General features: G+C 40.4%; 3 protein-coding genes and 1 long non-coding RNA gene across 11 annotated transcripts; 2 read left to right on the top strand and 2 right to left on the bottom strand.

Moving 5' to 3' along the window:
- The first annotated feature begins 79,296 nt into the window (after positions 1 to 79,296).
- Positions 79,297 to 234,289, top strand: GRIN3A (glutamate ionotropic receptor NMDA type subunit 3A). Of its 4 annotated transcripts, none has more exons than XM_047700176.1 (10): positions 79,297 to 80,589; positions 124,871 to 125,475; positions 141,727 to 142,774; positions 183,757 to 183,902; positions 187,781 to 187,896; positions 196,470 to 196,621; positions 224,453 to 224,617; positions 225,760 to 225,836; positions 230,252 to 230,580; positions 232,480 to 234,289. In XM_047700176.1, the coding sequence occupies exons 1-10, from the start codon at positions 79,891 to 79,893 to the stop codon at positions 232,548 to 232,550; spliced, it is 3,408 nt and encodes a 1,135-aa protein (XP_047556132.1). In that variant the 5' UTR covers positions 79,297 to 79,890; the 3' UTR covers positions 232,551 to 234,289. The 4 variants fall into 4 exon arrangements, with proteins under 4 accessions (XP_047556132.1, XP_047556130.1, XP_047556133.1 ...); XM_047700174.1 differs by having other exon boundaries at positions 224,453 to 224,692; XM_047700177.1 differs by having other exon boundaries at positions 230,252 to 234,289.
- PPP3R2 (protein phosphatase 3 regulatory subunit B, beta) lies at positions 210,885 to 211,831 on the top strand. The gene has a single exon (XM_047700178.1). The coding sequence runs from the start codon at positions 210,984 to 210,986 to the stop codon at positions 211,494 to 211,496; it is 513 nt and encodes a 170-aa protein (XP_047556134.1). The 5' UTR covers positions 210,885 to 210,983; the 3' UTR covers positions 211,497 to 211,831.
- A 131-nt stretch (positions 234,290 to 234,420) lies between the features above and the next one.
- Positions 234,421 to 239,334, bottom strand: LOC125083502 (uncharacterized). 2 transcript variants are annotated; one of them, XR_007122289.1, is made up of 3 exons: positions 238,539 to 239,334; positions 235,349 to 235,420; positions 234,421 to 235,247 (listed from the first exon to the last, which is right to left on the bottom strand). It is a non-coding gene; the product is annotated as an uncharacterized LOC125083502 (long non-coding RNA). The 2 variants fall into 2 exon arrangements; XR_007122290.1 differs by having other exon boundaries at positions 234,421 to 235,244.
- Positions 239,335 to 240,591: 1,257 nt separating this feature from the next.
- Positions 240,592 to 266,929, bottom strand: RNF20 (ring finger protein 20). Of its 4 annotated transcripts, none has more exons than XM_047700495.1 (20): positions 266,740 to 266,929; positions 265,482 to 265,640; positions 260,322 to 260,489; positions 260,058 to 260,205; positions 259,722 to 259,904; positions 255,513 to 255,631; positions 253,657 to 253,803; positions 253,405 to 253,482; positions 253,090 to 253,209; positions 251,544 to 251,723; positions 250,642 to 250,777; positions 249,965 to 250,086; positions 249,475 to 249,845; positions 248,166 to 248,283; positions 247,416 to 247,565; positions 244,414 to 244,626; positions 243,240 to 243,365; positions 242,941 to 243,081; positions 241,962 to 242,063; positions 240,592 to 241,707 (listed from the first exon to the last, which is right to left on the bottom strand). In XM_047700495.1, exons 2-20 carry the CDS (start codon positions 265,608 to 265,610, stop codon positions 241,531 to 241,533), a joined length of 2,928 nt encoding a protein of 975 aa, XP_047556451.1. In that variant the 5' UTR covers positions 265,611 to 265,640; positions 266,740 to 266,929; the 3' UTR covers positions 240,592 to 241,530. The 4 variants fall into 4 exon arrangements, with proteins under 4 accessions (XP_047556451.1, XP_047556449.1, XP_047556452.1 ...); XM_047700493.1 differs by having other exon boundaries at positions 265,482 to 265,636; positions 266,735 to 266,928; XM_047700496.1 differs by having other exon boundaries at positions 265,482 to 265,636; positions 266,788 to 266,924.
- Positions 266,930 to 288,358: the final 21,429 nt, after the last annotated feature.

Raw genomic sequence — 288,358 nt, 5'->3', positions numbered from 1 at the left:
CACAAAAATTGATTATAGAGACAATCACTAAGCAAACTTTTAATAAATTCCAAAATTTAGGAGAAATACAGGCAACATTCTCTGATCATAACAAAACCAAGAACAAAAATTCCTCCAACTGGGGTGTTACACTAGTGTTTCTCATCCATATTTCTAGTATCTCTACTTTTGTCATTCCAGAACACAGTAGGATTGTGTTCCCCTACACCCCTGAATTTAGATATGGTGATGTGACTTGAATTAGCCAATAAAATGTGAGCAGGCATTTTTAAGGTGCTGTTCTCTATTCCTCTCCAACCTATGCTACAGTGACTGGCAACATTTCAGATGGTTCTGGGTAAGCATTGACTGAGCACAGTCTTCATTTGACCCTAATGAACATGAAGTTAGTGTTAACCTATGCTATATTGACTGATACAAACACTTGACTAAAAAAATCCTAATTAAAATTATACAACATCTATAAAAAAGATAATAAAAACATTATATCAAAGCCTATAAAAATGTACTTTTTAAAAGCTATGATTTAAGTAAACATTAAAATATATAAGAAAGGCCTTTCTTCTAGAACACTGACATTAATATGACCCACTTTTAAAACTTGCAGTCTCTCTTCCTCCCTCTTCCAAAATTCACAATTCCAGGAAAAGAAACCCAATTGGCCCAGCTTGAGTGAGTTATATAACAAAAAGTGGGGATTCAACAGCACAGCCATGGCCTTTTAGGCTTTTGATGCCCTCCTTTGTGTTTTGAGGCTATTTCCAGATGGGAAAAATTATTTTATTACATTTCACTGCTTGGCCACCTGCTGCTTACAATGACTCAACTCTGTTGACTGTTCCTGATCTTAGCGGAAAAGCTTTCAGTTTTTCTCCATTGAGAATGATATTTGCAGTGGGTTTTTCATAGATGGCTTTAATAATATTGAGGTATGTGCCCTCTATCCCTACACTTTGAAGAGTTTTGATCAGGAAGGGATGCTGTACTTTGTCAAATGCTTTTTCCACATCTATGGAGAGTATCATATGGTTCTTGTTCTTTCTTTTATTAATGTGTTGTTTCACATTATTGATTTGCGGATGTTGAACCATCCTTGCAGCCCTGGAATAAATCCCACTTGGTCGTGGTGAATAATCCTTTTAATGTACTGTTGAATCCTATCGGCTAGTATTTTAGTGAGAATTTTTGCATCTGTGTTCATCAAGGATATTGGTCTGTAGTTCTCTTTTTTGATGGGATCCTTGTCTGGTTTGGAGATCAAGGTGATGCTGGCCTCATAAAATGAGTTTAGAAGTTTTCCTTCCATTTCTATTTTTTGGAACAGTTTCAGGAGAATAGGAATTAGTTCTTCTTTAAATGTTTGGTAGAATTCCCCTGGGAAGCCGTCTGGCCCTGGGCTTTGGTTTGTTTGCAGATTTTTGATGACTGTTTCAATCTCCTTACTGGTTATGGGTCTGTTCAGGCTTTCTATTTCTTCCTGGTTCAGTTGTGGTAGTTTATATGTCTCTAGGAATGCATCCATTTCTTCCAGATTGTCAATTTTGTTGGCGTAGAGTTGCTCATAGTATGTTCTTATAATTGTCTGTATTTCTTTGGTGTTCGTTGTGATCTCTCCTCTTTCATTCATGATTTTATTGATTTGGGTCCTTTCTCTTTTCTTTTTGATAAGTCTGGCCAGGGGTTTATCAATCTTATTAATTCTTTCAAAGAACCAGCTCCTAGTTTCCTTGATTTGTTCTATTGTTTTTTTGGTTTCTATCTCATTGATTTCTGCTCTGATCTTTATGATTTCTCTTCTCCTGCTGGGTTTAGGGTTTCTTTCTTGTTCTTTCTCCAGCTCCTTTAGATGTAGGGTTAGGTTGTGTACCTGAGGCCTTTCTTGTTTCTTGAGAAAGGCTTGTACCGCTATATATTTTCCTCTCAGGACTGCCTTTACTGTGTCCCACAGATTTTGAACCATTGTGTTTTCATTATCATTTGTTTCCATAAATTTTTTCAATTCTTCTTTAATTTCCTGGTTGACCCATTCATTCTTTAGAAGGATGCTGTTTAGTCTCCATGTATTTGGGTTCTTTCCAAATTTCCTCTTGTGATTGAGTTCTAGCTTCAGAGCACTGTGGTCTGAAAATATGTAGGGAATGATCCCAATCTTTTGATACCAGTTGAGACCTGATTTAGTACCCAGGATGTGATCTATTCTGGAGAATGTTCCATGTGCACTAGAGAAGAATGTGTATTCTGTTGCTTTGGGATGAAATGTTCTGAAAATATGTGTGATGTCCATCTGGTCCAGTGTGTCATTTAAGGCCTTTATTTCCTTGTTGATCTTTTGCTTGGATGATCTGTCCATTTCAGTGAGGGGAGTATTAAAGTCCCCTACTATTATTGTATTATTGTTGATGTGTTTCTTTTATTTTGTTATTAATTGGTTTATATAGTTGGCTGCTCCCACGTTAGGGGCATAGATATTTAAAATTGTTAGATCTTCTTGTTGGACAGATCCTTTGAGTATGATATAGTGTCCTTCCTCATCTCTTATTATAGTCTTTGGCTTAAAATCTAATTGATCTGATATAAGGATTGCCACTCCTGCTTTCTTCTGTTGTCCATTAGCATGGTAACTTCTTTTCCACTCCCTCACTTTAAATCTGGAGGTGTCTTCGGGTTTAAAATGAGTTTCTTGTAGGCAACATATAGATGGGTTTTGTTTTTTTATCCATTCTGATACCCTGTGTCTTTTGATTGGGGCATTTAGCCCATTAACATTCAGGGTAACTATTGAGAGATATGAATTTAGTGCCATTGTATTGCCTGTAAGGTGACTATTACTGTATATTGTCTCTGTTCCTTTCTGATCTACTACTTTTAGGGTCTCTCTTTGCTTAGAGGACCCTTTCAATATTTCCTGTAGAGCTGGTTTGGTGTTTGCAAATTCTTTCAGTTTTTGTTTGTCCTGGAAGCTTTTAATCTCTCCTTCTATTTTCAATGATAGCCTAGCTGGATATTGTGTTCTTGGCTGCATGTTTTTCTCGTTTAGTGCTCTGAATATATCATGCCAGCTCTTTCTGGCCTGCCAGGTGTCTGTGGATAAGTCTGCTGCCAATCTAATATTTTTACCACTGTATGTTACAGACTTTTTTCCCAGGCTGCTTTCAGGATTTTCTCTTTGTCACTAAGACTTGTAAATTTTACTATTAGGTGACGGGGTGTGGACCTATTCTTATTGATTTTGAGGGGGGTTCTCTGAACTCCTGGATTTTGATGCTTGTTCCCTTTGCCATATTGGGGAAATTCTCTCCAATAATTCTCTCCAATATACCTTCTGCTCCCCTCTCTCTTTCTTCTTCTTCTGGAATCCCAATTATTCTAATGTTGTTTCGTCTTATGGTGTCACTTATCTCTCGAATTCTCCCCTCGTGGTCCAGTAGCTGTTTGTCCCTCTTTTGCTCAGCTTCTTTATTCTCTGTCATTTGGTCTTCTATATCGCTAATTCTTTCTTCTGCCTCATTTATCCTAGCAGTGAGAGCCTCCATTTTTGCTTGCACCTCATTAATAGCTTTTTTTATTTCAACTTGGTTAGATTTTAGTTCTTTTATTTCTCCAGAAAGGGCTTTTATATCTCCTGAGAGGGTTTCTGTAATATCTTCCATGCCTTTTTTGATCCCGGCTAGAACCTTGAGAATCGTCATTCTGAACTCTAGATCTGACATATTACCAATGTCTGTATTGATTAGGTCCCTAGCCTTTGGTACTGCCTCTTGTTCTTTTTTTTGTGGTGAATTTTTCTGCCTTGTCATTTTGTCCAGATGAGAGTATATGGAGGAGCAAGTAAAATACTAAAAGGGTGGCAACAACCCCAGGAAAATATGCTTTAGCCAAATCAGAAGAGATCCCAAATCGTGAGGGGGGAGAAAAGGGATAAAAAGAGGTTCAAAAAGAAAAGAAAAAAAAATGAAACAATTAAAAGAAGAAAACCAATAAAGAAAAAATATAAAAATATATATGTATTAGATAAACTAGTTAAAAAAAGTTAAAAAAGAAAAGGGTAAAAGTTAAAAAAAATTTAGCAGAAGAAGAGAAAAAAAATTGAAAAAGAAAAAAAAATTAAATTAACTGCAAGGCTAAAGAATCATGGGGAGAAAGCCATGAGTTCCATGCTTTGCTTTCTCCTCCTCTGGAATTCCGCTGCTCTCCTTGGTATTGAAACTGCACTCCTTGGTAGGTGAACTTGGTCCTGGCTGGGTTTCTTGTTGATCTTCTGGGGGCGGGGCCTGTTGTAGTGATTCTCAAGTGTCTTTGCCCCAGGCGGAGTTGCACCACCCTTACCAGGGGCCGGGCTGAGTAATCCGCTTGTGTTCGCTTTCTGGAGCTTTTGTTCCCTGAGCTCTTTCCGTAGAGTTCCGGAGGGCAGGAATGAAGATGGCCGCCTCCCAGTCTCCGGCCCAGAGGAGCTGAGAGCCTGGGGCCCCACTCCTCAGTGCTCCCTCAGAGAACAGCGCCCAATTACTCCCGTCACCCTGGCCTCCGGCCGTGCTCCGAGCTGACTGAGCCTGCGACCGGTTCAAGGTAACCCCGAGCTTAGAGCTCACGCCTCAGCTCTGTTTCTGTAGCCGGCTTCCCCGTTCTAATACCTGTAAGCTCTGCGACACTCAGACACCCCTGATCCTTATGTGACCCTGCGGGACCTGATGCCATGCTGACCCCGTGTGGGCTTCACCCCGGTTAAGCCTCTAGAGCGATGTCCCTTAGCAGAACAGGCTTTTAAAAGTCCTTATTTTGTGCTCCATTGCTCCGCCGCTTGCCGGGAGCCGGCCCCTCCCCCCACGGTCTATCTTCCCGTCGCTTTGGATTCATTTCTCCGCCAGTCCTACCTTTCAGAAAGTGGTTGATTTTCTGTTTCTAAAATTGCTGTTCTTCTTCTCTTCGATCTCCCGTTGGATTTATAGGTGTTTACAATCTTTAGATAAGCTTTCTAGCTGATCTCCCGCTACCTGGAGTAGTCTCAGCCTGCTACTTCTCCGCCATCTTGACTCCTCCTCCAGAAGAAGGATGTTTAACCAACTGAGCCAGCCAGGTGCCCCAGATCCTGGACTTTGTAAAAAATGACACCAAGATACGGTTTCTAGTTGGAAGATTACTACATGATGTTCTACTGTCTCTGACTGAGGAAGTACTTGGCATTAGTGATACATGTCCAGTGCACAGGACTATCACTTGAAAAAGAAAGTTAATAATATACATTGAAAACTATGTTTTCTATCAGAATTGTCATGAATTCTGAACTAAGAATCTAGAAATGTATAAAGTTTTATAATGATGCTGATGTGTTGTATATATACCATACAAAGAGAAATAATGTTTATGGAGAAAAATATGAGGAGAAGTGACATATATTTCTTTGAATTAATCAGTTGAGGCATTTTGGTCCAACTTCTTTTGGCATGGTTGTTTGTATGTCCTATCTTTTAGAGCCACCACAAATGTCTGGTGCAGGTTTCCTTGTCCACTCCATCCAAACAGAGGATTTTCATCCAACTTGACTCTTGCCTTTGACAGGACAAAAGCCAATTTAATTGAGTAAGACCCACTCTCTAAGCAGCTTCCAGAAGCAGAATTATGTACTCCATGAGGAGTCATGGACATCACTAAAGCCTCTTCAATGGCAAGAGCAAGGGAGAAAAAGAACATCCAGATGGCTATGCTGGAAGTCTTTTCTCTCTTCTGGATCTATCCAGGGATGGATTCTGGTCAGCTGAATGCTACTGGACTCCTTTCAAGGCATTAAATGTAATTAGCTGTTAATTGTTATCGTTAAAGGACTCTGCTGAGTGGCTATCAGGGCACCATCTGGACAGCTCATCACATTCACTGGGGAAACCCTGAAATCTCCATCCAAAAATGTGTGTGTCACTTGAAGACATTTACAATACCTGTCAAAAACCTTTGTACCCAGTGGGAAACTTGTTCACAGATGGTTGATATTAAAGACAGAAATGCTCTTTTGTGGGTCAAAATTTCACTTTATTTGCTCTTTAAAGCAGTCAGTTTTGAGTGAGGATAAAGAGTAATATGTTTTCCTACATCTTTAACAATGCCACCTATATCATCTGGGCATTTGGTTGCAAACAACAGAAAATGACACAGTCTAAAGTACAAAGAGAATTTATTGGAATGATATTGGAAGACTGGAGGACCAGGCTTATAAATTTGACAGGGACCAAGTGAGTTTTGGAGAGCTATGCAGAAGGTAACCAGGGAAGGTCACACAACTCCAATAGCCATTGAATTGTGTCATCACTTGCTCAAGATTTGGAGTCTTACAAGATAACACCTGTTGGCCAAGCCCATGTCTGATTTTACTGGGATAAAGAGAGAAAGGGGACATATCTCCTTCACTTCATACAGTAGAAGTGGTAGCTACTGCCTTCAAGTAAACGGTCTCTTTTGCATACAAGAATATAACTAGGAAGCATGCCTGGAAGCCAAACATCTCTCACATGGCAAATGTTTACGTTACTTTAACCACAAATCAAATGTGGCATATATGACACCTGGAAAAAAACTTTCTTCCAGTTATATTTGGAAAATCATTCCTGACCCAATCATTAACCAAATCTAAATGCACATGTTATTAAGAAGGTATTATGGGGGGTGGGGGTGCCTGGGTGGCTCAGTTGGTTAAGTGTTGCCTTTGGCTCAGGTCATGATCCCAGAGTCCTGGGATCAAGACCCATACTGGACTCCCTACCTAGTATGCTCCCTGCTTCTCCCTCTGCCTCTGCTCCCCCTTCTTTTGCTTTCTCTCTGTGTCAAGTAAAAAAGAATAAAATCTTAAAGGGAAAAAAAGGAGATATTAGAGGGAAATCCTGGCAATTGTGGAGGAGTCAGTTCACTCCTTCCCTTTGAGATCAATATCATAAATCATCATCAATGTCATCAATATTAATATCATTCTGTTCTCCAGGATTAGCAACTGTAGACATCTCAGTAGACATTTTCATGATACATAATGTTATTTTTAAAGTTTCATTAATTTTTTTTTCACTTATTCAGTCCATATGCATCTGTTAAATTTTTTATGTGTCCCGGTGTATGGTGATGGTGGATGGACACGAAACAGTATTTAGTACTGTCTCTACCTCATCTAATTGGGAAAACAACATATATTTACCCCAAACAACTAGTGAATAATATAATATAAATTATATACTTTGATTAAGTCAATTAAAATTCTGAATATCCCAATGCTTTCTTAATATTCAGTTCCCAACATGTCTTTCTGGACTTGGAAAACAGATATGGCAGAAAAGCTAATTTTATTTTCTACCTCCCATCTGCTACAATAATATGCCAAAATGGTACCAATTTGCTCCTTTTACCCAGATATTTAGGAACATCCCATCTAGTTCTAGCAACTGACCTGCTCCTCCCTTTCCATCCAGTTCACTCCAGCTCATCCTTCAAGAGTCACTTCTGATGCACCTCCCACTGGAAGAATTTCCTGATATACACATGGATTAAGTATCTTTAATCTGTGTCCAGGATACTTTTCATACCCTAATCCCCCAGAAAATTCATCCCCAATCCTTTTCCCCTACTTCACTTCACCCACCTCTCAAAAAGAAGGAAGAATACCAATGAGGGTAAAGGACAAAATGGAATTCTCAGGGACATACATGTAAACCAGAATACCATGGGATGACATTTACCATTGGGGGTGGGGGTTGTGGATGACAGGATAATAAAGAGAATTTGAGGAGAGAAAATGCTGGCCCTTGGAAATTTGGCAGGGCCCAGAAATTCTAAACAAGTTAAATAATGACCTCTTTGCAGAATCCAACGTGTCTCTCTTCTTTAGCATGCTTAGCTGATTGTCAGCTGCCCTGTGGCAAGACCTGTGTCTCAGTGTCATCATTGCATCTCTGGGTGGAATAGATCGGAGAGGTGCGGGCTGTGCGCTTCTGTGGTGAAATCAAAGTGGCACTGGGGCTACTGGAAACTTCCTACAAAGTAGATGTATCAGTCGCAGTCACACTTATCAGTGATTTAATATAAAGAATTAATAGTGAGGTATTACAGAAATGGTAAATGCAAGAAGCAGCTACTGGCCTAGGGAACTAAGAACTTAGAAGCTTAGAAGGAAGGTCCTAAAGAACTGGGCATTCACCTCTAAAGGGGGCACTGCTAGCTGGCACTGGTACCTCAGGGTTCACAAGAAGATCCCTTGCAGAGCTGGGACCCAGACTTATGGGGAGGGACACAGCTGGTGAGTGTTAGTAATCTGGAAAGATTCAGTGAGGCTGGTCTAAGAAATATAAAAAAGGAAATGAAACCTGGAAGCCACCTGCTACTACTAGAACCAATGGCTGTGTTTAAATGAAGCACCACTGGGGTACCTGGGTGGCTCAGTCGGTTAAGCATCTGCCTTTGGCTCAGGTCATGATCCCAGGGTCCTGGGACAAAGCCCTGCATCAGGCTCCTTGCTCAGCGGGGATCCTGCTTCTCTATCTGCCCCTCCCCACTCTGATGTGCCCTCTCTCTCTCTCAAACAAATAAAATCTTTAAAAAAAAAAAAAAGAAGAAGCACCATTGCTAGCGTGGCCCTGATGAGATTAGGAGACCAAAAAGGAGCAGTCTCCTCTTCCATTCTCAGGCTTCCCATTCCTCTCTAGTTCCCTATCTTAATAGTGTCTACCAGGAGCCAGCTGGCAGAAGGGAACTGTGTAGCTTGCCCGATCCCAACCGCCAAAGCTGGGAGTTAAGCACTTCATAGTCAGTAGGGAAGGCCAGTGGGCAGGGAAGGAATATCTATAGTTAAAGTTAGGTGTCAATTCTTCTCCTTTGTAAATTTCAGACTCTCTCGAGTTTACATTTTCAACACTTCTGAAGCCATCCTAGACACGACCATAAACCTCACAATTGTACTTTTCATCAGACCTCGGACATGAACCACCTCATCCATCCATTAGAGAATGGCCTCTAAGTTGCCTCTAAATTGCCAACTTGTCCATTCTTTAAGTTATGTTGCTGATTTTTTTTGAAGTAACTAATTTCTTGCTGCTTCTTTCATCACTGTAATTACTGATCCAATTAGAAACACTTCTTAAAAATGCAAATTCCCCAGGATCAAGGAATTCTTGATCTTGTCTGCAAAGGTAGGGACCCATTCTACTCTGAAAACTTCTGACCTTTAGATAAAGAATTACAACACTGTAGAGGGAGTAATGAATCTGATCCATGGCAGTCACGAGCTGTCATCACATTTTGTTTTCATCACATTTATCAACTTCTGTTCTTAAAAAAAAAAAAAATGTAATCTCTGCTTGCCCTTCTCTAAGCATGATTAACCAATACAGACAAAAATGAAAGGTAAATTCTCCAGGAGCCTCATAAGACTATACTCCAGCTGAGCACAGTTTTATCAGTGAAATAAAGATAAATGGTTTTTTTCATACCTAAGCACAACATTGACTTAAAATCAACACTGCATAACTCTTTTAAAACTCTCCTGACAGTTCTACCCTGTAGCTTGGCCTTAAGCCTGTCTTGTCTTTATGGGCTATCAGATTTGTTCAGGAATCTCCAGCAAGCAAGAGCCCTCAGTACCTGCAGCTTAGTGATCCACGATGGAGGAAACATTCTTTCCTGGCTTTGAATGTACTAAGCAATTTCTCCCCCTCTGATTTTACAGCTGGTGTCCAGTTGGTCAGGGAAGCATATCTGCAATGAAAGGAAAATAGCCCTTGGGAAGTAACACGCACTGCTTAGAGTAAAACAACCAACAAAGGAGAGGTCCTATGTAGTTTATTCTTTCTCAATTTTTGGAAAATGTCTTTCACACATCCCTCAAAAATTAGGCAATATTAAATCATTTTTCAATATTAACTTTTACAATGACAGCCTTAGCCCTGTGTCAGAAACAGTAACCCTGAGTCTTAAAATTCAAAGATTTTTTTTTTTGCAATCTAGTAGGAATACATATTTTTTTTTTCATTCAGCATTTTAATTTAACCATGGAGAGGGGAGGGCCTATACCCCTTTCCCCTGAATTTGTGTGCACTCTGTGATTGCTTTAATGGACTCAAAATACTGCAGGACATAGGAAATGGACAGATAGTCTTCCTCACTTTCTGTCTTCTGGAACACTCCCTCTTTTTTAAAAATACATAGCAATGTGTAAGTTTAAAGTGTACAACATGCTGATTTGATACATTTCTATATTGCAATATGATTACCACCAAAGTATTAGCTACCATCTCCATCACATCACATACATATCATTTCTTATTTGTGGTAAGAACATTTAACTGTCAGCAGGCGTCCACTGTACAGGGTTCTGTCACCTCGTAGAAGATAGCATCCTTAAGACATTTTGAGGTTTTTAGTCGAACAGACTAGTAACCCCCTTTATTTTTGCCCCCTCACACCCGCACACACATATTTCCTGCTGTATACTCTGAAAGAGGGAAACGTTGACATACAAGAGTACATGATAAAGTAGAAAATTCCAAGTTCCACGTCCTATGATTTACCCTGACACGAGCAGCGTCTCAGGAAGGAGAAGTAGTAAGCATTGCCTCTGATTTCCCTCCCATCTTCCTTTTGCTTCTCCTTCAGCCATAATGTCTTCCTCACTCATTCCCACCTCATCTCTGTATTAGACCTCAACAAATCCAGAATAAAGACTCTGGCCACAGAGAGAAAGAATAGAGCAGGAAAAGGAGTGTCAAACCCCCAGAAATAATCCTTCATCAGCTGCAAAGCTTTGGTTTTTTGTTTGTTTGTTTGTTTTGCAGTGGCAGGGGTGGGTGAGGGGGTGTTGTTTGTGTTCATAGCTCCTGGAGCATTTATTCAGCTGCTGCACTGAAAACCACCTATTAAAAGTGCAATCCTGGGGTGCCTGGATGGCTCGGTCGTTGAGTGTCTGACTCTTGATTTCAGCTCAGGTCATGATCTCACGGTTGTGAGTTTGAACCCCATGTGGGCTCTGCGCTGGACTGGGCATGGAGTCTGTTTAAGATTCTTTCTTCCCTCTTCCTCTGCCCCTCCCCTCCCACTCACATTCTCTCTTCCCCTCACTCTTTTAAAAAAAAAAAAATTACAACCCTACTGATACATTCCACGTTCATCTCCTGATTTTTCTCCATAGAACTTATTGCCAGATGCTATACCACATATTTACTTATGAGTCTTGCTTGTTTTTGTCTCCCCAGTAGAATGTAAGTTCCAAGAAAGCAGGAATATTTGTCTGTTTTATACACTGATATAGCTCTATCCCTTAGGATAGAGCCAGGTGTGTGTAAGATTCCCAATGAATATTTGTTATATTATCACTGTTAAATGAACTTGTATAGGTAACCCTTAGAACATATCATTGTTGATATTAGAAAAACGTGCTCCAAAATCCAAAGCGCCTACTTTTGAATATTAACCTTTAAAGCAGTCTACTCAGAAATAGAGGGTTCCATTTTTTTATTTATCTTTGCAGCATCTAATTTTTTTAAAAAACTCAGCAGTGTAAAAATATTCCATAAATTAGTGTTAAATAATATAAAATGCATAATTTTCTTCTTGGATTTTTCTCAAACTTGACTTTGGTCAAACCAAACTATAGATAACTTGCTAAGGAAGAAAATTTTATGTCTTGCTAATGAAAATTTTCTATACTTAAATGTGTTCATTTCAGTGAACACAATCTGGTGACCTTCTTCCATATCTGGTTTTTAGCACTGGGCTTTTCTCTACTGTTTCCTTTTTTAAATAATTACTTATAAGTGTTAAGAACTTCTAAGCCATTTGTACAATTAATAGATGATCACAATAAATATTTATCACTTTAAACGAAAAAAAAACCACATTGACATAATAACTTGAATGCTTGGGTAACTGCTAGAAATAACTAAAATTAAAATAACTAAAATCTTTGTCTTGTCACTCTTCTGTGTCTTCATCTCCAGTAAACCATAGTTTAAGGATTTTTTAACTCATATGTGTATATTACTTCACAGTTTGCAAAACTCTTTCATGGACATGGTCTTACTCAATTCCCACAGTAACAATGAATTATTTTTATCAGTTAGCCACTGCTGTATAACAAACCATCACAAAACCTCAGTGGCATAAATCTCTTATCTTTGCTCATGAGTTGGCGGCATTGGCTGCACCCTTCATCTGAGTTCAGAGGGGGCTCATTCATGCATCTGCGATTAGTTGCACAGCACCTTGATGGCTTTGACAACCTTACCTGGGTTCTGTCACATGCCCTGGGCCTTAGCTGGTCAAAGTGGGCTGTCTTGACTGCTTCACATTCCTCACCCCCTAGTTTGGGCATGTTCTCATGACAAAAGGTAGAGGAGCAAGAGAAAAAGCCAAGCCTCAAATTGCATTATTGGCCAAAACAAGTCTCATGCTTGACTCCAGAGTTATAATCGGAGGGAAAAAAATATATTGCTACAGGAATGCCAGTAATTAAGTTCATGAATGAGATCAACCTATAGCAAGGACTATTATTTTCATTATTTTATATATAAGGAAATAAGACTTGAGGAGGTTAGATAATTGCGCAAGGGAAATCAGCCATGTGAATGAGTCAGAAGCTCAGATCCTCTGACTCCAAATGTGTTTTTTCCTCTCATGTGTCTGACCTATTCATTTATACTTAGAGAAGCTGAAACCCTACCCACCCACACCCGCCCACATTCTGGAAAGATAGAACCATTTCAAATTACTCTGATACTTCAGGTATTCCAAAAACAACAGTTAGAATGTCAGTAAGATTATTTACCCTTTTGTTTAGTGGATAATGCAAATCCTATTAGTTCGCACTAATCTCTATTGTTTTTAATTATCAAATTATTATTGAACCTTTGATGTGCATTGTTTGTCCTTCCAGCTAAATTTCCACCTTCTCCTAGACAGACTCCACGTTCTATATGTTGTATGTCTTTGTATTTCTCCTAGTACCTGACATAGGGCTGATGCAGATAGTAGCTGTACCATGGGATTGATAAAGTTAAAATAACACGAGGTCATCTTCTATTGAGTTTTCTGTTGAAGAAATTAAGATTAAAAGGAGAAATCAAAATTGATCTGGGATTAAGTGAACAGCAAGAGATGATTTCCAACTGTACTTCCCTAAGAAAAGAAAAAAGGAATATATTTTTTATTTTCAAACCCTTCATTCCAGCTAATATATATGAATATTTTCCTTATATTTATTTGCTCCACCTCTCACAGTTGGAAATCAGCTAAGGTGAACTGCCAAGGGCTAATTGGTGAACTAATTCTTTTATTCAGTGTAATAGCCATCACAAATGTTGGGTTCAATGAGGTAATCACTTTTCCATTACAAAAATTGAATCCAGATTTTTGTTACTACACTCAGAGATAACTGGGTTAATGTCATTCTCTATCCTCTATAGCTTTTTAATTCAATAATTTTATCAGACTTGGAAAGGGTAGCTGTTATATATATATATATATATATAATTTTTGTGTATGGTTAAGTCAGTTTTCCCCCTTTCCCATGTCTGAGTCACCCTCTGGAAATGGAAGAAAGGAACAAAAAAGTAATATAATAATTTTCTGTGAAAACTCTGAACATGCCATTCTCTTTTAGCAGTGTTTGAGTTTTAGAAGAAAGCACAGATGATGCATGTTGTTTAGTTCCCATTGACAAGACTCTCTATAGAGAAAGGTAATGGAAAAACTCGGTGCTAAAATATATGGCATCGATTTCCACATTTCAGTAAAAACTGAAATTCTTTCTTTAATGTTGAGTTTTAGATCTTCGGTTGGGAGCAACTCAAAGCCACGTCAAAGTATATTGGCACCTCAGAATCCTTGAAAAGGGGAACTTATCTTCCTCATAAATAAACCTCTCAAAAGGATCCAGTTCATAGTCAAGGCTAGTTTCACTATTAAAGCAACAATTAAGTGGCTATAAACGTGAAGAATGCTTCACATCACCTATAAATAGATCTATACTTTTTGAAGCACATTGAAGTTATGCCTGAGGATAATACTATTTCCTTCTGACTTAGAATGACATCGGCTGAATTGTTACAGATATGAAAACATTGATTGATAGTGATGGGCAAACCAAACTGCTATACAAAATTTGAGATAAGGGTGGATTCAATGGTAGATTATTTTTCAACAATAGGACCACATAGACACTGGAATTTTGAGTTCAGAGTTAGACTCAATCAATGTCAGTTTCTGAGAATAAAAAACATAACCCTTATGATGGTTGATTTTATGTGTCAACTTGACTGGGCTGAGAGATGCCCAGATAGCTGATAAAACATTGTTCCTGGATATGTCTCTGAGGGTATTTCTGGAAAGATTAGCATTTGAATCAGTAGACCCAGTAAGTAGATCTGCCCTCACCATTGTTGGCAGGCATCATCCAGTCTGCTGAGGAAAGAGATAAAACAAAAAGGTAGAGGAAAGGTGAATTCTTTCTTGAACTGGGATATCCAACTTCTCTTGCTCTTGGACATCAGAGCTCCTGGTTCTTGGCCTTTGGTTGCCAGGATTGAATTATACCACTGGCTTCCCTAGTTCTCCGGCACGCAGATGGCCAATCATGGGACCTCCCGGCTTCCTCTAATTGTGACTTTATTTTTAAAAAATGGCAATCATTATCTAACAGTATTTGAAGTATAAAACGTCCTTTTTAATTAGTAATTAATTGGTAATTGGTAATGTGAACAATTACCACAATAAATCTCCTCTTTAATCTTTATATGTATCCTATTGGTTCTGTTTCTCTGGAGAACCCTGATTAAGACAGCACTAAGTAGAATCTTTTCCTATGTGCAGATTGACAATAAACAACTCATCCCTCTCTTCAAAAACAGCATTCACATAAAATGCATCATCAGGAGTGGCTTCACTGTGGAATAACACGGGCAACAGCATGGTCCCAAAATGTTTTCTTTCCAAGACTCTTTATAAGTTGTAATAACAACAATAATTTGTGTATGTAAAGATCAGACAAGGCCCAAAGGAAATAAGATTTCCTATAATAAATGTTTAATGTATAATAAGTATCTTTTTAAGGGACAGCAGTTCATAATCACCAGATATATTTCATGGTAATAATGATGAGGCTGAAGAAGATGCTAAAAAATTAGGGGATAATGCTTACAATCAGCATGATTACAACAGTTAATAAGCTATTTTAAGACTGATGTTCGAAGAAATAGGTGCTGCATCCCTATATAGCACCAACAAGCCTTGGGAAAGTCATGTAAACTCTCTTTATGGTTTTCTCTCCAACACAGTGGGAGACTGGATTATATGATCCCTTCTGCCATTGAGACTCATTGAACTTTCTCTCTCTGGATTTTGGGAACCCATACAGTTAACCTCATTATTATCTTTTCTAATTTTCATTGTGCTTTAATTTATTCTCTATGATAATTTTCAAAACTTATTTGATACCAGGGAATAGTACCTCTTACTTGATTCACAATGATGATGTGGTTGTCAAGTCTCTAGCATTTATTTTAATTTCTTGGAAGAAAGCAATAGAAAAAGGACATTTTATACTTCAGATACTGTTATATAAGGATTGTCATTTTTTATAAAGTCACAATTCTTATAAAGAAAAAGGGGAACCTTATTAATATGAATTAATAATTCATATTAAAATATCCTTCAAAAGATATTTTATTGCTTAGGATTATGTAACAAAAGTTGTACTTTCATAAATTGTTATTGAGTGATATAGATTAGTACAAGCCTAGTAGAATGAACTTTGATAGTCTGATCAAGAGGGAGGAGAATGTTCAGTATTTTATTTCAATGTTGGCTGTAGAATTCAAGTAGCTCAGTCCCAAGAAAAAAGCAACTTAGAGCTCAACTCTATATCATTATATCATATTTTTAAAATGCATTCAGGAGATAGAAAATGGGATCAAGAAGGAAATCACAAAATCAGCACTTAGGCTTGTGGATCTTAAAAGATGTTTCCCAGAATTTCAGATCCAGAAGTTTGGGTTGTTTCAACTGTATTATTCAAAATGAAAGTCACTATTCCTGAAGTCAATTTCCAGAAGTAGGAAGAAAAGGAAGAGGCAAGAATAAATCAGTACATGGAAAACCATATCTATTACTGCCTAAGTCTAATGAAGTAAGATACCAATTTATCAACAGTAAAACTCATTTGATTGCGTCAAAAAAAATAATGGCTTCTATCCTTACATTTTTGTTCTCATCATCATTGTTTTTGTTGATGTCCAGGGGAGAGTTTGAAAAAAAAATAAATCATTGCATCTGGTGGCAGGAAGGCAATGTGCTGTGAGTTGCCCAATGCTTGGAAATAAGATATCAGGTGTCTGCGCATCTAGTCCACCAGGTGCTATCTCTGAATGAAGGACTAAGCCTATAGGTACTTTTTAAGATTTCAAAAATTTATATCTTCTTCACATGTGTTACTTTTTTATTTTCTCTTTTTCTGTACAATCACCAGCTAAGGCATTAAAATCAGCCATGTCTAGTTGCCATCTGGGTGTGCAACAGGAAATTCAGTTGAGTGGAGAGGATTACTGGGAAGGCGAGGGAGACCATTCCACTTCACAGCCATATCCTGGGGGAGCACATGCCCAAGATAAACCAGCTGATGATAAACCAATTGCAAAGAAAAAAAGGAGATACTGTCCAAATCTGAAAAGTGGGATTTAGCTGGAGAAAAGTTGGGAAAGGGGATGTACAAGGGAGTCCGGGCAGCCTAGAAATGACCATAGCAATTACAGATACTGATTTGAGATGAGTCCAGAAAATCAGTTTGCGAGAAAAGTGAAGTAGTTGTTTTTCTGCCAAGGTTTATGACTCTATTATTTTCATGCATCTATATTAAAATCCTTACATTGCCATGTTCCCTCCAGGGATTTCCCCCATTGTTTCACACCGTTAGCACACACTGCCGAAAGCTGACTCTCAAATGAAATTTGAGAATTTTCATCTCAAATGGAAATGTTCACAGTTTGAATTTGCAAAGAGTGATACTAATTCCCTCTAAAACACCAACGACCTATAGAGGTGAGAAGCTTCATATTTTTTAAATTTCTGGAATCTATACAGCAAATATGGCACATGTACATACATATGCATATATACATGTTTACATGTTTACACCATATGCATATGTATACAGATGCATATATATATATAAAATATACAGACATACATCCTAGGAAATGTTAAGGAACTGACAGAATCAAGAAGTTTGTTGTATTTTCCTAGGACATTTATCCTATTTCTTTGTAGGATTAGATCTAAAGAACTCCATTTTATAGGGAAGTGCAAGCTAGGAAGAAATAATGCAGAAGCTTCATTTCAATTGGTTTTCAGGGGAAAACAATTAATTTAATCATGACTGAAACACAGAACCAGCCACAAATATTGGAAAAGCAATATTGTCTAGGAATACTATTGCACTGAAATCAGGCATTGCTGACTGTTGGGGTCCATGATCAAAGGAACAAGACTGATATAAAGCGAAAATCAAACAAAGCTTTATTTCACGCCAAGCATCAAAAATCAAACTGACCGGTCAGGGCTGTCTCTTACGAAAAGACAACGATGATGATTCCGACAAGGTCACTCCCAAGAAGGCCGCTCCGGAGGAGGCTGCTCCGCAGATGAGGCTGCTCCCCGGTTGGAGCCGCTCCCAAGAAGAGGTCAATCTCAAGAAGGCCAATGCTGGTGAGGTCACTCCCCAGACAGGGCCGCTCTCAAGAAGAGGCGATGACGACAGCGACGATGACAGGGAGGACAACACCGATGACACAGATTCTGCTCCCCATGACGCCACTCTGACAAGGCTGCTCTGGCGAGGCTGCTCCCCAGACAAGGCTGCTCTGGCAAGGCTGCTCTAGAGGAAGCCTGTTCCCTGACAATGCTGCTTTCGCAGGGCCGCTCACTGAGGAGGCCTCTTCCCAGGCAAAGCCGCTTCCCAGAATGACACAGCTCCGGCGAGGCAGCGGCTCAGGGTTCCCGGCGAGGTTGCTGCCGTCTAGGCCATTCCCCGCAGCACCGCTGCCGAGGGTTGCAGTGTGTGGGTGGGGCTGCTGGCGTCAGGGCCACTGGCGTCTCGGGGCCGCAGGCATCTCGGGGCCGCAGGCATCGGGGCGCTGGTGGCACGGGACCGCTGGCATCTGGACCGCTGGCAGCTCAGGGCTGCAGGACCGCTGGCGGCTCGGGACCGCTGGTGTCGGGACCGCTGGTGGCTCAGGGCTGCTGGCAGCCGAACTGCTGGCGTCTGGACCGCCGGCAGCTCAGGACCGCAGGCGTTGGGACGGCTGGTGGCTTGGGGCCGCTGGTGGCTGGGGACCGCTGGCATCGGGACCACTGGTGGCTCGGGGCCACAGGACTGCTGGCGTTGGGACTGCTGGCGGCTCAGGGCCGCCGGCGGCGCTTATAGCTCTTACAAGAGCTGTTACAGCTCTTCTTCTGCTCCCGCCAACTCTTCTGCTTCTTCTTCCTTCTTCTTCTTCTGACAGCTCTCCTTCTCTTCTCACCAGCCTTGCAGACCAACCTTTATGGGGGTGGTTGAGCCCCGCCCCTACACAGGCGGCCAATTGAATCCCAATTCACCCCAGTGGATATATGCACGCCCCACCGATTGGACGTCTCCACCGGGCCTGCCCCGCCCCTACATCCAGGGTCCACAAGCCAGTTCCTCTGGGAGGCCCTTACACTGACTTCGTGTGATCATAGTTTCTTGGATGTAGTTGATAAGCATACTCCAAGGTGAGAGAGAGAGGAAATCACAGTTATGAAAATAGAGCTTAAATAGAGCTTGAAATGTTATAAGATGGTATTCCCTGAGTAAGTCCTCCTAGTCTGATTCACTTAGGAATGGGAACCACTAGATTAATATAACATAAACTAGAAAACCAGCACTAATCTAATCTACTTGTGACATTAAAAACCCACTTCCTGGGGTACCTAGGTGGCTCAGTTGGTTAAGCATCTGAATCTTGATTTCCATTCAGGTCACGATCTCAGGGTCATGAGATCAAGCCCTGCATCAGACTCTGTGCTCAGTCAGCAGAGTCTGTTTGAGATTCTCCTCTTCTCCCTCTCCCTCTCCCCCTGTTCTCACTCTCACTCTCAAATAAATAAATAAATAAAAATCTTTAAAAATCCACTTCCCTTCTTTTTTCTTTTTTTTTAAATTGGCACCTTGGAAGTATTTCTTGCTACTAGACAAATAACTTAGTGATAAGCACCAAAAAAGTTTAAATTCTTGAGAACATCCAGTTTCCCTTAATTATATCATTTTTCAATATTCTTGTTAAATGTCATTAGTTCTTTAACGGTTGTGTAATTTGTGCCCTTCATAAATGCACTCAGCTGCGGGGTGGGATGACGAAAGAATCCAGCCCTGGATCTCTTTAAGTCACATGCCCTGGGGAGGGGCTGCCTCTGCCAGGAAGGAGAGAGGACCTTTTCCTAATTCACCTCTACTGGCATCCTTGAGCTAACATCAGGTCTGCTCTAGCTTCCTACAGTGATAATTGAAACTTCCATTCTCTGTCTTCTCTTCTCTTTTCTCTGTTCACTTTCAAAATCCTCTTCTTAGGGAGCCAGGGTGGCTCAGTTAATTAAGTATCTGAATTCGGCTCAAGTCATGATCCCAGGATTCTGGGATCAAGCCCCACATCAGGCTCCCTGCTCAGTAGGGACCCTGCTTCTCCCTCTCCCTCTGCCATTCCCCCTGCTTGTGTTCTCTCTCTTTCTCTCTGCATCAAATAAATAAAATCTTAAAAAAAAAATCCTCTTTTCTAAGGCAAACTCTTTCAGTTGTCACCTAATTCTCTTCACCTCTGGTGACCCATTTTCTCAAGGTCTGACTTTACCCAGAAGTTTCTTATTTTGGTGTTGACCATGATCACAATCTATTTAACCTCATGATTTTTGTTCCTGCTTCTGCAACAATGCAGCTTATCAGCCATAGCTCTTGAAGCAACAGGGCACAGTGCTGCAGGCAATGAAGGCTAATGCATACAGCAGGCAGAAGATTTCTTTCTCAGGGCAGGAATCTGAACCAGGGAGATCAGGCAGGGGTAACTCCAGTTCCCACACTGATGGACATGCCCAGAAGTGCCACACTTCCTTCATGGGCATCAGCAGCCCTGGGAGCACACACCCACCAAGGACTTCCAGAAATTGTTATAAGGAAACTTAAAGTCAGAATGGAAAACTCACACAGTGATGTGCAAGTCAACCTAAAACTATAGATACAACCACATTTCAGAATCTAGTTTGGTATAGAGAACATAATTTGTTTTTGTAGCAAGTTTATGTAAAGTATATAGTGGACTATCTCATAAGATTAAGTTAAAAACATTTACTTAGGGGCGCCTGGGTGGCTCAGTGGGTTAATAAGCCTCTGCCTTCGGCTCAGGTCATGATCTCAGGGTCCTGGGATCGAGTCCCCCATCGGGCTCTCTGCTTGGCAGGGAGCCTGCTTTCTCCTCTCTCTCTCTCTGTCTGCCTCTCTGCCTACTTGTGATCTCTCTCTGTCAAATAAATAAATAAAATATTTTTTAAAAAACCATTTACTTAGGCAATAATTGTACGGTTGTGACCTGTGTTGAAGTAAGCCTGTACAAATATATCTAGTGTTAGAGTATGGAACATCAAAGTTTAAAAAATATAATATGGAGGACCGCCTGAGTGGCCCAGTTGGTTAAACATCTGCCTTCAGCTCAGGTTATCATCCCAGGGTCCTGGGATCAAGCCCCAAATCAGGGTCCCTCCTCAGTGGGGAGTCTACTTCTCCCTATCCCTCTGTTGCCACCTCCCCATTTATGCTTGCTCTCTCTTTCTGTCAAACAAATAAAATCTTTAAAATATATATACATACATATATATGTGTGTGTATATATATAATGTGTACTTATATATATATAAAAATATGGAATATAGAAAGTAGACATGATAGCCTACAGAAATAAAGGAACTAGTTATAAAACACAGTGATTGCTTATTCAGGTTTGGAGATTTTAGGCCAGTAGATTCAATAGGTATCCATCCTTTAAGGGGTAAAACTATCTTTATAGTGTTAATTTAGTCTCTCCTTAATTTAGGAGAGGCACTCCCTAAAATTAAACAAATCTATTTTCATCAAATGAGACTTCTGATTAAATGTTGTCCTTTATCTATTGCCTACAGGGGGAAAAAATGCTGATCTGCTAACAAGAGTAATTCAATCCTAGCTACAGTTATATTTTTCATTACAAGTGAGTAAATTGATATTCTGGTTTATACATCTCTCTCTGTCTTTATTGAAATGAAGCAATTTCCTAGGGTCTAATTGTCTCGGAGTTATTATAAGATCAAATTTCTGGCCTTGCGAAGCTGAAGACTCGACCCTGGAAAGTGATAAGTCAACCACTGGGCCATATCTCTAATTGGCTCTCCTAAGCTTTAGTAGCCACAATCCCCAGTGGACATCACAACATCATGAACCTAGGAAATCAACACACCTTGCTTTCTGAATTTATATGAATTTCATTTATTTGCTTTCTTAATACTTTCATTTAGTATATTTACTGAGAGATGTTCACCACATTAGCAGTTAAGGGACATATGTAGTTTATACATAGTGAATAATTTAAATTTAATAACTTAATTTAAGAGTCATTTTTAACACATGCATAATTTAAGTTAAATTCCAGTATTTCTAAGGCTGAGGGTGATATTTAATAACATAAAATTGGAAGGAATATGAAGCCAGTATCTTTTGCATCCGATGCAAACCATTTTCCAGTTCTCAACCTAGAGGCCATTGTCATTTGATCAAAAGCTAGCACAGCCCATGTGGTCCTGTTAAACCACAAGAGAAGAGACAGAAACTATTTTGGGCCAAAGGTAGCTTCAGCCAGAATGTTTCAAAGCTTATATCACAGGAAAATTAAACTCCTAACTTTCTAATTAAAAGAGCTAAGGGGTTAAATAAAGAATTGATGAAAACTGCACTTAAAATTTTATAGTTGAGAAATTACACTAAAGACTGGGAATTCTCTGCAATTTGTACAGTATTAAAGATCTAATATTCCTCCCCATTCCTGTGCCACAAATAAATGCCTATTGTAATACTGTGATTTTTAATGGAAATATATATTTGGTCTTCATCCATGTCTCTAGCACAAAACTCCAAAACTGTTGGAATTTCCCAAGTGATTAGAGTGATAAAGATGTCTTTTGTTGTATTACTGAAGTGACTTTTGGAAAGCACCTAGGCTGGAGGCGAGCTGCCAAGGGACCCATCCAGGTGGATCAGTCATTAATGGCCAGTGATCAATCATGCCTATCTAAGACACCTCCATAAATACCCAAAAGAACTGAGTTCAGAGAGCTTCTGGGTTGGTGAAAACATGAAGATTTGGAGAGAATGGTGCTCTTCGAGAGCTGCACATATTTTCCCCATACCTTGCCCTACATGTGTAATCTCTTCCATCTGGGTGTTCCTGAGTGATAGTTTTGTAATAAACTGGTGATCCAGTAAGTCAAATGTTTCTCTGAGTTCTGTGAGCCTCTCTATTAAATGAATCAAACCCATGGAAAGGGTCATGGGAACCTTTGATTTATAGCCAGTGGGTCAGACATACAGTGTCTGTGTAACAATCTAGGCTTGCAGCTGGTATCTGAAGTGAATGTGGGAGGAGGGGAGTCTTGTGGGACTGAACCCTTAACCTGTGGGGTCTGATGCTATCTCTAGGTAGGTAATGTCGCAATTGAGCTACATATTCTGTGGTCTGTACCTAGGTTCATTTGGATCCATTGACCTATCTGATTATCCTCAGGCCAATACCATACTTTTTATATCATTATAGCTTTGAACGTCACTTAAAGAATTTCTCTGCAACTATTCTTATCGTAAGAAGTCTTCAGCCATCACTTGACTTGAATTCTGGTCCAATGCTTATTGAGAATATCTTTTTTTTTTTTTCAATTCCCACATAGATAGGTTTGAGTTTGCATGGGGGGTATATTAACAGACTAATTTTACATTTTAGCCCATTTTGATCAAAGAATATGACCTTTCATTTCCTGGTTTGGAGAATTAACTGATGCTTTTATAGCCTAATTTAAGGAAAGGTTTGCACATGTTCTATGGAATTTTAAAAAGAAAATATACTCTCTGTGGTACACAAAGTTTGCTAGTTGTCTATTAAATGAGAAATGCTTTTCTTTAATAATTTTCAAATAACTAGTTTGTTTGAGTTATTCCATTTTCTTCAACAAATAATTATTTGAATTCTGCAGGGGCACTGGGTAAAAAGTGAGCAGAAAGCTACATGGTTCATATCTTCAAATATGAAAGTTGGATATGTTGATGTTTATGTGAATGATTTACATATTCCAATTTGAACTTTGTTTCCGCTCCTCTCTGCTCATTGACTCTCATCGCTGTTAACTCTTTTTCTTCACATCTGCCTTCACATAGAGTGTCTCAGTTTTATCCACCCATGACTGATATGATTTCTTCATATTGTTCATCTTGCTTGTTTTGGCCAATAATCCATTTTAGTTTGTTTTGTTTTTAAGTAATGCATGAGTTTTAAATACTATATAAAAAAATTCCTTATTTCCTCAATCTCTATTTTTATCTAAACATATTTACCATTTATGACTTCCTTTTTCTCTTGACCATATATTCTTGCATCAAACTGGAAACATCAATCATCTGTATCCCACAGTGCAAATTTTCAGAAGTAAACCTTTTGTCTGAGTTTTCAGGATGTTGTTCCCTTTGTTTTTATTCTGCTTTATTCATTCATAGATTCATATTTTTCTCTTTAGTCATCTTTACACAAGATAAGGTTGAATTTAATTCTTACCATTAGAGAAAGTTTGCATTTTGCCTTCGGGTTTGATGATCTTATTATTTACTGACAGTTGAGTTCTAGTCTCAAAATCTACAGCTAGAAAACAGACAAGCAATTTTCAACCTAATTTCCTAGAAAATATGTACTTCTAATCAGGTTATCTGATTTTTTTTTTTTTTTGCTTTTGTGGTATAAGAGTTCTTGGTGTATTTGGATATTAACTTCTTATCAGATATATAATATGTAAATATTTTCTCCCATTCTGTAGGTTGCTTTTTCACTCTGTTGATGTGTCCTCTGATGCATAAAAGTTTTTAAGTTTGATGTAGTCTCATTTGTCTACTTTTGCTTTTTGCTACCAGTGGTGACATTTTTTTTTTGGTGACATTTTTAATAGTATCCCCAGACACTTAGTCAACAACAAACCTTATAATTTTCAAATGGCCAGAGCTTAATTTGTTTGTTTATGAAGTATGTTATTAGAGATACAAATCCTAGAGGGTCATTGTGAAGGGTTGCTATCTAAGCATTCTGTATGAAGTCTCCAAATTTTCCCAATTCACAACATCCTTCGTGTCTTGTGAAAAAAATGTCACCCCTTGAGTCTAAAGAAACACCAAACATTTCTGTTTATTAAGTAGTTTGGTACTAATAGGCCCTAGAGCAAGTCTCCCAGGAAGATATCATCTCATATACTATAGCAATCACAGGAGGGACATCCCATAACATTTGTCCTATTCTATCAGTTAGAAGCAAGTCACAGATCTCACCCACACTCAAGGGGAATGGATCCCACAAGCATATGAACACCAAAATTTGGAGGTCATGGAGGCTACTTAAAGTCTGTCCACCACAATAGTTAATCAGAAAATAAGTATATGTTTAATCAGTATTAATATTTGATATTCAGAGATATAAGTGTGCTAAAAAAACTTGAAGAAAATTTAATTATCCAAATCATGTCTACTATCTTAATGAGAATTAGTTGTTATTGCATTTATTTAAATATCAATTTTGACAAAAACATAACAGCACCTCACAAGCAATTTCAGAAGATTGGAAGTATTTTTAGTAATAATTTGGTCCTACATCAACACTCAGCAGTGAGAAACGTGACTATCTTCATGGAAGCATCATTTTTTAGTTATTTAATGACATGTCATTAGTATATTACCTGTTGGAAGGTGTTAAGGTGTAAATGGGCAAATCATACCAAATAAGGAATGATCTGATACAGACTGAAAAGCTTTATGAAAGGGTACTGTGGTATGGTTTCTGAAAGTTCCCTTATTTATTTATTCAGCAAATATTTCTTGTTCATTTACCATATGCCCTATACTGTGTTAGTTATTAAAGACACAAAGAAAATAGGTGAGTAGTTACAATAGATTGGTCTTTGTGTTAGTTCCTAAATATTTCCCTAAATATTTCTGACTTCCTGAAGGTCCAGATTTCTTATGAATTACATTTTTATTAATGGTTTGGCAAGATCTTCATTATTCTCTAATCAGCCACATTTATTTTCTTTCCTTTTCATATTGATGAGCAATGGGCTCATTACTGCATTTGTTTTAGAGTCATTAATTTTACACTCTTCATTTCTTGGAATAATAGAATAGAATGACAGAAAGGAACTTCGAATGTCATTTTTTTGTAAAAATCCATCTGATCCTGGACTCCTGTGTACAACAGTATGTCCAGTTCATTTTTTTTTTTTTTAGATTTTATCTATTTATTTGTCAGAGAGAGAGAGATCACAAGTAGGCTGAGAGGCAGGCAGAGGCAGAGGGAGAAGCAGGTTCCCTGCCGAGCAAGGAGCCTGATGCGGGACTCGATCCCAGGACACTGGGATCATGACCTGAGCCGAAGGCAGCCACTCAACCAACTGCGCCACCCAGGCGTCCCTGTCCAGTTCATTTCAAATACATTCTGTGATGGGCAACTGCCTCCCTCCAGAGGCAACCTATTCAGTGTATGTCCAGCCAATGTTTATTAAACTACTGCCCATCAGTTGGGTATTATTGGAGGTGCTGGTTACACAATGTGGGAGTCAAACACTCATGGCCCTCACCCCTCAGGTGAAGACAGACAATAAGCAAGAGAGGAATTAATGAATGCATACTGATAAGTAATAATGGGTTCAACAGGGAGGGAGCACGATGCTCTGATAGAGAATAGCAGAGGATAGTCAGAGAGGGACTTTCTTGGAAATAAAAGTTAAGTCAAGGTTTTAGGGATGATGAAAATGCAGCTGTGTTGGTAGTGAGGTGGCCCGAAACATCTGGGGTATGCTTAAGGAACTGAAACAGAACCAGTGTGGCTCTGGCACACAAGGAGGAAGAGTAGCATGCAAGAAGGCTAAAAAAGAAAGTTCTCATTTTAAATGGAAATCAGTCTCCCTTTCATTCCTACTCATTAGTCCCAGTTTTTCTCCCTCTGGGCCATTCAGAACAGATGGACCTGATCTGCCTCTAAGAGCATTTACTTGAAGCATCTCTCTCGGACATCCATGGCTTCCCTTCGCTCAGCGGAGCCTCTCCATCCCTTCACTCCTTCCTAGTACTGACGGGCCTCACTTCCAGAGAGAGTCTGGTCTGAGTTTCAAAGGATGTTCTTAGCAGTAAAAACACAATTATTACAAATTACCTTTTGGCCAAGAAGGAAATACCTCACTATTGCCACTCAAAAAAGTGTTGAGTCTTTTCACATATCCTCTTTAGACCTGGGAATTTGCCAACTCTCTCCCTACTAAATCTCCCCTAGTTGTTCTAACTTCTGCAAAGAGCACCACCTTAACCCTGGCATCCTAAACTCTCCTGATTTTGTGCTCTCTCACACCCTTCTAAGCACCACGTTAAATCACCTCTGGTCTGTGACTCTCTGCTGCCCTCTTTTGGCTGTAATCAGGGTGAGCTGATGACAAGCCGTCTGTTGCCACATCTCCCTGTACACTGAAGTCAGAAAAGCTCCATCCTAAAACAGAGCACCTCCCCTGAATTAAGTACATACCATTTCCTCAGACAGAAGGTACAAAACCCCCAGGATATACCATCCCTACCCATACATTGTATCTGTGTATGTAGGTAAATATTTCACTCACCCAGCTAAGTTTCTGGAAATACAGTAGATCAGAAAATTCTTGCCCTTTAAAGAGTATAGCCTAATGGGGGATCTAGCTATATAAAATGGCAATACTGTACTTTAGCTAGCACTACGATCAGGAAATTATATAATGTATAGGAGCATTTAAAAGAAGGAATATAGGGGCACCTGGGTGGTTCAGTGGGTTAAGCCTCTGCCTTCGGCTGGGGTCATGATCTCAGAGTCCTGGGATCGAGCCCCACATCGGGCTCTCTGCTTTGCAGGGAGCCTATCCCCCCCCCCCCCCAGCCCTGCCTACCTCTCTGCCTAGTTGTGATCTCTCTGTGTCAAATAAATAAATAAAATATTTTTTAAAAATAAAAGGAGGAATATAACCAAGACTTGGGGACTAAAGAGGCTTCAGGTCTCAAATTGTGATCTGAAAATGGGAGTAAAAACTGTTTCATATAGAACAAAGTTCAGCACAGAGAGCCCAATATGCTTGGCCACTCTGCAGAAAATTGGGTCACTCACATAACACGTGTCATCAATTCAGACCTTAGGTCACTTATTCTACTTCAAGATCTATTCATCCATCAAAAACTGAGGCCATCTTTCGGCCAAAGATGACTTCTAAGAAACCTAACAGTTAAGCCCACCCACCTCAAATCTCTGCTGTCTTTCTGAGCACCCAAGGAAAACCTTCTTACTTGCTATCTTTAACCATATCATCAGCCCATAATACTCTGTGCTGCTTTCCCCTAACACAGCCGCCATTGCCCCTCTCTGTCCCAAACTTTTCCACTGTGCCCTCTAGAATCCTCAGTTGAGTTATAAAATCCCTCTATATCCGCAGGCTTTTCACCGTTTCCTTCATCCCTCTCATGCCATAAGTTAAACTTGTTTCAGCCATTTCAGGCTGCTTGAGTACTACAGACTGGATGTCTTGTAAACAACAGAAATCTATTTCTCACCGTTTTGGAGGCTAAATCCAAGATCGAAGGGTTCGCGGTTCTTGGGTAAGGACCTGCTTCCTGATTCATAGACAGTGTCTTGCTGTGTGTTAGCAGAAGTAAGGGAGCCCTCTGGTGTGTCCTTTATACTGGTCCTGATTGCACTCACAGAGGCTGGAGCCTCAATCACAACCCCAAGGCCCCACCTCCTAACACAGCCACACTAGGGATTAGGTTTCAGCATTTAAATTCCAGGGAAAACACAAACATTCCATCTGTAGCACTCCTCTCAAAACCTTGTTTTTGCTGCAACCTTCTCAAAGGAAGGTTTCTCATTCTCTCCCATCCCAAATTCTGTTCTTATCACTGTGAAAGATGTGACATCCTGTTACCTAGTCACATTCTCACCTCCTAGTCACCATCTGTCACATCATCTACTGTCACCTGATCATTAAAGACCTAAGCAGTAACTGTCTTCATCCTCTGCTCTTGCCCTGGGGAGCTTCAGGATCCTCACAGATGATGGAAGCTACCATGGGTTCCTCACTTGAATGTGGATTTCCTCTTCCTCTCTGGCATCTCCATCTTGGTGTCATTTACAGGATCTTATTCTCTGAATATCCCTGTATTCATAAGCCACAGCATCCTCTCTCTTTTCTCCTCATTCCACAGCTTCTCCCTGGTAATTCTTATTTACAATCACAGTGCTAATTTACACCTACGTGCTAATAAATGCCAGATCTTTGCCTCCATTCTAGCACCTCTCTTGAGCCTCAGTTCAACAGGTAATGTTTGCGGTGGCCCACAGGCAGCAAAACTCAATCTGTCCACAGATGAATTCATCCTCTCTTTTCCAAACGAGGTGCTTGTCCTCAGAGTGACACATAAGTAGGTAAGCCAGAAATATGGGTTTCCTCTCTTTTTGTTCCCTCTCCAGTTCCTCTGCCCACCCCACCTCAAGGCCATTTCAGTACTTCCTTTCCATTGCCATTTGTCTAGTTCCAGGTCACCATCGTCACTCAAGTACATTGTCCTGGACTCATCCTGCCATCCTGCCAGTCCTCTCTTCATACTGCATCCGTAGTGATTCTCCACATGTGCCAATCTGATACCATTCTCCTGATTTAAACATAAATAAAACACTTCAATGGAACCCTTCTGCCCTCAGGATGAAGTTCAGACTTCCCAATGTAGACTAACCTTCCCTTCTGATCTGGCCCCTTGTCACCATGCCAGCCTGTCTTTCATTCCTTTAGTACTGTGCACCCCCAGGTGCCCCAACTACGCTGAACCACCGAACATAAAAAGCTTCTCAGAACAGTGACAACTCTACTTGCATCTAAGACTAGAAGACTTCCTTATTAATTGTCTGAGGGTGGAGGACAGAGGTTCTAATGAAACCCATCACCATGAACCCCCAGATTTGTGAGTAAAGATAGCTAGTTACACAAAGATTTAGTTTCTACAGAGAATTCTGCTAAGTCCTGAGGGGGCCACTAGAAAAAGATGGTGGGGGGAATACCATTAACAAGAAAATTTTAGCTCCACCGGGCTCCTTAAATTATGACAACACTTACGCATGATTGGCCCAGAATTTAGGCTGCAGTGAACCATCTCTAATGACTCAATTCCAAGGCTAATAGAGCCAAGCAACTCCTTGAAGAGCCTCTATGTCCCCTCATTTTTAAATCTCTAGACGCTGGCACATAATCAATGCCTCACTGTATGCTGGAAATCCCTTGCAGGGACTGTAGCCATGTTACCTCGATTCTCCGGGATGATTATCATCTCAAATATTCTTCTCTGTAAACCATGGAAATGTTACATAAATTACAGTTTTTGTGAAAATAATCGTGGAGAAGATCAAATTGGTAGACACTGCAATAAAATGATACATGTTTAAAGACAAAGAATGGAAATCAGAAGCCAAGGAAGTATTGTGATACATCATGAAAATAACGCAGGCTAATCCATGTCACAAATGTCTAGGTTTATAATGCTAAGTGTGCATACAAATAGATCAGGTAAGAATAAACCACGTTAAGGCAACATTCTGCAAGGATGTCGCTCTCCTGGTTGGCTCAATCTGAGTATCAGAATTGAAATGGAGATCAAGAGGACTTGCCACCTTCTTGTTTTCTTTCTTTCCTTTCAGTAAATCTTGGGACTTCATGAATTATTTGAGAAAGCAGAAAAATCTGAGTCAATTATATGAAAATGATATACATTTAACATGGATGTAAATCCATTATAGCAACTTACAACCACGCTGACCACTGTTTTGATAGACTCTCACAGTCTCATTTATTTACTTACTTAATACTGAGCACCCCCTATGTGTCAGATACTGTTCTAGGCACTTTGGATATAAATAAAACAAACAGAGGTCCCTGCTTTTAAGAAATTTATATTCTAGCCATAGAGAGACAGTATCAATAAATGTGTAAATTAGTATGTTAAGAGATGATAAATTCTATGGAGAAAAAGGTGTAGGGCAAAGGGATTGGGAGTGCCAGTGAAGGCCGTTAGGTGGCATCTGTAATAGGAGCAGGGTGATCAGGGAGGGCTCTATTTGGAAGTAAGAGCAACCACTCGAAAAGGGTGAAAGAGAGAACATGTTTTCAGGCAGACGGGTTAGCAGGACTGAATGTCCTATGATGGGAGGACTTTTCAGTGTGATTTCATATTATATCTTGATTATTTCCTTAATCTGCCCCCTTCATTAGACTATAATCTGCAAAAGGGCAAAGACGATATCAATTTTGTTCCATTTCTCTCCAGCATGATGTCTAGGGTTGGCACAGAGTAGGTGCTCAAAAAATACTTGGTGAATGATTAAATAAATGAAGGTTAACTTGTACATTTTACCTAATGAACTAGAAAAACTCTTAAACTGCTGTGACTAAGACAACATTGTCTATTCTAGCTTACTCTGGATTTTGCTCCTTCATTCACTTTTGGCTGATTCTGGCCTTACCCCATTACTGACCCAACTGAATCTGGAATGGGATGATTGTTTCCTTGCATCAGATACCCATTGTTAATTGCAGAAAATCTTCAGCCTCATTCTCTATCTGCTAACTTTAAGTATGAGAATTCTCATAAACCTCCCTATACCTTCTAATAAATGTCTGCAACCAATTACTTTTCTCCACAGGAATTATTTCTGCTTTCTCTTGCATAGCTGAATAGGTCCTTTTCTCTTTATTCTCTGGCTAGCTGCCTATGTTCTGCAGAATCAGTATTCTGCTCTACTGTGTGATGGGCAGGGGGTTATCCCACTTCTTTTTGGCAGGAAGAAGATCTTCAAATTTGGCTCTGAACTGAAAATGGGTAATACATTAAGAGATAAGGTCACAACTATTCTTCCTGTGTAACTTGCTATTAAACAATTTTTTGCATGAATTAACTCAGGAATCTTGCTGTTTAACTATTTGGGGCTCAACACCATAAAATATATAAAGATAGAATAAACTGGTTGAGCTCCACACACACATATGAAAACCTGCACAACTGTGGTTGAGAGAAAAACAAAATGACATTCCTGTAGTTCAAATTTGCATGAAGTAGGTTTGAAAATATTTCATTATTTTACTGTTCAAATAAACACAAAGAAAATCAAACAGAACACACAAGGAAGTATCCATCAACAGATAAAAGGATGAAGAAATTATGCATTATATTATATATAGAATTATATATATAGAATATTCTATATAAAATTATAATATATATAATATAATATTATATATTCTAATATAATATATTAGAATATTATTCAGGCTTCTAAAAAAGAAAGGAGATCCTGCCATTTACAGCAACATGGATGAACATGAAGGATATTGTGCTAAATGAAATAAACCAGACACAAAAAGAAAATAATGGAATGATCTCACGTACGTGAAATCTAAAAGAAATGAAATATATAAAAGCAGAGAATTGAATGGTGGTAACCAGAGGTGGGGAGGTGGGAGAAATAAGGACATGCTGTTTAAAGGGTACAGAGTTGCAGTTATATAGGAAGAATACAATCTGGTGTAACCTAGAGATTTAATGTACCTCATATTGACTATGGTTAATAATGTTACATTGAATACTGGAAATTTGCTAAGAGAGTAGATTCCAGATGCTCTCAGCACCAAGAAAAGAAAAAAAAAGGTACCTATGTGAGAAGATACATTAATAGGCTTGACTGTAGTAATCATTTCAATATGTTTATATCTATCAAATCATCATGTTGTACACATCAAGTGTATATAATTTTTATTAATGAAATTAAATACATAAGAGGAATCTTTTAGTACAATATATAGAAAGGAATACTTTTCCTAAATGAACCATTTACTCATAACATTTGGTGTTGTAATGGAAATAAAGTTTATAAAACACCTATGTTCTATGATTGAATAATATAATACATGTAAAATGTACCTGTTCATAATAGACACATAATGAATATAAGATATTTTTTGTAATATCTTACATTTTTCAACATGAGTTCACCTTTATGCTTCATTCATCCATGGGCTAAAATACAGAATAATCTGGAAATAAACTTTATAGTAGAAGAATCTGATCCCACTTAACAAATTTAATCTAAGAAATACCAGTGAGCCCTTACCTGTGTAATCTATAGAGATCCAACAATGGTGCCAAATAGAGTTTGTATCAAAGGAGGAGATAATTCTATATTGTAATATTAACATTTATCAGGTTAGCATATTGATTAAGAATATACTTTCTAGGGGCAGCCTTCCTGAGTTGAATCTATTCTGCTGCTTATAAGCCATGTGTCCATGAGCAAGTTATCTCTTCTTAAACCTGTAGCTTTTTTCATCAATAAAACGAGGCTAAATTCCACATGAAATCATATGGTATTTGCCTTTCTTTGACCAAGTTGTTTCACCTAGCACAATACCCTCTAGGTTCATCCATGTCGTCTCAAATGGCAAGATCTCATTTTTTTATGGTTGATTAATATTCCACTGTGTATATATACCACATCTTCTTTATCTGTTCATCTATCAGAGGACACTTGGATTGCTAGGGAATATAGTCAATAAGATTATAATAATGTTTGGTGACAGATGACAACCACGCTTACCATGATGAGTACTGTGTAATGTATAGAATTATTGAATCAATTATTGTACACTGGAAGCTAGTATAACACTGTATATTAATTATACTTCAGTTTAAAAAATTAGGCCAGAAATGTAACCTACCTGTGATGGTTAATGTTATGTGTCAACTTGGCTAGGTTGTGGTATCCAGTAGTTTGTTCATTTACCAGTTGAGATATTGCTGTGAAATATTTTTAAGAAATGATTAACATTTAAGCTTTGAGTCAAGCACATTACCCTTCATAAAGTAGGTGGACCCCATCCAATCAGTTGAAAGCCTTAAAAGAAAAGACAGATCCCCCAAGATGTAAGAAATTCAGCCTCCTGACTACCTTCACTCTCAAGACCACAGCACTATTTTTTCCCTGGGTCTTCAGCTTGCCAGCCTGCCAGCAAATTTTGGAATTGGAGCCCTCACAATCTTGTCAGCCAATTCATAAGTACGAATCTCTCTTAAGGTGATGACAGATAGATAGATAGATAGATAGATGATAGATAGGTAGATTTCACATCCTACTGGTACTATTTCTCTGGAGAACCCTAATACACTACCTTCCCTTATAGTAGTATTGTAAAAATCTTTCTCTAAAATTTACTTTGACTTGACATTAATATAGTCACTTCAGTTTCCTTGTGATTATTGTTAGTGTGTTTCTTATTTTCCATCCTCTTACTTTTAATCCATTTGTACATTTAATGTAGGTAACATATAGTTGAGTTTTGCTTTTTTTCCTGACAATTTCTGCCTCTAACTAGAGTGTTTAAAATATTCCTTGTTTAGCTCCATACCTACATTGATATTATTTTGCTTCTACCTAAAAAAAAAAGGCTTCCTTTCATAGTAGTGAAAGGATATTATTTGGCTCTGAAAAGACAATATTCTTTTTTATTTATGAAAGAGATTTATACTGGGTATAGAATTCTAGGTTGACAGGGTTGTCTTTTTTTTTTTTTTTAAGATGCTACTCCACTGTCTTCTCATTTGTATTACTTTAATGTGAAATCTCCCAAAATCCTTATCTGTGTTCCTCAATACATAATGTATCTTGTTCTCTGGCAGCTCCTAAGATTTTTCTCTGTCACTGGTTTTGAGAAATTTATTTATGATGTGTTTTGGCATAATTCATATTTCTTATGCTTGGAGTTCATTGAGCTTCTTGCATCTGTGGTATCATCCAATTGGAAATTCTTCACCTTTTTTTTTTTTTTTCCAAATATTTTTCTGCCTCTCCCGTTTTAGGAACTCTAATTGTACACATCATAGGTCACTCAAAGTAATCACACAGCTCACTAATGCACTCGTAGTTTATTATTATTATTATTTATTCCTTTTTCCCCCTCTGTGTTTAATTTTAGATGTTTTGTACTTCTATGTCTTGAAATTCACTAATCTTTTTATTTGCTGTGTCCAATCTGTCATTAACTCTATCCAGGATACTTTTCATCTCAGTCATTGTTAGTTTCCATCAATAGAAGTTCAATTTGGATCTTTAAAAATATATTTCATGTCTCTGCTTAACATATTCAATCTTTCCTTTAGTTTCTGAACATATAAAGTACAGTTACAATAACTGTGTTCATGTCAAGATCTGCTAATTCTAATACCTAGGTCAGTTCCTAGACAGTTTTAATACAGGGTTTTTTCTCCTTTTTATGAATTGTACTTTCTTGTTATGTGACTGATAATTTGTTATTGGATGCCAGACTTTGTGAATTTTATCTCATCTGGTGCTAGATTTCTTTTTTTTTTTAAGATTTTTATTTATTTATTTGAGAGAGAGAGAGAGAGAGCACACGCATGAGAAGGGGAGGATCAGAGGAAGAAGCAGACTCGCTGCTGAGGAAGGATCCTGATTCAGGACTCGATCCCAGTACTCTAGAATCATGACCTGAGTTGAAGGCAGTCACTTAACTGACTGAGCCACCCAGGCGCCCCCTAGATTTCTTTTTTTTTTCTTTTTTCTTTCTTTTTCTTTTACACACTTTTTTTCTTTTTTAATTTTTTATTTTTTATTAACATATAATGTACTATTAGCCCCAGGGGTACAGGTCTGTGAGTCACCAGGTTTACACACTTCACAGTACTCACCATAGCAGATCCTAAATTTCTTTTTTATGTCAATAAATACTCTTAAATTTTGTTCCAGAAATGCACAGTTTGGTCTTTTTGTGTCTTGCTTTTAACATTTGTTGGGGAGAACCAGAGCAGCATTTAGCCTCAAGTTAATGATTCCCCACTACTGGGGAAAGAACTTTCTGAATGCTCTTTCCAATGCTCATGAATTATGAGGTTTCCAGTCAGGCTAATGGGAACAAGCACTATTTCTGGCCCTGTGTGATAGCCAGCTACTATTCCCTCCAATCCATTCAGATTTTTCTTTCTCCTGTGCTCAGTGGTTTCTTCATATGCATATGTTAATTGTATAACTGCTAAATACCCAAGGGCTAATCTCTGCAGATCTCCAGAGTTCTCTGTGCCTTCCCCTCCTCTCTAATACTCTGTCCCATGAATTCCAGCTACCTTGATTTCTCCAGACTCTCAACTTTGTCTTCTGGACTCAAGAAGTTTCCTGGGGGTAGGGGCACCTGGGTGGTTCTGTTGCTTAAGCATCATCAGACTCGGTTTTGGCTCAGGTCATGATATCTTGGGTCATGAGATCAACCCCACATCAAGCCCTGCCTTGGGCTCTGCACTTAGCAGGTAGTCTGCTTGAGATTCTCTCCCTCTGCCCCTCCCCGCACTTGCACTTGCTGTCTCTCTCACTCTCAAATAAATAAATAAATAAATAAATCTTTAAAAAAAAAAAAAAAAGGTCTCCTGAGGTAGACCTAGATTTCCCCCTCCCTATATCATGACATGGAAATGTTCTCAAGTCAGTAAAGTAGAAAATTGTAGAGCTCACTTCAATTGTTTCCCATCTCTCAGAGATATCTCTCCTCCTTTGCTTCATGTACAATGTCATGAGACCTGTTTATTTGCTGTGGTATTTTTTAATTCTTTCAGACAGAAGGGTAAGTCATGTCCTTGTTAGTCCATATTAGCCAGAAGAAGTCTTGTGTTATGGGAAATTTAATAAGATAATGAAAGAAAAGTGCTTGGAAAGAATTCAATGAATGTTAGCTACTACTATTATTATTATTATTAGCATTAGAGTTTTCAGCCATTTAGATTTTTAGGCACTTTTAAGCAATTCTCATTGTATGAAGTAAGTTTTCATAAATATGAGGAAAGTGTAGAACAATGAAAATATTAACAGCAATAATAATTGAGCACTAAGTACTTTAAATTAATTGTCCATTTAATTTCAGTTCAACACTATAAAGTAAGGTAATATTATCAGCATTTTATAGATGAAGAATCTCAGGTCCAAAGAGGTTAAATAAATTGTTCAAGGTTAAATAGCTCCCAAGTGGTAAGTAGAGAACAGAGCCAAGATGTTCTAACCCCAGAGCCCAAACTCTTAACCATCATATGTCACTACCAGATCACTTCTAAGCAACTGTGAAAAAATTCTTGTTTCATAGACCCAAAGACTTTGCAAAAGAATTGATAAAACTATCTCTTAATGTTTTCTGTTAATATCAGAAAGTCATTTCCACAGATAGACAGTATCTTATAAAAGCATGGGTTCCAGTGTGACATACTTTAGCTTAAAGTCCTGCCACATGGGGCAAATAACAAATTTAATGGTGGTGTTTACTCTTCTCAGAGCAAAGCAGATTTTCTGATAAGAGGGTTAGCATATCAATGGATAACAGGAGCTCCAGCTTCAGTAGTGCAAAACATAAGGTAGTAAGAATGATTTAATGAAGCTGTCAGTTAACTGCAAAAGAACAAGATTAGGACAAAGGGGCAAAGGCCAGGTGTGCAATCATTGTGCCAGATAAGTTATCAGAGGTTTCTCCAGTTGATATGATAGTTATTATAAAATATTCTATTGTTTCCATAGATACATCATACAAAAAATTAAACTTAAGACATTCTATGAATTTATCTAAGTAAAGTTCAGACAGATTTTGTCACATGCAAATGTAAGATTTTTTAAGCCTGTGCTTAATCCTAAAATAATATCAATATTTAATAGTTATTGTAATACAGAAAATTTTAAAGAAAAAACGGTCACCGTAATTCTGTCCTGTCAACTTAAAAAAAAAAAAACAACTAATCCTTATATGTAGATAAAATATTCAAGCAATAAAGAAAAGTTTTTAAAAATTAAGCAGGGGCACCTGGGTGGCTCAGTCACATGAGCATCTGGCTCTGGATTTCAGCTCTGGTCATGATCTCAGGTCCTGGGATTGAGCCCCACACTGGGCTCCAAGTTTGGTGGGAGTCTGCTTGAAGATTCTCTCTCCTTCTGCCCCTCCCCCTGCTCCTACTTATACTCTCTCTCTTTAATTTTTTAAAAAATTAAGCATTTCTCCTCTGTTCTTCTCATCCTTTCACCCCTACCACTTTGGTTCTTCCCAAAGGTGATTATAATTAATTCTTGTGATGTTCACCTTCTGAAAAAAGAGAAAGATACACAGATACATAGAAATTTTCTTTTTAAAAACCTATTAAAATTACTCTCATTATTTTTAAGATATTTTGAAGAGATATACCACCACATAAACTCTAGTTGCTATCACTAATTGAATCTATTTCAATTATTTTTCATGGTATTATTTTCAAAATGGGCAGGCAGAATATATCAGCTCAGAATGTCTCAAACCAAAACAAACACCTGAGCTTACACTGAAAGTTAAACTGCTAGTAAACGTGAGAAAATTAAGCATGCCCAGGTGCAGCGGTAATCACTACAGCTGGACCAAGTGAAGGACGTACAGGGAAGTTCTATGGTAATTGAATGGATTATCCAGATCACTGAAAAGAAATTCTGCACCATCTTATCAGTTTTCTTTATTTTAGCTGATAAAACAATCTATGAAAACCCAGCATTTTTTATCTTTTCTCTTAATCTTTTTTAATCTACTTGCTTCTTTGTAGTTCCTGGCAAATTGTTCTCATGTAGGATTTTGGGGGGGATTTTTGTGACACTCTTTAGCTATCTTGCCTTTTGTTTTATGATACCCAATTAATAAACTCTAATCAGGGTGAGATATGATTATCTATTTGGGAGTCACTCTCTTTACACAGCTTCTTGACTTATTCTCAAGACTTTGATTAATTGGATCACTGATCTGAAACTTAGTCTCCCACCTGAATTAAATCTATCTTTTGCAAAAATTAAGAAAAAGTAGGACTTCAATTGGGCATGGATTCTGTTCTTAATTGCTGTGATTTCATACTTACTCTCACCTTTGAGAGCTAACAAGAAATTTTATGGAAATGAAAAATGGGGGGAAATTGAGTTCTTCCCACCCTTCCCCAGAAAAAAGTTATAAGACTGTGAATCTGGGGCACTTGGAACACTCAGTCAGCTGAGCTTGCAAATCTTGGTTTCATCTCGGAGTTGTGGGATCCAGCCCCTCATCAGGCTCCACACTCAGCAGAAAGTTTGCTGGAGATTCTCTACCTCTTCTCCCTCTGCCCCTCCTCCCCATTCACATGTTTTCTCTCTCTCTCTCCTCCTAAAATAAATAAGTCTTTAAAACAAACAAAAAAAAGAATATGGATCTAGAGGATTTCCACCAACTAAACTAAAAACGAAGTCAAAAAAGAGGCTCTGAAAAACTCAGTTCTGGTAATAATTTACATCTATAACTGATTAAAGGATCTAATTTTGAAATGTCTTTAATTCCCATATATATTTCCATTTTTCTCTGCATAGTATCTTGTAGTGATCAGCAGCACAACATCCAAACAATAAGTCCCCTTTAAACAGGTACCCAAATACCTGTTTAAAGGGGACTTAGGAATACAACTTAATAGGTAAAGAGTTTTCTAACTCAAGTTCTCTCACTTTGGTGTTTCCCTGTGTTCAAATTCTGACGCTGTATTTTAGCACTCATCTTCAGACAAGTTATTAAATTCCTCTAAGTCTCGGTTTTCTTGAGTGTAAAATAAAGTAGTAATTGTTAACCCCGCCAACTGTTGTAAAGACTAAATGAGGAAAATGCCCCCAGAACCATCAGTTCTTAGTAAAAATGACAGAGAAAGAAATCTAATGTGGTATTTTATGTCAACATGTGCCAGACATTTACACAACTTACTGCATGATGTCTAATTCTCACACATAGTAGCCATGATGTTTTATCTCAAAAATAAGGAAACAGAGGCTCAAATATTTCCTTTTATATAAGCCTTTTTAAATGTTTCTTTTTATTTGAGACCTTTTTCAAAATAAGACTCAAAATGAATAACCAACCCAAGCACCAACAGTTAGCAATTGGTATAGTTGAGATTCAAATCCAAGTCTTTTTAGCTTAAAAGATTTCCTTCCCATTATACCACAGCACCTTGCAAGCAGAGCAAACTAGTTGTGAGTACAGACATAGTTCTTACCAAGAGATGGTATTAATCTTCATAGGGTTACTTGTGAATGTTTTATTTATTTTCCTAAAAGATTTTACTTATTTATTTAAGAGACAGAGAGCACAAGCAGGGGGAGCAGCAGGCAGAGGGCAAGGGAGAAGCAGGCTCCCTGCTGAGTGAGAAGCCTGATGCGGGACTCAATCCCAGGACCCCAGGATCATGACCTGAGCCAAAAGCAGACACTTAACTGAGCCACCCAGGTACCCCATAAATGTTTTAAAACGATAAAATGTATTAAGGGTTTAAGCCAGTATTTGACACATATCTTCATCATTATCATGATGTCCCATTTTGATCCCTAAAGCCCTTGTGGAGTGTGGGATTCCGTCTTCTATCCACATATTAGTCAATCTCTGCTGCACTTTCTTTTTAACATATATCAGAGTTGATTACTTGATTCAGGGGTTAGATAACTAGACATTCTTGTTCTGTATAATACCAGACACATGTATAACACTATAAATAAGATGCACGATGTTAATTTTAATATTAATTTTTTCCCAAATACACACTTGGGGTACATACCCCAAGCTACCTTGTTATTTCAAATAAGTCAAGCCTAAAGGGATATCTTCAAGTCAAGGAGCCATATTTGTGTGTACAGATTAATGTAAAAATGTGAGAAAATACAGAGTCCATATTACTCATACTATTCAATATATCTGAATATTCAAAAATTTTTCCCATCTTTGTTGAGGTATAATTGACATATAACATTATATAAATTTGAAGCATACAATGTGATGATTTGATACACTTATATATTGCAAAATGATTACCACAATATGGTTAGTTAACATTTCTATCACTTCACATAATTGCCGTTTGTGTGTGTGTGTGTGATGTGCTGAGAACATTTAAGATCTACTCTGCGACTTTCAAGTATGTATTATAGTATTATTAACTATAGCAACCATGCTGTATATTAGATCCCCAGAAATTATTCATCTTATAACTAGAAGTTTGTACCCTTTGAACAACATCTCCACATTTCCCCCATCCACCAACCACTGGAAACCACTATTTTACTCTCTGTTTCTATGAGTTTGGCTTTTCTTAGATATCACATACAAGTGAAATCATATGGTCTTTGTATTTCTTTAACTTATTTCACTTAGCAAAATGCCCTCAAAGTCCATCCATGTTGTTGCAAATGGCAGGATTTTTTTTCTTTCTTGTGACAGAATAATATTCCATCATACATATACCACGTTTCCTTTATCCATTCATCCACTCGTGGATACGTAGGTTGTTTCCATGTCTTGGCTATTGTGAATGTGCTACAATGAGCATAAGAGTGCAGATATCTCTTCTAGATCTTGATTCATCTCCTTTGTATAATATAGCCAAAATGGAATTGCTGGATTATATGTAGATCTATTTTTTGTTTTTGAGGAACCTCCATACTGTTTTCCATGGTGGCCGCACCAATTTTCAATGTAACTGGATATATTCAGATATTTTATCTAAGGTATCATCTCTTCCACAAAGGAACTGGAAGGCAGCTCTGAGCATCTATCTGATTGTTCCTGGTTTTATTTGGTCTAGATCAGTGATTCTCAATTGGAGACAATTTTGCCCCCAGGGGAATTTACCAACGCTTGGAGAAATTTTTAGTTGTCGCAAATTGTTGGGCAGAAAAGTGCTCGTGGGTACCTAGTAGATAGAAGCCAGGGACGCTGCTAAACATCCTAACATGCACAGGGCAGCCCCCACGACAAAGAATTACGAGCCCAAAATGAATAGTTCTGAAATCAAAAAGGTCTTGCTTAGACCAGTGGTTCTCAACCCTAGATGCACATTAGAATTACCTAGAGAACTTTTTTTAAATGGCAATATTGCCTGGACCTCTCCCCAACCAAAACTTTGGACCTGAGTGGCCTGGGGTAGAAGTTGGCATATTGGGGGGTGTGTGTTTTTGTGTGTGTGTGTGTGTGTGTGTGTGTGTGTGTTTATTCATTTATTTATCAGTTCCACAGATGAAGTGCATGTTGCTGCACAATCAGAATTGTGAACCACTGGTCTGGGTGAAGCTAACGAGTTTACATAAAGAAATGGAAAAGAGGGGCCCCTGGGTGGCTCAGTCATTAAGCATCTGCCTTCAACTCAGGTGGTGATCCCAGGATCCTGGGATTGAGGCCCACATTGGGCTCCCTGCTCAGCGGGGAGTCTGCTTCACCCTCTCCCACTCCCCCTGCTTGTGTTCCCACTCTTGCTGTCTCTCTCTCTCTCTGTGTGTGTCAAATAAATAAATAAATAATCTAAAAAAAAAAAAGAAAGAAAGAAATGGAAAAGATAGTTACAGTGAGAGGAAATCCTTATTGGGACTTTTGCCAGAAGAATTCCTGTGCTCCCTCCTTCCTCTCCAGCTGTGCCAGGAGAGTCTTTTGCCAGAGAGCTCATTAGAATTCACTTTGTTATAGCATTTCCCCAAACAGTGTGTTTACTAATGGGAATAAATCTCATTTAAATTAAACTCAAAAAACTCAAAATATCCACCCCTCACAAGCTTTTACCTAAACTCCTTCCTATGAAAAGCCATATAGTTACTTTTTTCCTCTGTCCCCAAAATGCCTTTGTTTACCTCTCTTACCTTGCATCTGCAGTGTTACTCTCCTTCCCCCAAATTCATCCTGTTCTTGGCTCCTTCTTCATATGCTCTCTTTGGTCCACTGCTTAATTACTTCTAACTCATCCCAGAAACGAACCTCTTTCAGCCAGATTCTCTCACGTGATCCTAAGTCAAAGTGCAGGAAAATGTGGAGTCCTCAGGAAACATCAGTGGTTCAGAATCCCTCCTGGCTCTGTTCTCTGTGCCAGAAGTAGCTTATTAAATTACTGCTGTTATTGTTTAATGGGAAGTCAAAATAAGTGGGGGGAAAAAGAGGTTATTTAATTTCTCTAATTTAAGTTTCTCCATACAGATTAACTTAGAAAGCTCACTAGGCTGAGTGAAAGATTTAAAAATATAGTATGGAAAATGATTTTGGGCACATTTGCAACAGGGCTGATGATTGTGAATGTTGTACAATAAATGTACAGATCATTCCCTCCTCCAGATAACAGTTTTACCATCAGCTGCTGGAAGTCCAATTTCTGCCAAAGGAGCAAGGTTATTTTAAGTTATTTGACAAAATGGTTTTAACTCCCAGAAATAAAGCAAGTTGCTTTAATGCATATCAGCTGTAGGCTTTATTTCCTCCTCATGTAACATGCTTTTGCGGAGTTGGAAAACTCCTACAGACTATGGAAGTTGGACATTTTCTATTTTTAAAAAAATGACAAATGAAAATGGTGGAAGCAACATAGTTAGAGATTTCAGAACTCTGATGGCTGCCATATGGCAAAGGTAATCCTGTAACACAGACCAAGGAGATCAGAGCATTAAACATAATGTGATTTGTACCATGCAAGTATTTATCATCAGTGCCAAAGAGAATCTGAGGAGTGTTTGAACAAGAAATAACTTGGTGCAGCCATAAAAAAAAAAAAAAAAAAAAAAAAAAAAAGGATGCGATCTTGCTGTTTGCGACATGGGTGGACCTGGAGGGTATTATGTTTAGGGAAACAAGTCAGAGTAAGAAAGACAAATACTGTATGCTTTCACTCATATGTGGAATCAAAAGACAAAGCAAACAAAACCAAGAATAAACAAATAAACAAAAAAAAACAGAACAAGACCTAGAAATACAGAGAACTAATTGATGGTTGCCCAAGGGAATGGGAGGGGAAGATGGGCAAAATCGGTGAAGAGGACGGGGAGATACAGGCTTCCAGTTATGGACTGAATAAGTCCCAGGAATGTAAGGCACAGGATAGGGAATAGAGTCAATGATATTGTAATAGCATTGTACAGTGACAGATGGTAGTTACACTTAACCATGGCAGAGCATAGTGTAGAGAGAAGTTAAATCACTATGTTGTATACCCGAAACTAATGTAACATTGCATATCAACTATATTTAAATTAAAAATTATTAAAAAGGAAATAACTTGGAAAAAATAAACACCCGTGATCATGAATTACAAAGGAACTATTCCTTTCTTAGCCATTTTACCTTTTAACTCCCTGTATTGGGTAAACCTGTTACAGCTGAGGTTTATAATTTTTTTTTTTCATAAAAGACCAAATAGTAAATATCTTAGGCTTTTGGGGCCATACTGTGTCTGTCTCAACATCTCAGCTGTGCCCTTTAAGGCAGCTATAGACAACATATAAACATATAAACAAACATATAAACATATAAACAAATGGTGCACACTAATAAAACTTTGCTTATGGTTGCTGGAATTTGAATTTCATATAATTTGAATTTGAATTTCATATAATTTTCACTGTCACAAAATAATATTCTTCCTTATTTTTCAGCCTTCTAAAATATTAAAATTGTTCTTAGTTCATAGGCCATATGAAAGGGGCAGCCTCAATTTGGCCCACAGGCCCTAGCATGCAGGGCCTTACAGTATTAGTTATTTCTTTTCTTTTGTTGAAATTCAAGGAATTGAGAGGCCAAGAACATTGGAAGGATTTTTTATGTGGATATTGAAATCAGTAACAATTATGGGAATTGTCGGACTGAGTGACAGTGAACCAAGAGTTAAAATTTTCTAAAAAGGAAGGGTTGGGGCACCTGGGTGGCTCAGCGGGTTAAAGCCTCTGCCTTCAGCTCAGGTCATGATCCCAGGGTCCTGGGATCGAGCCCCGCATCAGCCTCTCTGCTCAGCAGGGAGCCTGCTTTCTCCTATCTCTCTGCCTGCTTCTCTGCCTACTTGTGATCTCTGTCTGTCAAATAAATAAATAAAATATTAAAAAAAAAAAAGGAAGGGTAATGCCCTAGAGGGGTTTAGATGACTGCCTCATAAAGATAGAGAGGGTGTTAGAGAGAGCTAGCAATATAGCTTCAAAGCCAGATTTAGTGAAGAAGCATGGAGAATGGTCTGGATGCACTGGTGAAGGCTGTCCTGTGCATTGTAAGACATTTGGAGCACTCTTGTCCTCTGTCACCTGGTTGCCAGTAGTGCCCCTGGCCCCAGTTATGACAATTGAAAATATCTCCAGACATTACCAAATTCCCCCTCAGAAGAATTGCCTCAATTGATAACCATTTCTCTACCGCAACACCTCACACCAAATTCTCCATTTTATTCCATCCCTCTCCTCCTGTTTTTTCACAGCTTTCTTATCTGGCATTCCATTCCACCACTCCACTAAATGTGCATTTATTAAGATCACTAATAACCTCTGCATTGCTAGTGTTCAATGTTTGGGCTCCCTATGTTCCTCCCAGCATTTGACAGAGCTGATCATTCCCTCTCCCCCTTGAAACACTTCATTTGGATAACAAGACCCTTCCCTCACCTGATTTTCACATTCTCTCACCACCTGCTCCTTCTTGCTTTCTTTCCAATCTCTGATAACAGTGAAGTGGCCCAAGATTCAGTTTTTGAGTCTCTTTTCTATCCTCACTTTTTCTATTGGAGCTCATCTAATCCTACAGATTTAAACACCGTGTATGTATTAATGACTCTTAGTCTCGTGTCTCCACTCCATCTTCATTGCACTGAGACTTACGTAGCCAGTTACCGTATGACATTTTTACTTCCATATTAAATTGACATCTGAAATTATATTTTTAAAAATGAATCATTCAATATTTCTCATTAACTTGTCCTGCCCGTGGCCTTTCTCATTTTGGTCGATGGCAACTCCTTTTCTCAGTGGCTGAGGTCAAAAATCTTAAGTAATCTTTACCCCTCTCTGTCTTTATCTCCAATGCCACCTCCGGTCCATCTAAATATCTTATTGTCTCTACCTTTAAAACATCCAGAATATAATCTTTTTCCATTCCCTTGGTCCTACTCAAATCCAAAATATCATCTTCTGGCACCTTAATTATTTTAGTGTAGTAGGAGGCAATGGTTTCCCAGCTAGTTCCCCCCACCTGCCCCCTACAGTCCATTCTGAATGCAGCAACCAGAGCAATCCTTTTAAAGTTTAAAGTTGGATCATGTCACTCCTTGGCTCAAAACCTTCCTATGGATTCCCATCTTCCTCAGAGTAAAAGTCAGATATATAACTATTACTATAGCCTACAGAGACCTAAATGATTTTGCTCCTTGTTATTTCTCATATTGGATTATATAGTAATCCCCCCAAATTCATTGTCTACCTGGAACCTCAGAATCTGAGGTTCCACATCTTATTTGGAAATAGTCTTTGCAGATATTAATTAGGACAGGGTCATACTGGATCGGGGGTGGGGGGCGGTGGCTAATCAGTGACTGATGTCTTCATAGGAAGAGAATCAGAGATAGAGACACACAAGGGCTGGGGTAGGGCCAGGAAGAGAGAAACACATGGGAGGCAGAGACTGGAGTGATGTATCTACAAACCAAGTAATGTCAAGAATTTCAGGCAACCGACAGAAGCTCCAGAATGAACCAACCTGCCAACCCCTATAATCCAGCCTTCTAGCCTCCAGCACCACAAGAGAATACATGTTTGTTGTTTAAAGCCAGTCTTCAAACAACTTTGTGATACTTTGTTATGGCAGCCTTAGGAAATTATACTTCTTTCACCTTCTTCTCATTCCCTTGCTCCATCTCCTCCAGCTACAACCTACTTGCTGCCCTCCTCAAAATTATCCAATGCCTTCCGCTCTTTCAGAATGAAGTTTAAAGTTCCTAACACAGCATATCGTCCTAATTACCCAGTATCTGCCTACCTCTCAAGCTTTATTTTTCCAACACTCTCACTATTTTTCAACTTTACAAAAATATCCGTTTCTTCATTAGCAAATGGCTGAATAAAAATAATGAAGAAGAAATGCTAAGCATTTCTGGAACATTAACCCACGTATGACAATTTTGTTTTAACAACAAGAACTATAATAAGGCAAGATGATGTCCCTATTCTCGCAGTGCTTATCAGATTCTCTTTATTGATATAATAAATAGTAAAATTAATACATTCAAAAAGGAATAAGATGAATCAGAAAACTGTTGTGGAGTAACTAGGTAGGAAAGGCAGTCAGAAAAAACCTGAGTACCAAGAAGAAAACCTTTGAAAATCTGGAGAGAACTTCCTAGGAAAGGGAACAAGGGTAAAAACTGAAGAGAAAAGAGGGTCATCAGGTTCAAGAAACAGAAAGAAGGTCACTGTGTTTGAAGAGCTACTGGCAGGGAAAGAGTGGACTGAGAGAAATAAGGGATTTAGCATTATGAAGGCAAAAGAGGGTACAGTAGGGGAGTGATATAACAGATTTTTATTTTAAAAGGAGCACTTTGGCTGCTGGGTAAAGAGTGGATTATAAAGAACAAAAGTAGGAGCAGAATTTGTAGGTTCCTGAGCACACCATGCTTGCCCACATTTCTTTATTTTACAACTTCAGCAAACTTTTGCTCATCCTTTAGATCTCAACCAAAATACTGGCACCTCTCTGAAGCCTCCTGTCATTTACTGAGGAAGATCTGAGTACTTTTTCCTCCAGAAATCCCATTGCATCTGAGGGAATCAGAGCACATTGTTAGAGTCCACAGTCCTTTGGAAGGATCAGAGAATAATGTATGTTTCTGGTGTCTGTGTTATTTTTCTTTATATGCTAGAGAAAATGTTGCTACTGTCATTCCATCTCAATTACTCCAGCTCCCCAAGTTGAAGGTGGATGAAAGAATCCGTTGCACTTTTAAGGAGGTCATAGTCATTTTTATATAAAGCCAACATTCTAGAGCATACCTTATCCTAAATTCAGTACATAAAGTTACATAAAGAAGAACTTTAAAATATCAAGTGCTAGAAGAGATGGCTAATATAATAAACATTTTTATGTTTGGTTTTTGTTTGTTGCTTCTAATGTTGATCTCAGCACTATGGAACAGACCCTACCCTGGACAGCTCCCAATAGTTTATTAAACCCTCCCCATGCTCCTGAGAGAGAAGTCTCCCTCCCCACTATAATCATAACCATGTGGATTTCTTTCAAGGACATCAGAATCTTGCATATTTATAAAGTTCATGCGGCTCAACTTTCAAATTCAGTCTTCATTCAGCAAGAAGTGAAGTACACATTTGATGGTTTCTTGAAGAAGAAATACATTTTTTTCCTATTTCCTAACGAGTTTTTGATTTTTCTCTTTTGTCCCCAGAATACTCCCCTGGGGGTTTTCTCATCCTCTAGCCATGGTCAAACCCTAATCCTTCTTACAGGCACCCACACCTAGATGCCAAACCCACAGATAAAAAGCAATTTCCTCCTGAAGTTTCCTGATGGGAATCGTGGTAGACTCTCAAGAACCCAAGTTAGGAAATATTATGGAAATTTAGAAGGAATTACACCCTTTCCCCCAAGCCTTCAGACTGTCTGAAAACAATTCAACACATGTTGAGTGCCTAAGTGCCCTTCTGCTAGCTAGTTTCAGTGAGGTTAAAGGGATGCTGCAACCTCTCCTGTAAAAACCAAGTGAAAAGCTGCCCTGAAACGCTACACGTCTAATTTAGAAAGGTGTTGCAGTGGAACCCAAGGTTCCTTAATTAACATAATGCTTCCCTTTCACGTTTTTTCCTAATGAATGGGCCCTCCATTGCCTCATTGTCCAATCAGTGCGACTTTGAATTGCCACAAATGAGAAGGCCTTTGCATGAACACAGTTGCCTACATGGAAAAAGCGGCACACTCACAAAGTTGTTCAGGGCCAGCTGTCAAATCAGAGATGAAAGGACTGATTTTTTTAGGAGTTCGCAGAACAGATGAGGAAAACACTTTTAAAGTGCTGTCAAGGTGCAGCTGTCCTTGAAGAAATGGCTTCCTGACAGCAGCTGGTACATTCCTTCCTGCCAATGTTTAATTTCTCTCAGAGAGGCAGGGCTTTAATTAGGTTCCTAGGGCAGCTAGCTCTGTATCTTTGACCTTATCAAGGATGCAGGATTTCAAAGCACAAGCTTAGATAGTTCTCCCTTCATTACTGATCAAAACTCTCCCCAGAAACACTCCTGGGCTCAGACTTCAGTTCCTCAAAAACCAAAGCTGCCTTTTCATGCTTCCTTCTAATGGGTAGTCTCATACTAGCATCCCTGTCATTGCCAGGTTCTTCAAGGGAGCAGGGAGTGTTCAGGAGACAGAAATTAGATGCAATTCGCATAAGAAAATGTTCATGTCTGGTGCTACTTACATGCTCCACCGTAAAGGCCTTCTAATATTGAAAGAGGTTTGCATCTGGTTTATTGACTTGATTTTCAAATGTATGACACTCTGAGTGAGAGAAAAAAATTCCTGTAATTGAATACTGGGACTTAGTTTCAACCTGGTTGAGAGTGAGTAATTCCTCTAAAAAGACAGATGTTGAATTTTAATAATAGAATTTTTTTGGCATGTAGAATTAAGCATAGAGCATCTGCTTTTACAATACCAACATCTGTTTCTTTGACATCCCTGCCTTTCCTTCTGCTAGATCCAACTGTGAATTTACTATAGAATCTGATATGGAAAACAGATGAAATTGCTCTTGACATGTTGAATTCTACAGGGCCAGCATATACCAGACTATCAGGATTAAACTCACATTCTAAAAGGAGAAAAACTTCTGAGTCACTCCTGCTCATGATACTCAGCTTTCCAGCTGAAATCAGGAAATGCAGAATTTTTCAAGGGAAGGGCGATATCAATTACAAATGACATTGCATTGTTTTATTGCAATAATTTTGAAAAATTATTTTAAAAGCAACCGTTGGGATGCCTGGGTGGCTTGGTCAGTTAAACGGCTACCTTCAGCTCAGCTCATGATCTCAGGGTCCTGAGATTAAGCCCTGCATGGGACTCTCTGTCCTGGAGGGAACCTGCTTCTCCTTTTCCTTTGCCTGCCGCTCCCCGGGCTTGTGCTCACCCTCTCTCTCTCTCTCAAATAAATAAATAAACTCTTATTAAAAAATAAATAAAAGGCAACTAAGTATGTCATTAATAGAATCATGTAGTAGATGTCAGTCACTGAGAAAATTCACCTAAGAAAAGTCATTTCCTTGATTACGAGCTTTAAAAAAAGGCATTCAGAAAGACTAAAATCACTAAAAATGCAATACAGTTTTACAGTAAGAAGAAAATTATCATTAGGTGACCATAATGATAATGGACTGTTCAACTCTCTACTCCTATATCACTTTAATTCCCATGTATTTATTTATTCATTCATCAGATATCATTACAGGTTAATTCTGTACCAGTGGGGTTAGGTGTTAAGGATATAGACCTTACTATGGCAAACATAGGCCCTGTCCTTGGGAAATGTATGGTCTAGTGGGAAAACATACATTTAACATATAAATATGCAAGTAAAGATTACAAATTTTGTTAAGGGCTCTGAGGTAAAACTATAAATTTTTCTGAGATAAACTAGATAAAGCATTCTGGAATTATTAGTAAGGGAAGGTATTCAGAGGAAGGGACATTTAACCCAGTACCTAAGGAATGAGTACACACTAATAATGAGGAGAAAGTGAGGTCTTGGGGTGCGGGGGGAGGGCAACACATGAGAAACTGAAAAAAGCCAATAAAGCTAGAAAGTACAATGACTAAGGGCAGAGGATGAAGTGAGACAGGAGAGATACAACTGGATCCATGTTGATCTCTGCAGCCATCTCAGTATTGCCTGAGGTTCCAAAGCCACTGTTGTTCTTGGCTTGGAAGAACAAGGAAGCCCCAGAACAGAGACTCACTGGTCCACTGACCAGTGGTTTGACCTCACAGCTGGCATGCCCATGGTCACAAGTTCAACCTTATATCCCAATTTGAGTAATGGATCACCTGTCATTTTTACTCCTTGGAGATTTACACTGAGGACTTCCACCAGTTTTCCCAGTTCTGCTGGGCCTGAGGTGAGGCTGGTGTTGGCAGTGACCCTATGCTGATCATTAAATCCCTGCACCATGGTTGAGGAGTCTTATACTACACTCGAGGGTTGCAAAAAAAAAAACCACATACACAACAATTCACCCAAGTGCCTGCAGGCAATAGGAGTGGATTTTAGAACCTGGACATCCAGGCTTCGGGAACAGTAGAAACTAGAGACTTGTGTTGGGTCCTTGGTAGCTCTAGGGACTTTATGCCTCTTCCCTCAAATGCTTTCCCATTTATATAACATAGCTACTCTCTCCCTGCCTGTGTCTCCTGGCTTCTCTACCAGCTTTGCCATCACCTTTGTGTCTATTACCCATGGCTCCTCCCTTGTAACTTTCATTCTACGTGATTCTGCTACGTTTTCTCAGTTTTCTCTAGAGATAGAATCTGATAGAGTCAATTTGTCTTATTGCATCAGCCCAGCTTATTTTTTTTTAAAGATTTTATTTATTTATTTGACAGAGAGAAATCACAAGTAGGCAGAGAGGCAGGCAGAGAGAGAGGAGGAAGCAGGCTCCCTGCTGAGCAGAAAGCCCGATGTGGGGCTCGAACCCAGGACCTGGGATCATGACCTGAGCCGAAGGCAGCGGCTTAACCCACTGAGCCACCCAGGCGCCCCAGCCCAGCTTATTGATTATTTGAACTTGGATCAGTATCATCCCTTAATCCCATCAGCTGTGTCCAGAGGACATAGAGCCAGATATTAAGAAACATTGCTGCCCTTCTTGCTTTCAAACTATACTACAGAGCCATGGTAATCAAAATAATATTGTGCCATCATGAAAGTAGACATATAGGCCAATGGAACAAAATCAGGATCCAGAAGTCAGCCTTCTCATGTACAATCAACTAATATTTAACAAGGAAGACAAGAATACTTAGTGGAAAAAGGATAGTTTCTTCAATAACTAACATTAGGGAAACTGGATAATCACATGCAGAATGAAATTGCACCTTTATTTTACTCCACTCCCCAAAATGAATTCAAAATGGAGTAAGAACTTAAACATAGGTCCTAAAACAAGAAAACTTCTAGAATACAAGAGAGGGAAAGATCCTTGGCCTTGGTCTTGGTAATGATTTTTAAAATATGACACCCAAAGCACCAGCAATAAATGCAAAAAAATAAATAAGTTAGACTGCATCAAATCAAGAAGCTTCTACACAGCACAGGAAAGAGTCAACAAAACGGAAAGGCAACCTACAGAATAGGAGAAAATATTTGCAAATCATGTATCACATAAGGAGTCAAAATTATCACCTCATACCTGTCAGAATAATCCTCATCAAAAATACAGGAGAAAACAAAAGTTGTCCAGGATGTGGAGAAAAAGGAACCCTTATGCTCTACTGGTGGGAATGTAAATTGGTATAATCACTAGGGAAAATAATATGGAGATTCCTCAAAAAATTAAAAATAGAGCTACCATATGACTCAGCTATCCCACTTTTCTGCATATATCCGAAGGAAATGAAATCAGGATCTCAAAAGAGATACCTGATCATCAAAGAGATGTTCCTTGAAGCATTATTCACAATAGCCGAGATAAAGAAATAACCTAGTGTCCATTTACAGCTGAATGGATGAAGAAAATGTGCGAGATATATGTATATATAAATTGGATATACATACATACATAGTAGAATATTATTCAGTCATGAGAAGGAAAAAAAGTCCTTCCATTTGGGACAACGTAGATAGACCTTGAGGGCATTATGCTAAGTGAAGTAAGTCGGACAGAGAAAAACAAATGCTGCACTACCTCACTTATATGTAGAATGTAAAAAAGCCAAACTCAGAAACAGAAATAGAATGGAAGTTACTAGAGGCTGGGGGAGAGGGGAGATGTTGGTCGAAAGGTATAAACTTACAGTTAAGGTGGCTAAGTTCTGCAAATATAATGTACTGCACTGTAACTACAGTTAACAATACTGCATTATATACTCAAAAGTACCTGAGAGAGTAGATCTTAAACTTTCTCACCACCAAAAAAAGAAATGGTAATTATGTGAAGTAAAAAAAGGTATTAACTTTTCCTACTGTGGTAATCATTTCACAATATATAAATCTATTAAATCAACACATTGTATGTCTTAGACTTACATAATGTTATATGTCAATTGTATCTAAATAAAGCTGGAAAAAAATAAATAAAATAAAAATGAAACAACATTGCTGCCAAAGTATTATCTATTTAGCCCAGATTGTATTCATAGCGTGGCTGCTCAGAAAAAACTGTATTATGGGGCGCCTGGGTGGCTCAGTGGGTTAAGCCGCTGCCTTCGGCTCAGGTCATGATCTCAGGGTCCTGGGATCGAGTCCCGCATCAGGCTCTCTGCTCAGCAAGAAGCCTGCTTCCCTCTCTCTCTCTGCCTGCCTCTCTGTCTACTTGTGATCTCTCTCTGTCAAATAAATAAATAAAATCTTTAAAAAAAAAAAAAAAAAAAAAAAGAAAAAACTGTATTAGTTGTTAAAACTTGTTTACCTCAATTTTCTCATTTACGAATGATGGCAATGCTACCTTTACCTCTTTCAAAAAGATATTATGATTATAATATGAGACGTGGGTTTTTAAATCACCTAAAAAAGTTAAAAGTCACAAGAACTGTGGTTCTGGTATTACTATACCTAAAATATTTTTATCATCATCAAATTAAAGATACAACAATAGAAGTCTACCCTATGGCTACCATACTGAAGGGAAAAGGATAATACCTATGATCTTCGACCATCATCTTTCAGCATCATTTCTCCTTCTTGTTCCTATACCATTTATTATATGTTTATATCTCTATTTTCTCCACTAGACCATTAACTCACCAAATATTTTCTGAGCCAGACACTATGCTAGGAATCTAATATGCAACACTGGGCAACATAGAGTGGTCTCTGAACCCAAGGGTTTTCTTGTCCAACCCAAAAGACAGACAACTAAAAATCTGTATCTACAAACAGTAATAAGCATACGATAGCTTTGTATGTCCAACTTAATATCCAGCATCTAAGTAAGTATTCACAAGGCCATGACCATGTGTAACTGCTACCATCATGCCTCCCAGTAGATAACGGGAGTGTTTGCTGAATGATGAGTGCACTGTAACAAGTTCAACCTTCTGGGACCCATCCAGGAAAAGGATATAGTCTAGTCTGAAACTTAGAGGAGGAATTCCCAGGAGGAGAGTCTTTCTTAGGTTAGAGAAGCCATTATCAAAAAGTCAGTTGCCGAAATATGTGTGAAAGTAAATAAGCACATGGTAAGCACTCAATAAATGTTAGCTGCTATTATTTTTTTTTTCATTTTTATTGTCTTTGGACTACAAATACACCACTATAATGAAGAATCAAGCCAAGCCTTTAGAGGCTTTTCATAATATATTTAAAAAGCTGCAACATAAACTATGTACATAGAGCAAATTATTTGACTCACATTATAATTGAATCCGGGTTAAAATTAGGTGTCTCCTAGTGGGGGCTTCAAAATCATTTTTATTTCCTTGATTCTCTTTGAAAATGATCCTGTAAACACGTGATAGAAACAATAGAACAAAGGGGGAATGATCAAACGAGGTACAGTTTGTGAGAACAATGGCTATTTGTTGTGTTTAAATTTCTAGGAACGTGATACACTCCATAACTGTGGCTTCACTCTCACTGCATTCCATTAAATGTGGGAGATTGTTGGTTGGTTATGCTGAGTGCTTCTTTTCATTATCCTTACAGCACAAATAATAAGTTGATTTTCAAACTACAAATGCTTTCTTTTTAATCAAGCTTTTGCCAGAGTGGAACTTAAGTTCAAGAGTTGTTATTACTTTAAAAATCTGTCTTAACAACACAAATCACTATGGTTTCTAAGCACTCTATTGCCTCCAAATCGTGTTAACATGTGCACCCAGAGACTTGGGTGTTGGGCCAAATCTTATAAATCTAAATGAGAAAGAAAACAAAGTTCAATGACTATAGATAGAAAAACAAGTACTGTGAATGCACTGGTTTTAAACACTTTGGGTTATTTTAAAGACCATACAGAATAAGGATGTGAAAATATTGTCTACCTACTTGTTCTCAACTTACTAATTCTGAAAAGTACAAAGAATATCTTTATTAGGCACCTGCGCTTATACCGATTTAAAGAAAAAAAATCTTTTACAACAAAAGGATCTTCACATTTGGGAAGATGTCCTATGAATAAACACTTCTGTTGAATTTATTTGGGAGCGTTTAAGGTAACAGTCCAGTCAATTAAAAAGTTTAGGGTCCATTACCCAAATTAATGGTAGAATATCTATTGTACTGTTTTTTCCAAAAATTCAAAACATACTACACTGTATTTCATAATTCCATATAATGTTTGACTAACACTGAGAATTTGATTGTTCTAAATCCTGGGATTGTAGGGTTCCTTATGGTATCATCCCCCTATCATTTAAGTCTACTTGCCTTGAAGGTAATGTACAAACACCAGGAAGCCTTTGACGTTAATCTGCCTTGATGATAGAATAGCCTTTTCTCAGCAGATAGAAAAGGATCAAAGAACAGCCCTCATCTGCAGTTCTCTTTTAAAAAGCAAATAAAACAGGGAGGGATAGCCTGAAAGACACAAATTCTCTATAAAAGGACATATTATACATTTATTTGATTTTTTAAATTTTACACACACAGAAAGCCATGAATGTTTTTGTGTTTATATGTATAAAAACTTCAAACAATAGTGTCACTACTTCCCAGATGCTTTCCCCAAGACAGCTGCTACTCTATTTGGTTTATGAGCATATGGCACACATGTTCATATAGAGATATGTAATTTTGTATTTCCTTTTTAGGTTAATCGGTGCCTTTATTTATTTTCCTGAAAGTTTCTTCTGGGGCGCCTGAGTAGCTCAGTAGATTGGGTGTCTGCCTTCAGCTCAGGTCATGATCTCAGGGTCATGGGATGGAGTCCTGTATCAGGCTCCCTGCTCAGCAGAGAGTGGACTTCTCCCTCTCCCTGTGCCCCACCCCTGCTTCTACACTCCCTCTCTCAAATAAATAAGTAGAATCTTCAAAAAAAGAAATAAAAGGTAAGTTTCTTTTTTGCCTAAAAATATATCCTGGAGTTTTTCAAATGTCAGTACATGTATATATAGCTACCTGATCCTTTAGAACTGCTACAGACTTGGTATTCTATGAATGTGAGCACCACAGTTTATTCAACTAATTACCAATTGATGGATTTTGTTCTTACAAATAATGCTGTGGTAAACATACTTCTACTTACTACATCCACATCTGAATACTTCCCTAAGATAGATACCTAAAAGTGGGATTGCTGCCTTGATGATTATATATATTTAAATACTTACGAGCTGCTGCCAAATTGGACCATCCAAAACGTTATACCAATTTAGACATCCAGCCGCAGAGCATAAATGGGACTTCCCAGTTCCCTACACTCTCGTGATTATTGAGATTAAAATTTGCCAATGTGTTAGGTGAAAATATCTTACTATTTTTTTTTGCATTTTCTTGATTATTAGTAAGGTTGAGTATCCTTACATATGTTTATGGGGCATTTGTATTTCTTCTTCTGAATTCTGTTATTATTTACTATACATCTGCTGTTAGGATTGCATTTTGCCTTGTAAGACAATTCAAAGAATTGGACTTTGAGGGGAAGGATGGTACTTCAATGGGAAAATGAGAAACACTATAGACAAACATATCCTCCATTGTTACTGAATATTGTAAACCACAACCATGGCTGAGTAGTAATTGAGTAGATTTAATGTACTACCATAAGATAATATGAATTCTAGGATTCGGAATGCTGTGTAAGTTTCACTTAATAGTATTTCAGAAAACTTTTGACAGTTTACTTAACTCCTCTGCTGCTTAGTCACCTCATCTGTAAAATGGAGATAATCTTACCTACCTGATAGAGTTGTTTTGAGAATTAAATGAGTTTGATGTATGTATGTATGTGTATATATAGATGTATATATATACACATCTATATATATATATATATATATATATATATATATATATACATATATATAAAGTGATTGGAATAGTGCCTGGCCTAGAATAATTGCTATACTAATATTAATTATTATTATAATTTCCAGTAGGAAGGTTGTGTAAATAACTCATTGTACCTCGATTTACATGTGTGGATGAATAGAATGTATGTGAAAAATGGTGATATAAAGAGCAATGCAAGAGTTACTTCAAATATATATATATATATCTATATATAGATATAAATTCTCCATATATATGTATAGTGTATATATATATATATAGTGATTATATATATATAGTGATATATATATAGTGATAATTTCTCATTATGTGAATGGGGAATGGTATGATGAACAATAATTGTGAAATCTCCCAAGAGAAGAACAAGTATCTGAGAAGCCTATCTGTTGTTGCCAACCAGTTGTTTTGGTTATATTTCTCTTCCTGGAGTGCAAGTAGGTGTGTGTGTGAGGGGCAGGAAAGCCAACTAGGGCAGGAAATCCTACCGGAAAACATTCAAAGCAGAGGGTACTAGTAAAACATCCAAGTCAAAATCTTTGAGGGCAACATGAATGTTAGGAGCTCCTCAGACACAATGTGAAGAGTGGGAGGGACTCAGCCCAGTCCCAGAAACAGGACAGAAGTTGAGTCAGAATGAGAACAGGCAGGAATCAAAGAACAGGAAGTGAGACAATTGCATCACTCTTGCTTGAACTGTATGACTCACTTTTATGAGTCACTGGGTGTTAGGCAGGCTTACACACAAAGGACAAAAAGATTCAATACTGAAATCAAATGGACAATTACCATGATCTAGATTGACTAGACTAAAACCACCATGATCTTCAGTGTGTGTATCGTTGCTTTGTGCCACGGACATGATATGCAGCAAGTACTCTGAATTCAGGGTTCTAAGGACTCTGAATATGACACTAAGGATCTGCTCATCACACTGCAGTCCAGGACTCAAAGACATGGATCAACTGTATATAGGTATCTAACCAATGCGCTTCCAACATTAACTCTACTCCCCGTTGATAAATTTGAACATTAAAATGGATTTTAAAGGTATAAAGAGGCTTCTGTACTAGCAAAACAAAAACAAACAAACAAACAAAAACGACATAAATGAGAGAACAAGAGATTATATTTGCTTTCCTAAACCCCAAAGTTAAAATCATGGTGAATTCTTCCTAAACTAAGACAACTGCAATGAAGACTTTACTTCCATGCCTTCTCTTAAAGATTTTAGTCTCTGCTTTGTATTTGCAGAAAGGTATCTTTCATTTTCTTTTTAAGATTCTGAATATTTAAGGTTAACATATCCTCTAATTATTTCTGGAGACTCATTCTGGTATTGGGACCATTCACCATTTGACATATTTGTATATTAGTGAAATCTTGCAGAGATTTTCAGTGAGGAATTTTAGTGATAGTATTAATTTTGAGTATCACATGTTCTATTATAAAATTATATGCACAGCATAAATTGCAACAGTGTCTTGCCCATATTTTGTTTGGGAGGGGAGGGTGAGGTGTGAGGGGGTAGTGGGAGGGGGAGCTTGAAGAGGGAAGCAGGTTGTGGAAAAGGCCCTGTACTTGTGGTCAAAATCCATGATTGAGATAAGTATCACCACTTACCAGCTAGACAAATCACTGAGCTTCCTTTCTTATATTTGTAAAATAAATAACTGTGGGGATTAAAAATCTAATATGTGTGAAATTTCTCCATAATAATAATAGCTGACACTTTGGAGTGCATACCATGTGCCAAGAACTCAGCTAAGTGCGTTATATGGATCATTTCATTAAATCCTCACAACAACCCTGTGAGTTAGGAATTAGTTGCATCATTTTACAGATGAACAGCTTGGAGAAGTCAAATAACTTGCCCAAAGCTACAGTGCTTGTAAGTGTAGTAAGTGGGGTTTCAAGATCAGCATTAACTCCAAAATTAAACTTAATCACTGTTTTATATACTACTTCCTTCCATCTTTTATTGGCTCCTAATACACATATCAGCACAAAGTAACTTTCAGCTGTTGTGCCAACTCTGACTCTCAAGAATTCTACGTTTGACAAGGATTTTTCTTACTAGACCACTATTGCTCAATAAACCATTGTGCTAAGTGTTTCATCTAAAAATTTCATTTCATTTAATCCTCATAATAATCCTATGTTGTAGAGTTATCCCATTTTACAGAGGAGGAAAAGTTAATCAAACTCCACAATATCACACAGCTAGGTATATGGGAACCATGATTTGAACCCAAATTCAGCTGGTTCCAGGGTCCACTTTCTTAAAGGCAATACTATATAGAGTCCCTTCTTATTCAGGGGTAAGTTCTAAAGTCAGTATATAAGGATAAGGCAAGAATCGCATTTAATCAAAGCAACCACTAAAAATCCCTTTAATCACAGATCGAGTACCATACATGGACATATTCTAGACCACAATGGGGACCCATTCATGCAACACCAGAAATTTTTCCTCCAGGATTAGAACAGATTGTTGTTCCTTCAACTGAGCACAGATGAAATAGGTACTGTTTAGAGGCCATGTTTTTGAAAAGCAAGTGTCTTTAACATAAGAATCATGCCCAGCTCAATAAAGTGTTCTTTTTATAAGAAGTAAATGGTGGGGGGAAGTAAATGGAAACTGAAGCCAACTGACTGAATAGCAAAGTAATATTTCCCATTTCGTGCTCTCTCTGGGGCATATAGCCACTGAATGAAAGGCTCACCTGTACTACTAACTTCTCACTTTTTTTTTTCCTTTTGAACACATGTAATGTGCTGCCACTACTGTGATGTAAGGCCACATCGAGGGTCAGGGGGAAATAGCTTCCTCACAAATGATTCATGTAGGTGATAAGAGTGGCAGTTTCTGCTTAAGTATTGGCTAAATCTGAAGCTCACTTTTCCTCTCATCTCCACATAGTTTATGCTTCTCTTTTGTAATATTTAACATGCTTTTCTTATTTGACCGCAAGTCCCCAAGGGCAGGAACGATGACTGTCCTCCTAACCACTTTATCCCAGAATGGGGATAGGTGGAATAATGGCCCAACTCAAAAAAATGTTGTTGGGTAATGAATGAAGAGACAAATAAATGAATGTGCTCTCTTTAAAATTAGAATCTTGCTGCAATGTCAGAAGAACCCATCTAACTAGAAAAAAAAAAAAAGGAGAACCCATATTATTTTATGGTGTTAACCTTCACTCAGTTTGACCCTCTCATGAAGAAGGCATGAAGAACACAATCTGTTAGATTTCTGGGACCTTAACCTATCAAATGTGCTGAGCACTTTATTACACGAAATGTTGAGTGAGGATAAGAGAATGGGCTCAGCAGTCCAATTGCCTGAGTTCATGGGCCCAGGCATTTACCTAACCTCTCCAAGCCTCAGTTTCTTCCTCTATAAAATGGGTAAGATTACAATTATAACTAACCTTTCTTAAGTATAAATTATAGGACTGGCACTATTCTAAATGCTTTATACAGTGAAGTTCATTTAACATTCCCAGACCCCCTGCAAGATGGCATCTATAAATTTAAGCATCTTATTCTGGTTTTGCAGCCAAGAAGCAGGAAGCCAAGCTGGCATTTTACTGGATCATTTCAACTCCAAAGGCTGTGTCTGAGGCCTGTGCTCTCACAGTGTGGCCACACTTAAGGTGGCCAGCCTCATAAAGCATTAGGCAAAGTGTCCAATACATAAAGAAGTCTCAATAAGTGTTAGGTCTGATCATTAATAATTAAAATAACAATATAATAATTGCATGCTCTGCATTCAAGAGGGCATGATAACCACAGGGAATGCTGTAGTCAGGCTGCCCTAATCCCCTGTCAAAACAAAGACTTCATTATCCCAGCTACCAGGAACATTGATGGTTGACAACTCATGACCAAGTCCCAAGTCTTTGGAAATGGCCCTCAGATAAAGGCATCTAGATTCACACCCTTTCGAGGCAGTTTTCTTCCAATATCTGGTTGATGAGACAAGGATGGGGGAGTGGGAGCAAAAGTCCTGTCCCCTTGCCTAAATTTGGAACAACCCTGAGAGACCAGCCCTCTCCAGAGGCTTCCTGTGCTGAGATTTCTACTCTAACTACATCACTTCCTCCCTCTGCACAATCTTGTTTCCCTCACCCTCTATGGTTCCCAAGCTCATTCTCCAATAAATTCTTGCATTCAAATCTTCATGTGAGAGTCTGTTTCCAGAAGAACTGGCCTAAGACAGTAAGAGAAGACTACACAGTGTCTCACAGCTTCCTAAAGAATCAGAATGCTCCATGAGGGCTTGGTTTCTCAAAGAGAATTGACTCCCAGATCTCTGACAGACCTGGGAGAGCAGTACTCTCCCATGATGCGCCCATTCTTTCTGGAATTCTCTTTCTTTCTTTCTTTGTTACATTCCTACCCAAATGCTTTTCCTGATACACACCCTTCTCTACCCACCTATTTCCATATTGAATTTGTCATCGACTTTTTCATTGACAAACTGATAATAAAGGTCTATAAAATTACTTAACAAGGTTGGAGTCAATTTATCAATTATAATAAAAACATTAAAAGTGTCAAAACTAGACTTTCCAAGGAAATATAAAATCGAATCCAATTTAAAATGTCTTGACATTCATTTCTTAATTTTGATGCCTAAATAGGAACACCATCCTCAAAATAATCTTGATTTGACTTAGGCACAAATATTAACTCTTACATTTATAGCTTAAAAACTCAGGTTATTAATACAGAGTTGGTGATAATCTTGCAACTTCCCTAAATTGTACTGTAAAACAGAGTCTCCATCTCAGATTACTCCTTGATAGAGCCCAAGTGAGCCTGCAAATTTATATTCTCTGTATTGGCTGGGTTGAGCTTTCCTGACCTGGGCCCAACAGTCTCCAACCTTGATAGATTATGCAAAGAGTTATGTATAGGTTCACAAAATTAACCAGAAAAAAAAATGTTCATGAATCTTCAATGCCTGAGCCTAATAACACAATGATTCACTCCTGATTCTTGCAAAAGAATTCTGTGGTTCACTTGCCATACTCCAGTAAGTGAGGGTGTTTCACGTAACAATTGGTCAAGTCTGACTGGAATATTAACCTTTGAGTGATCTTGGATTGACATTATTCTGAAAATAAAAAGCCTGTGAATTTTATTTATATCCAAACACTCGCTCATAAAACAATAAAGTAATTTTACACTAATTGGCTAACTGAACATGTGATACGCTGGAGTGATACTAACAAAGCAGAAACATAAGAGAAAGAGAAGAGCAAACACAAGCTGTCGTTCCAAGACTGCAATCCTCAGAGGAAATGCGGCAGGCATTTGCCCATGAAGAAATGCCCATGGTCTTCCATATGGGGGCATCCCTCGGCCTATTTTTGGTAGTGGTATAAATTCAAAATTGAGGGACGCAAGTAACAATTTGCAGAGGGTTTGTTATGGTTGAATGTGTGTGCACCAGTTCCCCCCAAATTCATATGTTAAAATCCTAACTCCCAAAGGTGATGGTATTAGGAGGAGGAAATTTTGGGAGGTGATTAGGTCAAGAGGGTAGAGCTCTCATGAATGGGATTGGTGTCCTTATAAACGAAACCCCATCGGGTTCCTTAGACTCTTCCACCATGTAAAGATACAAGGAAAAATCTGCCGCCCAGAAGAGGGCTCTCACCTAACCAGGAGGCACTCTGATGGCAAACTTCCAGCCTCCAGAACCATGAGAAATAAATTTCTGTTGTATACAAACCACCCAGTCTGTGGTGTTTGGTTCTAGCAGCCTATCGGACTAAGACAGTGTTCTCACATCTCAAGATGACTTCTCTAAGCATCCACAGAAGCTCTCCCCCACGGAAGGAGTACTTGAAGTTTACCCAAAATAAATAACTGAAGCTTTTTTCCCTTTCCTTGTCAGAGAAAGGAAGGGTCACAACCATCACACACTTGACTCAGCGTTTCTTAGAAGGAAGTGATTCCACAAAACAGTGCCTGTGAAGAGGCTCATTGAATCTGGAAAGCAGATGATCCAAAGTTCAGAATTCTACCTCAGCAACTTAGAGAAACCTCTTCTGTCAACACAGTCCAGCAGCCCCAGCTGTGATGACTGCCCATTCCTCCATAGAAGCAGCCATAACTGGTGGTTTTATTTTCACTGGCAGCTCCTTTTATGATTCAGATGTTCCCAGTTTCCTCAGTTAGTTTTTCCAGAGCTACTAAACCATCTTTCCATATTATGTCCAAATTGACAAGGTGTCAGGGAGGTGGGATGTAGTTAACTGACTGTTTTCTTTTCAGCTTTTATTATTTTACAGCTAAGGGTAAAGAGGCCCCTTGTTGGGGATTAACTATTTACCCAGTTTCTAAGTTTTTAAAATATACTACATTTTAAGCTCAAGCCCCAATTTGAATAATGATGAAATGAATTGCTTTAGCTTTTCTTTTTTCCAGATCCTAGAAAAGTTTACAAAGACACAGATTAGATGTTGTTTTTAAATAGCACATAACTCCCAGCATTCAGATGCAGAGAAGTAATTCAGAACAAGTGGCTTGAATGAACCTTAGGATATTTATGAATATATAAATTATAAGCAAAATAAGAGATCAAAATATGTTTTCTTTTAGTTAAAATTATTTGATGTGCTGCAATGTATATTATCATCATTGAGCATTCCTACCTTAGTTTAAATGAGTGTGTTTTTTAAAAATGCATGTTGGGCGCCTGGGTGGCTCAGTGGGTTAAGCCTCTGCCTTCGGCTCAGGTCATGATCTCAGGGTCCTGGGATCGAGGCCCGCATCGGGCTCTCTGCTCAGCGGGGAGCCTGCTTTCTCCTCTCTCTCTCTATGCCTGCCTCTCTGCATACTTGTGATCTCTCTCTCTGTTTCAAATAAATAAATAAAATCTTAAAAAAATAAATAAAAATGCATGTTAATCACAAGATTTTAACGTGGAAGAATTATACACTAAGCTTTAAAAAAATCTTCGGAAGCAAACCAAGAAACAACTCTTACCTGTAGAGAACAAACTGCTGCTTACCAGAGGGGAGGTGGGTGGAAGGTTGGGGGAAATAGGTAATGGGGATTAAGGAGTACATTTGTCGTGATGAGCACTGGGTGATGTATGAAATTGTTGAATTACTATATTGTACATCTGAAACTAATATATCAATGTATGTTAACTATGCTGGGCTTAAAATGAAAACTTACTAAAAATAAGCAAATAAAAATTAAAACACCAAAAAAAATCTTTAGAAAACATGATGTCAAGAAGAATGCAAAAACTGAGATGAAAGCTATTAAGTAGGTGACTGCTGAAGTCCTTTCATTTATAAGAGCCTGACATCTAGAAGTTCTTTCTTTGCAGTTGGGTTGAGTATTCCCCTTATCAAATTTAATAAATTTAGATAAATGCATTATGTGTCATTTGCACACTTCTCTCTTAATTCAAACAGAATACACAGAACATGGTGGGATTGATTGGATGGTTGGATTTTGATCTATTATTTCACACAAAGGATTTGAGACAACTGGCAAACCAAGAAATGCAATAGTGGGATATAAATGCATGTAAAACGCAAAATCAAAAAATTAAAATAAAAAAAGCAAAAACAAAGAAAATGTCATTATACTTCTTTTACCCGAATCTCCAAGTTGGTACTGAACTTTCTGGTAAAGACAGTGAAAGGGGTAATTAGGACCAATTATCTTTCTTATTTCTAGAAAGGAGGGAATCTGATGATTCTTAAAAGGAAACAAGATTTTTCTATAAATTATTTCTAAAAGAGTTGCTCACTGATAATTTTATGTAAACACAACTAAGATAGAAGAGAAAATCTTCAACTTTATTTCCAGCAAATGCTTTAGCAAATTTTGTTGTAACAAGTAAAATAAAAGACAAGTGCATAATGTGAAGTCTAATTTATTATGTGCAATGCTTCAATTAAAAGGAAATAACTAATGCAATCTAAATGTACAGGTTTAGTGGTGATTAAATCCAGTTGAGAGGGAGAATAAATCGATCTATGACTTCTGTTGCACTCTATTGAAATGTAAAAAGGCTTTCAAAGACTTTGGAGTTAAGTAATACAGTTTACCTATATACTGAAGCCCTGTACTTTTCATACTTGTGGTGGTGGTGGTGGTGGTGGTGGTTTTTTATGGTATATAGAGTTTGTGTTTAGTCAATGATAATAGCTAATATTGAGTACTCGTTATGTGCCATTGTGATAATTCAGGAATTCAGAAAGTTTACTCCATCAAAATCTGCGCCTTCTTTCCTACTCAGATGTCAGGTCTTAGACCTGATGACTGACCCATTCTTTCCACGCTATACACCACTTGGCTTAACTTTCTCTATATGAATTTTCCAAAACCACCGGTAACACTTCTCATCACATCCCAACAGTTATGTCACTTTAACACAAAGAAATACGTATTAGAACATTTCAACCTAAGATTTGTTCCCAGCTGTGGCTGAGTCTATTTGGCCATAATTGTAAACTCATATGTATATAAGGATTGGCATTTTAAAGAGATTGTCAACATCTGTAGGTCCTGCTCCCAGCAGCTTCTATCAGGTGCTTCTTTGTCTTGTCTGTTTATGGGTCAAGACTTTTGTTTCAATGTTTTCTATTTTTTTTCTCTATGAATCACTTTTATACTCTTTCAGACCAGAGGAAGAGGGTGGGAAGGAAGGCCAAAGCTGAAACCTCTAGTGGCCCCTACCATGCATACCCCCTATTCATGCATCAGTCCATACATGTGATACATCTATTCTTCTGATTGCTAAATAGCAAGTAAAATATGGTTAATACAGCTAGTACCTAATCTGCTGGAAGTAGGAAAGCCTGCCTCCTATTATGGCACATTTATTTGTTATCATGAGCAATTTGGGGGAGGTACCAAAGAGTTAAGTTCATATATATATATATATATATATATCTCATTGCAGGAAGGGTGGATCTCAATATCTTTTTGAACAATCGAACCTATTTTCCTTGGTTCAAAGGTTCACTTATTAAAACAAAGACATGAAAAAAATGCAAACAATGCATTTAAGACTATAAATGTCAATGCTATGTGGTGTGTGTGTGTGTGTGTGTGTGTGTGTGTGTGTCTGCATGTAGGACTGTTGTAAAATTATCAGCACTAAAGCTGTTTCTCTTAGCAGTATTTTCTTTTTTTTTTTTTTTAAGATTTTATTTATTTGACAGACAGAGATCACAAGTAGGCAGAGAGGCAGGCAGAGAGAGAGGAGGAAGCAGGCTCCCTGCTGAGCAGAGAGCCCGATGCGGGGCTCGATCCCAGGACCCTGGGATCATGACCTGAGCTGAAGGCAGAGGCTTAAACCCACTGAGCCACCCAGGCGCCCCATGAGCAGTATTTTCATAAGTTCAAGAGAATCTAGAAAATATCAATTCATCTGGCTGAAAGGACTTTAGAAAATATTAACTATTTCCTAAGCCTAAAAGACAACATGAGAAAAGATAACATGATGCTTCAAGCTCACTTCAAAGGAGTATCATTTGACTCAGATTTCTATAGATCACAGAAGTCTTTGTTCATGAAGTTCATGATGGAAGCTTTTAATGTTCATTTATTCAGGGCCTTGTCTTCTAAAATCCATGATATAAAGGAGCACCAAGTAGAATCCTACATATTTCCATTCATTAAGATATTCTAGAATGAAAATTGGCACCTGTATATGAAAAAAGCTCAGTGTTCCTAATTTTGTATTCCACAATTAGAATGAACACCATGGAGGTTAAGAGAAGGGGGAAGATTCAAAATTTGTAAAGATTTTCTACAAGAAAAGAAACCAACATCTGTACAATTATATGACCACTGAAGATATTTCACCTTAAAATAATGTCAAATCCTAAAGAAACAGAGAGTAGTCTGTCTAGTCAGTTTATTCTGTGTAGTGTCCGAACTTTAAGTACATGTTTACTGTAAGCATTTAAAATTTTCCATACTACTAACTAGATACTCTGCCAAGCTCCTTGCCTGTATTTTTTCATTTCATCATCACAAAAGCCCTATATGTGCTTTCCCCATTTTATAAATGAAGAAACCAGGATTTAGAATGGTCACAAAAGAGATAAATGAAGAGGCAGACTTCAGTCTGACTGATCAGGAACCTGCTATGTTGACAGTCCAAGCTGGCAGACAATCAGATGTTACTTTTCACTATTTTAAGACAGAGGATGCGGGGCGCCTGGGTGGCTCAGTGGGTTAAGCCGCTGCCTTCGGCTCAGGTCATGATCTCGGGGTCCTGGGATCGAGCCCCGCATCGGGCTCTCTGCTCAGCAGGGAGCCTGCTTCCCTCTCTCTCTCTCTCCCTCTGCCTGCCTCTCTGCCTGCTTGTGATCTCTCTCTGTCAAATAAATAAATAAAGTCTTTAAAAAAAAAAAAGAGGATGCACTGAAGGTAAAGAGATTTAGGAATTTGAATTTAGGACACCTTAGTTTGTTATGTGATCTTGGTCTGTCACTTAACCACTTAGGTCTCAATGTCCTCTTCTGTAAAAGGGACACAAAATGAAAAAATAGTTTGAAAGTTTTTGTATAAATCAATTGAAATAATGCATACTATTTTATCAGTAGTATGAAGTTTTGTTTAGATCTTATTATTATCATTAATTTCCTGAGGTTTGATCCCTCTCTTCTGATTATCTCTTCAAATCTACACTGGTATGGGACTCGGGCTCATTAGAATGCTCCAAGTAAAAGCTGGAAGTGTTTCTCTATAAATAAAATGTGTGAAATTCAGAGCATAGACACTGCAATGTTTTTTGGGTTTTGTTTTTCGGCTCCTCAGAAATGTACTTGCTTATTTCCTGGCTCCTAAATGTTTCAAATATGAAAGGTAACTGGGTAATTACTTGCTAAATGAGTTATAACTTTAATTTGCATATCACTTTTTTACATTGAAATGTGTAAAAGAGGTGCTGCTAATTTTTAAAAAGTGATAACCGTTATTTTCTACTAATATTTTTTTGATCATCTCCAATGTGTAAATGAAGAATTTATAGACAGAATTGAAATCAAATTGTATGTAGTCCATCCTTTTTTTTTCATATTTATAGGTAACTTACCAAATGCTGAAAGTTCCCTATTCATCATTTTTACTGACTGAATGAAATAATGTAGAATTAACATGCCATAAAAAACTTAATCATGGCCCTATTGTTTGTTAATTATTTTTGTTGTTTTGCAGATTTCCATAATGTTTCAGCTGTGCTGCAAAATACCTTTCTACCTCTACTTTCTGGTTTTTCTTCCTTTCTTCCTTTTGTTCTTTTTCTCTTCTTTGTTTTCCGGTATTAATTTCTATGAAGGAGATCATTTTATCAGAAAGGATGAACAATTGTGCACCCTTCCATAGATGTCAATAGCTTAGTTTTATAATCAGCATAGAAATATTCCTACTTTTTCAGAGCATCAACAATGTAAGTACTTTGATCTCGGTATTTTAATTTTCCTATGTAATTACATGTGGCTCTTTAATCTCACTTAAGTATATTAGGTAAAGAGTGAGTTTTCTCAGTGTTGATATGCAAGCTTCCAAGGAGCAGTCACTTAATAACAGCATCCCCCACTGCTTTTACACCTATGGACAAGAATTATATTTTGATATATTTTTCCTTCTTGATAATCAATTTCCTTAAATTGGCCAATTTAAGTTTTTCACCATCAGAAATGTATATTTGAAAGCTAAATTAAACTTTAGTTATGCAGAAGTGACCTTTTTTATAATCCAAGTTGCCATATAGTTGAAGACAATAAAATTTGGAAACCCCTATGGTTACTATGACAAATATATATATATATTTATATGTCTTTGTATATATGTCTTTGTATATATGTGTGTGTATATATGCACACACACATATACCCCTTATATTTAGATTTTATTTTATCCTATTAGCCCCACATTATGATTTCTGGTATATATTGTATTTTCTTTTATCTGTCATTCTTCTGTTGATTCCTTTATGTTTGGTATCCTTACAAAGAACCCAATTGCAATTCAGAAGTATCTTCCATTTCAAGCTTTATTCATCATATCTTCTTTTTTTTTTTCATCATATCTTCTTAATGCTTTGTTAGAATGACAAAATTCTCCAAAGCTAGTGAGATCTCAAAGCAGGGACCTTTTTATTTGTTTCTGCATTCTACACTAATATGTCCCTAACAGAGAGCCATAACATGTGATGTGTCAATAGTTACTAAATTATGAGTATTCCCAGCCTTTGTCTAACTCTGGCAACTAAGGAAGATTCTGCCTTGAGGCCCTCAGTCACCTGACAGCTGGATTGAGCCTAGTTCTTTTATTTTTTGTTTCTTGGGGTTTTTTTTCTTTTTAAAAAAAATTTATTTTTTTTTCAGTGTTCCAAAATTTATTGTTTATGCACCACTCCCAGTGCTCCATGCAATATGTGCCCTCCATAATACCCACCACTAGGCTCACCCTACCTCCCAACCCTCCTTCAAAACCTTCAGTTTGTATCTCAGAGTCTACAGTCTCTCATGGTTTATCTCCCACCCAATTTCCCCCAACTCATTTCTCCTCTCCATCTCCCAATGTCTTCCATGTTATTCCTTCTGCTCCACAAGTAAGTGAAACCATATGATAATTGACTCTCTCGGCTTGACTTATTTCACTCAGCATAATCTCTTCCAGTCCTGTCCATGTTGATACAAAAGTTGGATATTCATCCTTTCTGATGGAGGCATAATATTCCATTGTATATATGGACTATATCTTCTTTATCCACTCATCTGTTGAAGGGCATCTTAGTTCTTTTTCCACAGTTTGGTGACTGTGGCCCTTGCTGCTATGAACATTGGGGTAGAGATGGCCCTTCTTTTCACTACATCTGTATCTTTGGGGGAAATACCCAGTAGTGCATTTGCAGGGTCATAGGGGAGCTCTATTTTTAATTTCTTAAGGAATCTCCACACTGTTTTCCAAAGTGGCTGCACCACCTTGCATTCCCACCAACAGTGTAAGAGGGTTCCCCTTTCTCCACATCCTCTCCAACACTTGTTGTTTACTGTCTTGTTGATTTTGGCCATTCTAACTCAGGTAAGGTGGTATCTCAATGTGGTTTTGATTTGACTCTCCCGATAGCTGATGATGATGAACATTTTTTCATGCGTCTGCTAGCTATTTGTATGTCTTTGGATAAGTGTCTGTTCATGTTTTCTGCCCATTTTTTGACTTGATTATCTGTTTTGTGTGTGTAGAGTTTGAGGAGTTCTTTATAGATCTTGGATATCAGCCCTTCGTCTGTAGTGTCATTTGCGAATATCTTCTCCCATTGTGTGGGTTGCCTCTGTTTTGTTGACTGTTTCCTTGCTGTGCAGAAGCTTTTGATCATGATGAAGTCCCAAAAGTTCATTTTCACTTTTGTTTCCTTTGCCTTTGGAGACATGTCTTGAAAGAAGATGCTGTGGCTGATGTTGAAGAGGTTACTGCCTATATTCTCCTTTAGGATTTGATAGATTCCTGCCTCATGTTGAGGTCTTTTATCCATTTCAAGTTTATCTTTGTGTTTGGTGTAAGAGAATGGTCAAGTTTCATTCTTCTATACATAGCTGTCCAATTTTTCAAGCACCATTTCCTGAAGAGACTGTCTTTATTCCATTGGATATTTTTTCCAAATATCCTTTGGATATTTTTTTTTATCGAAGATTTATCGAAGATTATTTGACTATAGAGTTGAGGGTCCATATCTGGGCTCTCCACTCTGTTCCACTGCTCTATGTGTCTATTTTTGTGCCAGTACCATGCTGTCTTGGTGATCACAGCTTTGTAGTAAAGCTTGAAATCAGGCAACATGATGCCCCCAGTTTTGTTATGCAGAGCCAGGAAGAAAGCTAGAGGCTGAGAAAAGACTGAGAGAAAACAGGCTAATACTGAGGAAATCTTCAAACAAGGATAGGCTGGCAGATTTTAGGGACAATTTAGGATGAAAGAAATGTGAAAGCACTTTCAGTGAAGAAAAGAAATGAATGGGAAAGATGAAAATTTTAAAATATTACTATTTATGTAATAGTATCTATGTAGATCTCTTCATGCTATTTGAAAAATGCAAGTAAATTATTTGTTATTTTAAGATGACTTTGTGACAGGATGTGAGCATTTTAACCTTTATACCATTTATACTAGGCACTGTGTTAATACATGGAATGTTTTTTTCATAAGTACATGCTGAGTATATTCAATTTCATGATGGTTGAAGGTCTTCATTGTGTTGGGTCACGCAAAGAGTGTGAATCTTCACTATGCAAGGTCATAGAAGTAAATGTAAGTGCTTAGACTGAATGTAAAGTTTCCCCAGAATATACTATGGAGACATTTGAGGTTTTTTTCTTAACCCATAAATCTCTGCCTTATCTTTGGAATATTTCTCCTAAAAGTGAACAAGATACATCTAATTAAATTTTTCCCCACAGATTTCCCCACATGTGTCTCAATCACTTTGCTGCAAAATGGATACCAAGGAAACCTTAGCAACATGAAATACAAGATTTATTTGTCATTCACCAGAATACAGTTTACTGGGGCTCAGCTGATCAAAGCTGAGGTCAGTTGGACTCAGCTACCACCTGCAGTTGGGTCCAGGTCTGTTTTACAAACCTCTCATGGTCCTTGAACCAGCAGCCATTCAAAGAATGTTCTTCAGTGGGTGAAAGGTAGGAACTCAAGAAAAGAAGCTAGAAAGAAAGAAAGAGAGAGAGAGAAAACAAGCTCAACTGTGCAAGCACCTTGCAAGCCTTCATTTGCATCATGCCCACTGAAAATCCCATTGATCAAAGCAGTGATTTAGTCAAGCCCCAAGTCAAAGACTAGGTAAATACATGCTACCCTAGCATGAGATCATAGTACTACTACAGGAGAATGCAGAATTGAGACGGATTTAACTTATATATATTGCTAAATTATATTTTTATTATACATATATTACATTTTACATCATATCATATGTAAATACAAGGCTAACGCCTTTTCTGCTATACTCATACTCTAATTACCATAATTTTCTGATCTGATGAAAAATAGTCAAAGATTGCATTGGCTAGTTTCATTTCTTTAAGCCATGTCCCTTGACTAGGAAGACAAAGAAGACTCACTGGTATGAGCAGAATCAGAATGAAATAATGCCCGGGCAACCTGTAGACATTGTAGTCACTTGAAAACTGTGGATGCCGAAGCAAACAAACAATAGGGAATCTCCCCTAGCCATCCCACACATACACAGATGCCCTCACCACGAACTGTGGATCCTGCCAGGAAGAGGTCCCTGGCCACCCACTTCTGGAATGAAGATGATGTATTTTGGCACTGGGGAAGATACCAGTAAAAAAAAAAAAAAAAAAAAAATCCATAATAGCAAATTTAAATCTCATGATGGAGAGGCTGATAAACCAGGAAAATCACAGCTTGATTTAGAAAGCAGCAGGGAGCTAGTAGGGAGGCTTAAAGAGGAAGATTGAATAGCTAGTACAATGGAAAAGAAGATTGCTTTTGCTGAAGATCATTTCGAAACTCCACAGAAACATGACTGTGCCGCCAACCAGAGGAAGAACTTCAGGCAAGAGCCATACCAAGATGGGAGGAAACTCCATATCTCCCAGTTAAAAAATATGAATGAGGATTAAGACAGATATGGTCATTAGAAACAAATGGGCTGCAAGTGTTTTCATTATCAGAAAAGCTCAGCCCTTATCTTAAGGGCATCAAATGTCAGAACTAAACAGGGGTCTTTTTGCCTGAGCACATCAGAGAAGAAACACCAGCCTCCACCCCACCAGCTCCACAAGATGCAGTCATCATAGTAGATGTTGTCTCCCCATTTTGATGGCTATAGGAGAAATGGGGGTGTAGTTCTGTGCCTGCCTTAAGCTGTGGAACTGTGGGCTATCATTTATTGACTCTCTGCCTCAGGCATCAGCTATTCATTCATTACTGATTTAAAACTAGATAAATATATTAATATGCCTACTCTCTTTGACATGAGAGAGAATGAAAAAAATTCTGCAGGAAAGCATAAAGGTCTTCAAAGAGGTGTCATCCCGTTCTGGACTATAGTACTTATTGTTTTCAACCTGCCTCATCTTAATCATTAGACGAGCATTCTTGATGGATGAAATGTTTTCCCATGGAGCTCTTTGTAGAGTTCCATGTGATCACAAGCTAATCATTGCTGCTCTATCTCAGTCTTGCTCAGTTTACTCTCCGTAGCCTACCCTGCAGTGATAGCACTGTTGGAGGTAGGGGCCAACTGATATATTTTTTAAAAGAGTTATGTATTTACTTGAGAGAGGGAGAGAGGGAGAAGGCACATGTGTGCACGTGAGTGGGTGGGAGGGGCAGTAGAAGAGGGAAAGAATCCTCAAGTAGACTCCCGGTTGAGCACAGTGCCCCATACAAGGCTCGATCCCATGATCCTGAGATCATGACTTGAGTTGAAATCAAGAGACAGGTGCTTAACCCACTGAGCCACCCAGGCACCTCCAAATGATTTTTCTAACCCAGTGATGGCACACCAAAAGAAAAGGGACAGTGTATTTTTGAGGGGATTTCAAATTCTGGAAGAGGTATTTCTATTTTGGTAACAATTTCTAGATGACTAACCCTTATTTCAAAGAGAGGTGCAGTTCTCAGAAGGTTCAGCATAATCATGAGATTTTTTTTTTTCCCTGTCTGCATCAATGCTAGCACCTAGAAGTGGCATGGAGGAAAACTCTGCTCAGCAGAAGTTTACACATGAAAATATGACATATATATCCAAACCCATCTTTGAGTGATCTAGCTTATATCATCCAAACTCTTCAATCTTTTGATCAAGATAGAAGTCTTGGGGCACCTGGGTGGCTCAATCATTGAGCTTCTGCCTTGGTCTTGGGTCATGATCCCAGGGTTCTGGGATTGAGCCCCACATTGGGCTCCCTGCTTGGCAGGAAGCCTGCTACTTCCTCTCCCCTTCCCCTACCTATGTTCTCTCTCTCATTGTGTCTCTGTCAAATAAATAAAATCTTTTAAAAAATGTATTAAAATGTCTAGAGTTGGTATTTGCATACTCTGACAGTGGTAATCAAGTAACTTTATGTTCATCCCTGTACATTAGTGGTTCTAGTACCAGTCAGGCTTGACCATCATGTTTCCATTCAAACTCGGAAGTGGAAATGAAAAGAGTTTGGACTTTGGATTTAGAGGATCAAATCTGTTTTGCTTCCCCATTCTTAGCAAATGACTCAACCTCACCAAGCATGAATTTCATCATCTATAAAATAAGGATAATACAGTCTATCGAATCATAAAATTAAAAGATCATGCGTGTAAACTGTCCCATATGTAGAAGTCATTCAAGATAATAAGCTCTAGAATGATAAAATTTCATATTTCTTGTCTTCTAATGAAAAAAAAAATCCCTTCCTTAGAGCCTCCTTCTAAAGAAACAAAAATTGTTTTTCTTAAAAAAAAAAAATGCTTTTCCGGATGTGAGGCATGAGAACCATGAAGGCAAATAACCTTTGCAAAAGTTCCCAATTCTTTGGCTACAGCTCTAAAATTTGTGCTACAAACTGGGCACAAAAAAAAGTCCTTTAAAAATGTTGTGGTCTGTGATGGGCCAAGTTTTATTTCAAAACTCATTTGGATAAACGCTAAATTGGAATGATGATTACCAAAGGGTAAAAAAAGAGAGCAAGAGAGAGAGAGACTGAGGGAGACTGCCACATTGGCCTTTCCAAGTCCTATCTGAGTTTCCTGTAGTGTGTGGTTTAGGAGAAGAATTAGGAAATCCAAACACTCAGCCAATAATCCTGGTAGATGTTGAAAAGGCCACGCATTTGTCACAACTAATAACATACTCCCCTGACAATAACTAGACTGAGGACACCACAGTGTTCTTTCTCAGAGCTGAAAGGCAAACAAGTATTGGTAGTTCCTAATTTGTTGATAGGTAATAGTCCTGGCCTGAATTTGGTTTCCTGAGTGTAGGAGATCATATGGTACAAAGAAGGAAACATTTCCCTTTATATTTTCCAGTGTCACAGCAAAGACTGAGAATTATTTGAAATAGATAAGACATCTCATTTTTTGCTTCCCTTTCTTTGCACCATTTTCCTAGCTCCCAATGCTCCTTTTTTCTTATTCCAGTCCCTTGGGTTGCCTAAATTCCTTTGGTGAAATCCTACCTAGTCCTTTCTTATGTCCCTAAATCCCCTTGTAAGGTAAAATGAATGCCTTCCCCCTATCAAAAAGAAATTCCCAACAGGATATTAATTTTACAATAATCAGGATTAAATAATTTATCCGAATAATCCCATAATCACAAAAGTTACTTGTATTTTTTGAAGAGAATGACTAGTGACAAAATTAATACCTAATAAGTAGAATATCAGAACAGTGTTACAAGGTATCAAGTGAATATAGGCTTTTTTAAAATTGGGGGAACAAAAAAGGATAATTAGGCTTTAGATAGATTGGCCCTTAGGGTCTGCTCCTCAAAATTGACCTGATTTTTCTGTGATTCATTTCATCCTCAAATTCTGCTACCATCGCTTCTCTACCAACTCCACATATTTTTTAAAATGTTTATTATTTAAGTATAGTTGATATACAATGTTATATTAGCTTAAGGAGCACAACACGATGATTCCACAATTCTATATGTTACACAGTGTTCACCACAAGGGTAATTACAATCTGTCACCACACAATGTTATTATGGTATTATTGACTATATTCCCTATGCTGTACTTTTCATCTCTGTGACTTATTTATTTTGTAACTGGAAGTTTGTGCCTCTTCGTCCCCTTCACCTACTTCACTCATCGCCCCTCCAACCTCCTGCCTTGTGACAACCACCACTTTGTTCTCTATATTTATGATTCTGTTTCTGTTTTTTTTTTTGTTTGTTTGTTCCTTTGTTTTGTTTGCTTGTTTTTACCCAGGAGGATTCCCATAACAACAGGGTCTCTGGCAATAGAGACAAAAATTGATGTGGGAGAGGGTACAATTTGGGCTTACGGAATTATTAGGCAGAGGTGAGCAATTTTCATCTGAATATTGATAAAAACAGCAACAACAACCACCTCCATTGCTAATATCGCATAAAAGGCTGACCCGGAGATAGGAACATGGCATTTAATATTCTTGCCTATCTATACAAAGCTAAATATGGGTAGAACTTGAAATCCGTCAGGCAAAAAAGAAAGAAAAAAGGTAATTTCCCAAGCCTTTATAAATATGTGACTGAACCGAAAGGCCTACAGAAAGCCTCCCACTCCCATGGAACTTGAAAAGGGTTCACAGGAGTCCACACACTGCAGTGTAGACAACTGCCAAGAGCTGTCACCACAACCTCAGTACAAAGAAGGAATCTGTGCTTCAGGAGGTTAAATGTTGCACCCAGAGGGAAACGGTGCTGAAAATAGAATACAAGTTTCTGACTCCCACAGCATCCTTCGTGGCAGCCTTTCCTGGGCTACCTCCAGAATATTTCAGCTTTTAGTTTACCGGTTACTGGTACCAGAAAGCACAGATGTGCACAAAAGCACATTTTAAATTGTGAGCATTTGGATTTGTTTTTGTTTATTTGACTCTCCAACATGGGTTCTTAGATCAGTAGTTCTCATTTAGAATTTGGTAATAAAAAGAGCTTCATCTTCTCTGGGTGAGCCAATTTTGAGATTTGGTTGATTCTTGCTACCAAGAATGCGGCTGGGATGAACTTAGAATCTCGAATTCATGCTGCCACTCACTATGCAATGACTTTGTGCAAATAACTCAACTTTTCTCAAATATAAATATTATATATATATATATATATATATATATATATATATACATACATACAAATATAGTATCCTATCCTATAGAATGGGAATAATTAACACTAATCTGATAAAGTGGTTTTATGATTTGACAGTAATGTCCTCTCTTACATGGATTATTGCCAACAGCCTCATATCTGGTCTCCTGACTCCTACCCTTGCCTACCTTTCATCTATTATCAATAGAGCAGCTAGAGTAGTCTGTTAAAACATAAATCCCATCACTCTTCTGCTTAACACCTGCCCTCATACCTTCTCATTCCCTTCAGAGTAGAAGCCAAAATTCTTCATTGGCTTACATTATCTGTCATCTCCTCATTGCTTCTCTGGCTTGACCTGTCACTGCACTTACCCTAGAGCATTTTGCTCCAGCAACCCTCAACCCCTCACTATTTTATTTTAAGGTTCTTATTTATTTATTTGAGAGAGATTGAGAGCGAGAGAGATCACAGAGGGAGAGGGAGGGGGAGAAGCAGACTTGCCACTGAGCAGAGAGCCCAAGAAGAGTCTCAATCCCAGGACCCTGAGATTATGACCTGAGCAAAAGGCAGACACTTAACCTATTGAGCCACCCAGGTACCCTTGGACCCCTCACTATTCCTCAAATATGCCAGAAACACCCTGCCACAGGGCCTTTGCACTTGCTGTTTCCTCTACTTGGAAATTCTTGTCTTGAATGTTTATATAATTACCCCCTCACCTCTGTTTAACTCTTTATTGAAAAGTTTCTTCTCAGTTTACCCTGGCTCTGCTATCTAAAATTACAACCTACTCTCCTAATGCTTCCCCTTTGCTGATCTACTTTTCTTCTTAGCATCAACTAATATCTTCTACATTTACTTCTTTGTATGCTTTATTGTCTTTCTCTCCCACTGGAATATAAGCTCAACGTCAGCATTTTGTTCACTCATTAAATATGTGGTTTGTGGGGCAGGGGGGGATCTCTCAACTTCTCTGATCTGGAATTTATCTATCCCCAGGACAGTTCCACAGCAATGCCTGGCACAGAGTAGGAGCTTAATAAATGGTTGTTGAACTGATGACTGAATCTAAAAGAGCTCTCAACATTATGTCCATTGAAACATGGAAAAGGAGGAGAAGGAAGGGAAAAGAGAAAAGGAGATGAGAGAAAATGAGAGAAAAGAATCATGTCAGAGACACTCAGATGGCAGTGATATGGATAAACAGAACCTAGCAGCAAAAGAAAATGGAAAGGGAGACAGTATATCATCATCAAAAAGCCCAGGAAAGAAACAAAAGATGAAGTACAGGAAGGAAGGGCTATTAGTCACTGTGAACACTCAGTATTTGCAAGATTTAGCTATGGTTTTATCATGAGCTGGTGGAGCACAATCCTTAGAACCTTGGGAATCATCCCCTCCTGTGAACAGGCAGTTCAGCTGGTCCCTCAAGGTGGTCATGGACTTGAGAGGCCTAAAGAATGTAGGATCAAATTAACCCACAGACCCATCTATTCTTTGTCACCATCTATTTTATTGAGAACCTGATTTGAACATGTATGTAATGCCAAGTACTAAGATAACCACTCTAGGGCACGGTCATCGTCTGGAATGTCACACTCCTTAATGCACACACACACACACAGAAGCATATCTTCTTACTATACAATTAATAGATTCCCAGTTTTCCTGCAATGCAAGGACCACGAAATTCTATACTTTTCTTATTCAGTCCCCAATCAGTGGAATCCTCTGAAGCCTGCAAGAATTTCCAGCATCCATGCTTGGGGTGCTCTCTAGGGTCTCAGGAGGGACCCCTTCCCTTGCGGTTCATCCTTTATTATGATTTTCACTCCTTTTCTTTTCTGGCACCCCAGGTTTGCAGCAGCTATTCTGGTTGTCAGAAAAGTTTTGTTCTGAGATGCCTTTAAATGTCTGTTATGAGGAAAACAGCATTCACTTTGCAACCTTCTTGGGAATTTTATTTAGCGAGAGCTTCTTCATCCCAAAGATTAAAAGCATGATGGAAACTTTAGCTCATGAATCAAAACAGCTCTCCAGAGTTAAAAGCTAGCTGTATTTGCATAACAATTTAGCAGCTCCAAACAGCAGGGCAAGGTCAGGTGAAATAAATCGCCAAGGTCACGGTTCTCTTGAAGTGGTACTGAAATTCAGAACAGCAGGTCCCCAGTCTTGCTTACCCCAAGGATGTGTCTCTAATCTCCTTCTAAAGGATACCAAGGCATAAAATAAATCTATTGCACGCGTGGAAACCACAGGCCTGCCCTTAACCCTCTCTTTGGCTTCTAATTTCAGATTCAGGTCCTGGAGAAAGAGACCAAATCCTAAACCACTGACTTCACTGCATTACCATACAAATGAAAGAACTTACTAGAAATTGTGATCTGGGGGGCTCTCAGTCTAAACTAGAAACTGCTGTTGACCGTGCTTGAAACTCCAAAAGTATTTTGAAGCTCTTTAATTTCTTGGTCAAATAATTGCTTCAAATTCACTTATCTACTTCCGAGAACCTAAAAACATGAGGAATCCTTAAAAACCGCAAAGGCCCACGTGCCCGAGAGAAGGAAGCCGAGGAGATTAAATGTGTAAATGATTCTGGCTTTGGTGCCCTTAGCGAGAAAAACCTTTAAAGCGCCACATGGAAGAGAAGCTCGTTCCTCGTTGAAGTCCCAGCTTCTTAGAACCCAGGCCGACGAACAGCACTGGATTTCAGATTCCTCAGGTACATCCGCATTCGGAATTCTCTGCGGCTCAGAGTCCTCGCCCTCGCCTTCGCCCTCGCCTTCGCCCTCGCCCTCGCCCTCGCCCTCACCCTCGCGGGTCTCATGGAATTTCGCAAACCAAGCCCCGGCGCCTTTGGGGAGCAGACTTTCCAGGGGCGCGGGAAGCGCCACCCGGGAATCTCACCATCAGTGGGCGTTTAGCGCAGCCAAGCGACAGGCTGGCGCCAGGGCTCAGCAACAGGGAGGCGCCGGCTGAGGCGGGGAGAACTTTGCGCTCCGAGCAGAACCACCCTTTGCTGGCCAGTCGCGTCGCTCCTCCGAGGAAGCAGGCGGCGGCGGCGACTGGGCGGAAAGAGGAGCGAAGCAAGGAAAAGAGGAAGTAGCGAGACAGGAAGAAAGATGAAGCCAGTGCCGGGGGGGCCCGCCAGAGGGTGGCGGACGGTGGAGCAAGGAGGATTTGGCTTCTTTTTCGCCCTCCGGGCGTGAACGCTGCCTCCTGCGCGACCCCAAGGAAATAAGTGGGTCTCGCCTGGGCAGAAAAGGAAAAGAAAAGAATCCAAGTGGGCGCGTTGCCTCCTGGGTCGCGTTGACCCCCTAGGAACTCCGGCGGCTTTCCAGCCCAGCCGCGGGACCGGACGCAGTGCCCCAGCCGCCCTGCAGATGGGGAGAGCAGGGAACCCGCGCCCAAGCCTCGGGTGACCGCCGCCGGCCCGCCCGCCTGCACGGCTCCGCGCAGGGACCGGGCGGGCGGAGGATGCGAGGCGGAGGCACCCGGGTGCGCTAGGCTCCAACTTGGATGGCTCGGAGACCGCTTCGGCGCCTGGGAGCGCTCCGCAGCGTAGAGTGAGCTGCCGGCGGGACCTGGGGGCGGAGACCTTAGGTAGCGGCTGGAGGGGGGGCGAGCCGGGCGCAGGAGGGGGCGCGCTTTCTCCCTGCGGGTCTTAGTAATGAGGAGACTGAGTTTGTGGTGGCTGCTGAGCAGGGTCTGTCTGCTGCTGCCGCCGCCCTGCGCTCTGGTGCTGGCCGGGGTGCCCGGCTCCTCCTCGCACCCGCAGCCCTGCCAGATCCTCAAGCGCATAGGGCACGCGGTGAGGGTGGGCGCGGTGCACTTGCAGCCCTGGACCACGGCCCCCCGCGTCGCCAGCCGCGCTCCGGACGGCAGCCGGGCAGGAGCCCAGAGGCATGAGCCCGAGCCAGGGACTTGGCGACCCCCGGCGCCTTCGCCGGGCGCACGTTGGTTGGGGAGCGCCCTGCATGGCCGGGGCCCGCCGCGCGCCCGGAAGCCCGGGGAGGGCGCCGGAGCCGAGACCCTGTGGCCTCGGGACGCCCTTCTCTTCGCCGTGGACAACCTGAACCGCGTGGAAGGTCTGCTGCCCTACAATCTGTCTTTGGAAGTCGTGATGGCCATCGAGGCGGGCCTGGGCGATCTGCCGCTCCTGCCTTTCTCCTCCCCAAGCTCTCCGTGGAGCAGTGACCCTTTCTCCTTTCTGCAGAGCGTGTGCCACACCGTGGTGGTGCAAGGGGTGTCGGCGCTGCTCGCCTTCCCCCAGAGCCAGGGTGAGATGATGGAGCTCGACTTGGTCAGCTCCGTCCTGCACATTCCGGTGATCAGCATCGTGCGCCACGAGTTTCCGCGGGAGAGTCAGGTGAGAGGAGTGGGGCGCCGCTTGGGGGCCGGGACCTTTATGGAGGGGAGGAGGGGAGAAAGAGGAAGGCTGAGGTCTGGAGGGACTTGGGGCTTTACAACTTTGATTACTGTTTAAGGATCGGACCATGTCCATGGATGGTTGTTTGAAGAGCCTCAGTAAAAGTAAAATAAGACAGTGTAAGTGCGGACAGAAATAAGAGGTAGGGGTAGCAGATAGAAGAAAGGAATGGGGGGAAATAAGCGAAAAAAAAAAAAACAACTCATGTTTTGACGAGCTGGGGAAACCTAGTGGATGCTGGAGGGAAGTAGAAGTCAAAGTTCAGGAGCCTGGAGAGCAATTGATTTTCTAAAGATGAGCTCGGGGGATGGGGATGTGAGATTCCTGAAGATGCTAGAGTCTTTAACTCCCGAGAGGAAGTGAGCATGAGGCAGGAAGAGCTGCATCTGCTCTGACTTCTTTAGAAGGTGTGTCTGAGCCTTGGGCGGTGGTGTACGGAGGAAAAAAATCCCTCTGAATTCCTGTGAGCAAACAGGAAATCTGCAATAGTACGGAAGCCATAGGTAAAGAAGGGCGGTTAATTACCCTTGGGCATTGAAATGCAGTAGTATTAATATCTGGTAGCGAAAAAAATCGATGGGAGGACTCATTTGGGATTGTGTTTTTTTGGTCCCTACCTACTATCTGTGTGATGTGGGCTCAGAGACTGGCTGTATGCAGTAGCTTTGTTCAGCCCATTTCTGTCTCAATGATTTAGGACTAAAAACAGAAGAATCTAATGCTTTCGTTTATATAGGTTAAAAAATTGAATGTATTTTCAATAAAATAAGCTATTTGTGAACTTACTATATAATGTACGTATTTAAAGAGAGGGCGGGATCCTCTCAACAATGGGAGTTTAATGCATTTTGTGCATTATTTTTTTAATCAAAATATCAAGCTTCATTAAGCCTTGCACAAATATTTATGAAACAAATAGGTAATCTGTGTTGCCCCCATGGTAAAGATTGAGGAACTAAGGAAACTTTTGGTCAGTGTGCTAATAAAAGAGTCCAGACACTGGAGAATTTCTAACTCTACATATCATTTCGCTATCCCTTTAGCAGGAAAAAAATATTTTAATCTCTTTTCTTCCACTTTTGATATATATACAGAGATAAAAGCTAAAATGAGTGAGGCCAAATACAAGTGAAAAGTTTGGTAGAATCTATGCATAAAATATCGCAAGAGTACCAACGATTTCTTTTTCTAGAAAAATGAATCTTACTCTTTTAATCTTAGGAAGGCTGGGCACCCGCTACTTTCAGCAGTTGCCCAGAAGATTGCTATTTAATGCTGAACTATAGAGATTTGATCTGCAGAGTGCAGGCTAATTAACTTTTATCTAAAACATTTCCGTCACCTGAATCTGAATGACTGTAGGCAGCAGATGGGAAGGCAGGGAAAACACAGGTGCACAATGCTGCCAATGGCCAAAGTGTTATAAACATGAAATTGCATCCATAGGGTGCATCATTATTAGTATATATGCAGAATCAGATTGAACAAAATGCAAGAGTCAGCATCACGTGCTTCTCATCATTGCTTCTTTATTACCTAATACTTCATAAGTTGCCAATAGTGTTCTCAGTCTCCAGACTCCTTTCCATTTGTAGATTGTTTGGCAGGTCTTAAATAGCAAGAATTTCCCCAAAATTAGTGTTCCTTAGTTAGAAAGGAAATTGTGTTCCATGATGGATTTGTGCAGTATCCAGCACATTACAACTAGGGGACCAGAGAAACTGTGAAGCAGCGTCTAGAATCAGACAACTTCACAGCTTTACGACCACTGTGGGAACAGTCTTCTGGCGACAACCCTTACAAGTTGCCAATAAAATGAACACGCCGCCAAGCACATCTACTTCTGTACTTCAATTCACAAATGTATTTTAAATCACTGTTGTCACTGTTATTTTCATGACACACATCTTGAAAGGGAGAGATTATTATATTAACTCAGATCTTGTTTGCCCAACTGACATGGTCTCTCATTTATCTTTGTATTTTAAATTCCAACATATCTAACTTTTTACTTTTAGTATATCATTTACAAGTCATTCTATAAGGTTGTATATTAAGAATGTCCAACTCAATGTCAAGTCACCATAATATATAATTTTAGGATATGACCATAATCTGCTTTCAGCAAAAATAATAACTGATCTTTCCCTTGTGTCTGCTAAAAAGCAGACCTTTCTCCCATACCCTAATGTGATTAAAAAAAAAAAAAAACTTTCAAAATATAAAAGAATGTCAGAGTCATTTTATACATTAAATAAAAGTGGTTTAATTTAGCCACTGTTCTCATTGGATTCTACTGCCCAGTGACCCAATACATTGATTGGGTCAGTGCCTGAAACAAGGATTCTAGAGGAAAGTGGACTTGTCCACACAAAGAAGTGAAATAAAATTGTATCTCTTTTTCAGAGAAATCAAAATTGCTTGGGGCAGTAGCGACAACAGTGTTTTCTCTCACTTTCTTTTGGGCGATTGATTTCCTTCATATGAAACTTTTAATTAATAAATAGTGGTTTTGATAGTGTTTTGCCATAGCTCATGAATGGGAAGAGATACGACTGAAATGATCAACACCCTGAGGAAAGCATTATAGTTTTATTTCACTAAACTATTTATTGGAAACAAAGACATAAGACCATCAGTTTGTAAGATAATAAACTACCCACTTTCAGAAATCATATATAATAATTCAGAAATCATACATAATAAAAGTTCATACAACATTACCACATAGGATAGGATCAAAGCACCTTTCCATCTAAAAAATTCTGACTTGACTTTACACTCAAACCTCCACTTGAGGCTAACTCATTCTATTAAAATGATAATTTCTTACTTCTAAATTTTGTCCCCACGACCTTCAAGTAATGATGCTGCCTATGGATCCAGTTACATTTAAGTTATATTAAGTTCCTATAATTGTTCTTTCTCTTCCATCCCATACTACCTTCTCTTCTAGGGATTTTATATAGTTTCTCCAAAGTTAACTCCTTGAAATTTACCTGCTCAGTTAGTGACAGATACAGGTTTCTTTCTAAAATGTATATTTCAAGTTAATTCCATATTGGCGCCCTTAAGCAGAGTTAATGGAATAATATAATTAGCTTAGATCCAAACCCAGGTGATCAAAAACGGACTCAGGGCCCCTCCCTGGGTGGCACAGTTGGTTGAGCAGTGGACTCTTGATTCCGGCTCAGGTCTTCATCTCAGGGTCCTGAGGTTGAGTCACACTTGGGCTCCCCGCTCACCGGGGAGTCTGCTTCTCTACTTCTCCATCTCCCTCTACCCTTCCTGCTACTCAGGAATGGGCGCGCGCGCACGCACACACACACACACACACACACACACACTCCTCTCTTTTTTTCAAATAAATAAATATTTAAAAAAATAAAAAACAAAAAGTGTATTACATTTTTTTTTGTTTCGTTGGGTTTTTTATGTGTATTACTGTTTTTAACTTAAGTTGAACGTACCAACCACAGTTCGCCAAACTCATGAGCCGTATATGCTAATTAATATGTTTATTCCCATGGAAATACAGTGTTCTTAGATGGTCCCTTTTCTCTGACAACACAGTACTAAATACCCGAGCCTATTTATTAGTTTGGCTATTTATTAGCCCAGTGTCACTTCTGATACAGGGACCACAACAATAATACCACTAAGGCACAGGTTCCCCCCACTATCTGAAAGTAAGGCAGCCCTATAAAATCTTTCATAAGCCCAAGTGGCATAAAGTGAAGCGTATTCTCCGCTTTCCGAAAGTTTGTGTAATACCACCTCACGTTGAGGAAGACTTACATTAGCACCTGCTTTCCCTAATGGAAAAAGTTCAGAAGGGGATTTTCGCTTTTATGAAAGCAAAGTGGCATAATGTGGAGTTTCAGAAAGTGGGGAAAGCTGGTAGTGCAGCTTTAGTCAAGGTTTTGCCCGCAATCGTGGTCCCGGAAGTAGATGATTTCTCCTCCCCTGACGTAGCGTCAAAGGTCAATAGTAGCTTCTGGTAGCGTCAAAGGTCGGTAGTAGCTTCCCGCCGGATCAGAATGCTCTCGGCTTTCTCCTCACTTCATTTTATCACATAGGTATTTTCTTATCTTACATCATCACCAGAGGAAGGTGAGTGCAATACAATAAGATATTTTGGTAAACAGACCATATTCACATAATTTTTATTACAATAGATTGTTATAATTGTTTTATTTGGTTATTATTGTTAATCTCTTACTGTGCCTAATTTATAAATTAAACTTCATCGTGAGTATGTATGTATAGGAAAAACACAGTATTTATGGTATAGGTACTATTCATGATTTCAGGCATTCACTGTGGGTCTTGGAATGTGTCCCCCACGGATAAGGGGGGACTAATGTATATGTTAGGGGACAAGTAAAGGACATTTATTTTTAAAAGATCTACTCTCAACTATATTGGTTTTCCTTGACTTGCTCCGTGCAAAGCACTGCTTTCTGTCCTCTGGGGGAAATATATTCTTCTGTTAATTCATGATGAACGGCTGATAGTAGCACCTAATTGTTGCTGACTTGAAGATAAATGATTTCAAATTAAATGTCAAGTGATACAAAACTTTTCTTAGAAGTGATCTTTTACAGTCTCCTCTTGAGGTACAGAGATGGGATTAATTTGTAAGTTTTTATTTTTAATTTGGGGATGTTTTTTGTTTTTATAATACTTAAATTTTTTTCCCAGATGAATAGATCAGAAGAGGTTAGCAGATACATTGACTGGACAATTAATCTGTCTCACCCACTTTTCTTGTGCCTGCCACAGTGTAATCATAGAGAATATTTGGTCTTGACCTTCTTTTACTATTCCATCTTGGAGTTAATTTATGATCGAATCAACTGAACTAAGTATCTGCATCATCTGAAGACCAGTTTCATTGTTAATTCCTTAATACTTTATCTTTGGGTGTTGCAGAATCCACTATGGATTTTGTGCCGTTAGACTTTATTTCATGAATACCCTCAGTCAAATTCCAGTCACACTGGTTAAAAGGGCACAATATAATGGGAGGCACATTAAGTAACAGTCAAAAGGTTCTCAGCCTTCCTCTGCCTCTTACTGGCCATGTAATCTTGGGCAAGTGCCTCCATCTCTGAACATCTGTGCTTATCCGTCAAAAGAAGGTACTTACCAATCTGACAGAGTTGTTTTGTGAATCAGATGAAAAAACGAAGTACTTTGGGGAAATTTATAGTGTTAGCCAAACAACTGGTAGACAAGTGTTGGTCCGATAACAATCATCCAAGTCTTAATTTTTCACTAATTCTCATTAGTAGTTACCGATCAAATTGGGATGAGATTCACTGTGTATCATGTCTTCATCCTCCACCTTACCCTCCAATCCCTCATTTTCTTTCTCTTCAGGAAAAAAAAAAAAAAGTAGGTTTAACCCTCCATCAAAAAAAAGAAAAAAAAAAAAAGAACTAGACTTCTAAATATGTTGCACATTTGCCCCCAAATAAAAGACGTGCCATAGGTACTATTTCTATACTGAGGGCAAATTTCCACCTATGACACATCTAACAGTTTCTAGACCCTTAGGTATTGCCATCGAAGCCTCAGTAAGATGCCCAAGGTTTTTCAGAAATGTTGGTCTCTTACATTGGTTAGAAGTTTTTCCTGTAAGCAAACTTCACAATAATAGAGTGTTCATTGAGAGTATGGCCTCTCCATCTGGCTCTTCTGATATTATTTTCACGGAAGTTTTTCTTGATGAAAAAAGCAGGGTGTTGGTTCATCCTGGGCAGAAGCTCCTTCCCGGCTCTGCAGCAAGCCTGCTTCTCCCTCTTCCACTCCCCCTGCTTGTGTTCCCTCTCTTGCTTTCTCTCTCTCTCTCTCTCAAATAAGTAAATAATCTTTAGGGGCTGGGGGAAGCTCCTTATCTCATCTTGGACAGATAATAAGAGTTTGCAAACCAGCTACTCTGAGTACCATTGTCCTAGGCAACTCCAGGGGGCAGGGGGCTCTCATAGCAAGATATTGTTCATTTTGGTGATATCACTAAATGTAGAGATGAGACTCTCATTGTCTCTCGTCCTGCCAACTCTAGCTACTGCCACTCACATACACAGAAAAGTGGAGGAAGTGTACGACACCGGAAATGTGATGCTGAATCTATAAAACTAGGCAAGAAGGAAGAAAGAACGTCTCAGCATCTGCCACATTGCTTTTTGAGTGAATGCATGAATAACAAACTAATGGGAATCATTAAGCCATTCATTTGTCTTTCTCAGATCTTTTCTTTATGGGATAGTGGGAGAAGAGAGCAATGGGGAAAAGGTGAACTAAGAGTAAGCCAGGTGCCTGTCCCTGCTCTCACTTTCTCCCTTCCCTTAACCCAACCTAACACCTCAGCCAGATTTTCAGTTCTCCTTCTGAGTGTGTAAGATTCAGTCACTCTCGGGGGACACTGGGATCTCCTGCATTGAGGGAGCAGGCTGGTCATACAGACCTGGACTTGTATTGTGTCAGTTGGGGTAAATACTGACACTGAAAGGCTAGTATCTGCCTGGCCAGGGATGGTCTCCTGGTAGAGATGAGCCTTGAAGGATTCAAGTGGTAAAGAAACAGGATGACTTCTTTTTTTAGCCAGGCTGAATTATGCCCCCATTGTTTTTCATTTGAGTCACAGATTTAGGAAACAACTCAATCAAATATTTTTGTAGCATTTATGCTTTTCAGGTCTTCAAAAATGTGCTCACAGAATCCTTCTAGCAGTCTTGTGAGGTAGAAAACAATATATACAACATACAGAGTACATGAGGAGCTATGCATTCTAGGAAAATAGAAGTCACCAAGAAGAAAAACAGACTAATAGCTCCTTCTAAATTCAGTGTATTTGTTAGCCTACAATCCAAGAACAGACTGGGTCCATCACTGCTTTTGAATTAACTCAGAAAAGAGGATAAAAGAGAGACTCTACTTCAAGTTTGATTGTTAAAAGCATATTTCATGCTAAATAACCAGTAATGGGAATTGACTTAAATGAATCATGATATATCTTTACAGTGGAGTTCTGTATACCCATTCAAATGAAAATATGTTGACACAGAGATAGAAAAAAGATTTATATAATTTGTATAAAGTATGACCTTGATCCTGGAAACTATGAGTCCAGAATTTTATTTATAAAAATGGAAATAGAAGTCCATTTTTTCCCTATCCACACTTCTATTTATTTATTTTTTTCACATTTCTATATTTAAAAAAAAAAGTATGTATTGCCTATGTGATTAAAAATATTAAGATAAATGGGGCGCCTGGGTGGCTCAGATGGTTAAGCGTCTGTCTGCCTTTGGCCTGGGTCATGATCTCAGGGTCCTGGGGTCGAGCCCAGCACGGGCTCCCTGGTCAGCGGGAAGCCTGCTTCCCTCTCACTCTCTGCTTGCCTCTGCCTACTTGTGATCTCTCTCTCTCAAATAAATAAATATTTTTTAAAAATTTTTAAGAGAAAAAAGATAAGTCACCTTTACATTTCCTCACCAATGCTTTTGATACTTCAATATGAAAATATAAATTTTAGGAAAAAATAAATCGTAGAGTATGTTTAGATTTATCAGAGTCCTTTCACATCTGTTTTTCATTTTATCCTCACAATTTCTGAGGTGAGCAAGACAAGTAGTATTTACCTTTACTTTGCAAATGAGACAAGAGTAATATAAATGAAAGAAATACAAAGCTGGAATTAAGAGAAGAGGCTTTTGTGAAGCACAGACTTCTGTTTGACTCTTAGCTTTACAACTCTCTAGACCTCTTCCCTTGGGAAATATGTCTCAATTTCTTGATCCATAAAATATGACCATCTCCTAAAGTTGTGGTGAGGATGACACCATGTATGCAAAGTTCTAAGCACAACACCTAGAGCACTCTGTGTTCTTATTATGATAATGCTCATTCTTTTGATGTAAAGTGTTGACGTGGCAAGATTAATAAAAACTGAAATTATCAGAGTAAGAACTCACATATTCCGGGTTGCTCTCCAGAGTATTTCTATGTGCATTTTTTCTTAATTTTTTAAAAAGATTTATTTATTCCAGAGAGAGAGAAAGGAGGGTATGAGTGGGGGCAGGGCAGGGGTGGAGGGCAGAGGAAGAGGGAGAGAATCTCAAGCAGACTTCTGCTGAGCACGGAGCTGGCCCTGGGGCTCTATCTCACGACCCCTGAGATCATGATCTGAGTCAAAACCAAGAGTTCAAAGCTCAGCTGCCTGAGGCGCCAGGTGCCCCTCTATATGCATTTTCAAGATGCACAGTGTATTCAAGCTTAGGAGATCCAATTCCCTTGCCCCAACCCTTAGAAAAACAAAGAAAACTGCTGTTTTGAAACAGAGTTCCATTTTACTGAATTGCACCCTCAGCTTAGGTGTATGTAAACTCCATTAGCAAAAAAGTGAACTTTGAGATCTGGTTTCAACTAGTTGCTCCTTTGTATTGGTCGTGAATGATTGGCTCTTTGGATCAGAGGTAAAAAATAATGTTTTATTTCTATTCGTTGGTATGAGGAACTCCTTATTCTTGCTTTATCTACTACGCTAATTTCTCATAGGAGGCTCCCAGGAATTAAACTTAAGGAACAGTAGAACCATGAGCCAGGTGACATTTTAGACTTCTTGGGGGAAATGAGGTTGTTAGAGAGGGCAAACTAATTTGACATGGATTGAAGGTTCAGAAGTTTCTGTTGTTTCATACAGGCTTTATCTGTACTAATGTAACTGACTTGTGGCATATGTTAGCTCAAAAGTTTAGAGACAATGGCACTATTATATACTGAGGTTTACAGAAAATGGATACACATAAGGCAAACTGTGTTTTACTGAATGCTGACTATATCAAAACTGTTTGATGCATACAACTTTGAGGGACTTTTTACATGCCTGTTGCTATTCTGGTCATAAAAGTAATGCATATGTATGGACTACTCCCCATGGGTGTCCACAGATAACCTTGAGTAACATTTTGATATATTTTATTCTCTCAAGGTTAATGGTTAAAAATTTTTAGAAACCACAGGGTACAATTTAAGAAAGCCCTACTGTCAGTCCAGCTAGGTGTTGACATCAAAGGACAGCAGAGGAAAATCTTTTTTTTTTTTAATTTTCTGAAAACTCAGAGTTGGCAGGGCTTTTTGAAACTTGGGCACTCTGAGTTGATGGTATTTCTGTATTAAAAAGTGGTGTTTTCCTTTGTATTTCCAATCTAGCTTTATATTTTCAACATTCTGTCAATGGCTGAGTCTGTATAGTTCCAAACAATGGCTCGGTCTGGATCTTTCAGTACTGTTCCTAAGAATGGCTTGGAAATGGGTTGTCACTACTCTCTACTCAGCTAGGGGTGGTCATTAGCAGAACTTTTCGTGGCTGCAAAGCCTACATATAATCTATTGGTATTTTTTGTATTGAAAACCTCAACTCAAAGCCAAGTCAAACAAAAGTTGGGTTAATACTCTCCAGATTAAAAATAAAAAATGTTTTAAAAAAATAATCAAATTAAAAATTAAAATGAAAAAATGTTTTATTTCCATAAACAAAGTGAGATGCCCAGCATGTCTTCATCTAACAGAATCACAGTCTGGCAGATTGCAGAATTCTGTTTGTTCAGTCGCAGCCAGAGGTACTTAAACAGGGATTCCATTAAACAAAGAATTTGCTTCTGTATGTTGTGAATTTAATAGGTTCAGATAGAGATCTGTTCTTGTTTTGATGCTATATAAGGAATTAATTTGAGTCACCTCATACAGTGTTCCACACATAAGGAAATGCTTCAGTGTATACCTGAAAATGAATGATAAATCCGTGCCTGAGTTAATCCAGTAAATTTTCACCCAGTGGGAGGCACAGAGAGCCATCTAGTGGTCCCTAAAAGACCGCTTTAAGTTAAAGCATCCTAGAAATCCAGCCTGACAAAGCAGGAGGGTTCCAAACAGCTTTTAAACGTGTCCCATGTTTGACTATGGGAAATCTAGGTTAATCCATCACAGAACAGACCTTCCTCTGGCTCTAAGAAGACCCAGCAGACTCTGCTGTTTGGCCACCATATCTATAATTGCAGTTATAAACCTTAAAGATATCTGAAAATGTGTGTCTCAAAGGGAGGAGAGGCAAAAGTGAATGACTTTGACTAACTTCAGCAAGGCAGAGTGGCTAATTATTGTAATATTTACTATCACTTTGGTTTATAATGCAGCTTGAAAAGATGTAGCCATTTTATTGTGTTAAGCATATCCTTTTCTCCTTTATTTATAATTATTAGAAACGTATGTTCTTTGTGGATAATTCCAATAATTTAAAAAATGCCAAAGGATAAAATAAAAATCACCCATGAACCCAAAACCTGGAGATCTAGGCATATGTATATATTATAAAATTGGGAACCATGCTATTTTATGATTTTTAACTTTTATATTATAAACATCTTCCCATGTCGTTCATCTTTTTTCCATTATTTTAGTAGCTAGAAAATTTGCCTTTGAATAGATTATTTCATTTGTTTAACCCCTATTGCTTGAATCCAGGTATTTCGCACAGAAAAATCAGTAACACTTTAACCAAATGGACTTTACCAGACTCATCCTCCTTAACATTCCTTAGTTTTTGGTGCTGTGCAATATGCTCTGCTTGAGTTCTGGGACATCATCGTGGTTGTTTTGGGTTTGGAGGGATTTTTTTTTTTTCCAGCTCTTTCATTATCTTGTACTAATTGTGCTTCTTGTCTTTGACCCTTTGTGTAATAATCATAGAGCTGTGCTGTCCAATATGACAGCTGCCTGCCCTGTATGAATACTGGTTTTAATTAATATGATGTAGAATGTAGAAGTTAGTGTCTCAGGTGCTCGTGACTGCTCAGTGGCCATATGTGGGTAGTGGCTACTGTATTTGACAGCACGGACACACACCGTTTTCTATATTCATTGAAAGTTCTGTTGGACATTCTTTTGCTGTCAGAGGGCATGCAGTTGTAAGGAACAGAAACTCACTCCATGGAGCTCAAAGTGAGGGGTTTGTGCTGGAAACTACAGGAACCCGACCAGGAGCTGAGTTGCAGGAGGTACAGCTGGCCCGCGCTGCTGGAAAGTGCTGGGGTAGTTACTCCCTTCCCTTCCTCTGGGGCCCAAAAGCTCTTCTCTGGGCTCCTCTCTTCACAGTTGCTCCATCCTTCTCTCCCAATACCAGCTTCTCCAGCTGCTGTGCCATAACTTCTGCATGGATGGGGTTCTGATTTACTGTGACAGGTTGTAGCCTGAACCTGGTAGGACTTTCAGCTCTAATCATCTGTGTGTTTTATATCTCTTAACTCACATTCTGCAGTTATCTAATGGGCTCAGACTATATGGATTGCTTCCCCATCCTTCTCCTGTTCTACGCCCTCCCTTAGTCCAATCAGCAAAGGCCAGATTTCTGAGTTAAGTGTTCAATAGAAGCTTTAGAATATAGCAGTAAATAAAACAGCAAAACTCCTCCTCTCAAAGCATTTACATTCCAGTAGGGGAAATAGACAATAAGATATGCAAACCTAAATATAGTATTTTTAAGTAGAGGCAAGTGCAATGTAGAAAAATAAAGCAGGGTCAAGGATTAGAGTATGACTATGATTAGTCCCTAAGGCCTGTCTGAAGAGGTGACACCTGAGCAGAGAATGAAGAAGTGAATCATGCAGATTTCTAAGGGAAGAGCATTAGGAGCAGAGAGAACAAAAGTACAAAACCCCTGAGGTAGGAATGAGCATAGCAATAAATATTTACCGAATAAATGAATAAATAGACTATCCGAGGTACTAGCCATTATGACGTTTGTCAGTAGGCACATCTTGAAAGAAGGTACGAATAGTGAGACAATAACCAGATCTAGCATACTCTGACATAGGGCTATTTTCCAAGGTGTAGACTCCTGAATTTGTTCCTTGCTTATGGCAATATCAGGAATTTCTAACTGGAATTCCCTGTTATATCTCATTCTCACCTTAAATTCAAAATATGTAAAGATACCCTAAGGTGGCGTACCCTCTCACCGATAACAAGAATTCTTGTGCCATCTTGGACCTCTCTCTTTTCATCAGGTTCTGTTGGCTTCCTTAGTATACTTCCCCTGTCGTCTTCTTTCCTTCTTTTCACACAGCATTAGCTCCTTCCGCCAATACTCTTGAATAGCCTCTATAGCTCTCCTTTCTTTCCTGCAAACCATTCTGCACCCTGCTGCTAGATGAATCTTCTGAAAGCAAAGCAACTTTCATTCATTTATTCGTTCTTCATTTTTTATTCAACAAATACTTAGCAAGTATAACGCACTAAGCTTCATGCCACCTCCCTGCTCAAAAGCCATTTTACTGTGGCAGTATTACCATTTGATTTCCATGCCCAGTACTCCTGAGGGATGAAACATATGTTAAATAACAATGATTCACTACAGGAGTAGTTCCCAGAATTGGAGCAGGGTACACCATGCTTAAGAGAATTTATCAGATTCTCCAAGTTTTCTGATTATATTTCAAAAAAGCTTTCCATCCCCCACTCTCAAGATTGTGACATGCCTCTCCTAAAGCTAGAGAAACACAGGTTAATAATTAGCAGACTTACAGAAACTGGTTCTCACGACCTTTCACAAACATGTGCAAATAACTCTTTCCAATTCATGACATTCTTCTGAGATACAGGTGTCCAGAAAGCATAAGATCTCTAGGAATAGAAATGTGTGTGTGCGTGCATGTGTGTGTGTGTGTGTGTGTGATTTTAAAAAAAAATCAATAAATGTAAGTTATTATATTAAAAAGCATTTCTCTATTATATATCTATATAGAAAGACAGATATATACCCGAGTTCTCCTGATTTGCTGATGAATTAAGCTCCTATTCAAAATTGATTTTTCCATTGAAACAATATTCTCTGTGGCTGTTAAGACCGCAGGCCAGGCCACAAAATGCTGGTTAGCCCATGATGTGACAGAATTCTGGTATTAGTTCTGTAGACACTGAACACTATCTGTTACAGGCTCTTTCTGTTTCAGACCAAGGGGATATGGAGTAAGGAGGAAAACCAGAAGAAAACCTAGCTTTCGCTTATAATTCCAGAGTCATCTGTATAGTCTTGGAAAACCTCTCTGAGTCTCCGTTTTTTCTGTTACAAATTATAAATAGTTGCTCATTAAGCAGGTATTGGTGGAGGACTTACTGTGCTGTTTTAAAGAATCGATTTGGGTTCCAGGAAGATAATATCCATTAAAAATACTTTGTAAATTCATGTTTAAAAAACAAATGAGGGGTGCCTGGTGGCTCAGTAGGTTCAGCATCCTACTCTTGATTTCGGCTCAGGTCGTGATCTCAGGTTGGTGAGGTCAAGCCCTGCATCGGGCTCCCTGCTCAGTGGGAGTCTGCTTGAGATCCCCTCTCTCTAAAATAAATCTTTAAAAGGAAAGAAAAACAGATGAGAAGCATTTTTATTGATCCAGGTAAACACTTCTCGTTCCACTTTTGGAAATTCAGGACTTACCTTCCCCAGTACTGATTTGGCAGTGGGAATAGCCCACCCGTGTCCTGTCCTCCTGAACCAGAGTGGTCAGACTATAACTCTGAAATGGTCAGCAGCAGCTGGGAGGAGAGGAAAGGAGAACAGGGCAGTTTCACGTTTCTAGAAAAGAGCTTCTCCTGAATTCCCCTAGAGTCCAGTACTCCATCCTAGGCCTAAAGAGGAGAGGAAGGGACTTTGAAGAGCTGACAGGATAGGAAAGCTACAGCCAGGATACAGGTTAGAATGAGAGACACTTTTGGAAGCTCAGATTGCCCACTAATATCCATAGAAAACATGTTAGTTCAGAGTTAAGATTTTGTCTGTTTCTAAATAATATTTTGTAATGGACTAGGATCCTGGAAAATAATCAAATCTCATTCTCACCTTCATTCCAAGTCCACCTTTAATTAACACTAGCTGGGCAGCAGCCACTTAAAAATCTTTCAATTTCCATGTTTCAGAATTACTTCTGGGTTCACCACCACCACCCCCCACCCCAGACCAGGAGAACCCTGAGGATCCCCTTTGTGCAGAGCAACACAGGGAAAGATCAGGAATAAACCAACAGGTTTAACCTTGGCCACACCATCCATGCCTCCAGTACCTGACTGTCCTAGCCGACTTCCCTGTCTCTGTCCATGGCTCTTCCCTGCCAGTCTCCAAGCTGCTGTCAGAAAGAGAAGCTGTCACTGGCCGCCTCAGTCCCTCCCCTCCCCTAAAACGGCAGCAGCATCGTGCCTGGTTCATGACTGTGTGTACTGCCTTTGTAACTTTGGTGGTATCTTGGCATCACCTACTGCTACTGATTTTTAAAATTACTGTTTTACTTAAATAAATTCATTAAAAAAACACAAAAACCTTTTTATGGTGACATCAGTGAAGAACCAGTCCCCCTTGCCGCAAATAGAAAAAAGGTATGCCATAAAATAAGTACACCATGAAAACGAAATCATTCTAGCATGGTAGCTTTTCCTGAGCTCTTTGAAACGGGAACATTTCTAGGTGAGAGGGAAGTGTTAAAGGCATACTGACACCAAATGGAGGCTTTCTCCTAGATTTAGCAGAAGGATTAAACACTGATTGAAAAGGGATTAACTTTCTTACGGTGTGATTCAGTGTTATTTAATGCCAAGTCCCTGATCAACCTAAGATTCTCTCATGACCCACCTCCCCTCTGCCAGCTTCTAACCTGTAGGCTGAATTCTGAGCAGCCTGGTGCGGCAGTCAGGACTCTCCATTATCTGAGCTTTGCTTAACTCTTCTCATTTCTTCCTGATACTACCCCTCAGCCCTTGCACTCTGCTCAGCAATGCTGCAACGCACAGTGCTGTTCCAAGCCTTGGCACGGGCTATTCTCACTGCCTGGAATGCTCTTTCCCCTCATGTCTGCCTGAAACTCCTGTTTGGCCTTCAGACCTTTGCTCAGATATCACCTGTGCCCATTCTCTCTGCCACAGTCAACCACTTCCACTTCTTTGTGACCTTTCTACTTGTACATTCTTCTTTACTAGATCTATCGGACAGGAGTATTAATTATTTATTTACGTGTGTCTCTCTCTCCTCCACTAAATTAAACCCCAAGCTTCTAGCACGGTGCATGGCTCATGGTAGATGCTCAGTGACTCTTGTTTCAACTGAACAAATGGTCCATTTCCATCCCTTCCAGTGTAACAGAACTAAGCATAACGCCAGTGGAAAACCCACTGACTGCTCCGGTGGGGTCATATGAACCTGAGAAGGTGTACCACCTTATGTAAAAGGATCCTCATTCACTGTGGCGGATAGAGTTCACGACCACCCAGAATTTACTGTTACATAGAACAAAGCTGGTAGAGTCAGGCCTTGAGGAAATCGATTTTGCAAGAAGTAGAAAACCTGTTTCTACTACCCTCTTAAGATTTTTGTACATCCTTCATTGTCCACAAATCGGTTTTCAATTTCCTGGAGACCACAAGTGACAGAAAAGTGACATTGTTCTCAAATCTTTAAGCCACTGCTTTCCCGAATCTTAATCCCCCATTCAGCCAATTTTGCTATATTGTATAGCCAAAGATTCTCGACATGTAAAATTAAGGAAATTCAGAGTGGATAAAATTTAAAGTTACTGGAATAATCACCACTTAAGAAGAGAAAAAGCCTGGAATTGTATTTTATCCTGTCATCCCTTGTCAAACAAAATAATCAGAAAATCAGACAAGAGTTCAGATCCAGCCAAGACTAACTAGTTCTATTCCTGGCTCCTTTTCTTCCATTAAGTATAATTCCTTAGGCTTTCTGACCTCTGGAGCAGTGGCCATCTGTGTGTTAGTAATACACAGGTAACTATTCAAAATATGATTCCCAAACTTATCAAATCAGAACCCCTGAGATTGGAGCACAGAAATCTGTCTAAAAGCAAACAGCCTCACAGGTGATTGTGTCCAAAGATGATCCAGAATATCATATTTTGGGATCATATCCTAAGAGTCTCCCCTAATGTGATTTTCAAACTGTGACAAGGCACCTCCTGGGGAGAAAAAAAAAAAAAAGCCTAAGGTAATGTTTAAAGTGCAGATCCTCTCGAACACACTGAGTTCCACTAAATTATATGCTATAGCTCTTCATATATCTTTTTTTTTTTAAAAGAAACTCCCCCAGATGATTCATATATGCACAGTACAGTTTGAGATCAATGACCTGGGGCAGAGGTTTCAAGCTCAGATGCCTTCTAGGGGCCAGGAAGGTAATGGAAATGTGAAAAACGGTTCCAGATAATGCAGTAGGGAGTAGTAAAAACTGTAGACAACTGAAGAGTGCCTGACCTTTCTAAAGGAGGCAGCCAGCCACCACTCCGCTGCAACCAGCTGTCCACCCATGGGGGTGTTGCCAGATACTTTGAATTTTCAAAGGAAGCCAGGCTGGGGATTTTTTTTTTCTTTTAATGTAAACATTTCCTTAAATGTTGACAATGAACTCACTTGGGGGGGGGCTTTATTGAGGTGTAATTGACAAATGAGACTAAGGTATTGAAAGCATATAACATGATGATTTGATACACACACACACACAAACACACACACACACACATTGTGAAAGGATTCCTCCCATTGAATTAATTAAGTAACTCGCATTTTAAAATGCAATCTGCAGGCTCGTTAGGGCTGTAGGGTCACCAGTGTGACACGTCTGGACTGAGAAGTGTCAAGGCATTTGTCATAGACAAGTATTAACCAGAAATGCCTCAGTGACTGGCCAAGCAATCAAAGATGACCCAGGCTCTTTCCCGCTGCTCCTTAAAGCTACGGTACTTAGGGTGACGTAAGTACCGTAGCTTTAAGGAGCAGCGGGAAAGAGCTCAAGTAAGTATGTATTGTAAAGGACAGGTGGTCACCCTCATTTGAAAGAAAAGGAACAACAGGAAAAAAGGCACTAGAAGATAATGAGTGTAATCAATTCCAGGTGTGCTCATAACTGGACTCTAAGAAATGTTACTCATAGACTAGAGATAATGAGATAATGATAACTACTCGTGGTGTTGAAGTATTGATTAAGTATACTATATTACGTGGATTAGCAACATCATCTGACATACAGCAAGTACTCAATTAAAAAATATATATATATTCTGCTACTCTTATTCCCCCTTTCCTTGGGCCTTTCTTCCCTCACATTAAAATTCAACAGGAACTGAAGAAAAGTAAGCTCATGGCAAAAAGCTGATAAATGCCCTTGATATTCTTGTTTTTGTTTTCAGGAAAGCTGATAATACTTCTATAATGAGATCATTAGCAAGGTAGTGATGACAAAGTGATTTGAGTCCCTCATAAGAATGTCATTTCAGAATACAGAAATGTCCTTGAATCTCATCATTGGGTTTCCTTTCTCTACCATGAGTTCAGTGTTTCTAAATCCTGTGTAAAGGAAGTTGCTAACCAAATGTTTTGAAGAATTCTGGATAATTCTGGAAAAGCAGGCTGATAATACTTTGGTCTAGGAATGTTGTCCTCACTTTATAGCACTTTGTTATTCATTGACTTTAAAAAAAAAAACAATTTTTAAATACTTTTATGTAACAACAATCTAATGGTGATGTTAAAAAATGTATTTACAGTTTTAAAGACTAATAATTTCGGGGCACCTGGGTGGCTTAGTTGGTTAAGCATCTGATTCTTGATTTTGGCTCAGGTCATCATCTCAGGGTTGTGAGATGGAGTCCCACATGGGGCTCCGTGTTCATCGGGAGTCTGCTTCTCTCCCTCTCCTTCTGCCCCTCTGCTCCCTTTCTCTCTCGAATAAATAAATCTTTTTTTTTTTTTGTAAGACTAACAGTTATATCACCTTCACGTCTATTTCCTTCCAACTTTTATCTTCTTGTATACATTTTTGTCTGTGTGAGATCAGTGTTTTCTGTTTTACTTGCCATTACAATCCAAGGACCTATTAAAGTCCTTTGCACATTATAATCACTTAAATTCTTATTTAAGGAATGAATGAATGCACTTGTGAAATGACAAATGTATAGTCAGTTTTTTTTTTTAAAGATTTTATTTATTTATTTGACAGACAGATCACAAGCAGGCAGAGAGACAGGCAGAGAGAGAGGAAAGGAAGCAAGCGCCCCGCTGAGCAGAGAGCCTGATGCGGGGCTCGATCCCAGGATCCTGGGATCATGACCTGAGCCAAAGGCAGAGGCTTTAACCAACTGAGCCACCCAGGTGCCCCTGTATAGTCAGTTTTTGAATTCTGCTTTGCTCTCACTCGCATTAGGTCATCAATCTTACATCTGCACAAACCTCAAACAAATCATATCTCTCTGTCCTGTTGACTCTCTTCTAATTATAAAATCGGGAAATTTGAAAGCCTTGAAAAAACCCTTAATCCTTAATCCAGAAATACTCACTGTTAATTTACTGAGATATTTCTCCTAGTGTTTTTACATAAAATTTTTTCTTTAAATGTGGAGAGTTTCTATCAGTCTTTCTTTTTTTTAAAGGATTTTATGTATTTATTTGACAGAGTTCACAAGTAGGCAGAGAGGCAGGTAGAGAGAGAGGGGGAAGCAGGCTCCCCACTGAGCAGAGAGCCCGATGCGGGGCTCGATCCCAGGACCCTGAGATCATGACCTGAGCTGAAGGCAGAGGCTCAACCCACTGAGCCACCCAGGTGCTCCTCTATCGGACTTTCATTTAATGTGGCATTGCTAGTGTTTCCCCATGTCATGGGAAACCCATTGTCACTGTTATTTTATTAATTCTGTATTCTCCTAAGCTTTGGGATAAGCTTTTTACAATTTTTGTCATAACATTTTCCACAATAAAGATCTTTGTTCATACACTTTTTGTCTACCTTATAGATTATTTCCTTAGCATCAATTCCTGGAAGAAGAAAATAAATGCTGTTTAGTTGGGGCATATGAATGGCATATTTTCTATACTGTTGGGTATTTTACATGTCTTTGTCATTTTTCTTACAAATAAAAGATTAACAAGGCATAAAATTCCCAAATAAATTCACTTTGAGCATTTAATGTAGCAGAAATGAGAAATCCATGATATTTATAATTATCCTTTGGAAGGTTACTTTTTTCCTTTTCTTTACTCCTAAGCACTTGATAGTTTTTTTAATTAAAACACTGCCAGATATGTCTAAGTGCAATTCATCTCTATTGAGATTATGCCAAGGATGAGCTAAATCCATGAAATTGAAGTTTTTGTTACTTTGTTTGAAGAGAACATTTTTCTCAGAGATGTCTTCTATTAGTCCTTCTGGTCCTGTGGTTATGGTTCCTTTCTTAGATAAACCATAATTCTTAGGTTCATCCCCCATATTCAGGTGAGCAGAGAGTTTATATCCAAATGAGGGCAATTTTGAAAGTGAAAGGGGTTAATAATTACATAGGACAATAGGCATTAAACAGGAACTGTGTGAGCACAAACTGAGACACGTAACTTCCCTGCCATTCTTTTTCATTATTTACAGTTCTTGATCCTTTTGTTCTATATCCTGAAAGATTTTCTATATTGTGTCTTCCATGTCACTTATTCAGTCCTTTGCAATATCTATTATACCTTTTATGCTTCCAAAGCATATTTGAAATCTGTTACTGGCTTTTTCATTTCCAAGTTTCTTTCCATATAACACTGTTCTTTTTCATTCCATCCTCTTATTCATCTCAACATGTTCTCATGTGAAGTACTTATGTTTCATAAAAGTCATATTATCCTGCTATTGATTAAATATCAGGGGTTTGGTGGTTTTTGTTTTTCTGTTTTTTCTTTGGCTTCTAAAATAACTAATTTTCCTTTTCTTTGCCTGTTCTTCAGCATTGGCCTAGGGCCCATGTTGTTTTGTCCTTTTCTTGGGTGAGGGGAGTTCTTATTATGGAACAATAAGAAATCTATCTCTATCTTGTTTGCCAACAGACTAGCTGCTTAGATTGCTAATTGACTTATTTTGAATCCACTTATGTTCTGGCTAAATCTCCATCTAATAAAAACAGGTGGACACAAAGTTTCTGTGTCTGTCACCTAAGCCAGCTCCCAGTCTTCAGCAGCCATCAAGCCTGTGGTATGACTCTGCTGAACCAAGCTGAAATCTACTCTGTTGCTTTTTGATGATATGAACCAGTGGCTCTTAATCAATTCCTTGACCTAGGGAGCCTTTACAAAATTCACACTTAGGCTCTATCCTAGCTCTCCTGGCTCAAGGGGAATGTGGAAATGGGAATGTAAAAAAAAAAAAAAAAAAAAAAAAAAAAAAAAAAAAAAAAAAAATTCCCAGGTGTCTCAACCAACCCATTTGGTTGAGAATCACTTATCTGAACCAATAAAAAGAACACCACCATCATACCACTACCACACCACACAACATACATACATACACACACACACACACACACACACAAACACACACACATAGGCAGAGGAAGGAAATGATTGAATGTCATTCTGACTACCTCAAGAAGGAGGACCCATACGGGAGAGGAGCCATGGTGACTCTTTAATTGAACTAAGGGGGTAGAAGGAAAGATACTATTGTCAGTATAGGAATTAAGAGCTAGAGGACCCAGATTACCTGACTTGAATCCCACTCTACTACTTACATTAGCTAAATGCAACTCGGCAAATCACTTACCCTGTCTATGCTTTAGTTTCCTCATCTATGAGACAGGGATGATAGAATCTGTTCCACTGAATTTTTAAAAAGAATAAATGAAATAACCTATTGAAACTGTTAAGAAAGGCCTGATACACGGGCTCTCTGCTCAGCAGGGAGCCTGCTTCCCTCTCTCTCTCTGCCTGCCTCTCCGTCTACTTGTGATCTCTCTCTGTCAAATAAATAAATAAAATCTTAAAAAAAAAAAAAGAAAGGCCTGATACATATGAAATGTTCAAAAAATATTAGCTACTGCTATTTTCAGATACAATATTTTGTATTTTTTCTCGTTCTGCCAGTTTGCAGTTTGTGCAACATCCCTGATTGTTAATAGGACTTTTTAGAGTTGTAAGTTTATGTATTTTTATGTCTCATTTGATAGTTTAGTGGAAAGTTGAGGAATGCTGCATTAGATCAGTTTGTACATTTTATTGGAATTTTATGAGTAAGTTCTAGAATGGTTATCCATCACTGTGGGTTTAGCTTGAACAGAGATTCAGTCATTTCATTTCTGTCCATGCCTTCATGCCATTTCCCACTGGCTGCCTTGTCTACCTCATTTCTTCTTCCACCTGGTTCTCTGACTTTATAGCAGTAACCTGGTCTGAAACAGGACAAGCTAGTGACATTCAGGAAGAACGTCATTCTGTGTGGTTCAAAAGGACCCCGTGGATGCTGGTCACTTGGAGGGAAGTTTAGCTCAAAACCAAGATCTTTCAAAGCTGCCCAGGTGATTAAATAAACTGTCATAGATATTGAGTGTATCAGTGAAGGCTGCTGAGGACATAGAAACCACACCAATTATTTAAAGAATGACATCTTAAGATAATGGTACGAAGTTGTTAGGTAGCTGGAAGTGTAAGAAGAAAACTCCCTGGTATGAAGATAGCAAATCCTGGAAGCAGTTACTTTCCTGGAGCTGAGGACAAAAGGAAGAGGCTGCAAATAATGACATTTAGAAGCTTAGAGGAAGAGCTTGTGGAGCTGAAACTCAGGTATTTGAGGAAAGTAGTGCTGTTCAGCTGATGATGGTAGCTCTGAGTTCTGAGGAGGGATCCTGAGGGTCTCAGGTCCAGACTGTAAACTGGCTAGTTGGTGTTGATATCTCTGAAGTTGTAGGATAAAGTGGTTCTGCAAGTGTTAGAAAGGCTGCCTTAGATTTAATCTGCCCTGGGAAGGAACCGCTGAAGGGATGCAAACCCACTGCTGGGTGATGCTTATAGAAACTGGAAGCAGACATAAAACCCACCGGAAGCGAAGAGAAGACAAGAAGCAATTCCCTACTCTTCCTCCCACCTTGCAGCTTCCGTCTGGTTGCCTCTGTTGGCAGAGCCTACCAGGATCCTCCTGGCAAAGCAGAATGTGACGTGTACTATAGTACTAGCGCTTGCATCCCAAAGCACAGAGGGGAAGAGCCAAGAGGCAACAGCCATATCCACACAGTGAGTCACTCTAAGTATCAAAGAAATAGTAGTGTAGATTGCTAGCACTCATTGCACTATGACTGTGTGCTAGGCACAATGCATTTTCATATTTAATTCTTACTAAATCTTCTCAGGTTAATATTTTTTACTACATATTATTGGTGAAGAGATTAGGAGTTATTTGGTTAAGGTCACTTACTTAAGGACCTCACTTGCTCAAGGTCACTCAACTACAAAAAGAGGTAGTAGCTAGGAGTCACGTTCACTCTTTGTGGCTCCAAAGTGTCTATGTAGCTCTGCCTTCTATCGTGTCCAGCATTGATGCTATGATTTCTTCTAACTTGGAGATGTGTTTGTGAGTAATTAATGTCTGTTTGCTCACCATTGTTTGATTTTGTTTTATTCTCAATAAAATTATTATTTCACAACATTTAACTTATTATGTTAGGCATTTGTGCCTAACTGCTGAGAGCTGTGGAGACTGGGCAATTTTCCAGTTCATCTGAACTAAACAGATAGTTGAATCAGACAATACGAAGTTTAGGAAAATATATTAATGTGAATTATTTGCTTTGGCCATGTACTTTGTCTTTCAGATTATCTGGAATAACGCCTGGTTGCCAATTGACTTTATGCCTTGTAATGTCACTGTAATTGTTTGGCAAAATTCCTCCCTTGGATATCTCATTACCAGAGGTTGACTGTCCTAAGTAGCCTCTCCATTAGAAAAGCAACTTGGGTAAACTGATTATACATTTTTGCCATAAATAGAAATCTCTAGGTTATAATATGGGTCTGTGGAATAGAGTAGAAATTGGAAAGAATTACCCTATTCCAGATCTCTAAACTAGTAGAGATCTCTCTTTAGATAATAAATTGCTGCTCTTGAGAATAGACATAGGACATCCGTCACCTTCAAACATTAATATATCCACTAATGTCTGCAAAAGATTACTAATATTTGCACATACTTTGGCATTCTCCATGCAACAATAAGTGAATGTTTATCTTAATTGGTATTTCTGTTTGAGGCTCAGAGACATAAGAGAATTCTCTGACATAGAGAATTTCGTTGGAATGCAATACCACTATTATCTGTTACTCAAGATGTTTTGATAGTTGAGATTTAGATCCTTAACTGTGTTAGCTCCCTAGTTTCCACTCACCCACCCCTTCTTTGCCCAGGCTGCCAGTTATCATTTACCTATAAATACTTAACCAGTTTTGGGGCGCCTGGGTGGCTCAGTGGGTTAAAGCCTCTGCCTTCAGCTCAGGTCATGATCCCAGCGTCCTGGGATCGAGCCCCACATCAGGCTCTCTGCTCTGCAGGGAGCCTGCCTCCTCCTCTCTCTCTCTCTCTCTCTCTCTCTCTCTCTCTCTCTCTCTGCCTGCCTCTCTGCCTACTTGTGATCTCTGTCTGTCAAATAAATAAATAAAATCATCAAAAAAAAAAAAATACCCAGTTTTTAAAGACTGGGCTGATACTGCCAGTACTTCAGACCTCTTTATAGCTCTTCTTCTGGCCTCCCAAATACTGGGATTCACTCAGAATTTTCTAAAACAAAGGACTTCCATGAAAAAACGGTTCAGAAGAATAATAGAAAGATTGTATATAGAATAAGTTTAGGTTTGGGATATCCAAATAACACTTTCTGAAAGGCTCTTTCTTTATACCATCATACTGAGAGAGTATAGAAACACCATTTCTGTATTTTCTAACAGACTCTGTCATAACCAAAAGAGGAATAAGTCCAGTGTGAATTTAAGGTAGAGTGTCTCATTCCCTTTAGGTTTTGGGTACAGGGCATGGGCCTTTTTGGTATGTGTATAATAAAGCAATCACTCTCCTTTGATGAGGATCTTACAATTTACAAAGTAACTTCAGTTCACATAAGCTATGTACACATAACTCCCTCCAACAACTCTAGGAGGAAGGTGTTACTCCCCCAAATTCCAAACGAAGTTATAAAGAAACTGAGCCTCAGGTAGACTATTTTACCCAGCAAGTATTAAAATGAAATTTGCTGATTTTAAGTGCAGTGCTCTATCCTCTAAGTCACTGTGGATTCAGAGAGTCTGGTTTGGAAAGCTTTGTAGTGAATGTATGAGCTGGTATGGCACCAACTTCAAAACCCAAAGGTCCTGACTCCTCTCTTGAGACTTTAATCCCCAGGCTCTGCTGCCTCAACAAAAACAGGGGTATTCCACCAAAGATCTCACAAGCAGAAATCTTATGAAATCTATTTCAATAAATGATGTATTCTTCAAAACTGCCTTTAAATTACCCCTTTGGCATCTTAAAACATTATCATTCTGAAGATGCAGAGATGGATAAATAATCTTATTTTTTTCTGGAAAAGATTTGTTTGAATTTTCTGAGACCTATTTGACCTTGAGTACATATTAACATTTTTATCATTAGCTTCCCTTATTCATGTCCAACTTCTAGAAATTTTAAGCACCCCATCGTCTCAGGAAAAATCAGTTTCAAAACAGAAAAAAGTACTTAGAGAATGGAAATAAAGGTTATGGCTGGGAAAATCGGAACATGCAGTTAAAAGAGAAGGTCCATTGCCAAGGTCATTGGAGCATTTTGGAATTGCCTGTGTGTTATGGTCATTTTGAATCTTTTTCAAAGGTTTATGAAAACATTTACAACAGTTACAATTCTAATCCTGAGCTTTTGACTATTATGCGGGATTCATAAAATATGTCCTATGACATATTCATATGTTGGGGATTTACTGCAAAATTTTATGTGAAAGTCTGCAAAGTTACTTTGAGGACTTTTAATAAACATCTGGGAGACATTAGTGTAGACCTTATAATTTTCGAGCTGGATGCCCAGTCATCTGGTATAAAAATGTCAGGCTAGCCATAGAAATGCATAAGACAAATCATTATCCCATTATTTCTAAAGATTTATGCCTTAATCAGATGATAAATTTAATTCTTGATCTCTAAATCAAAATGACTTGTTCATTATTAATTATAATTATATAAATGGAACCCTATCATGGTAGGTATCATATAGGTAATTCCTAGGCCATGTTAATGTCCATGACCTTGAGCTCATTGTGGGTATAACCCACAGTACCTTGTCTCTTCTTTCATACAGGGCATTCTTTTCACACACCGTGGCTTAGCATTACTAGCACATAGTTCCCCAGTGTCAATGGAGCAAAATATGCTTTAATTGGTTCTATCTGTAAGGTCATCTCAAAAACCACATTGTCTTGTTGGAAAAGATATTTAGAAGACACATGATGCCAGTCTCCCCCACCCCTGGACAAACCCATTGCCCATAATAAGTAATGTTAAATCTCTGAAAATCATGAAATTAACTACTCAAGTCCTCAAATGTGGTTGCATTAGTCACTTTGTGATCTATTGAATACTCTTAGCACTTTACCAGTGACATGGCCTCAGGACCCTTTAGAATGTGAAATATTTTACCCTCCTCAGCTAACTCATTTTATACTCTTCATCCAAATGGTAGATTTGTTCTCATTCCCTTTTTATCTAAATCTCTTACATAATGAGTACCTCTAAGCACCACCCCCACTCCAACCTTAGCATTGATGAACTCCCTCTTTTCTTCACCTGATACTCAGCAAGATACAACAGGTTAACTTTAAGGGGAAAGTCTTGCCAAAGAACTATCAAAAGAGAAGTGAGCCGCTTCTGACTTCATGCTCCCTTCTACTGTCCTTCTGTGCAGAAACATTACATGTGAAGAATAGCAGAACATTACCCTGCCTGGAGGTACCTAGCTTTCCAAGAGGGGAGTAAAAGTTCACTGTCTACTAATCCCAAATCCTTAGGATAGATCATCTGCCAGAGTTAAGAATGAAAACAGTTGCACTGCTATTATCTTAAAACTGTAGGCATATTGTGCAGTGTTCATAATGTTTCTGTTAGTACCGGGAGCAATTGTAAAAATCTAAAACAAAAACGTGCTTACTTAAACTAGAGAGAAAAGTATATTAATAATGAGTCTATGCTTAAAATACTATAAGCCCCATCTATATCCCTATCTTATATGAGGAGCTACCAACCTGGAATATTTTATTTTATTTTTAAGATTTTATTTATATATTTGACAGAGATCACAAGTAGGCACAAAGGCAGGCAGAGAGAGAGAGAGAGAGAGAGAGGAGGAAGCAGGTTCCCTGCTGAGCAGAGAGCCTGATGCGGGGCTCGATCCCAGGACGCTGGGAACATGATCTGAGCCGAGGGCAGAGGCTTTAACCCACTGAGCCACCCAGGCGCCCCACCTGGAATATTTTAAAACACATATGAAGAAGGCATCACAAGGGCAACCAAAAGGGAGGCCTCCCTGCTGTGTCAAAGATATGCAGGATCAAACAATAAACTAGCCATAAAGAAGACCAGTCAAGTGGGTGTATATGGGATTTGCATTAAATGCTATTGTTTAACCTTATTAGACATAAATAATTATTGGTGATAATAAATTAAGCCAGCCAGTGTATCCCCAGTTCAGTTCATTAACTATTACCATAGATAGAGAAGTAGAGATTTCTGCTGATGTAGCTACAACCCTGGGCCTACTTATGGACTATTGTGCATGATGCTACACTCCGTAAGACAAAATATACTGTTGGGAAATTTTGCTCTGCACTTTTTTTTTTTTTTAAAGATTTTATTTATTTATTTGACAGAGAGAGATCACAAGTAGACAGAAAGGCAGGCAGAGAGAGAGAGAGAGGGAAGCAGGCTCCCTGCTGAGCAGAGAGCCCGATGCGGGACTCGATCCCAGGACCCCGAGATCATGACCTGAGCCGAAGGCAGCGGCTTAACCCACTGAGCCACCCAGGCACCCCTGCTCTGCACTTTTAACATACTGTTTCCACAGTTGACATTTCAACATCATGATTGTTTGCTCTCCTGGGAGATACTGGCATCTTTTGCAAATTTCAGTGGTTGTTGAATAATTGCTGTTGAGATGTTTCTTGCTTCTCATTGGCTGACTTAGTCTCACCACCTCATTACAAGTCTGTGATTTCTTTCCTGAAATCTGTAAGTTTCATCTGCAAGTGAACAACAAAAACAAAAACAAAAAAAGGCGATCAATCCTCTTGGACGTGAGAGACTATAAAATTTGGTCATTTGGCAACATATTCATTCTCGTTCTTTCTCTTGGTCTCCCTGTGTGCAGCGTTCTACATTTTTAGGTAAGTGCTGGGGTGAAGAATGAAATCTGTGTCCAAAGAACAAATTGACACTTCCTGGCCTATCTGGGAATGGAATGAGCTGTTGCTTAAAAAGAACCTATGATGACCTCCTCTGGCAGCACATTGAAGTGTTCTGCCACATGGACAGTGAGGAGTGTTTTCCTAATGACCTGCATTAAAAGGAGAGGCTCCATTTCCCTGAAATGGTTTACTATATAATGTGTCACAAATTAAATGCAATAATGTCAGTCCTTCCAGCTCCCTGATTGCATAATCTGATTATGTTGTTCTTAAATAATTCCTCTCCAAACTATAGCTTTATCTACAAGTGGCTAGAATGGGTCACGAAAGAACCACAGGTAATCTTGTTTACTTCTTAGGGTTATTACTGAAGGCATCACATTCATCCTGAATTCACATTCATCCTGAGACAGACCATGGCAACTCAGGGAGTTTTTACACGCATCTGACCCATTTTCATTTGTTCTGACTTTGCATTATGTTAATCAACTGTAGCGATTGATTATTTTGCAGGAAGTGGAAAGGTCAGAAGGATGAATTAACTACCAAATCATCAATGAGGACCCTCTGTATTTCTTTGAAAAGAAGGTTCTAGTAGTATTAGGTAGGGCAGAACTAAGTTGGGGGAAATGAAATAGAACTTAATTAAATTCTTCCCATCTGAATTTTAACACCTTTTCTGTAAGAAAATCTTGCCTGATTCTCCTTACTAGGTCTTTCTGGAATATACTCTCTATACCCTTTACTTTAGGTTCACAGAACTTATAATTACAAATTTACTTGGAATGAATCTCACCTCTCATTTTTCTTTTTTTTTCAACAAGTCTCACCAGGCAGTGAAATGTGGTATTTGAAAGGATGGCTTCTAGAGGCTCATTTTTAATTCCATCTTGGCTTCTTACTAGTTTTGTGACCTTAGTTTTATCCTCTGTAAAATGGGCACATTAGTAGTTCCTACATCATAGAATTGTTGTAATGAATTCATTGAATGAATTAATCATTGTAAAACACTTAGAACACTACCTGGCACACAGTGAACATTCATCCGATAAGTGTTACCTAGTATCATTCTTTATTTTATTAATGTTCTATTTTATTAATATCTGCCTCCCCCCTAAACTCTAAGCTATGTGAAGACAGAAGAAGACACGTCTGTTTTGTTCATTCCCATTACATTCCCAATATATGTTACAGTGCCTGGCATATACAGCAATTCAGCAAATGTTTTCTATATAAAATATATCTAAAATATATTGCCTAGAAACATGAGATACTCTGGAAGTGAATATGAAGTCAAATACCAAAGGATTAAATTTTGCCTCTCTAAGCATTATATTAATGTATTGAATGAATGAGCCCTATTCTATCAGAAAATACTGTATGAGAATATCTTAGGAAATATGATTTGATCCGCAGATATCCAATTTTGCAGTAAAGAGCCATGCCATGATGAATTTTTTCAAATACTCTCTATAGTGTATCATCTTTTTAGGACAAGAGCAAAGCAGCAAGCTGTTTGAATACAATGATGGTTATTTCTAATGCTCAGTAAATATAGTCACTTGGCATTAGTATGCTCCTTTTAAAGAAAGCCCTTTGCCTGTGTTTACACAAGAGAGAAAACTAGATATACAACCACAAAGGAGGTACATGTTAAGATAAAGAAATATGGAGAAATTTAGAGACCAAGATAGAAATCAAGACAGAGACAAGGATGAAGGTGGAAATGGAGGCAAAGAGAACACCAGATGGGCTTGGATGGAGACAGAGGTAGCCAAGAAAGACAAATTTCTATAGGTCAAGTGTCCCAAACTAATTCTATAGGGACAATTTCTGGGATATGTCATATCAGTCAAAAAAATGAGCTTTTGGAAGTTTTTAGAGGAAAGATAAGTTTTAATTTGTAATATAGAAGATCTCTTGAGTCAGTGTCAGTCAACCAACAGATGCCATTAAATAGTATTCTAGGCCTTGTGGATGTAGTGTCTGGGCCCTCCAAAAACTTTCAGCTTTACAGTGAGAGAGTGTTAAACAGACCCATCAACAAATAAGTAAGTTCATTTCCATTACTGACCAGTGCTCAAGAAGATGATGATGTATTCCATGAAGGTGATGGGTTTGATGGTGGGTGGTTCATCAGGGAGGATGCTAATTGTGAAATAGAAATTCCAGAAATAAACTGGGAAGAAATCAGAGAGGGAGACAAACCAGGAGACACTCTGGACTCTGGGGAAACAAACTGAGGGTCACAGAAGGGAGGGGGCTGAAGGGATGGGGTAACGGGGTGAAGGATATTAAGGAGGGCATGTGATGAGTGCTGGGTGTTACATGCGATTAATGAATCGTTGAACACTACATCAAAAACTAATGATGTACTATATGCTGGCTAACTGAACATAAAAAAAAAAGAAAGAAAAAGAAAAGGCCTGGAAATTTGAGCTGAGACCTGAATGTTGAGAAGGAATCAGCCATCTGGGGAACTGTTCTCATTTTGCATAAAAAAGCAGCAAGAATTGTGCTTGAATTCGGTTGTCCAAGATTCCTGCGCCCCCCCCCCTTCCTCCGGGGCCATGTATATCTGTGTCTCTGAATTCAAGTAAATAGTACCCTGATTACTTGCTTTTTTATGCTAAATGCTGAGATATTTTTCATTTGTGCATAGTAATGATAGGTGTGTTCTTTTTAAGTCTCAAAATCCTGATAAAACTTCTGTCATCTTCCTTTACCTGTCCTCTTCTTTCTCTTAACATAGTCTTCTTTATTTACTGTCCTTTCCATGTGCTTTGTTAGAATACCATTCTTGGTTGGTCACTGGGATTCCACAGTTATTTCTCTGGTGCTGTTATTGTACTTCGCTTGAAATAACAGATGAGCATCTGAACGGTTGTCTCAACATTGATACCTCCATATATTCAATTATGTTTTAAATGCATTGGTGTGGAACATTTAAACAAAGTTGACTATGAATAATTTATAAAGCACAATAAATATTTTCCCACAGCCGTCTTTAGCATAAAGGAAATGAATGACACTGAGTTTGCACATGTCATGATTCAGTTGTATTTCTAAACAGTGCCTCGGGCACGATGCAGTTGAGCAATTCTGTCAATCTTCTCAGCATTCAGGTGTCACTTTCTTGATTGACATCAGAGAATCTTTGTGTCAACTGGAAGAAAATTTTATGGGAAAGCAGATAATAATTACTCTTGCCTCTAGAGAGAAACCCTATTAGTAAATAGGAAGGTAAATGACTCATCAAAAATAGACCCACATCTCAGCTAAAGGTCAGACTTCTCTGTCTAAACTACACATCACCATTTGTTCACTCAAGCAGCAAATCTTCGCCGTGTGTCTCTTCTTTTCTGGGCACTGTTACTCGGGATTTTACTTTAAAACACAATATATCTGGCCCCCAGATGGTCCAGGGAAGGAGATGAGCGAAGGAGTAATGACTGTGCTATGTTATAAATGGTTGGGGGATCCTCAGAGTGTGGAAGGGCAGCAGATAAAAGGGAGGGAGTAATACAACTCAGGGGTGAGGCAAGTCAGCTGTGTGTAACTGGCGGGAAGCTGTCTGGAAGTCTGTGGGGCCAAAAGAGAGGTAAAGAATGTTCTAGGCAGAGAAAGTGACCTACCCATGCATGTGGAGGTGACACAGCCGGGGGACTAGCAGAAGTCCACGTTTGGGCAGACAGCTTCCAAGATGAAAGGAAACTGATATATTTAGGCAGTTGAATAAACAGGACAAGATGCCACTACTTCTGTGCTTTAGGGAGATAAGTGTGAGGGCTAGAGTACGTAGAGATGTCACGGGCTGCTCTGATGTCCTGTGTAATCTGGAAAGGCAGGCAAGAGGTAAAATAACAGGGTTCTCCAGGACACAGAAAGGGGAGAGAATCATCAACATTGTGAATTTAGCATTTCGAGTGCTGGTCTGTATTATAAAGACAGTTATCAATCCCCCCCCCCCTTTTTTTTTTCTGGAAATGATAAAGACCTCTCAAGGTCCCAGTTTTCTTTTTGGGTCTGTGCTCCATGACTGACTTAAAAAACATAGTGATGGTCTTTGGAGGTTCTTCCCATTTTAAAGCCTAAAAGCTTTTGGCAAGAGTTTCAAAGAAAATAATGCCAACAGAGGCTAAAAAAGTTAACAGAATGACTGTATAAGGACAGTTAATAGTTCCAGAAAGACATAATTCCAGGCCTTATACAGTAAATCAGATGGAAACCCAGAAAACTCATTGTATTTGGTTTGATTCTTTTTAGCACTAAATATATTAGTAATTAATTATTCTGTGCTCTCAGAATATGATGTAATTATATATGTTTGTCACAGTGGGGAAGAAAAATTACTGAATGCATGAATCAATGCACTCTTTCTACCTCTCCTATAAAGGACAATTATTTGTGGCTTAAGGAGTACAGAGAGATTAGAGTGTGCAAGTTTGGGCTGAGCCCAAATTTTTCCTTTAAAATTCAGGAGATAAAATTTAACACAAGCAGATACTAATAAATATTAAAATGCAGTCATATTCAATAAAGATCATTAGGAAGACAGACCACCTCAAAAAACAAAACAAACAAAAAAAAAACTAGGAACCTTCCTAACTTGAGTAATGCTTTTACATCGTTCTTACTCTTTAATTCATAGCCTTCCTTAAATGGTACAAGAGTTTGTGTTAGGTGAACGTGAAGGTGAACTTCCAAACCAAATGATAAAATCATAAGTACACTAATTGGCTTTTGGTAGATCATTTAAACTTAATCATTCTGCCCTATCTGATTATTACTGGGCTTGAATGGATACAGGCAATGATTTGACAAGCGAGTTCACAACAGGGCAGCTGCAATCCAAATCTTAAATTTGGTAACTAGCCAACTAGGTCTTTTTTCATTTCATATTCAGTGACGACACTCACACGGACCCTCCTGGAAAAACATAGACCTGTTCGTTCAGGATTCATTGTCCTAGACCTGAGGTCACCTCAACTGCTTAAAGAGCCTCTGAGTCTGATCACTAATTCATGAGAAAGAACTTCCTCTGTGACTAGAGACGTTAAGAACTAAATTCAACATTTCCAGTGCCTTCTTACTGTGAGCCAGGATTTGAAAGGTAAAAGAATTAATTATGCTAATGCCTAGTAATGCAAATGAAATAAAATGTCATTGCAGCAAAGCTTAATCATAATTAGTGGATCACAAGTTTTGAAATAAGGTGCTAAAATGGAAATTTACTGAGATACTGTTTAATGGCATACTAATACTCTTAATGGTGTTAAACTGGTCAATGTCAGGTAGCAAGCAATGAATGTGAGTCTATACAAATTTTTTAATTTCCAAATGAAATAAGAAGCTTTTATGCAATTAAACTGACTTTATAATTATGAACTTAATCTAGGGTGCTAAATCAGCATATATATATATATATATATATATATATATATATATATGCCATATTACATCACAATTAGCTGAACCATGGTTTAAATGTACAAAACCTGTACTTGTATCAGTAAAAAAAAAAAAAAAAAAATGGCTCAAGGAATTGAGAAAAAAGCTTATGTCAACTGTGGTGTCAGTCCTAGAGGGTATTTAAAAATAGAAATAATCAGCATTTAGCTGAGTTTTCATTCTCACTGTAATAAAGCAAATTAGCATGTGACATAAGCCATCTCTTAATAATAGTTTCAAGCCGCATTGACATAAAGTAATCAAATTTCCATAGGAAATTTAACTTGCATGCTAGACAGTTTAATTATCTGGTGCACATTTCAATAGTTCCCATTATAAGAAAATATGCCAGAGTTTGTCACCGAGAGTGTCTATAACAATAGTTTGAACACTTCGATAAATTTTAATTATCTTATAAATCATCTGCCTGCTGATACATACAAATGTGTATATTCATTCAAATATTACTTCATTTGACCAAGACCTGGGTGGTGAATTAGTAACTAAAATCACTCTTAAACTAAAAACTTTATTCCAGAAGTTCTTAAAATGTAACCGGTAATCTCGTCTTCTTGTAATATGAACATTAAAAAATGGGCATAGAATTTGACCATTAAATCTAGCTTTAATATCCTACTCCAAAATGCCTCCTTTACCTCTCTGTAGGTTATTGATCCTGCCATCCCTTCTGTCCAGAAAATAGATATGCAAATGGATTGTGTCATCTTTTTTTATAGTGTTCCACAGAGTGCTTCGTACAGCACCTTTACAGGCATAACATCACATGGTGTCCCATGCCCTGAAGTAGCTGGTGGGCTCTTGGTAATTTTTCTCTCGTCACAGTTGAAGAAATGGAAACCACAATCCCCACAGACCAGTCCTGATCTCAAAAGCAGTCCACAGCCTCCTCAGTACTGCTGAAGCTGATCCATTTTGCTTATAGGATGGTCTTGATGTTTGTTACTCTTATTTCAGACAAAATTGTGACATGAGAGTTAGGCTCTTTTTCGAGGTCAAAGTATCTTAAAGGGAGGGAAGGGATCCAAGAAGTTGGTGAAGGTAGGCACACTGACACAATGAGAAAGGATGGGGAAAGCCTGACACCATGGCAGGAAAGTGAGAAAATACGCTTTCTAAAGAGGCTCAAGAGTTCCAGCATCGCCAGAAGCTCGGCTCCCGGAGTTCAGTCAGCAGGGACACCTGCTGGCTCCATGGCCCAGCGGTCAGGTACAAAAAGACTACTGCAGACATCAAAATTCTGTGAGTCATCAGGGAAGAATCAACTGTGTCAGCCCAAGGAAGTGTACTGGTTTTATTCATAACACTAAGAATAATAATAATAATAATAATAATAATAATAATGATAACAAGGAGCCTGATATTTACCAAGTATTTACTACACATTAGGCAGGTGATACAGCCTCCCTAATCATCTTACTCTCCTTCCATCAAGCCTCCTCTTCCCTCCCATTCACCCATGGTCTCTTGACCTCCACCTGAAGACTTAGACTTGCACCAGTGTCCAGGGCTTGTCCAAAATGTAAGCAAGAACATTGTGATGATATTTGCCTCATAATCTAAAACTCAAAAAACCAAATCACCATTCCTTTTAGTCTGGCTTAAACTTTGGGTCCTGTTTCTTGTCGCTGGGCACCTGCTTTAGTTCTAAACTATCAGTTTGTGTCCTGGTGGTGATGATAGTACCGTATAGACTTTAAAATCCATGAAAGAAAAGACAGTATTGGTCCTACTACTGTAGTCTCAGTAATTAGCATCCAATGACGGGCATAAAATAGGTGCTCAAAATACGTATTCAACTCTTCATTAAATCAACCAAATGGACCACCAGTCTAGCCCTTATACTTAGATTCTCTTGGTGTAACATTCCTAATCTCGGCAACAGCAGAATTATTATAAACTACCACTTACTGTTTACCATTTGCTGATGCTTTATATATATTGTTATTTAATCCTTACACACATTTTTGCAAGGTAGGTATTTTCATGGCACAGAAAAGGAATATGAAGCTCCATGAGGCTAAATGATTTTCACAAAGTCTGTTACACACAACTGGTAAAAGAACTACAGTTCAAACAGAGATCTGAGATACTCCACGTAGAGCTACCATGTTCTCCTCTGGACTTTCCTGGGAATTGCCATGACTTTCTGAACCCCAGACTAAGTTTTGGACCTTCTTGCTTGCTGATAGTCTTTCCTGCTATCACATGCCTCCCTGTCCTTGGTTCACCCTTTCCTGTGTTGGAACATTTTGCCTGAGCTGACTGCTCTCCTAAGCACCACATAACTATGTGTCTTCAATAGTCATATCCTTGTGATCATGACAGTTTTAAGCGCCAGAGGTTGCAGCTGGGTGGGATATATCTAAGTATGAGTGGTATGGGAGAGCAGGGCTCAGAGAGTGAGTGGCAGCCAAAGGCTTTAAAGACTATAAAGGGTGAGGTGAGAGAAACAAATTATAGCCATCTAGAACAAGAGGCAGAAATGAGGTGGAACATGGATGAACATATTGGGGATCAGTAATTCAATGGAAATCTAATGAGAAAAATATGTGATCACAAGCAGAGTGTGGATTAACTTGAGTAATCACCACAAACTAGTTAACTTGCTTTGCTCCTGACTTCCCTTTTTGGAAATCAGCCTGGAATGAAGAAGGACTGAGTTGATTCAAAGGGTAGAGCATGCATGCTTCCAGTGTTCTCCTGCCTGAAGACACGCATTGCTCTAACCATGGCCTGGCATGTCATAGGCTCTCAACACGTTTTGTTGGATGAATAAATCAGCCAGTTGTTTTTGAAGACAACGTTATGCATGCCAACATTTCCTCCTAAAACCAGGTTGGTCTACCAGTGTCCTCTCTATTCCAGAAGGTGAATTCCAGTCTTCTCCATATCGCTGTAGTAAAATAGACTACACCCAGCCTGACTGGCAATATTATGCCAGCTGCACCGTGCATCTGTATTTCTGCCTTCCAAAGCGTTCATTGTGCTCTACTACTTGGTTATGTTTTGTTTTATATATCACTCAAAAATCTTGAGGGATATGCCCTAAGATCTTTGCTGACACCACCATACATTGTGGTGGAACGCCATTACAGATTAGAGTTTCAACCATGAAATTCAGTAAAATCTAAATGAAAAGTTTAAGTGCGCCTTTCCAAACTTTCTTCTTCTACCAAGTACAAAATGTATGTCATTCATTATACAACTGGCTTTCTTTGTTCAGTTGCTGTTAATGAAGAAATACAAGTCTTGTCATTTTACAAGAGTTGCTACAAATGGAAGGACGAGTGAGGAAAACTGCTTGGAAGCCAGGTGCCTGCTGGACAGCAGGCTCACTCCCTCCCCAGGGCCCAGGAACCAGCCACAGGGAGCACATCATGCTAACCCATGCCATGACACATTAAAAGTGACTGGATTTCATGAGCCTTTAGGATTACTTGCAAATAATCGGAACTACAAATATTAAGTCTGTAAAAGTCCCCACTCTACCTCACGTGTTCTTATCAAGTGAAAGGAATGGTTTAGAGTACTAGCCAAAAGCACAGGCTTTCAAGTCCTACAAAGCTGGATTTTTGGATCCAGGCTCTTATTTCTTAGTAGCCGTGCAACCTTGGAAAAACAATTTTTTTTTCAGTTTTTGTCATTTATTTAAAAATTTCATAAAAATTTAAAAAATTCAGTTTTTGTCATTTATTTAAAACTAATCATTGTTGTCGCCTCATGAGGCCAATGTGAGGATAAAATAAGACAATATGCATAAAGTACCAGGGCCATTGGTAGATATTAGCTCTTCATTTATATTATTATTCTTAGATTGCAATTTCTGGGCATGGACTCTGCCTTCTGTTTGCCTGAATCCCTAATGCAATGGTTAAAAAAAAAACAAAAACAAAACAGTTCATTTATTTAAAAGCCTGGGCTGTTAAAGGAATAAGCTTTAATTTTTAGGAAAAAAAAGCCTTCTGTGTAATATAGGTCAAATGAGGTGTGAGATAATGAGAAGCCACAAACCTGCAGCCTCCTTGGCTAAGGAGAAGTGATAGCAGGGGAGAGCACGAGTTCTGAGCCCCTCGAACACTTTCAGTAATCAGCAGACTCATGAAAGGGAAGGAATTTCATCTCTGTTAAAAGTAGTGGAAATATTATACTCATTTGAGCTTTCTGAGCTTTTGGCCTAGAAGGCAAAACTAAATGGTTTGCTTGCCCAGGAAAGAGCTGAGAGAATTTCATTTCTTTCTTCAGTCTCCAAGCAAACCTGGGTTCACTGCCTCCTTTCTTCTGTCAGGGAACGTCTCAAAGCATCTGGCAAGCTCTTGACTGCAGCCAGTCCTGTTTCTGAAACTTTTACTGATCCAGAAAATAGCTGAATCTGTGCTCTTGGGAAAAACAAAGATTGATGGGGGATTTCCAGCAGTTGGCGCCAAAAATTCCTTAATTGTGAAGTGACGCTAGAATCAGTACCAAAGAGAGAAGGGGTTTGGGTTTGTTTGTTTGTTTTTTTATCTTTTTGTGTATGGAGGTGGAGACAGTGGGAGACAGATATCTGCAGTGAACATAGTGTCTCCCAAATAAATAGCTTCCCCCAGCCTGAGACAGAGTTGCTGTTTTCCTGTTAGGGAGCTGGTATAATTGGTATTAGTAAAAGACACGTATTGCAGGGACTGTTGTGTGAAAATAAATAAAAAAAGAACAATAACAAAAAAAAAATACATTGCAGTCACCTTAAAAGCACTTTTTTTTAAAAGATTTTATTTATTTATTTGACAGAGATCACAAGTAGGCAGAGAGGCAGGCAGAGAGAGAGAGGAGGAAGCAGGCTCCCCGCTGAGCAGAGAGTCCGATGCGGGGCTCGGTCCCAGAACCCTGAGATCATGACCTGAACTGAAGGCAGAGGCTTTAACCCACTGAGCCACCCAGGGGCCCCAAAAGCACTTCTAACACAATGACTTAACTCTAAGCAAATTGTAAGAGCTGCCTAGCTTCCTAGGCCTTCCCTGTGCGCTGGGCACTTCCCAGGCATTATGATGTTCTCACGTTTAATTCTCACAATGAATCTGTAAGGAAGGAGGTAGCATTAGCCCCGTTTTAGAGATAAGGAATTTTTGACTCAGAGACACTAAGTGACTTGTAGAAGGTCACTCAGCTTGTAAATGATGGAGCCAGAATTTAAGAGATTACCAGGATTACTGTCCCTAGCCATTCTGCTTACTACCCCAGAAAATAAGAGACAAGCTCAGTTGACTGAAGAAGACTGTGGCCAAGCCAGCATGGAGTGTTTGGGACTTAAGGAAACATTTGCAGACACTACAGAAGTTGAGAGTGAAGCATCAGAGAATACAGAAGGTGGTGGTGGTTCCAACCATTACCTGGGACTAGAAATATAGTATCTAGTTGAAAGAGAATGGATGGTCAGAATGAGACCACAATATTCATTAAATGTGTATGTTTTTGTGAATGGTTACATACGTTTACCTATATGTAGTACTTAGTCGTTTTATATACATTTTCTATTTTTGCGAAAGTCCCAACTGCAAGTGCTTGTCTAGTACAAATATTTGCATCCACCTTCCATACTAATCATAAGTATTAAACTTTCCCTGGCACCCTCTTCCCCCTTTCCTACTCTTACCACACCCTGTTAGTTTCATTTACAGTAATTTTTATAATTTATAATTAGTGTTTCTTTGCATACCTGTGTATTGTCTAGCTCTCACTCCCCTTACAGGCAATGGGAAATTTCTACCAGAGGCATGGCTTACAGTAGAAGCCTAAAGTATTTTTCTTGATTGAATGAGTGCTCAGTTGAGGATTCTATTTCCTGACTGGTAAATTTCCTTCATAGTTGGTGAACATTAGCTCTTTGTCTGTCAAATTTGTTGCATGTATTCTCGTTTCTCATGTTCCCTTTGTTTTTTATTGTTGTTTATGATAGGTGTTTAATCTAGAAATAAGGTATATTGTAATATTCAGTTTAATGTATTTCTCTTCATCGTGATTTCTGAAACATTTGTACCTATTAGGTCTTTTTTTTTTTTTTAAGATTTTATTTATTTATTTGGCAGAGAGAGACACAGTGAGAGAGGGAACACAGGCTGGGGGAGTGGGAGAGGGAGAAGCAGGCTTCATGCTGAGCAGGGAGCCCAGTGCAGGCCAATCCCCAGGACCCTGGGATCATGACCTGAGCTGAAGGCAGATGCTTAACAACTGAGCCACCCAGGTGCCCCTTTATCAGGTCTATCTTTTAATGATTTGCTGTTATACTTTTAACTCTTAAATGATCTGGAATTAATTTTTAACATATGGTGGAATTGGGAATTTAAATGAAATTATTTTCACAAACGATTATTTTCTCAACCCCTAATTTCATGTGTATTTCTTCCATATTCCTTTATGATTTGCAACATATGATATATCAATATAGTCTATTAAATCAGTGTACTTCTTTACATACATTAACATATCTGTTCTATTCATTTACCTGTTAATCCTTTTGCTACTACTTCCTTGTTTTAATTATTGTTTTATAAAAATTGGGTTTTCTGATGTATTCTACTATCTCTTCAGACAAGGCCCCCCTATCATTTTTCCGTTTCCAAATTCTCTTACCATTCTTGCCTGACTTGATTTTCTGTGGAATTTTAATATTTTACTAGTTATCAATCCAGTGTGATCATAGCAGGTGAAGCAATCTTTCCTTGCACCACTGACTGATCCTCCGACACTGGCAACTTCATTGCCATCCTGGCAGCTCCTCTCTCCCTCCAGCTCTGCACTTGACTTGTTGAGATTCCATGCACGCATTTCAGCATGACCATTCTTGCCCTATACTTTTTGGAATTTTAGCCTCCGAACCAGTGTAGGAGCAGATTATGATGGGACTCAAACCTTACACATCAGTGGAGCAGAGCAGCATGTCGTCTTAGGTAGAAATAAAGATTAAGTTCAACATGTAGGAAAATTATTTGAAAGCCCCTTACATTATCTATTTAGTTTGGCATGTATGGTTTTTGTGTACAGAAAACTATGCAATAATACACATATATTATAATACATAATAATACATATAACATGTCATATATTACACTCATTTAGGGGAGACTTAATGGTATATTTTCTCTCTCCCTACATCCCTCTACTGAGTCTGTTTATTTTAATTTATGTAAATTGAATCCACTTATGAGGCAGTTTTACTCTGCATGGTTGAGAGATGTCTCCTGATTCTTAGGTTATTTCGTTATTGAATCTCTGATTTAGGCGGTAGCAAAATTTATTTATTATTTATTATTTATTTATTTATTTAATTTTTTTAAAGATTTTATTTATTTATTTGACAGAGATCACAGGTAGACAGAGAGGCGGGCGGGGGTGGGAAGCAGGCTCCCTGCTGAGCCGGGAGCTTGATGCAGGACCTGGAGATCATGACCTGAGCCAAAGGCATGACCTAAGCCAAACCCACTGAGCCACCCAAGCGACCCCAAAATTTATTTTTTTTAAATTATATCTCTCAGGCCATGGATTTGCTCTTTTGCAAACAGCAAACTGTATGTAAGACGTAGATTTTGATTCTCAGTTTGGTGTTATGAATCCTGTTCAAGTTTTGCCCCAGATTTGTATGGAATTTTTACTATTAGGCTTGAATTTCAGTGTTCCAAGTTTTCATATATTTGTGTATGTGTGTGCGTGTGTGTGTGCACATGTGCACACCTGTGCTTTTATTATTATATGGAGAGAAACTGGAATATGCTGCATCTGAGGCTACTAGATAAATACAATATCACTAGATGCTTCGAAACTATTATTTAATATTTGTTTGAAGAATGATGTTAAAGGATAAATCTGTTAAAGGATTAACTTCAACTGGAATTTCTTAATAAAATTGCTTATAGGGATGACTGTAATTATATGGATTAATAATTATCCCTGACAGGGGAGGGAAGGTTGTCCTTCATGTCACTCTAATGCCAAATGCAGTTGTTTCTGCCTGGTGCTAAATGATCAAAATAATTAGCTAATTTCACTTCCCTATTTAGCAAGAGGAGAATATTTTCATCCCTGCTTCCTTGCTCCTCACATACCAATTTATTCCGCCCCCTGAACAAGTTTATGGGTGACCCTTTCTTCTAACTAGAGGCAAAATATTGGGTCTTGAAGCTCTGTTGGAATTGTCCTTGTTAGTCTTTCAGTGCAGAGATTATGATCCCAGCTAGGACTTGAGGTAAGCAAAAGAAAACTGTGTTTGACAAATACCGTCTCTGATTAACTAAGAGCCATGTGAAAAGAGATGGCTGAGATATGGTCTTTAACCTAAGGAAACTTCCAGTCTAGCATGAAAGATAAACACTTAATCGAATAGCTACATTATGAAGAGTTCTGTATTAGAGGAATGACCAAAATGAGACCATGACACAGTCGTGAGATGATTAATTCTGCTTGGTCAGGAGTCAGAGGAACAATCAAATCAACAAAAACCCAGTTCACCATTACAGGAACTCAAGAGGGCAAAAATATTGTGAGAAAAAAAGATCAGCAGTTCTGTCAACTGTACTTCAATTTTTAAAAAAAAAATTTTAAAGGTTAACAGCAGCAGAAACTAACATGAGTTAGTTTCGGGAAATCTGCATGACGAGCTGAGTTTTGGAGGATAAATACAAGCATCCCAGAGATGTTGAGAGTGTAACATACCCCATTTGTGTAGGTATAAAAATGCTCACTCTGCTACAAGAAAAATAAATTGTCCACTATGACTCATCTTGGTGTATATATGTTTGAAGTTGGAGGTGAAGTTAAAGACTAGGAATGGCCTCCTAAGCCATACTAGTGATTCTGAAATTTGTTCTATGGGTGACTCAGAGGTTAGGGTGCAGAAGAATGGCATGCTCATATTTATGTTTTAGAAGGAAAGCTGGCAACAGAGTAGGAAGCTGAGGCCAAGAAGATAGTTGGGAATAATTTGTTCCTGCCAGCTAAATGTAGAGCTTGCCCTCCATTCCTTTTTGCTTCTGGAAGAGGGTTAAAGCAGAGGAGGAAATAGAAAGGAAGAAAAAGCTAAAAGAGGACAAGAACGTTCTGGAGGCATTTATATTGATCAGTTGTAAGAGTGAAGAAGGGAAGCTTCCATTCCTCTCACCTCAAGATCACTTGTATGGCATCTCGGGCCTAGAAACCAGGAACTGCCTACTAACACCTTTTTTTGCCTCTTACATCTGATCTTGTCATTAAATTTTAATTAAAAAAAAAACAAAAACAACTTTTCCTCATTTCATTCCTCATGACAAATGCTGACTTGCAGTTTAAACACAGCACCGAATCAAGATCCTTATTTTCCCTCTTCCTGTTGAATGCTGCCTGGAGATGATTCTCCAAAAGTTCTGCTTTTATCATTATAAACCCTGCTCAGAAGCTTAATTTGAAGGACAAAAGTTCTCAGGATAAATTTTAAAACTCCATCCTTCACAGGCGCCTGGTTGGCTCTGACGGTTAGGTTAAGTAACTGCCTTTGGCTGGGTTCATGATCTCAGAATCTTGGGATCCAGTCCCGCATTGGGCTCCCTGCTCATGGGGAGCCTGCTTCTCCCTCTCCCTGCTGCTCTCTCTCCCTGCTGGTGTGTGGGCTCTCTTTCTAATAAATTAATAAAATCTTTAAAAACAAAAACAAAAATGTCCAGCCTTCCTACCAGCATGATGGCTCTCATTTACTGTGGCCTTTTGCCATAGTCTTTCTCCCATAAATCCCTTCTGAATCTTCACTCCTTAATCTGCTCTTATTAAAATTCATTTGGTCCTTCGTAGAATTAAAAGTTCAGCTCAAATCCTATTTCTCGTTACACATTTTTAGGTGAGTAATGGGAGGCCACACTTACCTTATGTAAAGCACTTGAAACTTTATTTAGAAAGCCTTCTTCATTTCTCTACATATATTATTTGTCTGAATGGAAGTTCTCAAAAATATCTGATAGCCTAGTTTCCAGTGGGAACATGTTTCGTTCAATTCAGCCAGTATTTATTGTGCTCCTAATATGTGGAAGGTATCATGCTAAACATTCTCAGGATGCCAGTGTTAAGGGATAAGTAAGTCAAATGTCTGCTCTCAGAAAGAACAGCTAACAAATTTATTAATTGGAGAGTTGTTTCTACTTGACCTGCATGATTAATGATTTGTGACTTTTCAAATAAGAAATGATAATAAGAAAAAGTACTCTTCCTTCATTGATTTGGTGAATTCCATAAGTAGATGAAATTGTGATGGAAGTTCCATAAATGTGTTTAAATGGCACACATTTCACATTTCACAGCAAAAATCCCTTCTCAACAGACACAAATACAATCAAGCCTTCAGTACTGAACTATACACTTTATCCTACTGTATATATTGCTAATTAGAACATAGGTCTTCGGGACACCTGGGTGGCTCAGTGGGTTAAAGCCCCTGCCTTCGGCTCAGGTCATGATCCCAGGGTCCTGGGATCAAGCCCCACATCGGGCTCTCTGCTCAGCGGGGAGCCTGCTTCCTCCTCTCTCTCTGCCTGCCTCTCTGCCTACTTGTGATCTCTGTCAAATAAATAAATAAAATATTTTAAAAAAAGAAAAAAGAACATAGGTCTTCATCCATTCGGGCTGTTATAACAAAATATCACAGACTGGGTGGCTTATAAACAACAGAAATTGATTTCTCACAGTTGTAGAAGTTGGAAGTCAGAGATCAGGGTGCCAGTTTAATTGAGTAAGGGCTCCCTGCTGGGTCACAGCCTGCCAACTTCTCACTCAGTACTCACGCAATAGTAGGGGCTGGCTCTAGGGCATTGATCTCATTCATGAGGATTCTGCCCTCATGACTTGTCACTTCCCAAAGGCCTCACCTCCTTCTGCCATCATATTGAGCATTAGGATTTCAGCATGCATTTTGGGGAAACAGAAACATTCAGATAGTAGCGCCACGTATATTTAAAATGCCTTCCTCAGAGGCTAAAAGTTTAGGAAACTGATGTATCCATTTTCCACACCATCCTTATATAAGTGCCTGCGCTGTTTTAGACTTCTCTGCTATTCATTTTAAAGGAAAGCAAACATAATTTATTTTAATTATTTTACCTGAGAGGAGAATTTAACAAATGAGTTACTACCAGCCATAGTTAGAAATAGAATATATGAAGGGGACAAGCTATAAGGAGGTAGACAAGCCTGATAAAAATTTAAGACCAGCTGGGTCAGCCCTGACATTTACACCAAACCCATTTGCCCTCTGGTACTCTTAGTAAGGAAAATCAGTTGTAAGGATTCAGTAATCCCATTAGATAGGAAATACAGTTTTCCAGATGATGGGAATTTTATCCCAGAGGGATTTGAATATTTACAGGGAAAAATGAAGGATTAAGTAAGGCTCAGAAGAAAGCAGACATACCCTATGTTACCATCTTTGGCCAATGCTTTCTAATTCTTCTTTTTCATATCTTTAAATACAGAATCCCCTTCACCTACAACTGAGTTTAGAAAATTCATTAAGTTCTGATGCTGATGTCACTGTCTCAATCCTGACCATGAACAACTGGTACAATTTTAGCTTGTTGCTGTGCCAGGAAGACTGGAACATCACCGACTTCCTCCTCCTTACCCAGAAAAATTCCAAGTTTCACCTTGGGTCTATCATCAACATCACCACCAACCTCTCCTCCACCGACGACCTCTTAAGCTTCCTGCAGGTCCAGCTTGAGAGTATTAAGAACAGTACGCCCACCATGGTGATGTTTGGCTGTGACATGGAGAGTATCCGGCGGATTTTCGAAATTACCACCCAGTTTGGAGTAACCCCCACTGAGCTTCACTGGGTGCTGGGGGATTCCCAGAACGTCGAGGAACTGAGGACAGAAGGTTTGCCCCTCGGGCTCATTGCTCATGGAAAAACAACTCAGTCCATCTTCGAGTACTATGTACAGGATGCCATGGAACTGGTCGCAAGAGCTGTAGCCACGGCCACCATGATCCAGCCAGAACTCGCGCTTATCCCCAGCACCATGAACTGCATGGAGGTGGAAACCACAAATCTCACTTCAGGACAATATTTATCAAGGTAAGATGCAAGGCCTGTGTTATATCCCCACTCACACGGTTTTGACTCGAAGCAAAATTTCCCTCTCTCTCCCCTTTGCAGAAATCTTGACTTTGAGTAGCTTTCGGCTCTAATAATATTATAATATAGAGGCTTTTGGTTACATAAGCGAGTATTTCATGATCTGTCATCTGGAATTTGATCTACAGATTTGAAAGCGCATGGTGTGTCATAGGGAACACACAGTCCTGCTTTTAAACCCTGGCTTAGCCCCTTAGGAGCTATTTGTTCTTGGCAAGTTGTTCAAAAACTCTGACCCTCAGTTTTCTAATTAATAAGCTAGGATTACATTGAATAGCTTGATAGATGATAATTAAGATACCATGAAATTATATATGAAAAGTACCTAAGACCGTGCTCTGGCTTCATAGTAGATACACAACAAATGTTTCTCTCCCTGCCCACTCTTATATCAACGGACTTAGACAAATCTTTCAAAATCTATACAGAGAAAAAAATTAGTTGAGCAAGAAATGGATTTTTCTCTCTCCTCCTAGGCCATGATGCTTAAAGCATTATAAAGTCATAGTGGAAGACATACACCCTGGAGTTAGACTCTCTGAGCTTGAATTTTAGCTGTGCCATTTACTGCTTGTGTAACTTGGTCAAGTTACTTAACTTCTCTGAGCCTTATTTCCTGTGTCCTCTATCCATTTATGTAAAAAGGACATAACAAGGGGCGCCTGTGTGGCTCAGTGGGTGAAAGCCTCTGCTTTCAGCTCAGGTCATGATCCCAGAGTCCTGGGATCGAGCCCCGCATCGGGCTCTCTGCTCAGCGGGGAGCCTGCTTCCTCCTCTCTCTCTCTGCCTACTGTGATCTCTGTCTGTCAAATAAATAAATAAAATCTTTAAAAAAAAAAAAAAGGACATAACAATAGATCCTACTATTCACTGGTTCCTTGTAATAGATGGGTGATAGCTAGTTAGCTAGCTAGCTAGCTGGCTGGGTGGTAGATAGGTAATAGATAGCTAGCTGGACAGAATTGAGAGTTCCACAAGAGTTTTACTGCCAGAAACTTGGAGTTTTACATATATATATACATACATATATACATATCCATATATATATGTGTGTGTGTGTGTGTGTGTGTGTGTGTATAGGCATCTCTAATTACATACTTTTTTATTTAAGTACCTTTCTTCTCCAGTTTCTCAGTCTGGTTCAGAAGGTAGAATGAAAAAGCCCATTTAATTTAAAGAATAACCCATAATATGGAAATAGTTTTCATGATCCCTGGGAAAAGGAGACTGTTGTTAAAAGATATTCTATAGGAGCCTAGTTTTTTGGTTTTTTTTTTGTTTTTTTTGTTTTTTTTTTCATGAAACGGACCACCTGTGATCAGAGAGACCAGATAAATTTTTGCCCTTTTAGAGGTGAGGGCTTAGCTCCAGGCTGGTCCCATTTTTAAAGTTTATTTGCTTATTTTTAGTAATCTCTAGACCCAACTTGGGGCTCAGGCTCACAACCCTAGATCAAGAGTCTCATGCTCTTCTGAGCAGGCAGCCCTCTTGGAGCAAGAACATCTTACTGAGAAACAAAAAACAACTCAAGTGTCTTGCATTTTATTTTTTTTTATTTTTTTTTTTAAAGATTTTATTTATTTATTTGACAGAGAGAGATCACAAGCAGGCAGAGAGGCAGGCAGAGAGAGAGGAGGAAGCAGGCTCCCTGCTGAGCAGAGAGCCCGATGCGGGGCTCGATCCCAGGACCCTGAGATCATGACCTGAGCAGAAGGCAGCGGCTTAACCCACTGAGCCACCCAGGCGCCCCAAGTGTCTTGCATTTTAGAAAGACATGACTATATGATGAAATGTCAGGTGGTCATAATCATTTTATATTTAATCTGTTTATGTATATAAATTAATATGTATATAGATTGAGCACCTACTATGTGCAAGGTGACATGCTAAATGCCATATATTGGCAGAGTTTAATCACAGCCTATACACTCCCTAAAGAAAGTTGTTAATACAATAAAATAATTCAAAATCCACTTATCAGGAATCTACTGATAATAAAATTAGATATTCTCTCATCATCTGAACTTTCCATTTTCCCCATATTGTATTTGAATTTCCACAAGATTAAAGTCTTTGCCTATTTTATTTTATAGATGCTATCAAGATTTAATCTTCTATTTTTGAACTAGCACATAATTGAGGCTCAGGATTTTATCTGGAATAAGAAAATTCTCCTTCGTATCAAAAATATAAGCAAAACTCTTATGTGTAATTTTGAATAGTCATTATTTTGGAAGGACAATCATAAATAGCAAATAGGAAAAAGCCCTTATGAAAGCTACATTAAGTTATTTAGCATCTTTCTGCCTCATGTAAAATGGAAAGCACAAGAAAAATGGTTCTGTTTGGATCCTAAAAATGTTTAGTAACTACAGGGAGAAATATTTGTTGACTTGGGTTGTATATACCCTAGGGGTTCATTTTATTAAGATCAAACTGATCTTTCTGGCTCCTCAAGGTTTAATTTATATTAAAGCTATGTGCCTCCTTTCACAAGGATCCCATGGTACTTTGTACATGAAATTATATGGTGGTACTTAGCCCATTCCATCATCATTATTTGTCTATGTGTCTGACTTCTGAGCTAAAGTATAAATTTTATTAAGTAGAGACACTATTATTCAGCCCAGTTTAATGCCTAGCACATAGCAGCCACTTAATAGACATTTATTGAAATAGAAGGAAGGAAAGGAAATTTTATATTATATTTACATCTTATATTATCTGTGGCCATAGAAGAAAAATAGGTGGTTGGTAGGTTAGGTAAATGAAATCTTGTCTAAATTAAAAACATAGTCTTTTTTAACTTAGGTGCTTAGTGTCTTTCTTCTTTTCCTTTTTTTCTTTTTTTTAACGGAATATTAGGTTTGTGGATAACCTTTGCCCTTGAGGCTGTTTCCACATGTTCATCTCACAAAGTTTGAAAGTTTAAAAGAGCATAAGATTTGGAGCCCAGCAGCAATTCACTTTGTAAAAGGATCAGTGACAATGTGTTCATCTCCATGGATGTGTTTGAGAGTGAATTCCAAGAACTTCAGGAAACATGCCTAGGACTTCTTAGGCTCCCTGAGGAATATGGTCAAAGAGAAAGTTTCAAAGGGAAGTGGACTAAACCCTGGAAGGAGTCTTTATAATGAATAACTGAAAAGCTGCCTTAAGCCATAAAACATCTGTGGAATTAACATCAGTCTTATTTATTTTGTTGAATACAGTCTTTTAGGAAGTTCATTATTCTCAGTCCATAAGTCACATCTGCATACAGTAATTTTCTTAATTGTTCCTAAATTTTGTGAGGCTGACCCCACGCCTTCACTGCGTAATGAAAGACATGAGGATAATGAGCCATGAATAGCGGGTGTCAGTTATGCAAGCTTTCATTTCTCACACAGTCATTTTCAGTTTGGCCTGACAGAATTGTTAACATTTTAAAATGTTAATGAAATCACCAAAAACATGGATTTTTCAGCATAGGCTTTAGACTTAAAAAATGATTTCTCATGACAGACTACATAGATGTCATTAAAGGTATAAGGGATTTTATTCTTCCAGGGTCCCCACTTACCAGAGCTAATGTCTATCAAAAGTATATGTAGATAAAACCAGTTGGGAGCTAAGTTCATAGTGTGATCTTTAACAGTTCATTCGTAAGTTGTTTTATAAAATGTCAATTATTTGAAGTGATGATATCTGGTTTGTTATTCAGTAACATGAGTGTTTTTGTCCAGCCAATGGCTATTTGTTGGACTAGGGTGAGGTAGACAGAATAAAGACATGCATCCTACCATTTTCAACCTGACAGCCTATTTATTGCCTGAGGTTGAAAAGTAAGGAAATGATGATAAAACAAAAAATATGTGATTCTTAAATAGAGATATGTTCCTATAGACAGAGGAGGAAATAATTAACTGTTCTCAGAGACTGAGGAAGAAACACTGGAATTGAATCTTGCCAAACTGAGTCATTTTCTGGTTTGGAGCAAATCCAGAGTCATAGAAAATGGCAAAACCCTAAAGAGAAGTTTGGTATAGTTGGAGCATACATTGCATGTGAAGAGGATTTGACATGATTCTGGAAAAGTAGTTAATTTGATAGCGTGCCACAACAGGGCTTTTTTTTTTTTTTTTTAAAGATTTTATCTATTTATTTGACAGAGATCACAAGTAGGCAGAGAGGCAGGCAGAGAGAGAGGAGGAAGCAGGCTCCCCGCTGAGCAGAGAGCCCAATGTGGGACTCGATCCCAGGACCCTGGGATCATGACCTGAGCCGAAGGCAGAGGCTTTTAACCCACTGAGCCACCCAGGCGCCCCACAACAGGGCTTTTATGCCAAGCTAAGGAGTGTGCATTTTGTATGCATACTGGATGTCACGTGAATGGCCGAACATAGCCATGACATATTCATAAAGTCATAGTCCTGTAATGAATTAATCAGATAAAGTAATACAGCATAAAAACCTTGAAAGTAATTTTTTAAACCATTACAATAGAAAAATTGTTTTTATTTCTCAAAATTAGTTTTAGCCTTGCCCTCATCTTCTCCCTTGAGTTATAAATCCCAGACTCTGGTGAAAGTAGCTGGGAGTTTGACCAGCTGTTTCTAGCGTTAGGACTTGCCCATGCTTACTTTAGGCCTTAGATGTTAATGAATCCATTGTTCCTATAGGAAGAGCTCCCTAGGATTAGTCATAGCATGTTCAAAAACTGTTATCCTTTCTTTAAAGGTTCCAAGAGTCTAGACACTTACACACCCTTGTTCTCTTGGCATAAGAAGTCCCTGACCATTTAGCGCACTAATTATAGTCCTGATAGTTATTCTAGCTTCTCAGCCGGCCATAAAATCTTGCCTTCATTCTTTGAACAGCTTCTACAGGTCAGTTCTATATCAGGTAGGCAGTGATTAGTTCACTTATTCATTCGCAACCATTTGTTGAAATTTAACTCATATTAGGTGAGCACTTTGGCTAATGCTGGAGACACAAAGAGTGGAAAATAGGGGCCCTGCTCTCAGGAAGCTTATAATCCCCTTCTTCTGTTCTCTCAATAAGCGAAGATGTTTCTCAAATTATCCATATTTTTTTATCCACTTTCTTTGACTTAGCTGTTTATCACTCTTTGACGGGATAACACGCATTCTGCCATTATTTTCTCACATCAGCTGGCATTGTTAGGCCCCCTCCTCATTTGTCCGTGAAGAATGGTCCAACATACTAGAGACTCTTTCTCCTCCTTCAAGCTATGGTCATTCTTCATTCTTGCATGGTCAAGCAATACCAAGATTCACTGGCCTTTCGCTCACAGTAAATGTTGCTTTATTTTACTGATTCTGGACATATTGTTTACAACCTACTATGTGCCAGGTATTGTGAGGCACTAGGAAACTTCAGGAAAAAAGACCAAAACAAATATATTTAAAAATCCTAAGATAGGGGCGCCTGGGTAGCTCAGAGGTTAAAGCCTCTGCCTTCGGCTCAGGTCATGATCCCAGAGTCCTGGGATCGAGCCCCGCATCGGGCTCTCTGCTCAGTGGGGAGCCTGCTTCCTCCTCTCTCTCTGCCTGCCTCTCTGCCTACTTGTGATTTCTGTCTGTCAAATAAATAAATAAATAATCTTTAAAAATAAATAAATAAAAATAAATAAAAATCCTAAGATATAAATCGATGAACCCCATTTTATTCGTGGATATTAAAGGAGTTCCAGAAGAACTTGAGGCTGCATGATATAATTCTAATTTTGGATGTTCTTGCCCACCTTTACAATAATTTGCTGGCTCTGTGATTATAGCAAAGTTATTTAATCTTTGGAAACTATAAATCCCTTAACTATAAGGATTCCCACCTTGAAAACTCAAGTGGTGTGCCTAGGGTTGTTTGGCTAGTACTTTATAGGGGAAGATTGTAACCACTTCATCTAAATCCAAATTCCCAATTGAGAAGTAATATAAATCTTCCTTAATTGGGATCCCATTACTTTGTAATTCATATTTTTTTAGTCAAAGCTATATAAATCAGCAAGCATGATGAACCATGTATAAGCATTCTTGTCCTGAGGACCCTACTGAGTCAAACTAGTTAGCCTATAGGTTTCATCAGTTACTTAGAAGAGATGCAGTTGCACTGAACATGGGAGCCAGGGATTGGAGGCTGGTAAGACTGGTTCCGTGTATTCCCAAGGAGAACCCATTGCTGTGAGGTAACCTACTGTGTCCTGCTGACTCGTAAGTTAACGCTCTCGGCTAGGGTGTCCAAGGTGTCAGTACTTCTAGAAAGCACATAGCTTGGTGTCCTGAATCTCAGGGACCAACATTTAAGTTCTGTTTCCAGATGTTTCCAGTAGGAGTCCCTTTCACTGGCCTAACTTGACTGAAATCCTTTGAACTTGCCACTCTCTGTCACTTAAGTCATGCCAGGAGCTGAGCCTGAAATTTCCACTAAGTCATGGAAGCCTCAAATAAGGAACATTAGAAAATAGGTATTCCCTCAGGACTCTGTTTTGATGAAAACAGGTCAAATTGCTTAGTCCAGCATCCAGCAAGTTTTACACTGTGGAATTTTTCCAAATTAGGAGAGCTTCCAAGCTTTTTTATTTGCCAGAGAGGAAATTGTGCTCTTTGTTGACTTTACTTTGTATTCATCTATTATAAAATCTGGAAATGTATCAGAAAGAGGTATGAAAGTGCAGAGGGTAACACTGCAGCTCCACATTGAATTCCAGATCTATCTCTCAGGCCACATCCATCACCAGACCCTGTAACCCTTTGAATGGATGATTGACTGGTAAACGCCACATGATGCACCAATGCCAGGGCCGTGCTGCTGGAAGGCATAGCAGCACCTGGGTCAGTGCCGGAGCCAGATTCAGAGAGCTAGCTAGAATGGAGTAAGGAGGGGTATTCCACAAAGCAACCAGGAGCAGTCAGGGATTGGGCACAGACCATAGTTGTGGAGAAGGGTCAAGGTCCCTACCAAAAAGCAAAGGGAAAAGAAAACAACTTAAGGGTATGGAACAGATCTAACCATAATGAGAGAGAAAAACAACAGAAAGGAAAAAATGCCAGCTTGTCACTTGTGGCACACAAAAGGAGGAAAAAGAGTGTTCTACCCATGTGTCCGATTTTTTAATGTGTCCTATTCACACTGATACTAACACAGCCTGAAAAGTATATTAACACAATCACATAGGCTACTGTTTTTCTCCTCTTGGGAAAAAAGCCAAGGAGGACAGGAACTGTCCTTCCGCCGTACAGTTTCACTTGTAAGTAACTGAGTTTTGCTGATGTTGGCAAAGCATAGACTCAAATGATTCATGTGTTTGTACATATGTACATTTAACATGTTATTAAATTGCTCTTATCTATCTTAATTGATAGAAATTTGTTTTAAAAGCTGAGGTTTGTAAGTTGATGTGACCAATGATTAAAATATGTTGGGGGGACCCTCTGCTCTGATTTCTAATTCCTATTAAATTTCTAATTTCTAATTCAATTTCTAATTCCTATTAAATTCCTTATCATCAGAGATTTCTGTTTTTTATACGATCCATTATTTGGGGGGAAATATGAGAATTTCAATGCTTGAACAATTTGCAAACTGCAGATGCAGATACTTCCTGGCTGTCTGAGCCCTGTTCTTCTGGCAAAGTGATGAAGAGCTCTTTAAGAAATACGTGTCTGAGCTGAGCAGATGACATGTGTTTAATTGCACTTACCCCATAGACATCACTGAGTGGTAACTCTGGCCAGGCACCGTGTTGTGCCTAAGATTCAGAGATGGCTCGGAACTCTCTAGGTGCTTAGATGCACGCTCAAGTCTCTTTCAGCTTGACAGCCTGCAGTGTCATGAAGCAGAGCAGTGGGAAGGCCAGGTTTGTTTATTCCTTCCAGCCACTCTGTGGAAGAGACTGCTCTTGGAATATGGAGAATGTCAAAATCTACACCCTCACTGATTTATGGCCCACAGAGCCAAAGATGGAGGTGATCATCTGCCAAATACTTGAACTTCAGGATTACTACAAAGGATTAGAGAGAACAGTGAAGGCATCGTTTCACATGGAGCTTAAGAAATCATCTATATTAACATTTAATTTGGAGAGCTGTCCCATACACAGAGAACAAAATCAAAGAAAGCAATGTCCTCTGACAGAATTGGACCATGGGTAAGCTCTGTGGCTGAGGTGGCAAATTTGGGTCACCGGGCAGGGGTCTGCTGCAATGAAAGAGGCCACAGTCTAAAAGCTGAACTAGGAACAGCTGGCCATACAAATAGGCAAAGGGTCTCCAGGGCCATTTTAAAAAAAAGGGAGATGGTAAGAGAGGCATGAAAAGAGTAAAGGGAGATACGTAAATGGACTTCGCAGGAGGGGAAGCAGGCCTAGGGTGACAACAACAACAAAAAATCATAAAATTAACTGGGGATGGCAAGAGCTGATTCAAGACAAGAATTCCTTTTAACAGGACAGAGCATTTAGTGATTCTCTTCTACGAAGGTCACTGACAGGAAAAGACGGGAAGAGAGGAAGAAGAGAAAATTCAGAAAAAATCAGAGAAAGAGCAAAAAGAAATAGTGAGAATACCATGGATTATCCCATATCTCAGAAACTGTAAGAAACCTAAGGGAAGTAATCTAGAGCCTGGGGAAGTGACACGAAATGAGGATAATTTAGAAAACACGGGGCATTAGGGAAAAGTTTTGAAGAATTAAGAAAAATTACACACATGGATTAAAATACAAACATAAAATATGAATAGCTAATAATTCAGACAACTGGATATAAGTGGTTGTAAAAGATCAGAACTGAGTGTGAGTTCTCTAAAAGATGTAGGACTATCCAAAGGCAGAATAGTTTGGGGCTCTCCAATGATAAAGAGTTGGAAAAAAAACCATGTGGGTATGAGCTTGTGACAGACGTGAAAGTGTAGAACTTTGAAGGATGTGAGTTTTGTCTGGCAGATTTATTACATGATTGTAGATAATGAATCATGTCAAGAAAAGAGGGCATTTCTGAACATTAGTAGATCTCTTCCCAGCTCTCCTCCCTCCCCACAACTACTGCTCCAAGAAAAGGAAAATGGGCAACTTTAAGGATATTCTTTTGTCTCATACTAAAAGGGCTTTATTGAGCTTCTGCTATAGTCAGTAGCTCTAGAGCTAAATTAAAAGTGACCAAGAAATAAATATTTAGATTCACTGCATAGGAGCAAGTCGACCTGACAAGAATTAGGTGGTGCTGCTGGGAGGGAAGTTGGAGAGAATGTCACCAACAATAATGGAGGCACAGGCAAAAATTGAAGATTAAGTTCTCACAGTCTAAAAAATGTTATAGGGCTTTATGGAGGATGAACAAATCTCTCATTCCTCAGGGTGGGGGAGAGTATTAAATATGATGAGATGATCATGGGAAAAGGAATTCAGCTCATTTTTCAAGATATAAGAGAATGAGGATACAGATTCTTTTAATGATACAAAAGAAAGTTCCCAGAGGGGAAAATAAATTTAATGGCTTTACAGAGCAAAATAGATATGCCTGTGTACAAATAAGATTAATGGAAGGCAATGGTAAGGGGGGAAAAAAGATAAGAGGCCAATTGAAAAAGAAATAAAAAACAAATGAGAGAAGTAGATATACAAAGATAAGTTGAGTTAAACTGCTGGGCACCGGAGAAGACATGGGAGGATGATGATGTATTTAAACAATGATTTGGTTCCTACATGATCAAAAGGAAGACTGGAAACAGTGGGTTATTACAGAACTAGTTCAAAAGCAAGAAAAGGTACAGATTTATAACAAATATAAAAAAACATAATGCTAGTAAGACTATATAGTGAATAAGAAAAATCTTAACAGGTATTAAAATCTCTTAAGAGCATGGCAACATTATTTGCAGCAGGAGGTTTTTATGTAGATTTTAGACCAAATTTTTACAAAGTAAAAGTATGATAATGTATAATGAATAATAAAATTAGATAAATTAAGATAAACACTGCAGTCAACATTCTGTTATTAAGGAATATAGAAGTATTTGACACAGTTGATCACTGCCCCTACTTGAAACATCTCTTTTACTTGGCTTCTAGAACCCAGTGATGTCTGCTCTGCTCTTAGCTCTCTGGATAACTTCTGGGGTCCCTTTGCTAGTTCTTCCTTAGCAGCACCACCTACAGGTGTTCCAGTGTCCCAGATTTATTCCTGGGTCTTCTTTATAATTACTCATCTTGTAATCTCATTTGGTCTCCTTAAATACCATGTCTAGAAGGATGGCTTCCAGTTTCGTAGCTCCTGTCTGTACCTCATTCCTGGGCTCCACATGATCTCCAGCTACCTACTTGACATTTGCCTTTCAATTTCTAGAAGTTACCTCCAACTTAACCTGAACAAATTGAACTGGTAGTTCTTTTTTTAAATTTATTTTTATTTATTTATTTTTTATTATGTTATGTTAGTCACCATACAGTACATCATTAGTTTTTGATGTAGCGTTCCATGATTCATTGTGTATGACACCCAGTGCATGCAATACGTGCCCTCCTTAATACTCATCACTGGGCTCACTCATTCCCAACCCCTTCCCCTCTGAAACCCTCAGGTTGTTTCCTGTAGTCCATTGTCTCTCACAGTTCTCACCCATGTTAAACCTGATTCTTTACCTTGGTGGCAACTCCATGCCTCCCCTTGCCAGGGCACAGATTTTGATGTTATCTTTGCATCGCCTTCTCCTGGCAACCATATCTGAGCCATCAGTGGATCCTGCCATTCCCAGCTTCAAAATAGATCAGGATCCGACCTTCACTGCTATCAGCTCAGGCTAAACCATCATCACCTTTTGTCTGGGTGCTGGAAACAGCTCCCTAACTGGTCTTTCTGCTGCTGTTCTCTCTTCAGTTCATTCTCAACACAGCACTGGGGTGATCCTGTTAAAATCTAAATCATTTCATATTGCTTGTCCACTCGAATCCACCGATGGCTTTCTATCTCATGCAGAGAAGAAATGAAGTCCTTTCAGTGACCCACAACATTCCCAACTCCACTACCCACACATTTTCTCTGACTATCTTAAACTCATGCCCCTCCCTCCTATAGGTGTTACTCAAGCAGTAGACAGGATCCCACTTTCAGAAAGCTGGATTTGGTACTCCCTCTACAGGGAATGTTCCATCCAGATCTCCTCCTTCTGGTTAGCTCCTCCCCTTTCTTCTGCTCTTTATTCAAATACCTCCTTCCTCGCCGGCCTCTATAATTTAAAATTTCACGCCACTACCACCAACCCAGACACATTTTACCTCTTTACTCTGCTTTATTTTTCTTCCTTTGCACTTAGGAGCTCTAATATCCCATACAAGTACCTATTTATCACATGTATTCTGTCTCCTTTGGTAGAATATAAGCTGTATAGATTTGTGCTCTTTTGTTCACTACTATAACCCCTAGCCCCTAGCACAGTGCCTGGCACACAGTACTCCTGAATGAATCAATGACTGAATGGGTGACGTGTTGTTTTTTTCACATCTTTGTTCATTTATTTTAATGAATAGAAAATCCTTTAATTAGCGTGTCAAGTTTTGTGTGCATATGTGGCTTCCAAAATATATCTTAAATGTATTAAACACTGTTCTTGCTTACACTGTGAACTGTCTCAAAAACAGTTTTTACATAATTTGCAAAGTATACATTTTTTTATCTTGGCTCCTATACAAATCAACACATATTCTTAATTAGTGAGATAATTGGGAGCTTTTACTAAAGTGATAAGTTACCTCAATGCAAATTAACTAATGAGCTTCATTCATTGAGAAGAGTGGTATCTTGGGAGGTATGCTGATAAAAAACGTAGATACCTGACTGCTTTGTTAAACACTGGACAGGAAAGGCATGGTGCTAAACTAGGCTCTTACTCAGCGCCAGATCCGAGCCTTTATCACACATGACAAAGCTATTGTAATATTCTTCTAAGTGGTCTCCTGGTCATCATCTCTTCCTTCCTATGTACACAGCGTACCTGTTTCCAGATCAATATTACTAATGCAGACCTCGGCTTATATCATTTCTCTGCTCAGAAATCTTCATGACTCCCCTTTTCCTATTAAATAAAATCCAATCTCATAAAATGGACATGCAAAGCCTCTATAGTCTCGTTGCGATCTGCTTTTCCTATATTATTTTCTCCTATTTTTCTACCCCACTCTCCAATTGGATTTTTGTGCTTTCTACCCCTTGTTATATTTTCCACCTCCTTACCTTTCCTCATAACATTCTTGAAGCTGGAAGGTTTATTTAGAATTCATTTCTAGGCTAGAGCAGTAGTGTGATCAACACAGAGTGAGGTGATATTATTGGTCCCTGTGACCCAGGCTCTAAATTTCTATTAAAAGACTCTAAGATCACTTTTCTCCTTTTTTATACCCACATTGCTGTATGGGCTTACACTGAGCTGATACTCAACTAAATACTCCAGGACTTATTTATGTGACCTTCCATCAAGCTGAGTTTCACACATCTTTAGTGTGGTTTGTGGATGGAATGCAACCTTATGCATTTGGTGCCTTAAAATCAGTAGTTTACTTTTTTTTAAAGATTTTATTTATTTCTTTGATAGAAGACACAGTGAAAAAGGGAACACAAGCAGGGGGAGTGGGAGAGGGAGAAGCAGGCTTCCCGCTGAGCAGGGAGCCCTATGCAGGGCTCTATCCCAGGACCCTGAGATCATGACCTGAGCTGAAGGCAGACACTTAATGACTGAGGCACCCAGGTGCCCCAAAATCACTACTTTTCTTTTCGAAGACTATGTATTTCCTGATAATGCCGTTGTTTCTCCACTTACATGGCTATTACCTTAGCTCTTGCCACCTTAAGCCCCTTATGAAACAAGAAGAGGAGGAAAGAAACGTTACTCTTCACATATGAAAGTGTGCTCAGCTCCTTCCTCCTTCCATACCTTTTTCTATATAGCTAATTTGGGGGGAGGGGCTTTTTAAAATCAAATCTGATGGTCATGTCCTTCCCCCAATAGAATCCCCTCAGTGGCCCCCTTTTACCTTCATCATAATCTCAGACGTTTTGAAATTCATTTCCCACCTTTATCTGCAGCCTTATTTCTCACCGCATGTCATCCTGCACTCCATCTCCAGCTTTTGCATACACATCTCCCTGGGTGATGGTATCAGTCCCCAGCTTCTCTCGCTGGCTCTTCTTTTATACACACTCAATTCTGGCACCTTCTCCTGTAAGAGGCTTCCCTGTCATGTCTGCAGTAGAATGTGCAGGAGCCCTTGGCCTCTGTCCCAGTGGCACCATTACTTACCTCTGTCATGACCCTGGAATTGTGTCTTTGCTTTTCTTTCTCCGCATTGGAAGACTTTCATATGCTTGAGAACAATGAGTGTGTCTTTCATCTCTGTTACTCTAATGTTAAGAACAGTATTTACATCAGTTTCTCCTGTCAATAAATTTATTCCTGATCTTTTGTTTTCTTGTTCATCCAAGAAGAATCCAGGCATAATAAAAAGGAACATGGTAGAAACTGATTAGAGCAAAAGTGAGATTTCAGTCACTTAATCAGTGGGCATTTAAACTTTGATTATGCATCATCATCACATTGCAAAGAATATGTAGTGAAGGGGACAATAATTGAAAGCTGTCAATAGATTATTTTAATTTACCTTCTCTGTAAAATTGAAAATAAAACAGACTGAAATCATCTGTCATAAATGAGGATTCTCCGAGACCCAGTTTCTTGGTGCCACTTGCGTAATGAAACAAGCACTGGGCTTTCTGGTCTGGGAACACTGAAGACATTTAGATCCTGATAGATTTGCGTTTCTGTGACAAATGGATGCCTCAGAGACAACCGAGCATTGTCCTTCAGTCACCATCTTAGACATTACTGACCATCAATGATGAGGAACAAGTTTTACTGGAATGAAGGAGTTAATGTAATTTCTGAAAGATATCTGAGATGATTAAAGCGGTAATCCTTCAAGGGTCATCCAGCTAGAAATCTATAATAATTAAGTCCCAAATATTCTTAAAATAGTGAAGGCCTTCTCTTTCTACAACTCCAGCTTAACTTTACTGTTCAAATTGACCAAATGAAATTAACCTATTTACTACAAACCTTTTTATTCCTTAGGCTATATCAATGTGTGTGTGTGTGTGTGTGTGAGAGAGAGAGAGAGAGAGAGAGAGAGAGAGAACACACATGTAATAGTAGATTGCTCTTTAGAAACACAATTGTAGTCACCCTTCCTTTATAGTACCTAAGTAGTTATCAACTGATTAATTTGTATATTTTAATGATTTGGTTCCCTTTTTCTCTAAAGAAGCATAAAACTATTTTAAAGTCTAAGATAACTGAGACTTCATTACTTGTTGCAAAATAGAATTCATTTTAAGCGGTAGAGAGTCCCACTGGGGAGTGCTAACATGAATAATTACCATTACATGCAGTCTACCAAAATGAGCAGTTTCATTGCGTTTAGTGATAGGATCGTCTTCAGATGTGATTTACTTTTATATCTCTATTGAAAATTAGTACATTCTTCACACATTTTGATTTTTCTATATCCCTTCTGTGGCAGCATAACCTCTTACTACTTGTATTTTTTGCCTTTGTAAATTACTGAGTAATGTTGGTGGCAGGCAATGGGTGAATGTGTTTTGCTGAGAGTCTAGACTTGTATCACCTGATTGCTCAAAAAAACTTCTGTTACATTCCACATTTCATTGTAACTCCTTGTGATTTAAAATGTGTCTTGAGTACCCTCTATGAGTTTCTCATAATGCAATACTTTTTGTGTTTCCAACTAGAGAAGTTCTGTTAGAGATTAAGGAAAAGTGACCTGGGGACAGCCATGATTGAAAAAACTTGAATGACACTTAATAATAGGTACCATATGTGAAACATCTGTTCTAGGTCAAAAGGTAGGGTGTATACTGCACATGCAGTATTTCCGGCCCTTGTAATGGAGGCATATTATCTTTCCCATTTTGCTAAAAACAAAACCAAGGACAATGCTAGAAGGTAGTTGAGCCAAAATCCAAACAGAGGTGTATCTGATGTCAAAATCTAGGCTTTCCTTTGGACAGAGGCCATAATTAAGAGTAAGAAAGTACCACAAGTTTATTACTTCGTATTGCCTTATCTTCCCAGACACTGACCAGGCATTTTCCTGCCTTGCCCATATCCAGAACATATATTTGACAATGCCTGGTTCTTTAGGTTAGGAATCAGTACATCATTCAGTTGGTAATTTTCCTTTCTTTGACTTGGGCAGAGAAGCTGTTTCCAGAACCAGAGCCAATTGTTTTTCTCTAATGACTTAGAGGGAGGGTACCCTGAGGCTATCCTGAGATCTGCAAGTCTATTTCTCATCTTTTCCTTTGTTGCATGGATGTTATCCAACAGTCTGCTTTGACTGGCCTTATGGGGACAAATGTGTTGATTGTTTCTACTGTGAAAAAGAGAAACATTGAAAGTAAGATTAGGCTATTTTCTGGAATGCAATTTTTAAGCATTAATAAAAGGATAGGCGTACGTACTAAAAGTCATTCCTTGCACCAAAACCAATATTTATTGAGCTAATTTCATTGCAATTGAATAGCGTGAACAGTAGAAATGAAACACTAGGGGCACCTGGGTGGCTCAGTGGGCTAAGCCTCTGCCTTCGGCTCAGGTCATAATCTCAGGGTCCTGGGATCGAGTCCTGCATCAGGCTCTCTGCTCAGCGGAGAACCTGCTTCCTCCTCTATCTCTCTCTCTGCCTGCCTCTCTGCCTACTTGTGATCTCTCTCTGTGAAATAAATAAATAAAATCTTTAAAAAAAAAAAAAAAAGAAATGAAACACTAAAGATGCCGAGAACCTCCATAGCTCGGAAAGTTGTGAGAATGTATAATTAACGGTTTACAACAGGAAACAATTAGCACATCCCTTAACTAGGAATAAAGAGACTTGGAGTAAGACCATGAGTCACACACCTAGCCCAGATGTTAGAACCTAAGGGTGTGATCTCATTTGCTTAATGAAGTAAGACTCTTCTCTTCAAAAAAGTCTAGATTATTAATTCCTGAGGAATTTATAGGCAACGCCTTTAAAAAAAATTAGACTTTATTCTTATTAAGGCAAAGAAGCAAAGATGAAAGCACTCCTCCCTATCTTTAGCCTCACCTCTTTTCCTTACTTTTTGCCTTTGCTCCTCTTTGCCAGGTTTCTAGCCAACACCACTTTCAGAGGCCTCAGTGGTTCCATCAGGGTAAAAGGTTCTACAATCATCAGCTCAGAAAACAACTTTTTCATCTGGAATCTGCAACATGACCCCATGGGAAAGCCAATGTGGACACGTTTGGGCAGATGGCAAGGGGGCAAGATTGTCATGGACTATGGAATATGGCCAGAGCAGGCCCAGAGGCACAAAACCCATTTCCAATACCCAAGTAAACTACATTTGAGAGTGGTTACCCTGATTGAACATCCATTTGTCTTCACGCGGGAGGTAGATGATGAAGGCTTGTGCCCTGCTGGCCAACTCTGTCTAAACCCCATGACTAATGACTCCTCTGTCTTGGACAGCCTTTTTAACAGCCTCCATAGCAGTAATGATACAGTGCCCATCAAATTCAAGAAGTGCTGCTATGGATATTGCATTGATCTGCTGGAAAAGCTAGCAGAAGACATGAACTTTGACTTTGACCTCTATATTGTTGGGGATGGTAAGTACGGAGCCTGGAAAAATGGGCATTGGACTGGGCTGGTGGGTGATCTCCTGAGTGGGTCAGCCCACCTGGCAGTCACTTCCTTCAGCATCAATACTGCTCGAAGCCAAGTGATAGATTTCACCAGTCCTTTCTTTTCCACCAGCTTGGGCATCTTAGTGAGGACCCGAGACACAGCAGCTCCCATTGGAGCCTTCATGTGGCCACTCCACTGGACAATGTGGCTGGGGATTTTTGTGGCTCTGCACATCACTGCCATCTTCCTCACTCTGTATGAATGGAAGAGTCCCTTTGGTATGACTCCCAAGGGGCGGAATAGAAGTAAAGTCTTTTCCTTCTCTTCAGCCTTGAATGTCTGTTATGCCCTGTTGTTTGGTAGAACAGCAGCCATCAAACCCCCCAAATGCTGGACTGGCAGGTTTCTAATGAACCTTTGGGCCATTTTCTGTATGTTTTGCCTTTCTACATACACGGCAAACTTGGCTGCTGTCATGGTTGGTGAGAAGATCTATGAAGAGCTCTCTGGAATACATGATCCTAAGGTAATGTTTCTTTTTTACTCTAGCTTTCTTTATAGTCCATTATAACTCCATATATTGTGTCTTATGCTGTAGTATGTTGATGTTCTTTCATCTAATGCAATATTCTCTCAGCCATCTCTAGAGACCAAGAGCTAAATTAAATACTTTATTGTTTTATTGAATGAAACAAAGAGTATGAGGGGCTTTGGGGGAGTGTTTGTTCTAGAGAACATCTTTCTGCTGGGAACACTATTGGCAAGTTTTTCTTGGTGTTACTTGTGCGTCTGACAGAATGACCATCAAAGAATAGATTTACAAAGTATTTTCACCCATAGCAGACTTCAAAAACTGACTAATTACTTCTCCTGAGAATTAATGGAAATACATAGTAGGATCCATATTTAAATTGTAAAGAATCTTTTTTTTTTTTTGCCATTAAAAAATAGTAAAATGGAAAGAACTAACATTTTATCGTAAACACCCAAAGGGAGATGCTAGAGAGCTCAATGGGTATAGAACAAGGAGTACTGAACAAATTGAGATGGCAGGATTACCTAAAAAACAGGGTGTCTTTATACAGTAAGGAAATCCATAAAGCTGGCCAGCTTGGCTGAGGGTATGGTGCCAGCAGTCACATTACAATGTCCAAGGACATTCAAAAAAAGGATACCTATTCTAGGCTGTCTTTGATATCCTGGGCATCTGACCCTAAGGGGGAAAGGGAGGAATTGGATGGAGTTCAGGTATACAGACAGGTAAAGCTGTGGTGATCCTCAAGTAAGGAGAGCCATGTCTGTGTTCTGTCTGGATTAAAACAGAACCCCTTTCTGTGACAAGGGGCTTGGAGAACCTATTCCAACCTAGTGGGAGTAGTGAGGAGGTGGTGGTTGAGGCTCAAGAAAATTGGAATAAGGCCCAAGGGAGTACTACAGTCCTGATGGGGAACAGAATTCAGATCCAGAGCAGAAGTATGTTCCAAGGCATACGACCCACCTAGGAGAGATTAGAGTAAGTTGCATTGAGTGGGCATACCTGGGACATGTTGTGTTTAAAGCAACTTGAGCTCAGCTGAGCATTTCAAATTGGGAAATACTCATCATGCCTTTTCAAATACCCCTTTCCACACCAAGTCTTAAGGTATTAAAACTTTACTATAAATTCAAATTAAACATTTAAAATCAGTTTCATAGAGTATCAACATATAGGATATTTGCAACTATCTTTATCAAATGATGAAGTGGCCCAGAGGGCAGGCAGCAGCCTTAGACATCTCATAAATTGTTTGGATTAAGATATAAGGTCTGTTCTGCAAACAAATGAATATGAGCAACTTGACCCATAATTGCAAACCTCCTGGTAAGTGACACGAACCTAATGAAAAGGTTCAACAGTGGCTTACTGATTAGGCAAGGATTGCATTGCCTTCTAATGAACACTCAGGGCTTCAGATTATGAGCTGGAATCCAGTGAACAGCAATAAGTCTGTAGCATAAATAGATATGTCACCCTAAAGAGAGATTTTCATGATGCTCCTGCATTCATGCTTTACAGTGGGATTAGCAACTGCTGTTTATTCTTTGCCCTAGTTGGCCTGTAGACCTCCCAAAGTTTCACTGTCTTGTTAGAGGCTTACCCAGATATTTTACATGAATCTTGCTAATGTGATGCTTAAATTAGAAACTGGGAGCAGAAACCATTCAATCCAGTGTAGTACAAAAGACAATCTAATATAGGGCGCCTGGGTGGCTCAGTGGGTTAAGCCGCTGCCTTCGGCTCAGGTCATGATCTCAGGGTCCTGGGATCGAGGCCCGCATCGGGCTCTCTGCTCAGCAGGGAGCCTGCTTCCCTCTCTCTCTCTCTCTGCCTGCCTCTCAGTCTACTTGTGATCTCTCTCTGTCAAATAAATAAATAAAATCTTTAAAAAAAAAAAAAAAGACAATCTAATATATGCCTATTGTGAAGATTCTGGACCATTATCTTATGTAAAAGGTGAACGCAATACTGACTAGAGAGGTTCTTTAATCAAAACAGAAGATTATCAGAATTAAGTCATAGATGCTATGTGTGAGAAACCTGTAGCAATGATAATTTTAGGGGATTAAATGGAAAATCATAAAGATAAACTGTACACAGCAGTAAAACAGTCTCTTTAAACAAAAAGAGACATTCAGTCCCTGACTCCACCGGAATAAAAGGTGAAGTTTTGGGATGCATGGGTGGTTCAGTGGGTTAAGCATCTTCGGCTCAGATCATGATTCCAGGGTCCTGGGATCGAGCCCCACATTGGACTCTGCTCGGTGAGGAACCTGCTTCTACCTCTCCTTCTGTCTGCCTTCCTGCCTACTTGTGCATGCTCTCTCTCTCTCTCTCTCTCTGTCAAATAAATAAATAAGATCTTTAAAATAAATAAATAAATAAAAGATGAAGTTTTTATAAATTTACTCCCACCCACAAGACAAAATGAGCAGAACTAGACAAAGTCAACTTGTGTTATAGCTGGTAAGTTCTTAATGAAGTGGGACAATTATCTAAAATACTTCCAGTTTGGGGCAGCTGGGTGGCTTAGTCAGTTAAGTGTCTACCTTCAACTTAGATCATGATCAGGTCCTGCATCGTGCTCCCTGCTCATCAGGGAGCCTGCTTCTCCCTCGCCCTCTGCCACTCCCTCTGCTTGTGCTCTCTCGCATGCTCATTCTCTCTCATAAATAAAATCTTTAAAAAATTTTTAAAAATAAAGTACTTTAAATTTGAGATAATAAACTAATTTCCACTAAATTTCGCCCCCAAAATGTGTATTTCTCACCCATGTTATTTCTGTGGTAAAGTCTTTCACTTACAGGTTTTTGTCCTATAAAGATACCCAGATCATTTGACTAAGCAGTTCTTGACATCTGGACTTCAGGCGAATACTGTTGGTGACAAAATTGTTCCATTTTCATCCAGATATGTGGTATTATGCAAATGACAGTGTCTTCACCCTCCCACAGAGAGATATGATTAAAATAATTTTCATACCCTTTCAGTCCCTCAGCGTTCATCCTTCAGTGGGTTAAGCATCTGCCTTAACCTATTGCAGTTACTCACATGCGTGTTTTTCGGTCCTACCTTTTAGGGGACTGTATCTTTTTTCTTACACTGAATGATGTAGAGAAATTCAGAAGTAAATAAGTCCAGGAGAGGAGAAAACAACTTAGAAAGTTGTAAACATGGTGAAGTTCAGAAACAGGAAATAGTGTCAAAGTTCAAGGAAAAGGTGGTTACCTTCTACTTGGTACATCAAGGGAAGGCTTAATTAACAAGATAAAAATGTGTGCTTATTCTTGAAGAACACTTGGAAACTGGACATGTATGTCAAGGGAGAAATGGTCATTCCAAGCAAAGCAAAAGAATGAACTGCTTTGAGGTGGAAAGTGTAAGGCATAGTCAGGATAGCTTGAGGAGTTCAATTTAGCCATGGCATATGTTCCATGAAAGGAAGGAGGTGGAATCCATGTCTAAAAATTAAGTTCACTTGAGATAACAGAAGATCTTAGACATCAGGCTGAGACTCGTGAACTTCATCTGACAGTAGAATTCCACTGACAGTTCTTGAACAATGGAATAGCAGATTGGAAGAGTATCCATTTAGGATGGTTGCTGAAGTAGCATGTAAACCAGATTAGAAGAGAAGGACAATGAACAGAAGTTGTAGTTATAATCACTGATAGAAAGAAGACAAATGCAAGAAATCAAGTGGTGATCAAGTCCATTGGACTTGGCTATTAACTGAGTGTGAGAGGCAACAAAGAGTCACCTTCACAGTTACAGGGCTCAGTGTCTGAGATGCTAGTACCATTCAGGGAAGCAGAGACGGCACTTTATGGACTAGAAAATATAGTGATCAGTTCAGTTTTACACGTGGCATTTTAAAATCTGTTTTGGATGTCCAGGGGAGATCCAGCAGGCATTTGGAAATGAGGGTTCAGGATGGGAGTGAAGCTGGTGGGAATTCTGGCCAGAGAGGTGATCCTGTGTATTAAAGCTTTCGGAGAGTATGAGATCCCCAAGGGAGAAGGTGGTAGGGAGAAAAATTGATGTTTGAAAGAAAGCAGCCGGCATGAGGAAGTCTCATGGTGTTGGAGAACAGGATCTGTGGAGAGACAAGATAGAGAATAAGGAGATAAAGATGCACTATAACAAAGTCACACAGACCCTTGAGTGTCTGTCTCTCTCTAGCTTGGAGTTTTACTTTTTGAGGTGAAGATTGTTATTAGCCTATCTGCCATGCCTATTAGCCTATCTGCCTTCTTGCCAGCGGTTATCAGAGGACAAAGGCCAATCAGGGCCCAGTCCAAATTGAGAATTGTTAGTGTGCAGGTGTGCCTGTGTGTTTGTGTTTTTGTGTGTTTGTGTTTTTGTGTGTTTGTGTTCTTTGTCTGATGAAGCTGGGTTTATGTGGTTTGCTTTTTCCTCGTTTTTTTCCAAACTCCATTCAAATTCACTTGATGGTATTTTTGTTCAAATAAATGAAAACACATCATTTATGTAGAAGTCATGGATCTCTGTAGTTTTCTTGGGACATTTGTTTGTCTGCCGTAAGGTGAAAGATCCCCTCAATCTGAAGAAAGGTGACATGATGGCATTTGGTCACGCTCTGAAGATTCTTCCACCCCCAACTCACTATCTGATTTGTTTTCCTCTCCTTTCGTGCTCCTCACTTGCTAGATATTAGGACAGCCCCCAGGATACCATGCAGCCATTCTCAACCCAGTTCCAGTCCTCACAGCTCAGTTAATTCACCTCAGGCAAATTTCCCTGTGCCTCCACACTAATGTTCTTGAACACCTGCCTTCTCTAACTCTTCTTTAGTTACTTCCGGATAATCTCCCTGTGCCTCCCTGTTATGTTTGTCTGCCTGAAAACTTTGAGAATCACAACTCTCAGACTTTTCTAGAAGCACCTTATGAATAAACAGTCTCCTAGGAATAGATGTCTTTAGCTCTTAGAGACCATCTAAGCCCCCAGATCTGAGAAAGGGACTCCCCAAAGTTCCTCTCCTCTTTCCTTAAAACTACTCTTCTGCTGCATATAACATTTTTAATTATAATCATAGTGGGGTCTTTTGGAAATGGTTTCTATTTCTAGCCCAAAATTTGGGCTGTAGCTTTTTTTTTTTTAATATGAGTCTTAGAATCCAAACACCACCTATAAAATATTCCTAAAGGAAAATGTGTTTGGATGAAAACCTATTGACTTAAAAATTGAGATTTGTGATCTGTATTTTATACACAACCCATCAGTAAATTGAGTCCTGGCCACATAAGTATTTGTAACCATGATATTAGATAGAGTGAATATAATAGCACCATATTTCTTCTCAATCATGGCTATACATTTATCACAATTAATAAAACTTAGGAGCATGAGTATTTTATCACCATTTCAGAGTTGAGATTCACTGGCTTCTACCAACTACTTTGAGTCAAATAAAATTAGAAGCAGAATGCTGCGCAGGGCAGACCAGTCTATGATTCACTACATGTGCAGGAGCCAAGGCAGGTTGGAATACTTCTTTCTTTTACTGACGGGGATCAGAGGGAAGAAATCATCTTATTGCTGGCTGCTCCCATAGCTAATCCCAAGAAAGAGAGACTGGAGGGCTGTGCAGATGAAATTCAAGAGGATGGTTCTATCCTCACTTAACTATTTTTGCCAGAATAATTCATTTTACACTAACAGTAATGTATGTAGCTTCTCCCAGCCTCCCACCAACTCTTCTAGGAAGGAAGCTCCATGCCTCAAAGCGGGTGGGCTCTTGAAGCATGAGACCGTGAAAGCACGAATTTATGAGTGATATATTTAATAGAGCTTATGTGGGTATTTGTCTGACATACAACTAGCACTATTCATTATAGGCAATGCAGAAAATAGAGTAAGGTAGACAGATGGAAGCAAGCACCCATTGCCTCATCATCCAAAGCCATTTCCTCTTAGCATTTTGGGATGATTGACAGGTGAATAGAAACTGCAGTATTATTTTGTCCAGAGAAGTCTTCATCTGGGTGTGTGATCTGAGGTGTAAACCTGGGCATTTTTAGAACCTCCCAGTCACTGACATTTGATCTGCAGACATAGAAGACGAGATGAGAAAATCCCTTCATAAAGCACAAAGTACACCAAGAAATAAAGCCCCACCTCCTGGCACAGAGCTGAATTGGCCCAGCGGATAGGATACATGAGCATTCAAAATGAGCTATTTGCTGAATTTAATGGACCTTCTAGTTCTTTTCCAGCTTCTCACCTAAGATGCCCCCTTTAGCATTTTGTGTCTATTTAAAAAAAAAAAAAAGTCAGCTCCTTAGAGCAAATATGAGGCTAGTGTCATTTTTGTACAGGCAAATAATGGTGCTGCTTTAGAAAAACAATCCTGGTGAATATTCAAGTAAATATTAAAATTTAAATAGACCTGCTGTGGAGGCAAGAGCAAACTTTAGCCAGAAATCTTAAAGGAAAGGACACTCTTGTAGCCCTAGTAGGAAATGATAAGCATTTCCCAAAATAATAAAACCCACCTTTACTGATCATCATATAACAGCATGTGGCTGCCCAATAAAACATATGAATTCATGCAGTAAAGGCTGGCCTTGAACAAGGGAGGGGTGCCAGAACTCCAAGGCAGACAGGACTGAACATGGAGGGGAAAGAAAGCGGAGGCTGCATCGTACCATTCACTCTTTCTTTCTTTACATCCAGTAACAGTAGCTTCTGTTCCAGGCACATGCTCAGTGGATGAGAATTCAGCAGTGAGAAAACAGACACTGCCCTTGTAACAATGGAGTTTCATTGGGAAGAAAGACACTCATCAAGGGAGCACATAAATCAGCTAATGATGTAAAACTTTGCTAAGTTCCTGTAGAAAAAAATACACCAGAATCTGAGATCCTCACAGGAGACCTGATCTGTTGTAGAATTAGAGAAGGCCCCCATCCTGGCTGAGATCTGAAGAATGGACATGAGCCAAAAGGAGTTGTGTGGGGTGGGGGGCGGGGTTGGTAAGAGAAGAGCATGTGTAGAAGCCCCGAGACCGAGACCATAGGGAGGGAACTGGGGTCAAGGCCACTCCATCATGAGCTATGAGAGACTGGAAAGCCAGAGAAAGGGGGACAAGAATAGGACAAGTAATAAGGTAAAGGACAGACATTTTTGAGAGAAAATTTCTCAAAAGATGAAAAAAATCCAAGAAATGTGGTCTGAGAAGAGCCGCCCTTCCCATGGGCTCCATGTACTTCCAGCTAGAAAACTTTTTCTTTTTTAAGGTTTTATTTTATTTTATTTTTTTATTTGACAGAGAGATAGAGAAACAGAGAGATCACAAGTAAGCAGAGTGACGGGGCGGGGGGAGAAGGAGAAGCAGGCTCTCCACTGAGCAGGGAGCCCAATGTGGGGCTCAATCCCAGGACCCCGGGATCATAACCTAAGCCAAAGGCAGACGCGCCCACCGACTGCCAGCTAGAAAACGTAATAGGAGGCACATTCCATTCACTTGGTAGCAAAAACTCCAATAGATCAGGAAGTGTTCTCCATGAGAATTGCATTAAAACACTTTCTAAATGTACAAATCAAAATAGTTTGGTTAAAAAATTGAGTGTACTGTGGTTCTGTGTATCTTGCACATACTAAAAACTATTGAATTACACACTTTAAATGGGTGAACTGTCTGGTATGTGAATTACAGCTCGGTAAGACTTTTCATCAATTCTAAACAAATAAGCAAACTGCCATATTACTGAATTGGAAGACTGAATTTTTAAAGATGGTAAATTTCCCTTTGGTTAGTTAACAGGTGTAAAGTAATTCCAACGAAAATACCAAAGGACTTTTTTGTTGACTTGGGTGATTGTTACTGAATCTTCTTTTTTTTTTTTTTTAAAGATTTTATTTATTTATTTGACAGAGAGTAAGAGGGAAGCAGGCTCCCTGCTGAGCAGAGAACCGGACGCGGGGCTCGATCCCAGGACCCCAGGATCATGACCTGAGCCGAAGGCAGAGGCTTTAACCCACTGAGCCACCCAGGCGTCCCTGTTACTGAATCTTCAAAAAATATATATATACTAAATTTAATCTAAAAAAGAAGATTCAAGGGATTTGTTCTTCTAGATATTGAGATACTTAATATTAGTAATAATAACAGAAAATCTAATACTTATTGACCATTCCCATATGCCAGGCACTGTTGTAAATGACTTTAATACATTACCTCCTCCCACTGAGTGGTCATGGAAATTAAAATAACCCAAATAAAGCAACTTACATTGTGTCTAGCAACTAGGGGGCACAAAATAAGAATAGTTAAAAGTCTTGTCAGATTTTAATACCAATATTAATTACATGTATCTTGAACGATTAGTTCTCTGTCTCTCTTTCTTGTCACTGTGAAGTGGGTGAAAGGGAAGATTCTCTTTCTGAGCTAACTTCTAGAGAGCTTGGAGGCAAATTTCTAGCCCACTAACAGCAGATTTCTTTTCATTGCAGTATGCATTTTAAAAAATATCATTCCTGGCTTTGTTTTGGGTTTTTTTCTGCTTCATCCTTTTTTTAATATATGCTGTCTTGTATTTTGTGTGACCTTTAAGCTGCCACCTTAAATCTTTTCAGGAAGAGAACAAGGTATACAGTAAGTAATGTCAAAATCAGATAATAAATAAGGGATATTAACAGGAATTCAAAAAAGAAATAAAATTGGGCAACAGATGTAAAAAAGTTAAATCTTACTTGTAATCAAAGAAATGCCAATTTAAACAGCAATGAGATGATATTTTTACCTGTCGCTCAGAATCTTTTACTGGTAGTTCTCAGTCTTGGTTGAAGCAGCATACTCTGCTATTAGGAAGGTAGGTTGGTACAATAGTTCATAAATCAATTTGGCCATTTCTATCAAGAGCTTTAAAAGGGTTTGTTTATGCCCTTTTACCCTTGACTACCATTTCTAGGAATCTCTCCAAAGGAAGTAACTTAATATATGGACAATCATTTATTATAAAGATCATTGCAGTGATACTCAAAATAACAAAAACTTGGGAAACATGTAAATGTCCAGCAATAACACAGTTAATGCATTATAATATTCCTGTGTGCTATAACTATGTAACCAGTAGATATAATTTTGAAGAACTTTTAGAATATGAAAAAATTTTAATTAAATATCAAAAAATCAAAATACAAGTATAAGTGAAAAATTGGGATATAAAGCCATAGACAGTGTTTCCATTTTTGTAATATGCATACGTACAACTATAAAGAGAAGGGACGAGAAGGGAATAAAATACAATATTAACAGCACTGATACCTGAGCAGTGTGATTACAGGAAATATTATTTCCACTCCATATTTTCTGCAGTGTTCATGGATTATTTATGTAATGAAGAAGGACATAATAAGCCAAGTAAGAATGAGAGCAACGTAGACACAAGAGGGTAGTCACATCAGCAGTGTTTTCTCCACATGCACTGCTGTCTGTAGGCTTTTGCGTCCAAGCAGCTTGAGTTTCTCAATGAGTAGCCGTTCTGTAGTAAACTGTTTACATTTTAAAGATGCTGAGGTTTCCACAAAGACTTTCAGAAGTAAATTTTCATTCCCACTCAGTTTATTCACAGGACTTAGCACAGTCTGATATTATCACATCATTCATTTGTTTACTTGTTAATTGTCCCACTATATCTTGCTCACCACTAGATCACAGTGTTGGGTGAATATTCAGTAAATGTTCAATTAGTAAATAAATGAGCCATGCGTGGCTGGCTCAGTCGGTTAAGCGTCTGCCTTTGGCTCAGGTCATGATTTCAGGGCCCTGGGATTGAGTTCCACATCGGGCTCTCTACTCAGTGGGGAGTCTGCTTCTTCCTCTCCCTCTCTGCTCTCTCCCTCTGTTTTCTCTTTCACTCTCTCTCAATTAAATAAGTAAAATATTTAAAAAATAAATAAATAAAATGAATGAATGAAAATGGCAGCATCATCGGAATAGGGCTATACTTTTCTGTGGGGATTACTTTGAGATCAGTGCTTTTGATTCAAAAGCATCCTTGCAAAAGACTGTTTAAAACCATGCTCCTACTAGATGCTATGGAACAAATAGAAGGAAAGCCACAGTAAGGGGCAATGTACTACTATATGATATAAAGGGCAAAATTCTAGTGTTGGCAGATCTAGGTGTGATGTATACCCCAATTGTAGTGAGTTTGGCAAGTTACTTGCCGTGGCGTCTATAACCTCATCTGAGAGGATAACGGGAAAATGGATGTGAAATATCTAGCAGAAGTTCTGATTCCATCTACCACTAAATTATAAACTCTATGAGCATAGAGACCAGATCTATATAAAATAAAGCAACTATCCCTAGAAACTAAGTATATAGCAACCACTTGTTTAGATAACTGTTGGGTAAATAATGGGCTTGTCATGAGTCCAAGCAGAGGTGATCAACATGCGTTCAGTAGAAGAGAGGTAGAAGATAGGAACACCTTTCACTTGAAGTTGGAGAGTATACCCAGATGAGTTCGGAATTATGTCCAAAGAGTGACCTGGGGTGTTGGAGCCACGAGTTTGGTACAATCAGAGGATCAGAGCAAAGAAAACCTAAGACTGTGATGTCCATAGTGGCGCCAAGGATCGAGTTGTAGGTTTCCATGACTGAGAGCATGAGACAGGTAATGCTGCCCCAGCCTGGGCGGTTCCGGGTCTGGCAGCCTATCGTGGAGCTGGGTTAGAAACATTTAGTGCTCCAGGAAAGATCAGACACAAGGTACCTGGCACCTATTAGGAGCTGAAAAACTGGGCATTTCCCTTCCCTTCCTGACTGTTCTTCAATTTAAAAAACTTTGGAAAACCCAAAAGATTTTGCTAATTCACATTGATAAATGGAAAACTGAACAGATGAACATGTGATCTGTTTACTTCCTCACCTACTTCCAAAATATTTTTGAGATGGCATCTTTATAGAACTTTTTGAATAACTAACTGCAGCTTTATGACTTTCAAATAGATATAGTAATTCATACTAACAGCAGCAAAGTGTTTTCAATTAGACATCCTGCTGGGTTTGCATTAATGAATGTCTAAGATCACTTCCTTCATTTGAATACAGAGAATGTGCCAAATTTTTGCAAACCTTTCTCTTAAATTAGGGAAAATTGGCTTCTAACTTTGTTTACATTATTAACCTGCTTAGCAAGCCCTATCTTTATGCATACTTTTGTACCAATAAACATATCATAGGATATCTATAAATATTCAGATCTTATATAATATAAACATTAGTACACATGTCTATCAACTATATGTTCATACACAGACATATTATTTTAAAAGTAAACACATCTTCATTAGACATACACACATTTGTAATTAGGGAGAACTAAGTCACTTTAAGTCATTCTTGGACATAATGTGGAAATCTCATGGCTATACCTTCCAACTGCAAGTGAGAGGGGCTCCCACTCTCTGCCTCTGTCCTGCTGGACGCGTCTTGGCCACTTCTGCCTGATCTCACAAGCATTCACACCACGCTCATATTTGATGCTATGGAATGAATACAAGGAAAGCCCCAGTAGGAGACAGTATAGGGTGATTCAAAGGACAAAGTCCTGGTGTTGGATAGATAAAAAGTTTGATGCAACTTAGGTTTGAGAGTTTGCTCTGTGGTGAACCTCATTTTCACATTCAATAAATCTCTCTGTGTGTCTAAAAAAGTTGCAGGCAATGCCTGACAGGGCTTCTTTTATGTCTAAAATACATATTTTAGCTCCACAAAGCGTGTGAATTAATGAGTGTTGGAGTCTTATGATTTAGTCTCAGTTTCATGTTTTGATCCTCAATCAGCTCAGAAGCTGGCATGACCTAACCACCCTGTGCCTCCATCCAGTGGCATGTCAGGAAGCTTAACTGTGAGCTCAGCTCCTTCGTGGACTCGGTCTGGGAGATTCAGCCAAGTTAGGGCTCACTTTTCCCTACTGCAACTGCATACAAGACTGCTCCAGCCAACTCCACAGATACCTCTCTATAAAAAATATATATGTGGGGCGCCTGGGTGGCTCAGTGGGTTAAACCTCTGCCTTCGGCTCAGGTCATGATCTCAGGGTCCTGGGATCGAGCCCCGCATGGGGCTCTCTGCTCAGCAGGGAGCCTGCTTACCCCCTCTCTCTCTGTCTGCTTCTCTGACTACTTGTGATCTCTCCCTCTCTCTGTCAAATAAATAAATAAAATATTTTAAAAATATATATATATGTATCTATATAATATATTGTGCATATATTGTTTATATAATATACAATATATCGTGTATATATATTGTGTGTATTATATAGGTATATAGGTATAATATATACATAATACATAATGTATATATCTGATGTTATTTATAGCTTAAATTCAGAAAGATATTTTGTCAGAACCATTAATATCTTTCAAACTCAAGAACTGCACTTAAGGCATTTTATTAGGAAGCCGCTACCTAAAAAAATGCCAAATGACAGAAAATTCAAGCAGTGCCACCAAAACAAGACCTTAAATGTTTTCTTAAATTATATTTGAACTGGGATTTTTTTTTCTATGCATGATTTGAAGATATAAAATTGGTGGAGGTAACTCTATTGGCAAAAAAGAATATAAGTGAATGTAGGCATATAAGATATATATCTCCTGTGATTTACATGTTTAAAATAATGATCAGTCCCGAGGATCATACATGTGAACCTTCATATGTATGTATGTATTAGCTTTATAGTAAGACCCCTTATATAGTGTCAGGGACAGGAACTGAGAACAACATGAATAAATAATAATGATAATAACATTTGTTGGATACCAACCATGTTCCAGGGATTGTGCTAACTGCTCTACATGGATTTTTCTCATTTAAATTTTACTGCATCCGTATGGATAAGGAAATGGGGCTAAAAGAAGTTAGGCAACTTGTCCAAGGCCATATAACTAATACATGGTAGAGGCTGGATTCCTAACCAGCAAAATCTGACTTATTATTCTTACCCAGTGTTTCCTTGTCCTATGCAGTAAGAATGTTTTTCCCAACCTGATGTGTTTTTTTAAATATTTTATTTATTTGTTAGAGAGAGAGCACAAGCCAGGGATGGGGGAGGGCAGTGGGAGGAGAGAAGCAGACTCCCCACTGAGCAGGGAGCCTGAGCCGGGGGTCTGATGCCAGAACCCTGAGAGCATGACCTGAGCCAAAATGAGACACCCGGAATGACTGAGCCACCCACACGCCCCCCCAAACCTGATGTATTTTAAGTAGTCCTTTCCCCACCATTGGACTTAGCCTGGGAAAGCTGTTCACACACAAAGGGGACTCAGGGGCAGAGACTGCTGCAGAGGCTGTGGCGTTTGAAATTGTGCACTGGGTTCGTATGGGATGAAGAAGTGAGAGCCACACAGATCCCAGAAGGATTTTCTCCCACTCCACCATCATCACTAACACCCTACCCAGAGAAGTGTTGCCTCAGGAATATGCCCTTCTGGGCACTTCGTAAACTAAGGATGAGTTATTTATCCACAGTGTCTCCCCCTGAGCACCACTGTGGCGCTGCCGTCACAGCCTAGGAAATGGCCACTGCTGTGACATGGCAGCTTCTCTTGGCTGCAGTCAGGGGTTTCCAGAGGATGCTGTTGTGCTCAAGTGTGAGCCCTGGTGCTAATTAATCTCTGGGAAATCCCTCAAACTGCTACGCAACTCTACCTTCAGCACCACTGTACTCACATCAGGTTTACTCAGAAGAGAGACTAAATCAGTCTCTGTTCTTCAAGATATTGTTTATACTGTTGAGAGTCTAGAAATAATCTCTAGTCCTTAAGAGGAGATTGGCTCAAGTAGGGGGCACATTCTTGCACTGAAATACAGTGTTCCTCTTTAAAAAATGAGCTATTTAGTCAAGTTTTTAAAAAGTAGATTATACAAAATAAGCATATAAAATAAAACAGTCTGTAAAAACATGCTGCGTTAGCGTTTTTAGTTTTACTGAATTGACACCATTGTGTAAGGGTTGCTCACCACTAGAATACAGTGATATCAGGGCCATCTCAGTTCTTTCTTCCTGGCACAGGTCCTGAAATTCTCCCAACAGCCATTTCTTTGTATTAGGAAATTTTCCTCCAGGTGGCTCCTATATAATACTGCATGTATTTCAAGATAAGACAGATGTTCCCTGAAAGAGGTGATACTTCTGTTAATATCCTATATTTTTATTAATCCTATAAATTTACTAATCTATTAAATTAATTTTTATTAATTATCTTATTAACTTAGACTAGAGAATTCTACTTACATAGAGAGCAAGGAAAATATGTAACATTGGACTATTTGATGAATTTTAGGGAGAAGACACCAACTATCAAATCTGTTGAAATATTCAGAGGAGGAGGCAGCCAGCCTAGCTTGCTTCCAGGACTCACTTTCCCCCCACTCTTGACTTCTGAAAGCTGAGGCCACTTTGACCTCATGTCCAGACACAGGCCTCTTCCTTACCTTCCCCCCCCCCCCACAGGCTCAGAAACCAATCCCATTCTCATTCAGGGAGAATTTAATATGCCCTGTCTAGATCCTTTCCCCTCCGAAGTGAGGTCCAAGGATAAGCATCTCCAGCATCTTATTAGAAATGCAGATTCTCAGGCCCTGCTCCAGTCCTGCTGAACCAGAATCTGCATTTTTATGAGATCCCTGGATGTTTCATTTCTGTAGTACAGTTGGGGAAGCAGCACTGTTGGTCAGTTCCCGCATGACCCAACATCTGGTCACTTTGCTGCTGACCCCACTCGTACCTTTCACCTCCAGTCAGGCACGTGTTCCAGGACTAAATCTTAGAATTAGTGTCATGTTAATTTCAAGGTTCTAGTGACGTCTAGCCTTGGTCCTCTCTCAACATCCGGGAGATGCTTTGGCTCCAAGCCCCAGCTGGCCAGTTAAAATTTTAGCCCAGCTGGTAAACATCTTGGATAATGGACCGATGCAGTTTTGTTCTTTATTGTCCACCTGCCTCACCATCACTCTGATCTGTACTACTTTGTGCCTCTCTCCAAACCAGCAACGCACCAGTCCATCATCTAAACGATTTCAGAAAAGACTCCCTGGTCTCAGGTACCAGTTCACTGTTGGCGCAAAGAAGCTCTTCTTTGTGCTGCTTCTGCTTCTTAAGCCTTTTTATTCTTTTCTTTCCTCTGTGCAGCGAGTAACCAGTTTATCAGCTTCTTTGAACCACGATTAACCCATTTCTCACATCTCGTGAATCACTTGACAAACCATTGTTTCCAGCTCATCCAGAGGAATGAAAGGTGCTGCCCCCGATTCACATCAAGTTACCACAGACATGCTCCTACACAAGTTCTTAGCTACAACGGAGTACAGAAAGAAGCAAAGGTATTACATAGAGGAAACTCAAGCTTTTATCCTGACCCGCCAATTTTTTCACTTTTACATGCTTGTAGAAAATGACCATTTTGCTTCTCCGATATGACAAATGAGAAGGACACAAACCATGTGTAAAGCACTCCATTGTCTCCAGCTGTCAGGCCGGCACCTCAGTGTACCCCCTGCATCTCTGCAACAGGAAAGGTATTTAAACAGGAGAGAAGACAGAGGCTAAGAAGAGTTAAGCCATTTCTTCCCCCAAAGTTCAGACTGCTACTTAGACCTCACGCTTCCTAATTTCAGATCCATCACGATTTCAGTACAGCATGCTGCCTCATATAAACCGTAATTCAAAAATGTATTTAGCGGACAAGGGTAGGGATACCCGTGGCTCCCAAAGCTTTGCTCAGCATTTCAGGAATGTAATTTGAGGAAAGTAACTATCAGAACAAATAAGAAGTTCATAATAAATCTATTTATGGCTTAATGTAGATCTGGTATTTGTGAATTACCTTAGGTTTTTGGATGGTTTGAGCTTCCAGAAAGCTGAGAATTTTGCAGGTCACATAATGAAATCAAGCAGCCAGTTTACTGAGAGCCAATCTGAAGTCCAGGAATGCACAATATATTTTGCTTTGTGTCATGTACCAAATGACTAATAGGCAGCAGGGGCTTTCAGGGTTATAATTTTAGCCCAAGGTTCTGGTAACTACATGAAGTCCTTGAGTGGTTTATGATATCATAAGGTGAAATTATAGCTCCCCAGGGGCAAGAGTTGTTGAAATGCTTTCAGCCACTGAGTACCATAACTAGCCTGTTCTCTATAGCAATTATAGGAAAAACTATATTAAATGCCTAGTCATATTGACTAATGACTTTAAATATAGAAATTATTTTTTAAAATGAGAATGGCAGGCAGGCAATTCATTCATCCATCCATTCCACAAATATGTACAAGTCACCATATGTCTACCACTAGGACAAAGGCTGGGGTTACAGCAATAGGCCAGGCCAGTCCCTAACGCTGCCCTCAAAGAACTTTCATTTTAGGAGAGGAATCTGACATTAAACAACCGTAACTGTAAGATAAATGTTATGATGATGAATAGAATATTAAATATGCCAGTGTATTAACAGGAACCTGACCAAATGGGAAAGGAGGGACACAATCAGAGAAGGCCTCCTTGAGGAAGTAAACAGAACTAAACTCTGTATGATGAGTCAGAATTATAAAGGATAAGAAGAGCTTAACAAGCTTATGCAAGCTTAACAAGCACATACTGAGTAAGATAATGAGACCTTGAAAGGAAGGCACAGAAATCTAACCTCCCTCCAAATGGTTGGAACAGCTGTGTGTGTATGCTTGAGGAAAAAGTGAGAGAGAATCGGAAAATAATGACCTTGAGCACACTGTGCTAATTGAGATAAGTCGGACAGAGAAAGACAAGTACTGAATGATAACACGTGTGGTTATCTAAAAAAATCAAACTGGCAGAAAGCAGTAAAATGGTGGTTACTGGGGGGTGGGGATTGGGGAATAAAATTGATGTTTTTAAAGAGTACAAACTTGTAACAAGCATTAAATAAGCCATAGAGATCTAATGCATAGTATGATACAGATAACAATATTGTCCTGTAAATGTAAAATATAAATATCACTGCAGTTGCAATCATTATAACCTGTAAATGTATTAGAGTAACACATTGTACACCTTAAATTTAAACCATCTTACATGTCAAGTATATTTGCTTAAAAAAAGAATGCAGTATACTAAAATGTATATACATATTTCTCATTATATATATACAAATATACAAACGTGCATATATATTCTATATAAATAATATATGTATGTGTGATATATGTGTATGAGAAATTGTGTGTATGTGTGTGTATACAGTGTACATTTGCTGTGTGTATAGAGATGTATACATGTACATGTTTGTGCACCAAAGCAGAATTTTCAATGAGAAAACACCAGGCCATTTTTTATAAAATGCTTCATCTCCAGTTGCAAAAGAAAAGAATAAGATTCAAGGACTATAGAGATAATATTCAAGGAGTAACTAATTAGAATGACAAAATCAGATAAGATCATAAAGTACTGTGTTGCCTGAAACTAATAGAATACTGTATGTTAACTATATTGGAATTAAAATATTGTGTTGAATGGAACAATAGGTACAAGATTCTAAAAGAGATGACCAAGAGGTTGTTTATTTATTTATTCATTTATGATTAACATATAATGTATTATTTGTTTTAGGGGTACAGGTCTATGAGTCATAAGTCTTACACTATTCACAGCATTCACCATAGCACATACCATCCCCAATGTCTATAACCCAGCCACCCTATCCCTCCCACCCCACTCCCCTCCAGCAATCCTCAGTTTGTTTCCTGAGTATCTTATGGTTTGTCTCCATCCCTGGTTCCTTCTTTCATTTTTCCCTCCCTTCCCCTCATGACCTCCCACGCTCCCTCTCAAATTCCTTATATCAGACAGATTGTATGATAATTGTCTTTCTCTGGTTGACTTATTTTGCTTAGCATAATACCCTCTAGTTCCATCCATGTCATTGCAAATGGCAAGATTTGGGGGGGTTTTGATGGCTGCATAGTATTCCTGTGTGTGTGTGTGTGTGTGTGTGTGTGTGTGTGTGTGTGACCTCTTCTTTATCCATTCCTCTGTTGGTGGACATCTAAGCTCTTTCCATAGTTTGGCTATTGTGGACATTGCTGCTATAAATATTCAGGTGCATGTGCCCCTTCAGATCACTACATCTATATCTTTAGGGTAAATACTCAGTAGTGCAATTACTGGGTCCTAGGGTAGCTTTATTTTCAACTTTTTGAGGAACCTCCATACTGTTTTCCAGAGTGGCTGAACCAGCTTACATTCCCAACAGTGTAGGAGGGTACTCCTTTCTCCACATCCTCTCCAACATCTGTCGTTTCCTGAATGGTTAATTTTAGCCATTCTGACTGGTGTGAGGTAGGATTTCACTATGGTTTTAAATTGAATTTCCCTGAAACTGAGTGATGTGGAGCACTTTTTCACGTGTCTGTTGGCCATTTGGATGTTTTCTTTGCAGAAATGTCTGTTCATGTCTTCTGCCCATTTCTTGATTGGATTATTTATTCTTTGGTGTTGAGCTTGATAAGTTCTTTATAGATGTTGGATACTAGCCCTTTATCTGATATGTCATTTGCAAATATCTTCTCCCATTCTGTCAATTGTCTTTGGGTTTTGTTGACTCCTTTGCTGTACAAAAGCTTTTTATCCTGATGAAGTCCCAATAGTTCATTTTTGCCCTTGCTTCCCTTGCCTTTGGCAGTGTTTCTAGGAAAAAGTTGCTGTGGCTGAGGTTGAAGAAGTTGCTGCCTGTGTTCTCCTCAAGGATTTTGATGGATTCCTGCCTCACATTGAGGTCTTTCATCCATTTTGAGTCTATTTTTGTGTGTGGTGTAAGGAAATGGTCCAGTTTCATTCATCTGCATGCAACTGTCTGATTTCCCAACAACATTTGTTGAATAGGCTGTCTTTTTTCCATTGAACATTCTTTCCTGCTTTTCAAAGGTTACTTGACCATAGAGGTAAGGGTCCATTTCTGGGCTCTCTATTCTGTTCCATTGATCTGTGTGTCTGTTTTGTATCAGTACCATACTATCTTGATGATGACAGCTTTGTAATAGAGCTTGAAGTCCAGAATTGTGATGGCAACAACTTTGGCTTTCTTTTTCAGCATACCTCTGGCTATTTGGGGTTTTTCTGGTTCCATATAAATTTTAGGATTATTTTTTCCATTTCTTTGAAAAAAATTGATGGTATTTTGGTAGGGATTGCATTAAATGTGTAGATTGCTTTGGGTAGCATAGGCATTTCCCCAGTATTTGTTCTTCCAATCCATGAGCATGGAACACTTTTCCATTTCTTTGTGTCTTCCTCCATTTCTTTCATGAGTACTTTATAGTTTTCTGAGTACAGATTCTTTGCCTCTTTGGTTAGGTTTATTCCTAGGTATCTTATGGTTTTGGGTGCAGTTGTAAATGGGATCAACTCCTTAATTTCTCTTTCTTCTGTCTTGCTGTTGGTATGTAGAAATGCAACTAATTTCTGTGCATTGATTTTATATCCTGACACTTTACTGAATTCCTGTATGAGTTCTAGCAGTTTTGGAGTGGCGTCTTTTGGGTTTTCCCTCATAAGGTGTCATATCATCTGCAAAGAATAAGAGTTTGACTTCTTCCTTGCTGATTCAGATACCTTTTGCTTCTTTTCGTACTCTGATTGCTGAGGCTAGGACTTCTATTACTATGTTGAGTAGCAGTGGTGACAGTGGATATCCCTGCATGTTCCTGTCCTTAGGGGAAAAGCTCTCAGTTTTTCCCTATTGAGAATGATATTTGCTGTGGATTTTTCATAGATGGTTTATATGGTATTGAGGTATGTTCCCTCTATCTCACACTGTGAAGAATTTTGATCAAGAAAGGATGCTGTACTTTGTCAAATGCTTTTTCAGCATCTATTGTGAGTATCATATGGTTCTTGTTCTTTCTTTTATTAATGTATTGTATCACATTGATTGATTTGCAGATGTTGAACTAACCTTGCAGCCCAGGAATAAATCCCACTTTGTCGTGGTGATTAATCCTTTTAATGTACTGTTGGATCCTATTGGCTAGTATTTTGGTGAGAATTTTTGCATCCATGTTCATCAAGGATATTGGTTTGTAATTATCCTTTTGATGAGGTCTTTGTCTGGTTTTGGGATCAAGGTAATGCTGGCCTCATAAAATGACTTTGGAAGTTTTCCTTTCTTTTCTATTTTTTGGAACAGTTTCAGGAGAATAGGAATTAATTCTTCTTTAAATGTTTGGTAGAAATCCCTTGGGAAGCCATCTGGCCCAGCGCTCTTGTTTGTTGCAAGATTTTTGATGACTGCTTCAATCTCCTTACTGGTTATGGGTCTGTTCAGTTTTTCTCTTTCTTTCTGGTTCAGTTTTGGTAGTTTATATGTCTCTAGGAATGCATCCATTTCTTCCAGATTGTCAGATTTGCTGGTGTATTGTTGCTCATAATATGTTCTTATAATTATTTGTATTTCTTTGGAGTTGGTTGTGATCTCTCTTCCTTCATTCATGATTTTATTAATTTGGGTCCTTTCTCTTTTCTTTTTGGTAAGTCTGACTAGGGGTTTATCAATCTTACTAATTTTTCAAAGGACCAACCCCTAGTTTCGTTGATCTGTTCTACTGTTCTTTTGGTTTCTATTTCATTGATTTCTGCAGTGATTTATTATTTCTCTTCTCCTGCTAGGTTTAGCCTTCATTTGCTGTTCTTTCTCCAACTCCCTTAGGTGGAGGGTTAGGTTGTGTATTTGAGACCTTTCTTGTTTCTTTCTTTTTTTTTATGGTTTTTTTTAAAATATTTTATTTATTTATTTGACAGAGAGAGATCACAAGCAGGCAGAGAGGCAGGCAGAGAGAGAGGAGGAAGCAGGCTCCCTGCTGAGCAGAGAGCCCGATGCAGGGCTCGATCCCAGGACCCTGAGATCATGACCTGAGCTGAAGGCAGCGGCTTAACCCACTGAGCCACCCAGGCGCTCCCCCTTTCTTGTTTCTTGAGAAAGTTTTGGATTGCTATACATTTTCCTCTAAGGACTGCCTTTGCTGTATCCCAAAGATTTTGAAAAGTTGTGTTTTCATTTTCATTTGTTTCATTGTTTCCTCTTGTGGTTGAGTTCTAGTTTGAAAGCATTGTGGTCTGAAAATATGCAGGGAATGATCCCAGTCTTTTGGTATGAATTTAGACCTGATTTGTGACCCAGGATGTGATCTATTCTGGAGAATGTTCCATGTGCACTAGAGAAGAATGTGTATTCTGTTGCTTTGGGATGGAATGTTCTGAATGTATCTGTGATGTCCATCTGGTCCAGTGTGTCACTTAAAGCCTTTATTTCCTTGTTGTTATTTTGCTTAGATGATCTGTCCATTTCAGTGAGGGGGATGTTAAAGTCCCCTATTATTGTTGTATTATTGTCAATGTGTTTCTTTGATTTTATTATTAGTTGGTTTATATAATTGGCCGCTCCCATGTTAGGGACATAGGTATTTACAAATGTTAGATCTTCTTGTTGGACAGACCCTTTAAGTATGATAGAGTGTCCTACCTCATCTCTTATTATAGCCTTTGGCTTAAAATCTAACTTATCTGATATAGAATTGCCACCCCAGCTTTCTTTTGATGTCCATTAGCATGGTAAATTGTTTTCCACCTCCTCACTTTAAATCTGGAGGTGTCTTTGGGTCTAAAATGAGTGTATTGGGGCACCTGGGTGGCTCAGTGGGTTAAAGCCTCTGCCTTCGGCTCAGGTCATGATCTCAGAGTCCTGGGATCGAGCCCCACGTCAGGTTCTCTGCTCAGCGGGGAGCGTGCTTCCTCCTCTCTCTCTGCCTGCCTCTGCCTACTTGTGATCTCTCTCTGTCAAATAAATAAATTTTAAAAAAATCTTAAAAAAAAAAAGAAAATGAGTTTATTGCAGACAGCAATTTTTTTAAATCCATTCTGATACCCTACATCTTTTGATTGGGGCATTTAGCCATTTACATTCAGGGTAACTACTGAAAGATAGGAATTTAGTGCCATTGTATTGCCTGTAAGGTGACTATTACTGTATATTGTCTCTGTTCCTTGCTGGTCTGTTACTTTTAGGCTCTCTCTTTGCGTAGAGGGACCCTTTCAATATTTCCTGTAGGGCAGGTTTGGTATTTGCAAATTCTTCTAGTTTTTGTTTGTCCTGGAAGTTTTTTATCTCTCCTTCTATTTTCAATGACAGCCTAGCTGGATGTAGTATTCTTGGCTGCATATTTTTCTTGTTTAATGCTCTGAATATATCATGCCAGTCCTTTCTGTCCTGCCAGGTCTCTGTAGAGAGGTCTGCTGCCAGTCTAATATTTATACCATTGTATGTTACAGACCTCTTGTCCTGAGCTGCTTTCAGGATTTTCTCTGTCACTGAGACTTAAGTTTTACTATTAGATGACAGTGTGTTGACTTATTTTTATTGATTTTAAGGGACTTTTCTGAGCCTCCTGGATTTTGATGCTTGTTCCCTTCCCCAAATTAGGGAAATTCTCTGTTCTAATTTGCTCCAATATGCCTTATGACCCCTCCCCTTCTTCTGGGATCCCAATTATTCTAATATTGTTTCATCTTGTGATATCACTTGTCTCTCGAATTTTCCTCTCGTGGTCCAGTAGTTGATATCGCTCTTTTTCTCAGATTCTTTATTCTCCATCATTTGGTCTTCTATGTTACTAATTCTGTCTTCTGCCTCATTTATCCTAACGGTAAGAGCCTCTATCTTTGATTGCAGCTCATTAATAGTTTTTTTTTTTTTAATTTCAACTTGGTTAGATTTTAGTTCTTCTATTTCTCCAGAAAGAGATTTTATTTCTCCAGAAAGGGATTCTCTAGTATTTTCTATGCTTTTTTTCAAGCCCAGCTAGCATCTTTATAATCATCATTCTGAACTCTAGTTCTGACATCTTACTAATGTCCATGTTGTTAGGTCCCTAGCCATTAGTACTGCCTCTTGTTCTTTTTTTTAGGTGAGTTTTTCCGCCTTTTCATTTTTATCCAGAGAAGAATAGATGAATGAGAGAACAAAATACTGAAAGGGTAGCAACAATCCCCCAAAAGGTTATTTAATGTGAAATAGTCACCTAGTGAAGATGTCCCGGAGAATATAAAGTTCACCACCAAATGGAAAAGGCAGGGAAGAGTTACTGACTGTACAATAATATTTCAATATCATTTTAAACAATTGAATTATATTATTATTTTCAGTGATAATATAATTTTCATTTGTGTCACACTTTATATATATGTATTTTCTCATCTTGCGAGGGGGTATAATGACAGAGTTTTAGCATAGTTAAATATAAATAAATCCTCTAAAGTCATATATACTAAATGAAAGTTGGATACAATAAAGATTGTATTTCAGAATATCAAATAATAGGTGGGAGGAAAAAGCAAATTCAAGACACAAACCAGTAGGACAAAATACTTACTTAATCACATGCCCCAAATTCTAAGTAGAAATCCTTAAGTATAGGAAGTACTGCTTTTGGTTTAATGGTAGTTATTAGTAATACCACTCCCTTAGAGTTGGTTTCACTAAGAAAGTGACATTTTTAGAAAAAATCTCAACAGTGTGCCATTTACAAGAGACACTTAAGCTAGACCTGACCTGGGGCATCTGGGTGGCTCAGGCAGTTAAGTGTCCAACTCTTGATTTCCGCTCAGGTTGTGATTTCAGGGTTGTGAGATCAAACGTCACATTGAGCTCCACACTGGGCATGGAGCCTGCTTAAGAATCTCTCTCTCCCTCTCCCTCTGCCCCTTCTTTCTCTAAAAAAAAAGACCTGAAGTAAGCTAAAAAATTAAAAGCTTGACTAATATATTTCAAAAAGCATAGAAATTATTTTTAAATGTGTTTTGCTACTTTAGAGTTCATCATAAATTTTAAAATAGTAAAAGTAACCCAAATATTTATTGCCTCTCTGAAAAGCTGTGGGCCAATCAAGCATTACAATGAAACTCTGTAAACAAATATTTTAACCATTTTGCAGTAAATGCTATAATATAGTTATATAAAGAAAGAATCTAGCTGACCTCTGAGACAAGTATCATATAATGACTGAAGTGTTAATAGCCATTCTTACTTGGAATTTTTTGTGCATTAATAATACTTGGAGTTAAAATGAACAGCATTTTCCAACTACAATAACTCAAGAATAAATGGAAACATTTGTGCAAGTGTTTCATTTTTAAAAATCACCTTGGGCTGAGTCAAACCATGGAAAATTTTAGCTCAAAAGAAAATTCTTCCTCCCCCCACCCCCCCTAAAAAAATCACAAGGATGTGAAAACAGGATTATAATGGAAGCCGTCTTGCAACATTAACTGCAGTGTTCATTCCCTTAAAAGCCATAATTCATGGCTGTTCTATAGCCTTTTTCTTTCAGCAATTATGCAGATTAGAGGAAAGTTTGAATACATAAAACCTAAATACTGATAGAAAACCAAGTCTCATAAAAAGACATGTTTACTTGACTAGTTTGCAGTGAAGAAAAATGAGAGCTCACCAACCTGCCCCAGCCCCAGGTGTCTCTGGTCCAGAGAAATTGGGAAAAGTATGAAAACTCCAGCCATAGGGCGTTGCACAGAATTTCCTGCCTGGCGCCCGTAATCAGCTGGTGGTCACTTGCATCCCGAGGGGACTGTGCCTTCGATGGGAGGAGAGTGTTGGTAACCCTCAGTGCAAAAATTCCTCTTCTAAATAGACAAACTGCTACAGAGACTACCTCAAGCCTAGTCCTCCTCCTTTCAATTTATCTTGTCTCTCTCTTCTTCTGAGGTTTATGGGTCATATGAAAGCATCTCATGAGAATTGTGCAATGCCATTATGATTATGTATTTCCAGAACCTAGTGCAGAGCCTGGCTCTTGATAAACATTTGTCAAAAACCAGTGAAAATTCTTTAAATTCTGTTTCAAGTCAGAAAGCTTGCCTTTGAGTCTTGTCTCTGCTATATAACTGGACTTTGTGATCCTGGACAAGGTGCTTAAACTGTAAACCTCAAATCCTCACCTAAGTAATAGAAATGAAAATAATACATACTCCTAGCACTGTCCATAGGCAGTTATGATATAATGAATATAAAATCCCTGAGCAGAGTGCTAGCCTCTGACAATGTTGTGTGATTATTTGTTAAATCTAAATTCCCCAGGGTTGTAAGTGACCAGAGGAATGAAGAAGGACAAATTATATCTAATGCAAGGACTGAGGATGCATGCTAGTTACTTTTCTTAGACCTCTAACAGTAGGCCAAGACCAAATGCATCCTTGACTTCTCCAGGAAGAATTACTGCCAACATTCATGGCTCTCAGGATTTATGCTTTGACATACATCTTTAAAATAAAGCCTGTGACCATTTTTAAATGGGAAATCTCGGAAGAAGCCCAGAAGTATTACCAAGGAATATGAAATTTATTTGTAGGATTTACAGACATGATAACCCTCCAAACAAGTCGCATACATTTTAAAATCTGAAAGGAACATACACACACACACACACACACACACACACACTGAATATATTGTGCCCCTCATTATCAGATTAATAAATCAGCCAGCAAGTTATTCTCCATGCTTAGAGTCTGTGGAAGATATAAAGAAGAATGCACATATTTTTTGTCCTTAGAAAATGTGTAATCAAGTTGGGATTAAAAGACCACAGTAACATAGGAAAGGAGTTATGTTCACCAATAAGTATCCAGTGAGGATATTAGTATCCCTGACCACCCTATCAGAAGTGGCCTCTCCGGGGCGCCTGGGTGGCTCAGCGGGTTAAAGCCTCTGCCTTCGGCTCGGGTCATGATCCCAGGGTCCTGGGATCGAGCCCCACGTCGGGCTCTCTGCTCAGCGGGGAGCCTGTCTCTCCCCCTCCCCCCCTCCCCGCCTGCCTCTCTGCCTACTTGTGATCTCTTGTCAAATAAATAAAATCTTAAAAAAAAAATTTTTTTTTAAAGAAGTGTGGCCTCCCCACCTGACTTTCTGTCTTATCATACCATCTTTTCTCTTTTCTTCCTTTTGTCACTAATCTGTAATTATCTGGTTTGCTTTTTTTTTTCTTTTTTAAGATTTTATTTATTTGTTTGAGAGAGATTGCATGCACAAGCCAGGGAGAGGCAGAAGCAGGAGAAGCAGGCTTCTCGCTGAGCAGGAAGCCTCATGCAGGGCTCTATCTATCACAAGACCCTAAGACCATGACCTGAGCCAAAGGCAGACACTGAGTCGACTGAGCCACCCACGCACCCCTCTGGTTTGCTTTTTGTTAATTATTTTTCTCTATAGGAATAGAGACCTATATTAGTCCTAGTGACCATCAACAAAGACACAGTGTATATGATATATATGTGCTCAATCAGTGAATTCTTTGTTATTCCTATCATCTGACCCAGAGACCCTAACTGAGATGGCAGGCAAGACTAAATCAGAAATATGCTTGAAAACTTTTAACAAGAAATCATTCATTTATTCTTCTGTGTTCTTTCCACCAACTCCTATAATTCTAAAACTAATGATGAGGCATTGTGGTAGGTTCTAAAACAGTTCAAGGAAACTCATATTCCTTTAAGAAATGCATTCAAGTAAAAAACTAATCGTGCCACACAGTGATTAGTGTGGATAGTTAAGTCTTTCTTGGAAGATCAGAGAGCCTTCTAAAAGGATCTAAAGAAGGAGCCTTCTAAAGGATCTATGTATCTAACCTGGATTTTCTAGGCAGACTAGGAGGAGGGGAAATGGAAACTCCAAACAGAGGTGATGTGTGCAAAGGCAAAAAGACAAAATTGGGCCAGATGACATGAACACTAGGCTCAGAGACAGAAGATCTCAGTTAAATTTCTGGATCCTCATTTATAATTGTTACCACTCTGTCAGTTACCTCTTACTACAATAGTACCATTGAACAAACCACACAACATCAGTGGCATACAACAGGAAACATTTATATGGCTCTCAAATTTACTCAGTCCAGCAGACTGAGTCTAGGTTCACTTATATATTCAGGGGCTAGCTTTCTGTTGTCTGATCTGGGGTCGCTTCAATACTTGGTAAGGTTACTTGGCTCTCTTTGGCCTATCTCATCCTCCAGCAGGTTAATCCAGGTATGTCCTTCTCACAGTGATAACAGAGAGGTACCAACATTTCCCCCAAGACTGTGCTTAGGTCATTTCTGCTTACATTCCAGTGACCAAAGTCAACCACCTGGCCAGAGTCAGAGTCAAAGAGGGAGGGTACTCACAGTGATATGGCAAAGGGAAGAACTGGAGCCATGAATGCAATTAATAGACTATACACACTTAATGTCTCTGGAGTTTGGTTTTCTATTCAGTAAATGGGGAACGCAACAGTTCCTCCCTCTTGACATCCCAGGATTTGGGGGAGGATATATATAGAAGGTGTTATTGAAGTTCTTTAGCTGAGAATAAACAGAGAAATAACAAAGAAAGTTACTATGGAAATGAAAGAGATTGGTGTCTCTCTATGGTTTACACACCAGCTAACTACACATTTAAACTTAAACTTTTATTTCATGTTCCTTAAACAAAACAATCATCTCAAACAAGGCTAGTGCATTTTCTAGGCTGTAATCAAAAAAGGACTTCAGAATATCAAAGTCAGCCTCTTAGAGCTTAAGGTAAACACAAGAATATTCATGATAGCAACTAAAATATCAGCAACAGCTACTTCTAGAGGAGGCAATAGAATCAGGGAGGAAAAAGAGATACTATAATGGTTTATGCCATGAAACTTCTGTTTGCATCTTACGGTGAGAATAGATTCATGTGTTAATTATAACATTAAATAAATGAGTATGTTTTGGAAATTTTTTTATAAAGTAACACTGGTTAAGTTTTTCCATAATTACAATTTCAATAGTTTAAACATTAATCCAGATATTCAGGGCTGTTTCTGTTCACTTTTCATTCTTAAGTATCTGTGTATTCACTGAACATTATTTTAATTTGCGTGATTTATGTATTCTCAAGAGTCCAGGAAACTAGGTTCTTCTCTCAACTTTGCCATAGTCAAGTCTGTGGTCTTGGGTTATTCATTTAACCTTGGTCAATTCTAGTTTCTTCATCTGCAAATTCAGGGTTATTAATTAAATGGTTCTAACATCACCTTAAGGTCTAGCATGCTATAATTCTGGCAAGAAATGGTTCATTTGCAAATGAACCTGCTTATCTGAATATTACCAGTCAGAATATGAACCCAAAAAAGTTTTAAAAAGAGGAAGGAAGGATTAAATCAGGGTTTAGTAAGTAAACAAGATATTTTAAATCAATATTTTTAGTTAAAAATAGTTCATTATTTTTTATGTGTATTGATGTAACTGATGATGATTTTAAAACAAATAGCTTCCGCTTATAATTACGTTTTTAAACTGATGAAATACATTTAACCTGCTTTAGAACATATGCTTTTTAAATTCGATAGAGATTAACATCATGAATTTTGCAGGTTCTGAGTCAGCTTTTGTTTTTTTCTTCTCTACACTATGGGCATATTCATTCATCACACACTTACTAAGCGTTTACTTATACCATCGAATCACTAGAGACAGGTCATGGATCTATTCTAGTTTGCACCAAGCCAGTTTCTGCATATGAACTATTAATTCATTTCATTCTCCTAATTCGTTTGCTGTGAGGATGACTCGAGAGTGGGGTGAGAACTCACATTCAGGTTAAGTGTACGGGGCAGCCAACACGTTCCGTATGTTCAATGTGGGTACGACATAGCTCCACTTAGTGGTTTATAATTGTGGCCAAATTGCTTAATCTTGCTGATTCTCATTTTTCTCAACTGCAAACTTTATGAATCTTTGCATGCTTTTTTTTTTAACTGCTACATGAAAATTTTCTCAAATTTGCAAAAGAAAGAGAACAAAAATGCGTTTTTAACTCCACTGACTGCTGCCCTCTGATGCTTAGCTCACAAAGCAAAATGCTACTCTGGTTGTGCTGCTCTTGGAATTCATTTAACGGGAGCAAATGTGCTGAACAGAAAAGAAAGATAAGCAGACACCAGCTCAGTCATAAACTGGGAGATGGTCTCAAGTGGAAAAACTGGGAGCGATGGTACAGGCAGGATGCCCTGGTGGGAGGAGAGGCATCTTCTCTTGGATACATTGATTCAGAATAGATGCTTGAGTCTTTGAGAACCCTGCCACCCTCAGGGCTCAGTCACTGATTCCCTGAGCTCCAGAGCAAAGACAGACTGCCTATTCAGCCATGGCAAATAAAATTATTGGATACAGCCCAAGTCACCCTCAAAGGGCTAGCCTGGGAGAAAAATAAAGCAGAAGGAAAGGATTTCTCTTCTTACTGTTATTCAGTAGCTTGTCTTTTTGTTTGATGTTTTGCTTTAGCAGCTTCTCCAAGAGGACGTGTGCTGTGGGATTACTGACCTTTAGGCTAAACCTCCTATGGTACTTCTGCACCCAACCCCCACCCTGAATGAAGACCAAATTGGACATGCTCTAATAGTTAATTCTTCCGAGTTATATAATTAAATAAAAGCTGACATTAAAACAAGTTCCTGTGCCACAAGGGTTTGGGTAGAGTTATGCCAAAAAGCTTACATCACTAGACTTGAGATAAATTTATAGCTGTTTTCGTTCATTTGCATTTAATCAGCCCCAAATTGCTGACTCTAGGTTTAGCAGGGACCTCACTGCCCGTTCAGTCTGCAGGGTACAGTACTGCTGGTGATGGGCAATGACTCAAGTGAGAGGTTTGAGTTCCACAGTCCACAGGTCATTTTTCACCTTGAAGTTTGGCTGGATAGCCGGTCAATTATAGAAACAAAAAGCCAGGGTTATTCTGATGCCATGGGCTTAAAGCAATCCTCCCCTTTTCCGTAAAAGGTGTTGTTTCTGACCTCAGCTGACCTGGTTCATCCCCCAGTTCTGCCACTTACAGTGGAATCACATCTTTGGAGGAATTATGGTTCTAGACAATTGCATTATGATCATAATTACCTTTGAAATTCCCATTTAGATAGTATCTTACATGTAGTTTGGTTCTAGAGTCAGCTGATAAGTATGTATAACAATGGACTCCCAACAGCATGGGCTGAAGTGCCTGGGGAAAGTTATTTCACGTCACTGAACTTCATTTCCCACCAATGAACTGGGGTTATTAACAGAACCTACCTCATAGGGGTATAGGAGGGCTGGAATGAGATGATGAATGTGCGGGGCCCATATATATAATCAGCACAATAAGCGACAACCATGGGTATTAAGAGATTGTTAAAAGCTAATTAAACTTCTGTAATCAGCTCTTGGGTTCATGTACAATGGCTGAACTCTTTCAGTTAACCATTTTGCAGATAATGGGTCACAGCAATTAAGGGGATAGATGGTAAAACCATATGGTTGAGAGCAAAAACAGTAGAGCCACACAGACTGCCCAGTTCTGTCATTTATGGGCTCCCCCTTAGACAAGTTATTTGCTCTGTGCATCAGGATTCTCATCTATAAAATGGATAAAATGAGAGAATCAGTCTTGTAGGACTGTTGTAAGGATTTAGAAAGTTGATATGTCTAAAGCATTTAAACCGTGCATTGCAGGTGGTGAGCTCCATCATCGTCATCACTGCCAGCACCGTTGTGATTATGATTATTCTGTGCTTCTTCATTTGGAAAGACCTGTAATGTGGGTAGCATTCCTAGTGAAATAATTCGTCTGACACATAAGGGAGAAGTCGATTTTGCTCCATAAAATCGCTGAACAGAAAATGGGATTAAAAGGGGGTTTTGAAGGGGTGTCTAGGTGGCTCAGTCGGTTAAGCCTAACCCTTCAGCCCAGGTCATGATCTCAGGGTCCTGGGACCAAGCCCCTCTGCCCAGTGGGGAGTCTGCTTCTCCCTCTCTCTCTCAAACAAATAAATGAAATCTTTAAAAAGAGGGGGGGGGGTGTTGAATAAGACAGTTGGAAGGGTCTCAGTGAACTGAGTAGGAGAGGCGGTTCCAGATGACTAGAATAAGACTTTGAAACCAGGGCCAGAGCAGAAGCCAAAGAGACTTCCATGAGAGAAAGGAAATAGGAAATAAAGATATAGGTAGAACATTTGTAGTAGAAGAGCTACAAATTCCCCTGTAGAAATCCTGTAATTCTAAAGGCTAGGTACTATAAAAACCATGATAATAGGAAAAAAAAAAAACAACAACCACAAAAACCCATAATAGGCTTTCCCCTTGTGTGTATACATGACACAGAAATACACCGTGGACTTCCAGAAGCCTAGTAAAGAGTACTGTGCGGTGCCATTTCATGCATGTTGCTGAATAAATTTAATTGTTTAAAGAAGGAAATAAAGACCAGAAACTGCCTGGGGCACCTGGCTGGCTCAATTGGTGGAGGATGTGTCTTGATCTCAGGGTTGTGAGTTCGAGCCCCATGTTGGGTGTAGAGATTACTTAAAAATAAAATCTTAAAAAAAAAAGACTGGAATTTATGACCTTACAGTTTTATAAATAGATGGGCAAATGTTGTTGAACATAGCATACTAAAAAGAAGAAATAACAATTATTTTTATCAGCCATATTCATTTGAGGAGGGGATTATTCATTCAACAGGATTATATTTGAGCCTGATGTTAGGACTTTTTAAGCTCACCTTTGCCTTATTTGTGGGACCTGGACCAAGGCCCTTCTTCACTCTTCTCATTATAGATCTAAATCTCTATGCGGTATCGAACAGGAATTCCTGCAGGGGAATGTTTAGATGCAAAGACTCTGGAGTCCGACTAAGTTCCGAACCCTCTTCTGTGCTTATTGGCTGAATGATCTTGGACAGTTTATTTCAATGCAAGTCTTAGTTTCTTGTGTGAAAGTTGGAGAGGATGGCAAATACTTCATAAAGTTGTTTTGAGGCTTTAAATATATAATCTGAGTTAAGGTTTTAGCACAATGCTTGACATACAGAGAGTGCTTTAATAAATGGAAGCTACCTGTACTATTAGCTGTAAAAATAAATAAATGGACTAAATGATCTGTAGCATGTCCTCCAGCCTAAACTCCATATTTTTATAGCCTCTCCGACTTTGGCATCTCTTTTCAAGTTCACTAGGCCCCACCAGTAGCTTCCGTAGAGTGGGGGGAGGAGAGCATTAAGATGGCCAGTGTGGCAGCACAACCATGAAGATGTGGGAATGCTGGTAAGGGGGGAAGGAGCAGGGTTCAGTACTCCCACAGACACCCCAAGACTGCTAGATACTGAGCACAAGCATTTGCCCCCCAAGTGATACAGGATGAATGTGCTTGTTTTCAGGAGCTTGGCCAATCCATCTAGCTTGTTTTTTTTTACCTTTTATGAATAGAACACAGAAACATCAGACTGCTTGTGCCTTGTGAATGGAATAATATGCATGAATGAGTTTTGTAAACAGCACAGTTCAGGTGTTGCTGTTTTTGCTGCTCTTGCTATAACTGTGATAAATACCTTGTTCAAAAACCCAATGGGTATAAGCACTCTGTCTTATTTCTTTAGGCTGGCACTTGTTTGCCTTAAATTGACCATTAGTCTTGAGGAATGCCTATCATATCTATGGTTTTTTGAGAGAAAGAGGAATCTTTCCTGAAGGCAGTATAAACTAGAGATTAATGGTACAAGTTCTCCGGATTCAGTTCCTGGGTCTGCCATTTTCCGGTTGTATGGCCTTGGGCAGGTTGCTAAACCGCTCTAAGCTTCAGTTCCCCCGTCTTTAAAATGGGGATAATGATTATACGTACCCAAAACGGATGCTGTAAGGAGTAAATGAAGTGATGAATGTAAGACCTTGGCACGGTGCCTGGAATGAAGGAAACATCCCATAAGGGTTAGCTATTGTCATTATTAAGATAATGAGAGAAATTCTATAGGAATCATAAATAACTCCAGCTTTGATGAAATGACAGATACACAAAGGCTGCATCTGAAGGATGAGGAATGGGGGACAAAGTGGCAAAGAAGAGAACAAACAAAGGGGAAAACAGCTAGAATGAGTGGATGTGTCCCTGGCCAGTTCTCGTAACTTCAGGTCTGTGGACACTGCTCTGATAGCACCTGCCCTTGGATTTAAAATTTAATTCCAAATTAGTCCAAGCATCGTACTAATGCTTCAATTTGAAATTTTGTGACCAGGGTTTTTCCATTACTGATCTAGAAACAAAGAACTGTAGTAGTCAGGACCCTCTTTTGGAATACGGATACTCCATGCAGTAGATGTGAGATAGGCCGTCATTCTAGAGCTGAAATCTGTACAGTGCCAGGAAGCCTCCTGGGATTTATCAGACCTACCTCTGTCCATTCACCTGCAGAGGTGGCATCCCATAAGTGATGGATGGGTTTTTGAAATAGTCAAATTTCAAATATGGGAATCAATGAAATTGTTAAGGTCAATATTGTCCATACCATGGGCTGGCAGACATTTTCTCTGTGGGCCAGATAGGAATATTTTAGGCTTTGTGAAACCATATAATTTCTTTCACACCTACTCAGCTCTACTGTTATAGGACAAGAGTGGCCATGCCACGGAAGAGCGGTAAATCAATGGCCATGGCTGTGTTCCAATAAACCTTGATTTACAAAAGCAAGTGGCCAGCCGGAATTGGCCCATGTGACCTAGTTTGCTAATAACCTCTAGTCTATACAAGGGTTTTGAGGCAATGACTCAAGTTGTCAGAAGCACCTGGATGAAAGCTCATATAAATTAAACATGATGTCAGAGAATGTTGTTGATTAGAGATTAGCTGACCTAACATAAAGGTCTTCAGAATAAAAATGAAAAGAGGAAGTAAAATGCTTGAATATAAATGGAGAGCCTAGCTTTTGTAGAAGAAAATAGAAATAACACACACACACACACACACACACACAGAAGAATTACAACATAAAATGTATTCAGTAATTCACATTAGAGAAAGACTGAGCGGGGCTCAGGAACATTGTTTCCAGTCTCGTTTTTTTCTATTCCAGTCTTCAGAATGTGAGTACTCACTCAGTGAACACACATCTCTGTTTGCTGGGAACAGTCTTAGTGTGCCTGTTGCCTCTGTAATAATCAGTAGTGACCCCTTTTGGAGAAGTGTCCTCATTTGCAATATAAATTATATGGCCACAACTCTAAGAACCAAAAGGGTTTTGAAATTGTAGCACAGACAAGTGTGCTTATTTAAAGTTAAAATTTGGACAATAACATGTCTTTAAAGGCAGAACGTAGTGCTGGATAGGGTGAGGGCTTCAAGTCATACAGAGTCAGATTCAAAGCTTCATTTACCACTTTCTGCTGATCTTACAGAATGTGCTGAAGCTCCCTGAATCTTAACCCTTCATGTATAATAATAATAAGAGTTGTAATCTCACTCAATGTATTAACATGTAGTAAATATACAAAAATATTCAGTTATTTCATTCTTATTATATATTTAAATGGGTAGATTGATTAGGTGGGACATAGAGTCATCTTTCCTATACAGAAGATAGGCTTTAAGAATAGTGACTTCCTTTTCTCTGAAGACATTCAGTCAGAGATTTAACAGGCACTTAATACTGATGTTATAAATAAGCCTTGCTACTCAAAGTCTGGTCCATGAACCGAGTGTCAGGATCACCTGGGAGCTTGTCAGAAATGCACACTCTCAGGCTCCAACCTAGACCTAATGAATCAGAATCTACATTTTAAACGCCAGGTGGTATGTTTAGCTTTGCCATAAAGGATTCAAAAATCAGTGGATAATTATAGTAGATGACTTTTAAAGCCCTTCTGAACTCTGAGACCACTCCATATTATTCGAGTCCACAGGTTTTAAGTGGATAAAATAATGGCATGGGGAGGATCTGTGGTCTCAATAACTAGTATATCCCAATCCACTGAGCAGGTTAAAAATGGCCATGTCCACCGAATTCCAAAGAACATTAAACATTTCATTCCATTTATTAAAGTACAATCTCAGACAAATACAAATGTGGACCTTAATTGAAAATACCCAACATTTAGACTGTTTTTTAATCTAAAGCATTGTATCTCCTTGGACATAGCCCCTTGATCATTCCTTGAGTCCGTTTTGTTTTGAGCCACTTCTCTGCTTTCTGCAAAATGCGTGTCTGATTATTCTCCATGCAGGTGCTCTAGGTAGAGTTCAGTATTCCATTAATACTGAACAGCTCACATACAGAGAGTTCAACCTTAGCTATCTCCCCAAGGCCTGAAGAGGTTAAACAAATGTAAACAGAACTAGAAGAGCTGGAGAAACACTTAGCTGAAACTTTAAAGGAATTTTTCTCTCCCTGGGACTTCCTGGTGATGGTTGTAAAAGCAGCACAACTGCTTTAGTTCTTTGTAAACTTTTATCCTCCCTCCTTGATGCAAGCTTTCTGATATCCCTGGCTGTTTGAGTTACACACCACGTGGACACACAGGATGGACTATGCTGGTCCATTGGGTCATGTCAGTTGCTTCGTAGATCCCTTTTCTATTTCCATTATTCTGTGACTGCCTGAGTAGCCCATTATTTTTTTCCATTAGAATCTCAGACGCAGAAATAAAAAAGAATATATTGCTTCAAAAGAATTAAGAATTAAAGGGAAAAAACTAATTTTTAAAGGGAAAGAAAGACAACAGGAAATGTGACAAAAGTATCAAGTTTGTAATGTGTCTAACCTAAGAGAATTTTATGTTAATAGTGATGACTTATTATGCCAATGTCTATTGGGCATCAGCTGTGTGCCAAGCACTGTGTTTGTTCCATGATGATGATGATGGTGATGATGATAGTAATAGTAGCTGACATTTGCTGATGACTTATGAGCACTCAAATGAGATAGGCATGGGTCCTGCCATCATGGAACTTACAAGCTAACAGCAAAAGCAGACATTGCACCAATAATTCCAAGTTTTGTCAATACTATGGCAGAGTATAATGGAAGAGTGTGTCAGGTGGCCTAATCTAGTCTAAGGGTCAGTGAAGGCTTCTCTGGGGAAGCAATATATACAAAGGAAAGGTATGGTTGAGGAAAAAGAGTATTCCAGGCAGAGTGAAGACTGTGGGCAAGAGCTCTGATCAAGCAAAAAGTTTATGTTGGAAGAACGGAGAGAACGACTAAAGCTTTGAGGACAAGGAAGAGAATGGGGAGATGGGGCTGGAGAGGAAAAAGCAGAGCAAGGTCATGCTGAATCTTGGCGTTCCCATGAGGAAGCCATGTTATTCCAAGGCCAGTGGGGAGCCACTGATAGGTGTTAAGCAAGTGAGTGAATGATCAGCTTTGGGCTCCAAGAAGATAACTCTGATTGCACTGGAAGGGAAGAGAGGAAGTATGCAGAGGGCAGAAATGGTGCTGGCTTGGACTAAAGAGGTTGGCGGTGTTTGTAAAACATCTTCAAGGTAGAGTGGGGTCCCTGTCAGGCTAATAAAATACTCCTCCCATTGGAGCCTGGTTATTTGTGTTGTTTGTTTGTTTGTTGGTTTGTTTTTAAGATTTTATTTATCTGTTATTTGAGAGAGAGAGTGCATGAGAGGAGAGAGGTCAGCAGGAGAAGCAGACTCTGTGTCAAGCAGGGAGCCCGATGTGGACCTCGATCCCGGAACTCCAGGATCATGATCTGAGCCTAAGGCAGTTGCTTAACCCACTGAGCCACCCAGGTGCCCATATCTGTGTTAGTTTTGAAGAAACTTTCCCTTTTCAGAACCTCAAAACTCTTCCTTTATATGGGATCCCATGAGCAAAAGGCAACTGAAAGACATGGAAAAGAAGAAAAACAAAGGGCTAGTTCTCCACTAGAATATGAGCCTGAATCTGCTGGTTCACTGACTCTATCCTACGACATAGGGAGAAATGAAGTACTAATGCACTCATCAGGGAAAAGAGGGTCAGGGTTTGCCTAGAAATAGTTTGTAGCTTGTAAAAGTATTGTACAGAATAATGTGAGAAAATGGACTTTTTTTTCCCAAGATTTATTTATTTGAGAGAGAGAACACAGACAGGGGGAGGGAGAGGCAGAGAGGACCCTCAAGCAAGCTCCCCTCTGAGCCTGATGAGAGGCTCAATCCTAGGACCCTGAGATCATAACCTGAGCTGAAATCAAGAGCCAGCCACTCAACCAACTGAGCCAGCCAGGTGCCCTAAGAAAATGGACTTCTAAAGAGAATTCCTTTCATACATAAGACAAAAGTCTTTTAATTACTGGCCTAAGATCCCTTTAAAAGGAGGGTTCATGGGGCGCCTGGGTGGCTCAGTGGGTTAGGGCCTCTGCCTTCGGCTCGGGTGATGATCCCAGGGTCCTGGGGTCAAGCCCCACATCGGGCTCTCTGCTCAGTGGGGAGCCTGCTTCCCTTCCTCTCTCTGCCTGCCTCTCTGCCTACCTGTGATCTCCGTCTGTCAAATGGATGAATAAAATCTTAAAAAAAAAAAAAGGGAGGGTTCATTTAGAAAGCTGGAGCTCTAATTGTTAGCCCCTTTTGTGTTAAGTGGGATGACAAAGCTCTCACTTCCCTCTGGGTTCAAAGAATAGTTATTGTCAAGCATTTTAATTGAACAACTACATGATAAAAGGCATTGGAATACAGTGGCTCATCACACATTGCTTCCAGTCCAGTGAAGAAGCTGAAAGTCTAGACATTAAGGTATTACACAATTAAATTTAAGAATTGCAGGGGTACCTGGGTGGCTCAGTCAGTTAAGTGCATCTGACTCTTGATTTCGGCTCAGGTCATGATCCAGGGTCATGAGACTGAGCCCTGCATTGGGCTTCATGCTAGACATAGAACCTGCTTGAGATTCTCTCTCTCCCGCTCTCCGTCTGACCCTCCCTCCCAAATCATGCAGGTGCTCTCCCTCTCTCTCTTAGAAAAATGCAGCTGAGATAGCTTCTGGCAAAGAAAATACGTGTACTGTGAGGGCTCATGGAAGGAGGGTGCCACACAGACAGCAAGTTAGGGAGGTGCTGAATGAACTGAGAGAAGTCAGATGGGTAGAGAGAGAGTAAGACAAGTGGTATAGTGAGTTAATTTGGCAAACACATATAGCACACCTGCCAAGTGTCCTATAGGTCTCTGTGATACACAAATAAATAAAACTCAGTCTCCTTGTTGTGGAAAAGAACATGGGCTGAGTCTTGCTAATTGCCGACTGTGAGAATTTGATTGTCACTTTAACTACCCAAACTTCAGCATCTTAATCTGTAGAACACAAAAATATCTACCTTGCAGGATTACTATAAGAATTAAAAATATTTAAGGCCCTTAGCTCACCACCAGACACAAAAGTAGCAAGTTTTGTAATGATCACAAGGAGAGTGAGTATGACATAGTATCAAACAATGTTCACAGTGTTGGAAAACACTCTTTTCCATCAGACTGCCTGGGTTCAAATCCAAGGCCACCATTTACTAGCTCTCTGACTTTGGGCAAATGACAAATTTTCTGATCTTCAGTTTCTTCATCTATAAAAGGAAGATAATAGAAATACCTCCTAAGTTTCTTGGGAGGGTCGAAAGAAGTAATGCTTAAGTGTGAAATATGGTTAAATAAATAGCTAGACTATATATTATGTACATGCAAGGTGCTGTACCACCACAGACAGATAAGCAGTAAGTTGTTTTGGTTTTTGTTCTAGATAGGAGGGTGAAGTGAGATAAGACCAAGTCTTGATCTTGGCCTTAAAAATGAGTAGGTGATGGGCAGACAGAATGCTGTTAGATTTGCCTTACTTAAGCCACACTTAAGCCACAATTCACTAACATGAGAATGCAAGTGGGCCGAAGGCTAAAAGAGAATATTTTAAAAGACGAGTGAGTTTATTCTAATAGGCATCTTCTCTCCAGTTGCTGCCATAAGCTGCAAGGCGGACTGATGTAGTTGACAATAACATGAGCTTTGGAATCAGGCATACCTGGGTCTAATTCAGTTCCTACTACTTCTGTGTCATCTTATGCCAGTTACTTTACCTCCCTGAGCTTCAGTCCACTAATCTTTAAAAAGGAAGTAATAACAGTGCCTTCTTCATGAAGTTGTTCAAGGAATAAACAAGGTAATGCACGTAAAGAACAAAATACCATGTCTGGCACATAATAAAGATTTGGTAAATGTTAGCTATTGTTATTATTGTTGATGCCTCATTGACATTTTGCTGGCACAGAACATTAGAATTTGTTCAATGTATGGAACAATTGCATTAAACACAAGAGTATCACCTAATCACCTACTAACAGTGGGATCTCCAAAATAGATAAGAAACAAGCAGATGGTGAGTTTCTATATGGCGGTGATTACAGGAATTTACCTTTGTGGCCCCAGGAACTTTGAAAGTGGTGCAAAGTAGGCCTTCAGTAAATATTGAATAAGTTAGTGAGGGATTTGCTCTGCTGATCATAAAATAAACTTTTTCTACTTATAAACATGAGGCATGTTTCTGTAAATCTGTAAATAAATAAGTATACTTGTCATTTCACCACCAGTGGGACAATCACTGTTAATATCTTGATACATTTTCTTCCAAGGTATTTGTGTGTGTGTGTGTGTGAGAGAGAGAGAGAGCGTGCGAGTGAGAAATATCTGTGTTGGAAGTCGTAACATTTAAAGTAACTATATAGATAATGTAATTTGATCATAACATACAAAAAAGCTTTTTTCTCCATTTGTCATATGAGCATTTTGCCTTGTTTCATTAAATATGCTTCAAAACACGATTTAGACATTGTATAATATTCTATAAGGTTGTGCCATGAAATTTATTAATTATTGTTAATTTATTGCCATATTGTTATATTTTTAGCATGTGACAAAGCTAATTCATCTTAAATATAAGTTACCATATGCAGCAAGTTCTTCACCTTTCAGGGTTATAAACAACTTGAAAACCTAATTATTAAAAAATGAAACTGTACTATTTTTCTCATAGAAGAAAATTACAAACATAGATAAAATGCTGCCTACAATTTCAGGAGCTTTATAAACTTCACAAAGCCCATCCATGGATTCCTGTTCCAGGACTTTAGGTCAGAAGCAATGACATCAAATATGTTAACATGAAGCAGAACAAAAAAGTGCAAGAAATCTAATGTGACAATTGTGGAGAAGTATTCTCTCTGGCATACTCCCGACTATAGGGTATTCAACTCTCTTTATAACATGGCCCAATCCCAGTTCATTCTTATATTGGAAATAATCTTAAATCTAGATGCTACGTTAACACTTCTGTACAGCTTTCACGACAGTAATTTTGCATGTGCTGTATATTTATTGTTCATGGTGACAGAAAGCCTCTCAGAGCTCCTATGCTACTTCTCACTGCAAGGTCCCGCACCCTGCAGAACTGTATTAGTGGGTCTACCCCAGATACCCTTCTCCTCTGTGTCTCCTAACTGCCCTATTACATCCCATTCCATTTGAGCAAATGTATAGCATGACTCAGCACTGGAAAATACAGTTAGATGTATCTAAAGAAAAGAGATCATTTCGTAATTATATCAAAAGTAAATTTAACAAATTTAAAATGTAGTACAAAATGGAGAGTCCAAAAAAAGGATATATTCACTACTTTGGGTCAGGTATAGTTCAGTCTCAGGACACAGAGTTTTAACTTGTTCTTTGTGTAGTTCTCACCAAGGAGAAGCACAACCTTTAATTTATTATCTTTACACTTTCTCCAATATGCAATTTATGATAATGAGGCTGGTTCTGCATGCCAATTTATACAGTGTCTAAAGAAGTCTGATAAGTTCTCAGCGTAAAGCAGAAACCTGTTTTATGTTTTCTGTTTGTTGTTTCCATACATTTGCTTCTGAAGATGAAACAATTACTTATGTGAAAACTGGGGTATGAAAGGGCATGTCCATGTCTGCACATTTCTGTGTAGGTGTTTATCACATGTGTGTTTGAAAAATTCTAAATCACTATTCAATTCCAAAGAGTGATGGAAGAGGAAATTTTTGAAAACAATCCTAAGAATAATTGATATTAAAGACATTTCTTTCTCCCTCATAGCTGCATCATCCCTCTCAAGGCTTCCGCTTTGGAACTGTCCGGGAAAGCAGTGCTGAAGATTATGTGAGGCAAAGCTTCCCGGAGATGCATGAGTATATGAGAAGGTACAATGTACCAGCCACCCCTGACGGAGTGGAGTATCTGAAGTGAGTGTCAACCTCGAGTCCAAAAAGTTCTCACTGAAAGAGAAGTCTTAGCTACTGAAATATATGTAGTATCTGTTAGTTTTTTTAAATGACAGCTAAATATACCCACTGGGTGTTCAGTAATACCTGACACTGTGTGAGATGGAGAAAGCATTATGGAATAGTGTGCATTTAATTATGTGGCCTGGATTACCAGTTACCTGCATCATCCCCAGTTGGCAGTAGCTTTGCTCGAAGTGCCAGTGGGGTCATTAGTGTAGCAGATGGTGGGGGAAGTAAATGTGGGCCTGACATCACTTCAGAAAACAACAGTGCTGAAATGATCAAACACTCAGGGAATGTGGCCAGAGGATAAAGTGTCCCAATGCAGCCCTTGCCTTCACAGTGAAGCTCTAAGCCCATGGACCGTCTCCTCTTGCCACAAGGAAATGGAATTTATCTTGGAGATTTCCTGTAGAAAGGAAATAAGATAAAAGGCAATGATTCCCATGCCTGCATCCTTCTCATCAGAATTTATGAGAAGCAATCAAGAGCAATCACATTGCCATGGCAGAGTATCAGAGCCTGTAATTCAGCGAAGCTGAATGTGAAGGAGTGTGGTGCAGTTACAGATCTGCTCCTCTGGTCTGCCTGGGAGAAGGGAATGAATGGCTCCTGATAAGTTCCACGGTGTCTCCCTTGTGCCTGATAGTCTCAGGACAGTGACATACATTCAAGCCTCCACTCCCCAAAATCATGCAGCCCCAGGAAACAGGTTTACCTATGGTCAACCACAATAATCTTCCCAGTGGACAGAAGACTTGCCACCTCAAATTCTCTTTTAGGGAAGAAGGAAAACAAACGAATAATTGCATGAGACATAAGAGCTAATGTGTTTCTGAAGAGCTCGGTGATAGGACCCTAAAACTCCTTATGGACTTTTATAGAGTCTAGAGAGGAAGGCTTGTGCTTTCAGATTTGCCAAGTTACGTAGGATAAAATGCTACTTCCGCGCTATGAAATGGCACTTTTGGTTTTGCAAGAACATTAAAATGTTAGACTCCCTCTCTAACACAGTTTAGTGCTCCTTTGCTTTCCGGCTCCTCTTCTGTCTGCTCTCCAGCAGGCAAATTCATGACTAAGAGAGAGAAGATGTCAGGGTGATGGCAGTGGCTCCCCACTAGATGGTAACCGCTGACAAACTGGGCTCTTCTGGCCGTGTGAAAAGAGTGAGATGTGCCAGTCCTGTGGCAGTCCCCAGTTCCACTCAGGGTACTCATTTATTCTGGAGGCTGCACCTGAGAAGGCCCTGAGTTGTCCCCACTCTAGCCTGGAGAAATGAAATCGTTAGAGAAGCAGGCACCAGTGAAGAAGCTGAGACCTTAAAGAAGCAACTTGTCCACAGTAATATAGTCAGCAAGTGGCAGAGTCAGGACTAGAACCAGGTCCCTAGAATCCAGTCGCTGCTACAGGCCACTCTAGGAACCGTAAGAGAAAAGTAGGTCCTTGATGTTCAAAGAATAGTCCATGTTCCAGCAGCATCCATGATCCTGTTAGCCTTGGGAGTTTGTGAAAAATGCTGACTGCCAGCCCCACCCCCACCCCCCCACTGTCACCCCCCCACTCTCACCCCCCACCGAAACTGCATATTAACAAGCTCCCCAGGTGATTTGCTGGTGGAGGTGACATTGGAATATAGGCAGATACATAAGTCACTTACAGTGCTCTTAGCCACCACTCCGAAGAAACCTCAGTCCTCATACTAACCCCCTGACATCCCAGAGCCCTGGCCTGCAGAACACACCTCCAGAGTCCCTTATGAGTATATGTTATTGTGGTATATGTATTATTTTGTGGCATATGTATAATTAAATGAATTCTCAAAAAGGCAGAGCATGATTCTGTAATGGGAGAAACAGCTGGGGGCCCTGCCAAGTGTAAGGATGATTCAGCCAGTCATTTTACCTGGATCACACCCAACCATTTGCTCACCAGTGACTCAGGACCCCAGGGGAGTCTGTGAGCTAATTGCTTCTTGCCTTCCTGTGCAATAGAGACCTGTCATAACTAACTTCACTTTGCAGTCCAGAATCAGGAGTGATTATTTAAGGATACCACTGAGACCGGACCTCAGTAATTACTGCTTAGAAAAACTGAACCCCAATTTTTTTTCTATTGCTATTGCTACCTCAGATATTTGCGGAGTACTGGTAAATGGTGACTAGTTGCTATGTAGCTCCCAAGGTACATTTTGTTATTGTGACAGTAAAACTTTTATTGGAGAAACATCTTTCAGCTTGGTTTTTATTTTATTGCCAAGATTCCATTAAGGTTCCTCATCATCAGCTCCTAGGAGACAGTTCACATCCTCAACCCTTTCTGAAGCTTCCCACAGCTATGGAACTGGGAGATGTTTTTTATTTTGGTTAGAGTTAAACACAGGTCTCATTATGACTTCAATCCAATACTCCTGGAAAAGGGAATACATTTTCAATAGGCTGGAAGAGTAGAAAGAGGAAGCAATGGTCAATTGCATCAAGAAAAGGGAAGTTGACCTATTTACTCTGTGTCCATGTATGGCCCAGACAAAGCCATCCATGCAAATATGTATTCCTTCCCACTGATGAATCTTAGAGGTGTCTAAGGGTGTCTTTCTTTTTCAGATTTTCGATGGGCCCTAGCCTTGTTCTGTTCTGAGTTTAATGCCACTCCACTCTATTGAATTCCAGTAGACTCATTTTTGGCTCTGAGAGGGGAATGACTGAGTCTAGATGGAATAGAGAAGAGTTTTTCTCTTTGCCAAGATGTTTGGACAGCCCTGAGGGCCTTTCTTAAATGGCTGTTTGTCCTACCCCCTTCCAAAAAGGATTTGAGGTGGCTGAAAACAATAATCATTGCATACACTCTAAACAGTTCCTTTTAAGATTCCCCCTTCCTTGCCTCCTTTGTAATTGAGAACCCAGCCAGTGCTGAGACATACCTTCCTCCGCACATTCCTGTGCCTACATTTAAAAAATGGGGAGAATACATGAAGGACGCGCAAGGCACCTGTTGGCATCTTGAGCCCAGTTCACATCTGATTCTCTGATACAAACCAGGAACACCTACCTTAAATGATTCCTGCCTGAACCGCCCCCTAGGTTGGGAGTGAAACTGAATCTCTGGAGATATATTAATAAAGCAGACCACTAAGATCTATTACCTATAGATCACTTCACCTTCCAGTTAATGAATACTGGCCCATGGACTTTAAAGAGATCTTTTATCTCCCTTTTCCCCAGGACTGCTAGATATAGATAGATTTGTATTTCCTTAGTATGTATTCCTAAATATGAAATGATTCCTGATCTCTGGAGAATAGGATAGTGATCATGACAGAAAGAAATAAAAATTTCCACATATTGATTAATGAAACCACCTGACTCCCAACACTATCTAGCTATGTAACCTGGATCCAGTTACTTTGACTCTCTGGGCCTCAGTTTCCTCATCTGCTAAAATGGGATAATACCACCCCCTCCCAGCCATGGTGAGTGATCCTGTGTGTGGAGAACAGTCAGTGCTGTGCCTCGCACAAACAAGTCACTCAGTTTATATAAGAGAATTGAACCTTCCCATTCAATTCAGTCACTCTGGCTTTATTGTTGGATTTAGAAGTAACAAAAGGAACGGGTAGATAAACCATTGGAAAGATGTCATGCTCTCTTAGAAGAGTATCTGTTTCCCCGGGTCTGTTCTCCACAGGTCAGTGAGATGTCAACAAGGCTGAGTCAGCAGCTACCTGGCTTGGGCTGCCCTTTCTTTCCAGATTTCTGTCCCCTAAACAAAAGCCAGTTGTCAACCTTTTCTGTCTACTAATAAATGATTTTTCTCTTTTCTTCTCTTGGTTTTAAATATAGGAATGATCCAGAGAAACTAGACGCCTTCATCATGGACAAGGCCCTCCTGGATTATGAAGTGTCAATAGACGCTGACTGCAAACTTCTAACCGTGGGGAAGCCATTTGCTATAGAAGGTCTGAGCCAGTCACTCTCAATTCACTCTGACTCAGGATATGCTCACTTTGCCAGCCTAGCAAGTCACAAATGCCAGAGTCAGAGGCAAAAAGCTATTCATCTTCCCTTGTTTTTATTTTCAGCTCATAAGCACTTAGCTCTTAAGTTGCTGAAGCTAGGAATTTATTTTTCACCTACTCCATAAAAATTAATTTATCCAGTTGTTCAAAAAACAACAACAACAATTGTTGTTACCCAGATGATGTTGCTTCAGATATCTGAGAATGGGGGTATAGTGTAACAAATAGGGAGTCTAATTTTTATTTAACCTGTATTTTCTAATTCCTGTAATGAATCTGATGCAAAAACTAGAATGATCGCATTCTACAACTGGAAGGTTATAGTACTCCTTTTATCCACAAGAAAGCCCAGGGACATTACATCAGTTTTTCATAATCACACAATTAAATGATAATACTGGAATTAGAATCCAAATCTCATGGTTCCTAAATAAATGTTTTATTTTGTTTTTTTTCCACGAGGTGGGAAAACAATAGAAAAAGAACTTTCCTTCTATACCTAAGTAACCTTTAAGAGTCCTTGTTTGGGACCTCAGGTTTGCCTTTCTCCCCCACTGGCAGCAAATTTTTGCTCCCAACTTGATCAACCAATCCATCAAACTTCAGGGGCAAAGAAGGATTGCTTTGTCTGTTGCTCCTTTCATTCTGGACAACTATTGATATATGGAACTGATCGTTTGAACCAGCAAATTTCACATCTCCCAATTCCCAGCTTCTCTTCTCTGACAGTACATGCTGGGTCTCAAGACAGCCATGCTTCCTTGTCAGAAAACACTTTGACTTCAGACAATCCCGTGAGGGTGCCCAAGTCCTATTTGCAGCAAACTCTGCTTTTCTGTATGTTAACTAGCATATCAATACTATTCTGATTCCATTTTCCCAGCCACAGTTGATCTCTGTCTCTCCTAAACGTATCATCAAATTTTTTACTTTGGTCTTTGTTTTTGTGATGAATGAGAGTGTAAGAGCTGATGTTGTTTCTCTGAGCCTTCTCCTAAGAGAAATCAATCTTTTCTCCAGGCAAAGTGACCTCCACCTGAACCAGGGATAGAACTCAGGAAGAGAGAGATTTAATGGTGGTTGTCTTCTATTAAAACTACAGTCTGAGATAGAAAAGTCTAAAAAGAAAAAGAAAAGTCAAGAAAAACCAAAAGAACATTTATTATATAACCCCATTTTGATGTAACAATGGAAAAATTCCCCTTTTTTTTTTTTTTGTGGCATCTGGGGATATGCAAAGGATGTTACATTTTTTTTTTCTGTCCTGGATATACTGGGTAATTGAGGTCCCTCTTGCCTTTAGCAGCTACTAACAATGAATCATTTGCAGAGGGCATAAGAATGAGGGACTCCATTCTCCACCTTTGTCTTCAGGGGGCAACCCTAGCTTGTCAAAAGACAGTGGTGAGATGGCTTGTTTGCCTCTGCTAGACCCCAGTGCCAGATGCCACACAATTAACTCCCCACTGGTTCCCTGTTTACATTTCCGTCTGTGCTGCTGAGACTTAGCATCTTAAAGTTCCCATCTTCTCCACACACCACATTGTTTTCAAAGGGGATAAGCACAAAATGGCGCATGAAAGAGCTCTCTCTGCAAGAGAACAGAAAGACCACAGATCTGAATAGAAAGCATTCCCCTCATTGTTGGTTTATTCTAAAACAAAAACAAAAACAAAAAAAAAACACTGCTGGTTTATTCTGGGTAAGTTGCAAATCAGAAAATTTAATTCAGTACTGTCCCTGCCACCAAGTTCACAGCCTGAAAACAGAACTTGGTGAAGCACAAAGGGAGGATACTTAAAATTGTTACAACAATGTGATAGAGATACTAGTAAAAGTCTTGATCCCTGCTTTTTTCCTTTTTTAAGGATTTTTTTATTTATTTGACAGAGTGCAAGTGAGAGCATGAGCAGGGGGAGGGGCCAACAGAGAGAGAGGAGCAGACTCCCTGCTGAGCAAGGAGCACCCATGTGGGGCTTGATCCCGGACCCTGGGGTCATGACCTGAGCCAAAAGCAGCTGCTTAATGACTGAGCCACCAAGGCACCTCTTGAGCACTGCTTTTAAAAAAAAAAAAGTTAATCTCATAAATTTTTAGGGAATATTTCTCTTGAAGAAATTTTTAAAAATATTATATGCTTTGAAAACATTTATGTTTCTTGAACTTACAAAAATGCAGACTTATTAATTAATTCAACTTTAAAGATTTTTTAATTTATTTGACAGAGACAGCGAGAGAGGGAATACAAGTAGGGGAGTGGGAGAGGGAGAAGCAGGCTCCCCGCCGAGCAGGGAGCCCGATGCAGGGCTCAATCCCAGGACCCTGGGATCATGACCTGAGCCGAAGGCAGCTGCTTAACGACTGAGCCACCCAGGCACCCCTAATTAATTCAACTTTAAAGGCATAAAAATGTGATGAAAGCGATTTATGAACAAGTCTTACCCTTTTAGCTTACAGGAATGTTTTATATATGTATCTGTGTCCGCTGCATAATAAGTTATGTAATAGATGATGTATCACCTTAGGTAACTCAGGAGGATAAATTTGAAATAAGTGTCTAATTCACGGACTACTGCAATTCATCAAGGGACCCTGATATCTGCATATACTTTCCCAGGTGCTCACATGGCTTTGTGAACTTAGGAGGGAAGGGTGGTCCATTGACTGCTTCATGTTGAATGTTCATTCACTTTATATAGCACTGATATCCTTGTACCAACTGCCCGGCCCTCCCCATTCCACCATTCTGCATTTATTTAGGCTTAAAAGGTAAAGGTGAGGCCAGTGTGAGCCGTTGGCTCCACTTTGAGTTTAAAACCTTTTCCTGAGGACTCAGCACGGCAAACCGAAACTCTTTAGAATTCGTCATATTAAATACCATACACCCAGGGACACAAAGACGTATAGTGTGCTCTGGAAAAAAAAGAAAGTGTTAAATAAATGAATACATGTCCCAATTTATGCATTGGAGTTAGCTGACAATAAAGGTCAAGTAGGAAGAAAGAGTAATGGAACTGCGCAGTAATGATTTGTGACCTTTCTGCCAAAGACCTTTGCCTGTTTTTTGAGTTTGTTCTTTTACGTTCTTAACACTAAGTATTTAATACAGTGTTTTGGAGCACTGGCTCTGGAGTCTGAGTGCTTGGGTGAGAATAGAGTTGCTGTTACTCACTGTGCCCCACGGAGCAAGTCATTTCATCTGTTCTTCAGGCCCCTCATCTGCATAATGGGTCTATGAATACCACAACTAGCATGGAGTTGTGAAGGTCAAGTGAAATAATCCATGTGAAGCATGGACAAGCACGGAGTGCCCAGTAAATTATTATTATTCAATATATTGAATTAATAGACTGAGAGTGGTTCTCCAGAAAATTATCCCAGGAGAGATAACCCTCACATATCTCAGCTTCTCCCACACACTTCCTTCTCCACTCTCACATGCTGGGGGTAAGGGAAACCCATTTTTAAAGTCTACTTTACAGCTGGGACTATTACAATATGTTCTCAACCATTGCCCCAGAGTAACTAAATGTGGTATTCCGAGGACAGACAGCAAAAATGAATTAATCTCTCTTTCCTGAAGCCTTTTTAACCCTGTCTAAGATCTCATTTTCAAAATATCTGTTACCAACTACATTTCAGGAAGATTCTTCTAGTCTATGAATTTCTAACTATACATTTGCTAGCCAAAATATATTTCCCCCACTCTTAGCTGAGTAAAGCTGATTTATCCATGGGGAAAAGATCAGGATTCTGTTCTGAAAATTGTTCTCTTGGGCTATTAAGCTGTATCCAATTTCCAGGGTGCCTGATGCCTTCATCTTTAGGGTTGAAGGATTCCATTTTGCTTCATCCATCAACCACAAAATAGTCAACCTCGTCTTTATTGCAAAGCCACGTTTCTAATGATAATGAAAGCAACTCAGGCTGCTAGGTTGAGTCAGCAATTTAAAAATAAGAATTCTTTGACCAATGAACACAATCAAATTTGAAAAGCAACTGATAAAGAGAAGGACAAAAATGAAACTTTACTATTTTAGGTTTCTGAATAAAATGGATTTTTATGTCTTTTAACAAATACCTCTCCTAATCACCAGATAACTTTTTTTCCTGTGAGAAATTTCTCCGCTTGTTCTATATTCCTAGTGTGTTTTACTTAGCTCATAATTATTATTGATGCTAATAATCATTTAAATGTCAATAATATATGTATTAAAATAGAAAATTTAGAAGGGCAGTAATCTATTTTTAGCAGTCAATTGGAAATTAACCTTGACGTGATGGAGTAGAGTGATTTAATATTTATTATTTCCTATGTAGCAATTTTTTATAAATGTCCCTGTAACTTCAACATAGCTTTTTCCCTAAGGCATTTTTAGTACTTTTGTTGTAGTGCCAAAATTCTATTCTTAGAATATATAGATTTATCATAAGTATTAATTTCAGCTTTTTAAACTTTACATCATGTATTTCTGTCTCATCTACCCCAAAATGACAGTATCAAGAATCAGTCTACGATGCCACCTCTCATCCTCCCATCGGGTAGAAAGTTCTCATTCCTCTGAACTCCCGTAGAGTTTTATCCATCCTCCTCATTGCATCTAGTTTTCATATTTGACCTTTATTGAATTTATGCATCATCTATCTTGTTTTCCAGAAAGGTCCTGTAACTTTCTCCCATGTCGTGTAGTTATTTATGTCTGGCTCATTGCCCTCATGCCCCCGTAGCTTCATAAGGATAGAGCTGCATCTGAGTTAACTTGGAAACCTCTGTAGCCCTTGGCAGGGTATCTGGCACAGAATAAACATTCAACACATGTCTGTGGAATTCATGAATAGATGAATAGGTATGGAATAAGCGCATTTTCAGATGAAAACATTCCTGCCATTATTACACTAAGCTGGGCCAGAATTGTTGGCTTTGAGGTGATTTTTAGAAGAAACAATATAGTCAGGGGGTGTCCTTGCTAGTTAATATCCTCATCTATGTATAATCATGGACCAGGTAGGTCTATACTTACAGTATATTTCTACAACGTATGGAAAAGTTTATAAACAAAATCTGCCCATGAATAATATATATTTTGTCTGCTGGAAACAAACCATCAGTTTAGATGATTGTGGTTTTTTTACTGCATTGCCCAGTTTGGGGAGATTACATCAATGTGATTGTAGTGATAGAGCCTGTGTTGAAGAGGAGGAGATAGGCCAAGTATTCCCTTATCTTGGTCGCATGTTATTCTGGACACCGTGGAAAGAACATTGGCTTTAGACTCAAACAGACCTACTTTCAGACGCTAGCTTTGCCAACTACGAGCTGTGTGACCTTGGGCAGTTTACTTATTCCTAAAGTATTACATATTATGCATAAGTTCTTATAACGGTTAGACCCATGGGGTATATTATCTGGTACACAGTAGAACTCAGTACATTCTAGTTATTAAATTCCAGCATGATTTAACTCAACTATAGACCACAGTATAGTATACAGTCTTAGTCTAGTGCATGGTCTACAAGATGGGGTAAGGTACATATCAAGTTTATTATAGTGTTTAGTATATAGTAATCTCTTAATACATATCAGATATTGTTGAAAATTATTGCCCCAGGGGAAGAAATACGGTAATATTCAGCAAACCTGGTATAGCTGTGCTGACAATCAACCCACTTCCACCAGATAGTTCCAAGTCCTCCCACTCTATGTTCTATACACCCCAGTTCTCTCTCGTGGCATTTATCTCACTTGTAATGAAATAATTATTACATGGTGCAATAATAATAATGGCAGGGACTGCATCTGCCTTGCTCATTACTAAATCCTGATCAGTTACCACAGCGCCTAGTCACTCAGTAAGTAATTGTTGAATGAGTGAATGATGAATGCATGAGTCAGTAAGTCATTGAATATTATTATACACATGACTAGCGTTGTGCCTGACATATAAATAAGTCCTGAAAGAATGAACTTGCAACGGAGTTGTAAATAGCATTCATTATAATAAAAGTTTCTAAAGAAAACTGGTTACTTTGTTATGGTTAGTTGCCCATTATAAAAAATGTTATTTAATGATAACAGCAGCAGAAGAACAGTCTGACTATGTAAAGTCTTTCATTGTCGATCTTGCTTTTCAAGCCAAAACTACTAAGCACAAAGTAGGCAGTCAAAATAGCCCTTTGGATGGAAAATTCTTTTTTTTTTTTTTAAGATTTTATTTATTTGACAGAGAAGTCACAAGTAGGCAGAGAGGCAGGCAGAGAGAGAGAGGGAGGAAGCAGGCTCCCTGCAGAGCAGAGAGCCGGACGCGGGGCTCGATCCCAGGACCCTGGGATCATGACCTGAGCAGAAGGCAGAGGCTTTAACCCACTGAGCCACCCAGGCGCTCCTGGATGAAAAATTCTAATCATGCTCTTGACATTGTCATCACTTCCCTGACTGGCCATTGTTAGGGAACAAACAAAATTATCAGGGGAAAAAAACCATACGGCTCTTTAAAACTCAGAAACGTTTTTCTGCCTTATTTATTTCTTCTCTTTTATTGCTTATAAACACATCTCAAGCCTCATTTTTTAAAAAAAAAAGGATTTGTGTATACACAATAAAAAAAAAAACAAAAACAAAAACTAATGTCCTTGGAAATAAATTGCAAGATAGAAATAATTATAGCAAGTATTTGTTTTCATGAAGTATCTTTGAATTCTTGACAGCCTTTTAGTCTTTATCAGTGAAAAAAGAATGAGCTACACTTTTAATTTATCTTCCTCAATCATCCTGAGGGCAAAATATCTTTTTGACTATGCTGTCCAATAGCTAAAGACAAAGTGTAGTTAATTAGCTCTTTCACATGGCTCATCAGAGAGCTTACTAGTGAATTAACAGTTTGGAAAGGAAGTAAAGCCACACAGAGCAAGGATATACAGTCCAAGCTGATTATTAGAAAACTCTGACAACACATTGCATCCACCTTTGTGCTACTCCTTTATCCTTTCCCTTTCCTCTCTTGCCTTAAATAACCACTGTCCTGGATGTAGGGCTTATTAGTTCCTTGATTTTTTTCTGACTGTACTTTTGCCACATACTATATGAATTCCTAAAAATACACTATTTCATTTTGAATGTGTTTGCATTTACACAATGGATTCATGCTGTAATCTTCTGGGGCTGATCTTTATTACTCAGTATGGCTTGGAGTCATCCATATTATCCCATGTAGTTCTACTTCATATGTTTCACACTATATACAATATACCAATGATGTAATATTCCACAATTTATTTACCCATTCTCTTGTCAAAGAACATTTGGGTTGTTTCCAAATTTTTACTATTATGAACAGTGCCTCTAAGAACATTCTGATACATATCTCCTGGTGTGGTTGTAGTGGAGCTCTTTAGAAATGTATTTAAAATTACTGATCTTAGAGCATATAGATGTTCAACTATACAAAATAATAGCAAACTGTTTTAGGGCACCTGGGTGGCTCAGATGGTTAAGCATCTGTCTTCGGCTCAGGTCATGATCCCAGGGTCCTGGGATTGAGCCCACATCCAGCTCCTTGCTCAGCAGGGAGCCTGCTTCTCCCTCTCCTTCTACCTGCTGTTCCCCCTGTTTGTGCGCTCTCTCTCTCTCCCAATCTCACTCTCTGTTAAATAAAGAAATAAAATCTTAAGAAAAAATAGCAAACTATTTTCCACAATGGTTCTATCAATTTGTATTTGCAGAAGCAACATATGTGATCTTATGGACCTACATCTTCTCCAACACTTGGGTTTTGTTTTTTTTTTTTTAAGATCTTATTTATTTATTTGACAGAGATCACAAGCAGACAGAGAGGCAGGCAGAGAGAGAGGGAGCAGGATCCCCACCAAGCAGAGAGCCCAACATGGGGCTCAATCCCAGGACCCTGAGATCACAACCTGAGCTGAAGGCAGAGGCTTAACCCACTGAGCCACCCAGTCACCCCCCAACACTTGGCTTTACCTGACTCTTTTTTGGGGGTGGGGGAATAAGTTTTTGTGGATGTTTAAATTCTCATGTTATACTGAGGCATGGTCTCATTATTAAAAATTGACAAAGGTAAAAAAGGGTCCTGCATGACCAATGATGAGAGAATGTCATAAACCCGAGATTATAATTAATCCAATTTTGTGTGTTTAAGGTTCAGAGGAGGGGTTTTAGGAGAGGTGAATAGAAAATCCTAGTCCTGGTAAAGGCCTCAAAGGTATCTTTTCAAATTTATCTTAAAGGGAAGGGCAGAAGGCCTTGGAATATAATGTGCTCCTGGAATACGGTGCACAGCCCATTCCTCTCCTTTCCAGATTCATCTCTTCTACTCAGAAAGGCAGCAGATGTGTAATAGTCCTACCTTGGACCTCTCTGTGACCTTTGAAGGAAAGATGATAAAAGCTCACCCTGCCCTTGGTACCAGAGCTGATGGCAATATCACACAAGTGTGCTGGCACCTCTTCAGATCCTCTCAGGTGAAAAGCTGACCTGAGGTTGTATTCTCTTCTAGGGTATGGCATTGGTCTCCCGCCCAACTCTCCACTGACCTCCAATATATCCGAGCTGATCAGTCAGTATAAGTCCCATGGGTTTATGGATGTGTTGCATGACAAGTGGTACAAGGTGGTTCCCTGTGGAAAGAGAAGCTTTGCTGTCACGGAGGTAAGGAAAAAGTGCTGATTGTGTTGATGCTTTGTATAGCTTTACCTTGAAGAATATGAAGAAATGCTGTTACATGTGTCCTTTGGTCAATAATCCAGGCTTTTACATCTCGTAGAATTCACCGTGATATATGCAGAAGTTCACTTGAAGAGTGCCCATTCTGGTAGGAATTTGCAGTAAGACAGGTTTGTCTTGGACTCAAACGTGATGTACTTTGATGAGTAAATGTCTGAATTTCCACTTCTTTTCTATATGCTATATCCGCAAGTGCAGAAGAAATTCTGGTCGAATTACAGCAATAGTATCTATATCTGAGATTGTCATTAACAGTACTTGGTTTAACTGTTAATTGCTAGACATGATGTGGACTTCAGAATATCCTTCAAGATCTGATCAAAGCTAATTTCCCAGTGGTCCACCTATGAGTCCTTTATGGATTTAGAAAAGTAGACACACCTTAATGGGTAATTCTTAGATTAGTGAATCATAGATTTTATAAACTGGAAACAACCAATACCTTTCTTTTACAGATGAGAAACTAATACCTGGAGATCCTAAGTGATTTTCCCAAGGCACACATAGTCGGAATCTTCATCTTTCTGTTGCAGTGCTCTGCCTTTACAATGTAATTAGAAAGAAACCATCAAAGGAGATAATTAAGATAAGAGACTAAAGGATATAACAAGAACCATAGGTTCAGGTATTCAAAAGAGAAGCCAAATAAACCAGTACAAGGTCAGCCAGACATTAAAAACAACAGCAACAACAAAAACAGCACTACAGCCAGCAATAATAATGGCTTCAAATAGCCTCTATTTTGGCAAATTTGTATTTCTACACAGACTCTCCTGAGCCCCAGAACCATATGTCTACCTTCCCATTTGACATCCCCACTTGAATATCCTACAGGCATCTCACAATTTAACTTGTCAAAAACTGAACTTTTGATCTTCTCTCCTAAATCTGCTTTTCCTCCTGTGTTTCACATCTCGGGTAATGACGCCTCTGTCCATTCAGTTACTCATTCCAGAAACTGCCAAGGATCCTTCATGCCTCCCACATCTCACCTCCTGCAGCATCTATCAACAAGCCATATTTTTTCCTTCTATAAAATATGTCTCAAGTAAGCCCGTTTATCGCCATCTTCACTGTCACCACTCTAGTCCAAGTCCTCATCCCTCACCTGGACCACAGCACAAGTCTCCTAACTGCTCTCTGTTTTCCTGCCTGCCTTTATGCGATTTGTTTTCCATGTGGCAGATCACTGTTTTGTTTAGAAGTCTGCGTTGGGCTGCCGTGTTAATTAGGGAACAATCTGAAATGCAAAACTTGCATTTCAGCAAGCCCTGTGGGACTCGATCCTGCCTATATCTTCAGCCTCATCTCATGCCACTTTCTTCCTGGCTCATTACAGCCCCACTACCTTGGTCATTTAATTTATTTTTTCAAAGATTGATTGATTGATTGATTGGAGAGAGAGAAAGCAATTGTGCACGAGTTGGGGGAAGAGAGAGGGAGAGAATCGCAAGCAGACTCCTCACTGAGCCTGAAGCCTGATGTGGGGCTCCATCTTATGACCCTGAGATCATGACCTGAGCCAAAACCAAAAGCCAGATGCTCAACCATCTGAGCTACCCAGGAATCCCCCTGGGGTCATTTTAGATAGAGATATGCCAGTGGCTTCCCTATCTTAGCATCTTGGCACATGCTTTTACATCCCTCTTCCCAAATACTCTTACCCCTGACATTTACCAGCTAATACATCTCATTATAAACTCCCAGCTGAAATCTCACTTCTCCAGAGCCTGCCCACAATCCGTGTTCCAATCTGAATCATATCTTCCTTTTTAACCTTATATTATATCTCATTGAGAAGATGGTCATAGAGCAAAGATTTAAAGGAAGCAAAGAGGAAAATGGGGAATTAGGAAAGTAGCCTGTTCTGTTTCTTACCATGTGACAAAAGCTGTATTAGGGAAATTAACTCATTGGTTCATACCACGACCCTATTAGGCAGTCATTTTTCTCTTTCTTTGGAGAGGTTGCATGGCTTTTTCTAAAAGAAGTAAAATTGGTCTTATACCGGTCAGCTGAATTAAGTCAGCCAAGAATGTGAATGAACCAATTGCTTTACTTGTACCATTTGCTGTGACCATGGTTAACTCATGCCTAAATCTCCAAGTGATTCAAAGTTGACGGCAAGACATTAGACAGAAGGAGCCTCCCGGTCATGTCCCCAAAGCCAGCTATATGGAATGATTTGCACCTCCTTGGTCACACTCCTCTGTCTAGGCTGTTGCCATTTCAGAGGACCATCAGATGGGTATCAGCAGGAGGGACCAACCGACTCCACTGGACAAGCCTCTGAGGGTGCAGGGCTCTTCAGACTCAGAACCGAACTCCACTGGGCACATAGAGGGAAATGTCCTTTTGGAAACTAACATAAATCTATCTATTCAAGTATGAAAAGAGCTACTACAAAGCATGATAAATTTGAAGCCATACATTTCTAGACTTGTATCCTGAAGTGACCAGTTAACCACTGAATGACTTATCTGCTATTAGGTCTGAGTTTCCTCATCCATGAATAAATATGATAAAGCCTGTCTTGCTATTTTGTCTGAGAAGAGGAAATCACTTATGGAAAGACCTAGTAAGAAAACTGACACAGTAAGTAGTAAATAATGGGGGCGCCTGGGTGGCTCAGTGGGTTGAGCCGCTGCCTTCGGCTCAGGTCATGATCTCAGGGTCCTGGGATCGAGTCCCGCATCGGGCTCTCTGCTCAGCAGGGAGCCTGCTTCCTTCTCTCTCTCTCTGCCTGCCTCTGTCTACTTGTGATCTCTCTCTGTCAAATAAACAAAATCTTTAAAAAAAAAAAAAAGTAGTAAATAATGGAAGTGTTCATAGCTCCTCTCCCTCCATCAAGAGAATTTCCTGAGGTTCATAGGCATCTTCAGGTGTCTTCCTGCAGCTCTTTTTAGAAGTGAGGGAAAAAAAAAAAAAAGAAGAAGAAGAAGAAGAAGAAGGAAAGGAACCTTCCCCAAAGACATGCAGTGAATTTCCTCATATGTCATTGGACCAAAAGGGTATCATCTGCCCTGCATGATCCAGTCAGTGTGAGGGGAATGAGATCATCATGATGGATTAAACTAGTCATGACTCATCCCCTTGGACTGAAGATGGGCCAGCTTCCCTTGAAATGCATGATCACATAGGAAGACCTAAACAAAAGCAGGATTCCCTTAGGAGGAAGGAGACGGGAGAATGGATGCTGAATAAACAATCACCCACCTCTTCTGCACTCACTCTATCCTTGGAAAAAGTTGTGTCCTCTCATCCCACCAACTTCCATTTATCTATACAATAAGGTATTTGGATTTCATCATCTGCAAGAGCCCTCCCAGCTTTGACCCAGTGATAATGGTTTCCCTTTATATTATCCTGAGATAAGAATATTGATACTCTTTACAGTATAACATCATGGTTGAAAATGGGCTTTGGGACAGTTCTGGATTTGAACCTTTCAGCTCTTGTGATCTAGGCCATGTTACTTGACCATTCTGAGCCTCATCTTCAGCAAATTGGGGGACTTCATGGGATTGGGGTAAAAATTAAGTCATATAATGTTTGTAAAATATTGAGCTTATTATCCTGAATATGCTAACCACAAGGTCACTTAACATTGTTAAGGATTTTGAGGTTTCACCATAAATGTTCCAGGACTTTGTTGACTCATCAGTAATTTCAAACAAAACCAAACTAAGTGTGGACAAATAAGATAAATTTTGAGTACCAAATAATCAGCAGAAGCCAAATTCAGGGGAGGGGGATTGGGGAAAATTCTGGATGTAGTGAGCTGGAAGCAGCTGCATGAGAGACTGACATCAGGATCAAGTTATGGTTGTTAAGACAAGCCCGGGCCCACAGATCAGCTGAGTTTGGAAGGGGAAGACAGGTAGGAGTTAAGAGAGTGGAAGAGAGGGGTGCCTGGGTGGCTCAGTGGGTTAAAGCTTCTGCCTTCCGCTCAGGTCAAGATCCCAGGGTCCTGAGGTCCCAGGTTCCTGGGATCAAGCCCAGCATAGGGCTCTCTGCTCAGCAGGGAGCCTACTTCCTCCTCTCTCTCTGCCTGCCTCTTGGCCTACTTGTGATCTCTGTCTGCCAAATAAATAAAATCTTTAAAAGAGAGAGAGAGAGGAAGAGATGCATATTCTTAATTAGAACCTTGGAGACTGAAATGAAAGAAGAGTCTGTGTGTGGTGGTGGTAAGAGAGCCACCCTCTAGCCTCAGGAAATGTTCCGAACACACATGGAGCTCTTCTTTCTGAGGAATGCTGCTCTACACCATGGCAGCTCCTGACCTAGTGATAACTGCTCTGCGATGAGGCTCACCTGTGTGCATTTACACAGCAGTGCATATCCGTGTGCACCGGCTGGCACATTTGTCTTGTACAACCGAAGAGAGAATTTCAGGGTGTCACCCTCACAGAACCTACAGGTAGAATGTGATTAAATGAAGCCGATCTTCAGCTGAGCTCGGTCTTCTCTGTGAAGGCTGTCTGCCTGCTGGATTTCCCTTGGCTCCGATCCTTGAGTGTCCACCTGCTTTTTTTGTAAGCCGTCTCTCAGGAAAGTTCAAAAAAAAAGAAGTATACTTGTTAGCACCTTGCTCGCCATCCCTTTTGCCTCACGTGCCATCCATTGCTGGGCTATGGTAGTGTTGAGAGGCAAGGGTTGGCTTTGAAATCAGACAAGCCACAATCAGAGGAAGCCTCCTCTACCATCAGCTTGCCTTGGGCACGTCACTGACTCACCTCAATCTCGGCTTCTTCATCTCTTCCATGGCTTCTTGTGAGGAGTAAATAAAATAGTAGTTTAATGAACACGTCCCACCTTCTTCACCCGCCCAAGTGGAGGGGATGCAGGGCACAGTACAGCAGAAGCAGGTGTGTCCTGGAAGGCACCTCTCCCACCAGGGGCTCTTGAGGAAGACATTCCTCTGTTTATTTCTAACCCAACATCCCACTTTCCAGGTCCAGTCCAGTCTGTATATGCTGCACAGAGGAATTGAACACCCTTCCCCTCTGAAAAAAATCGTAGTTTGGCTAATGAGTAATCTGGTCACCTAGTAACAGGATATGGAAGATGCTTTTTCTTCCTATTTCTGGTAATTGGGCATTAATACTTTGTTCCCTGTGAAAACCTTGATCCGTTCACCTCCCATCCTTTGGCGACTCCAGAGCTGTCTAGCTATAGTCTGTCCGGAGGATAAATTCATTTTTTTGAATTTCAGGGTTTTATCCCATCCCCAGAGTCACTTAGAAAATTGCAGGTCCAGTTCTGCTGACCAGACTCTGGCAATTCTCAGAGAGGAATTTTAAATTGACCTTAGATATTTCTTCGTGGTCCTCCTAGCACAACTCTGCCTGTGCCCACGGCAGACCCATTGTCACTTAGTTCCACTGGGGAAAACGTATGGCTGACTTGAAGTTCCTCCATTTTTTTCTGACTCAGCAAAAAATGTCTTTTTTTTTTTTTTTTTATAAAGTCACTGAGTGAATTTAGAGTTCCAGTGAATTTAGAGTCTCACTGTTTTGTGAAATCTGTTATTTGCAAACCAGGAAAAGGAAGGTGGCAGATCACAGTTTAGCAAACTCCCAAAATTCTTCAAGAAATTGTTAAGATCTGTGATGATATCTTTTTTTGAAAGCTACTTTGAAATAATAATGGATCAAATAAATAATTGGCCCTTTTAACCACCTGGAAATAGTAAAGAATGAAGAAGAAATAGTCTTGGCAGAGAATGGATAGCACACAAGAGTCCGGGGAATTTCCAAGAAACCATTAGCAAAGGTATGGTTTAAGGAAACCAACAGAAAGAGTACATTCTCCCAGGGCAAGTGAAGTGGAGGAGGCATTACCACATCTAGACTCAAAGGGAAAAAGGGAGAGAGCCATTCCTAGAACCTGAGGGAGGGGATAGCAGAGGGCTTTCTAATGGGATCTGTGTCCTTTGACGAGGAACATAGCCAACCCACAGTAACCCTGCTGGGAGATGGCCAGAGTAAATACCTGACCTCAGCTCCTTGAACCTCTTCATCTCCCACCATGGCCTTAGGTCAAGGGAGCCTGTCCGTGTGGTCCATAGAGGACCTCCACAGGGCACAAAGCTGGATGGAGAAAGGTGGAGAATGGGTCTGGAAGGGCAAAAGAATGTCCAGCACAGACCCTCATGGAAGATGAAGATGGGGATGGGACAGCTAGAGGAAAGTGCCCACAGCCTGACCATCTGAGAATGTGCAGCTTCTGCTCCCAAACCCAGGTCCAGCCTGCAGGGAGATAGCTCATACCTTGCCTTGGTCAGAAAGAGGAGACAAATACAACCACTGGGACAGTGCTGGTCTTGGGAGCCAGGCCACCCTGGCTCTACCATGACCATGAGGAGGCAGCTTTATGTCCTCGGAAAAGTTATGTAACCTCCCTCAACTTCATTGGAATCCGTATCTTGCTGTATTGTTACAAGGTTTTCTCCCTCTGAATCCAAGGGTCTCCTTGTTGAGTGCCAAGGGAAACAAATACGTACTAAGCAGGAGGTTGAACATTGCCATGAAAGGAGTTCCATCTCGAATTCAGAGACCTTGATTACAAGGTGTAAGGAAAAGGAGAAGTAAATTTCCGAACAGTCTAAAAGTAAATCAAGGTACTTTTAGGTGTTTCTTAATATCAAGGAAAGTGCACAATAGGAAACTTTGCACCATTCCATCTCTGAGCTCATCCTCAACTTGACCTTCACTCCATCCCTGAAATTACTCCATCCATGGCCTCCCCAGTCCTGAACTTCATCTAATAAGGAATGGGACCACCGGACAGGGATGAAGTGAGATGGCTGCTGAGCTCATTATTAGTTTGTTTTTTAAAGCTAAAGTTAAATGGTTTGTTTTCAAGAACACTGTAGAGGTGCAAATGTAAAAATGACCAGTTTCAAAATATCTACATCACAAAGGAACATCAAAACATCACCAACGCAAACTACTTAACCTCTCTGAACTGACTCTCCTAGATGGAGAGAACAATATTTGTTTGATGCTCCTGGCTTGGTGTAAGGAACAGAGTAATGAACATAAAAGTGCCTGAACATCTACAAACGTAGATGCTGAATGAATGGGAGTTGTCATATTTGTCCTGACTCTGCCATGAACCAACTGAGTGACCGCCAGCACATCACTAAAGTTCTCTTCAAGCTTGTTTCGTCACCATAAGATTGAGCTGTGTAGCATGGCCAGGTTAGAGAAGGCTGTAGTTCCCAGGCTGATATGATAGGTTTAGAGGGACCCTGACCTAAATGATATGGTTCCTGGGCCACAGAGAAGGACAGTGAACTGGCTAGCCTCCATTCTGGCTCTCCCATCTCTGACCACTGCCCCAGACCTCCAAATGTTCATCCCATATGAAACTTCCTAATATTTGTTCACCGAGAAAATGGAATTTTCTTGAAGTAAATCCATTCTTCCCTCCATTACTTTTTTGTTGGGGAGAGGAGGAAAGCATTAGTCAGCTCTACATTGAAAGACAAATAGATCACACAAGTCTCATCAAGAAGCTTCTATGCTGGTCAGTTTTCTTTCCAGTTTGTCTTTAAAAACCCAAAGGGAATGGCATGGGGTGAGGGAAGGGTGAGTTTTAATGCAGTCTTTTCTGCTCTTGACAACTGGGTCACATCTCAACACCCTCCTGCCCCTCTCATCCCTACCCCTTTCTTTTTCAATTTAAAATGTCACTGCTATTCAACCTGATGAAAATTATGGCGAGGCAAGGAAAGTTAATGACCGCAGATTGCTTTAAATTGAAAACCCGCGTATGTCGGGAGCCACCTTGACAGTTGACTGCTTCCCTTGGAATAGCCTAAGTAATTAAGTTTAATATTTAAGCCAAGCATAAGGTCAGATGGATCCTATCCAGGTAGTGCTTTCTGGAAACCTGAAGAAGCACAAAGCCTTACATGTGTCCTTTTGTAACGTGGAGTGGAATTGCAAAGAAAGGGAGGCCAATCTCCAAAAGGCCTCACCTTCTTGTTCTGCTACTAGAACAAATTCATTCATTCCTCCCTCCATGCGTCCATCCATCAGCAGACATGTGTTGAATGCCTGTGTGCCGGCCCTGCACCAGGGGCAGAGATAAGTACAGAACTCACAAGCAGGGAGACAGACTTGTGAACAAACCCCGACACCATGCCATCACAGGGGCAGCAGCAGAAGATGCAAGGTAGAGCAGTGACACAGGCAAGCCTGTGAATGACCCACGGAAGAGCAAGAGTGAGTCAGAGAGGGCTTCCTAGAGGAGGTGTCCCCTATTGGGGGAAGAGCCCTCTAGTCAGAGCATGAGCAGGACACTGAGGCATGGAATTATAAGCAATGCAGTTTAGCCCCACCCTCCAGAGACACTGCACCCAGTGATGCTGTATGAATAGGATTTTATGCCCTGTTAGTGGGCCCCTCCTCAGGGATGCTGGCATCGTAGATGGCCACCTTCCCTTGTGTTCTGCCTTACAGTTCCCCTATGAACACCAGAAGAGCAGGGACATCTTTTTAAATCTTCATATGGAAGGCAGTCTGAGATAATTGAAAAAATTTCAACTCCAAATTAGATATACTGAGGTTTGACACCCCGCTCCATCCTGTGTATCTATATAAGCCATGCAACTTTTTTTTTTTTTTAAGATTTTATTCATTTGACAGAGAGAGACACAGCGAGAGAGGGAACACAAGCAGGATGAGTGGGAGAGGGAGAAGCAGGCTTCCTGCCAAGCAGGGAGCCCAATGCGGGCCCCGATCCCAGGACCCTGGGATCATGACCTGAGCAGAAGGTAGACGCTTAACAACTGAGCCACCCAGGTGCCCCAAACCATCAACTTCTGAAATATCAGATCCTTACCCCCAAACTGGGGTGATAATAGAATCTTCCTGTAAGTAGTGAAATACATTTAATGAGCTATTTTAGGAAGAATATTTAGCTTAATAAATGTTTCCTCTTCTGAGTATAGAGTTATGTGTGCAGAAGAAAAAAATATTTGGTAAATAAGAAGCACATGTGGGAAATTACAGTTGTACCCTCCCTTTTGGACCCATCTCCAAAAAAGCAGGAGCATCTTACAATTATAAGCATCCAACAATTCCAACGTAAAGATTCTTTTATGTGTTACTTAGATATGTTATAAAACTGGAGACTTTTTTACTGGAGGACTTGAGAAATACATGATTCTGGAATTTTCTACTTTGCAAAGTGCTGTATTAGCCCGCTATTATGATTATCATCCGATTCCTTTCTTCCAGCTCAGCTTCTAGGTTTGAGTGGGGAAACATGGTTTATGCAGACCATTAGGATGCACTTAAATCAGATTTTTAAAGTATTTTCTTTAAATGTAATCAGTGGTATTTCAAAGTCAGACTACTGGGTGGGCGGGCTGGAGCACTACAATTCTCCCATGTTGCTTTCCTCTCTTGTGGCATCATCACAAAGGTGGGGCTGTTACTCTGTTGCTCTCTGCTTACAATGGATGACAGAAGTTGAAATTTTCCAGCAGTGCCCTCTTCACCCTTGCTAATGACCAAGTAAACAGAGCACATGGAGTAAGGGTCTCTTCCTTTGTATACCAGAGATGTTTGGGCATAAATTATGCTCAAGACCGAATACTGTTAATAGTTTCTGCTTTTTACCTGGGTTACTTTCAGTGGACTCATGAATATTTATGAATATAGTTATTTACTATGCAACTAAAAGGTGTGAACAGTGCTCAGACTGATTAAGACTATTGTGAGAGACAGTCTTTTTTCCACTTTTTGAGTTTTCCATACACTGAAATCTATAGGGGAATCACGGGAAACAGGACTCCTCCCTAATTATCCTGTGCTAATAAGTAGTTGCTTCCAGGCTTTCAAGATTGTGGCTTGGAAATGTGTGAAGATTGCCATCTAGTGGCTGTGGTGTGAAGTGTCACAGACTATCAGAAAAGCCTTATTTGCTCCTCACAAGCATCATTAACCCGGTCTAAGAAGATGAGAAATTGCCCTCACATTCCCTGTATCATAACTCCGAAGACACTTTCTCGTGACGCAGCTGTGGGAGTTGGTGGAATTTCAGGACATGTTAAATGAGAAGGCAGCATCGTGGGGGAGCCCAGGACCTGTAAAGGGTGCCCCTGTCATCACACATTATAGGTGGCTTCCTGCCACATCTAAGCACGGGGCTGGTCAGCCAGAGAAGCTAGTGCAGTGACATATGGAGCCTCATCTCTGCTCTCTCCCTCTATCCTTCTGTCCAGTAAGACATCAGGCCTGGTTGGAATGGGTTGAATTGTGTCCCCCAAAAAGACATGTTGAGGTTCTAATGAACTAACCCCCTGGTCCCTCAGAACAAGGCCCACTTTGGAAATAGGGTCACTGCAGACATGATCCATTAAGTTGAGGCTGTGGTCACACTGTGTAAGGGTGGGTCCCTAATCCAATATGCCCAGTGTCCTTTTAAGAGGACAGATACAGGGAGAACACCATGACGGTGAGGCAGAAATTGGATTGATGCAGCGGTACCCAAGGATGCCAGAGACTGCCAGCAAACCAGCAGATGCTCAGAATAAGCGAGGAAGGACTCCTCTACAGGTTTCAAAGGGCACGTGGCCCTGCTGACGTCTGGAGTTCAGACTTCTAGTCTCCAGAACTGGGAGACAATCAACTTCTGTTTAAGCCCCTAGTTTGTGGTTCTTTGCTATGACAGCTAAGCAGACCTGGCCTTTCACTTCCAGTGCCTCTCTCAGCATACCCGCACACTCTCATTTTCCAGACAAGCATGTGTGGTCCTCCTCCGTGGCTAGCTGCTCTCCCAGCTGCCAGTCTCTCCCCTGTTCAATTCACACTTCACAATGCCAGAGTCATCTTTCTAGAATAGAATCCTGATGTCTTGGCCAAACATTCAAAAGTCCCATTGATCTGGTTCCTTCCATTTCACTTTGGTATTTTACTTAGTACTTCAGCCACATTGCACCAGATGCTGCCATCCCCACCTGCTCCCTTTCACACTTCTGTAGTTAGAGTACCTGTTCTCTTTGTCTTTGTCAGAATCAAACTGTACTTCTTGCAAAAAGTCTTCCTCCATTTGTTCCCAGCAAGAATTCTAGGTATTTCCCAACCACTTCTCAGTTCTCTGAATTCTTACAGCTCTTAGCCTTTACACTTCTGATGACATCTTTCCTTTTCCATCTTGTGTTATAACTAATTACAATTTTCTACTGCCTCAAGTCACTCAGTGGTCAGTAAGCTTTCTGAGTAGGGACCATCCCTCAATGCCCTCAGTGCTCTACATGTTGAAGAAACAGGATTGGATAAATGATGCCCTGTAAGGAATGATTGAATAAACGTTGCCGTTTCTTCAGTGTCTAGGGAATGGTCAGACATTTCTTCACTTCATCTAATACCACACTCTCCGGCAACCTCCCTGTTCTGGCCACAGTAGTCTTTTTCAAGTTCTCCTACTTGATATGCTTCTCCTGCCCCCGTCCCTTTGCACATGTAGTTCCTTCTTCCTGGAACACTCATCCCTGCCCAGAACATCAGTTAATTTCTTCTTCTCCTTGATATTTCCGCTCAGTCATCACTTTCCCAGTTAAGGTTTAGTTCATCTTACTGACTGGATCAAATTCCCATTGTGTGAACTCCCCTGGCATGACAGATTCCTACTGTGTTAATGACCCACTGCGTGGGTCGCTCCCAGAATGTGCGATACTGCTCAGAAACCCATTCTCCTGACTAATTTGGAAGATGATACCTTACGTGAACCACAGGACTCATCGCTTCTGTTTGGCTTTATTTTCTAATGCCCATCATGCCCGTCATACACATGACCATCTTATAGTTCTTTCCCTAAAAACTTGCTGAAATGGAAGTGCCATCAGGTTCCTGATTTCTTCTGGAACAGTCAACCCTTTCCATTGACTTACTGCAATGAATGTCTGACGGTCCGGATCCCTCCACAGTGATAAACAGAAAGAGTAACAGTGAAAATGACTAAGAATAACAACCAGAGAAAATTGAAACAATGGCATTGAGCCCCATAACAATGCTGACCTACAAAGTTTATGAAATGTGGAGCAATGGGGAACTCAACTTCACATTGACTAGAACTTAAGATCCAGGGTGACATTGCATCCTCTGCAGGGAAGGAGTAAAGCAATTCTTGGTTGCACACTGAATTATTTTAGTGAAGTGGTGCCATCTTCCTGATAGTGTCTGTTCCACATGAGTTGACTCTTGAGACAGTACTTCTCTTACATAACATTTCTATGTGCACTCCCGCATCTTGCTCTCAGAATAACTACATGCAGTGGAGAAGGCAGTTATAATTACTATCCCCATTTTACAGATGAATACACTGAGGCTGGGACAGGAATGGCTCCTCTAAGGGCTCATTGTTAATCTGGGCAGAGCAGGTATTGGAACCTGGTCTACTGAATTCTTATGCTCTCTCCACTACCTTTTACTACCTCCTAATAAAACCCATAGAGGAACAGAGGAATACACTTACTAAAAGTTTCCACACTAATATCTCCCTGCCAAATGACAACTATCATGGGTAAGTCAGCGTGAACTCCAGAAACATGCTTGATGGGCCAGTGCTGTCAGTCATCAAGGAGTGTGCTGGGGGAGCCAGAGCTAATGCTGAGGAAGTGCTTAGAGCAGTGAGTGGCACACGGTCAGTGGTACCAAGGAATGCTCATTAAATGACATACCTGCGTGTAAGGACCCAGGCTGCCAACTGTTCATTCTTTAAGACTTCATGACAAAAAAAAAAAAAAAAAAAAAAAAAGACTTCATCTCCACCCACAGGGGAAATAGTAAGGATAATGATGTGACAATGATTTCTCATATTGGCTAATAGCAGCTTTAATCCTCACACAGCTGTACAAAATGTATTATTAGCTCCATTTTACAGATGGAAAAACATGCTAAGCAAGTTGTTTGAGGCCTTACTCAATGGTCACTTCAGAGCTGATGTTGGATTATTCTGTTTTGAAATCTTTCCACCCTGTCATGCTTCTTTCAGATCTAATTCATTCAATCAGTTGGGATAATAATTCAGTTATTAAATATTGTAGCCTACCAAACTTCCCTTTTCCCTTAAACTGTCTGGTTCTTGGCTTAGGTACCCCGTAGCCGTCATGGCGGTTTCAGTAGTTGCCTTTAGAGTGCTATTTTGGCTAAACTTAAAACACAATGAAGGTAGTAGCATTTTTTAAGTGAGTGTTTGCCCCTTTCAGTTTGATTTAGTGGCCTGGGGTTCTCCCGGTGAACTACATTGCGCTTGAGTCAGTTTATTTCCTATGCATTTGGAGTAAATGTGCTTCTAAAGGAAGAAGGAGTGCGGGGTGGGGGGGAGGGGGGCACAAGAGATTCATGTTTAACAAAAAGAACAAATCCAGCTTAAGCAAAGAGGAAAGCATGAGACAGTGGAAGGACCACTGTCGCTCTCAAAACATGCAAAAGGCATCTCTGGGCACTTTACAGCCATTCCCAGCTTGGTCCGCAGGACAGCCACCAGGCTCCCGTTGGAAAAAGATGAAGACCAGTCATAAGATGATGGATTCCAAGTAACAGGGCAACCAAGGCCATAGTCTTGGGAACTGTGTCTTCTTGAAAGAATACCCTGAATTCAGCGCTGTGTATATCCCTCGGAAATATGTTACTGCCTATCAGTGATCATGTCAGAAATTCTGTGCGACATCTGGGTGGTCTCGTACAAAGACCCGGAACCCCAGGTCTTGAAAAGGATCAGTGACCACTGCACCTGAAGGATGTCAATCCCGGCAGAGAATTTAGGAAATATGTGTAAGATCAGCGCTTTGATGTATTACCTCATTTAGCCCACCACGAGGTCCGCATAAGCATAAAGAGTCCGGGACTGCAGTGCGCTCTGTCATTCTGAGCATATTGATGAAGCACATACTGCGCCTCAGGCACTGTGCTGGGGACACTGCCCCTTTGGAGCCTTCTAAGGACCAGTGAGGAAGCGAGAAGATAAAATACTAGCAGCGGAACTAGGAAGAAAACCGTCAGCGGCCAAGAGGGCGGAGCAACCTATATGCCTATCCACTCCTGGGCGTCCGTTACCCCAGCCCCTGCCCCGCCGCACTCTCCTACCTTCTCCCACTTCCCTCTCTGCCCGGCTCCCTGCTCCTTCCTTGCCGCCTGGTGGGGGAGGGGGGAGGTCTTCGAGCCTTCCGAGCCTGCCCCGCCCCCCCCATCCTCCCTCAGCCGCCGCGCAACCGCCGGGCTTGGACACGCCCTCGCCTACAGCCCTTGTGAGCGGTGTCGCGTCCACAATGGGAAATGAAGCCAGTTACCCGGAGGAGATATGCTCCCACTTCAACTCCGATGAAATTAAAAGACTGAGCAAGAAGTTTAAGAAGCTAGACTTGGACCGTTCAGGCTCTCTGAGCGTGGAGGAGTTCTTGTCCCTGCCCGAGCTGCACCAGAACCCGTTGGTGCAGCGAGTGATCGACGTCTTCGACACCGATGGCAATGGAGAAGTGGACTTCAAGGAGTTCATCCTGGGGGCCTCCCAGTTCAGCGTCAGGGGGGACGAGGAGGAGAAGTTGAGGTTTGCCTTCAGCATCTATGACATTGATAAAGACGGCTACATTTCCAACGGGGAACTCTTCCAGGTGCTGAAGCTGATGGTGGGCGACAACCTGAAGGACTGGCAGTTACAGCAGCTAGTGGACAAAACCATCATCGTCCTGGATCGGGATGGAGACGGGAAAATATCTTTTGAGGAGTTCAGCGCTGTGGTCAGAGGCCTGGATGTCCACAAGAAGTTGGTGGTGATTGTGTGAACTTTTAAGAGCACCACCCACCAACTCTTATTTCCCTTTCTGTCTCTTAAGATCTGCTCAAGGCAGTCCAGGAGCTGGGTCTCTGATTTATTTGGAAGTGTTTCTCTTTGTGAAGCCACATTTTCTAACATGAACCTCATGACCAACTCGGTGTAGTGAATTCTTTTTGTCTCAGTGATTCAGGGTAACACCCAGACTGGGGGAGACCAAGATGAAGGAGCATGGTGGGGAAAGAAAATCAAAAGGTCTTTCTAAACATCTTTTTCTTTATTTTGATTCGGGATCCAAACTATAAAGTGTCAAAAACTTTAAAAATTCCAAAGTTATAAAATATACATATCTTTGCCTTTACTTCTCATAGTTTTATAGACGGGAGGGAATTGCACAATTTAAATCAGGTATTAGGTGAACTGTTTTCATTTACTTGTGTCCAGGTTCTCTTGACAGATTGTTAACTTCCTATTGTGGCAACAGGAACAGATCTATTTCTCTTGGCTGAGCACCTTTTAATCAGCTCTCTCTGGGCAGTGAAAGCCCACCTTTCCCTTTCCTAGGCTGTAGCCCACTCCCCATCTTGCATCTAGATATCCCTGAGCCCATCTGGAGGCCTCCTCCTGTCCCATCATTCCAGCTCCTGACCAAGAACTGGTCTCAGGGCTCTTACAAGAAATGCTAATAAGCCTGGACTAAATGCCTAGCCCAACTCTCAGCCTTAGTGGCAGTTTTTCCAGGTGGGCCAGCCATCCCAGTAGGAAGTACAGTTAAGATTGCTTCCAGTCAGGGTGCCTGGGTGGCCCAGTGGGTTAAAGCCTCTGCCTTCTGCTCAGGTCATGATCTCAGGGTCTTAGGGTCGAGCCCCGCATCGGGCTCTCTGCTCAGAAGGGAGCCTGCTTTCTTCTCTCTCTGTCTCTCTCTCTCTCTGCCTGCCTCTTTGCCTACTTGTGATCTCTGTCAAATAAATAAAATCTTTAAAAAAAAAAAAAAAGATTGCTTCCAGTCCAAACAGGGCAGGGACCTTCCCAGGAAGCTCTTCCCTCCAAAACTCAGCCCCCTGCCCCCACCCCACCCCACCCCACCCCCAGTTAGAGGGAAAGAAGCAGATTCAGAATTGTTCTGATAGGACAGAGGCAGATACATTCAAAAGATGCAGAGATGGGCAAACACATCTCTGCTGCAGCGGGGGAAGGCTGTCTATACTAGCTAAACTCAGTTTTAAACATCAGACCTGAGGCCTGGCAGGGAAGCTGAGAGCTCTTTCACCCCAGGAAGCCTTTTTTCTAATGGGATTCAGCCCAGAATTCCTCACAGGCTAATACACCTGCAGCCTAGGTGTGTACTAGAGCCTAGTCATCCTGGGCAAGGGCAGTGTGTGTACCTTCTTTCTAGCTCTGTGTTTAGGGATGTCATGTCGTTAGATTGAAATTGGCCATGGGAGGGACACCTGGGTGGCTCAGTTCGTTAAGCATCTGCCTTTGGCTTGGGTCATAATCCCAGGGTTCTGGGAGTGAGTCCCGCATCAGGCTCCCTGTTCAGCAGGCTTCCTGCATCTCCTTCTGCCTGCCGCCCCCCTGCTTATGTGCGGTCTCTCTCTCTGACAAATAAAATCTTAAAAAGAGAGAGAGAGAATTTGGCCATGATAGAACTAGTACATCATGGAAAGAAGCAAAAACATTTCATGTTTTGTTTGGAGAACTTGTGTACCAGTAAGTATACCACTGCCTATATCCAGATATTACCAGCTCTCCGAGGCCCCACTTGCTATCAGTTCTCAGAAAACCAACTGTCCTAGGTCCCAGCATTTGCCACTTCATGCCAATCCTCTTGCTTACCGTGGACCACTCCCCACAGAAGGGCTGAAGGCTCCAAACATCAGGACAATGAAACCTACTCTCCCTACACAGGACAAAACTCAGGTGATTTTTCTCAGGATGAGGAAGATCTGTTTGAAAGATATTATTATCCTTCTAGTTTGAAGAAGCCAGTTGCTATTCTTGAAAAAACAGAAGTAGGAAAAATAAGTCCACAAATTTCATTACTCTCAGGGTACCCATCTACCAAGCCTCCCTGCCATACTTTTTATTTAATAGATTATTTAGGAACCACAAAAAATAGGAATCTCTGTTCCTTTCATTTCTGTGCAGTCCTAAAAAAAATCTGTTAATAATAAATGGTCCCAGCCATGTAGCGATCTGAGTCATAGCCCCATTGCAGGATGACATCGTTGAAAGAATCAGACACACCTGGGTTTGGAGTCATTTAAACCAGGTTCTTACGATTGGCATTTATTAGCTGTGTGAGCATGAGCAAGTTACCTAACCTCTCACTATCAGTTCTCCTAATTAAAACAAGGATCCATTGGTTATTTTGAGGATTCAAAAAATATAAAACATGTAAGGGTGGCTGTCTGTCTTGGTTGGTAGAGCATGCAACTCTTGATCTCCGGGTTTTGACTTTGAGCCCCATGTTGGGTGTAGAGCCTACTAAAAAATAAGACAAGTGGCCCTTCTCCACTTCTATTAGATCAAGATACATAAGGGAAACAGGACGCTTATTTCTTCCTTTTGAACCCTTTCTTAGTACTTAGCTACACCACTCTAAAATTAAACTGGATATTTGTGTAATCCTAATCCTCCCCACCCCCTCATTTGCAGAAAAAAATAGACTTCTTGACTAGAGAAAGTTTAAAAGAAAGACTCTCTGGCCACCTGGGTGGCTCAGTTGGTTAAGCATCTGCCTTCAGCACAGGTCATGATCCTGGGATCCTGGGGTCCTAGGATGGAGCCCCACATCAGGCCCCTTGCTCAGCGGGGAGCTCGCTTCTCCCTCTGCCTGCTGCTTCCCTGTTTGTGTGTGCTCTCACTCTCTCTGACAAATTTTTAAAAAAATCTTTAAAAAAATAAAAGGAAGACTCTGATTCTAGCCCAGCCTATTTGACTCTGTGGAGGAAACTGCATGAGGAAAGCGAGCATGTGCAGTACTAGCCAAGAAGGCCTCAGAGACATTTTTTATATACCCTGCAATGTACACATTAAAATATGGAAATTTAAAAATTACAACGAAGGGTTTGAAACATGTTGGATTACATGTTTTAATTTAACAAGAGGAAAATATTTCATCTTCTGGAATGGCCGGAATTAACAGGCTAATTGTTCGATCAGTCTACTTAATGTAGTTACCCAGAGTTTTATGACAATGACCTTGAACTACGAGCCTGTTTCCAGTTTCAGAAACTGGAAAGATCTGACTATATGGGTATTTGGGAAGAAAGATCACATTTACTTCCAAGTTAGAATGCTCTGATTTTTCTGTTAGTTGCCAGTTGCCAACAAATGTAGTTCAGTGCAACTCGTTGGGTGATAATGGTAGGTAACATTTACTGAACCACTGTTCCAGACACTGTTGAAGTTGTTACATCATTTAATCATAATAACACTGTGAAGTAGGTGCCATCATTCAGTTTAATACATGATGCTTTGGAGAAATCCAGAATCTTCTCCAAGATCTCCCAGCTGGTAAGTGGCAAAGCAAGAACTTGAACCAGGCTCCTCCTCTTCGTCCTCCCCCTCCCCCTCCTCCTTCTCTTTTTTTTTTTTTTTTAAGATTTATTCATTCATTTGAGAGTGCATGCCAGTGTGGGGAGATCCCCACACTTCAAGCAGATCCCCCCATCAAGTGCAGAGCCTGTGGGGCTCGATCCCACCACCCATGTGATCACAACTGGAGCCAAAACCAAGAATCAGATGCTTAACCTGCTAAGCCACCCAGGCACCCCTGAACCAGGCTTTCTTCTGATCCCAAAAGCTGAACTCACTGCATTACCTCTTACTTTTATGGTTCTTATATTTACCTGCTTCAAAATATTTCTGATAGTGTTATTAATATAATCAAATCAAACCTCAGTTTTCACAAAAGGAGTGAATTACTCATCAAGGACCTAGCAGCTGGCACCTCTTTGGTTCTACATATTGGTGGGGGGGGGGGAAGCAAGGCAATCATAAGTCATCTTCCATCTTCATTTTGAAAAATAAGTGATGTGTTTAGATTAAACTGATAATAGCAACCATACATGTCTAAGCTATAGAGATCAGTAACAATATGTTGTTATGAATCCTATGTTAATGGATTGTATCTGCTTTCTACCGTATGTTGCAATCCCAAACCACTTTTTTTTAATGTAGGAGAAAATGGGTTTAGCATTGTTGGTTTATCCTCTAGGTCTATCATGCTTTAGAGACATTCTCTGGGAAAAACCTCTCAGGAAATTTTTTTGTTTTGTTACAAGCTGTTCTGCATTTATGCTGCTGATTGTCTTTGTTAGCATGGAGGAGGTCATTGATCTGGCTACTGTGTTTTATCTGTTTTTCTTGCCTTGAAAAGGGAAAGGCTTGGATGTTTTTAAAGACAAGGTTGCATCGTAATAGGCCACTAGCCTGAGAATCAGAACTGGACCCCTCTCCTTTCATATTGGCTACCATAGCTCTCCCAAAGGCTGGTGACTGTGTGAATAGTAGCAAAGCATGTGTCAGCTTTAAAGGCATTAGCTGATTCACAATGAAAAACCACAACACTGAAAAGGACACTAGCAGCAAGACAGCTGTGTACATCAAAGGATATAGTCTGACAGCTCATAGGCTTAATCTGACCCACAAGTACATTTTTTGTTGTTAGTTTTACATAGTGTTTGTCCTCACAATTTTCTTATTTGCCAATATTTTTAAAATCTGAAGATCTTAAAATGAGCATAAAGGAGTGCATGCCACCCTGAGAGTGCCCTTTTATTGACTAACGTATCTCTGAAGCATGTGGCTAAAATGGAAGGTCTCAAGGAAGAGAAAATAACGTGCTTCACTCTTTAGTATAAAAGCTCAAGAACAAAATGACAAAACCCCTGGTCTCTTGGAGCTTATATGCTACATGAGAAGGGAAATAGGCAATAAATTCCTATTTATCATGACAGGAGAAAAATTAAAACAGAGTAAGGGTATAGGTTGTGTCCAGGAAAGGAAGGGAAGGAGGGCAGGTTTTGCCTTTTATTTTTTTCAAAAATAAAGCAACTGGTCATAAAACACTTATCCCAACAATGTGGATATTTTCTAACAGCTAAAACAATAGATGGGTTTACAGTAGTCAAAACAAATAACAGCCATATAAAATTTCAAACTTCCATATAATAAAATCCAACAAAAGCTAACGGTAAAACCTGAAGTTAGAGAAACATAAATAATATGTAGGAAAGAGGTTAATAGCTTTTTTTAAATAAAAAGCCTGGCCTTGTCTGAAATGTATAATTGGCAAAGGTTATAAATATATGATTCATACAAAAGGGGATGGGGAAAACAAACATCAGAAAATGGCCTCACTAAGGAAATACAAATCAGAGTGTTTAAAACAGGAAGAAGTGATTACGTACAAAACTGGCTCGGCAAGGCTGTGAACATTGGGGCAACACTAGCAGCAACATTTTCTGAAAGCTGCTTCACACATCGCCAGGCATCAGAACAGTTACATCAGCTGACCTGTTAATCCCACCCACTGCATATATTTATCTCAGGAAGTCAAAGCCAATTTTTTAAATGCTATACATAGAAGATTTTTTGTTACAGCAATATTTATTATATATATATACAATTAATAATATTAAAATTAAATACCTGACAGTTTGAGATTAGCTAGGTCAATTATGGTAAATAATAGGTCACAATATAAGGCCATTAAAATTAATAAAGTGACTGTAAACGCACACATTTTTAGAAAATAGTGGGTTTTTTTAAAGCATAATTGTATGTTTACATAACTCTGGAAAATACATATGCATATGTTTCATATGCAGTTAAGGAGAGAATATGGAAGAACTGAAAGCATTTTGTAGGGACACCTGGCTGACTCAGTTGGTTAAAACCTGTGACTCTTCATCTTAGGGTTGTGAGTTTGAGTCCCACGATGGATGTAGACACTTAAAAATAGAACTTTTTTTAAAAAAGAAAGTATTTGTATAGTCTAAGGATTATGGTTAATCATCTCTAAGTTTTAGAAATATTTTTCTGAGTTGCCTTAATAATAAATTAAGATTTCCAAAAGGCCACACAATGAAACTAATGTAGCAAACTGAGCACCAGGTCCACGGCTAAACAATGGTTGCCAAAGCCTAGAAGGAGCAGGGGGTTGTGGAATGCAAGGAACAGAGAGGGAGCATTTCCTCAGCACTATAGGCAGGAAATGTTGATGAGCCATTAAGCAGATTCCAGAGTAAAGAAGACAGAGGTGTCCCCCGGCCACCAGGGCCTGGGAAGTGATGGGACATTCCCACAGACACTGATAGCTTTCCATCTAGATTATTTTACTCATCCAAATATGTGAGCACTGTTAACTTTGCTTATGCGTTGTCCTGTTGGATTTTGTAAATCATCTCTTTTGTTTCTTTTGTTAAATGTGATCTTCCAGTCTGCCCTTCATTGATGAGAAAATTCCAGATCCTCTGAGTGAACACCTTCTTTCTCCCTTTTCTTGATTATTGTTAATTTTTTTTAGAAATCCCAAATGATAACACTTTTCAACTTTACGCTACTCCCTAGCCCAGCAGACTCTCTCCCCTAGGAGCTGTCCTTGGTACCTTCCAGCCCATGCTTCATGCAGGTCTCCATCTTCTGTTCCTCCCCCTCAGAGGGTCATGTGTATAGACACAATGAATCTGCCAGATTTGTGGAGCTGCTGCTCTTCTGGTCAAAATAGTTGGTGGACAAAAAAAAAAAAAAAAAAGTGTATAAATCAGATCTTCTAAATCTGAAACATCATTTGCTTCCTACATGTCCTGCTTCTAAGTATCTAGGAGTCATCCATATTTCAGAAGATCCATAGCCTTTCTTTTCTTTACCTCTTGCTAAAACTATTATTCCTCCCCTTCTCTTATTCTTACTAAAGGAAAAGAAAATTTGTTTGAACACCAGGATTGGGCTTTACAGACTCAGACAGGAGATAATGCAAAGTTTAATGCATCAGATCACTAAAGTATAAAATGATTTCCTATGGTTCTTGTAGTTATTTTGCTCTGGGGGAAACCTACTTTAATAGGTACTGGAAATCTTGAGATTAATTATAACTAAGTTTCTTGTCAGATGTATACTTTGATAAGCATTTATTGAGTACCTACTATACACCAAGCTTTTGGAGGCATGCAAAGAAAGGCAGAGCCTCACTGTGTCAAAGAAATCTTCCTAGAACAAACTCACACATTCATTTCAGTGTTCTGCATGAGAAATAAAGTATATCTCAAGATTGGTTCTTTTTATACCTTGGAGCTAGGGGAGCTTAGTCCTTAAGCAGTCGATCAGGTCAGGTTCTTTGGTTGTAAGCAACAGATTAATTTAAACAAGAAAAGGGGGAATTATTGAAAGAATAGTGGGGAGCTCGGTATTTTGAAGTGAGGAGAATGACTGATGATGCCTCAGGAACCAGAGGACTTCAGGAATGGTAGTGGCAGGAAATAGGAAAAATAGTGTCTTTGAGGCACTGGCATTGGAAATGACTCAGCCTCAACCACTTTCAGTGACAATGTCTCTGCCCAAATGCAAACTGACTTACCTTGGGTCCCATGCTTGGCTCCAGGGGACTAAAGAACTGGGAGTCTGTGACTGGTAGACACACCAAAACTATATGAAGTGGGAGAGGGCAGTCCTCCAATAAAAGGGTCCTAAGCAAATAAATCAGTACAATACACACCCAACACAAGCCAGCTGAAATTACTGCAGTCAGTCTCTAAGTTTTTATTTTATTAATTGTAAATATATTTCCCCCCAGTTAGGTCCCCAGAGTGATGAACACTGGCATTATGAAGTCAGGATGGCAAGTTTTCTGAGCTCTCTCAGTTCTCTCTTCTATTAATGCAATATCAATATGCATCTTTGTCTTTCTCCCTCACGGAATTATTCTAGAACTCTCCTGAGATATACAGAAGTGTTTGGGGGGGGGGGCCTGTATACATTTACATTATACAAAAAAAGATACTAGCTTTCATCCATTCATTCAAAAATATTAATTGAACACGTAGTAAATGCTAGACACTATTGTAGGCAATCAGGGTCCACTCTGAACAAAATGGCAAAACCCCTGGTCTCTTGGAGCTTATATGCTACATGAGAAGGGAAATAGGCAATAAACTCATATTTATTATGACAGGAGAAAAATAAAACAGAGTGAGGGTATAGGTTGTGTCCAGGAAAGGAAGGGGAGCAGGGCAGGTTTTGCCTTTTTAACCATACGGTTAGGCTAGACTTTACTGATAAATGACATTTGAGTAGAGACTTGCAGAAAATGAGGGGAAGAGAGCAATATTGATGACTGGCAGAAGAGTTACAGGCAGAGAGAACAGATGAAGATCCTCGACTGCTCCATAGACTTAAAGAAGTGAGAGAAAGCCCAAGTAGCTGAACAGAATGAACAAGTGAGAGAAGGATATGAAGTTAGGACGTGTGGGACTAAGTCATGGAATTTCTTGTAGGACATTGTAAGAACTCTGGCATTTACTCTAGATGAGATGGAAAACCATCACTGGGCATTGCATGACATGATATGTTGAGGGAGCCAAGCCGGATGCCGTGCAGAAGACAAACTGAGGGGGTCAGGGAACCAAAGAGAAGGCTATTTCAATAGTCTAGGTGAGCAATGATGGTGGCATAGACCAGAGTGGTTGGTGGAGGTGGTGGGAAGTCATCAGATTCTGTGTATACGTTGAAGGTGGGGTCTGCCATATTTGCAGACACACTGTATATGGAATGCTAAAGAAAGAGAGCAGTCAAAGATAATACTAAGGTTTCTGACCCTAGCAATAGCAAGGATGGAGATCCTCTGATGAGAAAGACTATATGAGGGGCTATTGTCAGGGAAAATTTGTTTACTTCAGTGCGTTAAGTCTGGGATGTCTGTTAGACAACCAAGAAGAGAGACTGAATAAGGAGTTGGGGAAGTCATTGGCAGATAGGTGGGATTCAAAGCCATGAGTCTGGATAAGAAAGTGAATGTAGCTAAAGAATCAAAGTCATACCAAAATTTATTAACAGAAAGATGAGGAGAAACCAGTAAGGCAGTAAAGACTGAAGTAGAACAAAGAGAGAGGTATCCCAGAAACAGTGAAGAAAATATATCAAAGAGGATGAAATAATAGTGTCCAACCTGATACATGAATAAGGTGAAAACTGATTCTTGGATTTAGCAATGTGTGGAGGTCATTGATGGCTTTGACAGGAGTCGTGTAGGTTATAGGTTGGGACAAAAAGCCTGATTGGAATGAGTCCAAAAGAGAATGGGGACAGAGGAATTGAAAACAAGTATAGCCAACTCCTTCGAGGACGAGAGAAAGTGTATAGGTGGTATGTATTGAGAGATGTGCACTGGGGGCTAGGGAGGCTTAGCTCTTCGGACTCAGTACCATCTAAGGCATGATACATGAAATAGTCCAACAGCATTTCTTGCTCGAGGTTTCAGAATTAATCAGTTATCTCAGCAGCTGTCAGATGTTTCAAATGTCCACATCTGAGCAAGATGCCAAGGACAGTTTAGGCAGCAACGAAATTGGTGGTCTTGGCCTCTGTGTGTCACTGGGAGCACTCGTGGATCTGGGCAGAGACCACTCAGAACATCAAGGCATCTCTCTTTATCTGAATTTAGTCCACTCCTGGAAATACATTGGCTAGTGAATTTCCAGAAGGTAGAAGTCCTTCGCATTGTTTTAAATGGTGGTGAGGAAACACCAGAGCATTCCCACCTCATCTAAAAATCCCAGTGAGTTTCTTTAAGTATCACTACAACACTCTTAGACACATGGGCACCTGGGTGACTCAGTCAGTTCAGCGTCTACATTCAGCTCAGGTCATGATCCTGGGGTCCAGGTGGCAAGGAGTACCCATAAATGGTATTCACTTGAAAGGCAGTGCAGGCTTTAGCATCAGACTGTCCTGGATCCACAGCCTGACTCCCCCATTTATTAGCTTGTAAGATCTTGTGGAAGGTGGTTAATCTCTATGAGACTCAGTTTCCTTGAATGGGAGATGGAGATAATAATACTTAAAGGGTTATTATAAGATCATAATATGCATAAGGATGCCTGGCACACATATTAGATACCTAATTTAAAAGAAGCAGTCACTATATCTATTAGTCTATTAGTATGTGGTATAAACAACAGAAATTCAAAGAAAAAAATGAGGGGGTGCCTGGGTGGCTCAGTTGGTTAAGTGTCTCACCCTTGGTTTCAGCTCAGGTCATGATCTCAAGTTCGTGAGATTGAGCCCCACATCAAGCTCAGCATGGAGTTTGCTCAAGATTTTCTCTCCCCCTCTCCCTCTGCCTCTCTCCCTTCTCAGGCTCTCTCTCTCTCTCAAATAAAATCTTTAAAGAAAAATGTATAAAATAAACCGAGTACAGCCTATTTGTTATTGAGGTAAGAAGAGGAAAATGAGACTAGTTCTTGTCATGCACAAAAAAAGGAGGGGGAAGCCATGTGTTTAAAAGGCAAGATGTTTCACTGTAAGTTACATTTTTCTCCCTCATCTTGGCAGACCTTATAAGAAAGCATTGCCAGTCTGTTAAATGTTTTGCTGATTGTTTGATGACGTTAAAATCAAAAATGAATTCCCCCATTTTATTCATCCATAGCAGTAATAACTCATAAAATCCTTATATAATAGCTATATCCTATACACATAGAGGGCCAGCCCAGTGGCTATTTTCAGCCATATTTGTAATCTGCTTTCTGGAGGTCAGCATTACACAGTTGGTCACCATTTGTCCCAGGAGAAGCCCTAGTGCTTTCATGGCTCTCAGGGCCCGATACATCTCTTGCCTTTCCTAGACCAGCATTCCTTATTCCCTAGGGCTGGGCTTCTGCCTCATCATCAGGTGGTCTGCCTTGTGCTCAGTCACCTAGACCAAGCCATGCTCTATGTCCCTGCTCACCTCCAGTCATTAGTTGTCCAGGCAGTATCTGTCATGGATACTGAGCCCCTGCTAGAGGTACCGTCATGGGGGGAAGAGAGATTTCGTGGCCCAGACTCCACCAGAGTCCGCAATCCCCAAGTTCAGTCTCTGAACGCTACCCCCAGATGGACTTCCTGGAATACCCAGAAGGTTGACTCATGCCTGAACCATGTCTGGCTAGCTTCAGGATCCAGGTCTTCAGGATACAGGTGGGGAGAATGAAAGAAAGGAAGACCCCTTCAGAGAATGGGGGACACTGACATCAGTCAAGGGAGGGTGAATAAGAGTGTAGGCTCTGGAGCCAGACTGCCTGGGTTTGAACGCCAGCTTTTACCTTTGCTAGTTTTGTGACCTTGGACAAATTGCTAAGCTACTTTGTTCCTAAGTTTCCTCACCTATAAAATGGAAGTGATGACAGTACCTACCTCATGGGTTGTTATGAATAGTAAGCAAGTCCCTACAGTGACAAAGTGCTCAGAGCTGTGCCTTCCACATATTAAGTGCTAAGTAATTATTGATGATGACGATGATCAGCAAAAGCCTCAAGAAGAGGGATGACAGGCTCCTTAGCCCTGGCGTCTGAGGGCTTTCAGCTTGACCCTGCTTCTCCCTCACGGCCCGTGCCTCCTGCCCAGACCTACATCTCAGCCACCATGGTCTGCTTCACAGCACCCTACATCACTCTGCCAGATGTCACTTCTTTCCCTCTGCTTCCACAGCCTTCAGAGTGCTTACTTTCCTACCCGAGCCTCCACATTCTACTTCTGTTATGAGCCAACTTCTCCATAAAACTGAGAAGACACGGATCTGTGCCTGTATCATGGCCTGTGAATGTTTGCTTCCTCCCCAGACTCAAGTTGATTAAAGGCAGAGACATAATCCTCCTATCTTCATCCCATGGTACCTCAGAGACTGCCTAAAGTAGGCACTCAGTGTGTGCAAAGTCTTTCTTTCTGCAAGATTGACTCTTGTCATTGATGTCTGTGACTGAATAATACCCGTTTCATAGAGAACTCATGAGGATTCTCTTAGATCTCATATGTAAATCACATAGCAAAGTACCTGCCACATATAATTGTTGTAACTATAGTTGTTGTAACTGCTGCTGGCTTTTTTTGGAGGGAAGGTTGTGGGGAGGGGCAGAGGGAGAGAGAGAATCCCAAGCATACCCCACGCTCAGCCTATAACCTGATGTGGGACTCGATCTCATGACCATGAGATCATGACCTGAGCCAAAATCAAGAGTCTTACACTTAACTGACTGAGCCACCCAGGTGCCCCAGCTGCTGTTTTGTTGGATAACAGAAAGACCCCAGGTTTCCCAGCTAAACAAACATGGACTTACAGACCTGCTTGGTCACTTAAAAGCTGCAAGGACTGTAAATTGTGGTTTTAATACCTATCTCAGTGCAAAAAGGTAAGCAATCAGTAAATATTAGATTCCCCCCCCCTTTTTTTTTCCTCCTCTGTGGCTGTCTAATTTTGTGAACTGCTTGAATTTATTTCACTTCCCTGGTCCCAGGTTCCTCATCTGTAAAATGAGAACATTGAAGTAGATGATCTCCATGTTCCTGCCAGATCTAAATGTCAAAATTACTGAATTCATCATCTCTTCCCCTTAAACCTACTCATTCTGCATCCCTAAGAAAGGTTCTTTCCTTGATAACTGTTCAGTGCTTTAATATGTTAAATTGTTTCAACCCTTGGTCTCTCTCCTCTTTCTCAGTCTCTAGAGCCTATAGGGTGGCCCAGACCCTGAGACCCTTCAGACAATAGGACTGTATGTGCCCTGCTCCCCAGGAAGCGTGCTGCGCCCTCGGTCCTGGCTGGGCCCCTCTCACAATGTGGTCTAGTGAAGCGTGCCAAGCGCCCAGGGAGGGGTAGTCTCCAGCTCTCGCGGGGGTCAGGAAAGGATGTGCATCTAAAAACAAGTGTGGGGCCAGATGGAGCCTCACATTTATGGCCTTTCCTTTCCTGTTCTGCCACAGACTTTGCAAATGGGCATCAAACACTTCTCTGGACTCTTCGTGCTTCTATGCGTGGGCTTTGGTCTGTCCATGCTGACCGCCATCGGGGAGCACGTCGTGTACAGACTGCTGCTCCCGCGCATCAAGAACAGGTCGCGGCTGCACTACTGGCTCCACACCAGCCAGGTGAGTGCCGGCCACCTCGGGATGAACCCTCAGCCTTGCCGCCGATGCCGCAGGCCAGAGCCCCACGGCACACAGGTGACCAGTTCCCAAGAGAACCAGGCAGCCTAGACAGCTCTGTGCAGAAAGTGGAGTTCCTTCTAGCCCATCAATCCACTTTCCCCGTGAAGTAGCCTGTGCTGTCATACCCCCACCTGTCTCATCACCTGTACTGCACCTCCCACGGAGGCGATGGGATTTTTTTTTAACCTGGTTTCACTTAACACTTGACTCAAGGGGATGGTGTGAGAGATTTATTTCCAACACTCTCTTCCAGCCAAAATGGAAACTCATTCAATGAGTGTGAAGTCCCTATTTCTCCCTTTAGATGAACCTAGTGGCCCCTGTTCTGTCCCCATTTTCAAAGGCCCCAAGGGAGGAGGTCAGCCGGTGCCCAGGCCCAGCTGCACACAGGATGGACGTTCAGTCCCCAGACTTGGGTGTGCTCAGGCCCCGGGACCCCGGGAGAGCATCCAGCCAGCACCCTATTCAGGCGCGCTCCCTGTCAGCGGTGAGCAGGGAGAGCCGGAGGAGGAGAAGAACAGAAGGGACTCTGGCAGCAGGAGCAGCTGCCCCCAGGGAAGTGGAGGCCGCAGGTGCCAGCCTCATCTCCCCACCAGCAGCTCCCTCCTGTCTCCCGGGGCCGTGCTTCTGGCCCCTAAGGCCACCCCTGCTGCCTCGGCTACAGGTGACCTCCATCAGGTGCTAACGTAACTAGCAGAATTCTCTGGTTCTTCTCTTGTTTTGGCTGCTGAGACATTCAGACCTAAGTTTTTGACTCTCCTTTAGCAATCCTACAAGGCCCTTTGCCACACAGTAGTTGTGACCATTCTTCTTTATATCACATGCCTTTTTACGTCCCAGAGCATTTCTAAAGCTTCCTTCAAATTTCTGTTTTTCCCTCTAGATGGAATAATAGCTTAGAATTAAAATTTGGTTCTCCTGAGATTTAGGACTAGAGGTTGATGTTTTCAGGCATCCCTAGAAATGTGTTTAAAGAGGCCCAGATTTGTAACAGTGAGATACACTATTAAACTCAGGTGGTATTTGTCCACAGACTGTGTGTCTCTAATGATCTCTACCTGTGAATCTGTTTTTTCTGCCAGAGGTTACATAGAGCACTAAACACATCGTTTGTAGAGGAAAAGCAGCAGCGTTTCAAGACTAAACGTGTGGAAAAGAGGTAAGAAGGTGGCCAGCACCAGGTGTCTTTATGTTTGTAAAAATAAAAGTGGAGAGATATAACTGGGACTCCCTACTCAAAGGGGAAGTTATGTATAAATAATTCAGATCAAATCAGGACCAAGTTATTGATAATACAGTCAGCAAAAATACATGTGGTTTCAAAGAGAAATAGAACAGAGAAGGAAAAAAATGTATCTGTAAATATATGGACAGGGAAATGCAGTACAGGCCCAGGCCGTGGTCTTGAGAGTCACGCATCCAGATCCTAACCTGTCACAGACCCTTGTCATATGTGTGCCATAGCAAGTTATTTCTTTAACCTCTCTGTGCCTCCATGTCCTCATTTGTGAAATTGAGATAAAAACAGTATCCATGTCCTAGAGATGCTGCAAGGATTAAACGAGATAATACATGCAAAGCCCCGGAAACAAAGCCATTTTAGCTCTTGTTACTGTGCAGAGTAGACGCAAGCCTGAATTCACAAGGACTATAGGCAGTTCGTTTCATGCTGTATTGCCTTTCTGGCATGGGTCTGCTCCCCACTCCTTTCCAGCACTCCTAGGAATATTTGAAATATGCAGTAGATGTGTTCTGCTTAATCCATTTCCTGGCACTCTTACTGCAAACTCTCCAGAAAAGCATCTCATTGATAGGGAGTAACAAGCATTAAATGCCTAGCGGACACCTTCCCCACATGCAGCCTGTGGGTCGCTGTTGTGGCTAAAGAGGCCGGCAGAGTTCAGTCTGGCCTCTGTTGCCTCCTGCCTGGGGCAGCCCTCCTCCTTCTGTCTCATGCCCAGAAGCCTCCGTTCAGGGTTACCCCCGCCCCTGAGCAATTCTGCCATCGGTGGCAGATCTTCAGCTCAAAGCTTGGCTTCCTGGGTAATTTTGAAATCTGCCACACACACTCCTCACTCATAGTAGAGGAAAAAGGAGTAAAAAGCATCATTCTTCTTCATTGTTTATACCTCCTCTGGAACTGCTGTCCCCTTGTCTCCAGTTTGCATGTCAGAATCATTTCCGTTCTCGCTCAAAGCCTCTCTTTCCAATCAGTGAGCACCCCCGCCCTCACGGTCTGTGGTATTCCTGGATTGTGTTGCAGCCCTGTCAGCGACAAGCGGGAGACTAATCAGGTCACAGCTGTTCTATGTCATGTTACGTATATTTTTTTCTGTAATTATTTTTTAACACAAATTTTCAGCCAGAGGAACACAAGAAGACATAGCAGTGAAGACATCATCTCCTGACAAACCATTTGTTTACCAGCCGTAATAGAAACAGGAAGCCCAGTGATCCCATTTCCAACCGTGATGTGATTGCCAGTCACATCTCTCTCACCTCAGCTGAGAACCAAATGTGTCTATCACTCGATGTACCCACTTTTCTTGGCAGATTCCCTTCTGGAGTGCCTTATTTTGAGGAGTTAAGGCAGAACATGCCCTCCTGGCTTATGTTGGGCCCACACTTCCTGTGCCACGTCCCTTCTGCCCAGCACCCAGCTGTAACCTTTCAAATGCAGTGAGTATTTGAGGCCCCACAGCTGTCATGTCTCTTCTGAAGACTCCAATGGAGTATTGAACTCCAAGGTTACAGAATTGGTCTGTGGAAGCTCATTTTGCTCATTTTTAGTGCCAAACGCAGTTCATCCACTGGTCACCTTACACACTAAGGCTGAGGAAGGTTCAATAGAAAACAGAACACTGAAGAGGGCTCCAGTTAGACACCAAATCTGACATCACTGTCATCTTCTATTCACAGGTGGCCCAGAGCCACATGTTGATTACCAGGGCACTTGTTATGCTAGCAACTTGAGTCTGTCATGGAATCCAGCTTCTGCTTATTCTTCTATATCCTATTCCCAGATATTTGTACAAAGCTGTGGAGAAAACCAGACTTAACTAGCTCTACTTACCTAATTTCTGTGGTTGCCTGGATACCAGGAAAATGTGCAGATGCCCTACTCCCAGGTTCTCCCTGTGAATCATCCTGTGCTACTAGAGTTAGGTCTCCTGGTTGAAAACTCTTTTCCTCTTTTTTTGGAAAAGTATCTATGCAAATGCCTATGTCTGCTACAATTCGGCATTCCTCCAGCGTGTTCCATATTTATAGAATGAATAAAACAATAGATAAGTGAGTGAATGCAGATAAGTGTGGCCCTGAGGACCAGCGATGGTGGATGTGTGTGCACCTGCTGGAGAATAAAAATTTCTTTGAGCTAAAAAAAAAAAAAAAGAGAGAGAGAGAGATGAAAAATTATTAACATGTAGATTTGAGGAAAAGCTTAAAGTTCTGGGCCATGATACAAAAATAGATGTTGCTCTTTTTCTATTTAAAGCAGAGGAAGAAAGTAGATATTACAAGACACTAAGCATAGTCTTTGGTTTATTCAACCTGGGATTTCATGTAAGGTTTGGTCTATACTTTACCCCACTGGGTTTCCAATACACCCCCATTTTCCCTTGCCCCAAGATATAAAAAAATTGTAAATCATGTAACACACACAAGACTATCAAAATTTTTCAAACTCAGTTGGAAGAGATTTGAGGAAAAAATTAAAAAGAACAGTACAGCTTGAAATAAAATTATAACTGCACCCTGACCCACGTTTGAAGCCAGCGGAGCTGTAAGTGGGTTCACTATAGACTCTTACTGAGCCCAGGACACATGAAAGCTGTGCTCTGGTGCGCCATCCTCCCCCAGCTCCCCACCCCCGGCCACTCATCATATGCCACTTAAACTGTGACAAGTGTAAAGGAGCTGCAGGGGAGTTAGGAACGTGTGTTTTAATGGCTTGGGGCATGTATCTCAGTTTTTCCCATGTGAGAAAATTATCTCAATAACTTAATTTTCTAAATTTTAAGAACTGTTTTCTAAACAACAGCAAGTGCAGTTTACTGGCCTGGGCCGGACTCGGCTAGTCTTAGCTAGATTTGCTCATATATCTGCAGCCAACTTGTGGGGAGTGGGAAAGCAGCTAAGGGCTGGCTGGTCTATGGCTTAAGCTGGGTCCACTGGGAAGACTGGGAACTCTCTCTACCCTGTTACCATCAGCACTCGTTCATATTGCAGCAGCAGAAGCAGGGTTCTGAGAGGGACCCTCAGGACGTGCACAAGGCTTCTCTAAAGTTGGCGTGGAACGCCCACCTGCCATTTCTGCTGGTTGGGCCAAAAGAATTCAGGAAACCAGACTAAATTCCAGGGGGAGGGAAAGCCAGACTTTCTCCCCTTGAATCCTCCTTGATAAAGGTGAGCTGCAAAGTCATATTACCAAGGGATATGGGTGGAAAGGAGGAACAAAGGATTATGGCCATTTCTGCAGTCACCCACACGACAAAATGCAACAGAATCATCCTGTCAAGTCCTTGTGTTTCTGTTCCAGCCATATAACTGAACCAAGATTTTATTAGCCCTCCCTTTGCCCCTTCCCTTCTCCTGGAAAGAAAGAGTCCAGAAATAAAGTCTGGAGTCAGTTACATGGATGGGAACAGAAACACAAGGACTTAATATATGGAATGTTTCTACGTAGGTTTGCCCTGTGGTGGATTGAAGAAGTGGTAATAACCCTGCTCCTCTTCCAATAAGGCTAGAAGAAACCTGCAGCTATGCTGCTTAGGGCTCTTTTCTGTTCTTGTAGCAAGAAACTCATCTCACTGTATCTGACTGTCCAAGCTTCCTTCAGGCACCCGAACGATCCCCCTTCTCTTGTGCCTGTCCAGCGGTAACTCCGGCCGTCTGCCAGCCATCTCTCGGAGGTGGGGGCAGGTGCTTTGATGCAAGCCTGGGAGAGGATGTGAATATGTTTGTATTGACCTTCATTATTCCAGCAAGAATTTGAGGCTTTCCTGGGGTTTCTTTTAAAGCTCCAGACCTGAGCTGTCTTTCTCAACCCACATAAAATCATCCCTAGAATGGAAAACTTTTTGCTGAACCCTGCAGCTTGTGTTTTTATTCTCCTCAAACTCAAGTAGTGAACTTCAGGGTAGTCCTGTGGGACCGAGGATGAGCCATTTTATAGCATCAGCCGGCTTCTGCGTAGAGCCCAACAGGTCAATAAATAGGTTCTCACTTTTACTGAAGCACCATTTTGTAGCCAGAGAGTGTTTCAACGCAGCGCTGTGCTCTGAGCCTCACTGGCAGGAAGGGAGTGGAAAGACATCCAGGGTTCTTCAGAAAAGAACCCTCCAGAGGATACATCCATTCCAATTTCAGGGCAGCAGAAGACTTGGTAAGACCTTGAACTTCAGTTGAAAAGAATTTTAATGGCTCTTTCTGTCTCTGTGCCACTCCAGCAGGCAGTCTGTCCTCTGAATGCATATCCCGCTCTGTATTCACAGTTTGAAACGGCCCACAGCTGGGGAGCAGCACTTAGAGAGCCGCAGAATGGAAGGTAAATCTAGTGTCTTTGTTTCCTAGGTCCAGTGTGGGACCCCGTCAGCTCACGGTGTGGAATACTTCCAGTCTGAGTCAGGATAACCGACGAAAATACATCTTTAGTGATGAGGGAGGACAGAACCAGCTGAGCATCCGAACCGACCAGGACATCCCGCTCCCTCCAAGGAGAAGAGAGCTCCCTGCCTCGCTGACCACCAATGGGAAGGCGGACTCCCTAAATGGAGCTCGGAACTCAGTGATGCAGGAACTCTCGGAGCTCGAGAAGCAGATTCAGGTGATCCGGCAGGAGCTGCAGCTGGCTGTGAGCAGGAAGACGGAGCTGGAAGAGTATCAAAGGACGAACCGGACTTGTGAGTCCTAGCTGACCGCGCTGCTCCCCTTCCCGGTTCCCGGCATTCCTCTGAGCCCTTGAGATACTCTGTACTGCTCTTTTGTAATTGCTGACAAAAGTGTAGGGAAGCGGAGGTCTAGGTCTCTCGTAGAGGTCAAGTCTGCCGGTCCTAGACTAAAAATCAGCCATAGCTCTTCCCAAGCGGACTCCCTAGCTCTGCAGGGTGGGGGTCTTTCAGAGCAGGAATGTAAGTTAGTCAGGAGTGAACTCCATGGCAAGGATCTATGAACGGCCCCGCAAAGCTGGCTCCTCCCGGGGTGCCGTGCTAGTAGTTCTGGGTCTCGGCCCTTTCTCTGCACTCTCACCAACGAGAGAGAAAAATGATACTCAAACCTGGTTTTAATTTTAGGATAGAACAGGATTATCCAGGGTTGTGGCTTTTGAAACAACTCCCACAACTAGATTTGTTCCTACGTTCTGAACCAGGAGCCAGAGAAGAGCCAGAGGTGTGGGTACCTAAACAACCAAGCCAACTCATTAGCATACAGGAGACCAGGGATTGACTGGATCATGCACGAGGGTCCCGTGTCTCCGACACCACCCTGACCAACATTTAGTGGGAAGGGCTTACATGCCACTGTGAAAGGGGACAGGGATGTGGTGAGCGAGAACAGAGGACAGGCAGGAGAGGCATTAAAAATGTCCACCATCTTGAAGAACAAAAGCTCTGGGCCAGAAAAACAATTTGGCTAAGGAAGGAATAGGACTATACCTCTAATCTAACTAAGCTTCTCACCTACAGAGTGTGCCTTTTGTAAAGGAAAGCAAAGCAGAGCAAGGACGCGGCCTTAGATGACACTGGACCACCCCTGCTCATTGCCCGTCCAGGGCTCCTGAGCTGGCACTGTGGGTTAAGTGAAAGGCTCTACAGACCACATGCTAGCCCCTTTTCAGATCAGCAGTTACCTCTTAGCTTTGGGAATCCCTGAAGCAGACCTCCCCTGCAAACACCACAAGCTTTAACATTTGGGATAGTGCCCTGTGCAGTCCATCTCTGTACAGGTAACTACCACACCAGCCTCCTCTCCCCACACCTACTCCTTCCCAAGGGGCTGTGACCAGGTGTGGTCCCCTCCCATTCTCTCCCAGGCATCTCTGTCCTGGGCGCAGTGGTGTGGACATGCATGCAGGAGGGAAAAGCCACAGGGAACTATGGAACAGCAGTTCCCAGTGCTAGTGTAGATGGGAAGCATCTAGAAACCCATTAGAATGCTGACTGTCAGGGCCTTTTTCCCCAGAAGATGGCATGAGGTGGGGCATCTGGCTCAGAAGCCTGTTAACCAGCTACCCCAGATGACTGACATGTGTGATCTGAAAATTACTCAAGAAACACTGCTCTAGAAGAATGGCTGCCCTGGGCCTGGGGAGAAGTTAAGAGCTTTTTGATAGGTTTTGACATTTTAGCACACACCTGCTGATTCACCTTCCGTACAGCCACTCCCACCCCTGAAAACCACTGAGGACAAGACTTCCTCAATTATCACTTATTCTGCTCTGGCCTCATCCGTTGTGATGCCCACCATGAATCCACGGCACTGCCCCAACCACTGTGTTCTGTGACGGCTGCACATGGTTGGAAAGGCTCCGCAGTCACAAAATTTCCCCTGCATTTCCACCAGGAGCTACCCAGTCCCCCAGGGAAAGACAACACCTTCAGCTGAATTAGCTCACACTTTGGTTAGTTGTCCGAGAACCCTGGGGTGGATGGAGGCCCAGAGAAACTGATGGGGGAGGTGAGAAGCTTCTAGTTAGACTTCCTCAACTTTGCAGATGGAACAGTGAGGGAACAGGGGGAGCCCTGGAAACAGAAAGGACAATCCTGCTTTGAAATGGCCTGTCCTCCCGTGTTCTCCCCCAGGCCCCGACCTAGATCTGCAGCTGCCTTTGGAAGACGATGCCTCGCAGCCACGCCCCCTCTGCAGCCGCTGAGTGCTCTGCCGGCCTGCTCTGCGCGGCCTGAGGTACTGAGGTATGGGCGAAGCCCTCGACCGGACAGCCAGGCTCCTAATGTACACGGACACTTTTCTAACGCAGCTCCTCCTGACTGTACTTGAGAAGCTGGCTATTTAAAGGAACCCAGAGGTGAATTCTTTTGTAAAGAATCCTTTTGTAATGCAATTAACTACCCCTTAATGTATCTGTTTTGTAAGTTTGGATTTTTGTATATTGGGTTTACCTTAAGCTTCTCTCCTGAGGCGCGCTGAGCAGGGGTGACCCGCCAGGCAGCCCTGCCTGCCCCCTCAGCAGCCGGCCAGTGCACGGCTGCCCCAGGATCTTCTGAGGAGCTCCTCCGCCAAAATCGTGGCCAGGGTGTGGCCCGCAGCAGCAGGAGCTGAAGCAGGCTTGCTGCCGGCAGCATCGCTTGAAATGCCTCCATTTTCTGGATGAAGAGAAACCGCCGAGTTGCTTGTGGTGGAACGAAGCAGTCTCAGGTGGCGGTGGTTGTCGTTACTGGTAGTAACTGAACAGTGTTTTGCAGTGTGTGAAACAGTGTGTTGTGTTTTATAAAGAGAGTTCATGAAATGGTGGGTCCTTCGAAAACTCTTTCTGTTCTGCTCCACTTGTCCTTTCCGCTCCCCTCGGGCTCAAAAACCACAGAGGTCCAAGTCTTCAGGTGGAGGGTGGTGGTTTAGTGAGGAACAAAGAGGGAAGGGCTGCTCCCTCGCCGCCTCTTCTGGGCTCCTCTCTCAGGAGATCAGGAAGGTCCATCTTTTCCAAGCTCTGGTGCTGGGCAGCCAGACAACCCGATTGTGTCGCACACCCCACCCCGTTTTCCAGGGGGACGTTCCTGGCAGAGGAAGCACATAATAAAATATGGCGGGGTAAGCAGGAACAGGCAGGCTACATGCATCTCGTACATAATAGTAAGGGCCCCAGAGTACAGACGCCTCAAGGTAGAGGACCAGCAAGGGGATCCCTCAATTAAAGACGAGTTGAAAAAACGGGACAGACAAGTGAGGCGGCCACAGGGACACAATCAGTTGAGGTCTTTAACGTGCCTGGAGGTGACTCCATTACTCATGGATCTTGCTGTTGCACAAACCCCATGCAGGAGCTGCTGCTTCCGTACCCACCAGAGAAGTGGTCAGTGAAGCAACTGCCTAGTAAAACCCAGAGACAGGGCAGTGGGCTTCTCGGTGTTGGCCCTGGGCCTAGTAGGGCCTGGGAGCTAATAAGCACTTCCTTGGTGTGGTAAAAGAATGAAGGGAAAAGAAACTGCTTTAGAGCCTCTCTTCTTCCCACTCATTTTTGATAAGTAAAACCAGAAAATCCAACCAGTCATGGAAAGAGCTTGTGTTTTTGTCATCAAAACCACCCCACTAGCTATACCGTTGAGTTATTCCTTTCTTCACCCACCTATGCCATCCACTTAATGCAAGAGTCCCTCACTCTTTTTAGTTTAGTTCCCAATCGTTTTATGAAAACAATGTACTTAGAAGTATTTTCTTAAGGTTTGTAGAGTGTTTGCTTTGTGTCTTCATTTTAACGTGTGTGCAATCGCTCCAATCCAGGAAGAGCGGAAATGCTGTCTTGTGAGCATGAAGTGAACAGGCTGTTTTGCTCCAGCCACTTTTCTCGTACAACCATGTAGATGGACTAGATGTTCTCAGGTCTTTTCCATCTTCAGTTTCTATGACTGTGGAATAAATGTTCAGATAGAAACTTCATTTTCTGATGTATTTCTGGCATTGTCTTGGGGGATTCAAATGTGGACATGGTACCAGCCCCTTCCTCACAGGAGACCCAGTAGGACTTACACTTGTTTCCTTAGTAGAGTCGATGTGGCACAAAACATGCTGAGAAAACTCAGAGCCCAGGCATCACAAAGTACAATCAAAATTGCCTTGTCTGAAAGACATTCTAGGAAAAGCCACAATACTGAGAGATCTCTAAAAAATTTTGCCCTGGCCACCCTCATTTAGTAATTCAACCACCATCTGCTACACAGCCTGTGTTTACATGCCAAGTGCTGAAGACACAACAGTGAGTAAGATGGGCATGGTCTCTGAGCTCAGGGACCTTCTCACAATCTGTCCTGTTCACAGCCTGTCAACAGACAATACTATAGTAGCTAACCCTTATTTCAACTTCATTAAAACTCCTCCAAACAGGTTCTCTAGACCTACTCTGCAGTAGATGAACTAGACCTCCAGTTTACAGATGGAAAAACTAAGGCTCAGGGAATTATGGACGTTGTCCAAGGTCACACAGCTGGTAAGAGAAGTAGCAGAGACAGATTCACACACAGGCAGTTAAATTCCAGGAGACCGATTTTACACAGGATTCTGATTGCTGCCTTACAACCCCTCTCCTTCTTCCAATGCCCCCTTCAGTCTTTCCGCTCTAGCACCTCCAGCCCATGCCTCAGCTTGGCCCCCAGCTCCGCAGAAAAGGAAGCCGATACACAAACCATACCTGCATTGCCACGTCCACTGAATTCAACACCGTGGCCCCCAAGTCTCACAGAAACAGCTGTTGTAGGTGTCTCTTTTGGCTTTCCGGCCCAACCGAGAACGGGTACAGATACAGCTGGGAATCCTAGAGTGCTCCTTCGGTCTCAGGCTCACTGCGGTTTCTGACGCACCTGCAGTTATAACAGCAGGCCGCCTTGCCAGCATGAACCTGCTAGCAGGATGCATTCTTCACACACATTCTTTTGGATTAGACCCAAGTCAGATCTCATACAAATATAAACCCACTGTAACCTCATTCAACCACCAACTTACCCAAGGTGGTTTTGCATCATTCAGTCACTCCTTGTTTGGATGCTCATTTTGCGCCTGGCATTGGGCTAGCTGCTGGTAAGAGAAAGAAAAAGTTTCTGACCCCATGGAGCTCAGTCTAGCAGGGAGACACAAACTGGCGAAACTGTGGCGTATATTCTGATAAATGCACATCAGGTATTGTGGAGGCAAAAAAGACACTTACCGTGTGTGTGTGTGTGTGTGTGTGTGTGCGCGCGCGCGCGTGCGCACGCGCACGTACATGCAGCAGAGAAATTGAGAGAAGGGTAACAGGCGCCCCAGGTAAAAGAATGTGCCAAGTTCCAGAGTTGGGAAACTACAAGAACTGTAGGAACATCAAATAACATGATAGAAACATAAGCACAGGTGGGTAAGAAGCTGTAAGGACGGCAGAGAGAAAAGCAGAGGCAGGATCCCGGTGCTAAATTGGACGTGTATCCCAAAGACCACAGGAATCTTTAAAGGATTTTAGGCTAAAGAGGGTTATAGTAAAAGATCAAGGTCCTCACTGCTGGATGGAACTGGCTATCATTCACATGCATTCAATTTGTTTGTAGGATACTGAGCAAATGAAGTTAACTTTTGATGCCTGGGCATGACTTGGCCATGACATCATTTTAACCAGGACAGGTAGACTTAGAAATAAATAAACACACACAATCTAGAGTCTTAATATGTTGATCCCGGGCGCCTGGGTGGCTCAGTGGGTTAAGCCGCTGCCTTCGGCTCAGGTCATGATCTCAGGGTCCTGGGATCGAGTCCCGCATCGGGCTCTCTGCTCAGCAGGAGCCTGCTTCCCTCTCTCTCTCTCTCTGCCTGCCTCTCCGTCTACTTGTGATCTCTCTCTGTCAAATAAATAAATAAAATCTTTAAAAATATATATATATGTTGATCTCATTTTTTCCTAGAAATAAGGAGAAAATGTAGAAGAAAACTTGCTCTCTCAACTTATATGCAATAATACAAGTTAATATTTTGAGCATTTACTAGTTGCCAGGCACCCTGCTAAATGTTTTCTATTTACTCATTTCATCCTCGGTACAATTCTATAACATAGTTATTATTTTATAGATTAAGAAACTGAAACAGAGAGCTGAAGTAACCTTCTAGTAAGAGGTAGGGCCAGACTCATCCTAAGTCTGACTTCACAAGAAACAGGTTTAGCACGGTGCCTGCCATCACAACAAATACCAAATGTATGAACGGGCTGGGCTGCGTGAGCAAGGAGAAATCTAAGATCCCCTTGGTTCAGTTCTACTCTGGAACAAAGTGCTATAGGAACTCTCAGAATGATTGAGATGATCTCAGAAGAAAATGCAGTCCTAATCTAGGGCCTGGCAGAGAGCCTACTTAAATTAGAAACCTTCAGAAAGACTTAAAATTTGACTCAAGGTATTTTCATTTACTAACTTCCTGATGACGTGCGTTCTATTGGTACATGTCTCCACTTACGGTAAAAGAAAAACAGAGGTCTGATTGCAACATTATGATTCTGCTGCTAAACTGAGTGACCCTGGGACTTGTTTCCTCATTTCTAAAATAAGGGGAATAATGGGGAATACAAGCTGGTACAGCCACTCTGGAAAACAGGATGGAGGTTCCTCAAGAAGTTAAAAATAGAGCTACCCTACGACCCAGCATTTGCATTACTAGGTATTTACCCCAAAGAGAGAGATGTAGTGAAAAAAAGGGACACTTGCACCCCAATGTTCATAGCAGCAATGTCCGCAATAGCCAAACTGTGGAAGGAGCCGAGATGCCCTTCAACAGATGAATAAAGAAGATGTGGTTCATCTATACAGTGGAATATTACTCAGCCATCAGAAGGGCTGAATACTCACATTTACATCGCTGTGGAATGAACTAGAGGGGATTATGCTAAGTGAAATAAGTCAGTCAGAGACAGACAATTATCACATGGTTTCACTCATATGTGGAATATAAGAAATAGCACAGAGGAACATAGGGGAAGGGAGAGAAAATTGAATGGGAAGAAACCAGAGAGGGAGACAAACCATGATGGACCCTTGACTCTAGGAAATAAACAGGGTTGGTGAAGGGGAGGTGGGTGGGGGAATGGGGTAAGTGGGTGACGGGCATTAAGGAGGGCACGTGTTGTGATGAGCACTGGGTGTTACATGCAACTAATGAGTCACCGAACACTACATCAAACACTAATGATGTACTATATGTTGGCTAATTGAATTAAAATAAAATCTTAAAAATAAATTAGTACACGGTTTGAGGTCCCTTTTAGCTCCCACATCCTAGCTTTCAAATCATTCCACTCTGTAGATTTTAGTAACCTGAAATCCTCAGAGCACAGTGTTACTCTATTAATGCAAATATACTATTCTTCCAATTTTGTCTACGATTTTCCTCAAAAAAAAAGATTAAACCATATAAAAGAAGACATAACTATCACAGATTGCCTCAAACAGAGCTATCAGTTTCAGAATTTATAATTTCTTTTGTTATCACCAAGAAAGGAAATTTAAAATAAGGTTATATATTTCAGGATAATCCAAATTGAAAGAGTTACTTCAACACATGAGGAAAAATTGTTTCCACTTAGGGGGTGAAAAAAAAAAAAAAGAGGTTTGAATATACACTGGTCCAGTAAAACAGACTCCTGGGGGTGCCTGGGTGGCTCAGTGGGTTAAAGCCTCTGCCTTCAGCTCAGGTCATGATCCCAGGGTCCTGGGATGGAGCCCCGCATCGGGCTCTCTGCTCAGCAGGGAGCCTGCTTCCTCCTCTTTCTCTGCTGCCTCTCTGCCTACTTGTGAACTCTGTCAAATAAATAAAAATCTTAAAAAACAAAAACAGACTTCTGAGAAACTGTTAGCAGAAGCAAGGAGCTGACTTAACCATGTGGACCTTCCCTGAGTGCTGTGGGCCACGCCTGCTGCTGGATACTGTGGACTACATTAAGACACTGCTCTTTCTATATTCCTAATTTTAGTACCTATGAAATATGCTACAAATAAGACCTTAATATTTAACATTAGGAAGAGACCAAACTTGGGGAGAAATCCCCAGAAAGTAAACCTCAATTTTTCTGTCTGGTGGGATAATTATGGATCTAGGAAATGTTTAGGTTATTTCCATACCAGAGATTTCCTATTATGTAAACCCAGTCTAACATGTACACAACCCACCAGTTTCTACTTACTTTTAATGGAGCGGTCTTATCACGTTGAATCAGGTAGACTTTTGCAGTTAAAAACTAGTCGAAACTTCTCTGCATACTCATTGGTCCTTGGGTTTATCTATCAATTGATACTCCTCAGCAAAAACCTTAAAGACCAAAATTTAAAGGCATTCCACACCAACAAATGATCATGGAAATGATCAGAGCAGAATACACCTTCCTTCAAGAGGCGAGCATCACCATCCCAGTAGGTCTAAAAGGAGACAAGTGATCATTTCCCTATTCTCCAGAATCTTCTCATGAATCCCCATAATATCAAACTCCAGAGTGCAGACCAATATACCATGGGGCCCACTTGTGATATCAAATCACATTAATCATTCAAGACGCATGCACATAGTACTATACACACAGAATCCCTGCCCTCAAAGAACAAAGATGCTTTGTGGATCTGGACAGAGATTTAAAAAATTTTCCAATGGAAATTCACATAAGAATGCAACAGCTAGCAGAAATAGCTGAGCACCTTTGAAAAAGATCTCTACAGAGTTAAGAATTTAAAAGCCAACCATGTAGTTAAGACATATGCCTTAGAGCATATCAACACTGATTTTGGTCCAAATTGCCAAGACAATTTCCAAGGCAACAACAAAATAAAAAAGAGAGCATTCCCACAAGACCTGAAAAAAGAAAGGGAAGACTCTAGTACTTTTCCAATAACCCTTGAAGTTGACATTCTATATAAGCATTAAAGAAATTTTCTAAAGAAGTTCCTTATGGATCTAGAGCAATGATTCTGTTTTTTTTTTTAAGATTTTTTTTTAAAAGATTTTATTTATTTATTTGACAGAGAGAGAGAGAGCACAAGCAGGCAGAGAAGCAGGCTCCCCACGGAGCAAGGAGCCCAATGCGGGGCTCGATCCCAGGACCCTGAGATCATGACCCGAGCCGAAGGCAGCGGCTTAATCCACTGAGCCACCCAGGCGCCCTAAGGATTTATTTTAGGAGTGCCTAGAGGGCTCAGTTGGTTAAGCGTCTGCCTTCAGCTCAGGTCACAATCCCAGTATCCTGGGACGGAGCCCCACATCAGATTCCCTGCTCAGTGGACAGTCTGCCTTTCCCTCTCTCTCTGCCCCTCCCCCCTGCTCATGCTCAGTCTCTCTCTCAAATAAATAAATAAAACCTTTAAAATATTATTTATTTTAGCGAGAGACAGACAGAAAGAGTGTGTGGGGGGAGCAAAGGAAGAGGGAGAGAGAATCCTCAAGCAGACTCCCCACTGAGCAAGGAGCCTGATGTGGGGCTCCATCCCAGGACCCTGAGATCATGACCTGAGCCGAAATCAAGAGTCAGATGCTTAACCAACTGAGTCACTCAGGTGCTGTGAGGCTTATATATATATATATATTTTTTTGGAGGATTGTGTGGTTTCAAAATTCCTTTCAGAATCCGAAAAAAGCTATGAATAACGTACATACAACACAAACAAAATTTTGTATACAATCTGTGGATATTCCTGAAACCCATTCATTGGCCTCTTCTATACTAAGAAGCCAGACTGTCCAAAAATCATCACCCTTTTTGGTAATTATCTCAAAATGTCTCTAAATGCTCTTTATGTTGCTGGGACTTCAGACTAGTTGGGACTAGAAGCTCCCTGCTCTTCCCAACTAGAGGAACTTCCCCTAAATCCAACTTCCCATGGGACTAGTGGTTTTCTGCCACAATATTCTACAGGCTGGGGTGCCTGGGTGGCTCAGTGGGTTAAAGCCTCTGCCTTCAACTCAGGTCATGATCCCAGGGTCCTAGGACCAAGCCCCGCGTCGGGCTCTCTGCTCGGTGGGGAGCCTGCTTCCCTTCCTCTGTCTCTGTCTGCCTCTCTGCCTACTTGTGATCTGTCAAATAAATAAATTAAATCTATTAAAAAATATATATGTGTATATATATATATATATATATATATTCCAGGAGGCTGCAGTCCTCCAACGCTAGACAGCTAACTTCCCTAGCCAAGTGTCATGAACAGTAAATAACCAAACCCAAACCACCTACTGCCCAAAAAAAACACAAACACTAAAGCAAACCAAATCCTGCTTTAATTGAAGCTTGGGGAGTATAAAGTCCTACAGAAATATTACAGAGAATCTTCCAGAAAAAAGGGATCACAGCAATCCCTGTGGAGAGGCAGATGAGAGTAATTCATAGCTCACTAAGGCCTCCCTGTATTAAGTTTCCAGAGTACCCAGAAGATCTCTTCTTCATCTCAGTCCTGTTCCCCATCCTCTCCAAGCTTGATTTCATTGTAAGATAAAAAGGGCTAATGAATTTGAAAGTATTCTGGCCTCAAGAAGTAAGATTTTTTAATGAGTAGGACATTTCAAAACTTAAATAACTTTAACATGGAACCCAGCTGACCTTAACAAGTTACTTTGTTAGTGAATAGGAAATGGACTGAATCATCCTGGATGTAATTTCATTAAGGCTTCAAACTATCCAGGAAAAAATAGCACAATTATACCATTTTATAATCCAACTTTACAAAAAGTTTACTACACAAATCAAGAAATATTTGTGCCCACAGAGAGCTTATTTCTAAAAGATCCCCCTCACCCCGCAAAATAGCCATATGTCTCCACTCTTCTCTGTTCCCTTCTCTGTGTCGAAAATATCAATTTATTTCTTCAGGAGGAATGGAAATCCAAAATTATATAGTAAGCCTGAAGAAGAAAATGCTGAGAAATCTAAAAGCAGGAAAGAAAGAAGCTGGTGGGGAAGACAAATGAGGGTTGTTTGTTTCTAATTCATTCCAAAACCCAAGACTTGCCTTTACCAGTCCTTTTCCCTGAAGTCATCTAGCTATTAGAGAGGAGAACCTGGACGTAAAGTCTATGAAGGAAAGGTCGTTGACAGACAAACTGCCCTTAGGTGACAGTCAAGGAGAGAAGAGGTAGAGGTTTGGTGGTTAATGAAGAAGTGCCTGTCTAGCCATTCCCTCTTCTTCTCTTGGCTTGGCTCAACCAATGTAGATGCGATGGAAATCATTAGCACCAAACGCGGCGTTACACTTGGGACATTTGCGCTGACGGGTGTCATAGCGTGTCTTCACACACTCAAAGCAGAAAACATGGAAACACTTGGTCAGCACAGCATCCTTTTTACGCATGTTGCAACATGGACAGGTCAGGCGTGCCTTAAAAAAAAAAAAAAGAAAGAGAAGTCAGAGTCTGATCGACCACAAAGGTTTAAGTGGCTATCATATCGAAGCAAATAAGCAGGAAACCCACTAGGCACTAAGACAAGAGTGTCACCTCCCCTCTAAAAGAAACCATCCTCCGGTTCCCTTCATGTAAAGAACTTGAGTATTTATTCTCCCGGTCTATTAGCAGGCCACTTCAGTCCTGAACAAAAAGGACACGAAGAAATCACTGAGGCAGTTTTCCTAACCTTGTAATCCTTAATCTCCTCCATCAGGATCTCATCACATTTGGGCACATTGTCTGGTTTCTTTGTGGTCTCCAGCTTCCTTCGAAGTCGAGAGATGTCCTCCTGTGGTAAGACATCATACCCATTAGACATACATACTCCCCTAGACCTGCCATTTCTGAAGAAAAAAAATTGCTCCAGGGGCGCCTGGGTGGCTCAGTGGATTAAGCTGCTGCCTTCAGCTCAGGTCATGATCTCAGTGTCCTGGGATCGAGCCCCGCATCGGGCTCTCTGCTCAGCAGGGAGTCTGCTTCCCCTTCTCTCTCTGCCTGACTCTCTGCCTACTTGTGATCTCTCTCTCTCTCTGTCAAATAAATAAATAAATAAAATCTTTAAAAAAAAAAAAATTGCTCCAACTTGGAACTTTCTACTTGGCAAAGAAAGGACTTTCTGTCCTTTCCTGGCCTATTATCTCTTAGGAATGCAGAGAACTGGAATGGCAAATACCTTCTTTGTTCCTAAGCACAAAACCGTAATCCTATCACCAAACTCTAGTTGCACCTAACTATTGTCAATGCAGTTCTGTAAAAATACAGTCTAAGAATTAAACAACAAAAAAAAGATGAAAAACTTGATAAACTATTTTAAGGTAATTACTCTCAAGCTGAAGGTAAGAGTAGGTTAAAATAACTTACAGATGTGTGGATAAGGCTAGAAAGTCATCATGAGAAACATCTGACATGCCAAAAATAGAAAAATTACAGAACTTTAAAATCGTCTAATTTGATAATGTTGCTGTACTTCATGCCCACCAGGTGGTAGGCACCATGACAGGCTTTGAGGGGAAAGGTAGTGAGGAAAACAGACTTGGTCTCGTCACTCAAAGAACTTATAATCAAGTAGGAGATGGCGTACATTAGACCAATGATTCCTTCATAACATTTCAGAGCTCAAAAAGTACCTGAAAGGTGAAACATAAAGAAAACACAATTGCTCTTGCCTGGGCTCTTTTGAAATTGAACATGTCCTTTTCTTTGGTGACACTGTTCTCCACGATCTCATCCTGAAAATCATGGAGCTTCTTCTGAGCCAACTCCAGTTGCGCTTTGAGGTCATCTGCCAGCTGGGCTGCCTCCATCGCCTAGGTGGGGTGAACAAATAGCGTCAGCTTATTTCTAGGGAGGCAAGACGTTAATCTGGGCCAAGGTAGAAAGTGAACCTATAATGTCATCAGTGTCCTCCGTATTTGCTCCTCCTGAGACTAGCTGTCACTTCAGATGACAGGGTAAGCAATCCTACCTTGCGTTTATTCATCTCTAAGGCTTGAGTCCTAAGACCCAGCTCCTTCTCCCCCGTGCCAATGTTGCTTTGTAACAGATGTTCCTTCTCTTCCAATTTCCTTACTACCTGTAACTGGGCATCAACCTTTGAAAAAGAAAAACCAGATTTTAACACAAACAGGAAAGAAAAAAACTATTAACTGACTAGGCACTGCTAATCCATAGGCCCACAAAAAGAGTCTGTTAGAAATCTCAAATCATCACTGTCTTTACCCAGGAACCCTTCAAAATATATGCAAGATCACAATACTTAAAAGCTTCCCTTTTCATACCAAAAAAAAAAAAAAAAGTCATGGTTGATGGCTCAAGCAAGAGTTTTAAGAAACCACTGAAAATTCTTTTCCAAGTTGCCAAGAGCAAAAGGAATTACATTTATACTCACCTTCTTCAGCAGTACTAATTATCAAAGGCTGGCAATTCACACTAGACCATGTAAATTATAGCTCAAACAAAGGCCATTTCTCTCAGAATGGCTAGAAGTTCTAAAACAGTCTTTTTCTTAAAATTCACACACAGGGACACCTGGGTGGCTCAGTTGGTTAGGCAACTACCTTCTGCTCAGGTCATGATCCTGGAGTCCCGGGATTGAGTCCCATATCAGGCTCACTGCTCAGCGGGGAGCCTGCTTCTCCCTTTGACCCTCCTCCCCCTCTCATGCTCTCTCTCTCAAATAAATAAATAAAATCTTAAAAAAAAAAAAGAAAGGAAGAAAAAGGAAATTCATGCACAAAGTGGAGTCAACATGAAAGGGTACAAAGTAAAGTCATACACCCACGGACTCTCATCCCAGCATCCAGAGGTAATCAGGTAACCACTCTGTTTCTCATACAGTCTTCCTGAAATTTGTAAAATACACAGCACACACACACAAAGACGTACACATTTTTAACATAAAAGGGATAATAAAATCACTTAGTAACATTTACCATACTAGCAGATCCTTGTTTTAACAGCTAAAGTGTACTTCTTTGCAGGGATGTATAATTTATTTACCAGAATGCCAAAAATATAATTTAGTTTTCAGGGGTTTTTTCTTATTTTAAAAAAGGCCACAATAATCATTCTTTAATGCAGAGTTTCATGTAGAAAGTGCCCTACTTCAACAGAATTCTGGCAAGCTTTATTCAAATTACCTGAGTCTTTAGAGTCAAAACCTGGTCAGCCAACTCCTCCTTCTCTTCTTTAAGTAGCTTGTGGATCTGATTGGACTTGATACGCTCAGACATGAGCTTGAAATTTGCATCATCCTTCTCCCGCAACTGCTGCATTAAACGGATATTCTGCTCCTGCATGTCTTCAAAGGCCTGGCCTGTAACATCCATCTCTGAGAGGAGAGCCTCTTCCTCCTAAAATATGGAGAAAGAACCCTCATTTTAATAGGATCTTCTAACTCCAAATGAGCACTGGAAACTAAATTTTCCCAGTGTTAATTCAGAAATAAAGTAACCTGCCGACAGAGACTCGGTTTTAAGCAGCTTAGTTTTGTCACTTAGGTTAGCCCAAGGAATACAAAAGAAACCCTTATTATCTGAAGACACTGGCACCGATGGTCTAATGCTCAGCTGATCTGTATTCAGGGCTGGTTAGAATAGACAAATCTACACACCAATGTAGCAAACTGATCAAGTAGCCCTTGGTGAAGAGAATTTCTATCATGAAACCTCACATTTTCTCACACTTTTCCACAACTGTAATTATCAAATTTCACTACAGACTTTCTAGCTGTACTGTACAACAATCTGATGGGTGACAGTACCTAAAAATATTTTTGACTTATATTTTGTGTTATGAGGAGACTGAACATCTTTTCAGATGTGTAAGAGCCACTGGTATCCTTTTCTGTGAACGAGTCACATCCTTTTGCCTATTCCTCTACTAAGGTGTTGGGTTTTCCTATCATTCTGGGGAGTTTTTAAATAGTAGCAAGATAAGCTCTTTTGTGCTAAGAGTTAGAAACATTTTCTCCCTGCTTGTCATTTGTCTTTCAGCTTTGCAAATAGTGGTTTCTGCCAGACAGAAGTTTTGTGGACTTTTTTAAGTTGAAATTATCAATTCTTTTCATATTTTTTAAACTTTTATTAATAGTTAAAAAGGTCTCCACCAGGGCGCGTCTGGGTGTCTCAGTCTGTGCATCAAATAAATAAAATCTTTAAAAGAAAAAAAAAAAAAGGTCTCCACCATTCCAGACTTATAAAGGAATTTGTTTTCTTCTAATGGATTAAAAATTTTTTAAAAGATTTTATTTATTTATTTTATAGAGAAAGCGACAGGGAGAGAGGGAACACAAGCAGGGGGAGTGGGAGAGGGAGAAGCAGGCTCCCCGCTGAGCAGGGAGCCCGAAGCAGGGCTCTATCCCAGGACCCTAGGATCATGACCTGAGCTGAAGGCAGATGCTTAACAACTGAGCCACGCAGGTGCCCCAAATGGATTAGCTTCTTTAATATTACAGCTATAGTCCATTTGCAAATTATCCTTGTGCAAAGTGTCTGAGTATATATGCAACTTTTTTCCAGTATTAGTGTTTCTTTTTGCCCTTCCGCATTTAATACTCTTCCTTTTCCCCACTGACTTTAAACTGTCCCTTTGGCACATACTAAATACACACGTGTACTCTGGTCTATTTCTGGACTTTTTATTCAGTCCTAGCAGTCTATTAGTCTCAAGCTATCTTACCTCCTGAAACTTCCTGTTTTTATACCTGGTTGAGACAGGAACTGCCACTGCTCTTCTTGTTCGGTTTTATTGGCTGTTCTTGTGTGCTTTTTCATATGTACTTTAAAATTGGTTTTAGTGCCAAAATCAACAAAACCAAAAATCAGTGTTTGTATTGGGATAATACTAAATTTATAATGTCGCTCCACTTCTTACTAGAACCTATAGTAGTACAATTTCCTGATAATTTTTATTTTTATATTTTTCTTAAAGATTTTATTTATTCATGCCGGGGGGGAGAGTGCACACGTGCACAAGAGGGGGGCGGGGCAAAGAAGAGGGACAAGCAGACTCCCCACAATGAGAGGAGCCCAATTCGGGGCTTGATCCCACAACCATGGGATCAGGCCCTGAGGTGAAGTCAGATGCTTAACCAACTGAGCCACCCAAGCACCCCGATAATTATTGTGTTTTTAAAAAGAGCAAGAGGAGTGTCTGGGTGGCTCAGTCGTCTGCCTTTGGCTCAGGCCATGATCCCGAGTTCTGGAATCGAGTCCCGCATCGGGCTCCCTCCTCAGCAGAAGCCTGCTTCTCCCTCTCCTACTCCCCCTGCTTGTATTCCCTCACTCACTGTCTCTCTCTGTGTCAAATAAATAAGTAATATCTTAAAAAAGAAAAAAAGAAAAGAAAGAGCAAGAGAGAGAAAATTGGAAACCACCAGATTTAAGAAAAGCCAAAATCCCATTTTTTTTTATCCAAGAAATGCATACAGGTTCTAATAAAGTTCCTCTTTTCAAGGTACTTAATCTAAAACTCCTTCACTTTGCCATTTTGTTATTTCCTAGATACAGTGAAGATGTTCCTCACAGTGAACATATATAGTTTTTCCATTTCTTTATCTTTATTACTGAATATTAAAAGTTAATAAAACTCACTGGGACTTAAAAATAAAGAAATATATGTTCGTTGTGAGAAGAAGTCTCTACAGTTACATGACCTCAAAACAACCACAGTTAACATACTAGTTATTTATTTATAACCTGTTTGAGGGCACATTATTTGTGATCATGATGCATATAAAACCATACACACACACACACACGTATATGTATATATGTGTGTATGTACATATGTATATATGTATGTATATATGTAAAGACACACACATTTTTTTTTCATTTAGACTCACTATATCCCTGATTCCAGATCAGCAGAGGAAGGGTAGACCCCTCAATAAACAACATTTGAACAACTGGCCACCCTTTTGAAAAAAAAGTAAAAATAAAAAAATTTGCCTCACAAATACATAAAATAAAAAAGAATGAAAGAGCTCAGTATAAAAACAAACGTACATACAGGAGTAAAACATATTCACAGGAAGAAAAAGACTGGACTAAAAGAGCATACTGCACTGTCAGTAACTTTACTTGTCAAGTAACATGTACTTTTTAAAAACCTAGCTACACAAATAGAGTGTGCCCACCTGCTTGGCCATGGCCAGCTTCTTCTGCAGGTACTCTATCTGCTCCTCAACGGCCCGGATCTTCCTCAAGGCATCCTCATCAGCCATTTTCTTGTTCTCCTTTTTCTCCTTTTCCTCTAGATCCTTGAGTCTTTGCCTTAGATCTTCCAACTAGAAAAGGTAAGGAATCACACACACAAGAAGAAAAAGATATAATACGATTTCAAGAATCAACTGATCCTGCACAGATGGAGGGCCCACAACACCAAAGAACCTTGACAGAATTCGAGAGGGAGAGAAACGCTATACTGGCAGGCCACATCACAACACTGTTGTCACTTCCCTCCATTCCCACAGGACACATTCGTATAAGGAACGCTGGTGATGAGTGCACACGCACCTCTCTTTAGGATAGTGGCTTGTTTTTAAGGCCCCCAAATTGTAAGAGAATAAGACATTCTTCCCAAAAGTAATCTGAAACGTGACTCACTATAACAGTGATTTATGGGAAAAGCATTAATGGAAAAAAGAGAATAAAAAGTCTGAAAAGGTTACTCCTATTCCCAGAAATTCTGATATACCTTACCACCTAGTGAAGAATACAGAAATCTGTTTTAATTTAGATGGTCTCTGAAAGGGAGGAAAATGCTGCTGAGTTTTAAATGCTAACTTTAAAGATGAAGAAAGAAACTACATCCTTCAGAAATGTGAAGGAAAATCCCACAAATGCAGACTATAACCAGAATGACAGGTAATGGCAGACTAGATTACCTCTGCCTTAGACTTCTTCTCAGCTGCCATCAGCTGAACTTTGTCTCTCTGTTCCTTCGGGGCAGAGCGGTACATATCTAGCAATAGTTTCATCTCCTTTTGGCTCTCTTGTGCCTTCCTATGATGAGGATGGTAGAGGGAAGTGAAGGGTGTAATGAGAAAACACAGGACATCAGAGCAAGGGAATTTGGAATTGAGCAAAATAATTTATAACAGTTCCATGTATACCTTACATCACAGCTCTAAAAGATAATACTTCTCACGGACCATCAAGAAACTTGTGGATACACTTGGAAACTACAGAAAAGCAAGCTCACTAATGGAACCATTTCTCCCTTCAGACCAAGTTCTCCAACATAAAGTTATAAAATAAACACCTGTGGCCCTACTTAAAGAGGCAAAATTCTGGGGCCCCACTCTTAGAAACTGAGATAGGTCTGTAATGGGTCCAGGAATATATTTTAAATAAATCACCCAGATAATTCTGATACTATACTTGAAAAAAGTATTTGCCTTAAAGAGATCAAGAGGAAGGAATAGAAAAAAAGGGAGAAAACTAGAATCAATAGTGGAGTGATGAGCCATCAGCTGCAGACTGAAACTTCACCTCCTACCAAATTATCGAAACTCTTAACTATACTTTTATATACCAAAGAAACTCAAATGTTTTGAGCACAGTTGTCCTTCAAATCCAACTATCAATAAAGGCACAATGACTACCAATGGGAAGCAAGATGTAACCAGTTCTACTGGTTATGCAGGAAGAGAAGGGGCAGTAATGAGATGTTATGTTGGTGTTTCATTTACGACAGGTCTGTCTTACCATTTCAATGCCTGCAGGAATAAACCTAAGACATCTCTTAAAGTGATCTGATACATACACAAACTAGTTAACTGTCGGGTAAATAGACCAACAATGCTCAAGTTAGAATGATACAAACTCTACCCATTATGATTTAAATTACAGTTGATGCCAGCAATCTGCCAGCAGTTAATTTCAATAATTCTCATGAGTATTGCTTAAAAAAGGACAGGCACCCTGTCCCTTAATTTGGATTCATGAAGAATAAGGCTGCAAGTGCAAGGCTCACCGAGCCCTGACCACCGAGCCAGACTCCACACTAGCCCACGCAAGCCATTTTGACTGCACACTTAAGAATTGAGAGCACAACTAATTGTACATTTACACCTGAGATACTATGATAGCCTGTAAGTCACGCCATCGACCAAACATTGCATGCATGATGTCCTAGCCTCAGCTTCTGAGTCAGAAACAGTTACTCTAGAAACAGTTAAAGTCTGCTCTTACTTCAGTTCAATCTTCAATTGTTTGATAACTTCTGCCTCCTTTTTCCTCCCATCATCATGTTTCCCCTTCTCTTTATCCTTAGCAGAGTCTCTTTCCTTCTCTGACTCTTTCAGTTTCTGCTTCTCTCGTTCCCTCTCCTTTTCCTTCTCCCGCTCTCTTTCTCTCTCCCTCTCTTTCTCCCTCCTTTCTCGTTCTCGTTCTTCCTCATCCCGTTTGGACTTGATTTCACTGGCTTCCTCCTGAGATGCCTTTGCTGCGGAGGACTGGGCAGCTAAGTCCTCGGAATCTTGCTTCAGCTCCGCGGGCTCGTCCTTCGGGTCCTCAGTACTGGACTGAGACTGCAGGAGGGCAGTGCCGCTGCGCAGACGTGTCTGGGGGACGAAGGAGGGAAGGAAGCGTGTGACTGACGGCAACCACCCCACTCGGCTCCCTCAAAACCAGCCATGCAAACAGAACAGCTGTTCGCACTTATCTGACCCCTCCTGGTTACCTTGTTCAGGTCAGACTGGGCTTCTCTCAGTTTCCGCTTGTACCTCAGGACCTCGCCTTTCAGCTGGTGGTTGTGATTCTGGAGGCTGCTGATGAGGTGACGCATCTCCCGGTTGATGGGGCCTGAAATACAGAGCAGCAATATTAGGAAGAACTGTGACAAGGGCAAAGGCACAAGGAGACAAAGTGCAGAACACATCAGGGCCCTCTGAGAAACAGGGGAAATTACCAAAAGAAAGAGACCTCCTCCTCAGAAGAAAACAAAACTGGTCAATCTGGTTTTTTTTTTTTTCTTTCTTTTTTTTTTAAAGATTTTATTTATTTATCAGACAGAGATCACAAATAGGCAGAGAGGCAGGCAGAGAGAGAGGGGGGAAGCAGGCTCTCCGCCAAACAGAGAGCCCGATGCGGGGCTCGATCCCAGGACTCCGGGATCATGACCCGAGCTGAAGGCAGAGGCTTTAACCAACTGAGCCACCCAGGCGCCTCAAAACTGGCCAATCTGAACTGAAAAACAAACACCCAGGCTGTGAGCCAGAATGAATTCCAGGGTTTGATTACGGATCTTTAAGACATATGAGCTCCACTTAACACTGTCAGATCCAGATGAGCCACACTATGTTGTTGAAGGAAGTTTAAGGCAGGCATGTACAGCAGGCGGAGTGAGAATACTCATACCTGCTTGTTCATTGGCGGCCAGCGTCTGCTCAAATTCTATCCTCAGCATCTCGTACTCCTTGCGGACCTGGGCCAGCGTATCTTCCAGCTGGATTACTTCGGTCCGCAGCTTCTTATGAAGACTAACCTCATCTCTCTACGCACAAAAAAGGGAGCCAATCAAAAACTCTTATCCAAATGTGGAAACATCATCACGTTCTATTCATATGTTTCCTAATTTTGACCTGTAAGGATCTAAGAAGAAAAAAAAGTGAAACACTAAGAGGGATTACTCTGAAAAGTTCCCACTCAATCGATATTTAATGAGCACCAGGCAGCTACAAAAACTGATTTGAGAACTGGAAGGTATTACAGAAATGAGGGAAATAGCCCCACCTGCGAGAATGTTATAATTTATAAGGAGTAGTAAACAATAAAACAGAATATAAATGTATGTATGTATGTAAGGTAAGACATATGAAATTCAATTCATTTGTCAGACATACAGGAAAAGACCAACTATGACAACAAATATCATCTTAAGGACTATGGAAGGTATAGAGTTGAACACATGAATGAAAGTTTTTGCCTTAAAAAAAGAGTATTTACATTTGCCCCAACACGCTTTAATGGCTTATAAATGGTAAAACAGCTTCTACCCACTATTCCTGCCACAGGAAATCAGGTGCTCTGTCTCTTTTGGGTACGCGTCTGTTGTCCCACACCACATTCTAATGGTCACTACTCACTCCACTAGACTCTCTGATCCCAAATGGCGGGATGCCCGCCATCCAGCAGAGTAAAGACCTACGGCCACTCCATACATACTTGCTGAACGAGCAATAATCACTCATGAGATGGTAAAATTATAAAATTTATGAGGCAGAAAAGCTTATACACAGAAGACAAAGTGAGGCTACTACCTCAATGAGCTCAACTTGGCGCTGGTGGGTCCCCCTGGTGCCATGAAGCAGCGTCCGAGCCTCATCCAAATGCGCTTTCAACTGCAGACTCTCGTTGTACAGGACGGAGAACTGCGACTGCATACAGCGGTACTCTGGGGTCTCCTTAACCGCCTCCTCCACCGCACTCCGCAGTTCTACCTGAGGAGGGCCCAAAAGCCAGTCAGAAGCAGAAGCTAGCGTCTGCGCCCTGGATGCCAGACAGGAAATAAAACCTTAAACTCAATGATGTCCTGTGCAGTTGTGACAAGCTTTTTTTGTTTGATTTTTGTTTTTTAAGATTTTGTTTGTTTGTCAAGATTTTGTTTGTCAGAGAGACAGAGAGAGAGAGAGAGCATGCAAGAACACACATTCAGGGGTAGCAGCAGGCAGAGGGAGAAGCAGGCTCCCCAATGAACAGGGAGCCAGATGAGGGACTTGATCCCAGGACCCTGGGATCATGATCTGAGCCAAAGGCAGGCACTTAACCGACTAAGCCACCCATCTTCCTTACAAAGATTATGGATTGTATTTGCCCACCCTTCTAGTTCTGTAAAATCTATATCAAACTAAATCTGACCAGCCAAGAAGTGACACCAGGTACCTGTGTTCTCCACCCAAGAACTGTTTTAATTGACATGTATTTTACATTATATATCAACCTACACCAATGACACTAGAAGATGCCTATGAAATTTGTCAGACCTGGGGACACAGAAAAACCCTATGAAATTTGTCAGGATGTTTAATTCTTAAAACACAGCTGAGGACCCCCATCACTAACTTGTTCTTTTTATTAACAGTCACAGAGAAATATATTTTCAATACTGGATTAAAAATAGTTATGCTTCTCTTAAGCAACGGCTTGCTTTAATTACCCACTTTAACTGATTTCACTCAGGTTGGTTTTTGTTTTGTTTTGCTTTGTTTTTCAGTTCGAACATCTTTATTTACCTAGAAACATATCAAATTATAAAAGACATGTGGCTATGACTGAAAGAGGGGCAGGAAGACTTTCAGGATCCATTTTCTTCCCGGCCCCCAAGAACGTGGGGAGAGAAAATTCTAACAGGCAGGTTTGAAAACCAACAGGAACCATCACTGATCATGTTTCTTTCTCTGTTTTGGCAGCTAGGAACAGCATAGCCAAATTCTGTGACCCACATTTGGCAATTATGGACACTGAGTAGCCTGCCCGCTACAAGATGTATGTGCTCCTTGCACAGAACTTGTACACGAGCCCCATTTTTTCTAAATCCATTTTGGATCATCACCCCAGTTTACCCTACTCATTTTTCTAAACAATTCCTAAGTTAGAGCACCCTGATTCAGTCTACATATATCTTTATAGGTTGTCTTAGATACTTTTCAGAACAAGGCACAGTATAACTAACAAATAAATAAACAGACATATCAACAAAACCCACATTTTTCTCTTCCCTCATAAGTTCTGAGGGCCAACCAGTATGGATGTGAATTGATCAGCGAAAGGTTTCATTCTACGGCCCTTCAGAGAGGTGTCTCCTACCTTCAGCTTCTCATTTTGGGTGGTGACCTCCTCCAGGTCTTGCCGGAGTTTCTCCAGCTCGCAGTGGCGGTTCTGGGCCAGCTCTTTGTTCTCCTCAAGCTCTGCATTCATCTCCTCAAACTGGACAGAAGAAGGAAAACAGCAAAACGAGCAAAAAGAATTTTTGTATCATTCCCATTCCTAAGCTTCCACCTTCACCTTCACCTTCCCATTCTTCCAGCACAACCCCACTCTACCACTTGTGAACTCCTAAGTACCAAGCATGACAGCTGACACGAGATCACAAACGTGTCCCAAGTGAGTCACGCATCTTACCTTCCGGGCATTGATAGTGATCGTGCCGCCATAGAGACTGCTCCCTGCTCCGTATACCTTATAGCCTTTCGAATTCACCTATAGGAAGGACAAAGATTTTAGTGAGAGGAGACCCTAAAATTTTACTCTGATAACCAAAGTACTTTCAAGAGTCCATTTTGTTCCCAAGTACTACTACCTGGGTCCATCCTTTCTGAGTAGACTCTTTAAAAATGAATCTAGTCTCTAAACTGTAAACGAAAAAGCACTTGCCCGCTCTAGAACTTCTGCTAAGTGGCGGTTGAGTCGCTGTTCCCTCTTTCGAATTTTGTCAATATCCCACTGCAGGTCATCGATCATGGACTCAAGGACAGACACTCGTGACTCAGCTGTCTCCACTTTACTCTGCAACTTAGAGAACTACAACCCAAAGACAGGCATCCAGAAAAAGAAAGCCAAAAAAAAAACTGAGTTAGAAAAGCAATACCTTCCATCACTACCTTACATCCCAAATCTCACAAAATTAACCCTTGCTTGGCAACATTATAGACAAAATTAAATTGGAGCTGCTTCACCTTCTTCCCAATGCATGAATATAAAAATAAAATCATGAAAACTCTAATTACAAAACTGTTACATGTTCACATTAACATATACCCTTTGTGTTGGTTTTAAAAAATGGTCCCCAAAGTCTTTGGCAGTGGTGGCACTGGCCCTCCTCTTGAATCTGGGTTAAGTTCAGTGACCCGGTGGAAATGATGCTACGTAACTTTGAGGCTATGTCTGAAAGGCCATGCAGGTTCTGCCTGCTGTTCTTGGAACATTCATTCTCTGGAAGAAGCCAGGTGCCATGTAAGAAGCCCAACCCTGACACTGCCACGTTGGTGCAGCAGCATGCAGGCTTTCCGGGGTGCGGCCCAGCACCGTGAGCTCCCCACCAGCTGACAGACAACATCAACCGTCAGCCACGAAAGCCACAGTAGATGTCAGCTCAGCTGAGCAAAGCATGTCTCTCTCCAGCTTAGTAATGGACGAGATTTGGGAAAGGGCCAGAAGACGTGAACCTTCTCATCTCTGTCACACCTAATTTATGTCTCAAACATTACAAAAAGTTATTTTATTTTCCTACTATACCCCAATCTATTCATAAGCACTGCTATACCCTACTCTGTATATATTTTAAGGCTGATGAGAATCCACATGTATTAACAAACTTCCCAGATTATTCTCATGCAAACAGCCAGCCCAGACCTTGGCACTTGAGTTTACAAAATAAGAGCATAAAGAAGAACACGGGCTTTAAAGTAAAACACACCTACATACAAGTTACAGTTCAATCACTTGCTGTGTGTTCAGACCAGTTACCAACCTCTTTGAATTTGTTCCCTTAGCAGTAAGATGGCAACTGCTTGACCATTAGAGAGGATACTAAAGTACTGAAGTGCTAGGCACTAAGGAGATGGTAACTACTAACTTACCAATAAGCACAGGGTATAGGAGGCCAAACTAAAATACGTCAAATTTCAACACAATATCCTTTCAACTAAACTGAAATGATAATCAGGGGTGTCAGAAAAAATCTTAAAGGTCTATTATCATTTTATCTCAATCACTGTATATAAATAAATAAATACCCAAATCCTGACATGGTTTGGTCATGGCATTATTGATGCCCAAATCTGGACTGAAAACCCACATTCCTCAAGTTCCCAGCCCATCATCGATACAGTAGTTCCTACTGTCCCATTCTCAGATGGATTTCTACCAACCCATCCCTCAGTAACATAGTATGTGATATTTTATATTTGGGGTAATTCATTATTTGAGGGATTGGTGTGTTGTTGCACAAAACCCCACATGATGGTATTTCTTCCTAAAAACTAACAACGTAAAGTTGTCTATTCAACAGAGGCACAAGTCTAGGAAAAACATTCAAATTTTTTTTTTCCCTTAATCTTTCCTCAGATTTTGATTTCTCAGATCTGGCTGTTCTCTCTTGCCCTGGATGCTCTTTAATATAAAAATAGGCTTTCAAAATACAGCCAGATGATCCTCAAAGCACTCAAAATGCTAAATCAATGTCTGCCACAGGCCACAGAAAGTACCATCTCTCCTTTCAGGTCAAGTACCTCCTGAGACATGGTGCGATGCTTCTCCTGAAGGAGGTCTGTCAGTTCCTGTAGCCTCATGTTCTCCTGGGCAAGGAAGGAATTCAGCTCCTGCACTGCCTCCTCCACGATCAGATTATCTGAGGGAGCAGAACCGCACTTTAGTTTAACATCTATAGTGTCAAATTTTAAAAGTGCAACTCCCACCAAATATTAACATGCTATGTCACTTTATTTTCCTGAAAACCTTCAAGAAGTAGGTTGGTTTTTATTATCTTCACATGACTGATTAAGTACCCAGCCCTTAGATGACCTGCTTAAGGAAAGGAGCCAAATTTGTGCTTCAGTAGAGGATGACACAGAGCCAAAGTCACCTAACTCATCCCTTTCTACAAAGTCAAAATGCTGTGAGGAAAGAAATGGAGGTTCTGTAACTTTATTCGGATAAGACACAATCACCTAAAAAACTGCATTTTAGAATTGTAGACAAGATAGAGGTATCTCTCATCAGTGACAGTCTTCATAGCAATAAAATTCTATTTCATAAGGCTATCACAAATTCCTATTATTCACTAACACCAACATGCAGCATCTCTCTGTTGAGAGAAGAGGGAGCACAGGGCAGAAATTTCCTACCCAAATGAGCACCCATAAAATCACAAAGAATGACGGTAAGAGCCTCGAATTACTTAACATATTCCAGACTATGATGCTAGGGGCACTCCTGAAGCTCAAAAGCCAAAATGTACACTACAATTTACAAAGAAGGTAGATAAATATACAGAACTTATTACACCAAGTAAATATGTTTAAAATTTAGAGTCACAAATATAAATGCTCAAATCCAAATGTTAGCAAGTGAAACCAGATACTCTTCAGGATATATAGTGCCCTGTAGAGACAGTTACCAGAAGGAAAAATTGTGGGCTTTCCTCCTACCCTCTAGCATGTGGTGGAGAAACACCATATACAACAGGCTGGCCATGTGGTGGTTTTTGTGGTTTTCAACCAGGATTGCCTGTAGAATTACTTGTGGGACTTTTAAGATTAGACAATTCCCTAGGACCCATCCCACACCTACTAAATAAGAATACCCACGGGCAAGGCCAAAAAACATATGCTCCAAAAGCTCTTAAAGTGATTCATAACCCAAGTTAAGAACTGGAAGCTGAATTTTAGTCCTTTTAATATCCTGAGATACTCAGAACGAGTCTTAGAATACAATAAGAGCTCAATAAATACTTATTGAATTAATAAACAAGCTGATAAATGCAATTCTTTTGAATCCAAGGATAAAATAAACATGGGGGGGGAATGAACTGCCAAAAAGATATAGTTGATGCTATAATTCATTCTTTATAGATCTTTATCTTTTAGCAAGTTCAGCTTATCAACAGCAATTGCCTTTTATGCTATAAAAAATAACTCAGTGATTTGTAACTCATAATTAACGTTTTTATTTGAACTTAAACTCTAACTTTAAAACACATGCCATCAAAAATAATTTTTAAAATACTGTTCAGTATGCTACCCACTTCAGTTCCTTTTTAAAGGTACCAATTATTTTACTTGATACTCATTTATAAAATAAAGTTTAACACTGGCATAATCTCTGCAGACGGCATATTACCTGCATATAATATGCATACAGTATGTACCATGATACACACGGTTCATCCATGTGGCATATTATAGGATTTAAAATCCATATTATTGGATTTAACCATCCAACTGTTCTAGTACAGCCAAGGGAGAAAGAAGTAACACCCAGCTCAGTTTACATTAGGTGACAGGGAGGATTTACAGCCACTCATTCATCATAACTAAGCACGCACTAGATAGCAGATACAGTGCTAGAAACTGGAGAAACGAAGAGTGAGCCAAGGCACTGCACCAGGAGACAGAACCCACAAGAGGATATAACATATGAATAAAAAAGACTAGGAGGACATGAACCACATTGCTTACAAAATGATCATTTTTGAGAAGTGGGATGGGAGGACTTCTATAAGCTACTTTTATGTATTTCTGATCAGCATATTCCAAAACTGGTATCTAAATAATAAAGTACACAAATATGCAAATACATTATTGGAAAAGCAAATTTCCCATCAAATTTTCACAAGTCTTTTACATCCCTCACCTTTTAATTCTGTTGACAATTTAGCCAAGTAGCCTTAAAAAAAAAATTAAGAGTAGGGGCGCCTGAGTGGCTTAGTTGGTTAAGCGTCTGCCTTAGGCTCAGATTCCTGGGACTGAGCCCTGCATCAGGATCCCTGCTCAGCGGGTAATCTGCTTCTCCTCTCCCTCCACTCTGCTTGTGCTTCCTCTCTTGATCTCTCTTGCTCACTCGCCCTTTCTCTCAAATAAATCTTAAAAAAAAAAAAAATTACAGAGGGCACCTGGGTGGCTCAGTTAGTTAAGCATCTGCCATTTGCTCAAGGTCATGATTCTGGAATCCCAGGATCAAGTCCTATATTGGGCTCCCAACTCAGCAGGGAGTCTGCTTCTCCTTCTGACCCTTCTCCCTCTCATGTTCTCTCTCACTCTCTCTCAAAAAATAAAATCTTAAAATAATAACAATAATAATTTTAAAATTCCTATTTGCCTGCCCAATGGTTCATTACATTCAACATACTACCATCAGAAACAAAAGGTTAAACATCTTTTTTTTTTTTTTAAAGTAGGCTCCAGGCTGAATGTGGGACTTGAACTCATAACCCTGAGATCAAGAGTCACATGCTCTACTAAGCCAGCCGGGCACCCCAAAAGGTTAAACATCTTAATAATCACAAAAATTATGCTATTACAACTAGACCATGATTATTAAAAATGTGAAATCAGGGCATTAAAGAAGATGCAACCTGGCTACACAAATACTTTACTACATAATGTACAATTTTAAGTTTCTCCATTAACACTGACTAGTAACATAATTATTTCAAATAGACACTTCTCCATTCATATAATATTTTCTCTTTTTTTTTTTTTTTGAGGGGAAGGAAGAGGGAACAAAAGAATCTTAAGCGCATGGAGCCCATTGCAGGGCTCAATCTCATGACCCTGAGATCGATACCTGAGCCAGAATCAAGAGTTGGACGCTTACCAACTGAGCTGCCCAGCCACCCCTCTTTTATCTTTTTAAACACAGAGACCATCTAACAACTCTAAAACCTGAGCCAACTCTTTTCGAAAATATTAGAGATGGGGTGCCTGGGTGGCTCAGTGGGTTAAAGCCTCTGCCTTTGGCTCAGGTCATGATCCCAGGGTCCTGGGATAGAGCCCCGCATCAGGCTCTCTGCTCAGCAGGGAGCCTGCTTCCCTTCCTCTCTCTCTCTGCCTGCCTCTCTGCCTACTTGTGATCTCTGTCAAATAAATAAATAAAATCTTTTTTAAAAAATATTAGAGATAACAGATAAATAAAAAACAAGAACATATCAAAACTGACTCTTTGGGGGCATGCCTGGGCGGCTCATTCAGTTAAGTGTCTGACTCTTGATTTCGGCTCAGGTTATTATCTCAGGGTCGTGACACTGAGCCCTGGGTTGGGTTCCATGCTGGGCATGGAGCCTGCTTAAGATTCTTTCCCTCTCCCTCTGCCCATCCCACCCCCCTGCCCCACACATTCTCTCTCTCAAATAAATAATTATCTTTACGGGCACCTGGGTGGCTCAGTTGGTGAAGTGTCTACCTTTAACTCAGGTCATGATCCCAGGGTCCTGGAATCGAGTCCCGAATTGGGCTCCCTGCTCAGCAGGGAGCCTGCTTCTCCCTCTGCCCCTCCCCAGCTCATGCTCTCTCTCATTCATGCTCTCTTAATCTCCAATAAATAAATCTTAAAAAAAAAAAAAACCTGACTCTTGAAGTCAAAGTTGAGCATCTTATAAACAAAAATTTTTTAAGTGTAATTACCAATATTTAAAATATCCAAAAACACAGCTACTCCTTAAACAGTAAAATTAATTTTGCTACCTATAAAAGTGTTTAATTAACAGAGCGTATCAGAATGGAGCTTTCCTCAGCTACTTACAGGACCGTTAGTGGCTCAAAATATGAAGAACTTGGAAAATACTAACATGCCATAGCAACAACATTACTGGTATTACTGGTAATACTGGAGACTGCATCCCAAGGAATGGAATCAAAATAAATACATTAAGCCTGCAACTACAAATCAGCATGCAAAGAGAGCTCTTATTCCTCCCACTTCTGCCAGGCTCCCAGCCTCACCTCCACTGTTCAGCTTCCGTGATAAGAGCTCCACTTTTTCTTGTAATTTATCATAGACCGTCACAATCTGGGACACAGCTCGGCGGGAGGACTCCACACGCTCCTGCAGCTGAGATTCCATTTCCTCGCTGGAACTGCTGGCCAGAGTAGCAAGGAAAGAGAAAGCTGGCTCTTGCCCTTCCCCTGAGGACACAGGGGGTAAAAAGAAGCCGTCAACGTTATAAAACTGGCAATATCAAAATCTTCTTTCTTTCCTCAAGTGGAAATCCCAAAAGCAGAGCTCTACTTCAGAAACCCACACAGCACGTGGTGGTAGCAGGCACCACAAATACTCACCTCTGTCTCGGTCATCTTTCCGCTCCTGATTGCTATCAGAGTCCGGTTCTGGTTCCGGCACGACAAGGGCTTTTCTCTCCGTGAGGAGATCTCCCAAGCCCTGCTCCAGATCGTAGCGTTTAAGGATGATACGGATGTTTTCATCGAACTGGAGGAGGGTGGGCACCGTTATGAAAAAACAAAAGAACACAACTTGGGAAATGAAGAGAGTGCTAAGGTGAACAAAAATATTCAACAATCTGAGCAAATAAATGAGTGAGCTACCTGACTCCAGTACCGGTTGACAATCAGCAGTGAGGCATCATCGGTGGCCTGTCTTCGTTCCAATTTTTCGATGTGCTCACGGAGTTCATCTTCAATGGTCTGACGCTGATCCAGCATTTCTGCCAGCTTGCGATTTTTGGTTTGCAGTGTACGAATGTCTAGCTCCTCCTGCTCCAGGAAACCAATCTTATTAGTCTCCACAAAGAAATTGGGCAAATCTGCTTTTAAATTCAACAGAGTCATATTAATTAGTAATTTCCAATGACTAAAGCTATTTATCTTTAAAAATCTTACAACAAATAACTGGGTAAGTAGGAACAGAGGAAGGAAAGAATGTGCAATGATGGGAAGTAAGAATGATGCTAATATACCAGAACCTGGACCACACCCATCTCACGGTTCTCTTCTCATGAACACTCACAAAGTCCCATGAGGCTCCACTGTCCAGCTAGACCACCTTCTACCCTGATGACCGGTGCCATCTATCTCCTCAGCACCGCCCCCCACTCATTTAGGAATCTCGGCACCTGGGTCCTTCTCTGCCCCAGTCCCTGCCGACATATCCAGTAAGTGCAATACCCATGCGGAGAGGTGCACATGTGGACGAACCATCGAATCCTCTAGCTGTCTAGGCTGCATTCTGAATTCCTTAACTCCGGGGAGTATCTCCCCCATACTATGTTTCGGCCATACCATTTCAAAAACCACATCTTAGGGGCACCTGGGTGGCTCAGTGGGTTAAAGCCTCTGCCTTCAGCTCGGGTCATGATCTCAGGGTCCTGGGATCGAGCCCCGCATCGGGCTCTCTGCTCAGCAGGAAGCCTGCTTCCCTTACTCTCTCTCTGCCTGCCTCTCTGCCTACTTGTGATCTCTGTGTGTCAAATAAATAAATAAAATCTTTAAAAAAAAAAAAAAAAAAAACCACATCTTGGACTTCTGTCATTATCTGGAACTGTGCCATAACTGAAACCTTAAAATTCTGTGAACAAAACTTATCTTTTTCCAGGTACCTTGTGCCCTTATCCCCATACACCAGTCCTCATCTAGATCTCCCAGAACCTTGAATTCTCTCCTTTTTCCTTGTCAGTCCGTCTGTCTCCACTGTCTTCCATACCTTGACCTCAGCTTTTATTCAGGATCTCATTCTCCTCTGTTTCTGCAAAAATATCATTCCATCAGTAATTCCACACCTCTCTCAGTATCTTTCACTTTTCTCCCTAATTCCTTTCCCAGGACAAGGTGGGGACTAGAGGTGGGAAGTATGGGGTGAGTATCCCAGGCAAAGAAAAGGACTGAAAAGGATTACATTTTTACTTTACCTAGGAATTCATGAATATTTTAAAGTAAGAACTGTTTATTAGAGCACCAATTTCTTGTGTTGCTTCCATTTTCTTTCTTCCATTTTGGTTAAAAAATTCTTGATATGTCAAATTAGTCAAGAGTTTCCCAAACATACAGCTATTAATACTATTAATCCTATTAATAAATGAAATCCTCAACCTCTTCTCTGAGCCCTACTTTCCCTCTTCTTGTTCTAACTGAAACCTGGATGCGAATCCTGTTGCTCCTTAAGTTTCTCCAGCACTGGGCCTGTGGACAGGCAGGCATCCTTGTTCTCTAATGGCCTGCCATTCCAGGCCATTAGCCCACCTGCCTCCCCAAAACCTCCTAGCTTTGCAGCTCATGCACTGGTCTGCACCACCTGCTACACTGCCTTCCTGCACTACTCTATGATGCCCAGATCACCTCCCGTTTCCTAAAGATTTAGCACCTAGCTTATTATACTCTCAAATGCTACTCCTATCACAGTTCTTACTGATTTCAATTCCCATATAGATTTTCTTTCCTGTATCTCAAATCATCAAGTCGTTCATTTTCTTTCCTTCAATGATCTTGTCTTCTGCCTCTCTCAGTCACCAAACTCCCAGTTATTCTTAGTCTTAGTTATACGTGTATGCTCTTCATAAGCTCAATTTCAAACACCCCATTCTCCACAAACACCACATTACTTTTCCAGCTCACTCTAGTGTCCTGACTCCCAAAGCTCTTCACCTCCTCCAAGATCTATAATCCATTGGTTCTGTATCTTTCCCATCCTTCACTCCTCTCACTTCCTCACTCCCTTCTTTATTGAACTTAAATTCTGCAGTAAGTTGCAATCGCGACCGTTTGTAACCTCCTCCTTCCTTGCTTCTTCTTCATACTTACCTGGTAAAAACCCCACCCCTCATAACATCCAACTCTCCACTCCTACAGGCCTATAACCATGCAGCTGAACGTGACCACAAAACATAAAGTATCATGCTGCGTGGGCTCACTTTAAACTCAGTGCTGGCCAGCAAAAATACCCTAGTCCATTCCCTCTTCAAGATGACTACTTCATACCTTCTCCTGTCTCTTCAACCTCCAACACTTCCTCCCCCATCCTCACTCTCAGATGAGTCGCCTCTGATTTCACTGAAAAAAAAATAGAAGCAATCAGAAGAGAATGTCCACAGCTATCGCTCATAACTGAAGCTACGGACCTACCTACAGCTGAACTTACATCCACAGCCTTCCTCTTTGTTGCTACAGATCAACTGCTCCTGCTCCTAGTTAAGGCCAATTCCCCACCTGTGCATTATATCACACACTCTCTCCCCTATTTGTGGAAATCACACCAACAACCATCTCCTCTTTCTGCTACCCCGTCAACTTGATCATCTCTACCAAATCATTTCAATCAACATGCTATAATAGCTCCTACTTTGAAAACAAAACTTCTTTTGAACTTTCAAACTACTTTGAAAAAAAAAAAGCCTTCCCTCAATCCCATATTTTCCTCTGGTTAATGCTCCATTTTCTGTGTCTTGCTTTGTATTAGTACTCTCGCAAGGCATGGTCTCTCCCCTCTTTTCCCTAATTCCTCTCCTCTTCTCTTCAGCTCATTGCAATCAGGCTTCTAGAACCACCACTCCATGAACATAGGCCTCACTAAGGCTCTACTGCTAAACCTCATGTCTCAGTGTTCCCCTTACTCAAACCATCAGCAGCACCTGAACAACTCCTTCCTTAAACACTCTCGTTATTTGGTATCTGGGCCCCCCCTGTCTCTTGTTCTCCTCCTTCATTTTCTGTCTCTTTGGTCAGTCTCTTCTCATCACCTTGACATGAAAATATCAGTCAATATCAGTGCTTCAGGGCTCTGTTGTCAAGCCTCTTCCTTATCTACACTCAGAGCCTCTAGTCTCATGGATTTAAATACCTCCTACAAAATGATGACTCCCAAATGCACAGCATTAGCCCAGACCTCTCTTCAGACAGCAGATTGTGGTATCCAGTCACCTAACCCACTCAGATGTCCAGTAACTTTCCCAAACTTGAATGTCCAAAATCAAACTCCTCCCTCATCCTCCACAGCTTCCAAAAAAATCTGCTCCTCTCATACTCTTCCCTAGCTCAGTAAGTGGACAGTCCATACTTCCAAAATTCTGGGATCTCATAAACTTCATCCAGTCCATCAGCAAATCTGTCAATACTACCACCACAGTGACCCACGTTACCACGATCCCTCATCAAGATTACCGCAACAGCCTCTTGCTGTGGACACTTTTGTGCCCCATGCCATGTCCCGGCAGCCCACCAGACTTCAACACAGCCATGGTGGAGAGCTCCATCCTCACCCCCAGTGTCTTTTCATTTTTTGTTCCACAACTTAGCTGGCTCACTAGAGCAACCTTGAAGTGCAGAGGAAAAGCTATTGCCTGTAAGAGCAACCTTCAACCAACTGTGGCAGGAATTAGTGGATATATGCCCCATCTCCCTACCCTTAGAGAGATGAAATGGAAAGGAAAAGAGGGAGAAGGAATGAGGAAACAACTCTGCTAAGTGAACTGATGCTCCTCTACCATCTATTCTCCAAGCATAAGTGACAACATGTTACTCTCCTGCTTAAGGCCTTACAATGGCTCCTCACTACTTTGCGGATAAGATCCAAACAGGGATGTATCCTCTCTGCTTCTCTTAGAGCATGGGGCTATTCATCCCTATGAACAACATATCCCCCACTCATAAACGTTAGAACAATCTGCTCCGTTGGCAGTGCCAACTGACAGCCTGAAGTCCAGGGGCTGTCTTTAGTGTAAAGCATAGTTCTGGTAAACAACAGATGCTCAACAAATATTTATATTTATTGAGTTAGCAAATGTCCTTGGGATGCATGATGTGATTCAGTGTTAAGACAAAATCACCTCCCGGCAAAGTATGGAGCAGCTGAACCCGAGAGAGACTAATGACACTTCATCAACAATTTACTCTGAATATTCCCATTATTCTCCCTGATCCTAAGCCTAATTCAAATAAGTAAGAGATGGGGTTTTATAAGCTATACAAATGTAAAGCATTTTAACACCATATCCCCATGGCTGAGATCCAGAACACAGACTCCTGATCTAAATCCAAACCAATTACAGTGAGCTTCTGATGTCTAATGGACATATAACATTACTCTAAGGTTCTGGTTGTTAACAGTCTAATGAAACTGTCAACTCTATAACAGCAAGGGCAGAGTCTATATTATTCACCATTACATTCATAATATCTAGCCCCATAATAATTATCAATAGCTCAAACATACTGCATACTTACCATATTAAAGGTAATGTTTTAAGCCTGTTTAACAGGGGCTCTTTCATTTTATCCTCTCAACAACCCAATGAGGTAGGTACAAGGAGAAGAGGCACAGGGAAGAAAAGAGAAAAGCGAGCAGCTAAGAAGTGGTAGCACTGAGGGTAAATTCCAGGTCGTCTGAACTCAGACTCTGACCCTTCGCCATTCTCTCAGTGATTTTGCTACACTGCCTCTTAGTACCTAGCATCTAACTTTTCAGTGAATGAAAAATGAATGTACAGTTTCCCACTGCTAATGCCTATAACCAAGGTGTATCAGGCACCACACTCACCAGAGATGAGAAGCATACCTTTGAAAATAAAGACCAAATGTCAATATACTCTTTTCAGAACTGACCACATCATTTCACCTACTTCTGACTAAATAGTTCTTGTCAAATAAATTTCTCTTACACCAGAAGGCTTCCATAAACTCTTACTTTCAGGTTGCAACTGACAAAAACAAAACAAAACACACACACACACACTCTCTCACGGCACTGTTTCCACATACCGTTGAAGAGACACCCCCGAGCTTAATCGTCTCCACTGTGGTCCCTGAATCTTCAACAGCTGTCTTCTTCTCCGGAGGCATGGATGTGCCAGACTCTCCAGCCGCTCTTTTATTTCCAATTCCTGACATCTTGGCACCAGATGACAGCAGTCTTCCTGGAGAGGAAAAAACCCTCAGAAATTTAGGTAAGATATGCAAGAGCAACAATAAAGAAACCACCCACAGTGTAAAAACTAGCAACTTTTCTAGCCAGCCTTTTAACCAAAATCCATTAACTTCATACCAAGTGACACAATCTCCAAATTCCTCTTGGAAAGAAAAAAGTAAACTGTGGAGTAAGAGTCAGGGCTGAATTTACACAACCACCAATTTCTAAATAGGGTGCTGATAAGAAATAAGACAATGGGCAAAGGATGAAGACACCAAGAAAAATGTCAGAGAAATCTCACTTCCTGAAATGTCAGAATCAGAAAAACAGTTTGATTAGGAAAGGAACTAATTCTATTGTGTTGGAAAAATCACAGAGCTGAAAGAGATCTCAGAAATGTCTATTAAATCATTAATATTGAGCAAGTAGTGTATCACCACTGAGGCTCAATTTCCCAAGCCAGGAATAAGAGTATATAATTACCGTGCCCCTTTCAAGGAATGAATAAGTATAGAAAGAACGTAGCACAATGCCTAACACGAAGAATGCACTCAGAAAAACTAGCTCCCTTTCTTCAATTTGCAGTTTCTTTCCTATTCCCAAACGTTCTCCTCATGATGTCGCACAACCCTAAGGAGAGCCTAGTCCTGACAGTGAATCACCATTCTACTTCTCAGGGAGCCGGGTTGCCTTGAAGGAGTTCTCCCAAGGGCTTCGGTTTCCCCCTACGTACAGCAGAGGCGAACAAATATTCTGGCTACCTAAACTGCCTCCCAGGGTTTCGGAGCTCAAAGAAGGAGAAATGGATGCTAAAGCACTTGCTGCTTCAGAAAGCAGCCCTACCATCACCGAGACTACACACCACCCTGCTTCCGATTTAAGCTCCAGAAGGGGTTATTGGCGGCAGTAACCTCAGTGGGAGCTTGTCTGGAGAGCGGACACAGAGGGGCAAGACAGGGGCCGCAACACGACTCGCGAGGAGGCAAGGACCCCAGCCTCTCGCGCCGCCAAACGCAGGCCCAAGAGAGGGAAGCCCCGGAGCCCGAGACGGTGGAGATACCCCAGGGCCCGCACAGTCCCGCAGCTCCCTCGCCCGAGGTCTAACCTGGGTTCTAGCAACTCGCGCGGCTGGGCAGCGGAACTCGGGCAGTTATTCACCAAGGTCCGCTCAGCGGCCCCACGTCTCACCCCTTACCCGCAGGCGAGGACCCATCGAAGCTTCCGGGAAGCGGGGCCAAGGAAAGGAAGAAGGGAAAGAAGAAGAGAAGGCGCTTCAGCTCCGCCGGGCGGAAGTGACGTCCCGCTAGGGCGCCGAGCGCCCGGAAGCAGGGGCCAAGTCTCCGTAGCAACGCGAGGGAGCCAACCTCAACCTGCGCCGCGTCCCGGCTGGCGTGGGCGAGAGGGCTTCCGACTTTTTCGGCTTGTTGGCCTGTGTTACTGCGACCTCGTTTTTGCTACTGAAATAAAGTGCCTTGTTCTATTGCCTATTACTGGTGCCTATTACTATTACTCGTTCGGACTGCCGATTGGCCGATGGGCCTGTCAATCTCCGGGCGGAGAAACCTAGCCTCAGGCACCTCAAGAAGTTGTTATTCCGGACCCATTTGTAAGCTGAAATCGCCCTGGAGAAAATCCAAACGATTTGATGGGTTTCGGGGCTTGTAAGTTCTTACAGGGAAGTATATACGGTCCTGCTAACACATTAGAATTATTTGGGGAGTTTTGGTCCTTCTAGGGTAGGGGCTGCCATGGGCCTTTTTTTTTTTTTTTTTTTAAAGATTTTATTTATTTGACAGATCACAAGTAGGCAGAGAAGAAGGCGGGGGCAGAGAGGAAGGGGGGGAAGCAGGCTCCCCGCTGAGCAGAGAGCCCAATGGGGCGCTCGAGCCCAGGACCCCGAGTCCATGACCTGGGCCAAAGGCAGAGGCTTAACCCACTGAGCCACCCAGGTGCCCGGCATGGGCATTTTTTTTTTTTTTTTAAGATTTTTATTTATTTATTTGACAGATCACAAGTAGGCAGAGAGGCAGGCAGAGTGAGGAGGAAGCAGGCTCCCCACTGAGCAGAGAGCCCGATGTGGGGCTCTATCCCAGGACCCTGGGATCATGACCCCAGCCGAAGGCAGAGGTCTTAACCCACTGAGCCACCCAGGCGCCCCGGCATGGGCATTTTTTAAAAGCCCACTTAAACCCCCAAGACGCTAAGGTGCAAACAGTTACTGCTTTTTGCTTGTTTGGAACAGAAAAGTGACCAGGGAGAAGATAAGAAACATAAATCAATAAGTAGTTTCTGATCTGAACATTAGTTTATTTTAAGCTAATTAGGGATTGATTTTTAATAACAAACTATTTCCCATTCAATTAAGCTAAATGCCTAGTTTTAATGATAGGAAGGTAATCAATCTAACTTATCAATAAAAAAAAACTGTATGCCTCACAGAACTATGAAAAACTACCTAATGACATCAGATAGGGGCTCAGAAATGCAAGAAAGATAGCTGTATCTTATCAAAAGAAAAGGAAATGAACCAAAGGAATTCAGGCAGCTTTGAAATAAGGATCAAACCTAGGCCACGCTGGATTTCTGGTAGTATGAAGACTTTGGTCCCTATACCTACGAGGTCTTACCGGTGCATGAAGTAAGAAGATAAAAAAGTGCTTGTGGTTGGAGGTAGCAGAGTAGTTTTTCTAGTCAGGAAAGGAGTAACTGGCTCCAGTGAATTCAGATTTTGTTGAGTGAAGCATAAGCCTGAGAACTATGTTTGAGAACCTGAGATAGGGAAGCTGAAGGACTCCATAGAGCTCTGCTTTTTGTTCTTTTTCCTGCTTCTATTCTTGCTAGGATCTGCACCCTACTCCACTTTACATATTGTAATGCAAATAGCGTTATGTCCTCTTCATAAGGGACAAGGAGTTAATGATTTCTCTAGTATAGATAACATCTAAGGAAGGACCAGGTGAGAAGATTGGAGGAAGCTATTATTAGAGTGTTCCAGACCACCAGAGCTAGACTAAACACCAGGACCCTCTGGTTCCAAGGAATAACACCTGGGCCCTTGTCTTTGTTCTAATCAGTACCTGGATGCCCGAGAGGACACATACACCAGACCACCATCCTGAACAATACCCCAGACCCCAAACAAAGACAAGATTCATGTTCCTTTCCCTTCTGAGTTTCCTGGAAGCTCTGTCTGTATCTGCTCTCCTCAATAAATTCTGCTCTCACTCACCGCTGGCTCAAGGTGGATTTCAATCCTCAGGAAGCCAAGATCTTCTTGGCTGATCCTGGCATCAGACACACCTGCTGAAATGTATTGCATAAGAATGACACTAACTCTCTGATCTCCCTCCTTTGGCTGCTCAGTTCTTGATAAGCCTTGCATACTCAGGACCACCAAATGACAGGCAATGGTTCTTCTATCCAAAATTTGTAAACTAGAGTTTCACAGGCTATATGTTGTCAACAGATAAGCTTTGTTTATTTTGGACTTGTTGCCTTTTGTGGTTAAAAACAAAAACGAACTTAGTTTCCAACATTTGAAATAGGATATTTGAGGGACACCTGGGTGGCTCAGTCTGGTAAGCCCTTGCCTTCAGCTCAGGTCACGATCCCAGGATCCTGGGATTGAGTCCTGCCTTAGGCTCTCTACTCAGTGGGGAGCCTGCATCTCCCTCTGCCTGCTGCTGCCCCTGCTTACACTCTCTCTTTCTCTCTGACAAACAAACAAATAAAATATTTAAAACAAAATAAAAATAAAATAGGATATTTGACATACAAATTCAGATTATCAACTCCTCTTGGAAATGCTGAAACCCTAACATGTTTGTATATTCTTGTATTCTTGCATTGTCACATTGCCTAGAATTGAGTAGTGCTTCTTCTTTTTCTGTTTACTATAATCCCCACTAATACCAGTTCCCTCACATTAGATGAGTTTCATTTGAGTAACATCACCTGAGTGTTGTACTGTGACAAATCAATCACTGATACTAAATGAACATTGTTCGTTGCCTACCCAGCATCCATTCCCCCTCCCCTCACCTTCTGAACAGAACACAACCAGGATTTTATTCAAGTATCCATCTAGCCCCCTTTATTCCCTATGTCTTAGGGGAAGCTAACTTCAATTTCATCTCTAAAAATCGTCTTAATAAAAATAGTAAGTCTCATTCCCCAAGCAAAGTCCTGGTCTTAACAATGGACCGTTTGATTGGGGTTAATTGCTTGAAATACAATAGAAACAATTTACTTATCTCCTAAATTTTTTATGTGAGGACTCTGAAACTGCTGGAAACTTTTTGCCAACCAGCTTGATAATGAAGCCAACACAGAGGTGGGCAGAACTAAGAGTCTCAGGGAAATGGTGAGGACACTCCTAACATCACACCTCAGAGTGCTAACTTCACCCCTAACTTCAACCCACACTCAGACAAAAATTGAAAAGACAGCACACCTTTATAGAACCCTTCAGTTCTCATCATGTAGAAAACCATATTCTCCAGCTACTGGTGAGATCTATCTTTTCTGAAAGCCTCACTCAGCCATCTGACACCTTGAGAATGAGACTTTTCACATCACTTCTGACATAACCTGTCTGGTTCAAAGAGGTAGCCTCACCCTAAATATTGGGGAAATGGAAAAGATGAAGGGGAGGATGACAGAGACCTCTCTCATTGAACATATTCCCTATTTCTGACCAGCCACCTCTTGTTCAACATCGTAATCCAGAGAAAAAAGGATAGCCCTAGAAAAAGAAGTTTGGCCCTCATCAGTAGCAGACCAGCCTTTGCTATTCCGGTTTCTGACCTGTCTTCACTAACTACACAATTCTGCCACGAGGTGGCAGCAGGCGACATGCTTCCATCCCCAGTTCCACTCCTAAAGCTTTGGTTGCCAAGTACTGCCCTGCATTGCCCTTTGGTCCTGTCTTCAATTCACCTCAGAAATCTGGCCAACTATTTAGGGGGGGCTCAATACTCTCCTAAAGGACAAAGTTAAGATGCTTTGGATTTTTGTTTACCATTTTGTCTATGCACCTTATAAACGTTCTGCTGTAACATTATTGTTATATCTCCATGCATTCAAATATTCCTAGAACTCTAGATTGGACTGTCTGTGTGCTAAACACAATTCCTCTATTTATTCTTACTTTTGGTCAAGTTGTATTTTATCTAGCCCAACATTACTTGTTAAATATAAAGATACAGGTTCCATGGCCCCAGCTCCAGACTTAGTGAATCAGAATCTCCAGAGGAAAACTCTCTGGAAATATAAGTTCTTGCTTTTGTTAATTCTGCCCTCCCCTTTCCGACACATTTGAGGAACACTGCTCTGAGTGATGATATCCAGCTCTGCCTGATTGAGAGCATGCTGTCGAACCCAGCTCTCTGCTCTTGTTCTCAGCTTCCCCTCACTCACAGACATTCACCATCACCACACATCTTTCTTCTTCCCCACATCCCTTCCCCCTTCTCCCCAGATCACCAGGTCCACTATGTTATGCCCTCTTGGTGTGATTTCTGCAGATTGTGCTTGTGGCTTTAGTCCAGGGAGTCAGGAAGCATGAGAGCTGATAGAATCACAAACTGTCAAAGAAGTCACCCTTCATTTAATGCTCTCCTAAAAAGCTACGTTGTGTCTATGGTATAGTCATAGAATTGGTCATTTACATTTTTATGCTATGTTTAGGTTACTAATATTTTCATGATTTTAATTTCCATTATATTGACAGCAAACCAAAGCATCTACTGGATGACCCAAAGATAGTGATAACCTGCAATGGAGATCCCAAAACTATGAGAGTTCAAAGAATGTCACTTTGGAGTCTTGTTAAGAGACACAGAGGTCTGGGCTCCCATCTGACTCCTGCAAATGAATGCTGAGTTTTGATGAAAGGTGGTCCTGTTCCCAGCACACAGGGACCCTCTTGATACCTCAGATAGTGATTTGTAAAGAGATTGTTGTAATTTACTCCAAAGTTACGGGCTGTGTTTATTCTTGCAGAGGGGAGAATGGAAGAAGAGCCCATTTCCCAACACTTTTAACAACCTAGTGCTATGGACTAAATGATATTCCCCCAAAACTCAGATGACTCCTCCCCACAACTGTGATGGTATTTGGGGTAAGGGCCTATCCAAACAATTTGTACACTTTACAAACAAAATTTCATTGAGATGTTGATATAGTGCGTTCTATTTATAAAATAATTAAGGGAGAAATGAAATTTTCTAGTATTTAATCTTCCCAACCAGAAACACATCATATCTTTCCATTATCTTAAGTCCTTATTTATGTTTTAGTAAGATTTCATGGTTTTCTTCTTATAAGTCTTTCAAGTCACTTATCAAGTTTATATCTAGATAGTCCGAGGTTTTGTTGCTTTCATTAGTAAGACTTTTTACATTGTATTTTTCCAATTGTTTATAAGTGCTATATAGGACAACCATATATTTTTTTGTATTTGACTTATTATCTTAGAAAAGTGTGTGATGAGTCTCTTGGATATGGGGGAGGGGCAGAGGATGGAGAACAATCATAGCATCTGCAAATAAGGATAGGGTTTGTTTTGTTTTGTTTTGTTGTTGTTTTTTGCTGCCTTTCCTATATGGTGTAGAGAACCCATCACCAGCCCTTGGGTTTCTTTTTGTAATACAAATACCTGATTTAAGCATTTTTTTTTTAAGATTTTATTTATTTATTTGACAGAGATTACAAGTAGACAGAGGGGCAGGCAGAGAGAGAGAAAGGGAAGCAGGCTCCCTGCTGAGCAGAGAGCCCGATGCGGGGCTCGATCCCAGGATCCTGGGATCATGACCTGAGCCAAAGGCAGAGGCTTTAACCCACTGAGCCACCCAGGTGCCCCTTTTTTTAAAAGATTTTATTTATTTATTTGACAGAGAGAGACACAGTGAGAGAGGAAACACAACCAGAGGGAGTCCAAGAGGAAGAAGCAGACTTCCCGTTGAGCAGAGAGCCGATGAGAGCCCGATGCTGAGCTCGATACCAGAAGCCTGAGATCATGACCTGAGCTGAAGGCAGATGCTTAATGACTTAGCCACCCAGGCACCCCCTGATTTAAGCTTTGATTGTTGAAACCTCCTCTTGAAAGAATACTATCTTGAATAAGCACAAGATCAGATAAAGAATCAAACCACTTCCCCATCCCCTAGGCTCCTTTGTTTTAGAGATGTTGGATTTGATAACTGACCATTTAGGCCACTGGTTTGTTTTGTTGTTTTCTCTCTGCTATCACTTTAAATTCCCACTCTTAAATTTAGATTCACCAATAGTGAGTCTGGGAAACTCTAGGCCCCTACACTCAACCCCAACAGAGGCAGAACCCCAGGTCCTTGTGTGCACTTGCCCCTTCCAACCCTGCCACCACCCTACCACCCAAGCTCACTGTGTGGCTCCAGGAATGCTGTGTAATTTCCAGGTTCTGGAAGAAATAAACCTTTATTTTTTCAGTTTCCTGATGGTTGTTGTCGAGTAGCATCTTGTAATCATGTCTTTCAGAAGTGAACAGCTCACTGATCCACCTAGGTCAACCATCTAAATCATATCTGTCTTTTAAAGTCCAATTCAAGTCTCTATTCCGTTGACTAAGACTTTCCAGATTATGTCCCAGCTCTTGCTGCTCAAACCCACCAGCTCTGAAAATGAAGGCAACGTTAAAACTTGGGATACAATGGAAGGTAGAGGTATCCCTAGAGAAGGCTGGCTGATCAGTATAAAGTTTCCTCTGCAAGTGGTTTTATATAGGTGAAGTCACTTATTTCCCACTCCAGGGCAAATACGCAGAGCTGATTACAATTTTAGGAACTCCCAAGGGTGATCAGGGAGAAAATAAAACATTCATTATCCAAACTTACATGCAATGTTATAACCCAAATGCCGATTTGTTTATTATTTCAATAAGACCAGACATTTATATTCCTTGTAGCTGGTCTCTACATGAAGCCACATTTATAAATAATCAGAAGGCTGCTTAGCAAATTCAGAATCTAAACAAGCAAAATGAGATATATTATTTTAATACTGATGGGAGCTATCAAGAAGAGCTGACTTAAGTTATGGGACAGCTTCACAATGGAAAATGTGTCTAACTTTACGTGAACACCATGACATTATGAATAGTATGATCTCATTTCCATTTTTAAAATTAAACTATATTGTACGATCAAAATTTGCTAAGATAAGTAGAACTTAAATGCTCTCACACACAAAAATTCATTTCTCACCATTTTTTTTTTTTTTTTTTTTTTTTTTTTAGTAAAGCAATAGAAGTCTATTAAGCGGAGATAACAGAAAAAGCTCTCAAGAGTGAGAGGGGTCCCAACAGGGCTGCCAAGGAGGGCCTTTAGTATTGGTCTAAAGCTAACCAGGGAACTTAAATTCTTTTAACACCTCTATTGATAACACCTCCACAAAAAATTTCTTATGCACACACAAAAATTTCTTATCCCAGGCCAGGATAATTGTATGTGTCCAGTTTAACCCCTCAGAGCACAAATTTGGACAGTCAGGTTTCCAGGTACACTATCTCTCACCCTTGGAATTTACAAACGTCTCAAAAGAATGCGCATGAACAGAGACCAGGCATCTTCCCCAGAAGCAGTAAAGAGTGGTGAGCTAGATCACTAAACTCCCAAGAATCTATACCATGCCATGTTCACAGTCCAAGTATGGTCTTAATTTCAGCAAAACGACATCAAGCATCATGTTAAATGTTGTTCATGTGAAGCTTATTTGATTTTCTTTATATTTAATTTGTATATGTTTTGATCTGTGTAGCTATATAAGCACAGGCATTTATACTGGGATGATGTTTATATGTGTTTTAACTAACATTATAATAAAAATAATTCAGGTAAGTACCAAGTGGTCCATAAGAAATTTGTTTTCCTTTAGAGAGGGACCTATACATTACTTAAGTTTGAAAAATGCTATTTATTAATTTTATATGTGCTGTCCTGTGTGGCTCATGATGATTATCTATGTCTAGCTTTTTTAAATAACTCTGAGATCAATAAAGAATTCATATCACTATAACTGACACAATGTATCAATTTAAACTTCCATTGACTCTAACAAACTGCATATATTAAGATGTTACTCACATTCATTATAATATCCATTCATTGAATATATATATATCATATATATATGAAATATATCATATATAATTCATTCAGTTATGAATTTCTAGTGCCTGAAGGCAGAGCAGCCAATGCAGTTACAAGGAGGTCTTGGGGGGCCTGGGTGGCTCATTCAGTTAAGCATGGGACTCTTGATCTCAGGGTTGTGAGTTCAAGACCCCTTTCAGAGCCTACTTTAAAAAAAAAAAAAAAAAGGAGGTCTTGCCATAGAACTATATGTTTCCAGTCTTGCCTTTGAGCACCACCTCCCCACCTCTGAGGAATAATAAGGCTGACTACACCGATCACTAGGGCAGTTACAGTTCTCTACAGCTGTGAAGTCACCAGAGAATGCCCCAAGCACCTCAGCTCACATCAAGTCTTCCCAACCAACATCAGCCACATGGCATCCTGAGACTTTTGACACTCTGCCAACTCCCCCTCTGTCACTCTCAGAACCTCTGGAAACACTCTGAGCTTACACACACACACACACACACACAGAATTTAAGTTGATGTGTTACCTGTCACAGGTAGCTCTTAGAATCTGACGCTAGCTGGATCTTTACTGCAGGATGGCAATATCATTTCCTACTGAAGAGATTCATAAAGCAGGAGACACGTGATCTCACTTGGATGTTCAGGCGACATCCCTTCACTACGTTTTCTCTGAAGCGTCGTCCTGGCTGGTAGCGTTTTCCCTTCACAATAGATTAAGTCACTATGCTTTTGTTATTGAACCAAAACCTCAAATTACAATTAATGCACCAGCCTAGAAGCTGGATTTACTTGCAGCCTGTGATTGCATAAGGTTTTAAAAAGTAATTGGATGCCAGGCTAATAGGCATTTCAAAAGTACAGCGATAAAGATACTGTTCCTTGAACATGTCCAGCCATGAAGAACTTTTTGACACAATATGTATTGACATTTCAAATGTCAGTTGACTTTGAAGACTAGTTCCTCCAAAACCTGTATAGTATGGTCTCTTTTTGGCTTGAGTTTATTTTTATTAAGGTAATAAGGATGTGTGTGTGGACATTTACCCATAAGTGATCACCAAGCCTATTTTGATCAGGTTATTTGAAATGTGGCCTTACCATGTAGAATACCAGCAGAGATGTGTGGTTTCAAGCTGCTACTAAATGCTAAAATATCTGAAGTACTGAACATCTCGTTTTATTTTTTGTTGTCATTCTTGTGAAGACTGTCCTACTTTTTAAAATGATTACCAATCTGTCAAATGATTACCAATCTGTCAACTTATAGTAAAAGTTTAAAATATAAGTCCTACCCAGTGACCCAATAGTTAGTACACATAGTTCTAATAATGTATATTAAAAAGAAAACAGGTGGCTCAGTAGGTTAGGCATCTGCCTTTGGCTCAGGTCATGATCACAGAGTCCTGGGATCGAGTCCCACATTGGGATCCCTGCTCTTGGGGAGTCTGCTTCTCCCTTTACCCCCCCTTGCCTGTTCATGATCTCTCTTACTCTCTCTCTCAAATAAATAAATAAAACCTTTTAAAAATTAATTAAAAATAATTAGAAAAACAAAAGCAAATAATTGTTTAAATGTGACCATACAAAAATGCTTATCACTGCATTATTTGTAATTTCAAAATTTTCAGAATGAATCTAAATATATGATGGGATGTCCATAATATAGAATTCTCTACAGCCATTAACATTGTGATATAAGGCTGTGTTTCTTAATAAGAAGTAAGCGTAAAACATGCTCAGCTGAGTGGAGTAAGCAGATCACAGGAATAGGTGTAGAGCATCCATTTTTATAAGAAATGAGAAACATTTAAAACCAACGGGCTACCAGGTGAGGAGTTACACTGCTTCCTCTTCCCACAGCATTTACCATTCACTCCATTTTCTTAATTGAATATTTTATTTATCAACTATTTACATACAAATAATATGAAAGGTTTTGTTTTATTTGTTTTTTTTTTAAGATTTTTATTTATTTATTTGACAGAGAGAAATCACAAGTAGGCAGAGAGGCAGGCAGAGAGAGAGGAGGAAACAGGCTCCCTGCTGAGCAGAAAGCCCGATGTGGGGCTTGAACCCAGGACCTGGGATCATGACCTGAGCTGAAGGCAGCGGCTTAACCCACTGAGCCACCCAGGTGCCCCACGAAAGGGTTTTAATGCAGAAACTGAGCATGCACAAACCTAGCTATTCAAAGAGAGAGCACTGTTGCCTTTGTTTGAAGACTTCCTCTCCTCCTAAAACAAGAAGCTGAATAAGCTTTTAAATAACTCTGAGATCAATAAAGAATTCATATCACTATAACTGACACAATGTATCAACTTAAACTTCCATTGGCTCTAACAAACTGCAGGTATTAAGATGTTACTCACATTCATTATAATACATTCAGTTATGAATTTCTAGTGCCTAAAGGCAAGCTTAAGCTTTGTTCAAAGAAACTGAGGCATATTAAAACCTGTAAGAGTAGGGCCCTGAGTGGTGCACTGGGTTAAGCATCAAACTCTTGGTTTCGGTTAAGGTCAAGATCTCAGGATCATGAGATCAAGTTCCTGCTTCGGGCTCTACACTCAGCACGGAGTTGGTTTAAGACACTCTCTCTCTCTCTCTCTCCACCCCCCCTCTGCACCCCACCCTGCGCACTCTCTCTTTCTCTCTCTCTCTCTTTTTTTTAAAGATTTTATTTATTTATTTATTTATTTATTTATTTATTTATTTATTTATTTATTTGACAGACAGAGATCACAAGCAGGCAGAGAGGCAGACAGAGAGAGAGAGGGAAGCAGGCTCCCCGCCGAGCAAAGAACCCAATACGGGGCTTGATCCCAGCATCCCGGGACCATGACCTGAGCTGAAGGCAGAGTTCCTAACCCACTGAGCCACCCAGGCGCCTCTCTTTCCCTCTCTCTTAAATAAATAAATCTTTTTTAAAAAACTACAAGAGTTTATTTGAGCAAAAATCTATTCCAATTAGGCAGCGTCAAACTGTAAGCAGTTAAGAGTGCTCTTCCAAGAAGAGCTGACAGAAAAATATCTGTAGAGAAAAGGAGCAAGCAAAGTAAGGAGATTACTAGCTTAATTGGCTGTGGGTGATCAATTGCCCTTAACTTTTTGAGTTCCAGAGCTTGGGGCATTTTCAGGCGGAGGTCTTGGTTTGCTTCAGTCGGCCACCAGCCACCATAGCAGGAGAGTCACACCACTCTAGCAGCCTCTTCATTTAATTAATTTAACAGCTTCAGGGAGAGTCGGAGGTGAGACCCGGGAATGGTCAAGACCCTCATTGGGCTGGACACCAAACCTCCCCAAGCAAAATTAGGATCTCAACAACAACTTCACACTCAACCACATGCTCCCCCCACCCCGACCCCCACCATCGCACCCATTTCTTTGCCAAAAGAACATTCAGAGAACTTTGCTTAATATGACTATTTTATTGAGCAAGAAACAGATTGTTCCAGAACAAGGAGAATTTCTAGGGAAGGGGTTAAGAAGCTCAGCTCTCAGTAGTTACAGCTCAGTTTATGAAGCATGAATGAGAGAGTACATTGTTTTCTGTTATGATTGGCTACTGGAAAACTTCATTTCACTGCATAAATTCACTTGTTTGTGGCTGACTTGCTAGGAAGCTGTGTGGTCATGCTATGAGACATGAAGAAACCTTAAATTTTGTTGAAGGTCAGAGTCAGGAAATCAGGACACCCAGGTGGTTATGATGATCATCCCATAGTATTTGTGGATGAGGAAAACCTTTCTCAAAGACAACACCATCAAAATTTAAGTGAGGGAAGACAGAAAATCTCAAAGTGGCCAACAAAGAGTTGAAGACAGATGAACTCCCTTATATCATAATTTATATGAAGACAAGAAAAAGGTAAGCACTAATCAAACTACTTTTGAGACTTTCTTTACAAGGAAATGAAACCAGAGCAGAACCTACGGCCAGCCCACCTCCACCGTCCCCTCCCTCCACCTGCTTTCCATTCTCCAACCTCCTCACCCACTCCCTTTACTGGCTTTGCCTTTGTTCCATTTGCTCTTTAACCTTCTCCAGTCTGGCTTCTGCCCTCAACACTCCACCGAGAAACCACTGTATTCAGCACCTCATAGACTCAAGCCTTGTTGCTCATCCATTCCGTGTCCTCGTCTCTAACACTTTGACACAACTGATTAATCCCTTCTTGAACGTTCTCTTGGTTTCTGTGATATCATCGCAGTGTCCTAGCTTTCTTCCTGCCTCACAGACTCACTCTTTTCAGGCTCACTTACTTGCTTCCTCCACCATCACCCAACCCCTAAATGTTAGAGGGCCCTAAGCACTTAGCTGGCCGTAAAGGGTAGATAATGAAGGGGACACTTCCAGTAACTTTCATTCACTCTATAGCAATTACAGTGATCTTTTATTTTTATTATTTTTATTTTTTTAAAAAGAAAGAGAGAGTGTGTGCACGTAGGTGGGTGGGGGGAAAGGCGCCAGAGAGAGGGAGAGAGAGAGAGAATCTTAAGCAGGCTCCATGCTCAGCACAGAGCCCGAAAGGGGGGGGGGGGTCTATCTCAGGACCCTGAGATCATCACCTGAGCTAAAATCAGAAGTGGGATGCTTAACTGACTGAGCTACCCAGGCGCCCCTAGAGTGATCTTTTAAAAGCACAAACTGAATAATGCTACCTTCTGGCTTCCTGTTGCACTTGGAATCAAATCTAATCATGTGGCTATGGTTTATAAGATCTGCTGGTCTGATCACTTTTCCCACCTATTCATTAAGCTCTAACTCTGTTCAGGTTCAGAGCTCTCTTATTTTAATCACTACTATCTCTCTGGAACTTAAACAGTAGTGCCTGGCAAATAGTAGGCATGTGTAGTAGGCTGAATAATGGCCCCCAGTGATGGCTACATCCTAATCTCTGGAACCTGTAACTATGTTACTTTATATTGCAAGGATATGATTAACTTAAGGATCTTGAGATGGGGATATCTGAATGATTGTGTGCTCCCAGAATTCGTATGTTGACATCCTAACCCTCAAAGTGATGGTATTAGGAGGTGGGGCATTTGGGAGGTGATTAGGTCATGAGGGCAGAACATTTGTGATTGGGATTTGTGCCCTTATCAAAGAAACGGCAGAGAGCTGGCTTGGCCCTCCGCCGTCTGAGGCCACAGTGAAAAGACAGCCATCAATGAGGAAACTGGCCCTCACCAGACACCAAATTTGCCAGCACCATGATGTTGGACCCCCCCCACCCCCCAGCCTCCAGAACTGTCAGAAATAAATGTATGCTGTTTAAAAGCCACATTCTCTCATAGTAGCCCCAATAGGCCAGAACGGGGGGATTATCCTGGATTAACCAGGTGAGCCCAGAATGTGATCACAAGGGTCCTTAATAAGAGGGAGGCAGGGCGTGCCTGGGTGGCTCAGTCGTTAAGCATCTGCCTTCGGCTTGGGTCATGATCCCAGAGTCCTAGAATCGAGCCCTGCATTGAGCCCCACATCAAGCCCTGCCCAGAATCCTGGGATCGAGCCCAGAATCGAGCTCCACAACAAGCCCTGCATCGGGTTCCCTGCTCTGTGGGAGAGCCTGCTTCTCCCTCTCCCATTCCCCCTGCTTCCATTCCCTCTCTCGCTGTGTTTCTCTCTGTCAAATAAATAAATAAAATCTTAAAAAAAAAAAAAGAGGGAAGCAGGAAGTTTAAAGGAGGAAGAAAATGATGGGCTAATGCAAGAAGGGAAAGCAAAGGTGATGTGATATGTGGCCATGAGCCAAGAATGTGCTCAGCCTCTAGAACCTGGAAAAGATCAGGAAGCAGATTCTTCCTTAAAGCCTCCAGGAAGAACCAGCCCTGCTGGCATCTTGATTTTAGTCCCTGGAACAGACTTCTGACCCCCAGGACTGTAAGAGAATATGCTTGTGTTGTTTTAGGTTTGTGGTAATTTGTTACAGTAGGAAACTGATACAGCATTCAAAGATTCGGTTGGAGGACTGAATGAATTTAAAATATCATCATTTCATATGTATGTCCAAATATGGTATCTCTGAGCCACCCCTCCCCAAAGCAGGAAAAAGTCCAAGTGGAAGTATTCCCAGGTTATTTTGGGGACTGATTTCCCAAATGGAGTTGTTTATATGCCCCCATTAGTGAAAAGCGATGAGGGAAATTGTGTGGAGACCTAACTTCAGTACAAATGGTCTGTTCTATTTCTGACTCTAATCAGAGTCTCTTCCCCATTCAGCGGGTAGGATGAGACACGCGCCATCCTGTTCCCTTTAGTTTTTCCTTCTCTTTGTTCACCCTGCCTCCGACCCAAATGTTCTCTAGTTCCAGAATAAAAGCCTCAGCATTGCAATGAACGCAAATACACAATGGTGGGAAACTGCAGTGAGATCCCTGCTGGCCTCCAACAGCCAGAAGTATCCTGTTACACACACACACACACACACACACACCACAGAATGAGAGATGAGAGCACATAAAGATAGGAATTTGGATTAGATTTTGATTTTACTCTCAGGAAATCTTGATTTTCTTTTCTTTTCTTTTTTTGAAGAGTTTATTTATTTATTTGACAGACAGAGATCACAAGTAGGCAGAGAGGCAGGGGGCGGTGCGGGGAGGGGCAAGCAGGCCCCCTGCGGAGCAGAGAGCCCAAGCGGAGCTTGATCCTAGGACCCGGAGATCATGACCCAAGCGGAAGGCAAGGGCCTTAACCTACTGAGCACCCCGGTGCCCCCGATTTTCTTTTTACCTGACTGTATTTGCAAATCTCTCACGATGAGCATAAACTATTCATAAAATAAGTAAACTTTAAAACGGAAACTGTATTAATTAGGTATAATCTATTTTTAGAATCACTGTGGGGTTGGGGCGCCTGAGTGGCTCAGTTGGTTAAACAACTGACTCCTGGGGCGCCTGGGTGGCTCAGTGGATTAAGCCTCTGCCTTCTGCTCAGGTCATGATCCCAGGGGTCCTGGGATTGAGCCCTGCATCTGGCTCTCTGCTCAGCAGGAAGCCTGCTTCCTCCTCTCTCTCTCTGCCTGCCTTTCTGCCTACTTGTGATCTTTGTCAAATAAATAAATAAAATCTTTAAAAAAAAAAACAAAAAACATCTGACTCCTGATTTCGGCTCAGGTCATGATCTCAAAGTTTGTGAGCTCAAGCCCCACTTTGGGCTCTGGACCCGGTGTGGAGCCTGCTTGAAGTTCTTTCTCTCCCTCTGCCCCTCCCCTGCCCCTTCCCTCTCTCTCTCCCTCTCTCTCTAGCCCTCTGGGGAGAAAAAAAAAAAAAGAAAGAACGAATGAAATTACTGTGGAGTTGTTGCCAAGAGCTTGACAAAAATATGAGAGGGGCGTATGGGTGGCTCAGCTGTTTAAACACACGACTCTTGATTTTGGCTCAGGTCATGATCTCAGGGTGGTGAGATCCAGCCCCACATTGGGCTCCATGCTGGGCATGGAGCCTGCTTGGGATTCTTTCTCCTTTTCCCTCTGCTCCTGCCCCTACGCACCCAGCTCTCTCACTTTAAAAGAAGAGGAGGGGGGGGTATAAATTGCTAGGACTGCAGCCAAGAGTCTTAATACAATCAGGTGATAGAAGTTAGTCACTAATGCAAATTGGGCAACCTGGGGCGCCTGGGTGGCTCAGTCCTTAAGCGTCTGCCTTCGACTTGGGTCATGATCCCAGAGTCCTGGGATGGAACCCCTCATTGCGCTCCCTGCTCAGTGGGAAATCTGCTTCTCCCTCTCCCACTCCCCCTGCTTGTGTTCCCTCTCTCACTATGTCTCTCTCTCTCTCTGTCAAATAAATAAATAAAATCTTTAAAAAAATAAATCAGGCAACCAAAATCGCTTCTAGGAGGCATGGGCGAGTGAATCCCCAACACACAGAGTGATACTGTGACGGTAACAGACAGCTTGACGTGTCTGTCAGACATGCATCTGATTCTCATTCCTGAGTCTTTGACCCAGTATTTCTCCTTCCTTCAGAAGCTAAAACATTTCTACTTAGTTAGGTGAGTGGCTTTTCAATCCTGGGAAGATTATAATTAAGTACAGAGAAAATGAATTGAGTTAAGCACATGGTGTTGGGGTGCCTGGCTGGCTCAGTCGGTTAAACGTCTGTCCTTACCTCAGGCCCTGATCACAGGACCCTGGGATCAAGCCCTGTGTTGAGCTCTGGGCTCTCCGCTCAGTGGGGAGTCTGCTTCTCCCAGTCCCTCTCCCTCTGTGCTCCCTCTCTCTCAAATAAATAAATAAAATCTTTTTTTTAAAAAAGCACATAGAATTAATACTTTCACTTAATTCAGGAAAAGCTGTTTACAATGTTTAGGAGACTCTGACAGTCTTATTATTTTAGGTTGAAAGACAGGAGAATTTGATCGTAGAAATTGCTTTGAATGTTATAAGATTTAAGTAGTATTCTATATTAAAATGTATTAAATGTTCAAAAGTTGTTTAAATAGTAAGCTTTTGCTTACGAAAGTGTTGAGTTTACTGTCAGGTAATTAAAACATGTTAGAAAATCAAATGCATTTAAATATACAAATATAATTTCAATTCAATTAATTAAAAAAGGAAAATTGCTTATTTACATATAAAATTATCAGGTTTATAAAAAGAAAAACATTTATAAATTAAACTTACATAGTTGGGATGCCTAGGTGGCTCAGTCGGTTAATATGCCTTCGGCTCAGGTCATGTTCCCAGGGTTCTGGGATCAAGTCCTGCATTGGGCTCCGTGCTCCACGGGGAGCCTGCTTCTCTCTCTGCCTTCTGCTCCCCCTGCTTGTGCGCTGCTCTCTCTCTCTCTCTGCCAAATAAATAAATAACCTGTAAAAAAATAAAAATAAAATAAACTTGCAGAGTTAGAAAAAAAGTAGTTTGTAAGAATTTCCACATTAATATAGTCACTTAATTTTCAATCCATGTAACTGTAGGTATTCCTTAAAAAGCAGAAAAACAATTCCCCGGCATTAAAAAACACAAATCATTATCATAACTAAATACTTATAATAATAGAAGAAAACAAAATCTCAGGCTTAAAATAAAATCTGATGATATGTATATTATATTTAAATAGGAAATTTAAAAAAATACAGGCCAATCAAATAAAAAGTTAGTTTGACATCTCTCTAGAAATTTGGATAACTTGTTGCTTGTGAACTCTGGGTCTAAAATAAAATAAATTGGATATCAGACAGTAAAAATAAGCACAATTTGAAATCAGACTCACAGTAAAAATATTATATTGTATTTCATTAAGCAACTATTGCTTGCAGATATTAAGGATCAACTATAGTTTCCATCTGATCGAGGCTACCTCAAAGAATAACACAGGCAGTATCCAGACCTACTCACCACTGTTTCCTTCATTTCCTTATTCATTCATTCTTACGTCCGTTAGTTCATTCCAAAAATACCCGTTATAACCAACTGGTGTATGACAAGACTGCTCCATGCCTCCAAGGAGCTCATTTTCCCGACAGGTAACCCGCTCTAGGGCAGGGGCTATGAACCAAGACCAGATTATGCGTGGCTTTGACTGTCATGCAGATGAGCTTGAACTTCTGGCCTGGTGGGGTGTTTTAAGCTGGAGAGAAACCTGATCTGGTTTATATTTTTAGAAAATTCATTGGGTTAGCCCTCTGGAGGTTTGTTTAGAAGCCAAAGACTACAGAGGCCAAGATTGAACAGGAGACTTAACAGGGGAGAGAGGATGTCTCTGCTGTCAAGGTCAGGTGAGCAGAGTGAGGTGTCTGACTATTCAGAGATGCAGAATGTTAGTATTTCGGCTAATCCAAGTTTTACTGCAATAAAAATAGTTTAGAATGTCTAATTTGGGACTTAGCCCCAGAAGTTCTCTGCTTTGGGTTTTTTATCTCTTTTGTGAAATGGAAAGCATCTCAGCATTAGGGGAGGGTTAGAGGTTACCATGACACCATTTCCAATGTTGAGGGCGGTGAGCGGCTGGAGGGCCTTCTCATGGTGGATGAAGAAGGAAACCAAGAGTGTTCAGGTAAGTTGCAGGCATGTCCTGGGACCGCCTGGGTGGCTCAGTCAGTTAAGCGTCTGCCCTTGGCTCAGGTTATGATCCTGCAGTCCTGGGATCCAGTCCCACATGGGGCTCCTTGCTCAGCAAAGAGGCTGCTTCTCCCTCTCCTCCCCACTCGTGTTTTTCTCTCGCTTGCTCTGCTCTCTCTCTCAAATAAAAAATTAAATAAATCTTAAAAAAAAAAAAGTTTTTCTTCACAACTCACAAAGATTCTCTGCTTGACGAAACTTTAGTCAGGGTCCTGAGTCTTCTCTTAGGCCCTTCTCTATACTTCCTTGTAAACAGTATCAGCCCAAACCCGGCTAAGTCAATTTAGCAAGAAACCTCACCCTGGATATCTGATCATTGTGGCTGATCTTCAGCAAGAATCCTACGCAGTACCTTTAGCCAGAATCACCCTTTACACCTGATGCTTCCTTCTCCTTAGGGATTTGCTTTACAACAATCCCCATCCTGTTCTTTGTCTATACAGTCTCACTTGCTCACACTATCTTTGGAGTTGAGTCTAATTCCCTTCTGTAAGACCCCATTTCAGGGGTCCCTACACCTACCATCATGGCCCCCTTTGATGCTTTACCATCTGGTAAAGTAAGTGCCATTGAATAATTTTTTCTTTCATATGCAAGAGGATGAACAAGTAAGGATCATACAGACAGATGGAAGCTGTTGTCAGATTTCTGGTTTCCGTGTTAGGTGGTGATTTCTTTTTCTTTTTCTTTTTTTTCTTTTTAGATTTTATTTATTTATTTATGAGAAAGACAGAGAGAGAGAGTAAGTGGGAGGGGCAAAAGGAGAGGGAGAGGGAGAATCTCAAGTAGGCTCCACACACAGGTTGGAGCCTGATGCAGGGCTTGATCTCATGATCCTGAGATCATGACCTGAGCTGAAACTAAGAGTCAGCCACTTAACCAACTGAGCCACCCAGGTGTTGGGTGGTGATTTTGATGGGAGCAGGAGGCTGGCTGAGGACAAAGCAAAAGCTGGCACCTTGCACCCCCTCTCTGCCCGCTCCCCTCGGTAATGTGTGTGACATTCCTCAGGCACCCCTGACTGCCATAAGCGAGAAACAAATAGTTAACTTGCAGAAATCACAATCCTACAAGACAGGAGTCTCCCTTGGTTTACAAATGTCCTAGAGATCTATAAACAAAGAAGTTACCTTATCAATAGCACAATTTCCAGAAACAAATAACTCAGTTCCTCAAGCCCTAAATAAAGTTAAATTTCTTCTAAACCCAAATCTCACTAACAAGGACACTTGATAGGAGAAATGTGAAACTTTATCTCTAGATCTCCAAGATAGTGTCGAGAATCATTCCCAAGCATATGGCCCACTGATATACATCTAAAGGGTCTCTCAAGAAGATTTTTACTACTAGTAATAAATAACCTTTCTCCCAACAATAGCTAGCCCCTCAAGGTCCTGAAGATCTTACTTCCAAAATTCCTTAGAGACTAACAACCCTCCCTTTGTCCTCACCTACCCAACTCCTGTGTATATAATCAGCCACTCCTCAGGATAACGGGGAAGCAGCTCTTCCTGTCCACGGGTCCTGTCCCCGCGCTTTAATAAACCACCATTTTGCACCAAAGATGTCTCAAGAATTCTTTCTTGGTCATCGGCTCCGGACCTCAGCCCACCAAACCTCACCTAGGTTCTAGAACTTCATCAATTTCAAGGGCCTTTCTTATATTATTATTATTATTATTAATAGAAGTTCTTACATAGACATGTAATGAGAATTATGATTACTCTCTCTCTCTCTGTGATCCCAAAGTCCAGTTTTATAAAAAGAGAAAAAAAGAAAAGAGAGAAAACACCCTCGCTACCACAAGGGAGGGAAGGTAGCTAATGTGGAACAAAGAAAGGGGCTAATCAAATGAGAACTAGAATCTTTAAATCTTGCCTTTCCAATAATTTTCCCAGTTCTTCCTAGGTTACCACTCCTCCTACCTCTCTCATGAATCCTTCCATTTATTATGTCTCATAAAATATCTTTTTAAAAATATTTTATTTATTTATTTGTCAGAGAGAGAGAGAGAGAGACGGCAAGCACACAAGCAGGCAGAGTGGCAGGCAGAGGTGGAGAGAGAACCAGCCTCCCTGCCAAGCAAGGAGCCCGATGGGGGACTCAATCCCAGGACCCTGGAATCATGATCTGAGCTGAAGGCAGTGGCTTAACCCACTGAGCCACCCAGGCGTCCCTCTCATAAAATATCTTGATAATGGTTCAACTTTGGGCTTTAATCTGAAAAACTGTCCTCCTATTCCTCTTGTGTTAGAAAAATGCAGTTATTATTACCTATGCATAATGATAATCATATAAAATAATAATAAATACCCTTAAAACTGTTACCCAACATGGAAATTAGAGACGTCCCATATGATTTTACAAATGGAATATGAAACAACCACAAATCATTGTGTACTTCTCTTCCCACTGGATGAAGTTTAATCACATACAATTTTAAAGAGCCAACATCACACTAATAATACCTTTTTTTTAACGTCTCAGGTAGAAGAAGTCTGGAGGGAGGAGGTCTGGGACTGGTCTAGGAAATGGGACTGGCTTCCCAAGCTCTGTGCCAGATCCAGCTGTCATCCGAGACAGTCTTTCCTATACTTCCAGACATTCCTAAAGACACACCCCTTGAGAGCAGGACACACATCTAATTCTTATCTCTTTCTCATCCATGGTGTTGGCACTATGTCAGAACAATTCTTCAGTCAATATTGGTTGTAAGATAGAGGACAGATCGATGGCCTGGTGGATGGGTGTAAGATTCTACTGGAACTTAATATCTAGTACCAACTGTGCTGACATAAGAAAAATGACATAAGTGTTTATTGGCTTTACTGCCTTATCTGGTGGGCCACTGAACAGACCTTTTAGAGTAGGTGTCTGCAAACCAGACAATAAATATTTGAGGCTTTGTGAGTCATAAGGTCTCTGTCACAACTATTCAACTCACGATAGCCATAGACACAAGTAAATGAATGACTATGCACCAATAACACTGAAATTTGGATTTCATATAATTTTCACATGTACCAAAATATTCTTCTTTTTATTTTTTAACCATCCAGTATTATAAAAACCATTCTTGAGGCTCCTGGGTGGCTCACTTGGTTAACCAACTACCTTTGACTCAGGTTATGATCTCAGGGTCATGGGATCAAGCCACACATCAGGCTCCCTGCTCCTCCGGGAGGCTGTTTCTCCCTCTCCCTCTGCCTGCCACTTCCCCTGCTTGTACTCTCTCTGTCAAATAAAACAAAATCTTTTAAAAAAGAAAAACAAAAAGCTATTCTTAGTTTGCGAGCTGCACAAAAAAATGGCAGTGAGCTTTAATTTGCTAACCCCCAGCCTAGAAAGGCAAGCTGACCTAGAATTAGAAGTGCTAAGAAAGGCAATAAACCATGAGGTGGAAACCCTAGGAAGCCAGAGTGGAATCTAGCTGGCTTTCATTTTCCTTTGGCTTTCCTTTTTCCTCCCCAGGGTTATTCCACTTCACTTTCCTGGGCTCCTCAGTACTTGTTTTCAACCAGTGTG

The sequence above is a fragment of the Lutra lutra genome, chromosome 13, assembly GCF_902655055.1.
Source record: "Lutra lutra chromosome 13, mLutLut1.2, whole genome shotgun sequence".
In the NCBI taxonomy this organism is placed as follows: domain Eukaryota; kingdom Metazoa; phylum Chordata; class Mammalia; order Carnivora; family Mustelidae; genus Lutra; species Lutra lutra.
The sequence above is the reverse complement of the archived record's forward strand: the minus strand, read 5'-3'. Positions and strand labels throughout refer to the sequence as shown.

What these genes read in the sequence shown, in the direction of transcription:
- RNF20 (XM_047700495.1), bottom strand. Translation starts at nt 265,610, where the DNA reads ATGTCAGGAATTGGAAATAAAAGAGCGGCTGGAGAGTCTGGCACATCC. An exon ending in GAAAGATGACCGAGACAGAG is followed by an intron (nt 259,905 to 260,057) that starts GTGAGTATTTGT and finishes CTGTGTCCTCAG; the next exon opens with GGGAAGGGCAAGAGCCAGCT. An exon ending in AGGAGATTAAGGATTACAAG is followed by an intron (nt 241,708 to 241,961) that starts GTTAGGAAAACT and finishes TTTTTTTTTAAG; the next exon opens with GCACGCCTGACCTGTCCATG.
- PPP3R2 (XM_047700178.1), top strand. Translation starts at nt 210,984, where the DNA reads ATGGGAAATGAAGCCAGTTACCCGGAGGAGATATGCTCCCACTTCAAC.
- GRIN3A (XM_047700174.1), top strand. Translation starts at nt 79,891, where the DNA reads ATGAGGAGACTGAGTTTGTGGTGGCTGCTGAGCAGGGTCTGTCTGCTG. An exon ending in CTGGAATACATGATCCTAAG is followed by an intron (nt 142,775 to 183,756) that starts GTAATGTTTCTT and finishes TCTCCCTCATAG; the next exon opens with CTGCATCATCCCTCTCAAGG. An exon ending in GAAGCTTTGCTGTCACGGAG is followed by an intron (nt 196,622 to 224,452) that starts GTAAGGAAAAAG and finishes GTTCTGCCACAG; the next exon opens with ACTTTGCAAATGGGCATCAA.